Genomic DNA, 236,987 nt, shown 5'->3' with positions numbered 1-236,987 from the left:
CTAGATGGGCCACTGGCCTGATCCAGCAGGCTCTTCTTATGTTCTTATGTTCTTATGAGCTTTTCCATATTGTCATGGGTCTGTTGACATCAACTCCAGAAAATTGGGTTTTAGACCCTTCGGAGGCCATGAATTGTTTGCAAGGCACTTTGAGCGTAAAGTTGCTTGCCTCCGTAGCAGTCTTGACACCCCATCCACATCTACTGTAATCTGCAATGAGGTGTCCAGTGCAACGTCTGCTGCAACTTCTTGGGAACAGTTTCAGTTGATGCAGCCTGATGGCGTAGAAAAGATGCTTGCTATGATGTGGGCAGCAATGTGTCCTCTTGACCCTTGCCCTTCTTGGCTTATTAAAGCTTGCCGAGGGGGTTTGACCGAGTGGATCCAGGGTGTAGTCAATGCATCATTGCAGAAGGGTTCCACCCACCCTGAAAGAGGCGGTGATCCAACCGCTCCTGAAAAAGCTCACCCTGGACCCATTGGTCTGCGACAATTACCAACTGGTCACCAATACCCCCTTCTTAGGGAAGGTGATTGAGAGGGTTGTGGCGCAGCAATTGCAAGTACTCTTGGATGAAACAGATTATCTTGACCCATTCCAGTCTAAGTTCAGGCCTGTTTGTGGGACTGAATCAGCCTTGGTTGCCCTGATGGATGACCTTTATCGGGAGGACAGGGGGAGTGCGACCCTGTTACTCTTACTTGATCTCTCAGTGGCTTTTGATACCATTGACCATGGTATCCTTCTCAGCCAACTTGGTGAGATGAGTTTTGGAGGCACTGTTTCACACTGGTTCCGATCCTATCTCCAAGGTCATTTTCAGAGAATAGCATTGGGTGATTGTCTTTCGGCCCCCTGGCAGTTGTGCTGTGGTGCTATCTTGTCCCCCATGCTGTTTAACATCTATATGAAGCCCTTGGAAGCAGTCATCAGGAGATTTGGGGTGAGGTGTCAGCAGTACGCTGATGATATCCAGTTCTATTTCTCTGTAACATCTGGATCGGGAGAGGCCGTGCAAGCCCTGGACCAGTGCCTAGACTTGGTGGTGGGCTGGATGAAGGCCAATAAACTGAGTCTGAATCCTAGCAAGACGGAGGTGCTGTGGGTTGGTGGTTTCCGAGTTCAGATAATTGGTCAGTTGCCTGGTTTGGATAGGGTTATACTCCCTCTGAAAGAGACAGTTCGTAGTCTGGGGGTGCTCCTGGACCCATCTCTGTCACTAGAGGCCCAGGTGACCTCAGTGGCTAGGAGTGCCTTTTACCAGCTTCAGCTGGTAAGACAGCTGTGGCCATTTCTGGACCAGAATAGCCTGACCACTGTTGTCCATGCACTGGTAATCTCTAGGCTGGATTACTGTAATGCGCTCTATGTTGGGCTGCCCTTGAGGTTGGTCTGGAAGCTGCAGCTGGTGCAATTAGAAGAGTAGTGAATGTGATCCCTTCAGCACTTCACAGTAAAATGTTCCCCTCTTACTACAGGCAGCTAGAAGTCAGCATGACCATAAAACCACTTCTACGTATCATCAATGATTTACAGCCTATTCTGGACAACAATACACCCCTCCCGCAGGCCTTGGGTGCTACACCTGTCCTTGCTTAGAAACAGCCCTGTAACCTTAAACAGCTACTTGCCAGCAACAACAGGCCACATAACAGAGATACAAATGGAGGGACCAGATCCTGTGGCACACCCAGATGCGAGTTCTGACCTCAGTGCTGTTTTAACTAGCAACACTATTGCAGGACCTAACAATGTCATCCACAACATAAACATCAATAGGAGTATTGCTGGCTGGGAGGTAGACACAAACCGTAACCTCCCTAACCTTTTTCTGCTGCACCTCAAGAACAGCAGCCTGTTGCCACAGCTATAGCTGGTTTCCAAGGGGCAAGCCTATTTGGCAGTAGCCAGCAGGTCAGCCCCAGCCCAGGGAAACAGCAAAGGAGAGCATCACTCCTTTGATTTGTTCCTTGAGGTTGTGATGAGAGTGAGGGAACCTCATGTGGATCATTGGCTGTGGATGAATTTGCTCCTAGCTAAGAGATTGGGGAGGGGCAGCAGAATGTGAATTAACCAGACTTACCAGTAAAAGAAGGAATGTTGGCTTCTCCAACAGGCTGCTGCTCTTGAGGTGCAGCATATGTTGATTACCACAACCATTACCAGCCCAGATAAAGGTGGTTGAACTCAGAGCTTGGAAAAGTTACTTTTTTGAACTACAACTCCCATCAGCCCCAGCCAGCATGGTCACTGGATTGGGCTGATGGGAGTTGTAGTTCAAAAAAGTAACTTTTCCAAGCTCTGGTTGAACTATATGTACCTAACTCAGGGCTTGGAAAAGTTACTTTTTTGAACTACAACTCCCATCAGCCAAACCCAGTGGCCATGCTGGCTGGGGCTGATGGGAGCTGTAGTTCAAAAAAAAGTAACTTTGCCAAGCTCTGGATACAATTCAAATGTGACACAGACAGAATATGTTCTTTGTACTTAGGAACTGCTTTGTCTGTTAAATCTTGAGCAATGACTTCTGAAGCTCTCTAACAAGAGCACTGTCTGGGCTATAGCTCAGTGGTCAAGCACATTTGCATATGAAAGGTCCTAGGTTCAATACCCAGCATCTCCAGGTAGGATTGAGAAAGACCCCTGCCTAAGATCCTGGAGATACACTGATAGTCAATGTGACTAATTAGCTGACTAATAGCCTGACTTATTATAAGGCAGCATCCCTTGAAGATCTGGGTCTGCTTTGCTACCTACAGGCCCATGTTGCCAGCTTAAACCTTGAATTCATTGATGAGTACATCTGTTCACGCTCTGCCTATGACAGTTACTATTTAGTTATAGCCTAGCTATGTGAAGTAACCTTATGCTTATCTAATGGTAAACTAATAAGCTATATGAACAAAATTTAATAATTTCATGTTAAATATTTCAGATCAGAAAACACTTTAAATTAATGTTAGATAAAAGTAATCCTATTTAAACTGAACTGTGTTTCCAAAAACTTGAAATTAGTACATCGTCTGTTATTTTTGTCCATTTAACATAATTATTAAAGCATTCACCACAGGTCTCTGAAGAGGGATGGATATAAGGGAGGACAAAAGGAAATGCACATGCAGTCTTTCAGGAGTTATTGTTTCTCATGTTATATGAAGTCATTAAAAAATACAGAAAAAGTCATTTCAAGGCCTACAATCCAAGAATGTTTTGCCAGGGAGGTTTTATGCCACCATGATATAAAAACAGAGAGAGAAAACACCCTGTCTCTGCCATTTGGGCTCCTGCTGGGAGGAAGGGCGGGATATAAATCAAATAATAAATAAATAAATAGAATTTCTGTAATTCAAGAGTTTGCTGCCAAGGACAAATTATGGTTTGGGGTATGATGCTACCTTTCATTCCTCTACAGCAAGACTGATAAATGTCCAGTTATTCTACACCCACACAAAATCTTTCCTTCTTAAAGGGAGCAAGACAGCTTATACAGCATCATTATATCCTTGTAGAACAAAACAAAAAATGTTCTTTTTTAAGTTAAACAAAAATGTGCAGAAAACCAACACAGAAGCGTCAACACTTTCCGAGAAGGGAAAGAAATTATTAGAGAAGAAAGTGGAAATTAAAACAAAAGAAGCCAGCTCTTGCGTACAAGATCAAGCTAACTATATCTAAAACTGACCAGCTCTGGCTACAGTTCTCTCACTTTGTTAAGTGGTCAGCTTGGCTTCTGATGCAAGATCAAACAAAGCTCTTTGTAATTACAGTCTCTGAAAGAGATCTGACCCTTCAAATTAGTACCATAAAGGGAGCTCAGCTAAAGTAACTCTGACAATGACAAAATCGCTTCCACAGTTACCAACACAAAAAGAATATTTACACACACAGAGAAGGTTGTGTCACCACTTTGCCTGAACTTCACTGAACAAATAGTAATCCAATGAATACTAGTTGCTGGAGGACAACAGCAGGAGAAGGTTTAATACCACCTGGGAGACCAGGATTTGAATCCCCACACAGCCGTGAAGCTCACTGGGTGACCTTGAGCCAGTCAGTGCCTCTCAGCCTCAGAGGAATGCAATGGTAAAACCACCTCATGAAAACCCTATTCATAGGGTCAACATAAGTCGGAATCGACTTGAAGGCAGTCCATTTTCAATAGTCATTGACACAGTTTAGGTATCCATTATACAATCAGGATGTCCAGAAACTGGGAAAAGGTTTGTTTTCCTACACCAATTCAATGCATCTTTTTGCATGGTTTGGTGATTCTGGGTTACTTTCCTATGACAGAGAGGAAAAGAAGCATTCTACAACACTTCATTCAAAAGAATTTAATGTGATCTCTTGAGTATACTACTGGGAAGCCTCCATTCATCCCCGGTATTTAATTTCATTTGCTTCTCTCTCCCAATCGCGGGCATATCTATTGGCTGCAAAGAGACACTCCATTTCTGTTTGTCTCATTCCGTTTTCACCACCCCCATCTCTATGGCAGCCAAATAAATACTGACATACATTTGATGATCTATGCAACACACTAAAAGTGGTGAGATAGATATGATAATTACTTCCCTGAGTTTGCAACAGCAGCCCTCTAAGCACTCTTGCAACACAACCACTAAAGATCACATATATTAAAAATATATATATAAAGTGAGCAAGCAGGGAGGAGTGGGGGTGGTAGAGCGAGTGAGGGAGTGAGCGAGGGGGGTAAGAGAGTGGGGACAAGAGAGCAGGGGTGGGGTATCAGGACAAGTGAGGGAGTGTGCAAGTGCAGGCAAGAGAGTGGGTGTAGGGATGTTAGGATGAGTGAGGGAGTGTGCGAGGGGGTGGCTGAGCGAGCGCAGGCAAGAAAGTGGGGGTGGGGTGTTAGAACGAGTGAAGGAGTGTGCAAGAGGGGGTGGCTGAGCGAGCACGGGCAAGAGAGTGGGGGTGGGGGTGTTAGGACAAGTTCATTAATGACCTAGAATTAGGAGTGAGCAGTGAAGTGGCCAAGTTTGCTGACGACACTAAATTGTTCAGGGTTGTTAAAACAAAAAGGGATTGCGAAGAGCTCTAAAAAGACCTCTCCAAACTGAGTGAATGGGCGGAAAAATGGCAAATGCAATTCAATATAAACAAGTGTAAAATTATGCATATTTGAGCAAAAAATCTGAATTTCACATATACGCTCATGGGGTCTGAACTGGCAGTGACCGACCAGGAGAGAGACCTCGGGGTTGTAGTGGACAGCACGATGAAAATGGCGACCCAGTGTGCGGCAGCTGTGAAAAAGGCAAATTCCATGCTAGCGATAATTAGGAAAGGTATTGAAAATAAAACAGCCGATATCATAATGCCGTTGTATAAATCTATGGTGCGGCCGCATTTGGAATACTGTGTACAGTTCTGGTCGCCTCATCTCAAAAAGGATATTCTAGAGTTGGAAAAGGTTCAGAAGAGGGCAACCAGAATGATCAAGGGGATGGAGCGACTCCCTTACGAGGAAAGGTTGCAGCATTTGGGGCTTTTTAGTTTAGAGAAAAGGCGGGTCAGAGGAGACATGATAGAAGTGTATAAAATTATGCATGGCATTGAGAAAGTGGATAGAGAGAAGTGCTTCTCCCTCTCTCATAATACTAGAACTCGTGGACATTCAAAGAAGCTGAATGTGGGAAGATTCAGGACAGACAAAAGGAAGTACTTCTTTACTCAGCGCATAGTTAAACTATGGAATTTGCTCCCACAAGATGCAGTAATGGCCACCAGCTTGGATGGCTTTAAAAGAAGATTAGACAAATTCATGGAGGACAGGGCTATCAATGGCTACTAGCCATGATGGCTGTGGTCTGCCACCCTAGTCAGAGGCAGCATGCTTCTGAAAACCAGTTGCCGGAAGCCTCAGGAGGGGAGAGTGTTCTTGCACTCGGGTCCTGCTTGCGGGCTTCCCCCAGGCACCTGGTTGGCCACTGTGAGAACAGGATGCTGGACTAGATGGGCCACTGGCCTGATCCAGCAGGCTCTTCTTATGTTCTTATGAAGGTGTGTGCAAGAGGGGGTGGCTGAGTGAGCACGGGCAAGAGAGTGGGGGTGGGGGTGTTAGGACAAGTGAGGGAATGAGTGGGGGTATGGCCAGTGTGCTAGCAGGCAGGTGGCGGGGGGAGGGTGAGTGACATCTGGAGTGAGTCTGGAGATCACCCCTGAAAGCCGGAAAAGTCTGGTAACCCTCACACACACAGAGCTCCTCACCTCCATTCTGCTGCTGCCTCCTCCATCCTGCCCTCAGGCTTTCTCCCTCCACTCCTTTCTTCTCCACCACCGTCCATTCTTGAAGCAATTTTTTTCTCTTTCTCTCCACTTCCTCCCTCATGCCTCCTAACACAGAGCACTGCGCAGAAGCCCAGTATAAGGCACATAAAGGAACAAACCTTCTCCTGACTGCATTATATCTTACAACTATCAACAAGAACAAGCACAGAAGTACTCTGAATGAAAAAATATTCAGACTACTAAACAGAGTAAGTACCTGGAGGTGTCACCCCAAAATCTCTTCTGGGCCAGGACAAATCCTATACCCCAGGAAAGGGAAGGGTGTCCTCTACGAGATGCGAGTGCTTCCCATCAGGCCCAGAGCTTCTACTGGGCACCGGGCACGCACGAGGGCATCTATGTAAAACCAAAATAGACAAAAAGAGGCAGAAAAAAAATGAGTAACTGGGGGTACCCACCCCAAATTCTGCTCTGAACCAGGACAAATAAAACAGCCCAGGAAAGGGAAGGGTGTCCTCTATGAGACGCCACTGCACCCCACCTGGCCCAGAGCTTCTGCTGGGTGTAGGGCACGGATGAGGGCATCTATGCAAAACCAAAGCAGACAAAAACATACAGGAAAAATAAGTAACTGGGGGTGCCCGCCCCAATATCTGCTCTGGGCCAGGGCAAATCATACACCCCAGGAAAGGCGAGGGTGTCCTTTATAACATACCAATGCGTCCTGCCTGGCCCAAAACATCTGCTGGGCGCAGGGAACGAATAATGGCATCTACCCACAACCAAAATGGACAAAAAGAGGGAGAAGACAATAAGTAATTGGGGGTGCCCACTGCAAAATCTGCTCTGGGCCAGGACGAATCATACACCCCAGGAAAGGGGAGGATGTCCTCTATAGCATACCAGTGTCCTCCTCCCTGGCCCAGAGCTTCTGCGAGGCGCAGGGCATGCATAAGTGCATCTACACAAAACCAAAATGTACAAAAAGCATGCAGAAAAAAATAAGTAACTGGGTGTACCCACTCCAAAATCTGCTCTGGGCTAGGACAAATCATACACCCCAGGAAAGGGGAGGGTGTCCTCTATGAGATGCCATGGCTTCCTGATTGGCCCAGATTTTATTGTGGGCAGAAGATGTGAGCAACTATACACATCAAAATTAAGTGCAGACTTAATTTTTTAAAAAAAGAAATACGGAAGTCATTATTGGAACTGGTAAAACAGTAAAATACATTTTTCTTAGAAAAATATGAGAACATTTTTGCAGTTAACAAAATCAAAACCATTTCACATAGGCTGGAATTAAACAATTTCACCCATTTGAAAACATCTCCTGGTTTTCAATCCTCTCTTTAACAGTAGATTTAGAAGAACACCTTCTAAACTTCACATTGCAGATCATCTTCTGATAGTTATTATTTGGTCCTTTATGGCCTCATTGCTACAGTATGACTCAGCCTACTATTTTTCTTTGTGAAGTCTTGGAACAACTCATCTGTTGCACACACATTGCCACATCCTGTGTTTTGAAGGTCCCTAATTCCATCACAGAAGTTCCAATCACTTGCATTTCCCAGATTTGACCACACTCACTTTTACACTTTGACCATGGAGGTTGACTATTGATCAATGCAGCCAGAAAAGGTTAGCCACCCCTACCCTAAAAGGATACTATCAACAAGGGCCAATACAGGGTCTAATGCCACCACCCACCTATAGAAGGTACTAGATTTAACGCCCAGATCCAGCTAATGCTTAAAAAAAAATCAAACAAAAATTATTCCAGAAACCATATTTAAGTATCTAAATTATAATTCAATCAATATAGAATCAACATACGTGTCAGAAATTGATAAATTGAACGTGTCAGAAATTGATAAATTGGCCATGTTCACACATCACGTTAAACCAGTTTGGTTTCAAACTGTGGTTCAATGAGAATGAGCTCCCTTTGCACAGGAGCTGCCCACGACCCAAACAAGAGCTTGGCTTGTTAAGTTGTGACAGCCTGGCTCATGATTTGTTTCTTTAAAACAAGCCATGAATGATAAGCTAGAAATAAGCCAAGCTTTGTGTGACACAAGTCAGATTCTGTCTTCTTTGTGCTGCAGGTGGTAGCTGGGTGAGGAGCTGGTTTGCATAAAACCATAGTGAGCAAGGCCACTGTATTTTAAATAAGAAATGATGCTTAATCAAATTTCCCCCAACTACACTCGATCCTACATCTTGCATATCAGATATCTGAGAAGAGAGCTAACAAAAGCCCTTTTAGGGTATGAGAGCCAATTAATACATTTTATGTTTCTCCCAGTTCATCCTAATGGATAGCACTAGGTAGTCTTGCTTATTTAGAGACCACAATGAGGGAGTTCTGGGATAGGAGGCATTGATATTGCAAGTGGAGGGAGGTCTTTAGCCTGATAATAGGGTGGAGGTGAATTTTGTTTGGGCTCTTTGTTTGGTCAGTTTGTTTGGTGAACTGACCTAATTCACATCTCCCGGAACCCTACTGGGAAGAAGGGCAGGATATAAATTTAATAATAAATAAATAAAACACTACATTGATCACAATGTAATTATTCAGATTTTGCACTTTTCCAAATTTTGTGATACAGTTCTGAGCTTTATATAGTACCAAACTGAGTTTAAAAATGCCTAATTTAGGGATTAGTTTAGAACTTTATTTAGAAAATACATTGAGATAAAATATCTCCATGTAAAATACGTGTATCTAAATAAATATTTTGCGTGGGTTTAAAAATAGTAAATAAATGTGGAAACAAGATGGACATAGGAAACGAACACATGCAAAAACTGGCATGGACTGGAAATAGACCCATCTGTCTACCCTTACCGGGTATGACTTATAAAAATATACCCTGGTGGTCTGGTATGCCCTGTTATACTCAACCAACAGGCAAGAAATGTTTTTAATAACAAGTGCCGAGATTCAAATATCTCAGACAGGCTGAAAATATTGTGTTCTAGACAAAGTAATTACTGGCTCAAGGGGGGTGGGGTGGGGAGAAGTGGGAACAACACGTTTCCCCACTCTGCCGACATATTAGCAGAAGGCCTCCCAACAAAGCTTAATGACATGTACTCTTTATTATCAAAATAAATACAATGCCATGGTTGTCATTAGTTCAACAGAGGAGCCACATTAAATAGGAGCCTTAACAGAGCATAATTGAATTCCACATTTCAATAGAGTGCAGGTCTTCTGAAAGTATAAATTTTTCACTTCAAGAAATATTTTGCAGAGATGCTACCAACAATGTCTCTGTAAGGAGTGTCTGAGTCAGACTTGGTCCGAGGTATGTGACACAGTCTACGGAAAGCAGGAGACCGTAGTAGAAGACTGTGTGAAAGGCCCATGAAACTTGAGGACACCCAATACAAAGCCATGCACTGAAACCAAAAAGAAAGGAAATATTACATTCAACAAAGTCAAGATGCAGTAAAAGTATTACTAACCGCCGCCCAGAGCTTGGAAAAGTTACTTTTTTGAACTACAACTCCCATCAGCCCAATCTAGTGGCCATGCTGGCTGGGGCTGATGGGAGTTGTAGTTTTAAAAAAGTAACTTTTCCAAGTTCTGCTCCCTCCCCATTGAACGCATATTACAGTACTGTTCTCTATTAGGAGTATCAACAAGTGAAAAACTAATTTCATTTTATTTACTGACATTTTTCCTGTGTCTAAGGAGTTCAGGATGGCGTATAAGGTTCTCTTCATCCGCCATCTCATCCTCCTAACAACCATGTGAAGTAAGTTAGGATTAGAGGTGGGTGACCATGGGCCAGGTTGCATGGAAAATGGAATTCATATTTCCATGGTCCTAATCAGATACTCCAACCACAACATCTGGTTCTTACAATTTATGATGTTTAAAAACGGAGCATCTTAGAAGCAAACAGCCTCATTACGAGTTAATTACATCATCGTTAACATTTCAGATAGTCACAGATGGTCCTTCATGATTATCGTAGTGTAGCAATGTTGGATCTGGAAAGAAAATTCATGATAAGCCATGTTGTCCACTGAGGGGTCTTGAACCAGTCAAACAACATAACTGAGTTCCTTGCAGGAAGGATGGGACACAAATGTAATAACATAAATATCATTAAACAAAAATTACTGTGGTCCACGTTTTTGCAAAAGAAAACAGGAACATCCTCATGGTTTTGTGCTGTAAGAAGTTTACAGAGCAAACTGTTTATGCTCTTGGAAGCAGACAACATTTGTAACTAGCCTGTCTTATACTTGTTTTTTACACACACTCGACTATGCATCTTAAAGAATGAATGTAGACATAGGAAGATTCTCTACACTTTGTCCTTCTAGTCCAGTATTTCTAGGGTCTCAGGCAGAGGTTTTTTTACATTATCCAGAATCTGATCCTTTTAAACTGGAGGTGCCAGGAACTAAGCATGGTCCTTTCAACATGCAACATATGTGCTCAAGCTCTGAGCTTATAGTTCCTCTACAACAGAAACTGCACACAGTATCTGTACAGTCTACTGGAGAATATTACTCTGCATGCGGCATTCAAATAACTGGCTCACTCGCCATGTGTTCCCGGAGCACACCATAAACCTGGAAGACAAGGCAGTATCCATTTCAGTGCTATAGCTCTACGTTACTTACTGATGGTACGGTTGCTGCAACTGGAATCATAAGTACAGATACTCCTCGAAAGAAGTTAGTGGCATACTTCTGAAACCTTGACAGTTTCTTTTTTTGCAAAGCAAAAATCTAGAGAGAGAAAAAAATCTTTAAAGAAACAGAGGAAACAAAATGGCAGCTGGAGTGATGTCAAGGCAAACATGAGAGTCAATAACAGGTATGTTCAGGTCAACTTAACTGATTATTTCTGCTTTACATTTCTTCCCAATGTTATCTGTTGAGAACTCCCAATGCAATCGGCAATCTACTTTATATCCAGCTTCTCATGTAAAACTTGTCTCTAATGATCCAAAGACACCGTTAACAAGTTTTTAAAAAGTGAATAAAAATAACTAATAATTAACTTATCCAGGTACCAGGGCCAAGATGCAAAAGGCTACAGCATGAGCCCTCACCCTCAACAAGCTGCTCTGACAACGTGGATGACTTCAGAAGTGACCTCCAATGCAGCAAGAAGAGTTGTAATAAAAATGAAGGAGCAGTGAACTCACTGCAAATGTTCATTCTCTTTGGTGAATGGAGGTTATCCAGAAGTGGGTTAAACATCCCATCTGCTTTGGAGGCAGGGCTATGCAAATAACTTCTACTGAAAGGGCCCAAGCAGGAGGAGCTTCTCCCAATTTCAGGACATAATATGGCTGAATAAAATACAACTTGGAACCAAAATGAGGTGACTTTTATAACAGTGAATGATGAACATGTGTTGGCATTTTAGCCCCCCAAAACACAGAGAAAATAAGATAGGTCATCCAAAAGACTACATTCAACTACTGACTCAAAGTCACAAATACTTCCTGATACATAGTGAGATAAGCCTTGACTGGGTCTGAATGTGTGCCATCCACTGAAGTGAATGATCATTTACGTTAAGTCCCCTCTTCCTTTCTCCTTTAACGGCACAGGCTATTCCAGGCGGGCAACATCACTGAGAAACACTCTACTGAGGCTATCCCTTGGGAGTATCTACCACACAAATGTATCTGCCACTGTGGAGCAGGCAAAATAATGGGAAGTGTCTAAGCCATGTGCCAGGAAGGCAGCACCTAGGTTAATGTATGTAAACGTTAAAGAGTAACTACATTTTCCTACAGAACATGTACCAGGAGTCACAACCCTGATAGAAACAGGCTGAGCCACTCTAATGGGAAAGACCTCATGGGACTTGCATAAGACACACTCCTTTCTTGAGTCTCCTCCTTACCTTTTGTAACCAGTGTCACGAACCAGTGTAGGTACAGGACTGTCCACTAGGATAAACTTTTAGAGTTCCCATGAACTCCTGTTTTGTTTTCATTTTTAAATCACAGCCTTTGCCCAAGGAGATCAGAGCTAACAGGCGCTTTTGGCTCTTGCCCTTGAAAACACCTTGCCTTCTCCGGGCTCAAGAGATAGCTTTCTCAACAGAAACAACTGGCTCTTCTAGTTTTAGTATTTTAGTAGCTTTCCAGCTCATTGGGTGACCTTGGGCCAGTCGCTGCCTCTCAGCCTCAGAGGAAGGCAATGGTAAGCCCCCTCTGAACACCGCTTACCATGAAAACCCTGTTCACAGGGCCGCCATAAGTCGGGATCGACCTGAAGGCAGTCCATTTCCATTTCCAGTGAACAGCAAAAAAATATCAAATCCTCTGTTTGAAAGAATTGTGCAGAGGTACTGGAACCCAGGGCTGTGGAGTCAGTACGCCAGACCTCCGACTCCTCTATTTTTCTACTGTCTGACTCCGACTCCTTCATAAATGGCAAATGTATATTAACTAGTAATAACACATTTACTGTAGTAAAATGGTAGCACAAGGCATTTCATCACCACCATGTGAATCCAGAGCTTTGAAAAGTTCCTTGTTTGAACTACAACTCCCACGAGCCCAATCCCTGGGGCTGATGGGAGTTGTAGTTTTAAAAAGTAACTTTTCCAAGCTCTGGATTCAAGTGGTGGTGATGAAATGCCTTGTGCTACCATTTTACTACAGTAAATTTGTTATTACTAGTTAATATACATTTGCCATTTATGAAGGAGTCGGAATCGGAGTCAGAACTTTTCTACCGACTCTGACTCCACCCAAAATTGCTCCCGACTCCGACTCCACAGCCCTGCTGGAACCACCAAGTTTCTTCGCTGGACAGCTCACCCTCTTCTCTTTCTGAGAAGGGAAGGGTTTGAACTTCTTGCTGTTAAGAGGTATTAGTTGCCATACATTTTAAGAGATTGAGGAGCCTTGGATTCACAAATTTTGAGGGGATTTTCCCATAACTCCTAAATGTTTGTGTGAATACTATGAGGTACAGTGGCTTCTCCCCACTTTATAGTGCTTATGAACTGCTCTATGCAAAACTGACCAGCCCTGCTCCTTAAATCCAATTTTTGAGACGTCAGGATTGGATGAACAGTAGGAAAGCGAAGATTATTTGTTCACCGCCCTGAGAGCTATTCTGCTAAGGGCGGTATATAAATTGAAATAATAAATAAAATAAATAAATAAAATTATTCCTGCCTGTCGCAGGTCTTAGCATTATGCCAATTAATTCACTTTTCAAATCCTTGACTGGCATCACCATCTACTGGGGCTGAGAAAGGAAAGAAGACCTGATTTGTGGGACAGACTTCCTTGGGCTAAACCTTAGTTTTTACCCACTGTTTTCTGCCTCGCTGTTTTGGCTGATTAGCGCTGTCCTCCAAACAGCTGACAAGTGTCTTGATGAGAAGAGCTGGTCCAACTGTGAGCCAAATCCCTGCCTGAGATGCTCGCATCTCCTTTCCTTAACTGTCCCAGGAGCCTTCCACTCCTCTTTGCAGCCAGTTAATGGTTCTCTCTTCCATGGTGTGTACAGCAGATATGTGGCAGAAGTTTGCCTAATCAACGTCAGATAAACTGTTAGGAAACAAATACTCTTGTCTGCTGCTATTATTACCAAAAAGCCCTTTTGCTTTGTAACATGCAGAAGTAAAACAGGGGAAGGCTCCTCCTACTGAAAGGGACCCAGCAGGGAGTGTCTCTGAAGGAAGTGAGAATAACCCATATCTGGATAATCTCTACCACAAAAGAAGAATGAGCCTGCGCTGCACTTATGAGGCTATTCGGATCTTGGTATGATGCATTCATCTTCTGTAACCATGTCAGAAATATGTAAAACTGATTATGCTTACTCCAGTGTGCAGTCTGAAATTCTCTGAAGTAAGCAAAGCCATACAATACCAAAACTGCAATTAAAATATTTTCACCAGTGTTTTCACCAGAATGCCTGAAATGTAAGAGAACAGATGTCTCTGTCTCTGAGAAACTGTTGTGCTAGTTACAATACAGTCAGCTAAAGTACTGTAGTGCCAACTTCACCATTCAATACCTCCACTATCAGCAGATTGAGGATCCCAAGAGTGATTGGCAAAATCCAAGTTGAGTCAGGTACAGTGAGGTCCATAAACCAGAAGATACCTCCTGTGGAAAGTTGCTCTTGAATGAAAAGCCCTGTTGAAAACACATACACACACAATTGGCATATTTTTGTTGCTTTAAAAATGCAGTATTGTTTTGGCAAACGGGGATGGGGTTGGGCAGACATGCTCAATCCTGACAAGAAAAGATTGTTGACAGATCCTGCAGAAATGACTGGCAACTTCTGAAGAATAACTGTCTTCTCTTTCCCTGTGATCCAGATTTGCAGCCCTGTGATCCAGATTTGCAGCCCCTGCAATTAGATCCATCATTGCACCTGGAAAGTCAGGCTGCAGCAGTGGCTACGGAGCAATTTTAACAACTCATGCTGAAAGATTCAGAGCTTAAACAACATAACCACAGGTGAGGGTTCCTGTTGTGTTCTCTAAAGCAGCGTGGACCGTAGCAACTAGTTCCCTGACAAATGTGATCTGCTGGAAGCACAGTACTGTGATGCATCAGAGATTCAGTCTGTAGCCTCTGGGAACAGTTTCTAAGCAAGCCAGTAAGAACTCTCTCCTTATCTATGCTCCAGTACAACCATTATGCCAAATGAGAGAGCCTCTGAACAGTATGATCTGTGCACTATGCTTGAATTATAAACATGTGTCATACTACTATGGAATCCGTCACCCTGGAAGTGCAAAGCCCAAGTGATAGCACGTTCATGAGCCAGACAACAGCCACAGTCAGATGTAATCCTAAACCACAGTTTTGTATTATAAGAACACATCTTGGGCTCTTGCTCCACTTCACAAATGGGAAGACAATGGAAAGTTTGCAGTGTCAGTTTGTAACAACCCACAATTTCCCTTCAGATTTCCTCCCCCATATGCCAAGAGGAGGAGGAGGAACATGTGAGCCAGAGGTTTGCTGCAGTTAGTTCTCATTATAGCTAAATTGTGGTTTAGTATTAAACCATGGGCTCCTACTGGGAGGAAGGGCAGGGTAGAAATTTAATAAATAAATATTATATCTGAATGCAGCCGATGTAAGGCCTTCTTTTTTCGTTTGGCATTTACAGCAGAAAATGGTTTTAATACAAAGTTTGTTCATGAAATAATATTGGCATGTACAAACAGGTAGTCTACAATAATACCTCAGTTAACAAAGTACATGCACTCCTGGACATTACTTCTTAAAGAGAAACTTTGGTACCAGAGGTAGGAATAACATGGAAAGGATAGGGATAGGTTCTACCACCACAAAAAAGAAGAGCAGTTCAATGTATTTCAGCAAACTTTTTATTTGAAACTAACAATATGCATATCTGAAATGAAACAACCAGGTCAGGTAAGCCTTGCATACAGACCATTTGAAGGCTTCTTCCAAAATGCATCCAGGCCTTTTTTCTTTTATCATGTAGCATCTTGCTATAGCAATATAAAGCTTTGAGCACAGTTCTCTTCTCCCTACACTTGAGCAGGCATGCAAGGGGCAGCCACCGCCACCATAACACTGTGCTTGGTCTCTCTCTCTCTCTCTCTGCCATCCTCCTCCACACTCGAGCAGATGTGCCTGCGACAAACAGTACTTCTAGGGCACCCGAAGCACTGTTTACTGCAGAGGTGCCTGTACCACCTGGCAAGGAGCGCCATTCCAGCCATGCATGAGACAACTGCCTTCAGCAGCCACAATCCAGAAGACATGGAGCCACATTCTAACTAAGTCAGAGTGTGCTCCCGCCTGTCCCTTGCACCCAAAAAAGACTTTGTAAAAAGGAGTTTCTTTTCTGGGAGATTTGTTAACTGAAGTATTACTGTACATATAAAAATTTATATTCACGCTAGCAATCTTTATCACACTGAAATTATATTTCCTTTGCATAGCAATGTACCAAGCATTTAGATGGTGGGCAATATCTGTTTTAACACATAATAATTATTATTATTTTGTTTTGCTTTTCATAGAACTTTATTCAATAAAGAATAATCTTAAACAAAATAAAATCCATGTGTGGTTCAATACACAGATGCATTCCCCAGTATAAGCAAAAAGGGATAATTGTAATAATCCACTTGTGCCAGCATAACTCAGTATATCTCTACTCTCTTTGTCTCACTCCAAGTTGCATCTCCAAGAATTCAAAGAAAAAAAGACGTCCCTCCCTCTGGATTTAATACATGAACTTTTTATCAGGTAAAATTGAACCTGGGACACAAAGGCGATTGGTAGTGAATGCCAGTTTCACCACTCTCCCTTTCCCATTCCTGGCCAAGAGAATGTAAATATGGCCATGAAGTTCACGTTTGATGCAGACATGAACTGCAGCAAGTTTACAGGGATGCCCCCTACCAAAAGAGGGAGAAGGGTGCTGAGCTCCTTGGAAATATTTCCTGGCTTGATATCATTGATATTATTCTGACAATCACAAATTCAACTATATTCCACTGTTAATGTTTATATAGGTTCCAAGAGAGAGGCACAGTCCCTCAGCCAAGTTGTTTTTGAACTTGGCACCAGCAAAATTGTAATTCTGATGAGCTACATTTTCAGACAACTGAATTCTACAATAGAAGGGAGGAATTAGGGATTATGCCTAAAAAGGAACAGGTGAGAACTACTTCCGCAAGTCTGTTATCTTAATAATAATAATAATAAATAATAAAATTTTATTTGTTAGTCGCCTATCTGTCTGACTTAACGGACACTCTAGGCGACTCACAACAATAATTAAAATACAATATAATCAAAACACAATCATCAAGTAATCCAACATCAAACATCAATTAAAACAGCAAAATTACTACTCCACCCCCCAAGTTCCTATAGGCCTGCCTGAATAGCCATGTCTTTAAAGCTTGGCGAAAATTCAACAGGGAGGAGGCATGTCAAAGGTCGTAAGGGAGAGAGTTCCAGAGGGTGGGGGCCACATCGAGAACGCCCTCTCTCTGGTCCGCACCAGCCTAGCTGTTTCGACTGGTGGGATCGAGAGGAGGTCCTGTGTGGCTGATCTTGTAAGGCGGCCTGATTGGTGATAGTGGAGGCGGTCCTTTAGATAAACTGGGCCGAAACCGTATAGGGTTTTAAAGGTTAACACCAACACCTTGAATTGGGCCCAGTAAACCACTGGCAACCAGTGCAGATCCATCAACACCGGGGTGATGTGATCCCGGCAACGGCTACGTTTAATCAAGCGTGCCGCTGCATTCTGCACCAGTTGCAGTTTCCGGACCGTTTTCAAGGGTAACCCCACATAGAGCGCATTACAGTAGTCCAAGCGAGAGGAGACCAGGGCATGTATCACTCGTGGGAGCAGACGTACAGGAAGGCAGGGTCGCAGCCTCCGTATCAGATGTAATTGATACCAAGCCGCCCGGCTCACTGCCGAAACCTGAGCCTCCATGGACAGCTGGGAGTCAAGAATGACCCCTAGGCTGCGGACCTGGTCCTGCAGGGGCAATCTCACCCCATTAAGGACCAGATCAATATCTCCTAACCTTCTCTTGTCACCCACGAGCAACACCTCGGTCTTGTCGGGATTTAGCTTCAGCCTATTCTCGCCCATCCATCCACTTACGGACTCCAGGCAGTTGGACGTCTTCACAGCCAATTCTGATGAAGACTTAAATGAGAGATAGAGCTGAGTGTCATCCGCATATTGGTGACACTGCAGCCCAAAACTCCTGATGATGGCTCCCAGCGGCTTCATATAGATGTTAAATAGCATGGGGGAGAGGATAGAACCCTGTGGCACTCCACAATTAAGAGGCCAAGGGTCTGAAACCTCATCCCCCAATGCTACCCATTGGTACCCGCCTGAGAGATAGGAATGGAACCATCGTAAAACGGTGCCCCCCATTCCCAATCCAAGATACCGTGGTCAACGGTATCAAAAGCCGCTGAGAGATCCAGGAGGACGAGGAAGGTATATTCTCCCCTATCCAACACCCTCCTCATATAATCCACCAGAGCGACAAAGGCTGTTTCAGTTCCATGTCCAGTCCTGAAGCCCGACTGGAATGGGTCTAAGTAATCTGTTTCCTCCAAGTGTGTCTGTAACTGTTTGGCCACCACTCGCTCTATCACCTTGCCCAAGAATGGTAAATTAGAGACTGGGCGAAAGTTGTTCAATTCTTGGGGATCCAAGGAGGACATTTTCAGAATGGGCTTAATCACTGCCTCCTTAAGGGCTGATGGCATTGCACCCTCTTCCAAAGATGCATTTACCACTGCCTTGATCCCTTCGCCCAGTCTCTCTTTGCAGCTCATAATGAGCCACGAAGGGCAAGGATCAAGCAGACAGGTGGTAGGCTTCACAGTAGAGAGCACCTTGTCCACTTCCTCAGTGAGGAGAGGCTGAAACCGATCCCATCAGACCGGAATGCAACTGGCCGACTCTGGCCTACTTCCTGTGTCCACAGTGTACGGAAGCATGTTCTTCAGGCGTTCGATTTTATCAGCAAAGTGTTTAGCTAATGTGTCACAGGAGGCTTTAGAATGCTCCATGGGTTCCTGAGCAACTGGACCGACCAGGCTTCGGACCACTTGGAACAACCTCCTGGGACAACACTCCGCCGACGCAATAGAGGCAGCAAAGAATTCCCTCTTCGCTGCCTTTGTTGCCACCTGGTAGGCCGCTATTGCTGCTCTAACCAGTGTCCGATCGTCTTCAGTACAAGATTTCCACCACCGGCGCTCTAGTCGTCTCACCTCCTGTCTCAGACCCCGCAACCGTGGTGTATACCAGGGTGCTGTCTGAGTTCTATTCAGGGGGGGAAGACGTTTCGGCGCCACCCGGTCTACCGCCCTAGTGATCTCCCTATTCCACTCCATCACCAGGGTTTCGACCGGGTGTCCTTCAGTCAGTTCCAAATCCCCCAGCGCATTCAGGAATCCCTTTGGTTCCATCAGGCGTCTGGGGCGGACCATCTTAATAGGTCCTTGACCCCTGCGGAGGGTGTGCGGCATTGAGAGGTCTATATTCACCAGGTAGTGATCTGACCATGACACGGGGTTAGAAAAAACAGCCCCCATTTCCAGAGCACTCCCCTCCCCTCCCGAGACAAACACAAGGTCAATAGCATGACCAGCTACATGGGTGGGCCCTGTATTACTAAGGTGCAGCTCCCAAGAAGTCATGGTTTCAATGAAATCCCGAGGGGCTCCCATAAGAGCGGCCTCAGCATGTACGTTGAAGTCCCCCAAAACCAATAGGTTGGGGGAGAGCAATCGCACGGCCGAGACCACTTCTAGCACCTCGGTCAGGGAGTCTACTGTGCAGCGGGGTGGGCGGTACACAAGTAAAATCCCTAAACTGCCCTTTGGGCCCAACCTCCAGTACATGCAATCAACAAACTTGGTCTCGTGGAGGAGGGGTCTGGTGAAAACCAAGGACTCCCGATAGGTAACTGCCACACCCCCTCCCCGCCTACCAATCCTCGGCTGCTGTGCGTATCGGAAACCGGCTGGACACATGGCCTCAAGTATGGGAGCTGAGGCCTCGTCCAGCCAGGTCTCCGTAATGCATACCAGGTCTGCATTCTCATCCAAGATCATATCATGGATGAGAGATGTCTTCTGTACCACAGACCTGGCGTTACATAACAGCAGTCGAAGGTTGGATGGAGTCCTGCATCCCCCAGTTATCTTCTGGTTGTGGACAGGCCCGGAACAAGGGATGGATATAAGGCATCTATCCCTTGTTCCCCTAAATTGGCGTGGCCTGCCACCCGCACTCCAGGATCTGCTGCCTAGCCTTTTAATATGGTGGCTCCCCACTCCTCCCTCAGCAACCCCCTCCGGTCTGCACATGCCTTCCCTCCCGTCTGCCTATCAGGCAGGCCACCCACCCCCAATAAAATAATTAGGTTGTCCGTATCTTTCCTACTCCCAGATGTGGAGATGCTTCATCCACAGCCAAAAGGCCCCTGTCCTCTTGCTCTCCTGCCTCTCGTCGTTTCTGGGTCTCCACGATGATTCTCCTCGTCTATATGGCCGCTGTCTCCAGTCCCCACCGTCTCTCCAGTGCGACCAGTAGCTCCAAGCGACCAAGCGCCTCGCCCTCTGCCCCCTCACAGGTCCTGTTTTCCTCTCGGTCTTGATCCTGATCCGCTGCTGCGGCCAGCAGAGGGTGCACCGCCACAGATAGAAGTGCCGCAAAAGACACAGCAGCGCGGGCACACCCCAATCCCGGCCCGGCTCCACCGCGCCACACCCGACGCCGGCCGCCTCCCCGCCAAGCGGGAGGTGCCCCGAAGCCAAGGGGACGCCGCCCCTCCAAGAGGCAGCCCAGCAACCCAACAGCGACGGGAACGCAAGTCACAACGGCGGCGAAGGAGGCACAGGCCACACCAAGCAGCGACGGCGGCGGGAGGCACAGACCGCACCGGGAAATGCAGGCCACAGCAGCAGCAGCAGCAGCAGAGAGGCACAGGCAGCGGCAGAGAGCGAGCAGCAACAGCAACGGCGACAACGGCGGCAACCCGGACCGCGGCAAGAGCGCACAGGCCGCAACAGGCATGCAGGCCACAGCGATGGTGGCAGAGGCACAAGCCGGAGCAAGGAGCGGCAGCGGCGAGAATCCGAGCCGAAGAGGGACACCCGCCCCAAAAATGCCCCTCCGCTGGGCCCGGCGGCAATCGGTAGGCTATCAGCGTTCGTATTGTTAATACCTCCTTCTCCACCTCGCCAGTCACAAGAAGGTAGAAAGGTAAAAGGGGTGGCCAACCAAGTAAATGAAAAGAGGGGGGGAGGCGCTTACTTACGCTCATTCCCTCGAACCCCATAAGATGTTAAAAGATGTTAAAAATGTTGTAAAGATGTTAAAGATGTTGCAAAATGTAAAGGCGGCGGAGCTCTCACTACAGCAACTTCCTACGACGACGCCATTTTCTCCTCTATCCTTACTACAGGAAGGAGGAACTACTTGAATTACACTTAGCTATTGTTCCCACATTCACTAGAAAAGACAATGCTGGGAAAAACAGAAGGGAGTAGAAAAAGAGGAAGGCCAAACAAGAGATGGATTGATTCCATAAAGGAAGCCACAGACCTGAACTTACAAGTTCTGAACAGGGTGGTCCATGACAGATGCTCTTGGAGGTCACTGATTCATAGGGTCACCATAAGTCACAATCGACTTGAAGGCACATAACAACAACAACATTGTTGCCACTTAAATACTAATGCACACCACCCTTACTCTTTCACTTTAGCAAGCTACATTAAATCTTTCATAATTTTAATTAAGTTCTATTGTTTTAATGTTGTGTATTTTATATACTGGTTTTGGCTACAATGAACTTTGAATTGAACTGAACCTTTTAATAAGTACATTAAGCATCTTATCTACTGCAGGAAAGTTAAGTCAACACCTCACAATGGTGGACCACTTTGAGACAGTTTTCAAATATTTAATTTCAGAGCTCACTACAACATGGAATTTACAGATACTCTCCTATCTGTAAGAATTTCCAGAAAGCTAACTACTGCTTTTTAAAGAGGAAGCTACTCTGGCACACCATTAATATTATTTTACACTGAGCTGTTGAATAGCTAACAAGATGTCATACTTGAAAGGAGGCACTTTCATTTTAACTAGTGGTTGAGAAATGCGATTTGGGGGGAAAACTATGAATTTTACAAACAGCAATTTAAAATTATTACCTTCAGAAGCTGCCCTACCAATGCTGAAGTTACGCAAAGCTATGGAAACAAAGACCCATATTGGAATCTGTACCCACACGAGCAAGCTGGCCTTGAAAGGGTGACAATTATCTCGAATGTACAATTCTGAAACAATTCTTTTCAGATTCTTCTTGAAATGGAACCTGGATGGAAACAAAAAAGAGGGAAGACCAGTAAGGAGGAGGTTACACTGATCTTTATAAATAGCTAACCAGAATATGTACAAAGATTTAATAGAAGGAATAAAAAGGGAATGGTGGAATCCAAAAAATGTGTCTGTGAGCCAGAGAGAGAGACAATGAAAGTCAAATCTAGATGCAAAGTGCAAAACAATTATACATTGCATGGATGTACCATAACAGAACCACTATTGATACTCACTAATGGGCAGAAAACCTTGCGGTTTAAGGACGTACCTATAGCCAACAGATATTTCTGTCAAACTTTAAAAAGCAGGGAAATTGGGCAGCTACAGTGAGTGCATCAGGGGAGCAGGAGACCTGAACTCTTCTCTGAGATATTGTACTGCTCTACAAATTTGTCAAAATGCAAACACAATTTGGGTTGGTCTTTCACGGTCCAATCCACTTCCTATGTAGCTTGGAAGGATATGGTAACACGTGCCTCTGAGCATATGGGGAGTGGGGGCAACACCTGCCAACTCCAAAGATGGAGGATTACATTTTTGTATGTTTGTTGGTGTTCTTCTTACTTTACTTCTTTTCTGTGTTACTACTGTTTGTACAGAGAATCTAGCCTAGAAAATTATATTTCTCTCATTATTCATCCTAGAAATCTGTCAAATTTATTTTTATTAATTTTGAAGCCTTTTTATTGGTCAATGTCACATGATAGTGAAGACAGCCTTTTGTGTTTCAAACTGGAGGTTATGCTCTATTTCTATTTTGGGTGCATTAACAGTTGAATCTGAAACTGCAGTTTGATGTAAAATCAGACTGATTCCAATATGTTGCTACTTAAGCAATGAGTCTAGCTGTTGGAAAAAACAAAATTGGCCTGCCCAAGATCCATGTTTTCAGCCTGCTATGCTTAAACTACTCCACTTAAGGAAGGGTGGGCATGGTCAATTAAAAACATAGAGCACACCTAGAATTTTGCTAGAATATATTTCACCTCCCACTTTTTTATCTTGTGCAAACTAAGACACTCCTGATGTCCATTGGAAATTATTCTGCAGAACAGTCAGTGCCTTTTTCCACAATTGTTTTTTTAAGTATTGCAAAGTCTTGCTGTACTTCACATATTCACAGAAATGAAGCAAAAGAAAATGATTTACTATAGGAAACTTCACTAAAATTGCAAAGTAAATCAAACCTATTTAAAGTGACTATCTGAACTATATCAGCTGTTTTAATATTGTTGCTTCCTCCCTGCTAAAACAAGATCAGCACAGCACATGGCTTCTTTCTGTTATTTGGGATGATTGCAGTTGTTGCAACACTCACCATATGCTCAGAGGCATGTTACCAAATTCTCCCAAGCTGCAAAGGAAGTGGATTGGACTGTGAAAGACCAGCCCAAATGGTGTTTGCATTTTGACAAATTTGTAGGGCAGTACAATATCTCAGAGAGGAGGTCAGGTCTCCTGCTCCCCTGGTGCATTCACTACAGCTGCTCAATTTCCCTGCTTTTTAAAGTTTGATAGAACGTTCTTAAACCTCAAGGTTTTTTGCCTATTAATGAATTTCTCTGCTTTTTAATCCGGGAGGTAAGCAATGCGATCCTGTGCAAGTTTGCAGAGAATGGATTGATCATTTGCATGCTTACTGAGTTCAGTGGAATTTACTCCCCTGTAATCATGCTTAGGATAAGTAAAACTGACCATGGGGAGGGAGGCCTAGAGTGGGCAGGGGAGGAGAAAAAAGGGAGGAGGGGAGGAGAGGAGAGGCAGGTCTGATCATTTGCATGCTTACTGAGTTCAGTGGGATTTACTCCCGTGCAATCATGGCTTGGATAGGTAAAACTGATCATGGGGGAGGAGAAGGGGTAGGGGAGAGTAGAGGGAAGGAGGAAGGGGGGAAGAGGGGAGCAGAAGGAGGAGGAAGGAGGGGATTGGAAGGGGAGAGAGAAGGGGTGAAGGAAGGGGGAGGGAAGGGGCAAAAGGGAGATGATGGGAGGGAGAAGGAGGGGAGCAGGTTTGATTATTTGCATGCTTATTGAGTTCAATGGGATTTACCCCTGTGCAATCATGCTTAGGATAGGTAAAACTGACCATGGGGGAGAGGGAGAAGGGGGGAGAGGGAAGGAGGGAATTGGAAGGGGAGGGGGAGAAGGGGGAGAGGGAATTGGAAGGGGAGGGGGAGAAGGGGGGAAAAGGGGGGAGAGGGAAGGAGGGAATTGGAAGGGAAGGGGAAGGGAGGGAGGAAGGAAGGAAGGGGGGAGGGAAGGAGCAAGAGGGAAGTCCCTTCCCTTTCCAAAAGGAAAACATTCTGAACAATATTTTTTTTCAGAGTTTCCCCCACCTTTTTATTCTACAGCAGGCACATGTAGCCTCCCATTAAAATTTAAACCAAAGCTGTCCCTGGCCACATCCACACCAGAACTTTAGACAGTCATGGCTTCCCCCAAAGAATCCTGGGAAGTGTAATTACTGAAGGGTGCTGAGAGTTGCTAGGAGAGGCCCTGTTCCCCCCACAGAGCTTCAATCAGAGCAGCTGACTGTTAAACCACTCTGGCCACTGGAGCTCTGTCAGGGGAATCGGAGTCTCCTCTTAGCCCCCTTCACAAACTACACTTCCCAGGATCCTTTGGGGAAGCCACAACTGTCTGAAGTGAAATAAAGGTCTAGTGTGGGTGTGGCTCCCTGATTAGCCATGCCAAGCAGCTGTGAGTCTGGCTTTTAGAAGGCTGACAGTTCTTACTGAGCACACCTGACATTATCATTCAGTTCAATGCTCAATTGCTTAAATTAATTAAAACTCAAGACAGTCATTTTTAAAAAAAATTTAAACTACAGAATATGAAGGTCAGAGTATGGGGCAAGGTCAGTAATAGGATTACAAGTACTCTATGAACATGGCAGATCTTTAATGAATTAATTAATGAATTAATATTGAGAACTCTGAAAGAAAAAAAGTCCAAAAGGGGTCTGGATTTTTTCTTTCTCTTTTGACACTTTGCACTCTTGATTCTCTCTGACTGTTGTGTGTATTGGCATGAAAATTTAGAGGGTTGTTAAGCAAGTGTTTCTGAGTTCAGGATTATAAGTTTTGTAAGGTTTCCTTTTAAAATGAGGTTATGGGAAGCATCAGAATGGCATGTGGGGGGTATTTTCAATTTAATATTGCAGAATGTGAAAAATCCATGCTGACTACAGTATACAGCCACTCTCTTGGCTGTATAATAAGAAACTTACAAATGCATCACTATGTGGTTTGCAGTGCCCGTGACGAAGCAAAATACTGCAGTACTAAAGAACTTTCATATTTATTCTAGCTAGACTAACTGGAATATTGTTCACATGCTCTTACCTGGCTAACTTTTCAGACCAACCCTGCTGCTTTGCACAAACCGAAACTTCATAGCGAAGGTGCTTGGCTAGGCTTTGAATTTCAGGCTGCAAGTTTTCCAACTAGCTGAAAAGACACAGAAGACTTAGTTATAAACCAATTAAGTATATTGTTTTTTTTCAGGTGCTGTCCCCTAAAGAGCTGTCTCTTAGCACAGTATGGTTTACTCCTTGATATTTTGGGTACCCACAAGAACGTGGACTTGTGCTTACTACTATCACTATACAAAGAAATTTAGGAAGCAACCATGTAATAAATCAAACTATTGATCCATCTAGCTCAGTACTGTCTACAGTGATTGGCAATGGTTTCCGGGGTTTCAGAAAGGTGTTTTTTCCAGCTGCCAGGGATTAAACCTTAGACTTTATGCATGCAAAAAATATGTGCTCTACCACTGAGTACAGCTCTTCCTCTTATTAAGAATGCTAAGAAGAGTAGCATACTCTTTCAGAAAAACAAACTATGAAGTTGCCGTATGGTCCTTTAAGTTTATTACAGGTAGTGACATGGTAGGATAGCAATGGCTGAAGGGCCATATGAAATGGTCTTGCAGATGACAGACTATATATAACTACACTTTTTTTTGTAATATGTTTTAATATTTTGTTCACCACTTTGGGGGCCTTTTGGCCAAAAAGTGGTATATAAATAAACTAAAAACTAAATAAACTAAAAACTAAACTAGTTTATCATAGAGTGGCAAAAAGAAGCAATTCCAGTCCATAATAAAATCCAAGCAAGGAATATTGCAGTCCTATTGGGAGTCAAGAGCACTAAGTAGTTCAACTAAACGTGTTATCTCCAACACATTATTTTGAATCCGTAAAGGGCTACTACCTTGCTACATTTGACACTGTGGTCAGTAGCTTATTGGTCAGTAGCTTATTGGTCACTTTTTCAAATACTCTACTTTCAAAAAGTTAAGTTCTGATTAGAGCTCAATTATTTGCAAGCTGGCAGCTTTTATATATGCACTTTATGGATATAAGAAGAAAATATTTTAGCTAATCATTTAATAATAGTAAAATAAATCAAAATTTAAACTGCATACAATAGCTGAACTGGCCCTTATACAAACAATATATTTTAAAACAACTTTTAAAACATTATTTGTATAAGTACAAGTTTAACCATTTTAAAGGGTTTAAACCGATTTTAATTTTTTATCAGGTTTATGCAATTACTTTTATATAAACTATTTAAATTTCATGTTGTTATGACCATCACACAAATCTACCACTACTACCAGCACCGCCACGGAAAGTCATGCCACAACACATTTTTTCTTCCTTTTTATGTTCCAGTCAGTTCTTTTGGTAGAAACTGAGCCTCTCTCCCTCATTCCACATTTATAAGGCAGAACACGTTTTGCCCGCGTTGAGGAAGTACTCAGCAAACGCTCAGACACACTCTCTCTCCCCGTGGCCCACCTTGGCGATGACACGGTTCTGCAGGGCCGCGAGAGGAAGGGTGAGCCCGGTGCGGAGGAGGGCGCTGGTGGCTACCACGGTGGCCCACCAAGGCAGCCCCGACGCAGCCTGCACAGCTGCCACACTCGATTCCATCCAAACGACGGGCACCGAGGACGACAAAGCCTCATACCAAGCCCAGCCCCCGGAAGGGTCTCCGAGGCCTCCTCCGCCACCGCCCTGCGCAGAAAGGGCGCGCGCGCCGCCGCGGAACAGTGGACGGAGCGGGAACGGGGCGCGCAGCCCGCGCGCGGTCAAAGAAGCAGCCAGGGCCCCAGAAACGGCGACGGACACCATTTTGAACATTGCAGCGCGCATGCGCCGAGGCCAGCTGCTCTCTGTCGTCAAGCCTGAGGTTGCATGACCTTGCTGAAGCTGAGCAGGTCTGGGTCTGCTCAGTGGCATATGTATGACGAAAAGGCAGGATATAAGTGTAAGAAGTAATAATAACGAGCTTTCATTTGACATGTTGCTTGGGGCAGAAGTAGCAGGCTTCTACATGCAATTTAGCGCTGGGTTTTTAAGGTGAGAGGGAGTTGAAGGGGCAATTTAGCGACTGGCATTTGGCTGCCAGTGTTTTGCATTGAATGGAAAATCCAAAGCAGTCGTCGACAGAAACCGACTAGGTTTCGGAGGGGCGAGGCGTGATTCCTACTGTTTGCAAAATTTTAAAGCCCCCTCAAACCATTTGATGATTTTTTCTCTCGGGAAAGTTGTAGCGGAAGAGGGTGATGAACTCTTTCCCTGTAGGCGGTAACGCAGCCGAAGCTCTGCTCACGGCCGGAGTTCGATTCCAACGGAAGGAGGAAGTCGAACCTCCGGTAAAAGGGGTCGAGGTCCACTCAGCCTTCCATCCATCGTGGTCGGTAAAATGAGTACCCGGCATATGCTGGGGGGTCAAGAAAGGCCAGGGAAGGAACTGGCAATCCCACCCCATATATATGGTCTGCCTAGTAAACGTCGCAAGACGTCATCCTAAGAGTCGGAAATGACTCGCACTATGTGCGGGGACACCTTTACCTTTTACCCCCCTCCCCAGTCTTGTTGGTGGGAAGACACGAACCCGCAGGAAAAAGCCTCTAGTTCGGGCTTCACGCTGCGGGAAGAGGCAATACGATTTGTTTTTGTTTCTAAGTATTTCAAAATGGTCATGCCAATAACAATACAGTCCAACGTTGTTGTTCGGATTGGGAGCTGTGGCTGAGAGTGTGGCCCTGCAAAACGACAAAATAGCCAAGCGTTATTTTTTCATGGCTGGTGGTGAGTGAGTTGTGGACAGCTGAGCGGCATCAGTATTTGTAAGACATCTGTAGTGTAAGTCCAGCAGGATGGAAAGGTTTTTAAGGAAATGCAGAGAGAGGGCGTTGCAAAATTAATTCCATCTGTGTGATGTTTTTTGAAGGGAAATAGTGGCATACAAATATGTTTATAAATAAAGGACCTGGGTAAAAATTAGCTACAGTATATAAAAACGCATCCTCTTGAAGAGGCATGATTTTTACCCCCCTCCCCCAACCCACCAGCAAATCGCATCTGTTTTCAAGAATTAGCTGTAAAAAAAAATATAGATCCAGTACTTTGACACCACCATGATGCAAAAAAAAAAAAAAAAAAAAAAAATCCCAGACACAGATCTTCATGAGTTTCACACAGGTTTCTTCCAAAATTATAATCAAACACAGATCTGCACCCATGCACTGTTTTTTTAAAAAAGAAAATGGATCCCATACTTAATTACATGGCCATGGCACAAAAACATGGATCTGAACAGGAAAAATTAAAGATTCAGGGCTTCATGGTGCCACCATGGCACTCAAGCCTGGATCTGTGGTCAGACTTGTAGCCAGGCTAGAAGTTTGGAGGGGGGGCACCAAAAAAAGTAAGGGGAGAATTTCAACCCTGAAATAAATTTATTTTTTTGTAAAAAAAAAAAAAATAGAAGAGAAAATTTGGGGGAGGCTGCCCCCCCCCAGCTACCAGTCTGTCTGTGGTTCAGATCCTTGTGAATTCTCAGGAACCTCCCAAAAGCAACTGTCAAATCACATCCATACCATGTCACCACTTGCTTTACATGGATAACTCCACAAAAATAATAGATCCTATAATCTGAAGTACTACCATGGCTCAAAATTATAAATCCAAGGTATGGATTCCTGTGAATTTGCACAATTTTTTTCACACAGATTCCCCCCCCCCCAAAAAAAAATCCACCATAAAATCAGAGAACACATCCATTTGCAAAGATTGGGCTGTACAAATCATAGATGAGGTGCTTGCTGGTGCCACCATGGCACAAAACCATATGGGAGACATTTATGGATCTTCTGCATTTTTACATAGGATCCTCCCAAATTACTGTCAAATCATGTATCATGTTCATGCCCACAGATTGCAAAGTAAAGCAAATCATGGATCCGGTGCTTCATAACACCTTATTGTGTCAAAGCATGGATCTGAGACATGGATTCTCTGGATTTTTACAGGGGATCCACAAAAAACACTGTCAAATAACATTCATGTTCGTGTCCATGGATAGCATCATAAAAATCATAGATCAGCTGCCTCGCAGGACCTCTGTGGTGCAAAAACATGCCCCCACTTAGTTTTTTCCATGGTCCAATCATAGCTTGCAATCCATGCCCATGGACTGAACTGTAAAAATACTGCCCCTGGACTGGAAATCTATAAAGCTGCTCCTATAACTTTTGCCAAAACTCATTACATAAGTCAAGGAAAAGGAAGATGTGTAAAATCATGTTAGCCATTTCATCAGGCTGTAGCAGAGAAGGGAAAATAAGAGATGCAGAGTTACTCTGCTGACTCAGCTCAGAGACTAGAATGTTGAACTTTTGCACCCTAGGTTATTTCTTCCCTCCAATCCATTTTCCCTTTATGCCATGTCATTTTAGATTGTAAGCCCAACAGCAGGGACTAAGTTTTTGCAAGCTATCCCAGGAACACCGAGCCCTCTAGATAATAATTTTTTTAAATTTGTTTTTTATTTGAAATTTCTACATACAATATGCAGTTGATACAGTAGGGCCCCGCTTTACAGCGCTTCGCTTAACAGCGATTCACTAATGCGGCGGCTTTCAATTAGGGAAAGTCTCTGCATTAAGGCGCTTGTTCTGCTTTTATGGCGGTTTTTTTCCATCGCGTGCCATTTTGACATCATTTTCGCGCAGCGTGCTCCATTATTGTCAATGGGTTCCACTTTACGGCGATTTCCGCTTTACGGCGGCAGTCCGGAATGTAACCTGCCGTATAAGCGGGGCCCGCCTGTACAACATACAGTTGATGTGGCATACAAAAACTATACATCTTCTGATTTAACAGCATAGAAAAAATATCGTTGAAACCTTACATCAAAACCTGTAGTACACTGAAACCTGTTATAATCCTAATTTCAAACCCCTAGCTGTTTTTAAAGCATGTTTTAAAAAGATGTGTGTTTTGTTTTAATATGTTTTTAAAGATGTTTTGTTTTTAAGATGTTTTAGAATGCTTTTAGTATTTTTGTTTGCTGCCTTGGGTTCCTTCTGGGAGGAAGAGTGGGATATAAATTTAAATAAAGTAATAAATAATAAATAAAGTTTGTATTCCTTTTTATTCTCCTCATTTCGTAAGACATCCATTTTCTGAAGGAAGTCTTTTTGTCTCTAATAGCTTCCTTGACTCTGCTCAGTAACAATGCTGGTATCTCCTTGGCCCTGGTGATACGTTTCTTGATCTGCGGTATGTGTATTCTCTGCCCTTGTGCACTCCTTCCTCCCGCTTGAAGAGACTGGTTTCCCTGCAGGGTGTACCCTCCTCCAGCGGTACCCAGACTGTGGACAGTGAGCTTCATTCAGGTGGACCACTGCATACCTGCATTAAATATTAATAATGATTTTTAATTGTATTTGCAGTGCTTCTTAGTAGCATTACAAGCAATATGTAGTGCTCATATTGTATGTTACTGTATACAATTTGAATTCTATGGAATCCAAATTGTAATACAATAAAATACAATACAAATAATAAAAGAAGCAATAAAATACCATTAAAAACATATAGCATCTAGCACAGTACATTGCAATTGCTGTAATAGGTAGAAAAATATTAAGTGGTCCACCAAGACCATCAGCAATTTTCAAGTGGTTTGTGGAGGGAAAAGTTTGGGAATTGCTGCCCCACTCTGTTGAGGTGTTATTTGAGGGGCTGCTTATGGTGTGCAAGAGGACAACTCTCAGACTCGTTGAGCTTATAATCTAAAATTCAACACGGGAAACAGAGGAAGGGAGGTAGAGGTACACAGGAAATGAATATGTGATTGTTTCAGTTAAATATTCTTAAAGCTTAGTTACAGGCTGAATTACAGTAGGATATCATGAGAACCAGAGGTTTGAGCCAAAGGTTTCATGGAAAAGGTGGGCTTTGAGGGGGGATTTGAAGGAAATAAGAGAGTGGCATCATACATGTTCTGGGAGGCAGTTTGAAGCATATGGGGCAGCAAGAGAGAATGGACAGAGTTTTCTGAGGGAACAGGACACCTTCAGAAGGTGGTGGAGCTTGAGAAGTGATGATGTGTGCACCGTGTATAGACTTTAACAGGCATATTGTGATATAAGAGTAGAGAGATGAGTGGCTGAAAAGCAAAGAGATGAAACTTGTGCAGCATCTGGAAGGTTCAGTGTAGGCATCTAAGTAGGGGCTGGTAAGTGATCAGAATAATGACAGGTGAATTATTTTGGCAGTAGAGCAACTTCTCCTAATTTTGAGGTGGTGGTGGTAGAATTTCAGGGTAAAACCCCAAAACAAAATGTAGGGGAGGCAAAATGGCTCAAGAAGTAGGGAATGTATTGAGGGGTGAGGGCTCACAAATGTGGCTGGGGGGGTTCTTTTTTCCCCCTTTTCTTTTGTAGACCTGTTAAAGCTGCCAGCTTTGGCATTGTGGCAGCAGCTTTGGCTACAAGCATTCTGCTGCAGTGCCGTTGAAGCTGCTGACAAAGGGCTTATCTGCACAGTGATTTGGTGTGTGTACTCACATCTCTTTTTAATTTGCACAGTTCACATGACGTTGGCAAACAGAAGCTATCACATACTTTTCCCTCTGTAAATCTGTACTATGCTGATAATACAAAAAGTTTAGAACAATATGGCTCCACTCCACATGTCTTTGCAGACGGTTTGCTTCAATGCTTTTTAGTGGGCAGGTGAATTGTCACTTTCAGCTATTCCTCTTTCTCTGCCCGCTAACTCTCCCATAAATTCCATTTTGCTTCCGGTGGTTTATCTAGCAACCTCCAACTGCTCTGTTCTCCCCCTCCCCCATATCTTGCAGCCCTCCCTTCTTTCCTCTCTTTCTCCCCAAGTAAATTTCCTTCACTCCTTGTAACTAGTGATGGGGATAGCCATTGGATTTTATCATTCTTTCTCATATTCTCTTATCTTTGCGGAGAGAATTTTGAAGTAACATCTCTGTGTCTGGTTTCCAATTTTTTCCCTAAAAAATCTGAAGTGGATTTTAAAAAAAAGTCACCTCAAAAATATCATTATCGCTATTGATATTTTCAGAAAATATCAATATTGATACTGATATTTTCTCAAAATACTGATATTGATGTTTTATTTAAAATATCAATATTATATCAATTTGTTTTTCTAGCAGGGAAAATTAACTCGGAAAAAGCAAGGGACAGCGGAGAAAGAGGAGCAGATGACCTCACCTCTTTTCAACTGCCACACGTCAGGAAGTGGTGCAAGCAGGAGGGAATGGAAATACTGCGCAGGTCAAATATATTTGCACATGCCTAGTAACTGAGCAACTGGAGGGAGTAAAAATGTAAAAGTAGAGGGTGGGGCCACAAGGAAACAGTGACACTAATCCTTCCCAGAGGAACGCCTACTTGTGTGAAGGGAAAACAATGAATTTGCAGCTACCTTTGACCACACAGTGTGGATGGTGCAAATCTGTTACAGTGCTAAAAGCAGTGTATTTGCTATGAAGAAATGCTCCCATGTGGATAAGCCCAAAGCTGTTGGTTTAAAAAACTGTAAGGGGGGGATTTAAGATCCCCACCCCCAGCAGTGGGAAGTCCTCTGCCCTCTCCCTAAAACAGAACAAAAAGGGCTGTCCCCAGTTCACCTGCAAATGGGGTGGTTGAGTTGAGAGTGGTTATTTTGGTTCTCCCCGATGCCCCCAATGTGCTACTTTTCTAGTCTAAGGACTTGTCCATACTGGAGTTTACTGTTGTGTCTGCAGCAGTTTGCATTTCCATTTCATTTGCATAGTCTACATGATATTGCCGTCAAACACCACCAGTCTTGATGCTTTCCCGCTGTAAATTCGAATTTATTCACTGCAGAGATATTCCATTAAATAGGAGGAAATCAGGCTCTAAACTGCTCCACTTGGGGTCACAAACTATTTGTTTTGCCGTTTTCGGCTGGATCAGTCGTCATTTTCTGCTACTCCTCTTTTCACACCCACTACTTCTTTCATGCTTTCATTCCTTTTCTGGCAGTGCTCATAACTATTTCCGGTGTGCTCTTGAACAGAGTCTAGTCATTTATATATTGTTTTGATCCCTCAGATTTGCACAAAACCAGAAAACTGCACAAGCAAAGCAACTTTTTTTTTTTAACACCAGATGTATTGTGCAGTGGACCTAACTATTTTCAGGTCCTTAATAGAATCAACAAATTAGAAGGTGAAGACAAGCAGAAAAAGAAACACATATGAATGGGAATGATGGAAGTTGCTGTTCATGTACAAATTCAAATATGTGAGGGTGTGGACTACTCTGGTCTAATTTGAATGGGGGAAAAGTGGATTAACAGCTAAATAAAGCTCAAGTGTGGACAAACCCTACATCTCCTGCTCCCAGCAGAGCTCCTGAAATGCTTTGGCAAGGATACATGAATCTGATGATATCACTTCATTCCACGGTAGCTTCAAATAATAGCCTCCAAATTATGACTAGAAAATAGCAGCATTGATTCTAAAGCATTGTTGTGACTAAACAACTCAGCATAATGTTTTTGCAGTAAACATCCTTTGTAGTTGGTTTACAAGAATCTCCTTACATCTGATACCAAACTTTACCAGTACCTTCAAGCCGGCCACTCAGCAGATCAAAGATTCACTTTCTTCTTTCTGTGCTGAATCCGCTGATTGGAAGGGTCCAGGACAATCAGCAAACCACAGTGACAATCCAAACTGTTAACTTCTGATAAAACTCTTTGGTGCTTTGGATTAATCCTGAGTATGTATTTTGTAAACATTAGAGAAGGAAGGTTTGTTTTTTTAAATGAAACTTTCAGATTAGTCGTATTTGAAATGTATCCTTTTGTAACATAATACAAATTAACTGCAAAGGTTTCCCCCGCTTCCATAGTCCAAAGACAAGGATGCTCTGGCTTCTGCTAATAGACAGAGGAACAAGAACTAGGCCTACTCAGAGGCTGTGTCCCCTCTCTTTCAGGAAGGCAGGAGGAGGAAGACCATCCTGGTCCCAGCCATCAAGGGTAGAATCAGCAGTTGCAGGAGCAGTGGCAACTCCCTTACAGCCCCAAGAACTTTGCTTCCATTCCACTCTCAATTCCCCCTCTGGCTAAAGAAATAGGGGTGGGATGGAATGGGATGGGGTGGAGGAAGAGAATATTCTGGTCTCTACCAGTGACTAGAAGGACAAGATTGCTGGCTAGCCTTGTTTTATTACATTATAAACTACCTTGGAGCATTTGATTGAAAGCTGGGTATGAACTCTAATATTTCAGTACGAGAAATGTGACTCAAACTCCTCAAAATAACACTACTATTTTTATTCCGTGCTAAGTAGAAAGTTATAAGGGGTCTGGCAGTTGTGAACTACTTGTTCTAATTTGGCGATATTAAGTTGCTGCAATTAAAATAAAAGCAAACCACTGGACTTTATGTGGTTGGACTTATTTTGTGTGCAACCACATATGCTCAAGGTGAAGCGATAGTTGACCACAGGGCATTTGTTAACAAAAACACTGGCTACATCGGAGCTCTGGGATAGCAAATTAAATTGCTTCTGTCACATTTGCCAGCTTTGCTTCTGTCCATTATAAAACACAGGCCCTTTCTGGATCTCTGCTTTGCTGCTATCCACACTGACCCCCCCTTTGCCTCTCAGGATTAAATTTTTAACTCCCCATTTCCTTGGCCTTAAATATGCCTTATAGTCAGCTGGGACAAACAATCTAGGCTGGGCTTGGACCAAGTATATAACTGAGATGAAACTAGGAAGCTGCCGTTTCAAATCTAATCTCAGCCACAAACTCAATAGGTGGCATATTCGCTCAGCCTCAGTTTGCCACAGGAGGAATAGCAGCATGTAGTGGTTAAGGTGTTGGGACTACAACCTGGGAGACCAGGGTTCGAATCTGCACAGCGCCATGAAGCTCACTGGGTGACCTTGGGCCACTCATTGCCTCTCGACCTCAGAGGAAGGCAATGGTAAACCACCTCTGAATACTGCTTACCATGAAAACCCTATTCATAGGGTCGCCATAAGTTGGAATCAAAGGCAGTCCATTTCCATTTTTTCATCTTACAGAACAGCGGTGGGCCCTGATGGCAGCATGCAGCAGTGGATCTGGGCTCCCCAACTCTTCCATATACATTCCCACAGCCTCCCCCCCATCTCAGTGTGCAACAACTGTGCAACAACTGAGGAGTGCTTACTACAAATCAGCTAGACAGGGGAGGCACATGATAGGGTTAGGTTTTATTATTGTTGAGATTTTTAATGTTTTAATGTATTTGTATGTTTTTATTTTGTACATCGCCCAGAGTGGCTTGACAGCCAGCCAGATGGGCGACTAATAAATTTAATAAATAAATAAATAAATCTCAGCAGTCCTGGTACACTTCCTGCTTAGCATGCTCCTCAGCTGTTCCCAATGCCAATCAGTGTGCTCTTCAGATATGTAGGACTATTTTCAGATCATGTAGATGATCTGAACATTTTAAGTGGGCTGTATAAGTATTATTTCATGTTGTTCTCTTCTGGTATGGATTGGGTTAAGCCACCGTTAATAGTGGGTTGAGGTGACCCATGCAAGTGGAAACTTCTGGAATACAATCATGGGCTCAGCTGCAAAGAATTGCACAACTCATTCTGAGAGCCCAAGGGAGGTTTGGACCTTTGCTTCTTTAATAGCAGGCCTTCTTGTACCACATCCTTGCTCTAGGAGTTTCGTAAGCATTTTGTGATATGATGTGGGGGGTCTGCCATTCAAAATGAAGAATGGTAAAAACTTTCATCCAGTCATGCCCAAGTCACTTAGGTACAATTAAAGGAGCTGTTTATATCCCACTCATAGTTTGGAATGTATTTCCTGTACAATAGGATGTTAAGAGTAGCAGGATGGGATAGTAGGTAAACCTAAATGCTACTATTTGGATGGTTGTGTGAAATAGTTAATAACAGAGGGGGTTTATTTACTGGCGAGTTCTACCACATTTAGAGTGCTGAGATTTAAGGAGTGAACTTAACCAAAGCTCTTCTTTCGTGTTCCATGTCAGCCCATATCACACGAAAAAAAATTCTGCCTATACACATTCTCACAAGCTATAAAATAATGTTTTTCTAAAATAGAGAAGACCTAGAAGGTCTCGAAAGAGGATGTTTCTTGTTTTTATTGGTCAAATATGCATTACATTTGAAATATAAAAAAGTGTTCCAAAAATGTTCCTAATACAGATTTCTACCCCCCCCCCCGCAAATATTTTGTTTACAAGCCTCATTCAAGAAACAAGACATGGGGCGTTCTGTTCCAACCTGTTTTCCTATTAACAGATTGTCTTTCAAGTCAATAAAATACAGATAGCTTTAATAAGAAACGACATCCTAAAAATGTAGCTCAGCCAAATTCTGACAATATATTTTTGTCTACTCCACTGAAGGATTATTTCAAGGAAACAAATAATCCTAGTTAATTGTGGAGGGGCTTTTTGCATACACTAAGGGGAGTGGCAAATTGTTATATAAAATACTTGAATCTCCACCTATATAGTAAAGTGCTGAAAATTATTTTTTCCCTCTCCTTTCCACCAATGGCTGTTTGATTAGGCATTTATTTTGCTTCAATCTATTTCAAACATATCAGCAGGAATGGTACGTGACAATGGAAAGGTTATTTTTATTTTAAGAGCACCAACAGAGGGCATGTACACAGATGAACTGGTATTTATTCACAAGCCTCTCAACATCTTTGACTTTGCATTCAGAAGGCTGCAGGGTTCTTTGGAAAAACATTTTTTCTTGCTGGCTTTACATATGAAAGCATTTTACTGCTGCAGTTTTGTAGCTGAGAAGATAAATTGAGCTGGTCTAGGTAATCTGAGATTTTCATTCAACCAAGTCTTTTTTTGAGCTACTAACTCCATATGAGATAGGGCTAACTTGAGTGCTAGTGTAACATTAAAACAAACTTTGTTCACTTTTTCAAACTAGCAAAGGAAAGAGACAATGGACTGTTTGTATCCTAACATGCAATACTAAACATGATTAATAGGCAAGTATATAAATTTTAAAATACACATCACACATTCACAAACATATCAGTTACAAGTAGGGTCTTCAGTAAAGATAATTAGGTGTCACCAGCTGATGCAGGCACTTCTAAAATCTGCTCTAGAACTAAACAGCTTCTTTCCTAATTAGAATGCTGATGTTTTCATTCCATCCAGCTTTCAAGGTGATGCAAATAACCAAAGATGGCCATATTATTCATCGTGAATTGGAAACTTGCGAATCAATACAACTAAGCAGTTTCATTTCACAATGAAGCAGTATCATTTGGGAGTAAATTATTGGCATAATACTCCAATGTCTTCTGAATAGTGCTTTAATTTGGGACACTGCTGATAGTGATGTTCTATCAGCAGATGATGCTGAACATGTTCACTCAGTTTGCAAAAGTTGCTAGCCTTCAGAGTTTTTCACTAGCCTAAGAAGCCAATAGCCTTCATTTCCATGCTGGCTGCAGACAAAGGAAAGGCCCCTCCTCTGCAGCCAGCATAGAAACGCAGTCATAGTAGGCTAAATTAAAAACAAAAACAAAAAAACACACCCTTCCATCAAGTGGACTGGCAGCAAAGAGGCACAACAATTATTCCTCCTCTGTCAGCTTGCTTAGCTGCCATGCTGGTTGTGAAGAAAGGGGCCTTACTTCCTTCATGGCTAGCACAGAAACCAAGCAGACAGGCAGAATGCTGTCCCTCTTCTGCTAGCCCACTCACTCACCTGCATGGAATTCCTGGTTGCTTAGGGCTACCACACAAGTTGTTAATACAAACCTGTTCACTGTATTATTTAAAGAATTAATAAAATGCACTGTCATCCAAATTAGGGCAGTATGCGTAAGAATTCACAGTGCAATATTAAAAGATAAAACATTAAAATAGAGCGTGAAACGATTCAACCAGCTGAATATACAATTTTGAAATGCCTGGGCAAATAAAATTGTTTGAACCTGCTGCCAGAAAGAATACTAAGTTGGTGCCATTTGCACCATCCTTGCAGGAGAATAGTGTACTTCTCCTAAAGATGGAACACAGTGAGGGGCCTCCTTTGACAGTCTGAATATACAGGCAAGTTGACATGGGAGGAGATGCTCCTCCTGAAATTTGGGCTCCAAGCAGTTTACGGCTCTGTAGGTAAGCAAACAGCACCTTGGGCTTGGTAACAAACAGGCAGGCTATATTGTTCTTTCACAACTGATGTGACCCCATTTAGATAAACCAGCCAGAATTCTAACAGTCAAATTCTGTATTAATTGAAGCTTCTGCAGTTTTCAGTAGCAGCCCCACACACAACGTATTATAGCAATCCATCCTGATAGTTATCAAAGCAAGGATTACTGTGGCCAGTCTATTACTGTAACTGATGAACCAACTGAAGCTGGTAAATAAAAGGTGGTGTGGGACACTGAGGCCTTGAACGACAGCATTAGATCAAGAAGTACCCTCAAACTGTGAACCTGCCCCATCAGGGGGAGTTAACTGTAAAAGGACATATGACAACAACTATGTATGACAAACGAAAGCAATGGAGGACTTTGCTCAAACCCACTGTAAGACAAAATTTGTCAGGATTTATTAACCCACCTTTGTTAGACGCTCAGTCAGCAAGATCTTTGCAGAGCTGCAACATCACGTGAAAGAACAGCGAAGTTTATTTGATGCTATTGAAAAAAATTAGCCTAGAATGTGAGTAAATTGTGTGGAGATGAGGTGTCTGTGTGTGTTTTGTATTGCTCAATGTTTGTAAAGGAGCAGGGGAACTATTTTATCATATTTCTGTTAAAAAGTAAACAATAATGAATAGATGTCAAATTCCATAATATAAAACTGAGGGGGATCCCACAAATAATGCCCATTTTATGCTGTATTTAAAATTACACAAATAGAAAAAAGTTATGCTTATTAATAGTTTAATGTATGAAGGAAACATCCAGACTGTTGTATATGTAGGTACATCTGTCACATTAAGTAGAGCCTGACATACTGAAAAAATTTACTTTCTGCGTAGCCATTTTTGTTATGTAAACAATTGTACATTTATTTGCCATTCTAAAACTTCAGGATCAAGTTTACATAATTTTGCTAAATTTCTGTTGTATGCCCAGAAGCAGCTTACAGTACTAAAAACCAACCAGCCAAAGAACAGCTTCAACAGAAAGTTATGTCCCCAAAATTAATCATAATCAAAGGGGAAAGAAAATGAAACTAAGAGAGGCTAAGTGGAACCATATGATGGTAGGGAATGGGCAGTCACAATGTTCACAGAAAAGGGTCAGTTAGTACATTCTTCTGCAAAAGCCTACATCAGTCCAACATTTCAGAAGAATGATCTGAGAGACGAGGAAAACTGGTGCTGCCATTTGCATTCTCCTCTAAGCCAAAAGGAAATCTCCATCTCCAGGCCATCCAGTGTGGTGCCTCTCAGCCCAGCTGGTTCATATGCACGCTATTCATGTGGGGTGTCCACGTTCCAGTCCATACCTGAAGGAGAAGAGCAGCAGCGTTATGCAATGCAGAATCAGCTGCTTCAAAGAGGTATAAAAACAGATCACAATACAAATTCTGTACTGCCTGGCTCCAAATTTCAAATCCAAACAACATACTTCAGGTTACTATTAAGTAAGGTATCTTAATGTGTGAAAAATCCTGAGCATTTATCCACCCCATGATTGTGTGTAATCTATATGTATGCCACTATACTTGTAGACCATTTGGAAGCCTATTTTGGCATTAAATAGTATATAAATTAAGTAGTCACAGTAGCACCACTACTAATACCACCACCACCATGTCAAATACACGTCACTTCTTTCATTTCCTATGCAAAAGTAAAACCAAAACAACTTTCTAATCATCACAGTGGTAAAATACAACTTGAAACAACCTAGGCCAGCCTTTCCCAACCAGTGTGCCTCCAGATGTTGTTGGACCACAATTCCCATCTTTCCTGACCATTGGCAATGCTGGCTGAGGCTGATGGGAGTTGTGGTCCAACAGCATCTGGAGGCACACTGGTTGGGAAAGGCTGACCTAGGGAGTCTGCTTGCTAAGGGCTCATAAAACAAAGTGAATGTGGGGTACTAGGATTCAGATGATGGGGCTTTGCCGTCCTGCAGAGCTCCATGTTCCTTTCTCTCCTGTCACTTTGTTCTTTCTTTTAAAAAAAATATTATTCCTCTCTGCCTATGGCTAGCATTTGCACAAAAAAGTCCAAAATTCTGTGAGAATTCCACTGTTACCATTATCAGATTAAATTATGGATACTCTCTTAGCTTCAATTAATAAATAGCACAAAACTGAGTTACTTCAATGCAGGTTGTTAGTGTAGAAAGGGCATTCATTAGAGTCCTGTTGAATCAGGCCAAGTCCTGTCTGGTCCAACATTCTGTTCTTACAGTGGCCAACCAGATGCCTATGAAAAGCCTGCAAGCACAGCAATGCTCTTCCCACTTGAGTTTCCCAGCAACTGGTATTGTAAGGCTTATTACCTCTGACAGCGGAGGTAGAACATACTGCCTGGGCAATTTAAGCTATATCTCTACTAAAAAAGTAATCCACAACTCAGCACTAGGGTTATGTATCCTTTCTGGAATTATTAACAATGCCAGATTGGATACAGGATAAACTACAGAAGTAGGTAGGGGCACAGTTAGATATTCAGACTCCCAGAGGAAATGCTGTGCCCCTTGTAACTCTGAAAAGGAGGGGATATAGTAATTATTTTGTTTTAAAGTCATCAGCACATCAAATATGTGACACCCAAGCTTACCGTCTGAGGACCATTATTCTCTGTGGAATTTGAAACCATCTTTATAAGTGAGTTCCAAGACGGGTCAGCAGCATGAGGTCCATTGAATATAGGCCCTCCGGTACCATCTGCAATGGGTGCGACAGGAGGAATCATTGCATTCCCATACACTGAGAAAGGCATGCCCTTTAAGGGGGGAAAGAACAAGTTATTCAATGTATTCTATATACATATTTCTACAGTCAGAATAAAATTTTTCTCTCTTTAGTGTTAAAATACATATTTTTCTTCAAATTATAAAAATCCGCATACTTAATCTGGATGTTAAAGGAATTTGTTTTACGACTTCTCTGCAAAATGAGCATGTTTTAAAAATACACTTGCTACAGGTTTGAGTGATCCTGAATTAATGGTTCTACATATGTAGGGTAAAGGTGGCAAAAATGTGGCTTCTAGGAAGTTCAGGTGCTCCTGAAATGACAAAGAGTGGGCTGCTACCTCTTATGCAAATGACATTTGCTCACCCCCTGGTTATAAAGGGGTTTAGAACATGAGACCCACCATAAGGTGTTACAAGGGAGCTAAAGAGAGAATACATATTCTGCTGCAAAAGTAATCCATAGCCTTTTAACAGAATATATGTATTAAAAAGCTGCTATGTGTGCATTTATAGCAAAAAAAATTGGATAATTACCCCAACTTTAGGGAAGTCCATGTATCCAGCAGGAACATGCTGATGGAATGTGCCAGAAGGAGTTACGATTCCTGTGCTGTCTCTCTCCATTGCTTGATGTTGCGAGAATACACCTGGATCAGACATTGGCCTGTGAATCATATGGTTTCCCATTCCACCATGACACCAATCTACTTTATCTAGTAAGAAAGAAGTGGGTATATCCATTAGTAGCACACTTTAAATCTAAACTTTTAAGTTTTGGTAGTGAGCAGTTAAGCGTCCTGAACACTTGCCAGAATGATCTGAAATCTAAACAAGTGGTTCAGAGCAAGTATGGTTTTGCTTGACTATCTGGTAGTCCTCAATAAGGTAAGGTGTACTTAGCAAATAATACTTTATGGGTAGGCTAAAAAGAAATGATCTCTTAAAGAAGGATTAAATAATCAGTGAACTTTAACTTAATTAGCCAATCAATGAACAATGTTGCAATGTCAAGACTTCCATTTGTCGGGGGAATGTTATTTCTGCCATTTAAGTTGTCCTTACCCTATGTCTTAGCTCCCCTTTAACAGAAAATCAGAAGACTACATAGAAGAAAGCATGTGCAGGGGCAATACATACCACCTTGATTTCCTCCTATCCCTTCAAAAGACCATATACCACTGTGACCGACTGGAGTGGCTAAGTTGCTCCCTATAACAGAGGGTGTAGAAGTTCCAGTTTGTCTGATACGTGCAGAACGCTCTGTTCCAATTGGGACTGGGACCTTTCTGTCCTGAGACACGTTGCTGGGCTTTTCTGACCCAAGGGAAACAGATGAAGGGGTTGGAGAGGGTGCTCTAACTCCAGCAGATGTTGGCTGAGCAGGTGGCTCTAGAAAAAACAATATTTAAATGAGTTTAGTATTTTGAGGCAAGAGGCTTTCATTCCCAAATACTCTTTCTAAACCAGTCTCAATATAAGCAGCCATGCAGGCCGGTGAAGTTTCATGAGTTAAATATTAAAACAGCATTAGCTACAAAAGACCTACTAGAGGTCTGACACATTTTGGACATTGAGCCAGTAGTTTTAAACTTTTTATAACTTACTTTCTGTAATTGATATAAAATGGAATAAACTACTGGAAGAATCTTACAGCACTTACAGCAAAAATCACAACCACATTTGTCAGAATTCAAAGTTTAAAAAAATTACTAGAATATAATGGCCTACTTTGCAGTCACATTAAGCCACAGTTAAAAACAAACTTATGGTTTACTGTGAACTCAACAGAGTGCAGGTACAGACTGCAGAAAAGTTCTCGCTCCTCTCTTCTCCTGCTCTTACTGTTGCTGCATGGCTCAGAAACAAGCCAGAATTTTGTTTTGATGTTTGAACCTGGGTTCATGGTTTGCTTCCCACAAACAAATCAAGAGTAGTAAGCCAAGAACAAATCTTGATTACCGCTGATGGTTTATTTGGAGAGAATAATTAAATAAGCTTGGGTTTAGACATCAAAATAAGCAACGCCCTTGCTTGTTACTTGACAGCAGTATCTAGCAAGAAGAGGAGTGAGAACCTTTCAGAAGTGCACACAGAATGCAGAAGCACTCTGCGGTTTAATAGAGAAACAGATATGCAATTACAATTATTCACATTTGGAAGCTAGAACTAAAACAAAAAAGGAACTTTAGGGCAATGTCACTTTGAAGATATATCATTTAAAGATATATCAAAAATTATGTTTGTGGGAGGATGGCAAATATAAGCAGTACTCCATCGAACACCCTAATCCAACAAAACCACTGGAGAGGAGCGTGCACATGTACGTATTCCCTTTACCAAGAGCTTCCCACCAGTGCCAGTGGAAGTGGAGCGAGATGCATCACACAACACATAAAACTCTAAACTGGGACAAATGCCCTTCATTTCACATATTCAGGTACAAAAAGAGATAGATTTCAAAGCCAGGTTTTCTGGGAAGATAGGTAGAATTAAGGGTTTCATAGTCCAGCACCAACTAAGCTACACTGCACCAGACTTTGGTGTATATTTAGATATAGTGCAGACATCACACCAAGTGATTACAAAGAAGTAGTCCAAACAAAGCTGAGTAGAGCCACCAAGAAGAGAACCCTCCTGCTTTTCTCTATGAGACCCACGCCAGGGAATCTAACACTGGAATACCCAGATTTACATTACAACAACATAATAGTTGGCAAATGATATATCGTTAGTTTTATTAACAACTCACCATTTGATGCAGAGGAACATGGAGGCAATAGGTTGAGTGGAGAAAAATGCTGTCTGTTAAAATTAGCAGCTGCCGGTGCTCCTCCAAGGGCTGCTCCTGGTGCATATACTTGAGTGCTTGAAAGGTTTGAGGCAAAGGTACCCAAATGCGTAGAAGGAGGTGTTACAGAACCATATGGTGAATCCATACTGACAATACCTATAAAATGGTATGAAAAATATCAGCCTTTTCTGGAAAAACAATGGCATTTCAAGCAGATGATGTGTGGAAGAAAGTAACTTCTGCATCAAGTATGTTTTGCTTCCATTTTGAACTAAAACAGCTACGATTCCCTCGAAGCTTGGAAGACTCATTTGTTATAGGTTGCCTTTTGGTAATCATGTTTTTATGCAGCTGATTCTCCAGACTATGTGTTTCCTACTGTAGTCTTCTGGTGTGACCAGTCACAATCTTAAGATTGAAATAATTCAATCTGACAGAATTCAGTATTGATTGAAAACCCACATTTCTCCAAATACCTAGCTAGTTACATCAGTATTAAACACACCGCCTTCTTGAAACCTTATCGTAAGAGTGAGCTTCGTTATGGTTAGCCATATCCTATATTTTCACAAACTAAAGGTATGCTGGAGATGCTTGAGCATGCTTCCACAGCGTTTAGCAAACAAGTTTTCCTGCTACTAATAAATAAAGGTTTCCCTGTGCTCTCTTCTGACTTGATCTAATCCGTATAAAAAATCATATTAAAAAACCTACCAATGGATCTAATAGGAAGAAAGTATTTATAAATTTACTAATCCATCCAAGATTCTCTGTAAAAATGTAACAAAATATCCATTTAAAATCAGGTTCTTGAAAATTAGACCTCCAGCATATTTCCAAACAAACTGAACATCTTCCTTATCCTCTTCATAAAGTATAGCACAGTTGGGCTATAAGTTTGTTCTGATTTTTAATACACACCCACATTTATTTTCATTAGTTTTCCATAATTTTACATGGAAGACCCTTTTCCATTCAGCTATAGAGTTATTTTATAAAGTTTAATATTGTATAGGTTTCAGAGAAAATACTTTTTCCAAGCCAAAATGAAGGAACCTCTCGAAATCTTCTCTTGGAAGTGTTTGTATTACGGAAAAAAACAGTGCTAGGCTTGTGGTGCTCCTGGTTCCAGCCAGGCAAGGGGAGACAGAACTGTTCAGCAGCCTGCTGTAGCCAGGTTTCTGGACTGATATGTCCTTGCTTCCCACTCTCAGCCAGGAGGAGGAGGAACCTAGTTTTGTATGCCAAGTCTGCCGCAGCCCTGGGGGAAAAAGCAGCTGGCTGAGAATTCCCTCCCCAGAATCCCTACAAAATCTTTTTTTTAAAAATGTATCTCTGGCTTGGGAAAAGTATAGGGAAGGAAGGGAGAGACTTAAAAGGGATCAAAAAGAAAAAGGAGGGAAATGAAATCAGTAGGCAATAGGGAGCTCAAGGATGTCCAGATACATAGTGCTTCTTCCCCACCCTCACCCCCAACCAGGTCTGCTGTGGTCTAGACAACCCCTCCTCTGGCGGAGCAAGATGTTCACTCTGTCTTTTCAACTAAGTGAAGGAGCTATCTATTCTGGAATGTGGCAACTGCACTCTGGATATGGATGAGCAAATAGGAGATTGCACAAGCCGAATGAAATCTTTGCATCTGTCTTCATTTGGCTTGTGCAATCTCCTATTTGCCGCTCCATCTGTCTTCGTTGTGGAAGATGTTGGACAGATCAACAAGCCATTCTGGGAAAGAATCAGCATGCCTTGTACAAAATTCTGCCTCACCAACATTTTGGAGTTCTTTGAGAATGTTAGCAAGCATATGAATAGGTGTGACCCAGTCAACATTATACACGTGGATTTCCAAAAAGCTTTCAATAAAATCCCTTACCAAAGGCTCCCAAATAAACTTAGCAAATCATGGAGTAAAAAGATAGTCATCCTGTAGATGAGTAACCAGTTAAACAATAGGTATTGAGAACAGACCAACAGTTCTCACAATGGAAGCAAGCAAGCAAGCAGGGAGGTCTCCCAGGATCTGTATTTGGACCACTGCTATTGAACTTGTTCACAAATGATCTAGAGACAGCAGTGAGGTGGCCAGGTTTACCAATGAAATCAAATTATTCAGGATAATGAATGGGCCACAAAATGGCAGATGACACTAAAAAGTTATGTATAAAGAGATCCACACTGGAGCAATCTCCCTGCCCCCCCAAAAAAACTTCATATACGCAGATGGAACAATCAGATCTGAGGATCACCTTATCCAGCTGGAGCAGGCAGACAGACCTCTAAGTTCAGAAATTCTATGGGCCAAGATAACTGCCCTGAGGACAAAGGTTTTAATGGAAAGGAAAAAGAGATCCTTCCAGGCAAAGAGCTGAATCATTTTGGGATAGAGAAACAGACCTTGGCTGAGCAGGGCAGGAAATATGGGAAACAATCTGGCTAGATTGGTGAACCTTGGCTACCTAGGGGCAATAATTCTTATTGAGAAGGTCCCACGTGGGGTCTAGTCTGTGAGATGATCTGGTCAAGGTTCTTTGTGATCAGCCAGTCCACCTGTATATTATTTTTTTACTACATTCATATCCCACCTCTTCCTCAGGGTACAAGACGACATATGCACTTTACCTCCTCCCCATTTTATCCTCACAACAACCCTGTGAGATAAGTTCTGCTAAGAGACAGTGACTCGCCCAAGGTCACCCAGTGAGCTTCACGGCCCGGTGGGGATTTGAATCCTCGTCTCCCAGGTCCTAGTCTGACACTCTAACCACTATACCATACTGGCTGTGTTCTCTTTTTATGAAGAGACTTCATTGACAGTTATTTGTTCTGCCCACACAGGGATGCAGATGTACACAGCCTAGAGCTGGACTCTCCTATAGTGGTAGCAGTTACCAGGAACAGGCCAATGGAAACAGGAAATAATGGGTCTGATATGTCAAGGGCTGAGACTGGTTGCCCCAGGTAGCGTAGGCCATGGTAAAAAAGCCAGCAGCCATGGGCTTGGGAAAATAGCAGCCCTGGCATGGCATTAAGCCAGCTACCTGGGAATTTCCCCCCTTACATTTAAATCCCAGCTTTCTTCCAACATGGAATCCCAGGTGGCATACATGTGGTTTCTAGGTGGTCTCCTATCCAGGCACTGGCCAGATCCTGACCTAAGTAGCTTCAGAAAGGTGGTGACCTCATGTGCCTTCATGGGCCCAAGCTCCTGCAGCTATAGCCAGCCACCAAGATGCACCAACAGTTCATCTCCCAGCCACAATTTCTAGAAAAAAAAGCCTTCCTTCCAGGGGACTGAGATGAGAGCACCCAAGTGCTCTGGACCACTGGACAAGTAGGGAGACGTATTTTATACCAACCAGATTGCAGAACTTGGCATCCAGACAGAGATGTTGGATGTGGGGTAACATTGCATACCATAAAACAGAGCAAGAAACTGCATAAATGAGGGACCTCACCTGAGGGACTTGGAGCTGGTCTTTGAAGTGGGGGCCTAAAACCTGGGGCTTTGGAAGTATCTAACTGATGCAACGGATCCGAGTTTGGGAGAAATGAAGACTTTCCAGACAGAATGGATTCTGGTGTTGTCTGAGATGACAAGACAGATCCACCCCAGAAGGCATGAGCAGAGGCAGGACTGTTCTCAAACAGTGTGCTGAAGGGCCCAAACGGTAATGCAGCACTAAAATTTGTAGCCATGGACTTGCTTGCCGGATGGACAGAATTTTGAGAAGCACTTTGTGTACTTAAGGTAGAAGGAAGTTGCACTGAAGAAGGAACACTATGAGGTCTTTTTATGTGGCTGATATTGAGGACGGCAACTGAAGAATTCTGAACAGGAGCTGAATTCTTGTGTGCAGGGTTTGCTCCATGGGAAGGTAGCCTGATAGTGGGGTTTTCCATTTTAGCTGGCGGAGGTTGCTGAGTGGATCCCACTGCTGCCTGAGGCAAAATATAGTTTACTGGAGCATTAGCAGGAGCAACTGCTGGGGCATGACTCACTGTTACTAAGTTTGGAGGCACAACCATTCGAGGATCTTGTGACGGAACCTGAGGCTGCTGCAGAGGTGCCCTTGCTTCTTGGGAGGTAGCCCCAAGTGACTGTGGCTGAGCAGGATGCTCTGAGGGAACTCCAGCAGAGCCACTATTTGACTGTCTGTTGCTGGTCAGGTTTGCTCCTTCTGCTATTGGTGGACTACTTACTTCCTGGTCAGAGGAAGGCACCCCTTTACTTGGAGAACTTGTTACACATTCTGAGGGACTGCTTCTAGAAACCCTTGTTGGCTGGGCTGGTGGTGAAGGGGAGGAAGTGGACGACACAGGATAGTGCTCTTTGGCAGTCGGAAAAGGATATGTGGCATTTGTTGGCGTTGTGCTGTTGTTGCTTGCTGTGGTTGCAATTGTGGTTGTAGTAGTGCTGGACGTCTTAACCACGGTGACAAACAGTTGCCTTTGAACTGAAGGTGAGCTGGGAATGCCATTTGCAGAAGAAACAGGCACAGTAGTGACGGCTGAACTTGTGGTAGCTGTTGGACTGGAAGTTGAAGAACCCACTGAATTCACCTGAGGACCACTGCTGTTCTGATTGTTATGGCGAGGCACCGTGTGAGGCTTAGGTGAGTTAGCAGCTCTTGCAGGGCTCAGAGGCCTAACAGGGAAAGGACCCCAGGTGGACTGAGCTGGTGGGAAAGTTCCTCCAAAGTGGGTCATGGGTAACCTCGGTGGACGGATCTGTTGGAAAGTCTGAGCAGCAAGCAAAGCATGTGCAAACTGGGGAGGAGGATATGCTAATGGCAGAGAAACTGGAAATCCAGGCCGCACGTTATTTACTGGGTTCTTGACCATTTTATGACTTGGTGCTGAGGAAATTGCAGGCAGAGAAAGTGCTGTGGCCATTTGAGATGACAATGAGATTGCTATAGTGGTTGCTTTGTTCCCAGCTACAGAAGCGTGAGCAGTTGTAGTGGTGGCATGTGCTGATGTTCCTGTTTTGGGATAGGCCACAGAGCTTTTCAATCGGTTCTTTGGAATTAGTTCATCAATTTCTTTGTCTGGATCCTTAATCAGAGCATTTATGAGCTGTGTTGCTTGTCTTGTTGATTCTGTACCTCCCCTATAAGAGAGTTGAATAATTGCATGAAGACAGTTTTTTTTGCTTTTTGCTTTCACTTGTGAATATGCTTAACACTCAATTTTTCCACCCATTAGAAAAAAATTCAGGAAGTGGAAAATCTTTGAATGAATGAAATTCAATGGTTTTATGATACAGTATTTGAATAAATAATCATTCCCACTAACAGCAAACTTTGGTGGTTGAATGCTGACAGGATTAATTTTATTGTTTTGATTTAGTATTTGAGGGCCACTGGGAAAAACAGAGAGATGTATCAGAAGTAGAAACATAGAAAGCCCAACGAGGTGAGCACTGAGCATGCTCAGTTGCCTCCAGAAGCCACTCAACAGGTGGAAAAGACAAAAAGAAAACCAAAGGTGGTGGTGATGGGGAGAGTAAAGGGGCCTGCTTGAGCCACTTACAGCCTATAGTGTCCTGGAGAACAGGCTGGCAGGCAGGCTGGAAATCTGAACAGGCCCACCCCTACCTACTACACAGTAAGGAACCACTGCAACAATCTGTTGCTACAGGTCCCATGCATGCTTGTCTGTCAGCAATTAGTTTGAAAACTGTTTCATAGTTTGTATAGTAACTAAACACAGACGCCTTCCAAGCAATAATTAAAATAAGCAGTGCCCAGATAAGTATTTACCTTATTGTTATGATTCTGTCCCCTGTTTTGTCTTTCTGCTTATCAATGTCTATGTGTGCTCCAGTAAACTCTCTGATAGCATTGATGTTACAACCACCTCTTCCAATAACTCTGGAAATAACAGTTGATGGAACAGAAACCTTCTTTGATCTTAAAAAATATGACAAGTAGAATAGTTTTAGTAAATGCTTTTAGTAAACTGAAGTTAGGTAGAGGTTGGTAGGAAGCAAGCAAGCAAATATGATAAAATAAGATATGCCAGGGGTTGAGCTTGTCTGTAAGCCACACCTTCTGACATGTAAGCCATGCCTCAAATCACAAACGCATAAAAGTTAGCTACAGGTGAGATCCAACATAGCTCAAGTAGGTGTGTGCTTGTGTAATGGGGCTTCTCCTGCCTCTCCTCTCCCCTTCAGCCCCCTGCACACCACCAAAATCTGCTCTGGGGACTGGAGTGGGGAATTAGAGAAACCCTTGCACTAGTGGGAGGATGTCACCCTATGATTATTTAGTGGATAAGTGTTCCTACACATTCCAAGGCATTCTTTTTGCCATCTACCTTATAAGTTGACAGATAGGTCAAGCTAATGCATGACACTGGAGACTGAGCTGCCATGGCTCATTAGGAAGCTTTGGCTGAAACCAAGCACTGAGGTACTCTAATAGTTTTAGCTGTGAAAATGTCTTGGTTCTATACAAAAAGCTGAAGAGAAAGAGGAGAGAGAACGAGAAAAAGAGAAAGAAACGCTAGCATGGAAAATGCATTCATATCTTGCTTCTCAGGTGCTGGCACAGAAAACAGGTTCTAAGGTGATTCCCTTGCAGGAAGTTTCAGTCTTCAATAAGGGTATATAAAGTAAGGAATGCAACTACTACACAATTTTACTAGCAAGAATAAGCATGACTGAAATAAAATATTCAAAGCAGAGACAGTAACCGGGGGGGGGGCTCTTGACATTTACTACAGTCACAGAATTTAACTTACCTTCTTACCACTTCCTTCCACCCTTCTTCCCTCTTCTGACCACGTTTAGGGCTAGCTAAGGTTAACTTTCCATTCGGAGAAGAGAGTGGTGATGGGCAAGATTTTGTGCAAGTAGATAAGGAATTACCAGTTACTTCACCAATAACTTCTGACAATCTTTCGGGGGGGGGGGAAGGGTGTGGGGAGGAAAAAGAGAGTGCCTGTTAACATAATCCTTATGAGAGAAACACAGAAGACAAATGCAGGCGCTTTCCGTTCACCCTTTAATATACACCAAGTAACATCTTTAATATTAGAACATTAAATTTAATATCATGCCAAAAAAAATCAACTGACCAATTATAGACAAAGCACATTGTTTTTGTTTGTTTAGTACAATAATTAATGCTTATATAAGCCTATTTAGAATAAAAGAATTTGATATTCTGATGACTAATCTCAGGATGCAAGATTCACAGAGAAAAAAATGAAGGAGATGATTACAAAGTACAGAATCAAAGCAATCTACATTAGCAAGACATAAGAAAACAAGCTGTTTCATGCAAATGAGTTTGACATGCACCCTACCAATTGATAATCATATGCAAAACATAGGCAAGGGAACTTAACTGAGTGCTACCTTCATCACAACCTAACTCAAAGCTGGGCTAATGCCTTTCCCTTTTCATCAGCAGATATGGCCTGTTTGAAGGCAGAAGGGGGCCTACAGTAAAACCTTCAAGGGGAAAAACTGCATGTCCTTGGAAAAAGTCAAGGATGCAAAACTCCATTCATCAGTATTCTCTCAACATTTGAATGTGGCCTGACTTTCAGCAGCAATTTTTTGGGGGGAGAGGAGAAGGGCTGCTGTGGGAACAGGATTTTGAAAAGTTTCCATATATCCCTAGATGGCATTTCATGGGCATTTATATCCCATCCATAATACTGTTTGGATCTTCTACTAGCATGGTATTCAATTAAACAACTCAAAACAAAGAAATAAAGGCTGCTCAATGATTTATGATTCGATTATGCTGTTTACTTGCTGCTTGTCATGGTCAGTTTTATTGATTCTGCATTTTGCTGGTTTGTTCTTAATAATTCTGGCAAGCTACTTTGAGTGCCGTATTTGGTAGAAAGGTAGCAGACACATTTTAAATAAATAATATATAAATAATCATTTCACAGTTTTGGTCAATAAAGTAATACAGGGGACAGAAGACTGAAGCCCTGAGAACATCCTAAGAGGTTAGAACATTTGTGTGTGTGTATGTGTGTGAAAGCTTACTTGACTGAAGATTTTCCAGAAACTACTTTTCGATCTTCTTTTGGGAAAGTGACCAGCACCGACGGCTGCTTCTTGCTCTGAACACTAGTGACTGTTGTGGAAAAATGGTTGTCACTCTTATGACTGCTGTTGCTATTGCTGCTTTCATCACTACAGCTGGAGATCCTCATGTTGTCGCTATCACCACTTTCACTGGTACTGCTGCTTTTGGATTCACCATTTATTTTCTCTGGTTGGGAATAGGAGATTGGGAGCTGATCATCAAAGATAATCTGAACAGTATCTTGGCCGATTTTGCTTTTCCTGCTTTTCCTTTTAGAGGTGCTCGTAGTGACAGTATTGTTTCTTTTGCCATGGGAACTTGCTAAAGTTGTCCATGTTGCAGATATACCTATGGTGGTTCTTGTGGTAGCACTGGGTGGTTCTGTTAGGATCCCTGGCTCATCTAAAACAGAACAAAAGAAGAATGACTAAAGTCCACAAGAATGATCTGCCTGTACAAGTTTTTACTATACTGCTGGGCCACACGTATCAAGGCAAGTCACTTATAAAGCACTAACATCCTCTAATATTGCATCATGTGTCAAATCTATTTTCCTAGTGCATAGGGTCTAAACACACACACACACCACACTACACCAAATCTGTTCCACTTCTAAAAGCAGCTTATATTAATACAAATCTGATTTACAAACATCCAGGGAAATTGAATATCTGGGTTCAGGGACTGAGAGATAAGATAACTTCATTGCCTCTCATATGAAAAAAAAGTGCTTATGAATTTTGGTTAATTATTTGGAGTTATTAAAACTCCAAACACTGCTACTTTGATCTATTATAATAAATGCTTTCCAGAGGGGTAGCCATGTTGGTCTCTTTCAGCAAAAACAACCAAGAGTCTTTAAAGACTAACAAACGTAAGTATTATGTCAACTCAGGATAACACTTCATGCATCCAATAAGCCTATGACATAATAGATATGTATTGATTAAGCCTCACGGCTCTGTTTTTATAATAAATGCTTATTTACTAAACTGCAAGATAAGTACCTACTATAATTACTACTGGACAGTGAAGAAATGCATGTTATGTTCTGTCTATAGACCCCTTGTGTGCAACCTCGCAAATACAAGAACCAGGATCCAAAGAACCATGAAGCTACTTCTGTTAGCCCAATGGGGCTCAACACTTGTTATTCATCAATTCTAAGACCTCAAATTATTAACACCTTGTTAAATGCTTTCACAAAAAGTATTATATTTACCTGGAAAATTTGGCAACATAAATTGGCCCCAATAATGTCTCCTTTAATACCCATTAGCCATTGCCCTAAAGTCTTCACACCAGACAGGGAATCTCAAGAAAAAACCTGAAGCACTAAGCATTTTTATAGGTTGTGTGACTTCTATGTTAATAATTGCCCTCTATCTCTAGACCAACTGAAACTTGCTTTGCGAGGCGCTAAAATTAATTGGCTTTTCTTTGTGCAAAATAGGAGCTTTATCAAATAGGACTTTTTTGTACAATAAGCTACAAGGCCATTCACGCAATTTGAACAACTAGTAAAAAATATGACTAAAGGAGAGAAAGATCTTATATCAGCAATATATAACATTTTACTGAATGTGTCTTACAGCTCCACCATCTCCCTTAAAACTTTATGGGAAATGGATGTGGGCTCTGAAATCCAGCTTAGAGACTGGAATAAGCTCTGGGATGCTCATCCATTTCAATCTGTTTCTAGTTTTATGACAAAACTCTCACTGAAACTAATCCATCGTTGGTACTATACCCCAGTACAACTCTCTCATATGTTTTCACCCATTTCACCATTATGTTGGAGAAGTTGTAATAAAACTGGAATCAATTTTCATTTATGGTGGACTTGCAATTTAATTTAAGAATTTTTGGGTTCTGGTTTCAAAAGAACTTATATATGGCCTTAGCATCAAGACTAGTTATTGTTGTGAACTGGAAATCTACCTCTGATTTATTACTAGACCACTGGTACCATTCATTACTGAACATTACGATTATGGAAAAGATCACACACCAACTGAGGCTTCAACAAGGTTGGGATAAACCAGATATCTTTTATATATGGCATCACTTCCAGGGCTGTGGAGTCGGTACGCCAGACCTTCGACTCCGACTTCTCTATTTTTTTACTGTCCGACTCCGACTCCTTCATAAATGGCAAATGTATATTAACTAGTAATAACGCATTTACTGTAGTAAAATGGTAGCACAAGGCATTTCACCAGGTGAATCCAGAGCTTGGAAAAGTTACTTTTTTGAACTACAACTCCCACGAGCCCAATCCCTGGGGCTGATGGGAGTTGTAGTTTTAAAAAGTAACTTTTCCAAGCTCTGGATTCACGTGGTGGTGATGAAATGCCTTGTGCTACCATTTTACTACAGTAAATTTGTTATTACTAGTTAATATACATTTGCCATTTATGAAGGAGTCAGAATCGGAGTCGGTACATTTCTACCGACTCCAACTCCACCCAAAATTGCTCCCGACTCCGACTCCACGACTCCAACTCCACAGACCTGATCACTTCATCGACTTTACTTTGGAAGACAATTTTATGAAGAGGCCATCTATACAAGCTTGAACAATTAATATGTTTACTTATTTCTTTATTTTCATCCTTATATCATCCTCCATGGTCTTTGTGAGTTATTAATTATTCTTATTATGTTTTCTCCTACAGAAGTGAAATGCATGCCAAAAGTTTGGTGGTTGTTTATTTTTGTTATTATTATATGTATAATTCTTCTTATCCGCCTACAATGGTGTTATGATGATTATGCAAAGCCATTCCTCTTATTGGATGGAAGATATTTTAAAAACAATAAAAAGTGTTTACAAAAAAACCCGACTTGTTTTTCATCAATCAATACCTTAATGTGCATTGCAGCAAACTGCTTTTTAAACTAGAGAGGGTTTCCAAAACAATCAGATCTTACGATTTGGGGATCAGCTATCCACAAGGTAGCCAAATATTCCATTGGGAATACAAGCTCCCTGTGTGAACCTAAGTAGTTCTTTGGATCCCAGCCAAGTGGTTTATTCTTGAAATCGTAAAAGTTAATCTCAAATAAAATTCTGAAAATATGTTTTCCTCACTGCAGATGGAAGAGTGGTACTTCTTTGCAAAAGCCATTGCCATAATTACAATGGTTGAAAGGAAGAACACACACCAGTTGCAGATTAATGATATAACTGGATTGTCATTTATCTTTTCCCGATGATTTAAAGAATTATCTATGATCATCTCCCATTCTTCAATAATTTATAGTAAGGACTTTCAATTAGATTGTGTCAATTAGATGTTAATTGACTGAATATATTCAAGCTGACAGGATTTAATTATTGGTTTAAGATTCATTTAGTTCCAGAGGACAGATGCTGAGAATGGAAGCAGTGTTTGGGAAACCTACTCTGAGCCCATGGGGTACAAATCAAATACTTACCTTCAGCTTTTAGCTTTTCCTTTTCTTGAGCAGCTTGTAGTTCAAAATTCTCTTTGTTTTTTGCCTCAATTTCTTCCAGCTTCCTCCTTTGCTCTTCCTTTTTCTTTCTTCTCTTCTCCTTTCTTTTCTCTCTTTTAGCAGCTAAAGCCAGCCTTCTACTTTCTTCCCGTAGCTGCAAGTCAAGATCATTCAAAGAAAACTGCTAAAAAGAAACTGCATCTTCAACAGATAAGACTGTTCTTTCCAACTTAGCTTCAGGAACAGATTGAATGAAACACATAAAGCAGTCAGAGCTGATCACTTACAAGAACATCCAGTGCACCTTCCAAGTGTTTAAACTACATTCCTGGTGATCTGAATGACCCTATATCCCCTATAGGAAATTGCCTAAGGCCATTGTCATAGGCCCAGGATGAAATGGCTAATTTGATCATCTTGTATCCATACCATATGGCTTGGAATCAAACTTTTTGTGAAACCTGTACAGCAACGAGCGACCTGTGAGCCATACAGGACTATTGGTGTATTGACCCCCTCTGTGCTCTTAGGGGAAATCTGAGGCATCCCTGCCATATTGGAAGAGCCTCTCAAGTTCCTGCAGAAAGGATTTTCACTCACATAGGAGGCCAAACTTCTGATACCACCTAGTGAACATAGAGTAGAAGTGAAATATGAACTGAGAATTAAAATTTAACTATTTTTCCTTTTCAGAGAGACAAATGGGGGGATTCCTCAATTCCACTATAAGAAGTACTAAATTTTAATGGTTACAATTCTCTATTCCTGCATGAGTTGCATTGAGCAACTACAGGATGTCATATTTATTTAAAGGAGAAATTTGAACTTGCAGTACATTCACATTCTCAGTGGTTCCAGGGTGGGGCAATCTTTACTTCAAGAAAAGCACTCCCTCCTAGTAAAAAGACAAAGTCCTCTTTTAAACACCACCAAGGGGAGGGGCTTCCTGTCAGCTTCCAGTGTCAGTCCAGAGCCTAAAAAGCAACCCTCCCAGTACAAAGTATCCAATACAAATATAGCCATAATAACACCACTGAAAGAATATATGCAACTACGGAAGGCACAAAGGAAAAAGTGAAGTGAAAAAGAAAAATCATCCAAATGGACTCAAATTATCTAAGCCTAAAACTGAAATGTGCATGCATTCCAAAACAAAAAATGCAGTCTGGTTTCATCCCGTTTTATCCTGTTAGGGGTATGTTTGTGAGTGTTTAATTAGGGTGTGTACACTGCCCCACCCTGGAACCACTGAGAATGAGAATTCACAGTAAGTTCAATTTCCCCTTTTTCAGTAATTCCAGAGTGGGGAAGTATTTCCTTCAGGGGTAAAGAAAATAAGTGAATCTCAAGGGCAGGCAGAATCAGTCCACTGACGATGCAACCTTTTGGAGAGCATGTCTGCCAATGGCATTGTCAGAGAGAAAAACACATTTGAGATTGTGCCTGGTAAATGTACATATCAAATTTCAAGTCATGGCTTTGTGGACTGAACTGATGGATAGGGAGCTCTTTTAGGCTGCAGAAGTAGCAGCCCCATGCAATGAGGAAGCTTTAACCCCAGCTGGAGGAGATCCTTCCAGAAATAGTAGACTCTATGGATACAATTATACATCTGGCCACTGAGGAAGTTGAAGCCCATTCACTCACGGAAGATGCTTGAAAGAAATGGATAGCAATTCTGATTGCCTGGACTTTAAGAGTCCTAGAGATGTAAAAACTGGTTGTCTTCATCCAAGTTGGGGCACTCTTTTTCCTTTGCTTGAGAGTGGTTTGGATCTATGGAAAAGTGAATTAATATGTGCGTGGAGGGGGTCGTCCTAAGAACCACCATACCCCTATAGTTTAAGCATAAGTCCTTGTTCACTAAGAGATTATTAAATTCAGAGACCCTAAAAGTGGACCTAATACCAACCAAAAAGGAAGCTGTGATGTTCCTGTATTAATGTATATATGGTAAGTGCTGTTTGTATAGAAGATATGTGGTAAGTGGAATGAAAGAGGAGGGGGGAGTAAATGAGCAGTAGAATGCTGGATGATTGGCTGAGTGTTTGGATGGCTGAGAGTATAAATGGAAGGATGACAGTTGAATCTGGGTGGACGTGAGTGGGTTGTTTGAGAGGTGTTTGGGTGGACGTTAGTGGGTTGTTTTGGTGGAGTTTGGAGGTGGGTGTGAGTTGGTGTATGTCAGGAGAGTGTGGAGAAGGAGGGAGGTGGAGTTCGGATTAGTAATAAGTCAAATATCACAGTAATAGATGAAACCATAAGCTTGTAGATCATTATCAAAGTTATCTTGTTATTAATGTTATTTAATAAATACTATTTTGGTTTACCGAAGGCCTGATCCTTGGCTGGGGTTTCACAGACCAGAAGGGACGGTAAGGTAATAACCAAGGCTTAAGGGAAACAGTAACAAATGGTGGCAGCGGTGAAGAGAAGATAACATTATAAGTATCCAGAGCAACCCTGAGTTATGAGTTATCTGCATTGATACAATGGGGTTGGGAACAGCATAGGCACGCAGTCACGAATGTAACCGGATAGAGAGACTCAGGCAAGGTCTCTGGGAACATTGGTTGTAGAACGTGACTGGTGGTGCTGCCTAGCAGGGGGATCTATTGAGATCTGTGCTAGAGCGGAGAGAGAAACCATAAAAAAGGACAGTCCGGACTGGTGGAGTCCCTGGTGGTGCCCTGACAGGGAGAGCCAGGGAAGGGCATCACAGGAGCGTTGAAAGTTAATTCCCTAAGCAGACAATAAGGCTAGTGTATAGCTGCAAACAAGGCTACATTCACCATCCTGTCCAAAGATGCTGGGGAAGGGCACTATGAACATAATAACGTAACATAAGAACAGCCCTAATGAATCAGGCCAAATGCCTAGCTAGACCAGCATCCTGTTGTTACAGTGGCCTACCAGATGCCTGCAAGCAGGACCAGAGTGCAACAGAAACTGGTATTCAGAGGCACATTACCTCCAACAGTGGAAGCAGAACATAGCCCTATCCTCCATGAATCTGCCTAATCCTATTTTAAACCTATCCAAATCAGTGGCCATCACCACATCTTGTGGTAGCAAATTCCCAGAGGTTAACTATGTGCTCCATGACGAAGTACTTCCCTTTTGGCTGTCCTGAAACTTCCAACATTCACCTTCACCGGTTGGCCCCAGGTTCTAGTATTTTGAGAGAGGGAGAAAAACATCCACTTTCTCCACACCATGCATAAAACTATACACCTGCATCATGCCCCCCTATCTTTTTTCTAAACTAAAAAATTCAAACCTTTCCTCACAAAGGAGTTGCTCCAGCCTCTTGATCTTCTCAATTGCCCTTTTCTGAATTTTAACCATTTCCTATGGAAAGGTCAGTTTGGATATAAGAGGTGGCCACTAGGAGCCCCGTGGCTCTAGCTCCCCTTCTGGTACTTTGACTGTTTCCAGGATGCTAGGAAAGTTGGGCAGGAGTTTGGATCCTATCTGATCTCGTCTGCAGACATCCTGAATAGTTCTCCCTCCTCCTCTGGCAAGGTTACATACTGTCACATCAGAGCTATGCAGCCTGCCTGTGAGAGGAGAGGTGGCAGGATCGAGGTCTGTCAGTTCCAAGGGTTTTCTCTGGGGGGAGAGGGTCCAGTTCCTGAAAGCTCCCCATGGCAACAGGCTGGGTGTGCAGACAATGGGAAGTCAGATCCAGGACAGCAATCTCCCCTTTTGCATTTCTCTCCCATTTGCCTGAATAGCTACTGGAGCAACCGTAACTGGTCCCATCCCTCTTCGCATTTGTGCTTTTCCCCTTTCTTACAACGTCTTGTAGTCTCCACTGGAATCCCCTGCCATAGATCAGCCAGTGCAGTGGAAGTGGAGCCTGACCCAGGATAAGAAACCTTGACGAGCTATTTCCTTGGACAAGTCAGACTCACCGGGAGAAACTGTGTGCTAGTATAATTCAGAACACTTACTGTAACCTTCGAAGAGTGAGTTCAGGTATGTTGGCTCTCCTACTGCCCAGGGTGGGGGGCAGGTATAGTCACTGGAAGTCTCTACCTCCCCCAAGATGGCAGATACAGATTCTGTTGTGGAACACTACGGGGTTGAGCCAAGTAATGTGAGACATGAACTGCTGTGGCTGAGCAGCCACTGAACCTGCAAATGGGGAGAAGGAGGCAAGAGATTCCAGTCTGCCCTGCAGCAGGATCCTGGTGGTCGACACAAGACAGATAAATGCCTTTCCAACCACAGGCAGAACATGGGAAACCAAGGGAGAAGAGAAGAAAAATCTGCTGGAATGTATTTTCCCCTAAGCTCTAGGGAACAAGATTTTTGGGGGTTGGGGGCGGAAGTGACAAAAAAAAGTAACTTGTGTCACAATGCTCAGGTACAAGTGATGCTAGAACCCTGCTGCCTGCTCCCCAGACAGTGCTGCTAATGGAAGCTGATAGGAAGCCGCTCCCCCTTGATGTTATTTACAAGAGGAGGCGCCGTCCCCAACTGCCTGGAACCACTGGAGAGTATGTTATCTTCTAAAACTGAGCTTTCCATAGTTTTCTTCCCTAAACTCAAACATGAGATTATTCAGAAAGCAGGCTTGTTACCTTCTCCAAATCCAACTCCTCTAAAAGAATGCTTGCATTCTTGTTTGCTTCAGCAGCCTGCCTGTCTTTGGCTTGAACAATGGATTCTATACAGAGGTGGCACTTCTTCAACATTTCCTAAAATGACAATGAACAATAAACTACCATCATTTTTGAATTCACACGAGAAGCAACTGTACAAATATGACATACCAGCCCTAAACACTGGACTAAAGGAAGGTGACAGGGAATGTTAAGGGCCTGGGCGGTGGGAGCGGCTTAACAAACAGGCAAGAGTGCAGAAATCAGCAGAAGAATGGATTGGAATACTCCAGTGTTATTAAAGGGGCTGAACTGATAATGACTGTGGGTGTGTTGCATCTTCTCATATAAGAGAGGGGAAAGGAGGCAAACAAGAAAACACATTGTGAGAGGGATTTCATCCTATGCCAGTGAGAGTTAAGGGATTGTAACTGATTCGGAAAGGTGCAGAATGGCAAATATGGCAGGGACACATCTCCTTGTGCGAGAAAAGAGACTGAAAATAGTGAAACAGGATTTTAAAAGCGCTCGTGCTTTGGTTTTGAAATATTGGTAGTTGGAAAACAGACTGATATGCAATGTAGGCCCTGGGGCCAAGGAAGGGACTCTTACACCAAGAGCACACAAGCAGGTGGGTGTATCACAGGAGAAAGTGGGAAAGGAAAGGAGGTATGGGGTAACGTTCTATTTGGTTGACATACTATTCCTCCGCTCCCACTATGGTATTTCAATGTGCTGTAACATACTTTGGGATTAGGGCAGTATTTAAACCAAAAAAACAAAAACAGTGCACAGCTGAATAATTACGGATTTTAGGTGTTCATCAGAAAGCTCTATAATTGAATTAGGAGTCTAAGGCCAGAGAACAAGCCTACCTAATGCCATTCAGGACTGAGATGTGCAGGGTTTTAATAAACAATTATGACGACTTCATCAACTGATGGTGAAACACTTGTTCTGCCAAAGCTTTACTGAGTAGTGTGAGCAACAAATTACTCTTACCTTGTCAGTAACTGTTGCTATGTATCTCATACATTCTGAATCTGATGGGAACTGGTTTACTTCTTTTACCAGATAGCGTACAACTTTCACATGACCCTAAGAATTAAAGTTTCCAGCATTAGCCCCTTTCAAATAAAGGTGGGCTGCCCATTTAAATGCATTTAAAATACTAAAATTAAAAAAGGCAAATTAGTGAAAAGTGCTCCCAATAACTGCAGCAATCTCGATTCCCCAATGCAGTGATAGATTCAGAAGCATGCCAGAGCTGTCAGCCTGTGAAACCAGAGGAGAAAACTGGAATTTTCTTACAGTAAATGTCCTGTTCTGGGGAGAGTACGGAGGGGATTCAAAGATCCTTTGGGATTGCCCTCTCACTAAAAGGAGGCAGAGACAGCTTGAAACTTGAGTCTTCTGCTGAGAAGCGGTTCCTCAACTCCCAGACCATACTGGAATGAGTAGGAACGAAAATGATATGTACCTACTATAGGATGCTAGACAATGCAACTGAACAGGCAACGTGGCTAAATTCTGGAAAACGTCCATATAACAAATTCAAAACTCAAAAAGGAAGATAATGAGAAATGAAAGGTATATCTATGTTTGGGGATTTCAGTTATGTTTTATCTATCATTTTCATTTGTACACTACTTGGCTTATGAATTTTCTAAATAAAACTAAAATAAAAAATGAAAGGCAGCCTCAGAAATCCTAACTAACTCCCATCCATGTAACCCGTCATCCAGAAGGAAAGCCACTAAACAGAGTTGGTCGAATGCCCTTCTTACTCTCCTCAGAACAGGACATTTATGGTAAGAACATTCTTCTTTTTTTGCTAGAGTAAGGAAGGCATTTGAAGATCCTTTGGGATATAGAAAAGCAGTGAGAACTAGGGAAGGGTTTCACTGTATCGCAAGCTGTATGCATCCAGAACTCTCTAAAGGACCCTCCGCCAAAAGGCCACCTCTGCCAAGGCTGAATGTTCACTTTGCAATGCCATGTGAATGTGTGAACCAAAGCCCATGTCGCTGCTTTGCAAATCTCATTCAAAGGGCTCTATCCTAAAAGGTTACGGAGGGTGTTGCCCCTCTTACGGAAAGAGCTGTGTACCTGCTGGCAAAGGCTTCCCCAGTGCTTTATTTGCTTCATTACTACAACCTCAAAGCCACTTGGGAAGGGCAGACTTAGAAACCTTCTTGTTTCTTCTTTGAATTGCAGTCTACCCTGCTAGTCAACTGAATTGAGTGCCTATGACAGAAGGAGCTTTGGGAAGGGTAACCCAGCTGTCGGAGGAGAAGCTAGGGAAGCTGCACTTCCTGTGTTGCTTATGGCTGCTGCTATTCCTTCTTTCCTCCTTATGAGATCTCCCTACAAGGGGAAGAGGAATAAGATCTGGTAGTGAAAGGCCCTCTCTCCCACCCCTAAACCAAGGGGTACTGGTGTGTTTCTGATCTGAACTACCAACCCCTGAATCCATTCCGAGAGTGCAGCTTGGCTACCTGTAAGATCAGGTGAGAAAGGAAAAGATTTACTGGTTTTATTTCCTGGCTCCCCAACGGATCACTCCCACCTTGGCTGACAGAAGGTGGAGATCTTCTTGAGGCTTTTGCCTCCAGTAACATTGCTTCCCTCTCCATCCTGCTTTAAAGGAGAAGAGCGCTAGTGAGAAATCCCCCAGATACACCAGTCCAGAGAAGGCTAAGGGAGCGAAGAGGGAAGTACCACCAAATGTCTGGCCCTGAGGAGAAAGCAATGGCGGGAAAGCAGAGCAAAACATCCACTCTCTGCAAAATCACTGCCCGGCCTGATCATCCACTTCGTAAGGACTTGGCTGTGCTGGCCCAGAACAGTTCTTGCTGTTACTCCTCTTTCTCTGGCCTGGCCCAAAAGCAAAAAGGCCAAAGAGTGCCTGGAAGAGGACAAGCACCATTCTCTGAAATGGATCTTCAAAGATCCTCCTTTCTCTACTAGAGAATGCCTCATGATATTATAAATAAAGCCTTAGATGTGAGTAAGGATAACAAATGATCAAGCTAGCTAGCAATTCTGAAACAGGATGAAATCTGATTGGAGAACTACTGCTGCATTTAATTTATTTCAGTCACCCAGTGTTGTTTATTTGGATCAATTCCTTTCAGATACAGATAGGTGCTGCTTATTCAATTGCAATTTTGCACACACTGCTAATATTTTTCTTCCAATTGTCACATTTCACCCTTGAAAATCATATGCTAGGGAGAGCATAATTGTAAGTTTACTACTTTTCTGCCATGTGAAACTAGCAAAAGAGTGAGTAATAGCATTGTGTGGATGATGCATCTCTATTCGTGCCACAACAAATCAAGTTCTTATTATTAGAAGGTTAAAAAGAAGCAAAGCCAAAACCTCCAGTTTACCTTTCGAAAGGCTGCCATCAGTGGGGTTATCTTTCTGTTATCTGCAGCATCTACATCTGCTCCTGCTTGTACTAGCAACTGGACAACATCTAAATGACCACCATTTGCAGCAAGCCATAATGGAGTATTTCCTTTCTTGTTTCGAACATCAATGTGAGCTCCTCTACAAACAGTTAAAAAACTTGATCAAAATACTGAATGCTTAAATTACCAATTTTTTAAAAACTGCTATTGATTATTGCTATTGGCTACAAAAAGGAGGAGAAAGTTGGGCTGATATTAGCAGTTATTCCTACCTCTAGAGAACACAGTCTGCTCTTCGTAAAATAATTGGTTTCTAAAAAACACTGAAATAGTTATTGTATCAGTTGCTTTATACAATATAAAGTCTCAAGGCAACTTGACAAAGTAACTTGTTTCTGAAACATGAACATCTGATAATAGTACATCATATATGCTAATATCTGCCATTTTAAACTAATAATTGGACATGCAAGTCACTGTATTCAGTTCCATGTACAGAATACATTTATGTTACAGTGAATGTCAAAATGACGGGAGACTTTCAATAATCAGAGAGAAGGTTGGCCATCTTCTAGTGATCATTGCTGTTGCTGGTGCAGCACTATATCTTTAGACATTTACCAGACAGCAGTCATAGAATCATAGAATAGTAGAGTTGGAAGGGGCCTATATGGCCATCAAGTCCAGCCCCCTGCTCAATGAAGGGACACCGTTCTTTTATGACTGCCCACAATGTCCTCATTAGGACACTCACTATAAGCACACAAAATTTTGAAAACCGTTTCATAACTGCCAAACAAAGTAAAAATCAGGACAGGAAATCAGTGGATCCAACACTTTGCTCCATCACACGGGACCCCAACCGTTAAGTGGTATGGGGAGGAAAGAGGCACACACAAAAAACATTGCTAGTTGTATAAAGGGAATTACAACTATTGGTTTTACAAATTGAGAATGCAAGTTCACAGCTACACTCAACACTCAAAACAAGATGTCTCTGGACAAAATGCTTTCCTTTAAAGTACTGCCTCTGGAACTGCAATAATGGAAGAATACACATGGAAATATTACCCCAAAATGGAAGACCAATGAGTAGGAGCTCTCATAGTTGTTTCTTGAAAGAAATTCACCATCCAAAAGTTTATAATCAAAACAAGCCTTTGTGTTCTTATAAGTGCATCTTCTGTGTAAGCGCAAGAGCACGTGTGGAGGTTGCTAATTCTTCAACTAAGCTCATCAGAACACACCCATAAAGAGGATATCAGGGTTATAAAGCCAGCAGCTCTCTCTGTAACCCACATCCACTTGACTCTCTTTTCTTTATGAACATAGTACCAGGTTGTAAGTAGGGGGATCAAATATTGCACCTGCTAATAAGCAGCTCACAGAACTTGTAGTGCCCTTTGTCTGCTGCGATGGTTAGAGCTGTGTCTCTTGAAGAGGGGACTGGTGGAGCATTTACGTCTGCACCTTTGTCTAGAAGGACTCTGCCTACTTCTGCATACCCACCAGAGGCAGCTTCCATTAATGGCGTCAGGCCGGTCTAGGTGAAGAATAACACTATTAAAATTCATGAAAATCTGTTGCTGTGTCAAGGCAACAATCACTTGTAGTTTTCAGAGTATCAATGTCCGTTGTTAACTTACAAAGTACACACCCTGTAAACGCAGCAAAATGTAAGAAAAAGAAAGCATGTCTGACTCCATTATCAGTTTGGCTATCATATTTGGAACCCTTCTAAGGACTGTCTTTTCCCCCTGTCTTTGTGTTAATAATGAATGGCAGGAAACCTCCTACAGATTAGTACCACACTGGTCCATCCGATGCTAGAAGCAGCAAAATAAGCTGGGGGGGGGAGAGGGGAATCAACAAGCTTCATGTGGATAAGGGGGGGGGACAAGTTATAAAATGTATGTAAAAAAGGAAGTTTTTTATATGGTGAACAGTGGAATGGTGATAAAGTGGAAAATCTGAACGTGCATGTTTACTCGAAAGGTAGTCCATACTGGGAAGCGTGCATAGAACTGCAGCAAGGGGTGCTAACAGGATTGTATGGGTCTAGGTCACTGTATGTGCCTTCCACCCCCTCGTCTCCTCTCCCCCAGTAGTAAGAACGTAAGTATCTCCACAGGGACGAGAAGGAGATCAGATTAGGTGTGTATGTATTTATTCAAAGCAGAAGCAAGGGAGCACAGATGAGAGCACATATTCACCAACTCCAGAAGGGACCATCAGCAGCCTGAGAGAACTGTTTTACCCTTCATTATGGTGAAAAGGCAACCTCATGCCCAGCATCTGTTCAGACTGCATCATGGCAGAAAAAGGCAGCTGTCCATTGCTTCTGCTGAGTTGGGTGCATGCTGGGTAGGTGCCTGAATACTCCTCACAGTGTACTCACTGGCACCTGCCAAACAGGAAAAGGCCCAGGCAGGAAACATCATCCTTCCCTTCAGAAGTAGGTTGTTCCAGGCAGCTGCTGCTGTGATGATGATGGTGCTGGTGTTAGTGATGAAGAAGCGGGCTCTCTCTAGTGGGACCCCTTCAAGAGCCCACCTACTCCTGGCAGAGGGAGGGTATTGTTGGGATGCTGAGGGGGAGAGGCCCCCAGAAACTGCCTTCTTTGTCCTGGGGCCTTTCCTAATGATGGCTACTCTCCCTCACTGTATCTCTGTAAATGACAGCATCTCCACCAGCCCCCCACTGTCTCTGAAGGTGAACCCAGAACCCAGCTGGGTACATTTGAGACAGGACAGGATAACGTCTGAAATGTGAAAAGCAATAAATACTAATAAACTTCAGCTGAAGGCATGCAAACCAAGGTCTCCTTACCTTAGCTCTATGCTCTACATTAGCTTTTCTATCGAGGAGAAGGCTAACCACTTCCGTTCTTCCTTGGAAACAGGCCAGGGTCAAGGCAGTATTCCTATTGGTCTCTATCTGTGCATTAATATCAGAACCCATGTCCAAGAGCAGCTTCACAGCAGCAGTATGACCATTCATGGCTGCCAACATTAACGGAGAGATTCCCAGCTTGCTACCAGTTCTGAAAACAAATGAAGATGTGTTACATTTTAGCTTTGTAACACGATGCCTTTTAAATTCATATTTACCTATTTCTATACTTTGAAAGTCCATGTACATATGAACCTATGGGCGTGACCACCTCATGTGCCAGCAGACCCATAAATGGAGGCTACAGAGACCATATACCTGTAAGTGCAATTATATATGGTTAGCACTTAAAAAAAAAAAGGTAAGGGTTAAGAAAATCAAATGCAGTAATGTAGTAAATGTAAATGATGATTGTCCTTATATCTCTTCTAGGTAACACCTACCCCAGAAAGCTGCAGCACTCATTACTCAGGAGGCCCTCAGGCACTTGCAAACTGCTGGAATTACAAATTACTCAGGGTAACAGAAAGCAGGACACGGACATCATCCTGCCCAAGAGATGGCCTTTTTAAATCAGTCAAACAGCCAAATGAATTTGGTTCTGTCTACTTGGTAACTGACAGCTCTACACACATCAAACGTATGCCACTTTCTTGCATGAGGAGCTGTGGAATGAGAGAATGAGTTCTGTGGAAAGCTGAAAAGATCTTTGGGATAAAAATGAGTCAGGCTATAGGAACAAATTGTCCTGATGAAAAAAAAATGCAGGGTTTTTTCATGGAAAGAATTCCACTGTGCCAAGGTGACAGCCATAAAAAAACTGTCCAGAGGAGGGGCCCGTCCTCCTCCCTGGAATGGGTTATTTAGGTTTTTTTAAAAGCACTTTATGTGTGTTAGCTCTTTTAATAAAGATTATTTTCCAGCAAGGTGTCTGTAAATTTAGTCCAGATACAGAACTAAAGCAATATTCTTAAGGCAAAAGATCATTTGGTGAGTTCATTTTCAGGCTTCCATGAAAATGGGAATCTTGTAAAACAGCAACATCACCTATTTCTGGGTTGTGGGGTGCAGGGCTGTGGAGTCGGTACGCCAAACCTTCGACTCCGGCTCCTCTATTTTTCTACTGTCCGACTCCGACTCTGACTCCGACTCCACCCAAAAATTGCTTCCAACTCCACAGCCCTGGATAGGGCTGTAAATGTCTTTTTAAATTGGAAGCTCTCATAGCAGCATTTTTATCACTGCCTGAATATGCGCTGATCTTTGCATCACAGCATTTGTCTTCATCTGGGTCCTGTGTCATACACTGACACACAAAATGTTTTCCATCTTGAGTTATGGTGAAATGCTCAACTATAGCTGACTTCATGGGAAGCTTCTTTGACATTTTGAATTTATATTTTAAAAAAATTGTCAATCAAAATGTATTTTGAAGCCGGAGTCGGTACATTTCTACCGACTCCAACTCCACCCAAAATTGCTTCCGACTCCAACTCCACAGCCCTGGTGGGGTGTCTGGCTGGGGAGGAAATATTGGTTTAGCATATAGTCTGAACCTGGCCTTATCGTTTAGGTTTCCTACACAAACCACAAACTCTAAGGCATTGCATAAACCTTGGTTACAGGTTGTGATTAGTCTGGAGAGAGCTCAATAATGAGCTTGGGTTCAGGCAACATGCTAAGCCAAGCCATGGCTTAGTGCAACACAGCAGCACAATGACTGGGACTGAGCAAAGTGGTTGCAATCTCCTCTCCCAAAAACCAGATCAGCTTTCGTGCTGAGCCATGGTTTGGCTTAGCTTGATGAATGAACCAGGCCGCTTTGAGTAAGCAGTGTTTGTTGATTAAGGACACAACTGTGAAGCAGGAGTGCAAAAAGTGAACTTGCCTTGAATTGATCTCTGCACCAGCATTCAGCAGTATTTTGATTATGTTTACATAACCACCAGAAGCAGCTAAGCTGAGAGGTGTGTAGTCAGAAACATTTCTGTGCTCTTTATTGGCCCATCGAGCTAGCAGAAGCTCCACCACCTGAATCATTGTAAAAATAAAAATATGATTACTTCAAGAAGCGACTATCACTCCAAATGACTAACATGTAATGCTCTTAGAGCCACCTCAAGCTAGGAGCATGGAAATGGATGCTTACTCCCCAACTGTTCTCATATCACTCTAAGTAGAACACCCAATTCTGTTCTTGGGGCTCAGGCAGACTGCATGGCTGCATATCATGCTTGCAGTGTAGTCCCATAGTATAAACAACTGCAAGATCTGCTTCAACCATGCAAGATGATTTATATATTAATAGATATCAGCCAATTTATATATTACCTGGGACCGTAATACCTCTCCAAGTATAAATAGGGCCTAAATTAGATAGAATTTATTCATATGTCAGAAATCTTTGTTACTTAACATGGAAACATCAGAGATGCTTCCCAAATAGGCTTTGCATAAGGCACATGAGAAAAGAAGAGTCTTGTTTGAAATTAGTGCCACTAGACATATAGAACAAATCATATAATTCTTTGGATCACAAGCATCACCTTACCTAGTAAGCACTTTTTTTTTTTTTTTGGCCCTGAAGAAAATCCAAGTAAAGGGGCTAGTTTGATATACTCCTTTGATTCTACCTTGCATAACTTACATTACAGTATTTCAAAGATAGTAATAATACTAATCACACACAATCTAACACAGGGTGAAGTAACATACAAAATTGCAGAAAACAAGAACCAAAGTTTACATACTCAAGTAAGTAGTGCAGTGGCAAATTCAGAAATGCAGGGTCCCTTCATAGCCACGTCGCCTAAGATTATACAACCTTCTCAGATTACAGAATAATCTGTCCAGGTTTGAATACTCCTTTCTACCACTGTCACCATTTGACTATCCTTTCTCAGTGTCAGAGATACTGCTTGAAGTAGTGTCTACACATTTATCTCCTGCTGCTACTAAATTGCTTAATGACATAGATGGGATGCTATCATCAGGGTTCACTGTCTTTTCTTCTGCAGTTACAGAATTCTCACTCTCCACAACTTGGCTTTTTGAAGTAGGAACTCCTTTCACTCTAACTGGCTCTAATCAGCAGGAAGCGACAAAGCAGCAAACTAAAAGACTCAGTGGATAACACACACCCCTTTCATACTGATTGGCTCATAAGATGCTGGAGACACAGGGACCCTGCTAGGACCTGGCTCCTCCAAAAATAAGGGGACTAAAACTCCCTGACACCCTGGACGACTACACCCCTGCATGTATACAACATGAAACACTAGTTTATGCTTGTTATAAAATATGGTTAGGAAAAAAATGCTAGGTTAAATGTTACAAGCCTAGGACTGAGCTATCATTTTAACACTATGGTCCTGTTCAGGTGTAACACTAAAGTATGGTTTAGCATTAGCATACGTGAGCCCAGGGCTCATGTGCTTCTCACTCCCCTCTAGTATAGTGGCAATAAGATGCTTAGAAGCATGTACTTTTAAACTGATTAGAGTACTCTCCATATGAGTTTGAGGAAAACTGGCCAACTAAACTAGGGTTAGTGAGCACAACAGGATCATAAACCATGGTTTGATCCTGGTTAGTTTGAATAAACTACAGTTTAAGTCAAGTATAATTTAAAGTTGCATCTAAAAGGCTCCTATGTGAACCTGCAGGAATGATGCTAAATATTCCACTCCCAAATGTGATATTTGAAAACAAGACCCACTGATTGCAATGGGGCTTATTTTCCAAGTGTGCTTAGACATAACCAATTCCACCAACTATAGCACACTTAATTAAAAGCGCCATTAAAATCAGCTGAACAAGCTTTGAAGCAATGTGTTCAGTATTAGGGATTAGAGTTGTAAACCGAACTTTACAGCGAGGGGTTCTCAGTTAGTACACAAAATATATACTGTTTATTTCACCTCCTGTCTTCCTCCAGAACAAGCTAACGATAATGGCGTGTCCTTGGTTCTCTCAGACTGCGCTTCAATATCTGCACCATTGTCCAATAAGATCTCAACAACACCGACATGACCAGCTGTAGCAGCCAAAATAAGGGGAGTGAATCCTGGGGGGGGGGAAAATAGGCACCACTTAAGGATTTTTTTTCTACTTACATCTATTTCTAAGATATTACAAATTTTAACAGGAGTCAAAAATCTAATTTAGGCTACCTGGAATAAAATAAATTTTACGCTTGCTTATTTATAGAACAATTTATTTATATAGTTGCCCCAAAGGCTCAGGGAACATAGAAAATACATGGATAGCAGACTCACACGTTAGCTGGGGTAAAATCTACTTGCATGGGAATCTCGAACGTACAGAAAACTGTGAGTCTGCTGTTACTTTATCATGTAGCAGTCACGTACCTTTTTTGTCCCTGTGTTCAATATTAGCTCCCCTCTCTAGGAGTGTCTGCACCAGTTCTTCATGTCCACCAGCACATGCAAGAGTCAATGCTGTGTCATGGTTACTTTCAGTCTGGAAAACAAGTGCCATTGCAACACATTAATTGTTTTCTTTATATCATGTAGGAAATGTACAACATTAACTACTATGACAAACATTATTAAAGACTGGAGATATTATCGCTTGTAGAGTTAGCCATCTTCAAATGAGATACTGTGCTTCTAAGGCAGCTTTGCAATAAATACAATACAGTTCAGGAAATCCATCTAATTTATTTGCTGCTAAAAGACAACTATTTAAACCTGGAACCATGCTTTGCAAAATGTTCCTAATATCTCAACTGCTACCTTCAAGTGCATGACCGAGACATTCTTGTTGCAGGAGGCATTTTAAAGTAGTGTTTGATTTTATGATAAATATTTATTGTCTTATTTTCTGTAAGGTTTATTTGTATGTGCCCTGCTTAAAAATGCTAAAGATTAAATGGTATATAAATGTCTTAAATAAAATAAATAAGAATAAATTTCAAAAACAATTCTTCATGAACATACAATTTAAAAGAATTGAGTGCATATGCATACACAGTCCAGTTCATACATCACACCAAGCCATGATTTGCTGCGCTGAAAACCACATTTTGTTGAAAGCCACTAACAGAAACGTTAAATTTCTTCCTCTGTGCTTGGAGAAAGAGGGGGTATGTGAGCCTATGGCTCATGCATGCCGAACCTTGTTAACACTAAATCATGGTTAGCGTTGGGTAGAAACTGCAACAGTGCAAGGTCTATAATTTCTTTTCTCTCTCATTTATTACTATCTGAGATATAATCAGTGATCAGCAATAGGTATCTCAGTCTCTCAGAGCACAACTCCTTTTCCAAATCTGCCTTGAATGCAAACAGAAGTTTCCATTTTTGTTTTGCTGGTTCCCAATCATATCTAACAAGAGACAGGGTCCTATTTCTGGCTTACCTGTGCATCAATATCTATGGCAGGGTAGACCGGTAGCATGGCTGAAGGAGAAATGATAGGGCTTGGAGCTGGTGTCTGAGGTTGGGAGACAGACGTTGCAATGCTGTGGGTAGAGGTGTTTGACACTGCAGATGCTCTTCCACTCACTGCTATTGAAGAGAAAAAATGTGCTTATTAAAAGTATGATCAACCATAGCTTTTGAAAGTTCATTATAATGTTTTAATTAAAAGTTGGATTGAGAAGTCACTTAATACATTAGACAAGGTTTGAAAAGTGGTGTTCTTTGAGCTGAATCCATTTCCAAAACAACCCACATTTTCCCCATTCTTCAGGAAGGGGGGGGAAGGCAGCCAAGAAGAGCCACTTGCATGGGGCATATGACAACATTTTGTCTTGATAACCATTCAAAAATTTAGCCTATATCAATTTAATTCTTGTTTGGAATTTACTGCTACCTCTGATAAGAGTTGCTGATAAATTGAAGGTTTGACAAAATAGAGGTATGACATCAACATGACTATCTCGACTTGTGAAATGAGAGAAGATGGTTCACAGTTAGTAAAACAAAGTGAATTGGATTGTCAGAACCCAATAGCCATCCAGTCTTTCTATTATTTCTATCCAACAGTCTGTAAAAAGAAAACCAAAAAGTTACAATTGTGTATGGACCAGAATATTGAGAAGAACTACAGGAATTCCTTAATTTAGGGAGCTGTGTTCAAAATAGAAGGTGTTGGTCCAGTTTGTATGTCACATAGAACCATGGCTTAAGCGAAACATGCATGAGCAGGAAGGAATTATTGTGAGCTTTGGACCCATGCACTTCCTGCAAGACCAGGAGGAAAGTGAAGTTTAGTTTCACTTTTTGTAAAAGATGGCTTATTGTGCCATCAAAGATTCTCATTTAAACTCCAGTCAGTTTCAGGACAAGCCAACTTCAAATCATGGTTTGTGAAGCTGGCTAATTAGACTAAGTAGAACTTGTTATACACCATGATCCCAGATTGGCCCAGATGACATGACATGCAGAGATTCTGGGAGAAAAACCTGCCACAGTTCTCTTCCCAGCCAAGCCCTGGTTTAGGATGACATGTGATCTAATCCACTGAACTACGTCAATTTCATTAAATAACTTGAAAGAGCTGTAACATGCTTCTCTCACCAAAAAAAAATTATCCAGGGAGAAATCAAAACCTTAAAATTTGATGTAGAACAAGAAATAGTGAATTCAGAGTCAGAGCTCTCATTTTATCTTTACTTTAAATTGTCTTAGAACACACTGAAACAAAACTTAAGTGCCCACAGAATATGAAAATTTGTGACTAATTGAAGTAACATGGTATGATCTCTAATGCGTTGTATTCTGTAATGAAGTTTAATAGTCATTGTATCAGTACATGGTTATGATGATGAGAGTGCATGGAGACGATAACCCACCTATTGCTCAAACCCTGATTCAATTTGGTTGATATCAAGATACGAGCTGTCTATACATCAGAAAATGAAAGTTACCACTACTGTGTTAGTAGCACCACAAAGTTTTTGAAAGAGTGCTAAACAACTTCTTTGTTTAAATGAAATTCCAACTCATGTCTGTACTTTCAAAAAGTAAAGATTCCTGCTTAAGTCATGGACCAGTTAGAATATTTGAGGGCAAATAACTTAAGAGACAGCTGTGTTACAGAACCCTCTAGGGCGGATTTGCCCAGTGACCCATCTGAAGGCCTTCTAGGAACATGTAATAAGCAGGTTCACTAGGGCTGCTGGAATGAAATGTAGGATCTGTGGCATATGCAAGAAGGTGGCAGAGCTAGACTTGCACTGAAATCAGACAAATGTAAACTCCAGAACTTTTTGGACTGACGAATGGGGCTTAAATACTTGTGAATCAGTAAAATTAACCAACTGCAGCATAGATCATCTTTAAAAAGCTAGGTCATGGTGATGGCAGCAGTGAAAAAATAGTCTTCTCTCTGCTTCTCACATGTTCAAAGTGTTGACCAAATGAAGTTTTTTAGCTGTGAATAGCCAGACAAATTCTGACTGGCATCACCTGATGTATGTTGTGGCAAAGTTTGTCACCTGTTCTGCCAAACAAAACAAAAACAAATCTGTTGAATTTGGGTCAACCAAAGAATGCCAGTTTAAACCAGAATCAGTTTTGCACAGATGAAGGCCCATACAACAAAGGTCTTTCTCATTCAGCTCTGTTTATGCAATGGGGATGGAAAGGAACAGAGACCCCTGCAACTACCAGAGAGCTCTGGAGGATATGCATTAGCATGACAAGACCATGGCTATGATATTTTCCGACTATTACTGTTGAGGGGAAAAAAGAAAATTAAACTTCTTGTCCAAATCTTCTTCCCAAAGTAATTTTCTTGTATAATTCAGATGTATTCAATAAACATGTTATTCTTTTACATGTATTTCAGAAACGTAAAAGTGCTGCAATAAAAACGGCTAAAAACTGAGTGAAATGTATTCATAGGGAGAAGGTGAGGAATACAACATCATTATCAAGGGAAAAGCCTCTAATGTCCGGAGCTTGGGACCAAAGGGACAATCTACTTGAGAGTGTAGATGCCTTTCCACCCACTTCATCACTGCTGATTGCTTCCTTTATTCCTGTTCTGTCCACTACTCTGAGCAAGTAGCCCAGAAAGATTGCTGCTCTGTAAGAAACTATTCTATTCAAAAGTTGTTCATTTATGCCTGTTACATAAAACAGGATGCAACTTCCCACATAACAGAACACCAATCTGTTTTAAGACATTAGGTAGTCAACACTTAAATGGGAATGTCAGTTTCAATTCTATTTCAGGTATTAGTTATTCTAAAATTGGGAAACAGGCAAAAATAATCCAGCCTGTGTGAAACAAAGTAAAAATGTTGGCATACCTCAACTGCTTTTCGGCATAAGACATTGTACTTGTATGCAACAAGTTATACACACCTGCCATGATGTCATCCAACGTGTCATTGAGGGTCTGGGCAGGGCTGGCTACCATTAACCCCTGCTGTGCGTCTGTTAGAATTCCTTGCCCCAGCCCCGTAAGTTGTGCTTGGCCAAGTACTGGCTGTCCAACTATAACACCTTGGAGTTCTGTAAGATTTGCAATAGACCCTGGAGGTAAGGAACCCGCAGACAGAGGCAACGCTTGTGGCATTGCAAGAGGCTGAATTGGAGCAAAGCCCATCTGGGCAGCAGTTTGCTGGGGATCATCTTTGAGCAAGTACGGGTCCACCTGTTGCAATCGTGCATAGTCTCCCTCAGTGAGCTGCTCTCCTACCCCAACAGGAGTTAGTAGTCCCAAGTGCTGACAAGACTGTTGCTGCTGCTGCTGCTGCAGTTGAATTCTCTGAGCTTTAACCTCCAGGTATTGCTTTTTCAGTTGCTGCTGTGTTTTCAGCTGCAATTCCCGCTCCACTTTCTGCAGCTCCTCTAAGATCTTTTGTTTCTTCTGAATTTGTTCCTCTCTGGTTTTGTTCAGCTCCTCAATCTTCTCCTTGGTGAGCTGGTCAGCATGCGCCAATTCCAAGGATTGTAGCTGTGCATTCTTTTCTATGGCCTCCTTTATTCTCTGTTCCAGCTCTGTCAGCTTGCCCTGAGCCTCCTCAACAATACTTTCTGGAGACTGATTGGCGACATAACCTTGTACATCTGGGCTGTTTGGTTGCAAATGGTTGCTGGACTTTTGTTTGGAAGTGGCTGTGTGAAAGAGAAACCCCCTCAGAACCAAATGGAAGCGCACATGAACAGCATTCTCATAACAGGCCTACTGATCAAAAAGCACAAACACACTGTGGGATCCACAAAAGGCAAAAGGTGTAAGGGGGGGAAAAGACACATCTGTTTTCCTTTTGAGCACTGTACTGACGAATTAGATAGCAAATCTAAATAGCTTAGCTGCTACAATGATACAAAGTACAGAGACTGTACAATAGCTGAGTAGTAAAGAGAGCGGAAACAGCAACTAAGTGTTCTACAACCTGCTTCTCATTTAAAGAGCACATGTGTGCTTAAACTGTGGGTTGCAGGCCATGTGCAGAACTCCCCCACTCCCAAAGTCCATGTCTCCATCCCAAACAATCCTGCATTGAGTGGGAAGGAATGAAGGCAGAATTTTTGGACATTTGGCTGAATGAGCTTCCCCATAATCAGGAAACCTGCATGATCAGGGTTCTTGATTGCAGTGAGGATTCTTAATACATTCAACCAAATGTGTAAAGAATTCCCTTTCAGACCAGGATAGAGATAGAGACAGAGCTGGCAGGGATGTTGAGGCAAGGCACACACATGTCCCTTTATGGTATGCAAACACATGTTCTTTAAATGCATGAATGAATTTTAAACTATATTGCTATCTCTACAAAAATGTCAACTCATAACAATGAAGGCTTGTGTATTGAAGTGCAAGGCTAACATCTAATGCCCAATCTTCAAAAACTAAAAACATTAAACACACCTACATTCAGTAAGCATACTTCCATGCTCTATGCAAGAAGTGGCTTTGCATGTACCACCAATCTGAGTTTCCTGAACCGACAAGCAAATAATTCAGTCATTACAGAAGAACAGCTAGTAGATCACAAGGGTTTTTTAAAAAAACCCTATTTGAGCAACAATACAGTGATTTAGCTGCAGATTCATCAAGTGCTGTAAGTGTTGTTTGGCTGAGAGATACATTTTAATTAAACATAGTATGCTTTAAAGTGGAAGGCAACATGCTTTCATCTGAATGGAAGCTTTCTAGTCTCTCAACAGGTTTCAGACTCTTTTCACAGAAATAGTTATTCATTATATTTTAGAGAAGTGCAGCTAAAAAGTCAGGCCAAAAGTTACACTTCATTTGAAAGTTATCATTAAAGCCCTTTAGTTGTGTGCATGAAAGCAGATTCCAAAAAGTTGTAGTGTAGCGCTAGCAAGAAATTATGCCTTTCAAGTTATGCATTCCAGAACATTATTAACACCACGATTATCGCTCAGTTTTTCCACTATGAAATATGTCAAAACAAAAACACATAGTCATACATAACGGCAGATTTCCTGGAAAACTACAATAGTGAAAATACCCCTTAACAATTTGTTTTCCAGAAATACTCTTTAGCGTAACTAGAGCGATGTTGAAGAATTGAAAGCAATTCTGTATTACACTTACAAAATATGTTTTACTGATGATCTGTAGAAGTGTAACTGACCTTTATTTCTGACGGGAAGGGTTGTGGCAACATTGGCAGGGGGTTTGTCAGGCTCCTGGGCTGGGACAACCATGGGAAGTGCCTGCACTGGTACACGAGGAGCCTAGAACATGGGACACTAAGGATTACATTCTCTGTTGTCCTACATAACTAAAACAAAGTGTTACAAAAAAGTGGCATGTGTAAACATCTCACAATTCATAAGATAAAATCAGTATCGATAGTGACAGTTTTAGATGACTTGCATTTTGATTCTTAAGAACTTAACGTTCTCAGCACTAACAGAAGATGCTTCAATATTGTAATGACAGTTGCTTTATGGAAAATGTAAAGGAAGAAAATTCATCTCAGAGAAGCTAACTGGACAAAAATTCTCTCCTGGCAAAGAGTTCCTTATAATAGCTTTCTTGCAGAACTGGAAAGCAAGAATTGAAACTAAATCTAAAAAAAGATGCCAATATTTGCTTTGAATTTTAGCAGTTTCTCATCAAAGCTTAACAGGACTTCTAAAATATCTGTTGGCTATAATACCTATTTCCAGATAAGATGTTGTTATTTTAAGCTGGAGTAAGTACTTCATCATTAAGAAATGGAATATAAAACAAAATAAAAAAGGACAAACATCCTATTGTTTTAAATTTTACCCTATTTAAATCATGAGACGGAGGAGTCAGCTGGGTGGACTCAGGGGGAGGAGCGGAAAGCAGATTGTTAGGGTAGTCCAACAGGTAACAAACCACACTGGTATGACCACCCTTAGCAGCTTCTATTAGCATGGTTGAACCATCCTGTAAAGAAACAATGGGGGAAAGATAGAGAGTCACACTGAGAGATGTAATTTGGTTTTGTATTCTGAAAAACCAAACACATTATGTTACATGATAGCCAACATTTTACAGAACAGTTAAATGGGTTTAAATTGCTCTTCAATGTTTGAAGCATAATTTTAACTAGCATTTAATCAATTTATTTTGGTTTCTGCCCATGCTTTAATCTGGCATTTACCAGTTTTTGGCTTCCCTGTGCAAGATTCCTCTGGCTGCCTGCGCATATTACAGCTGGTAGCAAGTGCACCAGAAAGTTATATTCAGAGATTAATAGAAAAATACAATCTCACTAGAATAGCTAACTCTTTCATGTAAGAGTTCCTTACAGATTTTTTTTTTATATATAGTAACAGAGGACCTCGATGTAAGACCCACTTATGGATGAAAAATACCCAAATGGTACATAATTAAGTCATTGTGTTATATCCCCCAATGTTATACTGGGCTGACTGCCCTCCAACATGCACCCACTATATCATATGGTAGAGAAAACACCACATACTTTCAGTCTGTGTGTAGGATCAGCTCCATGAGCTAACAGCAATTCCACAACTGCCAGGTGGCCTCCAGCACAAGCAAGTGACAACACTGTATGATCATTGTTAGCTGTGGTCCTATTCACATTTGCTCCTGACATAAAGCATAAAAGAAGATGAAGAGTAATTTGTATTCATAATCGCACCTTTACTTTTTGGCGAGAACCTTTCCAGCGGTCTCTTTCTGAAAAGGGACTGGATTGCAAACTCTCATCTCTGTCCCTAAAGAAACTATGAACGTGGGGGGGGGGGAGTTTCAATACCATGATTCTTTACAACTAGAGCTACTTTAGTTGTACAGTTCTTTGGATCCTGGCACCTACGTTTAAGTAAACAAACAAACAAACAAAAAGCAGGGGAAGTATATTCCCATTACAATATATTGATCACATTCATACCCCAACTGCATATCCCAAGAGCTCATGGCAGTTTGTATAAGATTATCCCATTTTATCCTCACAACCACCTTATGAATAGCGGCCTATCCACCCACTAAACTTCAAGGCTAAGTAGGAATTTGAACTCCAGTCTCTCTGCCATTATTCTATGCAATGGACCACAATGGGTCACATACTCAACTGAAGGAAACATTAGTCTGACAGGAAAAAGCATGAGCATATATAAGGTATTTCTCCTTCATCATCAAACACAGCTGCATGTGCAAATGAAAAAATTGCATCCCCTCACGCCTAACTAATTTCTGGAAGTCTCAAGTCTATCTGAACTAGACTTTGCTCAACTGGGATGCAGCTGAACTGATGAGTTATGAGATAAATGCCTGAAAACACTTTAAAAGGTGAAGTATTATTCAAACTTACCTTTGCTAATTAAGAACTGAACAGTACAGACATGACCTGCTCTCGCAGCTTTCATTAATGGAGTTCTTCCTCCTTCAGATTCATGTTCCTAGGGGGAGGGAGAGACAGAAGCTATCTTGGAAATCAGAAATTCCTGGTTGTTTTTTATTCAAACATATTTTTTGAAGTTATTTTACCTAATGTTTATGTCCACGTTGGAATGTGCCGAGTTTAAGAATCTCTTAATTGCAATGCAACATTTCTAGGCCTTCAAGAAACAGTTTGCTGGGTTCAGTCAAGACTTGCCCCTTTGCAAATGGAAAGGCTCCTTCTATTCATGAAGAGAACTGTGAAACCAGGGGAAGCTCCCCACTGGAGGAAGAGGGAGACGGCAACATCTGCCAGCTTTTGCGTTATATCTGAGCTATGATGAGTGTCCAGACTCAGATGGGAAATAAGTGAAGGGGCAGTTGACACTGAGCACGCCAGTAGTGTCTTTGTTCTGGGTAAGAAGGACTTTGCTACCATGACAAGCCTGCACCCTCTGTGGACCACATCGGACAGGTCATGAATCACCTGATACCACAATGATGTCAGATGACCCATTTTTATCCACAAGTTTTGAAATCAAACCATGCAGACAAAGGCACAGCCTGTCACTGGCCCCATAGAAAACTCCTGGCAAAGCGTAAAGGAGAAGGAGCAGCAGCAGCACTGGGATCCTGGGGAGGGCTTAAGTGGTCTGCAGAGGGAGAGGACTAAGACCGGAAGGCCTCAGTAGCCTGGTCAGTGACAGCCCCACCCCCAAGCCGCTAGTATATCTTGAAGAGGCAGCGCTGGCTGACAAGGTTTCTCCTGCCACGTCCCCAGAGCAAGTTGGGCCTCCTGAGCTTTGTCCTCTGGAAGGGAGGAACAGGTGTTGAGACTGGAGGAGGGGACTGAGGAAGAACTGGCTAATGTGTCTCCTCCTCCATCACCACGGGCACACTGGCAAATGCTCAGGCATGAGCAGACTAAGGTTGCCCCCCCCCACCTATGTGACAGAGTGTCTGCTTGCTTGCCCAGTCGTGACCTGAGAGGGGGTTCCCGTGCAAGTAGTGTGCCTGCCCTGACCCTATTTAAGTGGTCTCAGGGGACATGTTAGATTGTTGTAACAATATCTTCGCTTGAGCAACTATGCCCAGTCATCTTCAGTATTGTTGCAGAGACACGTGTTATCTGTAGGCTGATCTATGAAATGCACTGGCGCTAAGTTCCACACTAAATGCAAGAGAAAAAAGGATACCAGTGGCTCAAAGTCTGATTCCAACAGGGTAAGCCAGGACACAGCCCATGCAAAGCACTGTGCACAAAGCTTTGCAAGCCCCTTCCATAGTGCTCTGCAAACCTGACAATCCGATAATTGTTGAGACTTATGGAGCTCTATGCACAGAGCTTCAAAAGCTCCACACAGCCAATCATCAGAGCCTGTGAAGTCAGGTACAGAGGGGTTGGTAGCTGCTGCCGATCAGCTGATTGATGGTTCCTGAAACTCCCTTTTGGCTCAGCCGTGTCCTTACTTGCACTGTACCTGATTTCATGTACGACATCAGGTGTGTGGCAGGTGGGTGTAGCTCAGCCCAAATGGCCTGGTGAGCCTAATTAGCCTGATGGCTGGAGGTTCCCCATGTCTGGGCTAGGGCTCTCTCAGCTGAGGCATCTACTCTTCAACTCCCCCCTCCAAGGATGTTTGCCTGGTTGCTTTTCTTACAATCTTTAAAAATCTTATTAAACTTAGCTCCTGCCCCTCCCCCTTTAAACCTTCATTTTATGCCCTGTTAGAGGCAACAGCTCCTAGCACTGTATCTTCTAAAGAATTTAATTGCAATTAGCTGGTCATTTTGTGAGATGAACATGCATCTTTCCTCTGAATTTTTTAATTTGCTGATATGTAGCCCACGTGGAAAGCCTATAGTTGGGATGGAAATAATCGATGTCCTCAAATCCAATATAGTCATTTTTTAAACAGCAAAAAGCGACACAACATAAGAAAAGTCCCAACACTTCACCTGCCAGCTTACCAGGTCAGCATCTGCTTGAAGCAACACATCTGCTACATCTGTATGACCATTCTCGCAGGCATATGTCAGTGCTGTGTCTCCTGTTGCTGTTGTTGCATGCACATTAGCTCCTGAAGCAAGTATAATAAGCTTAGAAAATATGCAAGCACTTCACTTGCTAGCAAGACAGGCTATGCCATTTAATCACATTTCAAAATATTCAAGTATCATTATGTTTGACTACTAAAACATAAGGGCACACACACAATGGGATAAAGTAGTTGTCACTGTGGAATATAGCTCCATGGTAGTATTGCTTTAAGAGTTTGTTTTCAATTTAAAACATGACCAAGAAATGCGCAGCAAAAAGCAATTCCATACCTGCAGCTAATAAATATTTAACTAGCTCCAAGTGACCCTCTTGAGCAGCTTCCATTAAAGGTGTAGAGCAGCCAAGTTCTATATCAGCTCCTGCTTTGATAAGAAAATCAGCCACTTCCAGAAAGCCTCCACAACACGCTAAAGTTAAGGCAGTTTCTTGGGTCTCTTCTGTCTGGGCATTGATGTTGGCTCCTTCCAGAAAGATACACACCAATGCAAATTAAGTTTTCAAAACAGCACTTCAAGGGAGAAATTTTAATAATATTTGTATAAAGGTATCAAGTCCTTGCAAAGCAAATTATTAAATTAATTAAAGTAAGTTAGACCTGTCTCAGTGTTATTTACTGGTAGTTTTTAATGATCTCAGATGGCATTCTTCAATGTCAACAGCTCAGGAATCTGCTAAGTGTACCTATTAAGAGAATACCAATGGGCTAGTGACCTTCTAAGGAATTTATTTTCTGCTGAGATTGTTTATTAATACCTTACATATTAATCAGAACTCATTGGAAAACTGGCATTCCCAGGAGTCAACATTGTTACATTTGGAAAAGTGAGTTTTTGTATAGTACACAGCACAACTTAAATAATAAAAATCAGCCAACTGTCAGTCTTGAATATATGCTTCCTAAATATGCATTTCATGATATTCAGAAGTCTTCAATGCTGCTATTAGTGTAGCTATTATACTTTTGGCATTACCTTGACCTAGGAGTAATGCTACCATCTCCTCATGACCTTCTCGGGCTGCTTCCATCAACGGTGTGTAACCTTCATCATTCACCTCTTCCAGGTTAGCCCCTCGCTCTATTAATAAGGCAGCCAACTCTACATGTCCACCGCAGGCTGCCAAAGTTAATGGAGATTCAAAGGAATCAGCAGGCATGTTCACCTGAGCACCACTATCAAGGAGTAACCTAGCAACTTCGACATGTCCATCCTAGAAAGCAAAAAAAAAAAAAAAAGGTTAACTACACAAGCACTGGATAAAGATGCTCCTCACACGCCTTAAGTTATTTTGCACCACCACGTGTGGTATTATACAAAGCTTCTTACAGCACAGTGGGCAGACAGTAGCAGGTTCAGGTCTATAGAAATAAGAACCGATGAAATAGCTCAAGTTTGCACCAAAGCCTCGGGAAATTTGAACTTGTTTGTTTACACATCCTAAATTACATAATTTGTTGGGGGAATGGAACCAAGAACAGAAATATTTGATCACACATGGCTGCCGCTGCATGATCTGTTTGAATCTGTGTAACATAAATATGTTTTATAAGAAATAGGCAAAACTGACCGGTCTCCTGCCAGGTCTTGAGCTTCACTCACAATATGTATTTAGCTCAGGTATTGCAAGATTAGATCCTCATTGTAGTTATAGTTGTATTTCATATACATAGCTCTTTCTGTGATTGTATGTTTGTGTGTTATGCATTCTGGGTTTTGATCAGATTGACAACTTCATAATCTGGGTATAAATATTTTATTTACTTCATCCAAGTGAAAGCTCAAAGTGGTGTACATGGTTCTCCACATCCCATTTTATCCTCATTACAACCCTGTCAGGTAGGTTACGCTGAGAGACAGTGACTGGCCCAAGGTCATCCAGTGCGCTTTATGGATGAGAGGGGATTCAAACTATGGTCTCCCAGATCATAGCCCAATACCCTAACCATTACACTGCACTGGCTCTCTTATTTAGAGAGGCAGAACTTACAGCAGCACAGTCTTATCTAGCAAGCAATAGTCTGAGTCCCACAAATGAATTCTGCAGTGGAACAGAATTACAACATTAGTAATATGTCCATGCAAGATCTATGCCATCAGACAAAACACTTAAGGTGATTGTTTATTTGGCAGATAGGAGAGAAAGTGTCGATTCCACACTATCGATCTTGAGAGGAGGAGCTTTATACAAAAATCAAAATACAATTATCTTAAATGATCAGATTTTAACCTGTGACAAAGCTGAAAAGCAGGCTGATCCCTGGGCATCACATATTCCTGCACCTCTTACCATGCATGCCTCCATTAATGCAGTATGCATTTCATCTGTTTTATGCTCCTGGTCTGCTCCTGCTTCCAGCAAAAATCTCACCATTTCTAAGTGGCCTAAAATGCACACACAAACACACACATATGGAACATCAGAATTTTATCAAAGATTTTATTTATGAGCTTAAGATGAAGTTTAACAAACAAAACACAGCAAAGATTAACTGATATCCACTGGTGGATTTCAGAAAGATTATCTTCTCTCTCATGGTCAACCCACTTTGTTTAAAGTACAACAGCACAATCTGGGAGCACATATTTATCTTTTGTGTTGGGTTTTTGTTCATTAGTATTGTAGCCTACTATAAGTCATTGAGAAAAAGCAGGCTACAAATTTGAAAATTCCTATTAACGCTTGCAATTCCTAAATCAAGGAAAAGCAGACCAACAATTCCCAAAACATTGGAAAGAAGTTTGTGTATACATTCAGTTAATCCCAGAAATTATACAGCCACAAGTCAGCATTCTATACTATAGTCAGCATTCTTCGCATTCCACAATGTTAAATTGAAAATACCCCCCCATGCCATTCTGATGCTTCCCATAAGCTCATTTCAAAACAAAACCTTACAAAACTTATAGTCCTGAACTCAGAAATGCTTGCTTAACAACCCTCTAAATTTTCATGGCAATACACAAAACAGCCAGAGAGAATCGAGAGTTCAAAGCGTAAAAAGAGAGAGAGAGAAACCAGACCCCTTTTGGACTTTTTTTTGGTCAGTTTTCTCATTATTTGTTGAAATTAATTAAAAAGCAGCCATGTTCACAGAGTACCTGGAATCCTATTACTGACCTTGCCTCATACTCTGACCTTCATCTTCTGCAGTTTTAAAGTTTAAAAAAAATGTCTGGATGATTTTTAATCAATTTAAGAAATTTTGCATTGAACTCAATGATAATGTTGGGCATGCTCAGTAAGAACCAACTGCCAGTGTTCTAAAAGTTAGACTCACAGCTGCTGGGCTTGGCTAGTCAGGGGGCCACACCTGACCTTCACTTTAGACAGTCATGGCTTCCCCCAAAGAATCCTGGGACGTATAGTTTGTGAAGGGTGCTGAGAGGAGACTCTTATTCGCCTGACAGAGCACCAGTGGCCAGAGGGGTTTAACGGTCAGCCACTCCGATTGAAACTCTGTGAGGGGAACAGGGCATCTCCTAGCAACTCTCAGCACCCTTCACTAACTCCACTTCCCAGGATTCTTTGGGAGAAGCCATGACTGTCTAAAGTGAAATAAAGGTCTGGTGTGGATGTGGCCTGGGACAGCTTTGGTTTAAATTTGGGTGGAAGACTACATGTGCCTGCTGTAGAATAAAAAGGTGGGGGAAACCCTGAAAAAGAATGATACTGTTCACAGTGTTTTCCTTTTGGAAAGGAAAGGGGCTTCTCCTCTGCCCAGTGCCCACCCATCCAGTCCCCTCCCCTCCTCCTCCCTCCCCTTCCTGCCCTCCTCCTCCCCTTCCTGCCCCTCCTCCAGGTCAGTTTCACTCATCCTAAGCATGATTGCACAGGGGTAAATGCACTGAACTCAAAAAGCATGCAAATGATCAAACTTGCCCTCCCTTCCTCCTATCCCCTCCCTCTTGCCCCTTCCCTCCCCCTTCCCTCCCCCTTCCTTCACCCCTCCCTTCCCCTTCCAATCTCCTCTCCCTCCCCTCTGTACTCCCCCTCCCCCATGGTCAGTTTTACCTATCCTAAGCATGATTGCAAGGGACTAAATCCCACTGAACTCAATAAACATGCAAATGATCAAACCTGCCCTCCTCCTCCCCCTCCTGGCTGCTCCCCTCCCCCCTCCCCACGGTCAGTTTCACCTATCCTAAGCATGATTGCAGGGGAGTAAATCCCACTGAACTCAGTAAGCATGCAAATGATCAATCCATTCTCAGCAAACTTGCACAGGATCCCATTTCTTACCTCCTTGATTAAAAAGCAGGGAAACTCACTAATAAACAAAACACCTTGCGGTTTAAGAACGTACCTATAGCCAATAGATATTTCTATCAAACTTCAAAAAGTAGGGAAATTGGGCAGCTATAGTGAATGCACCAGGGGAGCAGGAGACCTGACCTCCTCTCTGAGATACTGTACTGCCCTAGAAATTTGTCAAAATGCAAACACCATTTGGGTTGGTCTTTCACAGTCCAATCCACTTCCTGTGCAGCTTGGAAGAATTTGGTAATGTGCCTGTGAGCATATGGTAAGTGGTGGCAACATCTGCCATCTCCAAAGATGTTTTTCTCCTGCTTTTTAAAGTTTGATAGAAATATCTGTTGGCTATAGGTACGTTCTTAAACCGCAAGGGTTTTTTGCCTATTAGTGAATTAAACATGTTTGTGTTCTGGAGGAAGGAATAAAAATGTTGTAGTCTAAGTGCCCCAGTAAAGGAAAATAAATGCCATGAAAACATTGTCTCAAGGTTATGAGAGAGAGATATCAGCTTCCAAACCTCAACAATGAAACTTGGAAGGAAAACCAGAAAGGTTAAAAACCCTCAGAAAATGACAATGAAGTCTTCCCATTAGTGGACAGACTTCCACCTGCACAATGGGACTTCCTCTCCCCGTGTTCTGGAAGGTTGGGGGGAAATCCCAAAACAGATTGGGGTGGGGGCATAAGGGGAGAAGACAGGGAGTCCTATCGTGCAGGTGAGGTCCTAGCATCAATGGGACAACTTCCTAGGAAACAAGTTAATGACAGAACACAAAACTGTTTTTAAAATTTCAAAGTTACTTCCTTTCTGAAAAAAGGAGTTAGAGTGAATCTTTCAGAAAATGAATTTTTATAGCCTCAAACCTTTAGCTGTTTTCTTTCCATGTCATTCTATAGTTCACAGCTTATAACTGAAAATCTAATTACATAGTTGTAATAGAGACACTTTGTTTTTTAAGTCCTCCACTGCTTCAATCTGTTTTCAGTCCTGGAAAAAGCTACATCCCGTTTAGCAGAAAGGAGCATACGTATAGCATGAACACGGAACGCTATCCAACCTTAAATACAACAGTCTCTGCGATTTATTTAGTATGTTCCAGCACTGAACAAATGTAATTTAAGTAGTTATTTTTCCAGAGAGAATAGGAGTAACAAAACCTAATGATCATCAAATAAGTGTAGGGCTAGATTCCAATGATACATAACATGATTTAGGTTAGGAATTAAAACCATTCACAGTATCGCTCGCTTGATTAGTCTGAACCAAAGGTACAAAAGCAAATGAGAGTTAAGATTTTAAATTCAATCCTAATAAATTAAATTAAAAGAGACGGAGGCTTTTCAATGCCTGCTGAAGAGTAATGTTAGCTTTTTCAATGGAAGGCCATGGCTGTGAGATCACAATACTGTACCTTTATAGCAAGCCAGCGTAAGTGCACTCTCCTTAAATTCATTAGAATGCGTATTGATTCCAGCTCCATTTTCTAACAGCACTCTGGCAACTTCCACATGCCCAGCACTCCCTGCCTCCATAAGAGGAGTATGGCCATTTTCATTATGGTCCTCAATACTAGCACCCGACTCCAACAGGGCCTTCACAACATCTACATAGCCTCCAGCACAAGCATACGTAAGTGCTGTGTTGCCTAATTTCGGAAAAGAAAATATATTGAAGTTAGTTTGGACAACCTTCTCCTTTCCCAAATTCATATTAGCACTGACCATTTGTACCTATACCCCATAAAGTTTTCAGGTACAAAAGAGGCTAAGAAACTGACATATGAACCAGGAAATCCTAAATTCCAATCTTTCCTCTGCCACAAAGTCATTAGCTACCCGAGGAAAAATCACTCTCTCTCAGCCCTTATCTGTGATCGTATGGGAGTGATAATAATATTACCTTGCTTTACTTGATCAGGTAAAGAGTGTAAAGAGACATAAGTATGTTTATCATCATTGTAAAAAAGAAACACTAGACTGTAAACCTAAGGTAACTCCTCCTACATGACCAAAAAAAAGTCTTGATTGGAAAAAAGCAACAATATATAGCTAAATCACAGGTAGTGGCTCTCCTGTGCGTTTCACGACACAATTCAAGATACTAATTTAAGCAATTAATGGCAATCCTGCACTTCTGAAGAAAGCCCTTTGTAATTCCCAACACCTTTTGAGAACAGTCAAGGTGGCCCAGCTTCAAAATTCCATAGTGGCACTCCAGAATTTTCTTAATAGTGGCCTTTTACAAGATATAGTAAAATTGTTATTTTCTAGCAGGCCTTTGACCCTGTATACTATTTTTGTGAAGGTTTGATAGATGTATGGGATGTAATGAAGTTTTATACTGGTTTTACAGTTGATGGTTTCATTTCATTTTAAGCCACCCTGAGTTTCCACAGAAATCAGCAGTGAAAATTGTTTTCAATTTCAATAATGATAACAATCTTATTGCAGTTTTCATCATCGTTTTTCTTAAGATTAAAATGGTAAAGTATCCCCAATCTTGCCAAGCACTGACAAATGCACTTCAACTTACAATCTAACCCCTGAATGCATAAACAAGTCAGAGGATGAAGCTACTTCGGGACAGTTATCCCAGGATGAACAATCATATAAAAGATAGGCCCTTCATCCCGCCTTTGTGGGATGCTGAAATGTTTGAAAACAAAGCCACAATCAAGAAAAACTATGATTATCATCAACAACATTAACAAAGAAGGATAGTAGTCAGAGCCGAGATAAGAAAGACATATATTGAAGATTACGAAGATGAATTCAGGGTGAACAAAGCTGGGATACATTCACCCACAGCCAGTGTTGGAGGGTGGCATCATCTGGCACCTGCTGAGGCCTATTGCTACACCAGTGGCTCTCCTCCTTGCTTGCTGCTGCTTGCTCACCTGTCCTCTCTGAGCAAACAGTGAGAGAAGGAAGGAAAGGAATGTTAACCACTGCATGCTCTGTCCTTTCTCTCTCTGAGGTGGTGCTGAGAGGACCCAGAGGGAGAAGCAAGTGAACGGGCAGCAGCAACAGCAATGAGAAGGACATGGGTTGACTGAGAGCATCTTACCCAGTTCCCACCCCCAAAATCTTTTGATTCAGCTCGGCTTTCATCCAAAGATTTTGGAAGAGTTACCTGGGTAAAAAACTGTCTTTCGTAAATGAGAATTCATAAAGAACTATGAAGAATTAAAGAATACCATCCAGATAACTGGCAAAGAGTAACACTTATATAAAAGAGAAGACAATCAAACAAATGGCTTGTATATCTGGGAAAATACTGAATAAGTTGTGCCAGCTCAACCAAGTTTTCTTCTTTGAAAAAGAATGACAGCTCAAGCTGATACATTAGGATTTCATCAAGGCCTTCAATCTAGTCCCACAAGGTATCCTCTCAAGAAAACTTGACAAAAGTAGGCCAGAAGGAACCATAACATGGAATGCCCCTGGTTGGAACAAAGGGTGATAAACGGTGCAATAAGTGGTTCCAATTGAATGTTAAAGTGGGAAAAAGATATCCAATGACATGCCACTATTTCTCATTTGATGACAGCAAGGAAGCTAATCAGCATGCCAAGAAGTGGATGTATTTGTTTCAAATTCAGAAAAAATAAAGTGTATTGTATATTTTCAGGTAAGGGATGTTTATCTGCAGGTCAATGTTAACTCACTCTATGTACACTCTGGGAGAAAGGTTCAGATCGTTTGCTCAAAATTTGGTCTTAGTTTCTCAATCACGGTTTGTTTGCATGTAATGCAAAGCCAGCCACTGATTTGTTTCCTCCCCAGCATTGCAGCTAGAGAGGGAGAGGGGCAGCTTAGGGATTTTTGAGCAGTGGGCACCAGCATGCTGTGGTTTAACGTGAATGGGCAACCTGGGCCAGTTTCTACTCGTACGTGTTCAAAGAAAAAGTTTGTGAACTTGCAATTTCTGCAGGAAAAAAGGATCAAGCACTAGTAGCTGCCAGCACTGCAGCCCAACAGTTGCAAGCTCTTTAGAGAAATGGCCAGTTATTTCTGCACATTCTTCATCTCCCACCTTCACCTTATTGTGCTTTGTTCACTGCCAAACTCAAAAAATATTGTATTCTTGACCCAGATCAAGAAGTGCAGTACACTGAATTCTCTTGCCCCTTTCCTGTGCTCAGTTCTTCTTGAAACACATCCTTACTCTAATATAGGAACATCTGTCTTGCCAATCAACTTCTACCAAAATAATTTAAGTTATCTTTAATGTAAAACAAGAGTTTACATAATTTCTCCTAAACTAAAGTTCACATAATTTCCCCAGCTCCTGTAACATGAAATGGCCAGCGAAATATTGAATTACTTCATATGAAAAATGGCTGGTACAGTTTCCAGATGGTGCCACATTCCCATTACATTTAATTGTGACACATTTATTACCTGTTGAAGACTGTGCATTAACATCAGCACCATGAGCTAGCAGCAACTTGACAATTTTGACATGTCCTCCATTAGCAGCAGCCATTAAAGGTGTTATGTCTCCTTTGATGCCTCTGTCTTCAACGTTTGCATGCATTGCTAGGAGAACCTGTTGACAGGAAGAGCAAAAAAATGATAGTTAAGGTAGAAGGGACCAGACTGGTTATGTAACTATGCAGATCCAATTCTTGCACGCTTACTGTGTCTTATAAAACAACCTCTACAGGCACCTTCTGTGCATAAAATGATGCTACATTAGCAGATGGGCATCATGTTTGTGCTTCAATTATGCAGTGTTTAGGCTATATTACATAACAGCAACTATGTCCCAGGACGGAAGAAGCAGCTGCTGCAAGTTTCACTTCCCAGGCATGACAATGCAATGCAAGTACAGCAACACTTTGTTCAGAAAGAGCTGGACAAGCATTCCTACTGTTCCTTTCCTCTCCAATTTTGAACCTATTTCGCACCCCATTCCATGGCTAACAGCTCCGACTGGGTTTTTTTCCTTTTGATTTCTGCCACACAAACATTCAAGGTCCAGGCTCCATAAGCCTTACAAATTTTATCCCTGTGTGCCAGGAGTGGGGAACCTTTTCAACTCAGTGGGACAGGCGTTTCTCTTTCCAACTCTAGCAGGCCACATTTGATAGGTGGATGGGGCTACCCAGCTGTCAAGCACCAGGCATCTTTGTGAAATCAGGCGATTGACAGGTAGGCAGACCCACTCACCTGTCAAAATTATCTCAGGGAAATAAAAATCTGGAACACATCATGACTTCAGAGCACCACGCAGGCACCATGTTTTGAAGTACTACTGAGGCTTGGAGTTACCACCTGCCAGCTGATGGACGTTAACTCCGCTTTCTGCAGGGATCAGCTGCACAACCGAGTGTCCCATGGGGAACTCGGTGATGCAGTCAATCCAGCTGGTTTGGAGTTGATAGGCAGTAACTCCAAATCTGCTGTCCTTTGGGGAAAAATTACCCCTTTAATTCTAGTCAATGAAGGACCAGATAGTGAATTGATGATGTCATTCAGAGAAAAGTAATCCTATTTGGGACAATGCTTCCTGAATAGGCAAGACTTGGTTGCCTTTTGCAGCTATCATCCCAAAATTGTGAAGTGGATTTCTCAAGAAAATGCTCATGAAAAGCAGAAAATCTTGGGACTTTTCTGTGAATTTCTGTTTTTGAAGGGAAGGTGATAGCCAGCACTGGGTTATACCCTTCCATTTAGGGCAATGAAGGCAGCCTCCGTTTTCTGTATATGGAGGAAATCGGGCTTCTCACCTCAATGCCCATACATTATAGCTAAAGCGCTCAAATGTTTCAAAAACGTAAAAGGTTAAGGAGCAGACCAAACTAGTAAAACTGGTAGGAAATGCTCAGCTAACCTTACGCATCAGCAAAAACTAATGAACTTCCCTTACTCAAAAAATTATAGGAGATAAATTGGCTAGAGGGAAACGCATCAGCATGAATGCTCAGAAAGTTAATATTCTGGACCCATGGACTTCTTTTATTCGTGAAGTCCATGGGCCCATATTCCTTTGTAGTGAACACCGCATTCACTTGGCTAAAATCTGTTGTGGTCACCTTGTGCAAAGGTTTCTCTATTGGAATCCCTTGGCTCAAGTGTCTTGTTGATCTTTTAGGTGATGGGAGTTCAATGGACCATGAGTGGAACTAGGATCATTCTGAAGCTGGAATCTTAAGAGGAACATGTGCCTGTATTGGAAAATCCCATTCCAGACCCCAGGAGAGAGCCGAGACACAAGATCATCATCCTAGTACAGATGAAAAAGATACTGAGATACTTTTACTTGTTGTGCAGCAATTGCAAGTACTCTTGGATGAAACAAATTATCTTGACCTATTTCAATCTGGGTTCAGGCCTGGTTATGGGACTGAATCGGTCACCCTGATAGGTGGCTTTTATTGGGAAAAGGACAGGGGGAGTGCAACCCTGTTATTCTTACCTGATCTCTCAGTGGCTTTTAATACTATTGACCATGGCATCTTTCTGAGCCAACTTGGTGAGACGGGTATCGGAGGCACTGTTTTACAGTGGTTCCAATCCTACCTCCAGGGTCATTTTCAGAGAAGAGCACTGTGTGATTGTCTTTCAGCCCCCTAGCAGTTGTGCTGTGGGGTGCCACAGGGTACCATCTTGTCCTCAATGCTGTTTGACATCTATATGAAGCCCTTGGGAGAAGTTATCAGGAGATTTGGGGCAAGACGTCAGCTCTGTTTCTCTGTAACATCTGAATTAGGAGAGGCCATGCAAGCCCTGGACCAGTGCCTGGACTCGTGGTGGGCTGGATGAGGGTCAATAAACTGAGTCTGAATTCTTGCAAGATGGAGGCACTGTGGGTTGGTGGTTCCCGTGTTCGGATAATTGGTCAACTGCCTGCTTTGGATGGGGTCATACTCCCTCTGAAAGAGCAGGTTTGTAGCTTGGGGTGCTCTTGGATCCATCCTTGTCCCTTGAGGCCCAGGTGACCTCAGTGGCTAGGAGTGCCTTTTACCAGCTTCAGCTAGTAAGACTGCTGCAGCTGTTTCTGGACTGGGATAGCCTGACCACAGTTGTCCATGCACTGGTAACCTCCAGGCTGGATTACTATAATGCACTCTATGTGGGGCTGCCCTTGAGGTTGGTCCGGAAGCTGCAACTGGTGCAAAATGTAGCATTGCCTCTGCTCACTGGGGCAAGGTACTGCCAACACGTCACCCGCCTGCTAAAATAATTGTACTGGCTTCTTAATAGCTAAAAGGCAGAGCTCAAGGTTCTGGTTTTGGTATACAAAGCCCTATACAGCTTGGGACCAGGATACTTGAAAGACCGTCTTATCCCTTATATACCCAGTCGATCACTGTGCTCTGCAGGTGAGGGCCTCCTGCAGATACTATCTTATCAGGAGGTCTGTTCTGCACAACATAGGAAACAGATCTTTAATGTGGCGGCACCTATCCTGTGGAATTTCCTCCCCTTAAATATTAGATAGGCGCCATCTCTGTTATCTTTTCGGCGCCTATTGAAGACCTTTCTCTTTCAACAAGCCTTTTAAGTAGAGACCTTATCCCAGTCTGTGTCGGAATTGTTTTTTAAGATGTTTAAAATTTTTTTTTAAAGAAAGATGTTTTCAAAGATGTTTTTTAAAATATATTTTAAAGTCTGTTTTCAATATGTTTTGGAGTGTTTTTAGTGTTTTGATTGCCACCCTGGGCTCCTTCTGGGAGGAAGGGCTGGATATAAATTTTAAAAATAAATAAATAATAAACAAACTTATTTGTGCTGATCAGGAAATTGACTCTATAAAAGTGGAGATGATCAAAGCAACTTCCTTTGCAAATTTCCCCATAGAGGAAGAGTAATTAGGAAGCAATCTAAGTATGGGTAGATGCATATTCCAACCATCCCCTTCTCATGGCTTGGATCCACCAGAATCAGGAAAGATCCTAGGGTAAAGAGGCCGGAGAATGCGGAATTGGTACTGTTACTTCCAGCTGCTAAACTCAAGGAATTTGCAGTCTACTCTTCCAATAAGGAAGCACTGGTTAGGCCTCATCTTGAGTACTGCATCCAGTTCTGGTCTCTGCACTTCAAGAAGGATGCAGACAAACTGGAACGGGTTCAGAGGAGGGCAACAAGGATGATCAGGGGACTGGAAACAAAGCCCTATGAGGAGAGACTGAAAGAACTGGGTATGTTTAGCCTGGAGAAGAGCAGACTGAGGGGAGATATGATAGCACTCTTCAAGTACATGAAAGGTTGTCACACAGAGGAGGGGCAGGATCTCTTCTTGATCGTCCCAGAGTGCAGGACACGGAATAATGGGCTCAAGTTGCAAGAAGCCAGATTTCGACTGAACATCAGGAAAAACTTCCTAACTGTTAGAACCATATGACAATGGAACCAATTACCTAGAGAGGTAGTGGGCTCTCCGACACTGGAGGCATTCAAGAGGCAGCTGGACAGCCATCTGTTGGGAATGCTTTGGTTTGGATTCCTGCACTGAGCAGGGGGTTGGACTTGATGGCCTTATATGCCCCTTCTAATTCTACTATTCTGTGATTCTATAAGGATGTCAAGATAGGCCTCTGAAGTTGATCAAGGCTCTGAGATCTTCCTTTCCAATACAGGACAGAATAAAAACAAAGGGTCTCCATATAGAATTTGCATTTGGCTAAGAAGCAGCTGATGTGTTTAAGGTCCAAGATGGTACAGGTCTCTTCAGCACTGTGAAGAATGTAGAAAACTCTTCACATCCCTTACTGTACAGGTGGCAAACCCTGGGCTCATATAGCCAAGCGTTTTGTGGTGGTCTGTGGGGACCCTAATTATTTGGTGGCAAAATTCCCCCCTCTCACTTTAAGTATTTCAGCATAAAGCAGTGAAAAGTCTATCAAGCAATAATTGGTGAGCAATAAAACTTTTCTTTGGAGAATTTTTTTTGGGGGGAGGGGGGAAGGAAACCTAACTGGAAATTCTGATAGAATACTACTGAGGGGAAAAATAAAATTTAAAAAGTAAACTTTAAAAAGGCATTACATATTTATGGAAATTTAATGGTAAATAAAATAGATAATAAAGTAAAAATGAAATTGTAACATTATGTTGAGAATGAAGTCAAACTATTTAAGAGAGAGGGAGGAACCGGGGGCGGGGGCGGGAGAGGGATCATGAATGAATGCAGGTAAATAAAGATTTAAGAGTAGAACTTTAAATAAAGGAAGACAACAGAATTTTAAAAAACACAGTAACAATTGTGGGAAATCATCCCTCCAGCCTGCTATGTAGTGTGCTATCATACAAGTGACCTTGAGCACATTGTTATGTCTTGTTAATGCTGACATCATTCTAACCTAGGATGTATACAATGTCTGCCCCCTCTCCCCATTGCAGAAAAAAAACAAAAAAGGTTGAATGTGTGTGCCAGAACTGGGCAAATGCTTTCTTCTTGGTGAAGGTGAAATTAAAAAGGTATTAAATTTCCGTCTCAGCCACCACTGCTTTCCACCTGAGCCAGGCCCGCTTTACTATGCAATCCCTGAAGGGTTCACCATGGATCAACATGTCCTTCAGCCAAAAAAAGGCTCAGCCACCCCTGCCTTATTAGAACTGGGATCAGTTTCACAGCACCGATCTCCAGAGGGTGTAGTAAGGCCCTTGAGATCTGTTGTTGGAGATAGGAATAAAAAAAATAAAAATAAAAAATTGCTCCCAGACACCCAGTTGCATTCCAGCATGTAACTTTGGATGACTGCTCCCAGGACCCATCAGCCACTGGTAGAGTTCTTTCAGGCATCTGCAAAATTCAGGAAATTTCCCTGACTAAAAGCTTAGAGGATAAGAAAATGTAGTAATCTGGAACTGGGCTTCTTGTCTCAATGTTGGGCTGTCATTTGGGTTGAGCCTGGACTTTTGGTGCTGCTGTCATCTGGGCATGACGTTTCTGAAATACCATTTTGAGGAGCAAAAGGGGTTCAAAGAAGAAAAGAACCAGAGCTATTAGTTGGTCTCTTGTCCTCTCCCCCAGCCCCCGCCCAACCTGAGTGGTTAGGGAAAGCCTTTAGAACTTCCTCCAGGATATCCCCAAGAGCTTCTCTCTAAAAATGGGATGGCTAAATTTGCCGCAGACTTGGCATTCAACTCCCCAGTTTTGTAGCCAGATTTTTTCTGGTGATCATATTTGCCTGGCTTTCAACTGAATGGTATTCAAGGAGGCATCACCCCAAAAGATGTGAGAAGGGGCAACTTTGCTAAGCATCTCCATGGTTGCTGGTCCAATCAATTGTTTCCAAGGAGTCAGCTAAAGCAAGTAAAGGCAGCCCTTGCAAGCATCTACTTTTGTGGAGATAGCTTTGGATCAAACATATTTTAGAGAACGGCTTTAGCTTCCCTGTTGTGTTCAGCAACTGGTAGCTTCATCTTATTCCTTCCTGATCATGTCATTGAAACAATCTGGAAAAGCTACTGGGCAAGATGTAAGAACTGTGAACCCTTGCCAACATAGCTCCTTTCAGGGCAAAAGTTTGGGGGGCTTATTTGAAGGGTAGTGCTGGACAATTTCCATGGCTCTGAGAACAGCCTAAGGAAGCAAATGGGGGGGGGCACTCTACTTTGTGCCAGTTTATCCCAAAGTCTTTGTTTTGGGTAAATGTTCCTTTGAGGAAAGACTTGGGTTTCTTCCCCCTGCAGTTGTATTCCCTGAGGTGAAAGCTGCTGGGGGTGGGGAAGAGAATTCATTTGCCATTAGGGAAATAGGCCACAGGGATACTCCCTCTGTGTCTGGAAATCTTAATGGAATTGTCTCCAGAACCTCTCAGGTGGTCTACTGGGGACTTTGGTACCTGCAATGACAGATCACGCTATGGAGCAGTTATGGAAGCACCAGTGATCCTAGAAACTACAGCACCCCCTATATTTGTGCCCTGTGTGGGGAGAGAGAATATATGGCTCCTGCTTGTCCTTAATTCTGGAGTACCTGTATGTGTAAGAGGCTGGCATTTTCCTTCCTTCTGAAGAGAGCAGATCTCATCCCAGTGAAGGCAGGAAATCCTGTAAGGCTGAAAGAGGGTGTGGCAGACCAACCCCTTGTGAGGCAAAGACTGAATGAATACTCTTTCCCTTCACCATGGAGGAAGAAGGGGCTCATTTGAACCCCCCCCACTCCACCCATTCACCTCCCAGGTTATGTGGAAAACAGTGGCACCTTCAGGATTCCACTCTCATTACCTAGAGAGGGGTGGTGGCATTCAGCTCTTCCTTTAACCAGGTTATTTTTGCATCCTGGCTTTTAAGGGAAGCCACTTGTCCTATGGAATCAAGGGCCAATTGTGAGTTTGCAGGTGAAAGGATGGGGCAGTCTTATCAGAAACCTCTGGACTGTGTTATTCTGGGCAGTACTGAGAAGGTGCCTGTGTGGAAGTAGCCTAAAACACACTTTCAGCTGTCCTCTTGCAGCTGCTGTGTGGAAGAAGGCCTGAGGTGGGTTCCCCACCCCTATTGAGTTGATTGAGGCAAAACTAAGACAGACAGACCCTGCTAGAGGATCCCTTCCCACCTCTCTCCTCTTTCCTCCATCTCACATTTTGTTGTGGATTTTAGGCAATGGGCTGCCGGAGACTGCCAATCCGGAGGCCCCTGTCCAGATACAGAAAACGGAGACAATCTTCCCAGCCTTGGAGGAGAGCCAACCTCAAAGGCTTGCTGCTCCTTGTCTCTTCCAAAAAAAAAAAAAGATTCCATCCTTCAGCTCAGCTGCAGTTACATAACTAGTCTTCTTTTTGCTCATCGCTAACAGTTTTAACTTGTTTAATTCAGTGTCCTTGGCTAAATTTCTGGTTACTACATTTCTTTCCCCCCAGAAATTAGCATGGCAAAAGGCTGCAATCTTTTCAATTCTCTCTGTCTCTCTGACTTCATTCCTATTGAGTTGGTTGTAAAATACCCAAGGAAGTTAATCTGAAGTACCGCCAGGACCATACTAACTTGTCCATGCATTAATGCCCTCCTTGTTTGCCCACCACCTAGATCAGTGAAAGAGAGAGGCCTTTTCTATGACAGCTCTGGAATTCATAACCTATTGACCTCTGGAAAGCTACCATAGTGCTAGAAAGGCTCTGAAAATTTATTTTGTTTCAAGTGGCCTATACATGAATCATATTATTTATTGCTGCACTGTTCTTTATAGTGAACAAATGGGGGAAATCTTTTATTTTTATTTTGGGTGAGGTGGTATTTTATTACTCCTGGTTCATTCAGTGCTGGAGGTGTTTTGTAGAAGTTATATTGTATTTGATATTTTGGTATTGCTGTTGTTGCATTTTTTAATTTTTATCAAGTGAGCCACTTTGAGAGAGCAAGTTCTATTCAAAAAGGCAGCCTATAGATATTTTAAATAAAAATAAATAAATGAAACCACCACCACCACTTCAACAAGCAAGGAACTCTTGGCTGTCCTGCCTATTTGCCTGAAAGCAAAGCTGCTGTGGAAGTGAGGACTGTTTCTCCCAGGATCATTCTGCTTTCCTCATAACTACCCTCTGCTGAGCAATACATATTGATTAGCCTTGAGTTGAAAAAGGACCATGATTACCCCACTAGATATGTTGGCAAAAAAATTCTAAACACAGTCAAACTCTTTACAAAGCCAAGAATCTATTGTCTGTCTAGATAAGAGGTTCACATCTCATACTTGAAAGGTAACTTCCCATTCTCCAATAGATTAAATTACAATGGAAAACATCAAGTAAAGACTAATTTAGATGAAAGATTTTGTACAGTCTGTGCAGGGAGATCTACACCTTCCTCACATTCTAATTAACCGAGGGCATCAAACAGAATACATGTGAGGTGATTTATATAAAATATTTCTAGGCCTCTTTTAAGGTTAAAACCCTCTCCAAGCAGTTTATGAAATGAAAATAATACAAGCACAATTAATAAAAGCCAATGTTCATAGCATAACAAACATCCAGCGCACAAATCCAATCCAGTGTCACTTGCTTTAAATATAGGTGACCCTTTTAGCATATGCATTCTTAACAGATAGCTAAAAGACACCTGCCTAAGGCTTCCTGAATATGGAAAACATAAGGATGCTTTCAAGGCCAGAATGTCAATCTAGGAACATTTGAAAGTCAGGCATTCTAAGCCAGAGATGGTCAGTTGGTAGGATGTAGCGTGGACTTGGTTCTTTAAGCAACTTTAACTATTCCATGGAGGTTTTACCAAAGTTAACTTAAAACAGTTTTGCTCAGTTTGATTTGCAAGGAAAATCAGCAGTGAGTTTCTCTATGTATTTCACAGAAATTACATTTTTATTGCCATCTCATACTTATTTGGGAACAACAAAAAATCACTGCCATTGTGCCTGGGCCATGCAAGGAAGACAGAACCGGACAAACAGAGTGCCCCCCCCCTCCATCAGCTGCCATCAGATGAAAGATTTTATTTTTCACAGGCTGCCTTCCACCAACCATCCTAATACTCCCTGGTGTCTCCTTGAAAACACCACTTGGTAATGTGGGGTTTGGCTCTTAGATGTGGGGTGGATATGTATTAATAGTGACCACAAGGTTTTATAAATCAAGAACAAAAGGTATTGTTTGCTCTAAGGAAGATCTTGAGCATTAATGGTTTGTAGGAGGAGGTAGGAAAGGCAAAGCTGTCCCCAATGATAAGCTGGGGCTCTCAAGTCCAAGAGCTACTGCTCTATTCAGATGCTGCTGCTCTTATCTCTTTATCTAAAATAGGTCTTAATCATTTATTACATATTTTTATGACTTACTGCAAGGATAACTGGTTGACAATCAATTTCAGTAAACAAAGGTTGTGGTTTTCTCCAGATGTGTATCAATAAATAAGTGGATAATTGATGGACAGCAGACTGAGCAGATCAAGAAGTTTAGATATTTGGGCACTATGTTTTTCCTCTACACTCTTCTGGGTCACCCATAGATGGACTGCATGGCAGGCAGCCCAGAATACCATCAAGGCAGTATTCCACTTTTTTATAGTAATGGGGCACAATTTATTCCTGCTGCCTTACAGGTAATTCAGAGCCAAAAACTTGTCTCAGTTGTCGTACAGAGTCCCCATATGGATTCAAGGATTTAATCCAACTGTTGACAGTATTCTTTCAAACTTCTTGCACTCTCTTTTTGGAATGCCAAGGTGTGTTGTAGCTGTCAGCCTATGGCTGGACTTGCATCTATTGAATGCAAGGTTTGGTCCCCCACCTTCAGATATTGGCTCAATACTGTTTATGCTGACCCATCTTTCTGATATTTGTATCTTCTTCAGAAATATGTTTTTAACAGTTCATGGTAAAAGCTTTCATTACTAAACTGCATCTATTAGGCCTCTTCATGGATTTCTTCTGCACATACTTATAGTGCTGCTAAATTTACTTTAGATCAACGGATTAAAGATACCGATTTTCAATATTCTGTATCAAATGCTCACAGAATTTGCTCCCCAGTCCATCTTGATTTGACTTTTGAGTTTCCTCGATATGCCAGATATCTGGATAATTTGACCACCCGAATGTATCACCATGTCTTCTCCAGGGCTAGAGGTAACTGTCTCCCTTCTGCAATATTGGAAGGGTGTCATCAGGGCATCCAATATGAGGATCACCTGTGTCCTTGTGGAGATGAAGTTATTGAAACCTTGGGTTATGTCCTTTTGGTGTGTAATTTTTAGAGAGAGGAATGTAATAGGTTACTTTGCTCTGTTATGAGGAATTACCCTGTTAGGACATTGGAATTGTATATAAAATATTTCTTGGTTGATACAAATAAGTTAATGACAGAGTTAGTAGCAAAGTTCTTCTTCTCTGCTCAAAAGACTCATAAGATTGTCATTTCTTCCCAACTGCAACCCTAAATTTATTATTTTGTGTTATATTATATTTTAAGTATGTATATGTTTTATTGGGTCTGTGACTAATCTATATAATAAACTGAACACAACATTCTTCTTAGGAAAAAGGTTTTAACATATGAAAGGTTACATGTACACAAGGCAATCCCCAAAGCAACAAAGAGTACAGAAATTAGCGTAGGATAAACACATCTGGCTATCCCTTAACTCAACAGGTTTCTAATGGATAAAGACTTGCATAGAATATTACAAGCATGTGGTGTTTCCTTTGTGTACTCAAACCCACCTTGATCTGCAGTCTCTTTCAAGACCCTTACTAGATATACCCTTGGGCTATGTGATCTCTCAAAGCTCAATCCACAAACATTTCAAAGCATCAAAGACAAACAATTGTCTCAATCAATTACCTAGGGAGGTGGCGGGCTTTCCTACACTGGAGGCATTCAAGAGGCAGCTGGACAGCCTATGCTTTAATTTGGATTCCTGCACTGAGCCCTCAATGGCCCTTATAGGCCCCTTCCAACTCCACGATTGTATGATTCTGTGATAATCCTATGACACGCATGGCTTATCTGCAACAAACTTTCCTAATGAATTTGTGACATCTATTAAATCTGTTAAATCCCAAACTAACTACATAAGGATTTTTATTTCTTTTTAAACAGTCCAAATCCCTCACAATGCTCTTTAAAGATTTCAGGAGGCACGTTAGTTTTTCTGACTCATCCCCAATCAATGACTTCCCATCACACGAGATCACACATTCCATACTAATGATGTCCACATGGACTGCCAGCTGACACTAATAGAATTATATTCTGAGAAATTGATTTGCTCCAGCTCCCAGACCAATAATATGGAGGATATAGTGGTCCATAGAAGAATTCACACGTTGGCTACCTATCTCTTCCCTAAAAACCAGTGGCTTTCAATCAGAGAATTGCAAAATGACTGATGCCATGGCTGTCTTTTGGAGAGAAAGTCAAGTAATGTATAAGCATTAAAAATGGTCCCCATGCTGAAGATGGATTGTGAGTCCAGAAAAATCAAGGCCAATGCCCTAGATTTACTGTTACAGTAAAGCATAAGAAACAAACCTGAGCAAGTTCATAATATCCAGCTGAGCAGGCTAAACAAAGTAGACTTTCCCCTTCTTCAGTGTGTTCATTTACACTACGCCCTTCAATTAGCAATTTTCGCACAGCATTTACATCGCCTTCTGAACAAGCTTCTGCCAAACTGCGGCTATGAAGAGAAAGAGGAAATTGTGATTAGCAACACATCAGTGTTTTGAAGTGGCAACACTGAAATCCCATCAAATACAAACTTAAACATGCCAACTGGATACAGTGGAATGTAGGTGATGTAATAGATAGCCACTTTTTTAAAAAAGTGAAGATTACTATAGTATATATAATGGTCATCATCACGACAGATGCTATTGGATGTCGCTGATTCATAGGGTCGCCATAAGTCATAATTGACTCGAAGGCACATAACAACAAGTAGCTGCCCATGGTTCGTTCAAAATTACCAATATAACTGGAGTTTTAGGTACTAGTCCTTTGGCCCAAGGAAACGGACACCAGGGATGGTTGTGTATTTTATTTATTTATTTATTTATTTATTTTATTTTATTTTATTTTATTTATATCCCACCCTTCCTCCCAGCAGGAGCCCAGGACAGCTTATAATGAACTAGGCCTCCTGGAACACAATGGAGAGATGAAATGCTTTGTCTGGCTAGGTCTGTACGTCAATCTTCCTCAACCTCCACCGAAAGCATCTTGATTAAAATTAATGGGGTAAGTAATAAAAGGAATGTGGTGCTAGGAGTCTACTACCGACCATCCAATCAAGGAGAAGACGAGAATATAACTTTTGAAAAGCAAATTGCCAATGTTTCAAGGAGGCATGATGTAGTAGTAATGGGGGACTTCAATTATCCCGATATCTATTGGGAGACAAACTCTGCCAAACACGGCCCCTCCAAGAAATTTCTGACTTGTGCTGGAGATAACTTTCTCCTACAGAAAGTGGAGGAAGCAACCAGAGGATCAGCTATCCTGCACTTTATTCTAACCAATAGAGATGATTTGGTGGATGAAGTGGCAGTTACGTGAACTCTGGGGGAAAGTGACCACACCATACTTGAATTCTTGTTTTTAACAGAAGCAAAAGCTGAGAGTAGCTATACACGCACCCTGGACTTCAGGAAAGCTGATTTTAATAAACTCAGAACAATTGTAAGTACGGTTCCATGGCAAGCGACCCTAATGAGAAAAGGAGTCCAAGATGGGTGGGAGTTTCTAAAAAAAAATTCTAAAAGCGCAATGGCAAGCAATTCCAACAAGGAAAAAAGGTGGAAAACAGCAGAAGCACCCAATGTGGCTTCACAAAAAGCTTAGAGATGACCTGAAAACAGAAAAGGACACATACAGGAAGTGGAAACAAGGCCAGGCCACAAAGGAAGAGTACAGGCAGGTATCATGGAATTGCAGGGATGGTGTCAGGAAGGCTAAAGCTGAGAATGAGCTGAGGCTAGCGAGGGATGCTAAAAGCAACAAAAAAAGCTTTCTTCAGGTACGTCCATAGTAAAAGACATCCATAGTAAAAGAGAAGAAATGGTGGCACAGCTACTCAATGAGGATGGCAAAATGACAACAGAGGAGAAAGAAAAGGCAGAAGTGCTCAATTCCTACTTTGGCTCAGCCTTCTCCCAAAAAAGGGTCTATGACCCTCCCGGGAAGCATGAAGTAGAAGGGGCAGGACTGGAGCTTGAGATTGGTAGACAAATGGTCAAGGAATACCTAATTACTGTGAACAAGTTCAAATCAGCAGGGCCTGATAAACTGCATCCTAGAGAATTGAAGGAACTGGCTGAAGAACTCTCAGAACTGCTGTCTATTACCTTTGCGAAATCATGGAGGACTGATGAAGTGCTGGATGACTGGAGGAGAGCTAATGTTGTCCCTATCTTGAAAAAGGGCAAAAAGGAGGAACAGGGGAACTACAGACCAGTCAGCCTAACATCAATCCCTGGAAAAACTCTGGAGCAGATGATAAAGCAGTCAATCTGTAAGCACCTTGAAAACAATGCAGTGATTACTAGGAGCCAACATGCATTAATGAAGAACAAATCCTGCCAAACTAATCAAAAGTTTTAGGCCTGTGGACAGGGTCCACAAATCTGGTTGGCAATAGCAACCTCCCCATGCCTCTGATGATATCTCCTCTGCCCAAATGCCAAATACAAACATCCCCTTCCCTCAGTCCTTTGCAAATTTCTGAGAACTTGGAGAGGGAGGGGGTCTTTCACTATGCTTGATATGCTTGATATGAAAATTTAATCCTGCCTTTGCTGCCAAGTCCTGTGGCACAAGCAGATAACTCGAGGAAAAAAGAACTGTTCTCACTTTTAATGATGGGTTTTGCAGAAGCCAGAAACCACAAGAGATATTTGCCAGAAGACTCAGAGTAGTAACTGATGGTGACCCAAAAAATGCCTAGCTACTAAGTCATGCCAAGATTTATGGACCCCTTCTTCTGGCGATTACAAGCTCATTCCAATATGTACTGCTTTATCATTCTTGACATCCCTAGTGCCAAATGGGTTAAATAAGAAATAACATTTGTTTAATAGTATGGATAATTTAGTAGACAATTTTGTTTTAACCATCGTAAACATGTTAAGGAACAGCTGTGAACACTTGTTAGAACAAGCTTTGGTGAAGCAAACACTCACTTGTCCATCTGCCCTGCATTTGCTGTACTTTCAGCTCTCATTCTGGTGAGTGCAGCAGCAGCTTCATCCAACGCACAGCTGACCGAAGAAGTCAATCTGCGAAGCACCTCAGGATCTGCAAAGGCTTTTCCATCGGCTGTGGATAATTTACCTATTCCTTTTATTTGAGGGCATAAAGCCAATGGATAAGCAGTTTTTATATGGGAAAAAGAAGAATAAAGACAACTTGAGCTCATACAAAAAACTAGAAAAAGCCTATTCATTTTATAGTATTGGGGAAGGCTGACAAGGTTAAAGCACTGAATGTGCAATGTAGAAATTCCTTAAAGATACCATTTTGAAGTAGTCAGTAACCGCATTGGAAGTTATTGACTAGTATATGCTTCATGACTATAACAAGTTCACTCTTTCTTATTTCAGAGAGCTACCACTCCTGGGCTTTGCCTTTGGAATAAGAACCCAGAATTACCACTCACCCAAATATGGATTGAACTAATGAGAAAGCAGTCTGTTGTTATACACCACTTTTAAATTTAAGTTTCCAGAGCAGCCATCAAAACAAACATAACATTTAATATATAACAAAAAGTCAAAAAATAAACCTGCATTAGCGATTAAATTAATAAAACCTTCATATAACACAATATAAAGCTGTTTGTCCAAAAGTTATCAACAGCTAAAAACAAGTTTACTCTTTGCTAAAACCTAAAAAAATCAAAAAGGCATTGGCAAATAAACTAGTCTATCTGGCATCTAAGGTTTGGCAAAGATGGCACCAGGCAGACCTCGGGAGGGGTATTCCTTAAATGGGGTAGGGTACCCCATGTCTGATGGCGGAGACATTGGATAAGGGCCTCTGGTGAGGGTCAGAATACCGGCCAGGTTTGTATGGGAGTAGGCAGTCATTCAGCTACCAAGAAGTTGTATAATCTCCCATTCTGAACTGAGGCCAGAAATAAATGGGAAGGCAGTGGAGCTGTTTTAACGCTTGTAAGATGTGTTCTTGGCGCCTAATACCAACCAGCAACCTGGCTACTCCATATGCATCCATTGTAGTTTCTGAATAAATTTTAAAAGGCAGCTCAAGGGAAAAAAGCTACTGTTTGGGGGCCCAAAAGAACTCACAGTGTCCTCAGACACCCACCAAGGCACCTTGCCCTTCTCAGTTTTTTAAAATTGAGATTTTTTGGCATTTTTGTTGTTGTTTGGTGAGGATTGCCTTTTCTTTTCTTGAAGGGGTCCTTGTCTGCTTATTTTGTTTGCATTTCATTGTGTGTGTGTGTTAAGAAATGTTTTACCTATTCTTTGCGGGTAGGGTTTCTGAGCACTGCCAGTTCTCCTTCTGAAAATGGGTATGTAATGTTGCTCATGACAGTTCCTGGGGTTTCCAAATGTGCCCCCAGGCCCAACAAAGTTGGGGACCCTTGACGTAGTTCAATTTGAATGTTACCAGGGCATGAGTAACTATGGATAGGCTATACAGTATCTAATCTCACCATTAAATTATCTTGAGAACAGAAATGCATACCCTTTCAAAATTAGAGCAAAAGTTTTCGGTATTTACCTGCAGCTTCCAGTAAAGCTTCTAACCTAGCTTGGGTTTCTGGGTCTACTGTTCTTAGATCAGCACCATCAGCAGTACTTGACAGCAGCAATTTTGAAGCTGTCTCCAGCATTGGATTTTCCAGGTCATCCTGATCCAAAATGAATGACTCCACCTAAGAGAGACAAAGTTTAACACTCAACTTTTGATTTTATGACAAAATGCCCTTATGATGTCTTCAATATATAATTGCATACATTATATATTTTAGATATATATTCAAAAATCACAATATAACCCATCCATACAGACTTGCTTCCAAAACATCTGCCTGCCAGTCTTATTTCTGAAAACCATTAAGTTTTCCACAGTACCATGGACCATGAAGTTAATCAGCTTCTCCCTTCTGATGAAGTGGACAAGGTGCTTTCAACTCTAAAGCCAACCACCTGCTTACTCGACCCTTGACCATCGTGGCTCCTTATGAGCTGTAAAGATAGACTGGGTGAGAGGATCGGGATGGTGGTTAACACATCGCTTGAAGAGGGAATAATGCCATCAGCGCTTAAGGAGGCAATAATAAAACCTATTTTAAAGAAACCCTCCTTGGATCCTCATGATCTCAACAACTTCCGCCCAGTCTCAAACCTGCCATTCTTAGGCACGACGATTGAGCGGGTGGTGGCGAAACAGTTGCAAGCACACTTGAAGGAAGCGGATTATCTAGATCCATTTCAATCGGGTTTCAGGCCTGGGCATGGGACTGAAACAGCCTTGGTCGCCTTGGTAGATGATATGAGGAGGGCATGGGATAGGAACGAAGGTACCTTCCTTGTCCTCCTTGATCTCTCAGCGGCTTTTGATACCGTTGACCACGGTATCCTTTTGGACCACCTGAAGAGGCTGGGCATAGGAGGCACTGTATTACAGTGGTTCCGGTCCTTCCTCTCTGGTAGGTACCAAAGAGTAGAACTGGAGGAGGAGGTTTCAGATCCGTGGCCTCTCACTTGTGGGGTGCCACAGGGTTCTATCCTCTCCCCGATGCTATTCAACATCTATATAAAGCCGCTGGGAGCAATCATCAGGAGATTTGGGCTGCAGTGTCATCAATATGCAGATGACATGCAGCTCTATCTCTCATTTAAATCTTCACCGAGGTTGGCTGTAGAAACCATGTCCAAGTGCCTGGACTCGGTGAGTGACTGGATGGGAAGGAACAAGCTGAAGCTGAATCCTGACAAAACCGAGGTACTGTTTGTGGGAGACAAGGGAAGGCTGGGGGATGTGGACCTGGTGTTCAATTGGGTACGATTGCCCCTAAAGGACCAGGTCCGCAGCCTGGGGGTCATTCTTGACTCCCAGCTGTCCATGGAGGCTCAAGTCTCGGCTGTGAGCAGGGCAGCGCTGTATCAACTGCATCTGATACGGAGGCTGCGCCCCTACCTTCCCAACCATTTGCTCCCACCGGTGGTACATGCCCTGGTCACCTCTCGCTTAGACTACTGTAATGCGCTCTACGTGGGGTTACCCTTGAAAACGGTCCGGAAATTGCAACTGGTACAGAATGCGGCAGCTCGTATGATCAAGGGTAGCTGCCGACAAGATCATATAACTCCAGTTACATTGGTTACCAGTTGTTTACCGGGCCCAATTCAAGGTGTTGGTTTTGACCTTTAAAACCCTATACGGTTTGGGCCCAGTTTATCTGAAGGAGCGCCTCCAGCACCGTCAGGGATGCCGCTCGACAAGATCAGCCTCTCAAGACCTTCTCTCGATCCCACCGGTTAAATCAGCTAGGCTGGTGAGGACCAGAGAGAGGACTTTCTCAATATTGGCCCCCACCCTATGGAATTCCCTCCCAAATGATCTCCGACATGCCCCCTCTATGATGAGCTTCCGCCGGACTTTAAAGGCCTGGCTCTTCAGGCAGGCTTTTGGGATGGGTTGAAATTTTTACTGTATGTTTTAATATTTTAATGTTTATGGTACGCTTAATGTCTAATGTATTATTCTGTTTTGTACGTCGCCCAGAGTGGCTGGGTAACCAGCCAGATGGGCGACTAATATATCCATAAATAAATAAATAAATAAATAAAATCATTGAGAATGATTTCTGGTGTCTAAATGTATTGGTTTCTTCTGCACCCCTGCCTTCTGCCTAAAAACATCAAGCATAGCTACTTATGCATCCCCTCTCCATGTGCCACTTCATCCCTAACCTGATGTAACTTCACATTAGTAAAGGACTTATGACTCTAGTCACTATGAATGACATTGCAACAACGTGGCTTAATTTAAGACTGACTGAGTAACTGCAGGCCTCATATTGTCTTTTGCATAGTTTAACATTTTTGCAGAGTAAGGAATAACGAAGCTCAAATGTCTTTACCATGTAGAGCAGGGCCTCGCTTGAAAGGCAAGGATAAACACAGAAATCAAATTCAGAAGCATGTTTCAAACTCAGTCTTCTAATGTTTCAGCCAGGGAAAAATCACCAGGGGAAACTAAGGGACTGATAAAGCATATTTCAATTTTGAAAGTCTAAAATAAAACACCTCATTCCATTCCTCCTTGTCACAATTAGTTACTCTAGCACAGACAGAACCCATAAAAGAACATTGCAGACCCACCTCAAAACAACAATGTAATGTATAATTGTCAATAATAGACTTTTTTCATGCAATATGAAGTTCACAGAAAGCGATTAATATGAAATACTTTTCAAAATTAGTCTTCAGCAATTTGCCATTTTTAATTATGTTCCACCACTTTATTATTGAACATCCAATAGAAAGTACATCTTTTACTGTATTAAAAACTCTCAACTTCCACCAATGCATTTTAAAAACCACATACTGTCACAAATATAAATGAAGGTCATTTGTTGTAAAACAGATACATCTGAATATTAGCTTAAGTGGTTATGTAAAACTGAGGTATTTTCTTCATCACAAAGTCTAAGTAATCAGCTCTGTACATTAGGGTAAATTTATTTCTTAACGTAAGGCATCTAGAGCACAGAGCTTGCCATCATCCATAAAGACTACATAATTGACATAAAGTTCCTCAAAATTACAAAGGAACTTTATTCACTCTTTTAACTGTTCTTTTCTTTCTTTTTTGCTATTTGCAAATTATTTTAAGAATTATATGTTTCACCTTTCTGCCAGGCTGGGATGGGTGGGATGCCATAAATCCCCGGCTATACATGGTGCCAGCAGGAGCCTGCCGGTGCCACCAGGGGTCCTCCAGGGAAAGCCAGACCATCAGATGGAAGGCCACCGAAAGCCCTGAAAACAGGGCATTCCAGGAGCATGGGGTGGGAGGAGCCGTGGGGGAAACTTACACAAGACCCTCCTCATGTTCAGAGCCCTCCCCTGGGTCCCGTTCCACCCCAAAAGGCCGGTGCAGTAAAAAATTGTAGTAGGCCTCTACAGGGAGTGCTTACTCCCCAGGAGGCTGATTTGTGGGAGCCAGCACTCCTCCTCCGCCAGTCCCTCGGCATTTGGATTGCTCTGCCCGTTTTATACATTGAAACCTTACTATATACACCATGGGTGGCTAACCTGTTATCCTCCTGATGTTGCTGTACTACAGATGCCATCATTCCTTACCACTGGACATCCCGACTGGGGCTGCTAGTCCAACAACACCCGGAGGGCAATAGGTTAGTCCAAGAGAATATAATGAAACTTTAAAATCTTCTTAGTTAAGAAAATACCAGAAGTTTTAAATTTGTGTTCCACTTGCTATAGCCAAAGTTTCCAATGCCTGCAAAAAGTAAGGATGACAGAGGACTACCACTTACTATCTTTGTAAAATTAATATGTATACAAGGGACCAAATAAAGTCCTTTGTATACACATTCTTGCAGTTGGAATTTTGTTAATTCATTTGATAAAGCAGTCTTCAATATCAATGCTCTGAAAACCTGACAAAAATGTTTTTACTTCTCTGTCAAATGTTCTTTTGGCATCTTCAGTTTCATAAAATTAATGAATTAATAACAATTAATGGATGACAAGTAACAGGCAACCTTTGCAAAGTTGCAATTAATATTTTTCAGGTGATTGTCGCTAGTAAGTGTGTGAGAATGTACATATATGCTTAACTGATTTGTAAAAGGTAGAGTAAAATAAAACCACAAAAACACATAATAATCAAAACCAAAAATTTGTTTATTTGATCATCACAGACAAAGCTAAAAATTTTATGTCAACTCACAGTACAAGTGAATGCAAAATCCTATACTCACGTTTCCATGAAGGGGAGGGGGATGCTGTAGTTACATTCTGTAAATGTTTGTACTGTCCAAATGGTCCCCAGCTTGGGAGATGTGTGGGTTTGGAAGCAGGGGACTATCATTTTATTTTTTCATGACTCGTTGAATTCAAAGGGATAGAAATTACTTACACCAGGTCCTCAGCTAGTGTGTATTTCCACCATGTTTGGGATGTGTACATGAAATGACGATCAGAATTCAGCATGGGTGTACTCTTCCCCATGCTACACTTATCCCGCCCATGACTCTATGCCATTTTTAAGGATCTGCAGTAGAACAGCTCAGCCAATAATGGCTTTCTGCAGTGTACAAATGCATTTCTACAAGTGTGTTGCCAATAAAGACAGTGGATCTGTACTTCCAGTGGCATCTGAAGTCTTCTGCTTCACCCTAATGCTTCGCAACCAGTAAGAATAAGTACATGGTTGCATTGTTAGTGTCCTTAAGTTTAAATACTTATGGGTATTGGGACAGAAAATTAAAATGGGTATCTTTTAAAATCAACAACCGAAATACAAGTCAATAAACACACTAAATCAGATCACATTTTTAGAGCATTAGAAAAATTTCCATACAACCCACACCACTGGTTCTACACTAGATCTAGTTTGATCACTTGGCTTTAATCTGTTAGCTAGAATACTCAACAAGGTCTTAAAATCACTGTTTTTGTATGAGGTATACTCTAAATCTAGAACAGTCATCCCCTCTATATTGCCAATGAGCCACTTTCTTCTTCCTTTAGAAAACATTTTCCTTGATAACTAGAGCTTCATCTTGTTTGTACCTCCACTAACTTTTAACCCATGACTGCCTCATCCTCATTCTACTCCTCTACCATCCTAGGCCTTGACAGACCTACTAATTATTACTATTCCCACTGGGAAAGCACCTCCCTTTGCAACAGGAGGCAGGTTTATTTATTTAATCAATTTCTAGACATCCATCCATCCATCCATCCATCTGCGCTCTCTCTCTCTCTCTCTCTCTCTCTCTCTCTCTCTCTCTCTCTCTCAATGGTTTACAAAGTAAACCATAGGTGGTACCTAACTAGGTCATACTCCGAGTAGATTCATTGAAATCAATGAACTTATCTACCAATCTCAGTGGATCTGCTCCCAAATATGACTCCATAAAATTACAAGGCTAAAATAAATACATACTGTCAATATCACAATAAACATCCAAAATCAAAATACTGAGCAGTGCAATCTAAAACTTAACAAGGGGAAATACCCAAACAAATAGATAAGTTTTTAATAGGCATCTAAGAAAATTTATAGTTGACCTTCTCAGACTGCATGGGAGAGGGTGTTCCAGCGTTTTCCACCAGCTCTTCCAAAGGAAGGGGCATCCCTGCCTGCAAAGACCACAAATGCAAAGAGCAGGTGACATCCCTCAACCCATCAACTGCAAGAACACTGGGGGTGGGGTACAAATGACAACATAAAAGCATTTAGAACTATAATTGTGGACAAACTGAGAGACATGGAGGACAAGACACAGGAACCTACTAGGAGCTCCCCCCTGCGAGATATAAAAAAAGAAGTGCCTTCCTAAGGCGAATATCCAGTGTGGCCAGGCTGTCTATGATCTAAACATCACCTGCACCCAAGGTTGAATCCAGTGGGCAGAATATGTCAATCTAAAGTATGAACCAAAGAATGAACTAAGACTCTCTTAACTGCCCTGCATTTCTCTTCTACAGGAGGAACTTCCATAGAAAGCTGTGGAGGTAACTGCCCCACCCTCCAATGGAATGGGCCATGACATGACCTCTGTTGGGGGAGGCCTTTTGCACACATTCATGCCAGCAGGAAGACATGTGACTGCTGGAGTCAGGTAATCCAATCCAGACAGAATTAGCACGCTTGACACACAACCAATTTTATGCCAGCTCCTCTCTTTGAACAGAAAGATAGCAAACAAAGTTGCTGTGACCTGCAGAAGTTAACCTTTAGCATGCATGACAAGTCAGGCCATAGAAACACCCCCATGAAGAAATGCAAAATGCAGGATGAAAAGAGAGAGAAAGGTATCTTCTGGCAGATCTGTTGGCTGCAAGAAAAATCACTTTCAAAAAGGCCAGCACCTTAAACAGAGCATCACGCTATAGGCTGAAGGGAAGGCCCCATCAGGGCAGCTAAGAACTCAGTTCCGTTTACAGGTCAATAAACAGTGTACTGGAGACAGGCTAAGAAGAGCTGTCAGCTTCAAGAATCTATGAACTCTTAGCTGATTAGAAACAGCCCTCTCCCCTGACACCTCAACACATCATTCAGAGCAGCAGTCTGTCTCTTGAGACTGCTGGTGCTAAAACCTCTGTTTCTAAGAAATCCAAGATATCCTGAATGCTCACTCTCCAGATTCCTAACCACTTCCCTAACACTCAGGATGAGACAATGTTATTGCCTTGGGGACCCCAAGGAATGGGCGACTCACTACCTTATCCATGTCATGAGAAAGATTTAGCCAATAATCCAGGGAATGAATGTATCAGCTGAGATCAGTCCATATTGACTTAGACTTGACTTGTCTGCACAATCTCTCCTTTCAATAGCCTCCCACTTCTTACAAACCAAGATGTCTGGCTAGGGAGTATGGCATTAGAGGGCTATGAGTCCTATCAATAGGACCTATTCCCTCTACCTGCCCCTATAGAAAGCACAAAGAAAGAGAGCCACACTGGGCACAAGGGCTATGGGGTTCTCACCTCCCCCCACCAATCCATGTATTTCCTTAAGTACCAGAGCTTTTCTCTCCACTGTAAATGTTCAGGAAAGTCTTTATCCACACTAAATGTGATCTGAGGGCTTATGATGCAGGCACCTTCCTGAAGCTAAGCGAAGGTTTTAATTATATTTCATATGACTTATGTTTTTAATATGCTGTGAATTGCCTTGGGAAGGTTAATTCTCAAAAGGCAGCCTATAAACACTGAAAATACATACATAATTATATCTCTCTCTCCACACACAGAGACACAGACAGGTCTGAGTTTAGTCAGGAGCCTGGATGGGAGACTGCTTGGGAACCCCATACATGCCAACTTCATTTCCATGACAGAAGGGGAAGATGTACTAATTAAATGAGGCTGAAAGAGGAAGGAGAGGGAGGTAGCAAAGAGCCCAGCATTCCTGCGCTTCTCCCATCCACAAGTACACCACAATGATTTCCTGCTGTTCTACTCTCCTGCAGGGTCTGGTAATCCAAGCCAGCCCCAAACAATTGATGCTTCTGCCATGTCTGCAACATGTTTATGTTTAGAGGAAGGGTGCTTGTTCTGCCACCCTGCCTCGGAGGGAGGAGCACTGGTGCAATATTGACCCTCGACTCAACAGCCATTTGTCCAGTGAGTGTCAAAGTAATGCGCCTATGCTCTGAAACCTGTCCTATCAGCAATGGGTGGAGACTAGAGGGCCAAGCCTAATCACTGCTCTGTGTGTGTGCATCTGACTAGTTCCTCCTATTCATCCTGACTGCATAGGGCACTTTTGCTTTGCTAAAACAGCCTGGGAGGGAAAGGAAAGCAAGAAAGAGGGGTGGCTGTTTTTTCTTGGAAACTGATAATAGCAAGCTTGAACAGATTCAGCAAGAAACCTGCTTCACCATCGCTATGCAGGACTAATCTGGGAGAGCTAATGCAAGGTGCTGTGCCCTGCCTCCTGATCCAAAGGAGGTGGTCTCCCCAAAGGATCTAGAATGTCCTCCACCTATTCCATCCAACTGCAGCAGAGGAAGGAATAGAAATGATGCAGGGCCCCTCCATTGGCGCAACAGAGAGACCAGCCACTCTTGGAGCCTCCTTTTTGGCGCTTTTCCACCCAGTTGGTCATTAGATGAAATTGCAACTAAGAACTTGTTCCTGAGTTTTTGACCTCCTCTCTCTCAATCGTCTATTTGTGTGCCATGTCCTTTTAGATTATAAACCTGAGGGCAGGGTCTGTAGCTTTTAGTTATCAGTAAGTCACTTTGGGAGCCTTTTTGGTTGATGGAGGTCACATCCACACCATATATTTAAAGCACATGGCTTCTCCCAAAGAATCTTGGGAACTGTAGTTTGTAAAGTCTGCTGGGAATTGTAACTATGGGGGTGAATTACAGTTCCCAGGATTTGGGGGTGGGTGGGAATGAATGTACTTTAAATGTGTAGGTGTGACCTGAAGAGATTTAAAAAAAATATATGAAGAGACTGGAAGAGGAGATTAATATTTATTAGAGAGCTTTTGGACATAAAGAAACCAAACTTGTTTTGGAGGTCCTCATTCTACAATTACAAGAGCTGTCTTGAGGTTTAAAGCAAATTTATTATGCATTTTTCAGCTGAAATTGGGACTATTGCAGCTTAGCAACTTTGCTCTGTAAGTCAATAAACTGCAGTTGGGAAAATTGAGCAATATTCTGAAGCACAAGCATATGGTTCAGACTCTCCTAAAACCAGTTATTTTGTTTAATTAAACATTAAAGAACTATTAGCCCAAACAATTTATATTCTGCAGAATGAGCAGAATTTGATACGTTATAGAACCAGCAAAGAGATGTAGGCTCAAATACAATCTTCTTTTATTTCTTTACTTCCTACCACAGCATAGTGATAAATAACACACACACACTCACAGAATTCTCTTCAATATACCTCTTCCTACTAATTGCATGCACAGAGAGAGGTACATTTCTTGGACATGTCAATGCTGTCATACAGCCAATGCCAGATAGCAGAAGATGACTCATATGCCTAAGGTAGCAGAAGACACATTTGAAATTCAGCCTCCTCAAACCTGCCAAGCAAACACATTCTCTAGTCTCATAACACAGGCAATTTATAAACAGTTTAAATTTTTATCAAGATTCCATGATATCACTGAGGCTCATAGAACTGTTAGGAACAGCCTGCAGACAGACAGCCTTCAGTCATTTCATATCTCAAACTTGGTCCTCTATAGCAAAGTGGGAAAGCTGATGCATTTCAACATGCACTATTATTTTATGCCACATATATCGCTTTATGGCCAAGACATAAATGGACTTCCCCAAAATTTATTTATTTATTTAATTACATTTTTAGACCGCCCTATAGCATTGAGCTCTCAGGGCAGTGTACAACAGGATAAAACACATTTAAAATACGAGCAAGTGTGAATTTCATTATACAGTTATAAAAACATTTTAAGCACAAGATTAAAAAATTAAAATAAGCATTACAATTACAAAATTTAAACTTAATATGCCATTTAAAATGCCTGGGCAAAGAGGTAGGTTTTTACCTGGCGCCGAAAAGATAGCAGAGAAGGCGCCAGGCGTATCTCGTCAGGGAGGGCATTCCATAATTCGGGGGCCACCACTGAGAAGGCTCTAGATCTAGTTGTCGTTCTCCGGGCCTCCCTATGAGTCGGGACCCGGAGAAGAGCCTTCGAAGTCGAGCGAAGCGAACGGGTAGGCACATAGCGGGAGAGGCGTTCCACCAGGTATTGCGGTCCGATGCCATTTAAGGCTTTATAGGTAAGAACCAACACTTTGAATTTGGCCCGGAAACATATTGGTAGCCAGTGCAGTTGGGCCAGAATAGGTGTTATATGGTCGAATTTCTTTGTCCCAGTAAGAACTCTGGCCGCAGCATTCTGCACTAGCTGACGTTTCCGAATCGTCTTCAAAGGTAACCCTACGTAGAGTGCATTACAGTAATCCAATCTAGAGGTTACCAGAGCGTGAATAACTGAGGCGAGGTTCTCCCTATCCAGATAGGGTCGTAGTTGGGCTACCAGCCAAAGCTGGTAGAACGCATTCCGTGCCACCGAGGCTACCTGAGCCTCAAATGACAGGAGCGGATCTAATAAAATCCCCAAACTACGGACCTGCTCCTTTAGGGGGAGTGTAACCCCATCTAGGGCAGGTCGAACATCACCCATCTGGGCAGAGAGCCCCCCAACCAACAGCATCTCAGTCTTGTCAGGATTGAGCTTCAGTTTATTGGCTGTCATCCAGTCCATTATCGCGGCCAGGCAGCGTCACCTGAAGGAGAAGTAGAGTTACCTTTTGGTAACGTCATTCACCAAAGTCTCCCCTTACTACGGTCCCCTTAGCAGTCAAGGGATAAGAGGACAGGTTATTGTATGGACTAAACACTTGCTGAACAACAGGAAGGTAAGGGCAGTTCTTACAATGGAGGGAAGCAAAAAAGGGGGGATGTCCAAGTTTTTTATACTGGAACTGGTACTATTTAGCATGTTCATAAAATGATCTGGAATTAGAGGTGAGCAATGAAGTGGACAGGTTTGCTTGTAACACCAGATTATACAGGATGATGAAAACCCAGGCAGGCTGTGAAGGATTTCAAAAGGATATCTCCAATTTTAACAAACAGCAAATGAAACTCAAATGAAGTGTCAAGTGGACATGCAGAAAAGCCAACACAAACAAACTTACTTCATATATTCATTGAAGGGTTCTGAACAGGAAGTGACTAACCTGGAAAAAATCTTGGAGTCGTGGAGGATAGCCCAATAAAACTATTGGCCCAGTGTGCAGCAGCCACAGAAAAAGGCAAATTTCATGCTAGGGATTACTAGGAGTGGGACTGAAAACAAAACTGCTGGTATTGTAACACTCTTATACAAATCTATGGCACAGCCACACTTGGAATACTGTGTGCAGTTCGTGTTGCTCCATCACAAAGATGATATTGTAGAGCTGGAAAGGGCAACTGGAATGAGTTGGGAGCATCTTTATTAGAAAGCCAGCACTAGGAATGTGCACAGAAAAGAAATGGTTCAGAACCTGCTACGGATAATGAGTTGCCTTGGTTCAGAGCTTTGGAGTGACATCATGCATTGGTTCAAATCTGAGGTTTGCGTTACTTCCCTTTGCCTTTGCCATTGACTATATTTTTGGCAGACATCCCCTTCTGAGGGGACAATGCCTGTCAAATTTCAGGCACATAGATTCAGAGCTTAGGGCAGGGGTCCCCAGTCTTATTGGACCTAGGGGCACATATGGAAATCTGTGACAAAACTGTGGTAATTTCACAAAAGAAAAACTGATGACGTACAGAAAAATCCCTGTCTCCAAGCACAAACATCCATCTAAAAAAACAAGCATCCCTCCCCAACCAAACCACCAAAAAGGGTCATTTTTTTAAAAAAATGGGAAGAATAGGAGGCTTTGGTGGGAGCCAAGTGGAGTGTCTGAGGAGGCCACAAGAGCTCAAAGGCACTACATTGGAGACTCCAGAGTTAGGGAGTTATGAATACAAAACAGTATTTAATTTGGGGAGATAGAACTGATCTGGCCACCCCAGCCTCTAGCACCGCTCTCTGAAATTGGATTGAGGACAACATTAAATTTACCACACTTGTTTTATTCCTGATTAAGTCAATGTCACTTTATTGAATTATTCAAGTGCACATGAATGTAGTGACTGGTGCACATTGTGCATATATATCTGAGAGAGAGAGAGAAAAGGGGGGAAGCAACTTACTTAACACTTGAGAGACACAAGTAACAGCAAGATTAAATTAAAAAATTAGGATGCAATGAGGTAGGCAAGTCTAAAACTTCAAGATCAGCCTGCTTCTGTTTGGACTGAAGGCTGCCTACATATCTCTGAAGTGGCCGCTACCGCAGATCCCATGCTGCATCTAAAGGACATGCACATCCCTACTAAATACCAGCTGCTGGGAAACAACAGCTGGGGAGAGGGACTGCTTCCATGCCCTTTGTGGGCTTCCTGGAAGCATCCATTTTGCCAATGTGTAGGAAACAACATGCTGGACTTAGATGGGTCTTTGGTGTGATCCAGTGGAGTGTTCATGTTCTTCAGTCATCCATGTTTGATGGGGGAAGAATCAAATAAATAGTTTTTTTAATTCTAATAAATAGGTTAGGCAGATTAACTTCACTGTGGTACTATAAGCTTTACTTCATGCACTTTTGCTTACAATATATTCCAACTAACATCTAATTCCTTAGCCAGAAACATGTACATCCAAATATATAGTCTGGTTAGCTCTAGACAAAACTACAAATATGATGTCAGTAAAAGACCTTACTGCCACCTGCAAAACTAGCCTTTTAATAAAAGATTATATGCTCCACAATTTCATTTAAAAAGTTTATAGCTCTTGATTACAGAGAGAAGTCTGAATATGTTATGGCTCCGATATAATTTAAATTAAACAAACAAAGAAACAAACATAGCATATATGTAGTTTGGTAAAAGAGCACATGTTAGTTACATGTACCTAAAATATGCAAATGAGCTAAAAGCTACTACCTCATAATATTTCTGATACATACCAGATTGAGAAGCAAATTGTCTAATCAGGCTAAAGTCAATTTGAGAAAACAGTTTCAGATTTGTCAAAGTAGTAAGATTAAATTAACCGCTTGCTATACTGAGCCAAGAGAGCCAGCATGGCGTAGTGGTTTGAGTGTTGGATACCAGGGTTTGAATCCCCACACAGCCATGAAGCTCACTGGGTGACCTTGGGCCAGTCACTGCCTCTCAGCCTTGGAGGAAGGCAATGGTAAACCACCTCTGAATACTGCTTACCACAAAAACCCTATTCATAGGGTCGCCATAAGTCAGAATCGACTTGAAGGCAGTTCATTTCATTTTTTCATACTGAGCCAAAATATTTTTATCTTCAATATTTTTTAAAAAAAGTTTTTCACTGAGTGTCCTCAAAAGTAATAGTTACCTTGAATTAGGAAACCAAATGAATAACTCAAGAGTAATGTGTTAACACAATTATTTACATTCAAATTTTCAATGCTCATTACAGCACAAACACAGCAATCTGGAACCAAAATTGGAACTTCCAATATACACCACAATCAAAGAGGCATTTCTACTTTCCTATATTTAGGTCATAATATGATTCCAATAAAAGTTGTGTATTCTGGTTTTATAGTTCTTGGAAGACAGTCACTTTTTCAATACCTCTAGAATATGGGATATTTTTTAACTTACAATTGCAAGATCTATTTGGTATTATCCCTAGTCCATTGTTAGACAGAGAAGTAACTTGCCCTCATCCCTAGAGTACTAGGTTTTTCCCTGGTGACTGGGAAAGAGACTAGAGTGATATTGGAGGGAAAACTACAGTGGATTTTAAAATAGAAGTTGCCTGCGTTCAAGTCTGCTAAAGGTCACTGTGGCAAGAATGACTATCTCTAATACTGTACTAGTTTAAGGGCCACAAGGCCTCCCCGTTTAGTCCACTAGGCCATTTTGATCAAGCCACACCCACTTGCCTCACACCTGATAACATATCTGATATTAGGTGAGGGCAGGTAAAATGTGGCAGCTGGACAGTAACGCCTGCAAATCCATGTGCAAAGTGTTCACAGAGCACCAACAATCAGCTGATCATCAAGTCTTGTGAAGCCTTGTGCATGGCGCTCTACAAGACCTGGCAATCAGGTGACTGGCGTTACTTTGCCTGCTCAGTTCAACTTCAAACTCTGCAAACAAAAATGGGTTACCCATTGTCATTGTGATGTCGGGAGCCCTCCGCCTATCTGTCATACTTGGCCATCAGGGGACAGAGGAAAATAACAATCCAGTCCACCAGACAGACCCAGTCCCCTGCCCCTGGTTTAAGGTAGGCTTCAAAAAAAATCCCACACATACCCAATTTGCTTCAACCATAACCAACAGCTGCTAGGTCATCTGTTAAGAGTGCAACAGAATTTACAGCCAAACCAGATCACTCATAAGCAACAGCTTCAGTCCTACTGGAATGTTACATTTTCAATCAAATGTGAAAAAGTGTAAGTCATGGGCTAACATGCCCCTTCCTCTTCACTGAACATGCAATTTCAAACAAAAAACAAGCTGCAAACTGCAACAACAGTTGGGAAAAGACCAGATTGTCATGTCACAGTATCATTTATAGTACAAGTCTTCAAACTAATAATCTCAACAAAGGCCTACTTCTCTGCTTTTTTGTATTGTTTGGGGCCTGTCAACATCTGTTCCATGTAATGGAGTTTTTAGATCCTTCAGAAGCCCACTGTGATTTGTTTGCAAAGCATTTTGAGAGTAATGTCACTCGCCTCCATTGCTATCTTGACATCACATTTTCTGCAGTCTCCCAGTGAGGTGTCCAGCACAACCTCTGTTGTGACACCATGGGATCAGTTGATGCAGCCTGATGTGAATAAGACACTTGCAATGATGTCCCCAACCACGTTTCCTTGTCTCTTTGCCCTCTTGACATAATAAGCATGCCGAAAAAGTATGGCTGGGTAGGTCCAGGATGTGGACAACTACCTCCCAGTTGCCAAAAAACATTTTCTTCCTAGGAAAGGTGACAAGATAGTTGTGGTGCATCACTTGCAAGTAATCTTACAGGACTGGCTATGTAACTGAATCGGCCTGGGTTGCTGTGATGGATGACATTTACTGAGAGAAGGGAAAGGGGAGTACAATGCTGTTATTCTTATTTAAGTCTCATAGCAGCTTTTGGTTCCATTGACCATGGCAACCTCCTGAAACAGCTCTGAGATGGGTAATGGAGGGCCTGTTTTATAGTGGTTCCAATTCTATTTCCAGGGCTGGTTTCAGAAAATAGCCCTGGGTGGTTTTTTCGTCGTCATCCCCCACCCAGGAGTTGTGCTGTCCCCAGTGCTATTTAACATCTATGTGAAGCCATTGGGAGCAGTCATTAGAAAACTTAGGGCAAGATGTCATCAGCTTGCTGATGATACAGAGCTCTATTTCTCTGTAACATCAGAATCAGAAGGTAGTGCAAGCTGTGGACCAGTGCCTGGACTCAGAGGTGGGCTGGATGAGGGCCAACAAACTGAGTCTGAATTCTGGCAAGACAAAAGCATTGTGGGTGAGCAGTTCAGAGTCTGGATTATTGGTCAGTTGTCTGCTTTGAATGGGGTCGTACTCTCCCTGAAGGAACAGGTTCATAGTCTGGGGTTCTGGATCCATCTGTGTTACTATAGAGGCCCAGGTAAGCTCAGTGACTAGGAGTGTTTTTTACTAGTTTTGGCTGGTAAGACAGCTATGGCCACTTCTGGATAGGAATAGCCTGACCACTGTTAACATGCTGGTAACCTGCAAACTAGATTACTGCAATGTGCTGTCTGTGGAGCTGCCCCTGAAGTTTGCCCAGAAACTGCAAATAGTGCAAAATACAGCAGCTGGACAGCTCATTGTGGCAGTATATCAGCATCATCTTTTGCTGTTGCTGAAATAATTGCACTGGCTGCCAATTAGCAACTGGTTCAAGGTGCTGGTACTGGTGTACAAAGCCCTATATAACCTGGAACCTAAAATGTAGAATAGTCTAATCCTTAAATATGCCCAGCCAACTGATCACTGCAGATGTCCTCTCATCAGGAGGTCCATTCTGTACAATGAAGGAATCAGACCTTCTGCCTGACTGGTGCTCCCTTCCGATATATATTAGGCAGCTGCTGTTTTTACTGTCTTTTTGGTGTCCATTTCACACGTTCCTTTTCCAAAATATGTTTTGTGGAGATTTTTATCCCAGTCTGCATCTGCACTTGGATTATTTTTTTATATGCTTTTATTGTTAAATTGCTTTTGGATATTTTATGGGAAGTGATTCATAAATGAATAAAATAATCTCACTAAGGGAACACCATACTTAAAACATTAATTTCTGTAAAAAATGAATGTATTACATAGAAATTACTGATTTTATAGGTTTCTTTTTGCTCCTCCCTGAGCCTCACCTAGTATGTAACATCTACATGAAACTGCTTGCAGATCATACAGGGATTTGGAGTGAAGAACTAACACCCAGCTCACAGACAGACACTGGATTCAGTTGACACAGTCAAAGCACTGAATCAGTACCTGGAATCAGTAATAAGCTGAATGAAACCTAATAAACTGACATTCAATTTTGATACGATGGAGTTTCTGTGGGTAGTTGATTTGCCTGTTCAGGGAGATGATGTTCAACCTGTTCCTGTTGAGGCTGTACTTCCCTCTAAAGAATTACATTCACTACCTGGCAGTACTCCTAGATCGAGCTGTGTCTCCAGAGAACCAGGTAGCCTTTGTGGCCAGGAGCACTTTTCTTCTGTATAGGCCAGTGTGCGTGCTGTTCCCTCTCCTTAACAGAGACACCATGGCTAAAGAGTTGCATGCTCTGGCAACATCTAGAATGTATTGCTGTAAAGTGTTGTTGGGGGGCAGCCTTTGAAGACTGTTCAGAAACTGCAGTTTGTTAAAAAGAGTGGATCTGATTGCAGCAAACATATCTGGTCAGTTTTGAAAGAACTTTATTGGCTTCCAGAGCATTTCCAAACAAGATTCAAAGTGCTGTTGCTCACTTATAAACCCCAACATTGCTTAGGACCCAGGAACCTGATGAATCACCTGCTCCATACCAACCCACCTGTGTACTGTAATAATCTCTGGAAACTTTTCTCCAGTTGCTTTGCATAAAGATGGTTTACATATTGTCTAAAATGTGTAATAATTTACTGTACATAGATTGTTCCAAACTTCATCATGAGGATGTTCCATCTTTTTTCAGTCACTTGCTACCTCTAGTCTTGCTGCAGTAAGTAAGGCTGCAATCCAATCCATGTCTACTCAGAAGTAAGCTCCATTGGGTTCAACAGGACTTACTCCCAGGTAAGTACAGGGAATGCTTATCATATCTGCAGACGATACCAAATTGGGAGGGTTAGCTAATACACTGGAAGACAGAAACAAAATTCAAAGGGATCTTGCTTGGCTGGAGCGTTGGGCTGAAAACAGAATGAAATTTCACAGGGATTAAGTGCAAAGTTCTACACTTAGGAAAAAGAAACCAAATGCAGTGTTATAAGATTGGGGTTACTTGGCTCTGCAATACTACATGTGAGAAGGATCTTGGGATTGTTGTTGATGACAAGTTGAATATGAGCGAACAATGTGATGTGGCTGTAAAAAAGGCAATGCTATTTTAGGCTGCATTAACAGAAGTATAGTTTCCAAATAGCGTGACGTATTGGTCTTGGCACTGGTTAGGCCTCGTCCTGAGTACTGCATCCAGTTCTGGACACCACACTTTAAGAAGGATGCAGAGCTAGGAATGGCCCCATTACTCTTACTTGTTTAATAAGTGTATTAGTCTGAAAGAAAACCATTTTAGATGTGAAATTCTTTTTTTTTTAATCACCACCTATCTTTAGGTATCTTTTCCCCACATTGATTCTTCTATCCAATTTTCATTTTCAGTATTGTTTCCTTCTCATCTAAGTCCTGCTAGATTAGTATCATAGATATTAGAAAATAAACCTTCATTGAATTAAATTTAATTAGTTTTTCTAATGGGAATCAAATTTCTGTTTGTTTTGAGTTGTCTTAAGTACCTGTGGATGGGGGTGTCTGCCTTCCTGTACATCTGCTCCCACGGGTGATACATGCCCTGGTCTCCTCTCGCTTAGACTACTGTAATGCGCTCTACGTGGGGTTACCCTTGAAAACGGTCCGGAAATTACAGCTGGTACAGAATGCGGCAGCGCGCTTGATTAAGAACAGCCATCGCCGTGATCATATCACCCCGGTGTTAGTGGATCTACACCGGTTACCAGTTGTTTACCGGGCCCAATTCAAGGTGTTGGTATTGACCTTTAAAACCCTATACGGTTCCGGCCCAGTGTATCTGAAGGAGCGCCTCCAGCATCACCAATCAGCCACACAAGACCTTCTCTCGGTCCCACCAGTTAAAACAGCTAGGCTGGTGCGGACCAGAGAGAGGGCATTTTCGATTGTGGCCCCCAACCTCTGGAATTCCCTTCCTTTCGATCTTCGCCACACCCCCTCCCTGACAGGTTTCCGCCGGGCCTTAAAGACTTGGCTATTCAGGCAGGCCTATGGGGTCTCTGGGGATGGGTCAGTTTCTAATGTTGTTTGATGCTGTTTAATTTTAATTATTATATTTTTGGTTATATTGTATTTTATCATGATATTGTACGTCGCCTAGAGTGGCCATTTATTCGGCCAGATAGGTGACTCAAAAATAAAATTTTATTATTATTATTATTATTACTCTCTCTCATTAGTTAACAAATATAACCTCTAGATTGGATTACTGTAATGCACTCTACGTAGGGCTACCTTTGAAGACGGTTTGGAAACTTCAGCTGGTGCAGAATGCTGCGGCCAGAGTTCTTACTGGGACAAAGAAATTTGACCATATCACACCTATTCTGGCCCAACTGCACTGGCTACCAATATGTTTCCGGGCCAGATTCAAAGTGTTGGTTCTTACCTATAAAGCCCTTAACGGCATCGGACCGCAATACCTGGCGGAACGCCTCTCCCGCTATGTATCTACCCGCTCGCTGCGCTTGACGTCGAAGGCCCTTCTCCGGGTTCCAACGCATAGCGAGGCCCGGAGAGCAATAACTAGAACTAGGGCCTTCTCAGTGGTGGCCCCCGAATTATGGAACGACCTCCCTGACGAGATACGCCTGGCGCCTTCTTTGTTATCTTTTCGGCGCCAGGTAAAGACCTACCTCTTTGCCCAGGCTTTTTAAATTTAAATTTTAAATTTCAAATGTTAATTTTAATTTTTTTTGTTGCAATCTTGTTTTCACATATGTTTTATAGTGCATTTTATTTATACTCACTTGTATTTTAACCTGTTTTTATTGTTGTACACCGCCCTGAGAGCTTATTGCTAAAGGGCGGTATAAAAGCACAATAAACAAACAAACAAACAAACAAACAAACAAAATATACTCATAGTGCATTGCATCTCCATTTCAAGGGAAGTCCATAAGAGAGAGAGAGAGAGAGAGAGAGAGAGAGAGAGAGAGAGAGAGAGAGAGAGAGAGAGAGAGAGAGAGAGAGAGAGAGAGAGAGAGAGAGAAGTCCAAAGACTTGAGCTTAAGCAACCCTTCTGCATCCCCCTTACTGCAGGTAGAAAGTAGTATCTAACCCAGAGGAATACTCCTGTACCCAAGATCTCACTGAATCTGCTATTTCCCCCCGGAATCAAAGAGAGATTTGGCTAGGTTAGACACTGATTCCTACCTGCAAAAAGCAAGTCCAGAACTCATCCTTTCTCATTATGGTCTGAAAACTTAACATCCAAACTGAGGCTTTTGCTACCTTTCAAGTTAAGTACATGTCTAGAAGCAAAGGCTTCAACAACAAGAGAGCAAAAGTTAAGAAAAAGATCACATCAAGGCCTGGATATCAATTGCTGCAGCTGCATCTTTCTGATGAGGACTCTCATTTATACGTAAAAGCAAGTGTGGATTTGCTCAAGATGGAGGAAATTTTTTTGTTTAACCTGCATTTTTAAGCAAATTGACCTTTTTATGGATTAGAACATAATTATCCTCTGGACTTCGCACTTTTCACAACATAGTACCTAAGTACATATTTTTTTAATGAATGCTTTTCTACATGCATTTTATCCTAAAATAGGGAATTTCAAAATGCATTTTGATACATTTTTTCAGCAGAGAACTATTTCGTTAAATTCAAAAGTGCGAATTTAACAAAACAGTTCTCGACTAAAAAAATGTATCAAAATGCATTTTGAAATTCCCTATTTTAGGATAAAATGCATGTAGAAAAGCATTCATTAAAAAATATGTACTTAAGTACTATGTTGTGATAAATCTTTCAATACACATTTTAACACAACTTTTTATACAGTTTTTCTCCCCAAAAAATCAGATTGATATGAAATGATGTAATGGGATGGCCATGTGAAATTATCCTGAACTTGAAACAGATTGATCTGCCCACCCCTAGGATTTGCTAGCTTCACCCTCAAGTCCCAATGAGTTCCAGTCTCACATTCTATTGTGCCTGGATACAGCTGTAGCTGAAAGCCTCCTTCATTTCAGCTACCAATTGCCATCCTGAGATAACCAGAAGCAGAGGACAGCTCTTTGTTCTTGAATCCACAGAGCTTAGATCCAGTTCTATAAGCTGCTACCTGTTGAACTTTGTAACTAAAGTACTGCTGCCTGAGTTTGCTTTTTTATGTACTCTCTCAATGTTTTCTTTTTTTGTGTTGTGCCATTTAGACTGCAGGCTTGAGGACAAGTGCTGTTTTATTTCTGTTTGCAAGCTGCTCTGGGAGTTTTTTTGGCTGAAGAGTAAGGAAAAAAGGCTTTAAATAAATTACATCACATTATGACTACTCTGTTTACCCCAACAACATTGTTACAGGACCTAATAATATCATCCACAACAGAGGCTCATTCACCTGCTCACCTTCCAATGTGACATATGCCATCATCTGTCAGCAATGTCTTTCTGCATTCAAAGCAGAACAAGCCACTTTCTATGCAAAAGAATAAATGCAAATAAATCTGTATCAGAAACAGCATTTTCAAAAAACAGTAGGGGGACATTTCAGTCTTCCAAGACACCTTGCAACTGACCTTAAAGTGGCTATCCTTGAATAAAAGAACTTCAAAGGAAGACTGCATCATGAAACCAAATTATAATTTATCAGAAGGTCCAGTGCTTTCTTCTGTGGCTTGAAACAGGACAAAAAAAATTACACTACATATATTAATTGGCTTACCAATGCCAGGACATCTGCATGACAACCAATAACTGTGAATGGCTACTGTTGGTATGGTAATTATTGCTGTCTGAAATCTCTGCATTTCTTTTCCTTCTCACCTCACTGTTTACACCCCCCATGTGCATGCACCTGTAACTCGGGATAAGACTTCATGCATCTGAAGTGGGCTCTAGTCCATGAAAACTGATGCCACAGTACATTTGTTAAGTCTTAAAGGTGCCACAAGTCTCTGCTGTTTTTATAGCTACAGAGATTTTCTCAAAGGGGTGGTAGTGGAACAGTAGGCAGAGTTTTACAGCTTCAGGGTATTTGGGGGGGGAATTCTGGAAGGCTTGCCTCACAATTCATCAAAAGGCCAAACTTCCCTGAAGAAATCAGACATAGCAGACGCTACTAGCTAGAAGTTTAACCTCCCCATCCCATGTACCTGTGGAATGTATTTCAGAAGTGGCAGGTTATGGTGAGGTAGGGTCTAAGGCCCAGATCCTGTTAGAGATCTGGCTCCCTGGGCGCATGGTCTGCTCCAGGCTGAGTGCTCAGTTTTCATAACAAGTAGCGTCACTGAGCTGGTGCTGTGTGTTAGTATGGAATTTCATCCCCCCCCAAAAGGGTTCTTTTGCAGGAAGGATAACAGCATCCAAAACCAAGTTTACTTTATTAGTAAGCTTTTAAAAACCCCAAAAAGATTCTGGTTTCTTCATAAGCAGAAGTACCAGAAAGAAGAGATGGCACAGATGCCTTAGTGTTTTCTCTATGCAGCTACAAGACTTGGGACAATTGAAAAGAAAATCAAGTAAAGAAATAAAAAACATTTCAACAGCATTGTAGGTATGAGCTTTGCAACAACGGCACTATGCTGGAACTGTGAGGAGAAATCACGTAACAGGCCCAATAGATTACATCACACTAAACTGGAAGATACCATGTGCTTATTGATAACTTCCTCTTGCCAATGAATAAATGAAAAAGTTGAAATACAAGATAGATCAGGCTGCAAACAATTGTGCATGGGGCAGCAACTCAGCTCCTGCTCTGCTGACTCACCTTTCACAAACTTAGTTTATGACCCTACTCACTGACGCTGCAACAGTGTGCTTAACCCAAAGAACACGTCTGGGACAGCAGCAACAACAGTGGGCCATGTGAAGTCTCTATAACCATTCCTGACTTAAACTGAGCAGGGCTATAGCCTCTCTTGTAGCCTTGCTGCTATCTCTTAAGAGGACGAAGAAGAATGACCGAACTATGGATATTTCTCTCTCAGGACTATTGTCCTAATATGGGGCTGGGTAGTGCTTAAAAAAGCTGCACAATGGCTCATTCTACATTCTTTCATAACTCATTGGCAGAAGAATGAAATGTTACAGGTATAGCCTTTATAGCACAGCTCCTTATTAAAAAGGGCAATACTATGGAGACCGCATGTAGAGTTCAGTCTAAACTACTGTTAAATGACAACTACCAGAGGTTCTTTAAAATCTAGAAGGAAAAATGAGCTTGTGCATGCAATCATCACAGTGCAAACTCTATACACACAATATTGCAGCAGCTGTATGTGCAGCTATATCCCTGGAGGCACTCTCCACAAGGCTACAGTGAGCTAAAATAGCCACACGCCAAGGCTACCATGCAAATGAAAACAGCTTTAAATAAGGAACACTGAGATACGCAGCAGGGTAATATAGCAGTCATTCACCTTGTAGTTTTGTGTGTCATTTCCTAAAAGTATTCCTTTACCACCCCACCCCTTTATTGTAAGGCCCAAAAGACTAGAAAGCAAATAGCTTCTTGTACGGATTCTAGAAGGTAGCCCTGTTTGGCATGCAGAATGATCACAACTGCCTGCCTACCCATCTTTTCTGTGCTTCTAAGTGTGCAGTCTGAATGTAGCATTCCGGATTGCGTTTCTCTTGGTTTGTTTTTAAACTGACAGTGATATGGAAGAGTCTTACACACTGCCTTCAGAGTCATCCCTGTTCAACACATCCTGTCTTCTAAACCAGTGGTTCCCAACCTTTATGAGCATGGGACCCCCTTTATAAGCTGAAAAAAATTGTGACCCCCTCTCCCGAGGGAGGCAGGCTGGCTGCCAGGAAGGAAGGGGGAAAGCAGCCTTTTTTTGCAGGCTTACTTCTTTTTGCTTCACAAGAAGCCCTCTCCTCTCATTCTAAGTAAGGGTGTTGTCAGTAGCGGCAGTGCAAGAAGACGGGAGTCAGTGATAGTAATCCCCTCTTCTTCCTGGTAGCCCCACCCTCAGCCTCCTTTGGTATCTGCCATGTATTTTATAGGCAGATTCCAGCCCTTATTGCGCCTGAAAGACACTCTGGAGCTTCAGAAAAGGTTTGTTTGGAGCAAGGGGGAAGTGTCGTCTGCAGCAGCAGTGGAAAGCAGACAGTGTAGAGGGAGTGAAGACTTTTTTAAAAAATTAATAAACAATTCATTTCTTTACTGTTCGCAGCCCCCTCTGGATTACTTTGTGCGCCCCCTGGGGGTCCCGGCCCCCGGGTTGGGAACCATTGGTCTAAACCATAGTGTAGAATCAACTGTTTGGGACAGGAGTAGGGAACTGGATCCAGCCAGTGGACCGGATCCTGATCTTCCCCCAACCCCTGTGAGTTACTTTGACAGGACGGCAGAGCCACCCACTTCTCAATCATCTAACATCAGGTAAAGTATTTTCCTTTGCACTCAGCTTGAATTGCAAAGAATTTCTGTTCACTTTGTCACTTGGTTTGATTTCGAACTGTGTGGGGCAATGGAACCAAGGCTTGCAGTAGCTGCTGATCAGCTGATGGGGCACAGCTGCAAACCCCACTTCGTTTGCTGGGGTGGTTTGATTTCAAACCACATGCAAAGGAACGTTTTCCCTTGGCAGACTAACTTTACTTTTTGACATGCCTAACACTGGACATCAAGTGTGAGGTAGGTGTAAGTAGTTTGGGGTAAATGGAATTAAGACTTTGCTGGGCCTAATTTCTTTACCTGGGCCTTTGACAGTTAAGATATGTGTGATTTTTGTAGGACCACCTCTGTTGTTTGATGTCCATCCTCTTATGTGTTTTACACTGTTTTATTGGACTTTAATATTATATGATTATGTGGTTGTAACCTGCCCTGTGACCTTATAATAAAGGATGGGCAAGCAATCTTTTAAATGGTTTAGGAGCAAAGTCTAGTGAAATCATCATTACAATTAATCTATGCAAGTGATTATTCCCTTTAAAACAGGAGAAATATTTTGTGACCCGCCCTCAAAAAAAATTTCTGCACCAAACATTCAAATTTCAAACCCAAACATATGTTAAGTGACGTTTTGCAAATATCATTATATGCTTTATAACGTTCTCCAATTCTGTACTACATTTTAAAACTACTACCCAATGCAAAACAACTTATTTCTCAGAAAATGTATAATTTTCACACTTTATTCACTATTGGTGTTTTTGTAAAATATACACCTCACTTTCTTTTTGCAATGATCTGAATAAAAAGTCCAAGCAAAAAAATGTGACTGACGATCATAAGGGCACCTAGTCACACAAGCTCTGCCCCCATGAGCAGAAAAGCTCCCACCCGTTTTTAAAACCACAAGCATGCTTATATGTGTTCAAAGCTGCAAATAGCTAAAATGCTTTAAAAATCAGGTACTTTTTATTTTTATTCAATTCTGACAAGCTCCATGCACAAACACCAGTTAAGTCAGTCCTCTCTCCAAGCACCCGTCAGAAATTGAAATCTTAATTCCAAGAAGCATGCACTATATCTGCTTCAACACTAAAATCCAAACTAGAAATGTTTGCTACCACACTGAAATTTCTGCAACTGTGAGGGCACAGCTAACTAAAACTCCCAGGGGAACTGAATGCAGCATGCAAGTCACCAGGCCCTTTAACTTCCCAACTTGTGTTAATTATACAGAATTGATTCTCATGACAATTTCACATTGACAGTTCAGAAAACAAAGGATTCTTTACATAATGTATGAATAAACGTAGCAGGAATAGCAGCTCTTGCTGTCACAATAGTAAGTCTTGAACTAGATGACACCACATTTCTTCCTTAAAAGATGCCAACAGTGACAGAAGAAGACCCCTGCTCATTAGCAAGTGTCTTCCTAATGGTCCCATCTCCTAATGCAAACACCTAAAACAAGTGTAAAATGCACCTCTTTACCCTGGCCTTTCACAGTTGAGATGTGTATTTTTAGGACTCGCACTACTTTTGTTATTATAAGTTGTTTAATTGCTTTTAAGGATGGATTTTAATGGTTGTAACCTGCCCTGGGACTTTAGTGTGAAGGGCAAGTAATAAATTAAAATCATAACTATTTACTACTACTACTACTATTATTAAAATGCTATGCAGACAAACATGCACTGATTATGTATCATCTACCCTTCTGTGGCCTAAAATTATTTTCTTTCCATATGTTTAAACCATTGGCCTTCTAAGGAGGGTCACACCAAGGCACAGTCACCAGAAAGTACCAGACAGACATGCATCCTTTAAAAAATCAAGTGAATCCCACTTAGAAGGCTGGAGCTAAAGGAGTGTCGCAGCTCTACAACGGCTGAAGACTACTGGTCTAAGATCACATGGACTTTTTTTACATTACTTAAATACGCTTGCAAAAATACTGTTCTATAGAAGAACACCACAGAGCGCTCTCTCTCTCTCTCTTTCTCTCTCTCTCTCTGTGTGTGTGTGTGTGTGTGTGTGTGTGTGTGTGCGTGTGTTATAGACACAGAGAGTAAGTCAGCAGTCTGATCAATGCAATTTTTAAAGATAAGGTTGGCATACAAATGAGTTACAATAGAAAATGGACCAGCCACTTTTAAAATATTTTTAATTATTTTAACAGCAAATTTAACAAAGAAGAAAAAAGAAAAAGGAAAACAAAGAAAGTAAGTGAAGGGGGAAAAACATCAGCTCACATCAAGGATATAATCACCACCAGTATATCCGTCATAAATTAAACATACAAGTCGACACAAGCCCTCTAGATGTTCAAATAGGTATCTACACGAGACTGATGTTTACAGGAAATATGTTCAAATGTAATTCAAATAGGTGTTTATCCTTCCAGGCCTGAAGTGTAAGTCTCTTATCAACAATAAGGGTGAGCAAAATCCACTTTGGTTGTCCTCCCATTAATCCCCATACTACAGGAATATAATTTAAAGGATATGAACATTTGCAAATATCATGGATTCATTTAGTACAAAATTGATACAGACATGCACACATCCTATGCCTCAACTAGGCATTATCAGCATTATACCTCCAGCACCTATCTTTATTAGACAGTGTCTTCCTTAAAGATATTGTGAAGTCCAATATACTCTAAACATTAATTTTTGCTGGATCAATCCTAATTTCAAATCTAAAGAAACATTCCATATAAATTCAATCGTAATTTTCCACTGTTTAGGTTGTATAGCACATTCTAATTCCCTGTTCCAACCTCTCTAAGTTCCTGCACATCTACTTTACAAAGATCCAATAAGCATTTATACATGGCAAATGTGGGTTTAGCTTTCTGTGATGATCCAATTCCCTCCAACATGCTGAAGCACTCAAAGCAGACCGTCTATAAAGAGACACCAACAGGTGTTATAAAGATATTGCCATTCTGCACTCACCAGTAAATAATATTTAAACCACAACACAGGATCAGCTGATCTAATGTATAAATCCCACAACCAACCCAATTCTTCCACAAAATGGCTGTCTAGCTTCAAATATGGATTAACCCATACAGTTAATTTAGTCTGAGCATATGGATCAAACTGTAACCGATGAGGCAATATAACTGATGTGGCAATATAAGCCATGTTTCCCTAGTTGCTAGAATCAGACCTTGGAAAAATTACTGTTTTGAACTACAACTCCCAGCAGGGGCTGATGGGAATTGTAGTTCAAAAAAGTAACTTTTCCAAGCTCTGAGAATTGTACAAATGCAGTTTTGGGGAACACAAAAAGAAATAACACCTAATGCTATATTATCCATGGCAAAATATTCATCTTAAGTGCATTAACCTTATCCCAAATACTAAATTTAAGTAATGCCCTCCTATTTCTTGAGCAATACCATTTAAGCCAAAGATACATTCCAGCAACGATTCCACAAACGCAATGGTCATAATGGGGACTGACCCTCCCTGCTCTGCTTTGTGTCTCTTCCCTCCTCTCCAAGTTGAGTGAAATGCTAACTATTGTTTGTGATGATCACCTCAAATTCACAAGGTGTATGAGAATGTCCATCCAGTTATTTTATCTATGCTAATCAATTGGAACAAACCAGGATTTAAGGGTTAGAGGATGGAGTAGAGTTCAGTTCTTTTGGTCTGCAAGTCGCTGAGAAAAACATTTTCCATTCTAATATTTCAAACTTCTAGTGTAATCTGGGAGAGGCTAAATACCAAAAGATAAAAAATAAAAAAGAGGGGAAAGAATCAAGCAGGGGCTGTATTCTTCTCATCTTACTTTGATGTAGCTCCTAGGACAGACTAGTACTTTAACTGTTTAGAAGAAAATTATTTTGAAACAATAAAACTTTTGTGTGGCTTTCAACTAGAACTGCAAAGGTTGTATTTCAGCTGACTCACAGCCATTGTTAACCAAATATTCAATGTATATTACAGGCTGATCCTATCCATGTTTACTCAGAAGTAAGCAGTACTGAGTTTAATGGTGCTCATTTCTGAATAAAGTATGAACTGCAGTTTTAGAATTACATGGTGAAGAGTCAAGCTTTTTGTCAGGAACAGTTGGAAGTTAGGAAGTGTTTTATAAGTTAGAATACAGCAGATTTGTCTCCCTCTACCACCACTACCCCAAATCCTTTGAAACAGAGATATTTGTTCACTGCTTTTAAATAAAACTCTTTGGGCTAATATTAACAAATAAACAATTGACATAAAATTTGTTCAGCACCCTACTAAATTATGGATTCTCTAAGTAGGCATCAAAGTAGTACCTGCTTGTGAAAGCATGATTGTATCATTCATATCGTATGTCATGCAAGCTGGAGAAAAAAGGAATCTGATCATGATCAATCTTTACCATTATGAGCACCCTAAATCAATGTGCTAAAAATATGGCTCCATAATGAATTCTCACTAAAAGCAAAATCCAGAGTACAGCTTTTCCAAGCTATATAGCTAATGAGTTTTAATTATCCAGCTTGGAAAAATTGTGTATGACAAGACTATGAAATATCATGCAACAAAATATGTTAGTCCTTCAGGTACGACTCGACCCTTTGTTGAAAAACTGGCAACTCTTGTCATTTTTGTCACAACCAGGAAATTTATAAAGACATATTATTTGTCAAAATCCAGTTTTGATGTTGGACCAGAAAATAATGTACGTGTTTAATATGTGAGCTCATATCAATATATACATTTGCATGAGAGAGAGGAAAAAATCACAGAATAAAAGTAATCCAGCCTTTTTATGTGTTCATCCACCTAGATAAAGCCTGAGTTTATATTATTCCTCAGACTGAGTTATCTGTCTTATGCATACTTACCTGGCAGAAAGCTCTACTGACAGTGTTGGACTTTACTTCTATACTTCTGAACATACATGCTTAGGATTGTGTTGCATATTCATATATATTTGTGTTTATTTTTTACAAGCCGCCTTGAAGACCTTTTGGCCAAAAGGCGGGATAAAAATAAACTATAATAATAATAATATTGACACATAGATATAATATTGTTGCGCTACCTAACTCAACACAGATACCTCATCAATATGTGGAACCTCTATGGTCAGATACTTACATTGCTTTATATTAATGATTCTTCATGTAAAGACAAAACAGCATTGGCCATATCTAACACTGAAGCTCCACTGCTGCAATGGACTTCTGAATGTGCAATGGAGCATCCTCCTTTTCCCTCCATTCCCCCACGTGCCCTCAAAATCAGCTCTAGAGAGTGGGGGGTCCCTCTGGAGCAGATCTTGGGGGGGTGGGGGGAGAGGAAATGGAAATCCCATTGTGCCAGCAGAACAATGCACATGAAGCATTGGAAACAACCCCATGAATCTGCTCAAGATTAGAAACTCAACATGTATGCATGTGCTATCAAGCATCACACTCCAGATCATCTTCGTATCACGATTTTCTTTTAAAGTTGAAGGAATGATAGTGATTTGTCAGAACACTTTGTAGACCTCTATATTAGATCATTCTTGCCAGCTTTGACAGCATGACCCTTGTTATGTGCCTTCAACTCGATTACGACTTATGGCGACCCTATGAATCAGTGACCCCAAAGAGCATCTGTCATGGACCACCCTGTTCAGATCTTGGTCTGTGGCTTCCTTTATGGAATCAATCCATCTCTTGTGCTCTTCCTCTTTTTCTACTTCCTTCTGTTTTTCCCAGCATTATTGTCTTTTCTAGTGAATCATGTCTTCTCATTATGTGTCCAAAGTATGATAACCTCAGTTTCATCATTTTAGCATCTAGTGACAGTTCTGGTTTAATTTGTTCTAACATCCAATTGTTTGTATTTTTTGCAATCCATGACCCTAAGAGGTTAGGATGATTCCTGGAGCTTGGTGTCATCAGAATACAGTCATTTTATTTCGATTCCACTTTATCTAGACATAGGACAATTTAATTTAATATTTGCTAACACTGGCTGTATCCCAGCTGCTGTCCTTAATACCAGGTAGACTAGATTCAACTAGGCTGTCTGTCTATAGAATGCATATGCTTTTCATTTTGTACAACAAAGACTGTCTTAACTAATTTGAAGAATAAACCCTACTTATACAACTAATGTGAAGCATGTATTTTTTCCCATGCACCTAAGGACAGGAATTTTCAAAGCATATTATACTAGTCCTACTCAGAGTAGACCCATTGAAATTAGTGAAACTAAGTTAGTCATGTCCATTAATTTCAATGGGTCAACTTTGAATAGGACTAGCAGTGAATACAACCTTATATCTCAAAACCCCTTCTATAGTCTCACATTTTGTATATTATAGAACTGTATAAATTTCAGCTCTATGACTTGTCCCACTAAAATCACAGTCCTACCTATACCGAACACAACAGTCCACACATTAACAGAAAAGCACAGGCTTATAGTGATCACTTCTAGCAAGAATTGGTTGTGCATGTATTTCAATGAGGCATCAGCGTATCACTAATAAAATAAAATTATGGGGCAGTTAGTCTAGAAAAAAACTGATGTAGATCTAGTAAATATTGTGGATGTTTGCAAAGCTGGATTGGTACTTCTGCTATTACATTTCATGAGAATTCAAAAACAGTTGAAGTTCATGAAAAATTAATCACACGTACTTGTTTACATGAATGCACTACAAAAGCCAGCTAAAAACTCCCAGAATTCATAAAGCATTCTTATATCAAAGCTCTTATGAAAAGGGATTCCCTGATAACAGACCTCCAAGATATTCATTTTTCAATTAAGTGTTATGCATACAACTTGCTCTCTAGAAAGATCTCCTGTATAACTGTATACAGTAGGGCCCTGCTTTTTGGTGTTCCGCTAATACGGCGGCTTTCAATTAGAGTAAGGCCCCACTCATACGGCGCTTGTTCAGCTTTTACAGCATTTTTCGGGCGTCTGGTGCCATTTTATTGATGGAGTTCTGCTTTTCGGCAGGGGTATGGAACGTAACCCGCCATATGAGTGGGGCCCTACTGTACTGTATGTATATTAGCACCAACTTTTGTCAGTAGAAAGAATCCCCAAATTAAATAATCAGTTCCCTCTTTCTTACTTCTTGCATTTCTAATGCTAAGGCAGAATGGCTTGTTTTGACTACAAAGTTTATTTTTCAGTAATGTGCTTCCTCTCTGTAAAGAACTTTCACATTCCAGCAAGGGAAAACAGTAACAAAGGTTTTGTCTTAGTCAAAACAGACCCCTCAGCAGCAATCTCTCCAGAATGAAGAGAGGTAGCTAAGGGTGGAAAGTACACAAGCACTTCAGTACGGGAATAAGAAGAGCCATGCCAGATCAGACCAGAAGTCCATCTTGCCCAGTATCCTGTTTTTCACACTTCAAGCAACCAGATGCCTCTGGGAAGCCCACAAGCAGGGCTTGAGGGCAACAGCCCACTCCTACTGTTGCTCGCCAACAACTGGTACTCAGAGGCCTACTGCCTCTGAACCTGAAGGTTCCAGATAGCAGCCATAACTAGTAGCCATTGATAGGCTTATTCACCTTGAAGGTACCATTCTCCTTTAAAGCCCTAATGGCCATCATCATGTCTTGCATTCAAAACGTTAACTACAGACTGTGAGAAGTACTTTCACAGCAGATAAAAGACCACTGCCACCTGTTTGTTTCTTATTTCCAATTTATAACCCACCCTTCTTCCCCAAAGGGAGCCCAGGGTGGCTCACAGTAATAAAGTTGCCTAAGAAGAATTTAAAAAAGCACTGGAACACACTGAAGACAGCAGACATGTTTCCTAAATGCAGATAAAGAGAGGGACTGCCTGAATTTGCTCAGGAGGGAATTCTATACCTGGGGTGCCGCCATCACGAATGCCCCGTCTCAGGTCCCCATTCCTCAAGCTACTCCTAGTGATGAAACTATGAGCAAGTGAAGGCACTATTTCAGTTATTCAGATTGAAAGTAATTTAGGGATTTGTCCATTAGTACTAACACCTTGACATGGGCCTAATGGTGAAATGATCTCTTGCTGCACTGTATAAATAACTGGGCAGTGGCATTCTGCACTAACTGAAGCTTCCAGAAAAACTTAAAGGGTATCTCCACACAGAGTGCACTGCAATAATCTAACCAGAAGGTTATTAGAGCATGGATCAGTGAGGCCAGACTCTCTTGGTCCAGGAATGGCCATAGCTGGCAAACCAACCAAAGCTGGGCATTAGCACTCCTCATCACTGAGGACACTTGTGCCTACAGTATAGCAAGGAATATCTCCTGCTCTCTCTGGGGGAATGTTACCTCAATTAGAACAGGCCAATTCCCAAACCTGAGCTTGACTGGCCCACAGGACCTCCATTTGCCAGAATTCCACTTCAGTTCATTGGCCCTCATCAAGCCCATCACTGCCTCCACACACTAGTTCAGCAACTGAACAGTCTCTCCCAATTCAGATGGAATGATGGGTATCATCCAGATGCTGACACCATGCTTTAAATCCCTGAATGACAGGTCCAAAAAGATTCATAAAGATGTTAAACAGCATGGAGAACAAGTTGAACTCCCTGAGGCACACCATAGCACAAACACCACGGGTCCCAAGTAATGGCCTGGTAGGTATGTGCTGAACCTCTAACAATACAGTGCTTCCAACCCCCAACTTTGTTCCAGGATGATACCGTGGTCAATGGTATTAAAAGCCGTGGAGAAATCAGGTATGAACAGGATAGCGCTCCACCCATCTTTCTCCCAAGAAAAATCATACATCAGGATGACAAAGGCTGTTTTGATACCATACTCAGGTTTGAAACAAACTGAAAAGGGTCTAGATAATCTGCTTCATCCAGTCACACCTGCAGTTGGCCAGCCATAAACCTCAACCATCATGACTCAAATGGGCTATTTGACAACTGATAGTTATCCAACACTTTTGGGTCCAGGGAGGGCCTCTTTAGGAAAGATTGCACAACAGCTTTCTTCAAAGTTTTACTTTAAAAAGTAAGAGGTAGTCATGTTTCCACAGAAGAAAAATGGCAAAATCAATTGGTTAGGGCAACATCTTTATTTAAGCCAATGAAAATATCACAAAACAGCATACAACCTTTCAATTTCTCCAAATTTCCACCAGGCTAGATGGTAAACAAAGCAATGGGGGAGGGGGAAGCAAAATGCTTTGGGTGACATTCAAACTATGGCGTCTGCAACTGGTCACAGTCTTAAAATGGAATGGAGAAGGTAGCAGACATTCAGATGAGGCTCTTCTAGGTGCTATGCAGGTATCAGGTTGCACAAAGCTCTGCTAGGAACAAGAAACATAATGGCTGACACCCCATCTCTGAAAATACAAGAGCTGCTTTCCAGGTCTATCTCCCTCCGTAGGCAAAATACTAATTGCATGAGTTCTCTTCCAATGGAAGAGGGACAAAAACCTTCTCTATCTACTTTCTCCACACCATTTATAATAGTTTTATGTTTATTTTAAAACAATTATAAACCACTTAACATTTTAAAAATTACCATGTGGCATACAAAATATAAGAACAGCAGCAGGTAAAACAGCATAAAACCAATATAAAACACAATAAATTCACACACAATAATCAACAATACACTTGGCTCACAGACTAATGTAGGAAAGCCTTAATAAAAATAAAAGTTTTTGTCGTGTGCCAAAAGCACATAAACCTCTATCATGTCTCCTTTCTTACCACTTTTTTTTCTAAACTGAAAAGCCCCAAATGCTTTAGTCTTGCTTATGGAGTGTAAAGACACTCCAACTCATTTCAGGCACGTTTTCCAGCTCAACAATTTATTTTTTGTGGTGGAACAACCAGAACTGTATACGGTAAAGTGTGGCTGCCCAACAGGTTTGTATAAGGGCATTACAACACAATCAGTTTTATTTTTAATCCCCTTCACACTAATCCCCAGCAAAAAAAATGACTTTTCCACGGCTGCCGCACACTCACTGGACATTTCACTAAGCTACGTATCAGTATATATGTGAAGTTAGGAATCCCCCCCGCCAAAATATGCATTACTTTACACTTACTGACACTGAGCCTCCTTTGTCATTTTGTTGCCCAATCACCCAAGTTGGGGAGGTCATTTTAGAGCTTTTTGCAGATTCTTTGTGTTTTCAGAATTCTGAATGGTGTCATTCCCAAACCTGGCACATAGCTCACTTCTAACTCCAGATCATTTATGAACAAGTCAAAAGGCACTGATCCACATACAGATCCTTGGAGGACCCAACCTCTTACTCCCCAATATTGTGAAAACTGACTCCTGTTTTCTGACTCCTGTCGGGAGCATCTTCTTCCTCCTCAGTGGCCACTCCAGGTCAGTGCATCTTTCATATCTCTAATAAAGCTGAGCAGGAAATAGTATGCTCAACAAAAGCTAGAGTGAAATGTGGAAAATGATGGTTATTCATTCAGCTAAGACCAAGCAAATCACCCAGCATGGGGGCTGCAGCTGCTTAGCATGTGAGATGGAAATACATGTTGAGGCAGCTGTTGGAAAATAAACCTTAAAGCATATGCCTGGCACTTTCAGGGTCCCCTGATCCTGACAGAACTGCCCGAGGAGCTGCTGGAGTTCATCATGTGCTGCGGCTTGCTGGGCGTTGCCAACGTGGGCCGCCTCACTTGCACCTGCCACTGCCTTGGGGAGGCCTGCCAGCCCCGCAGGAAGGTCTGCAAGAAGGTCTGGAGGGAGCAGTTCCGACTCGGGCCTGCCCAATGTCTTCGTCCCCCTCCGCCCAGTCTTCCTCTGCCCCAGCTTTTGCCACTGTCCCAGCCCTTGCTGGTCCTCATCACACCCTTCCCCGGGAAGGGGACTCACCGCACTAGCACATCCCCAAGGGAGCCTCACCCAAGAAGAGACGCCCGACGGAGCTCAGGACTGCGAGCAGCACCTGCCCAGCTACCTCTTTGCCACCCAGGAGCTCCACACCGTCCATTCCAGGGTGTGTGTGTGTTCGTGTTCACCACTTTGGGGGCCATTTGGCCAGAAGTGGTATATAAATAACAACAACAACTTCCTGTTATGTAACCAGTTACTAGTTTTAAAAGATGACCCATTCTCTTGTCCCATGACTACTAAGCATACTCAGAAGCCTTTGATGAAGGACATCATTCCATCTACATGCTTTTATACACTCTTAAAGAACTCCAGAAGTAAAGTAGGATCTTCCTCTGCAGAAGCCAGACGTATTATTCTATAGGCCTGATTATATTCTTTATAATGTTTAATGAAGGATGTTATGTGGAACGTTTCTATTCTGTCCTTCAGTTCCAAAATTTCCAGGGCAGAATATTATTGAATTTTTTTACAATAACAACGCTTTCTACCAGTTTACCCAGAATCAATATTAAGTTGATATGTAATTTCTTGGATCCTTTAAAACAAACAAAACATAGTATTATACTGGCCATTTTTTAATCCTCTGATATGGAGACCAATTTTTGTTAGGCCAGCAATTTTAAACTCTGATTGTTTCTGAACTCTGGTGAATACCATTCAGTGATCTATTAATTTTTAATTTGTTGACAGGCCTTAGAACTTCACCTCATCACTTCTGTTTGTCTCAGTTCTTCAGCCTTCCTCCCTGAAGCGAGTCATTTCAGGAACAGACATCTTCCTCGGTGAAGAGATTCACAAATAATTCATTCAGCTTTTTTACAATCACCCTATTCTCTTTTAACATATCTTATACTTCTTTGTCTTAATAGTCCAACCACCTCCCTGGCTGGTTTCCTGCTTCTATGTACACCCCAAACCAGGAAGCACCCAAATTACCCTGTAAGTGTAATTTACGTGAATGTAACACAATAAATGGAAGTACCTCCTACTCATTACATACAATTAACCTATGGAATATTACAAGAACTAGCTTAACAATACAAGTTGACTGAAAAAAGAAAATAATTATTCTTCATAAATGCATGTCAACCAACAACTACTAAGATAGGAGAGAACTAGAGAGGATGGATTCTGGCTATAATTGCTCTGTCACCCATGCTTTCCCCACAAGGCATCTGATAGTCACTGATGTTTTGCACCTGTATACACTTCATCTCCATGGAGGGAGACTTGAGACTGCATTTATTGATTATCTGGCAGTTCTATGGGTTTTTCTGGTTGTTTTATTTTACTGCTTGATTTTGTAATTCTTACACAGTTCTTCTATTGTACTGCTGTGTGTTAAAGACCATTAGGTGCTTCAAGAGTCCTGTGGACTAAGAACTGTGGAATATTTTCAGAAAATAAAGTGATAATGGCAGTGCAGGATGTAGTGTTAATCCAAAAGCCAGTAGTTTAAAAGGTTCATATATAGGAGGCACTGTTTTGCAGTGGTTCCGTTCCTTTCTCTCTGACAGGCATCAACAGGTAGCATTGGGGGATGAGGTTTCAGACCCTTGGCCCCTCACCTGTGGAGTGCCACAGGGTTCTATCCTCTCTCCCATGCTATTTAACATCTATATAAAACCGCTGGGAGCTATCATCAGGAGTTTTGGGCTGCGATGTCATCAATATGCTGATGACACGCAGCTCTATCTCTCTTTTAAATCTTCACCAGAGTTGGCTGTGGAGACCTTGTCCAAGTGCCTGGAATCCGTGAGTGGGTGGATGGGAAGGAACAGGCTGAAGCTCAATCCTGATAAGACCGAGGTGCTGCTTGTGGGTGACAGGGGAAGGTTGGGTATTGTTGACCTGCAGCTTAATGGGGTGAGTTTACCCCTGAAGGATCAGGTCCGCAGCCTCGGGGTGGTTCTTGATTCCAAGCTGTCCATGGAGGCTCAGATTTCGGCAGTGAGCCGGGCAGCTTGGTATCAACTACACCTCATACGGAGGCTGCAACCCTACCTCCCTATTCATCAGCTCCCACTGGTAGTACATGCCCTGGTCACCTCTCGATTAGACTACTGCAATGCGCTCTACATGGGGTTACCCTTGAAAACGGTCCGGAAACTACAATTGGTGCAGAATGCGGCGGCTCGTCTGCTTACAAACAGCCGCCGCCGTGATCACATCATGCCAGTATTATTTCATCTACATTGGCTTCCAATTGTTTTCCGGGCCCAATTCAAGGTGTTGGTGTTAACCTTTAAATCCCTATACGGTCTCGGCCCAGTTTACCTGAAGGAGCGCCTCCAGTACCACAAATTAAGCCGCCCGACCAGATCAGCCACGCAGGGCCTTCTCTCAGTCCCACCAACGAAAACAGCTAGGCTGGTGGGGACTAGAGAGAGGGCATTTTCAGTGGTGGCCCCCACTCTCTGGAACTCCCTCCCGTTCGATCTTCGCCATGCCCCTTCCCTGGATACATTTCGCCGAGCCTTAAAAACTTGGCTCTTTGGACAGGCCTTCGGGATTTCCGGGGTGGGCTAATTTTTCTGTGATTGCTTTATAATTATTCATTGATTGCCCTAAATGATTTTATACTGCTGCATTAGTGTTGACTGCATTGTATTCTATTTTGTATTATATTGTATTTTATTGAATTTTAATGTGTACGTCGCCTAGAGTGGCTCTGGCCAGATAGGCGACACAAAAATTAAATTTATTATTATTATTATTATTATATTTGGTGCATCAATATTTATAATAATCAATTGTAAGCTGGGAAATAATTTCATAAAGTAGTTGTTTCAATCTACCGTAACAGAAGGCACATAGTTATGATACCTACCAACCTTTTGAAAAATAATATGGAAAAATCAACTGCTGCTGCAGAAAGTGTAGCAGCATGCACAACTAAAGTAGAAAAGCTAACCATGCCCAGGACATCCAATATTAAAGGTAAAACTGAATGCCAAGAAATCCTCCCTACTTTCATTTTCCATGATTTCATCAAGTGCATGTATTGCTAAAAAGTATTCATTAGCATGCTGAAGATGCACCGATAAGTGAACTTCTAAAAAGTATTGCCTAAATTGGAAAGTCATTTAGCCATTGATATCTAATGACTGCTGTGCTGGAATATTTTACAGATTCAGTTCAAGAGAAAATTAGTAAAAAGCAAGCATTTCAGTAACTTAATTACAGCAGGAGCAGCTTTCATTCTCCAGATCAGAGGCATAAAACTGCTACTGCAGTGTCATCCCCAACCCCACACACTCTCATTCGTTCCGTCTCTCACACAGGCTCCAGAAAATGTTCATTGATCATGCAGCGCTTTATAATGCGTAGAAGGCCTTTATCTCCTGCACTGCCTCTTCTTTCAGCTCTGCATTATCGTAACTGAGAATTCTACTAGTCTGCATGCTGTATACAATTTTTTTTAACTAACTGACCACCCTGCTAAACTGTCAAATGAGTAAGAACCTGCAAGTCTACAGCAATTTCACAGCGCATATAAAGAAAGGCTATCACCTACTAAGCCAAGACACTACTATTCTTCTATCAACTTTAAAACGGCAGTCAAGACGTGGCCCCATATTTTATTTGGTAATTTATTTTCTGTTGCAGTTCTCTTAATTGAATCATTATCAATACTAACATTAAATAATTCACTTTCCTCTAAACTGAAATATAAAAGCATGTTTTCTACATGAATTAAGTATGTTAGAATCAGAATCTAACTTGATTATCTGCCAATTGCAGCCCCACCTTCTAATGAGTTAATCTAAAGGTCAAAGGCAGGCGTAACGTGAAATCCCAGGCTCCCCTTTCTCCTTCCTCTCACCCTCCCCCTGGTGCATATTCCACATCCACAATTTATAAACACTGAATTGGAATGTGCAATTCGCGACTGATCTAGCTGCACTGCAAGTTAATCTTAGCACATCACACACGTAACAAGGACTCTGTGACTTGCCTTAAAGCACAGCTTCACCAATAAGGGACTTTTTAATTATTGGTTCTAGCTTACACTCTGCAGTATGCAAAAAAGCAAATCCTACCTCAAGAATGTCTTCTAAAACATATGCTTCCATTTCAGCCGCTGTCTCCACCATGTTTTATCAAATTGCCATGATTCTTACTGCACTATGATTAGATCACTGCCAGTAGGAACACTCCTCTGTGTCAGCAAGGGAACAGGAAATGGAATGTTCTATTATACCCCTCAAGCAGCTTTACTGCTGGCAAACCGGGGATCTACCAACAGAGCAGGGGTGATTCACTGGATATATTTTTAAAGACACAGCTGCTCTTTTCTGAAACCACACGAAACAAACCTCAGTAGATTTAACATATTTTACAATATACTTTCTGAATGTGTGTTCCAATTTGAAATATACATCCAGCCCCTTTTAAAAAAATCCTAGATTAGATTTTTCTTATTTAACTGCAATTCACCTGAACCAAAGCTTTGAACACTCTACACTGTCCTGCAAAACTTCATCAGATGAACCACAGAATACTGTACACTGAATGAATCTGTGCTTAGTAAAATATATGTGCCAAATTTCCAGTACGCTGCTCACACTTTACATCAAGTGATAGAACTACTTGAGTCTCTAGATTACTAACATTCACTTGTTTACATGGGCTAACCCCCATCTTTTGGCAGGTTTCTCTTCCTAAGTTTCTTTGATGCCTAACACAAGCTGATCAATGCAGAGCTCTTCAACAATCAGAACTATAGAATAATACAAGCACTGCCTTTCCTCAACAGACTTAACTAATCTCAGATCTTTGTAGACTACAGTGGAAAAGTTTAAAATTCCGTGCCCGGGCAAAGCATTATTCTATAGTATGACAATGGAAGACTCCATTACAACACCTAGTAATAGGGGCATATGAAGAGAAAGTACGGCCACTTGGATTGTACAAGGGGCTAAAGAACAAATATATTTCCTCACAGTTCTATTTAAGAGGCATCTGGGCAAACTACTGCCATTTCAGAATGCATGTGCGATACGAGTACAACAACAATATTTATATGAAGTACACGTGAAAACTGTTTTCTTCTTTTCCTTTCAAGTGTTATGTTTTACCACAGCTTGAGTAAGAGTTTGTACAATATTGAGATACTTCTGATTAATGCTGCGTAGCATCTGGCCTCCTGGAAATGTGCCCTAAGTCATGTGAAATGTTTTATTAGGCAAAAAGCATTCTTACACTGTTTGAATTACCCAACATGAACAATTTGAACCTGCTTTCCTTTTTCTTGATCCAGAGATGAAAAAGATACCCGATTTCCTACAGCCTCCTTTCTAGCAACATAAAACCATAAGGCTTGCTTTCTGGCAGAGACCTCATCCCACTCTGAGAATACAAGAGGGGGAAAAGAACAATTGGAAACACACACAAAACTAAGCAATGGAAGGCTCTGCTCTCCCTAAGAACTCTTACTAAGTGCAAAAAGAAGAGGTCTCCTCAAGAGGACCCCATCTCACTGTCTCTCCAATGAGGTTTGGTTTGTAATATTACAGGTTTCAGATTTCAGGTATAATGGAAAGAACAAAAAAATCAAGAATGCATAAACGTACAGCTGAAATGGAAACTTAATTTCTTGACTAAGAAATAGTATATAAAGACTTTGACCCACAATCCTCCTCTCTCCAGACCATAATAAAATAAAACAATTTTAAAAAATGCAAGCACCCTGGATATTCAGACTTATTTTTTCTACATGTTACCAATCTGTATGTCCAGGATATTTACATACATACATACACACATGTACCAGTAATTCCACTGTCTAATCTTAGCAGACATTTCAGAAAATAAAGCAACCTTAAAGGAAGTCTTACTATTCTGCCATCATTTATAACATAATTTCTGAATCAGGAAAACCCATTTTTATACATTTTGAAAAGAGAGAAAAAGACACAAGATGATAGGGATTTGTACCATGTCTGCCCTAAGAGTATGAAGAAGCCTTGTCTTCTGACTCAGACTTAGCATAAATAAGTAGTTAGTTACCAGTATCATGCAGGAAGATCCCATTCTGAGAGCTGTAATGTGGGCATTCCTTCTAGACCTAGGAAACAATCCTATGCACGCTTGTTTGGGAGTAAGCATTCATTCCCAAGCTTAAAATCTGAAGCCGATACACCCTGGACATATAGCTGTCTTATTTCTAGCCACAGTTCTACCTGTTCAAAAGTAAAGGACAGGAAAGAAACAGGAAAAGATGAGTATGGGGGGTGGGAGAGACAAGAGATGAGAAACAATAATCTGTAGCCTTATTTCTAAGGCTCCATAAAATCATTCTATGCCCATAAGAATAAGGAAATAGAATAATCAAATTCATAGTGATTTCCATAGTGTTTGATTTTCTGGATTTTAAGTAGGTTGTACACCTAAAAACATGTATGAATTACTTGTAATTCACTTCTGCGACCCTTATCTTCTGGAAACAATTTAAAGGGCACATATTGGCCAAGAAAAATAATAACATCAATGAGGGTTTAAAGAGTAGTTAGCTGCCCAAATTTGCAAATTAGAACTGACATGATAGTTGCAACATTATTTCAAGCATTCTTCTGTCCAATATTTACATGTACAGGAGAACATGATCAATTTTTGCAGAGAAGGGGGAGAAATACATTTGCCCCAGTGAAAGAGGTGCAATTCTAATAAGCATTTGACTGGATTCTACAGAATATTATGAAGTTGTATGTAATGTCACTACCACTCAAAGAGCTACTGAAAATAATGAATATACTAACTTGGGTCCATTAACTTCAATAGGTCTACTCTGAGTAAAATTTAGTTGGATACAACCCATTATTTCTATTTATAGGCCATTTTGACTTCTCGGTCCCCAAGCAGCTCAAAACAGGAAGGAGACTGAGACATCACATCTAGGGGTTATGTTATTTATTTATGACTAAACTGGTACAATGTTGTGAGATAGGCACTTCAGCTCAAAGCATGAACTCTTTCTTCCTCAGCTTCTGCCCATGATTGTTAGCAACTAATGCTTCACAACTTCCAGAGAGGGTCCTAATTTAAACCAAGTCAAAACAAGTATCCACATTTCCAAGTATAGTCAACCCTAGCTGGCAGGACCTCGAGTCTCAGGTAGAAAGCCTTCCAAGCCCTGCTTCCCAAAGCAGAAATGCTATGGGTCTCAGATGCTCAAGGCACGTGCTCTGTTTATGAGTTACTTATTACTTGTTTTTACATGTCAGACTTCCAAACTTATCAGTAGCATAATGCAGCCTTGCCCTTACACCTGGGGCAAGCAGCAATTGCATCAGGCAAGCACCATGTTGTTAACTACACAAATCTTCCCTTCTTGCCCCTAAAAGAAATAAAAAACAATACCAGTGGTTTACCCATGTGAAATAGGTGTGTATACCACCTTGTACTTAACACAGGGCAGTGCTAAGGCTGCTGCATATACAAACTGAAATAGGAAACAGCTCAGTAGCAGCATTCTCCTTGCTACCTTCGCCATCACAAGTGACTCCTCACATGAGAGTGATGAGAGGAGTCCCAGTCTTCTACCTTAGCTTAGGGCTAAAGAGGGTAAGTGCAACATGCTTGCACTTGTACTGAACCTGGAAGCACAGCTCGATTACAAGGAAGGTCCTTGCCCGAGACTGGCAGCTTTGGCGGTGGAGGCACTCAAAGTGCCTGCCCATCCAGTGTCAATACAAGCTTCAGTCTTTTCTTCCAGCTTTACAGATGAAGGCTGGGGCTGGCAACTTTGGCACTGAGCATGCTCAGATTGCCTGTCTGCTTAACACCAAAATAACAAACTTTCTTAAGTTTGGAGCTGTTGGAAGCTGGGGATCATTCTACAGCTGCACTGAACTTCAACAATTGTGGGGATGATGCCCTTTTGTTCCCCCTCCAGCTCCAAACTTGAAGCTGAGGAGAGGGCTCTCCCTGACACTGTTCAGAGGTGCAGTGTGAAATTAAAGACAATGGGAAGGGCAGGGTCCTGATATCCACAAGTTTTGACAACAACAAGCCCATCCAAGATTTATGGAACCCTGTGTGAGTGTTCTAATTAGCTACCACCATCAGGGTGTGCACACAGCTCTGTCTCCTTCTGCCTTAATGTCTACTAGCTCTTTTAAGACAGAGCTGTAGGAGGGGAGAGATCTGCCCTTGGGTTCAATCTCTCTTGCATTTTTTTAAAAAAAGGACAATACGAATAAGCACAAGGATCCATCTGCATTTTCACTGCCCCAGGGTTGTGAAGTACCAACAATGGCAGCTCATAGCTTACCATGCTTTGCTAAGCTTTGTGTGCCTAAGGTCCTAGGTTCAACCCCAACATCTACAGGTAAGACTGGAGGAGACCCCAATCTAAAATCCTGGAAAGCTGCTGCAGATAATACTGAGCTAGATGGACCAATGATCTGACGTAATCTAAGGGAGTTTTCTATGTTCATCAATAAATGCAAGGCTGGTATACTAAAAAGGTTTACATAGCATGCAATGGGAAAGAAAGAAAGAAAGAAAGAAAGAAAGAAAGAAAGAAAGAAAGAAAGAAAGAAAGAAAGAAAGAAAGAAAGAAAGAAAGAAAGAAAGAAAGAAAGAAAGAAAGAAAGAAAGAAAGAAAGAAAGAAAGAAAGAAAGAAAGAAAGGACTCCCTCACTTCTTGGTTTGAGCAAACCATATTTGGTCTCCAACACAGAAGTGGAAACCATTAAACTGGCTTCCAATTCTACATTGGAGGCCAACTGTGATTTGTAAAAACATGTAAATGGCAAACTATAATTTACCCAAACTGGAAAGCAAGGGAAGGAATCTGAGAGTGCAAACCTGAGACACAGCCCTGAAGAACGAACCATTTCATTTCTTTAGGTGCAGAAAAATGAGGTTTTGTGGCATGTGTATTGTACAAAATGGCTCTAAGCAGAATAGGCCAAGTAGCACATATAAACCCAGCAAATCTTACAGCCTTATGCAAAAAAGATGCAACAGACATCATACCAGATTGGAACAGATGCAGGCAGAACAAGACAGCATGATGTAACCAGTGGGCCTCAGGCACCACCTTGCAAGACCAAACAAGCCAGCCTGCATGGACACAAAGACATAAAGGAGCCATTAGTTAATGAGCCCTATCTACCCTTGCTACATTCTCATAGTATGTCTAAAAGTGCAGAGCTCTTATGGCAGAAGCAGCCTACATAGCGCCAGAACAAAGCAAGGAAAAACCAAAAGAACAGAATGGAGTGGCTGCCTTTTATATCATAGAAAGGTATAGAAACACTATATTTTTATATCCCTATGTCTCCTCTTGTACAACCAATACATATACTGCACAAACAAGTGGACTCTATCGACTCTAGCCCAAATCCATATTTCTAAGAATGATACTGATACCATGAACTCAAAGGCTATAGCAGGCTATAAAGGCACCAGGATGGGAAAAGCTGACCTATAGTATCAGGTCTCTGCTCATGTTCAATGAAGAAGGGGGAAGGGGAAGAAGGAGAAGGAAAGAGCTGCACATAATACAGGCTCATTTCAAATTTAAATTATTTGACTATTTCTCAGTATCTTTTATGGCTCATGAGATAAAGCTATTCCTACTTTATCTGGCAATCCCCACAAAATTAAAATATGGACTGTTATGAATAACACTATAAATTAGTGGGCATTTCATCTACTGTATTATTTCTGTAACACTGTTAGCATCCTGGTCCTTAGTAATCCTAAATTTCATCCTCACCAGCATATTATATGGATGTGGCAGGGTTGAAACACTAGTCAAGTGTTCTACAAAGTCAAGAATAACCTTCATTTCTTACTGCATTCTGGGACCATCCAAAAGCAATAAAGGGAGTGAGGGCCCCTTGTTCCCCAGCTCTGAAGAAATCAGGACAACACATGTTCACATCTATTTTTTTTAGGAGCAAGCTCCTGTCCTACAACTGCCTAGAGGGCTTTTCAGCTATCCCTTCCCAATTAAGTTTCTCCTACTGGCCATGTGCTGTAATCACTGACATCTCTGAACAGGGATAATAATAATAAATAATAAAATAAAATTTTATTTGTGAGTCGCCTATCTGGCCGAATAAACGGCCACTCTAGGCGACGTATAATATCATAATAAAATACAATATAACCAGAAATATAGTAATTAAAATTAAACAGCACTAAACAACATTAAAAACTGACCTATCCCCGGAGATCCTATAGGCCTGCCTGAATAGCCAGGTCTTTAAGGCCCGGCGGAAACCTGTCAGGGAGGGACACATTTGAGTTCAAGAGGAAGCATAAAACACACAATCTGTCACCACACTGGCACAGACCACATGGAGTCAGTGCTAAGAGTGGCTGACAGTTCAGCCAGATAAGCGACTAATAAGTCGAATAAATAAATAACACCAGGTGCACTACACTGGCTGTGATGAAGTGCCTACAGGTGATCTGGCATGGTGTTCTTTAAAGCTTCTAAGAGAGACTGGAGTTTTCTAAAAGACAACGGGTTAGACCCAGATTTAGTTGAACCACTGAAAGAAATGGATCAAGTTAGCTAGTCATAATTTAACACAAACTGCATTAATTCCATTAACTTAACTGAAATTAAGTTCAATTAATTTAACCTGGATCCAAGCCGATAGTTTTTATAATTAGCATGACTATCTTTGTTCATTGCTACGGTTCTAAAAAAAGGTAATACTTTAAATACTTGAATAATATTTGGTCTATTAACTGACCAAGATTTGGGGTTTTTTGACAGATCATATACCAATTGTATTTTGGGGTAGGATCAGAAGCAGCTCACCAGGTAAGACTGAGATGCTATGCTAGGTTCCCAGGTGGTGGGTTGCTGCTGCTTAATGTGAGGGAAATGGGGAGGGACAAGACAGCAGGGAGGTTGATACAGTGCAAATACATCAGCAAAACCAATACAGCCTTCGTGCCAGTGGGTTCGCACCACACCAACCTCCCTGCCCCAATAGTGATCAACCTGGTGGGAAGCTAACATAGCAGCTGTGACCCACCCGGCAAGCCACTTCTGCCAATGATTACAACCCAACACCAATCAAGCCCAAGGCATGTCCAAAATTCTAGACAATTAACAGTATAACCACCCATTTACTAATTTCCCTCTAAAAAGTACAGTCCTAATAGTTAAATATTAACAGCTTCATAGGCTCCTTTCTCAACCATCATCAGCTATGACATTAGGGTATAGGTGAGGGAGAGAGCTGGGACTGCTGAAAGATCAGCAGCTTTGGGCTTCTCTTCTCCTTGAAAACTTTCTGTACCAGCTGGTCATTATAAGTTCTCTAAATGAAGAAACAGTGCTCGAGTTTACTTATTTTCTCCCTCTCTATCCCTTTTCCTTTTTGTATCATGACTTTTTAGACTGCAAGCCTGAAGGCAGAGACTGTTATCAATGGCATTTATAAGCTGCTCTTTTTTTGGCTGCATCTTGGGAAAACAATACTTTAAATAAAATTATTAATTGTAAGCTTTTCATTAAGTTCCTTAAGTTGGCTGTCACCAACAGTTCCACTTCTGGCATTCTGAAGGATATAAGCTTTGAGATGCCAGAATCAATTAACTTAAAAATCAATTAATAGCTATTACAGACTGCAGGGTTCTCCTGGGTATATATTTTTGGGGGGGGGGGGGATCTAGCAGAGTTTTTTTTGTTCAGGTCACCCAGCCATAGCAAGAGCTAGGTGAGCACATTACTGAAACAAACTAATTAAAAAGCTCAGCAGCGACGTTTGAGCATGTGCTTCCAATAACATGATAGAGAGAACGCTCAAGTCTGTCATTCATTCTAACCTTCTATTGTTTACTTATTATGTGCAAAAGAAAACTAGGCATTTGCTGGCTGAAGGGGGTGTTCCTGGCAACCCAAAGTTCACTGGTGAAAGAAAGTTTTTAACTGTATTTTAACATATTATTAATTTTAATTGTGTTTTGGATTTTTTAAAGAATTTATTATTGATTTTTAGTAAAACAGAAAAAAAGAAATGCAGAGAAATAACAATCCTCCCACCAGGATGAATGCTATTGTCAAAACCGTATCTATGATATCAAAAGTATCCTGCCATAGCTTCCCATGAGTAGCTGCAGCCCTATATCTATAGGCCAAGCAACAGTGTAATAAGGGATTTATAGTTAAGATCTTGTGCTCTGTCATCATAAATTGACAGTAAACTATTCTCGGGTCCCAATTTATAGTTTGGTCTCTCATAAGCTCAACTAAAAAACTTTGTCCCCAAAACTTTGTCCACTACGTATGGTGCAGAAATCTATGTCCGCCAGTTTCTCCAACAAGAAGAACAATTGTATCAGTAACCCTACTCAATAACACAGGGTGCATGCATCACTGCTGAAGGATTTTCAAAGCATTATCATGGATCCTGGCTAATGTAGAGCAGAAGGGAGCTTTATCTATTTAATCCTAACAGGCAACATCTATTTGCAGTTCCAAATCATGCTCCCAGCGAACCTTAACAGCAGTCAAAGTTGTAGTACAGTGTTGCATCAAGATGAAATAAATTCTAGACCAAATGCCTTTGTCTGAGGCATCCATAGCATAAATCAGATTTATGGGTCAGGTAGCCTCCACCAAAACGTGCAATTGAGTTATAAAATGTAAACCCTGATGAATATTATATCCAGGTATCATATCCTGGTATGCAGGGTACTTGCAAGTCTTAGTTGCAGTGATTTGGAATGTTTTTAACTACTTTTTAGTATGCTTTTATTTTTCTTGTTAAATTGTTTCGTTTATGCTTTGCTGCTTTGGGCTCCTTCAGGAGGAAGGGCAGCATATAAATAAAAATAAATAATAGAACTACATTGAAGTCCATGTAGATACCAAAACCAGTAGCCCCACATATCTTCCTCTTCTGCCCCCCCCATTATGTTTAAAGCAAGGTGTATCATGGGACTTCATCTCCTGGCCCACTTCATTTGCTACTGCTAGTGGTGGATGCAAAAAACTTGTTCTAGTGATTACCTAGGACCATCGGATGTCAGCTAATCTAGTCTCGCAAATTGTTTGGCAATGATAGTCGGCCCTTCTCCTTGTCCTCACCCTTTTCTTTCTCTGCACCTACTACTACAGTACCCTAGCCGTGCAATGCCCTGCTACTCCCCCCTCCCCGGCAACACTATGGTGGCTACATATTATCTACTCAGATATTTTAAGGATCTAGGTGCTCTTTCATCATGTCCTTTCAGTGTAAATCCCTACTAAAAGGCAGAACAGAATAGTTTAACTATAGCAGGCACAATTCAATAGGCACAGACTGCTTAGGTTGGCAAATGAAACCTTTGCTGTAGGATTTAAGGAAAGGCTTCCATTTTAAGATTGGGAATTGAATGAAGTGGACTAAGGTATTCACCACAAATCTTCATGTATAATTTTAAACAATGAGAAAACAGTACAGCAAAGGATTGGCAGAAACCTGGCACCTACCCGTACACTGCGCTCAACATCGAAGGCCCTCCTCCGGGTGCCTACTCAGAGAGACGCCCGGAAGGCGACTACAAGAAAGAGGGCCTTCTCGGTGGTAGCCCCCGAATTATGGAACACCCTTCCTGATGAGGTTCGCCTGGCGCCTACATTACTATCCTTTCGGCGCCAGGTGAAAACCTTCCTCTTTGTCCAGGCATTTTAATATTTGTAATATTTTAATATTTTTTGTATCTGTTAATAGTTTATATTGTATCTAATGTTTTAACAGACAGTCATACGACCCACCTTTTATAATTGGATGATTAGCTGGTTTTTTAGCTGCTTTTTAAATTGTTTGTAAGTGTTTATTTTTTATGTACACCGATTGCTATGGGCGGTATAAAAGTTCAATCAAATAAATAAATAAATAAATTTTGATATGCTAGCTTTCCTCCACTATTTTAGCTAAATGCTTTATTTACATGTTTGCTTTGAGAACAAAACCCAAATTTGTAACCATTCAGGCATAGAAAGCAGTTTTATACATGGTTTCCGTATTTCCATAAAAGACCGACAAAGCCAAGTTATCAGCCATCATTTTTGACCCAAGAGTCATATTTTTCTTTTACTTTCATTTTGACTGGCTTGAGTACCAATATGGGATTCAACACCAGTTGTGAAATTATTAATGCTGACCCTACAGATCTGGTTCAGTAATCTCAAGGTCAGCACAGAACTCGGGTAAGATTCCCATTTGCTCTCCTATTTCTCCTGCTCCAAAACAATGGCATATATAGACTTTATTGAGCACATAAATTTTATTCATTACTTCCATCAGAGCAGTCTTACATCTCTCTTATTAGAACTCCCTAAAGACACTACCAAGGACAGAGTTGGGGAAAGAGAAGAAACTAATTTCAGTGCTACAAAACACAACTTTCTAAGCATTTTCTTCAGAGACAATGATGCCAGGAGCATCATATATACTAATAGTAATCTCAGGTCATCTAATACCTTTGCCTATCTGGCCAAAATGGTACCACCATGGTACTAGAAAGATATATCACATGGTTGGGGGAAAGTGAGATTTCCAGAAGCATGCACAGATGAGATAGGATAAAACAGACAGTTTTGAAAGCAACAAACAGAACTTTACTCAAGCTTGCTCTGGATCCGTATAAGGATTCCGTTAATCACCTAAAAATATATGAACTTAATTGTGATTAACAAAACAGAGGTTTTTATTGTATTACCAAAACGTTTTGGCTTCCGCCTTCATCAGCTGCTAACATACAAATGCTGTTACCAAGGTGGCAATTATAGAGCTTGGAGGATGGAATGCTCAGAGGGGTTTCATTTGCAGAAGCTAAGTAACGTTTGTACTGTCCTCCAGGTTCAGGCCATGTGGTGCCATTGTGTCCAGAGAGTATATCCAAAAGTTCTCCCTTTTAGTCAGTGCTGCTGGATCTGTTGGCATCTCTATGGCTGTTATAGAAAGGTCCAACAGGCTGTGACCCTCAGTGTTGAAATGTTTTGCAACTGGTTGCTCCACTTTTTTTGTTAAGATTGCCGATTTGTGGTTTCTGAAGCATGTGCGTAGGTCGGTCGTCGTCTTTCCTACATATTGGATATGACATCCTGGTCTTTTGCATTCAATGACATAAATTATATTGCAGGACCTGCATTTTGCCAGCCTCCTAATTTGCACAGACTGTTTGTGAGAGCTGTGCTTAAGCCACCTATCACCAATCCTGGGTCTCATCCTTGTCACTTCAAATGCTGTATCACCTGTGTGTACCTCAGGAAGACAGCTAATTTCACAAGCACTAGGACAGGCAGGACATATTACATCAAACAGAACATCACCTGCGGATTATGTGTATACATGGGGGGGGGGATAAAAGAGCAATTCCTCCAAATGAGGACCACGTATGCTCAATCTCCATAGAATGCTGACAACAAGGTGAATTGAATAAACCAAAGCGACTTATTTACTAAGCTTGTATCCCTTCCCCCCCTTCTCTCCTGTCTTTTCAGCTGTCTGCGTGTGCGCGGTGAGGGGGGAAGCATCACCCCCTCCTCTTCTGAAGTTTCCGATTCCAGGATGGGGGATAGGGGAGGGGCTGATGGTAAACTGCCTCCCCGCTTTTCGGCTGTGAGCAGCCCTCCCTCTTTCCCCTCTTGCTCTGAGCCTGAAAGAGGGGGAGGCGTGAGAATGTCCAGGGAGGGCTCAGGCTCCTCATTGCTAAGCGACCTTATCACTGGCAGTTCCTCTGTTTCGTCTTCGCTCCAAAGGGGGGAAGTTCCTCCCCCTTCCCTCTGCCATCCATCCGAATACTCTTCTCCCAACTCTCCGGGATCCAGCTCCCCGGGATTGGGACCCCAGCTCTGCCTTCCGACACCATCCCCCCTCCCAGGCTGTGCCCCCCTCCCCTTGTCTGGCTTGGGACGGTGGGGAAAACGTTGATGGAAAAGTTTTACCAATTTTGGAGCATGCACATCAGCTGCATCTTCCCATGATCTGTCAGCCACCCCATAGCCTTTCCAGTGAATCAAGTACTGCAGCTTGTGGCGTCTGATCCTGGAATCTAAGATCTCCTCAACTTCAAACTCAAGCTGCTCATTTACCAGGAGTGGAGCTCCGGGAGGTTCCTCCGGCCGTAACTCACTGGGAGGGGCGGCTTTCGTTAAGAGGGATCGATGGAACACAGGATGTATTTTAAACGTGTCAGGCAGCTTCAGTCGGTACGCCACGGGATTGATTTGAGTTTCTATTTCGAAAGGACCCACCCTCTTGTCTTGTAATTTTCTACATTTGCCCGGCATCTGGAGGAAGCGGGTGGACAGCCATACCTGGTCTCCCGGTTGAAGGGGGAGCCCTCCTTCCTGTGCAGGTCAGCAACTCGCTTGTACTCCGTTTTGGCTTCGTTTAACTGCTGTTTCAGTGTCTGTTGCGCCGCTTGCAATTCCTTAAGGAAGTTCTCAGCTGCCGGTACCAGCATTCCTTCTGAGCTGCTTGGAAAGACTTTAGGATGGAATCCATAATTAGCGAAGAACGGGGTTTGTTGAGTGCTGGAGTGCAGAGAATTGTTGTAGGCGAACTCTGCAAAATGCAAATATGATACCCAGTCAGTCTGTTGATAGGACACATAACTTCGTAAATATCTTTCCAAAACGGCGTTCAAGCGTTCCGTCTGCCCAACTTTCTGGGGGTGATGGGCGGAGGAGAGTTTTAATTCCGTCTGCAACTGTTTCCACATGGCTCTCCAAAATTTGGCTGTGAACTGAGTTCCTCGGTCTGAGACTACGCTGTTTGGCAATCCATGCAGCCGGTAGACTTCTTTGATGAATAACTTGGCCGTTTCTTTAGCCTCTAAGGCCCCTGCACAAGGAAGAAAGTGTGCCATTTTGGTAAGTAGACCCACCACTACTAAGATGGCTGTCATTCCTTGGGACTTGGGTAGATCAGTTATAAAATCCATGGACAGGTCCTTCCAGGGTTTGTGTGGGACAGGCAACGGTTGTAACAGTCCTGCTGGTGTCCCTGTTTGTGTTTTTGTCCGCAGACAGACAGAGCAGAACTTTACATAACTCTCAATATCCCGACGCATTTTAGGCCACAAGAAGTCCTTGGCCACGTTCTGAATGGTCTTGTAAATCCCAAAGTGTCCCGCTGTGATGGAATCATGACACTGGCGTAGGATTCTGAGCCTTAATTCCCCTTCTGGCACATATCTGGCGGTTTTGAACCATAACAGTCCATTTCTCCAGTGAAAGGTTACTTCTGAGTCTTGACCTTGTCCCGTCTCCTGCTGATATTTTAGCATGTCTGCATCTTCTTGTTGTGCCTTTTTGAGTTCCTCTTCCCATGAAGGCTGGCATACTCCCAACGTTAATTTCTCTGGCGGGATTACGTACTGAGGCTGGTCCTCGGATTCACTTTCTTTGTATTGTGGCTGTCTGGATAAGGCATCCGCTCTCTGGTTTTTGGCTTGGGCATGGTAAGTAATCTGGAAGTTAAACCTAGTGAAGAACTGGGACCATCTTATCTGTCTCTGGTTCAGCTTTCTGGCGGTTTGGAGGTTTTCAAGATTCTTGTGGTCGGAGCGCACTTCAATTTGATGAGAGGTCCCCTCTAGGTATTGTCTCCAGTTTTCAAAAGAGTCATTGATGGCCAGCAGCTCCTTCTCCCAAACTGTGTAGTTCTTCTCTGCAGGCTTTAACTTCCGAGAGAAGTACGCACAGGGGTGCAGCTCCTTCCCTTCTTGGTCTAATTGTAGCAGGACCCCCTCGATGGCAAAATCTGAAGCATCTGCTTCCACTACGAAAGGGCGGTTCGGATCAGCAAAGCGCAGAATGGGCTCAGTAGCAAACCTTCTCTTCAGCTCCTCAAAGGCCTCGGTGGCGTTCTCTGTCCATTGAAACTTCTTCTTCCCCCTTAAACAGTCAGTCAGAGGAGCTGTTAATTTGGAAAACCCTGGAATGAACTTTCTGTAATAATTGGCAAACCCCAAAAACCGTTGTACATCCTTTTTGGTGACAGGTTGGCCCCAGTCCAATATGCAGCTTACTTTCCCTGGGTCCATCTCCACGCCTTCCGCTGAGATTCGATATCCAAGGAAGTCTAGAGACTTGAGGTCAAATCCACATTTCTCTAATTTAGCATACAGGTGATTGTCTCTCAGTCTCTTCAACACCGTCTTCACATGCTGGTCGTGGTCTTCCTGGTTCTTTGAGAACACCAGGATATCATCTAAGTAACAGATTACATACGTGTCCAACAAGTCTCTAAACACGTCGTTCATGAATTTTTGAAAAATTCCTGGACTTCCACAAAGCCCGAATGGCATGACCAGGTATTCATACTGTCCGTAAGCGGTCAAGAATCCTGTTTTCCATTCATCTCCCTCCTTCATTCTGATCAGATTGTACGCTCCTCTCAAATCCAACTTCGTGAAGATTTTTGCAGAGCGCAGTCGGTCCAGCAACTCTGAGATCAGGGGCAGCGGGTAGCTGTTGGCGATGGTGATCTGGTTCAATGCACGATAGTCGTTATAGGGTCTGAGTCCCCCCCCCTTCTTTTTCACAAACAATAGTGGCGCTCCAGCAGGGGATTGTGAGGGGCGTATGAATCCTCGCCTCAGGTTTTTATCCAGGAATTCCTTCAGGGCCTCCCTCTCATTCTCTGTGAGAGAGTAGATTCTTCCTGATGGGATGCTGGCTCCTGGCACTAGGTCAATCGCACAGTCGTAAGGGCGGTGGGGGGGTAAAGTCTCTGCCTCTTTTTCATCAAACACATCTTTGAATTCTTCATACTTTAGCGGCAGGGTCACTTGCTCGATCTCTTGCACTGCCCCCGCTAAGGTGTTCTTGATTCCTTCAGGTTGACAGTTCTCCTGGCAATACTGTGAGGTGAACCACACCACCGCCTCCTTCCAACTTATTGTGGGTTCATGCTTTGCTAGCCAGGGCATTCCCAGAATCACCTCAAAGTTCGAGAGATCTGACACGTATAGCGAAATGAACTCTTCGTGCCCAGGGATTTGAAGTTTCACTTCCTCCGTGGCTTGTGTCACCCCTCCTGACTTCAGGGGTCTCCCATCGATAGTCTTCACAGCTAGGGGAGCGTCCAGTTTCCACTGGGAAATTCCATGACGCTTGACTAACTTTGCATCAATAAAATTTGTGGAGGCTCCACTGTCAATTAAGGCAGTGGAATTAAACACTACTCCTCTGGAAGTTGTAATCCGAATAGGCAAGACCAACACCCCCTTTGAGGGAGGTTGGATCGTTGGGGGGCCTTTATACAACGCTGCCCCCAGTCCACCGGCCTGCACGTGGACTGGGTGTTCTAGTTTCCCGACGGCTCGGCTTTCCCCCCTTTCAGTCCACAGTCTCTGGCCACATGGCCCGGCTTTGAACAATAAAAGCATAAACGTTCCCGGCGTCGTCTTTCCTTTTCTTCTTCCGACAGTCTTGGCCTAGCCCCTCCCTGTCCCTCAGTTGCATTACCTGCCATCCCTGCAGTGGGAAGGGTCTTGTTGCGGGATGCCGAGGCTGAGTATCTCGGGACCTCCTGCTTCCTTTCCAGGTGCCTTCCTTCCATCCGGTGATCTATCTGTAGGCATAGCCGGATGAGCCCTGGTAGGTCAGCGGGGGGGGAGGTCCTGGCCAACTCATCCAGGATTTCAGCATTTAATCCACTCCGGTACATAAACATCAGGGCGGCGTCATTGTAACCAGTTTCCTGGGACAGAATTTTAAAAGCGTTAGTGTACTCGGAAACAGTCCCTTTAGCTTGCTTCAGAGCGCCTAGTTGCCGCGCTACTGTTTCAGCCCTTTGCGGGTCTTGAAACATCTTGGTCATCTCCTGTATAAATCCTCTGTACCTTCCTAAGACAGTATCCTTTCTCACGAGATACGGAGTCACCCATTTTGCAGCTTCTCCCTCCAGGAGGCTAATCACGAAAGCTACTTTAGCCCCATCGCCTGGAAATTCCGTGTGCCTGACATCCAGATATAACTCACATTGAGCCACGAAGGTTGCCAACTGATCACTTTGTCCCGCGTATTTTGGGGGCAATCCAATGGGAACCTTTACTACGGCAGCTGGAGGGGCTGTTCGCATCTGGTCTATCGTGGCCTTCAAGGTTTGATTATCCGTCTTCAGCGCCTTGACTGCTGCTAGCAGGGCTTGAACATCCATCTGCAAATCAGCTACCTTAGTCCTCAAGAGTTCCACTTCTTCCGTCTCAGAAGTGGGGTTCGTCCCCCCCCGCTGCTCCCTTTGACATCTTGTCCCAGTCAAGTGAAGAGAGCGTTGAGGGTGATTTAGGTGGCTCTGTCAAGCTGTCAGGCCCAGGATGTGACTGAGGAACCAGACCAACGGCTGTAGTTAATTCGTGTTTTATTAGGGTAATGTCCAAAGAAAGACTGCGTTTTCTCATGAAGCAATACAGGGATACAGGTCCTGCGGCATTGGGAGAAAGTTGACAAGAGCAAGGGACTTCTTCCCGCCTGTTCTTTAAGAAGGGGCCAAACGGGCGCGCAATCTTTCGCTCCTCCTTAACTGCCCCTCAGGTACTGCCCGCCTTCCCTCCCTTCTCTCCTGTCTTTTCAGCTGTCTGCGTGTGCGCGGTGAGGGGGGAAGCATCACCCCCTCCTCATCTGAAGTTTCCGATTCCAGGATGGGGGATAGGGGAGGGGCTGATGGTAAACTGCCTCCCCGCTTTTCGGCTGTGAGCAGCCCTCCCTCTTTCCCCTCTTGCTCTGAGCCTGAAAGAGGGGGAGGCATGAGAATGTCCAGGGAGGGCTCAGGCTCCCCGTTGCTAAGCAACCTTATCACTGGCAGTTCCTCTGTTTCGTCTTCGCTCCAAAGGGGGGAAGTTCCTCCCCCTTCCCTCTGCCATCCATCCGAATACTCTTCTCCCAACTCTCCGGGATCCAGCTCCCCGGGATTGGGACCCCAGCTCTGCCTTTCGACACCATGCTGCCTGAGGCTGATGGGAGTTGTAGTTTAAAAAAGTAACGTTTCCAAGCTCTGCGATCAATCTCAGTCTTCTTACAGTCAATGACCAGCATAGAAAACATTCAGAAACAGAATAAAACCATAAAATTGAAGAGAAGAGAATGACATGTTATAAAACAGAATAAGATATAGATATTTGCACTGAAATATTACAGAAATTTTGTTCATATCACAAACTCCCGAAGGGAAGATTATCAGATGGCTAAAATTAATTCTTGGCGGATTTTACAGGCCGCAACACAGAATTTAGCTACACTGAGAAAAGTAGCTGCATTTGATAGGAGAAAAGTAGAGAGGCATAAAATGCATCCGATCATCGTGGCAGAGGTTTAATAGAAGAGGTTTAATATTTTTTTGTGTAAATCATGATAATAAAGACAATACAGAAGAACATGAGTCACCCATTCAACCTCTCTGGAGTCACAGGGAGCTTGCATTCATAGTAAGGGATTTTTTTATATCTTTACTCCATGACTGATGAAGGCAAAATATTTAGGTGTGCCAGTGTGAGGGCTCTGCAATGCTTTTGGACCCAGAGCGTTTAAAGGTAGTTTGCTAGTTTGTTGAGCTGGACTGCCCTATTAGAGTATAACTGAAAGCTGAGCCTAGACCATGTTGGTGTGCCGTATCTGCAATTCACTGTCTAAGAGTCACTCTGACAGTTGCATATCCCAAATGAATAAGATGATCCAAAGAGAATCTGTATAGCTGATGCTTTAAAGATAGAATTTGTTTCCGTATTGACTGGAAGTCCTCTTGTACAATTAAAGGGGCTACACCATTTTGGGGGGAAAAGATTACCTTCAGCCAGAGATTGAAACCGGCAAGCCAAATCCTCGATTCAACCTTCTGAAGTCCAGCCACTAGCAGCAAGGTGGCATTTGGGACACATCAAGGTACTTGTAGAATAGCCCTAAAATTTTTGGACTGGACTGCTTCCAAAGGAGAAAAGCTGGGCTAGGGGCCAAGTTGTGTGCCGTACAGAAGCTGGGTGAGTGATTTGGCATCAAACAGCTTAACTGTACTCCTCTGATGTGAAAAAAGTTTAATATGGCAGAAGAACTCCTCTGAACTGTCTGGGCAGCATATTCTGCATGTGCCTTCCAACTACCATTTGCTTGGAAGACAACACTTAGATATTTAAAAGATTTCATCTGTTCTATCTTGTGGACATTTATAGACCATCTATATGACCATGGTCTTTTAGCAAAAACCATAATCTCATCAACAACTGCCCTGTCCATCTTGCCACAAGAGAGCATAGGGTATGGTGCAATTCAGCACCCAATCACAGCACACCACTACTAATATACAAACCACACAGAGGCAAGGAACAACTCAAATAAGGTGCACGGCATGGGTTTTAGCTTCCTAGCCTCATCTTCAGAGTTCACGAGAGGGAAATTTGGCAATGTGAAATTATAAGGGAAGGTTACTATGCACAAAACAGTGGGTCTCCAGAACACACAGCGCTAACAACTCCTCCCCCTAGAACCCAACAGTATACCCTGCCTCAGGACTCCAGACACATACCCAATATCAAACTGTACTCCAACAACTGAGAGTACCAAGATAGGTAAGCAAGGGAAAGGAAAACAACACATTACAAAATATAACTGCTGTGAAGATCTGGTCTTCCTCACCGTCCTTGCTATACCTGAACATCGTATTGCTCTAACACTCTTCCCTCACCATCAGCAAGAAGCATGGTTTCCTGCCCACAGGGGAGACACTCAAGTCTGCATGCAGGTAAGCTCCCTATTAGAAAGGCCAAGAACTTCATCCAACCATTGCCATTTCTGGCCACACTTTGCTCAGATGCCTGGAGCAGAATATGCTATCAACACACATACGGTTACACTGCAAATACCACAGGGAAAAGAGCTGAGTATACTCACAATCACTGCAGTCTCCTGGCTGAGTGCTCAGTTGACGCCACTGCCTTTTCTCTCATTCTTTACAAATACAGTACCACCTGTGTTTCCCCTTGTTCTCCCACAGCTACATGATTCATCCAACATCCTGCTCTATGCAAGCTAGTAGGGAGACCCACTTCATTACCAAGAGCTGTGACCAGGATTCTCCTAGCTGCTTCTCCACAGGATTTATTAACTTATTTCTTCAGGGCAGATGTCTGCATCCATGAAAGCTCCATTATAATTATGCAATGTATGAAGGTGTTCCTACCAGGGAGTTTGTGCTATAAGGGAAACTACACCTGCTACTGTCCAAAGCACAGAGATATTGCTAGGGTGACTGGTTGACAATCCTACGCATATTTCTCTCCCTTTCAGAATTTATTTCATTCTGGATACTGATCAATAAAAGCTATGTCTTTACCACAAGTGTTCTTACTTTGTTGCTAGGGTGTGGGAGATAAAGATTCTTTTGTGCAATCTCACTTCAGCTGGTTTATTCATTTATTTCCCACGCTTCCTTCCAGCAGGAGCCCAGGGATGGTTTCAGAATGGGATGCAGGGATGGCAACCTACCTCTCCTTTCTCCTCATATAATATGTGGTAGTTGGAATATGTGGTGTAGTGGTTAAGGTGTTGAACTACAACCTGGGAGACCAGGGTTCAAATCCCCACATAGCCATGAAGCTCACTGGGTGACCTTGGGCCAGTCACTGCCTCTCAGCCTCATGAAAACCCTATTCACAGGGTCGCCATAAGTCAGAATCGACTTGAAGGCAGTACATTTTTTAATACAACTACAGAATCGTTCTGCAAGTTTCATACTTCAGGTTTTAAATGTTAGTCCATATGTATTGCTTCCAGATGAAGATTTGTCTCCATCTGCTGTAGTAGCAAATGTGATTTACAGTTCAATCTTATACACGTCTACAGAGTAGTAAGATCCACTGAGTTCAGTGAGACTTACCTGGAAGTACAAAGTAAGGTAGTAGCCTAAATTCTTCCACAAATCATTATGCAACAAAGAACCAGGAAGTTAATGCTATCAAGTCTTAAATTGTAGTCATTTTGTATTCTAAAAAAAACTAAGGCTAAGGTGGGAGCAACGCTGCTATGCAATGGAAGTTTAAGGGGATGAGGGAGGGAGGTAGGAATATAATCTCTTAGCATCAAGAACACTACACTTTGACAGGCAATACTTCTGGTATCTGTTCATGAAGATTCGGGACACGCAAAAAAAATGCTTTTATTTTTCATTAAAAGTTCATTTACCCAATGAATTACCAGAATAGTGTGCATTAGATGTAGAAGGAAGATCCAAGACAGTTCTGTTCCCTTGGCTAGAAAACATTACAAGTATCTTAAACTATAAATGTGATCCTATCCCTCTGAAACTATTTAAGACTAAATTTATTCAGGTTTAAGAGATACAGCTACACAGAATGTCACAAGGCTTTTAACTTACTAATCTACATTAGAAGCACAACGTAAACTATACATAGAGCAATTTGTCTCTTTCATCACATTAAACTTCTCAAGTGCTACACGTTCTTTCCTATAGAAGATGCAGAACCCAGAATGAGCAGCAATAGGAACCATGCAGGGACGGCAGGGCAATGCATCCTGGTATGAATCAAGGCTAAGCCATAAGCAAGAGTCTAAAGTAACCAGGACCCAAAAACCAGGGGCCAAGGGACTAGACAAGAGTCAGGACTCAATGAGTAAGTCAGAATCAGTGAACAAACCAGGAGGCAGGAGTAAGCAGCAAGCAAGAAATCAGGACTAAAGAATAACTAGGAACATGCTAGAACTGAGGAAGACCTTGCTGCTCCAGCAAGGCTCAGATGAAACAGAAAGTCCTCTTATACTCTTCCTTGCCCAGGAAGATCCAACAGCCAGCCCAGGGGAGCACAGTCAGTCCAGGCCCCGATGACATATTATTGAGAAGTTGCAACTTTTGCAGTTCAGTGGTTCAAGAGAGGAGCTGTACCCACATCCAGCAATTCCTGACAGTATGATGGCAATAGGTGGCAAAGTCTTGTGTATCTCCAGGAGGGTTCATGCACCTTACAGGTTCTGGACTGTAAATCTGTTACAGAGGAAATGGTGAATAAATTCAAGCTTAATCCAGGAAATATATAGATGCTTCAGATCAGTAGAATGGCAGATCAGGGAATAGAATTCAACTTGTGTTAGATAGGGTAGAAATTCCCTTGTATTTTGGGTGTACTCTTGGACCCAGTGCTGAGTCTGGATGCACAGATGTTAACAGAGGCGAGGAGAGTGTTTGCACAGCTTGTGCTGATACATGAACTGTGCCCATTCCTTGAGGTATCAGTTCTGGCCATGGCAACACACAATCTTAATTACAACTTGACTGTATTATTTTGACACACCATGTGGAGCTGGCCTTGCAAAGCATTTGGAAACTTCAACCCGAATGCTACTAATAGCCTGCTAACCTGAACCAGTTCCTAGGAGCATACAACTTCACTTTTGCGACTCCACTGGCTTCCCTTCAATTTTCTGCCACAATTGAAAGTGCTGATAATGACCTATAAAACCCTTCATGGCTTGAGGCATGGTTATCTGAAAGACTGCATTCTCTTATAAGGAGCCTGCACAGGTGTAGCAAATACTCTTCTTTGCATCCCCATCAATATTGGGACATATCTTACAGGGATATGGGGAAAATATTTTATTGATAGCTACACCCAAGGTGTGTAACTCCCCTTCTTCCTGGGGAAGCCCATCTGACCTCCCTCCTTTGATGGCATTCTGCTAGCGTGTAAAGTCTTCCTTGTTCAAACAAGCTTTTGGCCTGGGTTAATGTGTTTTCCAATGCTGGTTGATGTTATCTTTTAGATTTTTCAGCTGTTCTTATTGTTCAATTGCTTGTTTTATCTGCCTTGTTTTTGATGCTATCTATATAGTAGTTTTTTATTTTACATATTATTATTATAGTTTATTTCTACCCCGCCTTTTGGCCAAAAGGCCCTCAAGGCGGCTTGCAAAAATTAAACACAAATATAGAAATATATATCAATAAAAACAATACAATTTACAAAAATTAAATAACAAGGTAACAACAACAAAGCAACAATTACAACTTCCAATGAAAATACAGTAGCAAATCAAACTTTCCTAATAAATTCCTAACAATTAGACAATGTCTACTAGTTCTTACGTCGATATGTGGACAGCAAAACATAGTCCTGCTGGTAACGTATCTGCCAGTCCTAATACAGGAAAAGGAGCAGGAGCCGTCCCACTTTTTGCCAGCATAGACAATGTCCAAGGTAAACAGTACTTCAGCTTGATTACTGAGATGAAATACTATATAAGATGAAATACTTATATATTTACTATTTTAAGATGCTTGGGACATGAAGCATTATTTAAATAAACATACATAACAATTTTCATGAGAAGGGAAATTGAAGCTGCTAATAGCCCCAAGTTTGGGGGAAGTTTATGCAAACATATTCCTCTGTATCTATGAGACATCCAGATATGATTGGTGCCAGAACATTTCACAAGAAGTGGTGGTAGAACCAAATCAGTTGCACTGTAGACTCACACAATAGACAGTTTGAGTCCAACACCCTTCCCAGCTTCCTGGCTGATTTGGAATTTACATGTGCCACTTGCTAGGGGCAAAAATATAATGCAGCTGCACACTATTCCATGGTGCACAAAGCTTTTGCATACAGCCAAGCACTAGATTTGTTTGAAGAGGGGGTCTGAAGAGGGCTGCTTTACTACTTATGTTTTGTATGGATGCTTTTCCCCTTGGAAATTTTATTTATTTATTATTTGATTTATATCCTGCCCTTCCTCCCAGTAGGAGCCCAGGGTAGAAATTCAAACAAGCAAGCAGCAGAAAGTAATTTTATAGAAAAATACAGGGGGGAGGATGCATAGCTAACTGCAACAGTGGTCCTACGGTAGGAATTATTATCTCTTTCTGTACTGGCTGCTTTTGCAATCAAAATCACTACGCTTATCTGCCTGCATGTCCCTAAGCTCTCTTCCCACAAAAAAATCCCCACAACAGACTACATTGCAGAGCTGTTATGAGCCACTTTCTCACAGCCACAGCCTCCAAACTGCAACATGGGCAGTATTTGTATTTTCACTGACATGACAATTTTTTTATAATGCATTAAAAAAATCATATAAAGTAGGTAGGAAGAGCTTGAACTGCTATCTTTGATGCTACCTTTTGTCTTAGGAGTTGGGAGACATGGTGACCTAATCACCAGCTTGCCCATACAGTAGGGCCCCGCTTTATGGCACTTCGCTAATGCGGCGGTCTCAATTAGACACAATTAGACTAAAGCCCCACTTATATGGCTCTTGTTCCACTTTTACGGCGGTTTTCGGGCATTGCACACCATTCTATTCAATGAGTTCCGCTTTTCAGCAGTTTTCACTTTTCACCGGGGGTCCGGAACATAACCCGCTGTATGAGTGGGGCCCTACTGTATCTTAAAATCTTCTGTAGAGGCCTTCCCCAAGTCTTGTTTAACAGAGGTACATTATATTATTATTATTATTTGTTATTTATTAAATTAATATCACGCCCTTCCCCCCAGCAGGAGTACATTATATAGGAGGAAACCTTATCTGTGGTGGTGCCCCAACTTCGGACTGCCCTCTCTCACATTACAGCCTTTCTGGCACTGAGTTAAGACATTCATATTTGTCCAAACACTTTTGATATAATTTTTATTGTAATTGCTTTTGTTCTTTTGTTTTATATTCTAAATTGTTTTTTAAAGTCTGCATTTATATTATATAAATTGTCTTTACACCCTGAAATCTTCCAATGAAGGGTAGTTAAGAAACATTTTAAATATATATAAAAAAATTACAGCTAAATTAACATCCTGAACCTTACCACTGTTTCCACCAGGCAGCTATGGTTCTACCCTATGGTTGACCCTATTCCAAAAAATTGTTAAAAGGAATCGGGAAGTCTAGTCCTTAAATGATGGAACTGTCAGTCTATATTTTTAAGTATGTCTAGAGCAGGTATCGAAAGCCAGTGTGGTGTAGTGGTTAGACTGTTGGACTACGACCTGGGAGACCAGGGTTTGAATCCCCACACAGCCATGAAGCTCACTGGGTGACCTTGGGCTAGTCACTGCCTCTCAGCCTCAGAGGAAGGCAATGGTAAACCACCTCTGAATATCACTTACCATGAAAACCCTATTCATAGGGTCACCATAAGTCAGAATTGACTTGAAGGCAGTTCATTTCATTTTCAGAGCAGGTATGCTACCCTACGTGGTGTGCTCTCTCAAGACCCCTTGGTTCCTGATCTCATTTCCTGGGTACAGGCAGGAGCTAACAAAGTGTGTCAGCCAAATGGCAGCAGGAGGGAGAGACAAGCAGCATAATAATCAGGAACAATGAGATCCCAGGGACAGTAAGAGTCAGCGCAGCTGGTAAGATTTACAAACCCTAGAACATAGGAGGATATACAAGCTAGGCCTCTGGTCTCTGGACTATACAGAACAAATGGCAATAGATCGCAAGAGGAAGAGTGCCTAAAGTACTTTTGTACAATTAATATACACACAGCCCATATTGCAGTGTCTGGCTAAAAATACAAATCAGGCAGCCAGAAACATAAAGGAGTTTAAGCAAAGAAAACTAGAACCATAACATCTCAATCAAGAGAGACTATGAATGCTCTGGATCAGTGTCTGAATGCTGTAGTGGACTAGATAAAGGCCAATAAACTGTACTTGAATCTTTGGAAGACAGAAGCTCTCTGGGTAGGTAGTTTTCATGACCAGGAGATAGGCAAGTTCTGGATGGATTCACACTCCCTCTGAAGGAGCAGGACCGTACCTTAGCATTACTCCTGGATTTATCTTCGTCTTTAGAGGCCCAACTATCTTCTGTGGCTGGGAGTGCCTTTTACCTACTTTGTCTGGTGCGTCAGCTATGGCCATTCCTGGACAGGGATAGCCTGTCCATTGTAGTCCATGCGGTGGTAATCTCAAGGCTAGATTACTGCAATGTCCTCTATGAGGGGCTGCCTTTGGCCCTGGTTCAGAAGCTTCAGCTGGTACAAAATGCAGTGGCCAGACTGCTGATGGGGCATACGGTCAACAACATGTGACACCACTCTGAAAACATCTGCACTGGCTGCCCATCCACTACCAAACCAGATTGTGTCCTCGCATTAATTTACAAAGCCCTGAACAACTTAGGTCCAGGGTATCTTAGGCACCGTCTGAACCCTTATATCCCAGCTCAATCACTGAGATCATTGGCAGGAGTTGTGTTGGTCATCCCCAGAGTGAGGCCTATTTAACATCAACACAAAATCGAACCTTCAGTGTCATTGGCCCAGTTCTCTGGAATGCTCAGCCAACGCAGATTCAGCCTTCTGTTTTAACCTTTGAACACGTGCTGAAAACCTCTCTGTTCCACCAGGCTTATGCAGAGAATTAAGTAGATGTCTTTTTACAATAATTAACCTTTGTTTTAACTGTACTTTTAATGGTTTTTACTATATAGTTTTTAAAGTATTATTATTATTTGTTGTAAACCACTTTGATTTTTTTAAAAAATGAAATAGCAGTATACAATATATTTATATTAAAAAGGTAAGTTTAAAAAGAATAATAATTCATTTTCAAAACAGACTAGAGACCACAGGATCTAGGCCCACTCCTGTTCCTACCTCACCCTGCAGTGAGGATATCTTGGGAATTCAAATGCCATCCTCAGATTCCAGTACTGTAGCAACAGTGGCCTGATGGTGCAGCCAGGGACCAAAACATGGGTCATCATGACCAGAGGCATTATAACAGCTATTCTATAAACATCAGTTATTTCTCTTCATTTGAATGCACCTTATAAAAGAAATCAGGATGGGCTTCCCGGAAGTGAGTGCTCTGCTGGTGGTTGCCTCTGAGTGAGCTCTGTCTCAGAGGAAGCTTTTTTCAGTTAAAAACCAGTCAAGAGGAATTTTTGACTGGCGTAAATGTTCTCCAAGATAAAGGTGAACCGAAGAGATTATCCACGGAACTTCGTTGAGCTGTAGATAGCTGGAATTGATCAGGAATCCCCTGAGATAAGAAGGCTTATCTAGCAGCAGAAGACGAAGTCAGGACTTCCAGCAAGCTGTGCTGAAAAAAAGCAATACTTTTTTTTTCTTAAAAACGTTCTCTAACGAGCGAGCCTCCTTCTGTCTAAATCTTATCATTTGGTTTAAATTACTACAGTAAAAGAGACTTGTTTACGAATCAGCAGTTGAGAAACCTGGTTGAGTGACACTTTTTTCCCTTTATACAAAATTAAAGAAGAAAGAAAATTTAAAGAACTTAATTTATAGCTTAATGACAAAAAGCTGGCTTGAATTTGGAATTATAAAGGTTAAAACGGATGAGAGGCAACTTGTCCGATAAAATGTTTTGATTATTTGAAGGAAATATATCTGGGACTATTTTTTTTTGGACTGTTCTCTTTGGACGAATCTGCTGTTCGTGTATGTTGCTGACGGCTGGGTGCTGTGAACCAAACTTGTTTTGCATTCCTGGACGTGCAGGAGATAAGAACTGTTGCCGGCTAGATCACATTAACAGGCTTGGAATATTAACTCTTTTGTTGTTGGGGGAAAAAAAAGAAACAGACTGCCTCTAGGTTTGGGAACATTGGTTAATAGCAGAAATTAAAAGTTTTTTTTTCAAGAATGACAACTAGGAAAGCAGCTAAGGCCCTGGAGTGAAGAGGTTCAACTGATGCACAGGAAGGGGCTGTCTCCCCAGACATGTTCCAGAAAATAATGGATGGGATTAATGATCTTAAACAAGATCTCAAACAAGAGATGAAACAGGATAGACAAGAAATTAAAGATGAATTTGATAAAATGAAGATGGAATTGAAAGATACAAAAGATTATATCAAAACAGAATTGGATGAGATTAAAGGCACAATTGGGCAAGTAACACAGGAGGTAAAAAATGTTAAAGGAAAGGTGCAAATCTTGGAGAATAGAACAGATATATTAAATCTGGAATTGGAAAAAAACTTGGACCATATCGCTGTGATGGAATTGAGAGATAAAGAATATTGTTTGAGATTTCGTGCAATTCCTGAAGAAACAGGTGAAGATATCAGAGATAAAATGGTTAATGCTCTGGTAAAATTTTTGGATTGGAATGAAGACCTGATGGAAATTGAAATAGATAAAGTTTATAGAATCAATTCAAGATATGCAACAATGAAAAAAATCCCAAGAGATGTGCTTGTGCATTTTGTAAAAAAGAGAACCAGAGATATGGTATTACAACAACACTTCAATAATATCTTTAAAATTGATGGCAAGGAAATACTGGTGATGAAAGAAATCCCTATTAGACTTTTACGCAAGAGAAAAGAATATGCTTTCTTTACAGAAAAACTTAAACAATGTAAAATTCAATTTAGGTGGGATGTTCCAGAAGGAGTGATTTTTACATTCAGACAACAAAAATATCGATTGAATACTGTTCAAAAAGCAAGGGATTTTTTGAGAAAAGCTTCAAAAGACATGGAAGAAGACAAATCCGAAGACATGGATATAATTCCTGGGAAACAAAGTCAACAGGAACATGCAGAGGAGGGAAAGGAAGATGATGGATTAAAGGGAGCATCAGGTACTTTTTAAAATACATGCTTAAAGATGGATTACAAATATCTAACTTGGAATATAAATGGAGCCAATACGTCGCAAAAGAGAAAGTAAGTGTTTCATTATTTGAAAAAATTAAAATTGGATATAATTTGTTTACAGGAAACTCATATCAAGAAGAAAGATTCCAAATATTTGATTTGTAAAAATTTGGGTGAAGAATTTATTTCGGCTGGATCAAAAAAAAAATGGTGTTGTTCTTTATATTAATCCACAATTGTTTCCTAAATTGATATTATTGGATGATAGTGGTAGATTTGTGGGGGTTGAAATTACTTTACAGGGTATAAAAATTTTGATAGTGGGCATTTATGCCCCCAATGAAGATAAAACACGGTTTTACACAAGACTTATGGAAAAATTGTCAGAGTTTTCATATGATCATTGGTGTGTTATGGGTGATTGGAATGGAGTAATTTTACCAAAAATGGACAGACTTTCTGAGAAAAATATTAAAGAGACACAGGGTAAATTACTGAAGATTTGTTTTGAATTGATGGAAAATCTAGAATTGGTGGATGCTTGGAGATATATAAATGACAATGCAAAGGAATTTACTTATTTTTCAGAAAGACATAAAACATTCTCGAGGATTGATATGATCTGGATGTCTAAAAATTTAGTGAAAGACATTTCCAAAATGGATATATTACCAAAAACCTTTTCGGATCACAATCCAGTGATATTGACTTTCAAAAAAAAAAATCTTGGATTTAGATGGAGACTTAATGAATCTTTATTACAGAATGATAAAATAGTGCAAGAATGTAACAAGAAATTAAAAGAGTTTTTTGAACACAATTTACATAAAGGAACAGATGAAAATATTGTTTGGGATACAAGTAAAGCATTTATGAGGGGATATTTTATTAAATGTAACTCTGAATTAAAAAAGAAGAAACAACAGAAAATGCAATTAATCTTGGAAGAAATAAAACAAAAAGAGGAAGAATTGAAAAAGAACCCAACGGCACTTCCGGGAAGGGTGACTTAGCCTGTGCCTGCTTTTGAGACGGGCTCCTGCCTCAAAAGAAGCTTATTCAGATATATCAGTCAGTTTTTTCTTTTTTTTTTGACTGATTAAACTTCTCCCGGGTAGGGAGAAACGAAGAGATTAACCTCAAAGCCTATTTTTGTTGGGACGACCAGATCTCATTAATTTATGGGACGAGGTCCAGCCGACGAAGGTGGGACGGATTTTTAACAGCAAGCTCTATCTGATAAAGCGAACGTTCACCTTATCTTCTAAGAGAGAACGCACTAACAGGCAAGCACCCTTCTTTCTATATTTTTCTTTTACTTGACTTAAATTGTTGCTGTTTAAAAGAGATTTGCCAGATTGATCAGTTTTTGACATCTCACTGGGGAGCCATAACTTCTCTCTGCTACGCACTAATTAATAGCTTATCTCTGTTTTTGTTGCAAAAAGCTGTCCTGGATTTGCATTCTAAAGATATACACAGAAGAGGGATTTCTATTCCAGATTTTTATTTTGAAAAATATTATACTGTTTTGAGACTACTCTCTTTTTGGTCTATTTTATTTTGACGAATCTGTTTCTTGACGATTGCCATTAATTGTTTCGATCCTGGGAACTGCATTTTGTTTACTTAACTATTGGAGAGATAAGGCTGTCTGCTCTGTTTATACTGTGATGTCACCAAGTTTGGAGTATTAACCCAATTGTTGCTGAAATAAGAAGTGGTTTTCCTATATTTTTCTTTTAAAATGGCAATTAAGAAAGTGGCTGAAAATCTGGAAATAACTATGTTTCAGAAAATAATGGATGAGATTGAGATAATGAAAATTGAATTGAGTAAAATGAAGCAGGAGATTAAAGATATAAGGGTCCCTGTGAGAGAGGTGACCCTGGAAGGGGTCCCTGTGAGAGAGGAGACCCCGGAGATTGGAACAGGGGTCCCTGTGAGAGAGGTGACCCTGGAGACTGGAATAGGGGTCCCTGTGAGAGAGGAGATCCCGGAGATTGGAACCAACGTGGAACAGGAACAAGATTTGGAGTCTATGGACTTTAGAAATAAAATCTATTGTTTGGAACTCAATGTTATCTCTGAAGAAATGAATGAAGATTCTAGAGATAAAGTTATCAATGGCATGGATAATCTTCTGGACTGGAATGATGTGATGGAGCCCAATATAGAGAAAATCTATGGAATTAACTGCAGCCATGTGACAATGGAAAAACTTTTAAGAGATGACCCAGTGTATTTTGAAAAAAAGAACAGAGATATGATTTTACAGCAGTATTTCAGCAACCTATTCAGAATGGATGGCAAGAAAATATTTGGGATAGAGGTAATCCCCATCAGACTCTTACTATATGACTATGGCTTTGACAGCAAGATTATTATGGAATACTGATAATGGAAGATTGGATATTGAAATTACTGGACTTAACAAGACTACTGAAGATGGAAGATGGAAAATGGAACTAATAGAGATAATAGAACAATGGCTACTGAAATTATTGAACCTAACAGATTCTGATGTGATGGATTAATTGAAATGTTTATTTTGACTATGGTTATGACAATAAGATTATCATAATTAGTAATGAGATGGATTAATCGATATGCTTATCTGGAAAAAAAAATTGATAGATATATTTCTTAAAGAATTGAAACCTCTCTTTGACTTTTTGTGGAAAGAATAAAGTAATGTTTATGAGATTTGATGATTAAGTAAGATAACTACTGGAGGAAAGTGATTTTATAATATGACTTAAGAGACAGGATTGTTATATATTATAGACTTATAACTGATTTGATCTTTGACAAATGGGAAGTCAATATTTTACTCTTTATTTTTTATTTTTGTTTTTTTTTTTCTTTTTTTCTTTTTGTTTAACTATTTTTGATTTTGTTTTTTGTCTTTGAATGTTTTATGATTTTGTCTTGTATGTTTTATGAAAATCTGAATAAAAATTATTGAAAAAAAAAAGAAAAAGAACCCAACTAAAGTTTCTATTGTAAATCAAATTAAAATGTTAGAGAAACAAGTGTCAATGTTGACAGAGAAATTGAAAGGAAATTAAATTTTGCTAAACCTAAAGAACTTTTGAATTTGCAAATAAACCAGGGAAATGGTTAGCATATAAATTAAGAAAAGAACGACAAAAAAATCTTATTTTAAAGATACAAGAAGGAGATGAGATGTTGACAGATAATGTAAAAATCCAAAGGATTTTTCATCAATATTATTCAACTTTGTACAAGTGTCAGGAAATTCCATCTGAAAAAATAGAAGAATATATATCTAAACAGAATTTGCCTAAAATTACAGATTTTCAAAGACAAGCTATTAATGGTCCTATTACGTCAAGAGAAATATCTGAAGCTATAAGTAAAATTAAATTAGGAAAGGCGCCAGGACCGGATGGACTATCAGCAATGTATTACAAATGTTTGGAGGAGGAACTCTTATTACCTTTACAGTATACAATGAATTCTAGTTTGCAAGAAGGGAAGATTCCGGATAGTTGGAAAAATGCTAATATAACATTAATACCTAAAGAGGAGCAGGACCTAACCAAAACAAAAAATTATCGGCCGATATCTCTATTGAATAATGACTATAAAGTTTTTACAACGATTTTGGCAGAAAGAATGAAAATAATATTGCAACAATTTATTCAGGAAGATCAAGCGGGGTTTCTACCTAAAAGACAATTACGTGACAATGTCAGGAATGTGTTGGAATACTTAGAACAACGAAATGATAAACAAGCAGCTTTGATCTTTTTGGATGCAGAGAAAGCATTTGACAATTTGAATTGGAAATTTCTGTTTAAGGTCTTAGAACAAATGGATTTTGGAGATAATTTTATAAAATGGATTAGATCTATTTAGACATCTCAGAAGGCACAGATAATTGTTAATGGGGGGTTAACGGAATCATGTGAAATACAAAAGGGTACAAGACAGGGATGTCCATTATCTCCTCTTTTATTTATCTTGGTCTTGGAAGTGCTGCTTAGAGATATAAGGCAAGATAAAAGGATCTTGGGAATAAAGATAAAAAAAGAGGAATATAAATTGAGAGCATTTGCTGATGATTTGATAATCGTATTAGAAAACCCTTTGGAAGGAATTAATGTATTGATGGACAAATTAAAAGAATTTGGACTGTTAGCAGGATTTAAGATCAACAATCAAAAAACAAAGATGTTGGTGAAAAATGTATCTTCAAGGGAACAAAAAGAGTTGATGGACAAGACAGATTTTAAAATAGAGGAAAAGTTGAAATATTTAGGTATTATTATGACAAATAAAAATTCAAAGTTGTTTCATAATAATTATGAAAAACTATGGACAGAGATCAAGAACGACTTGTTAAGATGGGATAAATTACAATTGTCATTAATGGGCAGAATATCCGTGATAAAAATGAATGTATTGCCGAGAATGATGTTTTTGTTTCAAACAATACCTGTAATATCCTCTGATTTACCTTTTAAACAATGGCAAAAAGATATTTCTAAATTTGTTTGGCATGGGAAAAAAACCAAGAGTTAAATTTAAATTATTACAAGATGCCAAAGAAAGAGGAGGATTGGGACTACCAAACCTGAGACTTTATTTTGCTGCCTGTTGTTTAGTCTGGATAAAGGAATGGATTTTATTGAGGAATAAAAGACTATTGGATTTGGAGGGCCATAACTTGAAGTGGGGATGGCATGGATATCTATGGTATGACAAAGTAAAAGTTAATGTGGACTTTAACAATCATTTTATAAGACGTCCTTTGTTGAAAATATGGAACAGATATAAACCAAGGTTTTATTCCAAAATACCATTATGTGTCTCAAGTCAAGAAGCATTTTATAGAAGAGAAATGACTGGAAAAGAGAAATGGTTAACTTATCAAGAACTTTTAGAAAATGTACATGGAGAATATATAATGAAAGAGAGAGAACAACTGACAAAGGAAGGATATAGTTCTCAATGGTTTGCCTATTTACAATTGTTAGAGAGATATAAAATGGATAAAAAAATGTATGGGTTTGAAATAAGTAAATCTGATTTTGAAATAGGTTTGTGTACAAATGATGAAAATATAATTGCGAAAATGTATAAACTCTTGCTGAAAATGGATATGGAAGAAGAACAAGTAAAAGAGTGTATGGTAAAGTGGGCAAAAAACTTTGGTTATAATATACAAATGGATCAATGGGAAAATATGTGGAAAAAAGGCTTGAGATTTACATTATGCTATAATCTTAAAGAAAATTTCTATAAAATGATGTATCGTTGGTACATGACTCCAGAAAAGTTGTCAAAAATGTATAGTAATGTTTCTAATGTTTGTTGGAAATGTAAACAACAAGAAGGATCATTTTATCATATGTGGTGGTTGTGTAAACAGGCAAAATTATTTTGGGCACAGATAGGTAGGATGATGCAAAATATTTTAAAGATAAATATTCAGTCAAAACCAGAGTTTTTTTTATTGGGTTTTATGGATAAACAAATAGAAAAGAAATATGGAAGAATAATATTATATATGATTACGGCAGCAAGATTATTATATGCACAAAAGTGGAAAATGGAATCAACACCAACAACGGAAGAATGGCTATTGAAATCAATGGACTTAGTAGAGATGGATAAATTGACATGTTTACTTAGAGAAAAATCGACAGATACATTTCTTAAGGAATGGAAGCCTCTCTTAGACTTTTTGTCGAAAGATAAAAATGAAATGATGACAATGGGATTTGACGATTAATTAAGATAGACTATGGAGAAAAGTGATTTTGTATGTATTAAGGGACAGGTTTGATATATATTATATATTTATAGCTGATCTGTGACAAATCGGAAGTCAAATTTTTTATTTTTATTGTGCTATGTTTTTTTATTTTGTTTTGCTGGTTTTATGAAAATTTGAATAAAAATTATTGTAAAAATAAATAAATAAAAGAAATCAGGATGAATGTAGAAAAGTTGAGGGAGGAACCTGAACTAATTACTTCTATGCAACACTATCATATATGAACACTATAGAAATGAAAAGGTTGGTGACGCAGTCGTCCAAGCATAGAATAGTAGTACTGTGTATCAAATATAAGTCATTCGACTGAAAGGAAAGCTCCTGCACAATTAAGGTTCTTATAGATGAAAAATCAGTAGCCTGACTGGGAGATGACGAATATACTGTCCATACACAGAGGATTTGGATCATTATGTACAGACTGATATTTCACAGCGTAACGAAACATAGTTTTAACTGTGTTTTCAACTACTGTTAGCAAAGTCTTATTTGATGGATATGTTTCTCTTTGGTTTTGGAAAACACCACTAATATTACTACCAGCATACACAGTGAGTGTTTCGGAACATTTAATAGCACAGAAATCCATCCTGAAGAACCTATTAGCTCAAGCCTGCAAAAAGGTGGAAAGTACTTCTTCTATATTCTGCAGCAGGTGCTCTGTGCTTAAGACAGACACATATAGAACGGAATATTTCTCTTTCCAAGTTTCTAAAAGAAAATCAAGAGCAACAGAGACCTAACTAAAACAAATAGAGTTAATATAGGGCCTACAGAATGTTCTATGAATGCTACAATTACCAAGACTTAAAGAAACCATGTGTTAACATTGAGTGCTTCCTAACTTAAAATACTAACAAAACGATATAGCATATAAGTGTTATGGTCTTCCCAGCAGCTAAATACTGAAAGAAGGGAGATGTTTACTAAATACAAATTTCAATGAGACTGAGGAGGAAAACATGTAATTGATATAATTTGGCCACATTAGTCACACAGGCATACAGCCTTGGAGTACATTCTGGATTATCTATCACAGCACTGAGTACTCACTCTGCTAAAAATAAGCAAGTTTCTCTCTGTCTAACCTACATCACAACCTGTCAAGAGGCTTAAATGCTGCTCCAAGTTTCTTGTAAGAATATGTAAGATTTTTTTAAAAAATGCATGTGGCTGTTTAGAAGTTTCACTGCATGTAGAACAAAGCAGCCCACCTCCTAACTGTAGATCCACTTCACAGTGAATTACTGCCTTCTGTGCACACAGTTATCAGTACCAAGCTTGTAACAGCCACTCACCTGGTCAATGAGGAGGAGAATTGCTTCCAGGTGACTAAGCAGGGAAACTCTACAAAAGCTGGACTCTTTTTCTTTTAGGCCACAAGTGATTAACACAGGTATGAGCAGCTGGCCAAGTATTATTTTTGTCAGATGGAAACTGGTCAGTACTGACCTATTTATCCCAAGCAGCACAGGCTTTTCATATCACAGAAGTTGTCTCCTTCCCACAATTTCCATTATGATTGCTATAGCCAATTATATTAGTTTTCTTGATAGCATTCTTCATATATACAAGGGAACAGTGGTGACCATCCTTCCTTCTCTAGAAATTATTCTGTTGCTCATCCACCAATATCTATAGTTTTGTCAAATCCATGTAAGAGCTCTTTTCTTACAGAAGCAGGCTTCCACAGGCTAGGATATCAATTTCCATTATATTTCCAATACCATTATATTGACCAATACATCAGCCTTAAATCTTAACACATGTTCTCTTTCCTGACTTTTCGGTCCAAACTCAAGAGGTGTTTCGTAATCAAACTCCTTAATGTTGGAAAGTGCCGTTCTCATTGGAAAGCATTTATTTTTAACATGAATACGCAACTCATGATATATAGTTATTTATATGTTTCTCTGGGCCTTAAAAAGTGAGTCAAAAGAAATAAAATCAGATAAAATACATTCATTTTTTATTGGAAAACAGCAAACCATCATCATTGGGAGGCAAATATTTTTACACACCAAAAGCTAGGTAAAAAAACAAACCACCTCCCCTATAGCTTAAAAGAGAGAAGCTAATTGACCCCTACCCCTAGGAGCAATTTTTACAATAGAAAAGGCCCTGTCTCACATACCAATCAGCCATAACTATGAAGGCAGGACACAGAGCAAAGTTGATATTAACAAAGTATACTGCCAGAATTATATGGGAGGAGGCAGTACTTCAAACATCCTAATCCTATGTAATTTGCGGTTTCATAAACAAGAACTAGCATTTTGAATAGCATGCAGATATGAACTGGAAACCAATGCAGATAAACAAAACTGGAGCAATGTGATCATACAAGCCAGTTTCAGAGATCAATCTGGACATCATATTTTACACCAACTGAAGTTTCCGAATGGTTTCCAGAGGCGACTTTACATGAGTATGTTACAGTAATCCAATCTGGATGTGACCAAGGCCGGTGTAACAGTGACCAGATTTGGTTCATGCAAAACGAGATGTAGATGGTGGCCAGATCTGCTTTAGGCAAAAAGGGATACAGATGGCAAACCAACTGAACTTGCACATAGCAAACCAGCTGAATCTGCACAAATGCACTTCTCGTCACGGCTGCCATCCAAGCATTCAGGAGCAAGGCTGGACCTAAAAGCATCCCAAGTGCAGGTCTGCATCATCCAAAACAAGACATATCCACACTCCCAGTTCAGCTCTCTTACTGGTCAACGGTACCTGTCTTATCTGGATTAAGCCTTAATTTATTAACCCACATCCAATCCATTACTACACATAGAAACTCTAGTTTCCTTGGTATTAGAGGAAAAGAAGTTGGATATCATGTACATACTGATAATACCCAGTTCAAATTTAGTGGCATCCTCTTCACTCTCAAGGATTTAAGTGGGATACGCTCTGAATGCTTTTTGCTAATGCAATGAACTAGCCAGTGAGGGAAGAACTTCACTGTATTAACAGTAGATAAATCATATGAATAAATCTATGCTGAAATATATAGGGCCTGTCTACAGTCACATCTTGATTTTAAAAAGCTGTACACTAAACACAATATATTCCCAACAGTATGCTGCTCACATTTATTTATAAATATATGCATGTCTTTCTGAGAACACGTGATATAACTTCTTTATGTGGCTCAAGAGTTGACTGTACATATAAAAATCAAATTGGCTGGGGCCTTGCACCTTCAAAGGCATAAAGAATTGTAAAAATATTAAACATTTATGGCCGTTGTAGTACAGAAATTAAGCATGCATCACTTGACCAAAACCAAGAAAATGCCTATGTCTAAAAATTATCTCCATTTGAGATTAAAAATATGGAACCCTTGCAACCACACTTACCTGGAAGTATCTGCAACTGGAACAAGCTGGATTTACTTATGAGTGAATATGGTTAGATTCATGCTATAAGACTACAATTATATGCACGCTTAACAAGAAGTAAATTTCATCAAAAGCTAAATAAATATGCCTAAGATGTAAGGCAACAGATGCTGAGCAATCGAAACCTAAACCAGGGATAGGAACCTGTGGCCCTTCAGATGTTGTTGGGCTACAACGCCAATCTGCCCGGGCCAACATGGCCAATAGTCAGGGATGATGGGAGTTGTAGGTCAACAACATCTAGAGGGCCACAGATTCTCCATTCTTGACCTAAAGCAACAGATAAACACTTACTTAGAAACACACTCCACTCAATTCAAAAGCTGGGTCTTAGACTATACTCAGAACATAAAAAATAAGAAACTAGCTTTTAAAACATAAGAACAGCCTGCTGGATCAGGCCAATGGCCCAGCTAGTCCAGCATCCTGTTCTCACAGTAGCCAACCAGTTACCCATGGGAAGCAAAACTTTATTTTGAAATGAAGTTGTTAAAGAAAGCATCAAATTAACAGCCCAAGCAGGCAGACCTTCTCACACCACCTCTAAGCACCTAAATCTCCTCTTTCTTCCAGCCCAGGGCATTAGGAGGCTTGCCTTACTGACCCATACAACCCTGCCGATGCTGCTTGCTGGGATGCCAATAGGAGGTAGAGATAGGCACATGACACTGCAAAGCAAGTCCAGCTGATCTCAGTAGGACTTTTCTCTAAACAAACATGCACGTGATCAGCTGGAAGGATGCCAGGATGATGGTAGACACACCTTAGAGCTGCCTCCCCCTAAACACGAACGCTTGAGGGGTAAGCTTGCTCGATTTTTAATGGAACCGACTTCTGCAGAAACGTGCTTAAAAATCGGACTCTTAGCTGCCTCTTGGGAACCGAGGCGTGCAGAGATGGTTCAGGTCACCCTCATTCCGTTCCACCCCGAGGTCAGGTCATCGCCCTCGCGATCTCTCCCCCGCCTCTTGTTGGTCCCTCCCGCATCAGAAGCAGGCAGGCGCTGCTAGCCGAGGAGTCGCCATCCGGCAGCACAGCTGCGCTGCGCTCTTCTTTCTCCCTGCAGCTGGTGCCGTCATCCGCAGCGACAAGGTTATGAAACCAGATCAGCGGGACAACGCCGGGCTGCCTCCCCTTCCTTCTGCCCGCCCCAGAGGCCCATTCACCGGGAGTGGGAATGGCAAGAGGCAGAGGCGACCCCGGGAAGCCCCCCCACTCACCTCAGACACTTCCTCCTCCTCCTCTTCTTCTTCCTCGTCGTCATCGTCATCATCATCGTCGTCTTCCTCCTCATCGTCCTCCTCCTCCTCTTCCTCATCATCGTCGTCCTCCTCTTCCTCTTCTTCGCTGGCCCCGCCGCTGCTTTCACTACTGCTGGGGATGTTGCCGCCGCCGCCACTTTCCACGCCCGGCTGCCGCCGCCGCCGCCGAGTCCAGCTCCGCTTTGGCGGCGGAGGCTGAGGAGGTGGCGGCGGTGGTGGTGACGACGACAACGGCGGCGGCTGCTGCTGCTGCTGTTGTTGAGGCGACTCGTTCTTGAGGAGGAGGTCGCAGACTCGCGCCAGCCCCTCAGCCGTAGGCGGACACGGGGAGGCGTCGGGATTCCCTTCAGCTCCGCTGCCCTTCACCTCCGCCCGGGCAGGAGGCGGCGGCTCCATGGTTGCTCGCGCCACCGCTGAGGTCTCTTCTCACGGAGCCGGTCACCTCTAGACCCGTCGCGGGGATGAGGCACTCTCGCGAGATCCCGAAGGCCAACACCAGGGCCAGACCCGGCTCGCTTCTCTATTGCTGCCACCGTCCTCAGATGCGCCCCTCCCCGGCTTTCCGTCAGCCTCCTCCGTCCTTTCGCGCAAGCGCAGCCGTCCTTTACCGCGGCCGGAAAAGTACTAACTCGGGGAGCTTTTGGCTCTCTCTCTGCGCAGGCTCCAAAGTTTAGGTTTCCGGGTGGCGAGTATACGTCATAGCGCTGCGCCCTTTTGGCATGCTGGTTTCTGTTCTGAAATGTGCTACTGTAGTAGAGAATGCGTTCCTTCCGCCTGGAATTTCTGACTGACCCTTCTCCTTGACGGAAATATCGCTGGATGGAAGGAGAGGGTTCTCTTCAAAAAGAAGGAAAATTCTTAGTACACAACAGATTAACCGTCCAGTTTTGCCAGCTTCAAAACAACATTTTTGTAGGGCGTACATAGTGGCTCAAACATGAATTCTGAATGACGTACTGAATGGGTACTTGGGGTTAGTTATCTCTCTGTGTGTTCTACTGTTTTTGCTTTGACGGTACAACTGAAGATCCATCTCTGGATCTGGATGCTCAGAATCTGGGAATGCTTGGGCGAGGGAACAGATTGACTTTCTCCTCACCACCTTACTCATCGTTTGGCTCTGGGGCTAACATTCCTGCTGCTCAGCTCCATTGAGAGAGAGAAACAGCTGGGGGGGAAAGGAACAAACTGGTTAGGGCAGAGCTTTCCTTGCTCCACTTCTCCCTGCTGCTGTTACTGTTTTACGTGCAAGTTCCATTTCAGGACCAGACTAGATGTGAATGTGAATCATTGCTGAACAGCAGCTGAATAATGGGGAGGAACTTTGTGTCTGCCATGGTCTTGACAACAATGCCCTCTTAAAAAGGAAAAGAGAAATCACTCCAGAACAAACTTGGGGTGCATCAGCAGAGAAAGGTAAAGCAAAGAGTAAAATACTACTCAAACCAATCTGTTTCCTTTCCCAGGCATGGCCTTCTCTACTCCAGCATCCAACTGCTGTTCAAGAACATACAAGCCTTCCTGGACCTTGCTAAGGATCAGTGTAATTGAGCATTCTGCTTGCAACAGTGGTCAGCTTACAGGGAAGTTTACAAATCAGACATTGTTCTCAAAAGCTGACATCCAGATATGTGCTGCCTCTGAACTTTGAGGTTACATTTAATATCATAGCTAATAGCTGCTGATAAGTCTGTCCTCTATTTGTCTAATCCTTCTAAAATCTAGCTAAACTAGTTTTTTATGGACCCCTTACCAAGACACCACCATTGCCCTTCTTGGAATCCAAAGAGGGTTTCTTTAGGAGCAGTCTCACAACCACCTGCTTCAAGGCAGCTAGGCCTACCTCTTGACTTGAAGAGTTAATATAATCTCCTGGATCCAGCCAGTCAGTTCTTTCCTGATAAATGTAATAAACCAGGAAGGGGAAAGGTTGAACAAACAAGTTGTGCCCCACCAAGCACATTCTCCACATCCTGAGGCCACAGCAACTGAAATTCATCCTACAATGCACAAATGGTGCACTGGACACCCATATTCACTGCTGGTTGTGCACTCGTCACATATATGGGTTCTATTGAAGAAACAATAGCATTCACATTGAGGCAGATACAAATAGCTTTGGCCTCAAAGTGCTTAGCAAATAAGTCCAGCAGGCAACTGAGAATTCTTTCACAGCACGCTGAGGGCCAGTCAGAGTGTGAAAGTACCCATTGTCAAATTAGTGTTTGCAGGCAAATTGTCTTCCGAACCACTCTGAAAAGCTCTGCTGGACAACGCTGCAGGAGAGTGCTTGTGTAATTCTGGTTGCTATGCCAACATACCTTTAGACAAGGGGTGGGAAACCTCTGGCCCATGGGCCTAATCCAGCCTGCCAGGCTTCCCCAATTGGCCCACCAGGCCATTTTAGGTATGCCAAGCCCACCTGTCCTATATCTGATGTCGTATATGATCAGGGGTGGGGCAGGCAAAGGTGCGGCTTGGCTGAACTGGCAGTGCCTGCAAATCCCAAATGTGCAGCAGTTTTTAGCTGGTTGTTGGGTGCTAGGGAACCACTGTGCAAAGTGCTTTGCCAGCCCTATGCTTTGGGCTTGGGAAGTGCTAAACACAGGGCTGGCAAAGCTCTTTGTGCAGCACTTCCCAAACCCCTGACAGCCAGCTGGTTGCCAGAGGTTTGGAGAGCACTTTGCAAGCCCTGTGCTCAGCACTTCCCAAGTGCCGTATAGTGCTGGCAAAGCCTTTTGACACATGTCGATCACCTGACATGATGTCAGATGATTGACATGTGGGTTATCCCACCCACCTGTCAAGTTGGACTGTGTAGGGTAAATATCTGGCCCACTAGGCCAAAAAGGTTTCCCACCCCTGCTTTAGACTCTGATGGCACATACAGACTCTCAGTGCAATTCTAACCATATCTACTCAGAAGTAAATCCTATTTAATTCAATTGGGCTTACTCACAGGTAAGTGGGGTTAGAATTGCAGCCTCACCAGCTGGTATAAATGGAATGTAGGATGGTGCTGTTTGTATGTTGTACCCTGCAGGAATTTAAGTAGAGTATAGGATTTGGAGGGAATAAGGCTGCAATCCTAACCCTACTTACCTGGGAGAAAGCTCCACTGAATTCGGAAGCACTTACTTCTGAGTTGGATTGCACAGTTATTTAACATAATGAACATTTACTCTTAGTTTGCCAAAATGTTTGCCAAGTAAATAACAAAATGATTTCGTGTAAAAATCCCAATTTATAAATTATCTTTGGCAGGATAGTTGTCCTCATTGAGATGTCCTTCCCAAACAATTTTCATGACAAGAAAGATTTGCAGGAAGACTGTATGGCACAACTTCAAAAATTCTATATCTGTTGAAATATAGCACTCACAGAGCAATCCAACTCGGGGAGCCAATATGAGTGGGTTTGGAGCAAGGGAAGCCGGCGTAATCCAATTGCTGTTAGGATCAGAAAATAAAAAACCTGCACTCCCAAATAAGAGAGAGCAATGGACAGCAAGCCGTCTCCATAGACTTCTATTGCAATTATTTTCTTAGATCGACCTCTTTCCTGGCATAAATTTTGCCTGGCTTGGGACCTGCAGGACCACTCTGAACACAAGTTGGATGTGGCCTGAGTCCCCTTACCTCAACCCCTCCTCTAACATGTCCCCGACACACCCCTTTTATGGGCCTCTCTCCGGCTCCACTTGCACCAGTCTTGGTTCAGCCTGCTGGGTTCTGGCTGAACTGGGCTGAGGGACTTGGCTGAACTGGGACCCAGTCAGCTGAGCCAGACATCCACTGCATCCAATTCTCTTCAGCCCAGCAAATAAATGCAAATTGGATTGCGCCCCTAGATGAGTTATCAGTGAGGACAATTTATCTGCCAAATATCATTGATCAATGAGCACTTTCACACAAAATCATTATGTACTGTAGTTACCATGAATGACTAGCTGACTGTTTCCCATGTAATTTGTAATCTGAAAAGTGGAGGACCATTTAAAAATAAGGGAATTGTGAGAGTAAACATCACATTGGTTGCAGCCCAGAGACAAAGGTACTGTTGGCATATGAAGAAGTAAGCTACACAGCCCATGAAAGGATATGCTCTATTAATAATTATTCTAAGGTGCTGCTTAATTCACATATGAAATAGTTTTACAGTGCACGTGAAATAGCTTTACAGTGCAAGGTTTCCTGATTGTTTGGAAGCTCAAGCTACAGTTTGGGTTCTAACTGTAGTTTAGTTTGCCCTGGGCTCCTACTGGGAGAAAGAATGGGATATAAATAAATAAATAATAGTTCAAGCTGTGGCTTAGCATGATGTCTGAACTGAGCCACTGGATGTAACTCCTCTGCCAAAGCATGATGTCAAAATCGCATTAAACTATTGCTTGAGTGCCATCACTTACATAGTAATCTGGCTGAGATGTATGCTTTGCGTTTTCTCAGAAACCTCAGTGGTGTTGAATTTAATTTATTTGTAGACCCACAATAACTTTCCAAACATTGTATCCTTGTTAAACCCATAATTTGAATATAACTCTATCCAAGCTAGCAGAATCACAAACTGTATAGGGTAACCAAAACAGGAGAAATCTGGAGAGTAATGAGGCAGAGACTTCACCCTAACGAGTATGCATCAAAACTGACCCAGCAAAGCTAATATTAATAGCACTTTTAAGCAAATAAGTGCACATTAACCCCCTAATAAAAATACAGAAAAACAGTTTCATAAGATTTAAACAGATAATCCTCTGTTCCACTCTCTAGTTTAGATGTACTGCCAAATCCCACAGGGTCACAAAGCAGTCACTCAACATAATACCCTACATTGGCAACTGATCTGCACAACAGTTTTGTATTTTGTAGCTTAAGTACCCAAATACCAGAAAAGGGACCTTACAAAGCAGGAATCTAGAGACCAATGTACCTTAATCAGGCTGCCTCATTCCCATTAAATGGTAAACTCTCTTTGTCTAATATTTCTTAAGTTCTATATTGCTCTATCAAATCACTCCCAGTTCCCTTGTTGATGTCTGTTTTCATTCTCTTCCAGTGGGTGCTATATTTCACAGAACTTTATATAAATGTATCCAAAACAAGTTGATTCCTCCCTTTCTTCTTCTTCTTCATCATCATCATCATCATAACAACAATAATAATAGTTATTATTATTAAATGAATGTATATATGGGTCCTTCACCCTGAGGTCCCAGGGTGGGTTACAACAGTTTTAAATACAACTGTATTAAATAACCACTTCCATGCTTTCCTATTGTAAGCAAGAGTTGCCTCCAGCTCATTTGAAGCTCGCTTCTTCTTTTTAAGCCATCAGGATGCCACAAACGAACAACAGTGATATGTCTATAGTCAGGAGGGTTAGCAAACATTTATGCAGGTTAGTAACTGTTGTGGGCTTATTTGCAAGGTTGTTTTATATGCCAAAATCACATTTATGGTGGTGGATGGTACTTTTAAATTAGGGTTGCCAGGTGTCCAGTTTTTGCCTGGAGCCTCCAGATTTTTGGGGTCCTCTCCAGGTACGCCACCTTAAGTTCCAGACTCTCAGCTTTAATTTTTAAAAAGCTAAGTTTCTAGGTGGTCTGGTTCATGAGATATGCACCAAAATGTCAGCCCCTCCCCTGCAACTTCTGTTATATCAGCTGGTAGCATGCTGCTCTAACCTCACTGTTTCAGGTTTGTAGCCAATGTGAAGTCAGGGTTGTGATTTGTTGACCTCCAGGCAGTGCCTAGACCCATTGCAATGCCAGAAAATGGTTGTTTTTTCCTGTTTATCTGAATCTCAGGGTTTTTTCTCTCTTGTGTGCAGGAGTCAAACAAGTTTAAATTTTCCTGGGCTGTTGAAGAGGGCAGTGTTTTGAATACCTTCCCAATATGAAGCTTTAATCCAATACTCATTTTTCTGGGAGTAAAGCTGCAGTGCTAATCCCATGTACCTGGAGTAAGCCCCATTGAATTCCACAGGACTTATTTTTGAGTTGACATGGTTAGGATTGTGCTGTAAATTAATGGACTTTTGAATGAACATAGCAAAGAATTGTGTTTGCGTTGTAAATCTTTCTCTACCCCGCCAATCCTATCTTTTAAAGCAATTAGGCAGAGCGTACTTAGGTATCACAATTTTTATTATGTAGGAAACTAATACTGATTTTTAAAAAATGTTCTGCAATGACTGGTTTGACAATAAAGTATTATATGGGGTGTATGTATTTTTACACGTGCAAGTGTGTGTGTGGAGTCTTTCCAACAACCCTGTGAGGTAGGGTTGGTGATTGGAATTTATTTATTTATTGTGATTTATTTATTTATTGTGATTGCAGCTCACAATAAGAAATAAAGCCCTGTAAAATCCAATAACCATAAAAACAAGTATAAACAGTTTTAAAACAGCTTAAAGTGGCGCGATTCTGAATTTTGGTTGTGTGAATGAAGTTCCTTATCGCTTGAGGTTGCAATTCACCTTATGCTTCCCTGTTTGAGTAAGCCCCATTGAATACATTGGGACTTGCTTCTGAGTAAACAGATTGCACTATAAATGTCTTTACAGGTTGTGTAAATAATAAACATCTTTGACAGTTATGCTTATATAAATATTTCTTCATAATGTGTCCCAACAGGTATTTTGTTTCACACTATGGTTGGGGATTATTATTTCCTCTACGTTTTAAGTATGCCCTTCTTCCTTGGGATGGACATGGTTCACCATTGTTTTCATCCTGTGGGGCAGTTAGGCTGAGAGATGGTGAGTAGCCCATGGTCACTTACTACACTTTATAGCTTATTTCCGTTTTGAAAAATTAATTAAAACAATATACATGCAGGCAACGTTTATTAAGTAAATCCACATAATACATTTAAAGCACATCCAGCTTGCATTTAAAGTGCATGACTTCCCCTAAAGAATCCTGGGAAGTATAGTTTCCCCCTCATAGTTATAGTTCCCACCACCCTTAACAAACTACAGTTCCCGTGATTCTGTAGTGGGATTCATATGCTTCAAATATGTGTTGAATGTGCTTTAAATGGATGGTGTGGATCTGCCCTAGGTATGATATGCATTTATTAGTGAACTGAAAAGAACAATTTTAAAAGATACTTTTTTAAACCGGGAAGGGTTGTAGCTTATTGGTAGGGCATATGCTTTGCATGCAAAGGTCCAAAATACAATTTCTGGAAAAGACTATTGCCTGGAATCCTGGAGAGCCAATGCTAGTCCATGTCATCAGTACTGAGCTAGATGGTACCAAATGGCCTGAGTCAGTATAAGGCAGATTCCTTTGTTCCTAAAAGTGGGAAGAGACTTAAGGGCCACAGAGACTCCAAAATTAGTTGATGTTTTTATTTACAACATTTATATACCACTTTATTGTAAAAAAAAAGCAGTTTATAGAAGGAATTAAAATGATTAAATTATTGGCAAAATCAGTTAGAGACAGGCATTTAAAGACCATGAAAATAATAAAACCAACAATGAGATTTCAGAGCAGAAGTACTAGGTGCTGAGAGGGTCTCACTCACATTAGCAATTGTGCTGCAGCATCCTGCATTAACTGACTGGCTGACGGCAGCCCTTGGGTCAGGTTGTGCTGCATAGGGATTTCTGTGACCTTGGCTAACTGGCTGCTAGGATTTTTTTAGTTTTGGTTTTTGCTTAGGAATCCTGACTGGTTATGAGATGCTGAGTTTTCTGCGTTACTCACAGGAATCTTGTGGTGGTTGGTATGCTATTGCACTTAGGAAATCATTGCTGTCTTTCATTTTTCTTTTTCTATTTGCATTTCATTTACCTTTATCCTCACTCCCTTTCATCCATAGAAGCAACAACAGTGGTTCCATGTGTTCTGCTCAACCAGTTAATGCAGAATGCTGCGGCACGATTGTTGACATGAGTGAGATCCTATCAGCACATAATACCTCTGCTCTGAAATCTGCACTGGTTGCCAGTTTGCTACCATGCCACGTTCAAGGTGTTCTTTCCATTTTATGGGTGCCACATAGTACTTGTTCTGCTCTTGTAAGAAATCAGTCCTGTAAAGTGGCAGCATTTTGGATACTCTGTTCATAGGGTTTTCGTGGTAAGAGGTATTCAGAGGTGGTTTACCATCGCCTTCCTCTGACTTTGGACACATACCATACTTTGGACACATAATGAGAAGACATGATTCATTAGAAAAGACAATAATGCTGGGGAAAACAGAAGGGAGTAGAAAAAGAGGAAGACCAAACAAGGGATGGATTGATTCCATAAAGGAAGCCACAGGCCTGAACTTACAAGATCTGAGCAGGGTGGTTCATGACAGATGCTATTAGAGGTCACTGATTCATAGGATCACCATAAGTCAAAATCGACTTGAAGTCACATAACAACAACAACAAAGTGGCAGCACCTATGCTTTGAAACTCCTTGCCTATTGACATTAGGCAGACGCCTCTTTTCAGCACCTGCTAAAATCATTTTTCTTTAGGCAAGCCTATTCAGGCATGTAGAAGCTATTGTGTTTTTAAATCTGTTTTTAGCTCATTGTTGGTTTTATTATTTTGAATGTTTTTAAATACATGTCTTTAACTGTTTTTGCCAATAGTTTTATTCTTTTAATTCTTTCTATAAACCGCTTTGAGATTTTTTACAATAGAGCAGCATATAACTGTTGTAAATAAAATACATAAATACATTTTGGAGTCACTGTGGCCCTTGAGTCTCTTCCCACTTTTAGGAACAAAGGAATCTGCCTTATACTGACTCAGGCCATTTGGTACCGCATAGCTCAGTACTGATGACATGGACTAGCACTGGCTCTCCAGGATTCCAGGCAGTAGTCTTTTCCAGAATTGAATTCTGGATCTTTCCATACAAAGCATATGCCCTACCAATAAGCTACAACCCTTCCCCTGTTTAAAAAAGTATCTTTTAAAATTGTTCTGTTTAATTCACTCTTGCATGCACATCATACCTAGGGCAGATCCACACCATTCATTTAAGCACATTCAACACCCATTTGAAGCACATGAATCCCACCACAGAATCAGAACTATAACTGTGAGGGGGAAACGACACTTCCCGGGATTCTTTATGGGAAGTCATGTGCCTTAAATGCGAGGTGGGTGTGCTTTAAATGTATTGTGTGGATCCACTTAATAAATATTGCCTGCATGTAAATTGTTTTAATTAATTTTTCAAAATTGAAATGAGCTATAAAGTGTAGTGGGTGACCATGGGCTACTCACCATCTCTCAGCCTATCTGCCCCTCAGGATGAAAACAATGGTGAACCATGACCACCTCAAGGAAGAAGGGCATACTTAAAATGTAGAGGAAGTATTGTACAACCATTGTGTGAAATTGGATACTTATTGGGACACAGTATGAAGAAATATTTATATAAGCATGACTATTGAATATGTTTATTATTTACACAACCTGTAAAGATATTTATAGTGCAATCCTGTTTGTTTACTCAGAAGCAAGTCCCAATGTATTCAATGGGGCTTACTCAACCAGGGAAAATTGCAGCCTCAAGTGATAAGAAACTTGTTCTTTTAACAAGCCTTTTAAGTTGAGACCTTATGCCAGTCTGTGTCAGGGTTGGAATTGCTTTTAAATATGTTTTTAAACCTTTTCTTTTAAAAAAAAAAATGTTTTTAAAACTTTTAAAAATGTTTTTAAAGATGTTTTGTTTTAATATATTTTAAAGTCTGTTTTTATTATTTTAAAAGTGTTTTAGTGCTTTTGTTTGCTGCCCTGGGCTCCTACTGGGAGGAAGGGTGGGATATAAATCAAATAATAAATAAATAAAAAGAAACTTCGTTCACCCAGCCCAAAATTCAGAATCATGCCACTTTAATCTGTTTTGCAACTGTTTATATTTGTTTTATGGTTATTGGTTTTTAAAGGGATTTATTTCTTATTGTGAGCTGCCTTGGTTTCCAATCACCAACCCTACCTCTCAGGGTTTTTGGAAATACTCCATACACACACACACTTGTAAAAATACACCCCATATAATAGTTTATTGTCAAATCAGTTGGTCATTGCAGAACATTTTTTAAAAATCAGTATTAGTTTCCTACATAATAAAAAATGTGATCCCAGACTTCCGGGAAGGGTGACTTAGCCTGTGCCTGCTTTTGAGACGGGCTCCTGCCTCAAAAGAAGCTTATTCAGATATATCAGTCAGTTTTTTCTTTTTTTTTTGACTGATTAAACTTCTCCCGGGTAGGGAGAAACGAAGAGATTAACCTCAAAGCCTATTTTTGTTGGGACGACCAGATCTCATTAATTTATGGGACGAGGTCCAGCCGACGAAGGTGGGACGGATTTTCAACAGCAAGCTCTATCTGTTAAAGCGAACGTTCATCTTATCTTCTAAGAGAGAACGCACTAACAGGCAAGCACCCTTCTTTCTATATTTTTCTTTTACTTGACTTAAATTGTTGCTGTTTAAAAGAGATTTGCCAGATTGATCAGTTTTTGACATCTCACTGGGGAGCCATAACTTCTCTCTGCTACGCACTAATTAATAGCTTATCTCTGTTTTTGTTGCAAAAAGCTGTCCTGGATTTGCATTCTAAAGATATACACAGAAGAGGGATTTCTATTCCAGATTTTTATTTTGAAAAATATTATACTGTTTTGAGACTACTCTCTTTTTGGTCTATTTTATTTTGACGAATCTGTTTCTTGACGATTGCCATTAATTGTTTCGATCCTGGGAACTGCATTTTGTTTACTTAACTATTGGAGAGATAAGGCTGTCTGCTCGGTTTATACTGTGATGTCACCAAGTTTGGAGTATTAACCCAATTGTTGCTGAAATAAGAAGTGGTTTTCCTATATTTTTCTTTTAAAATGGCAATTAAGAAAGTGGCTGAAAATCTGGAAATAACTATGTTTCAGAAAATAATGGATGAGATTGAGATAATGAAAATTGAATTGAGTAAAATGAAGCAGGAGATTAAAGATATAAGGGTCCCTGTGAGAGAGGTGACCCTGGAAGGGGTCCCTGTGAGAGAGGAGACCCCGGAGATTGGAACAGGGGTCCCTGTGAGAGAGGAGACCCTGGAGACTGGAATAGGGGTCCCTGTGAGAGAGGAGATCCCGGAGATTGGAACCAACGTGGAACAGGAACAAGATTTGGAGTCTATGGACTTTAGAAATAAAATCTATTGTTTGGAACTCAATGTTATCTCTGAAGAAATGAATGAAGATTCTAGAGATAAAGTTATCAATGGCATGGATAATCTTCTGGACTGGAATGATGTGATGGAGCCCAATATAGAGAAAATCTATGGAATTAACTGCAGCCATGTGACAATGGAAAAACTTTTAAGAGATGACCCAGTGTATTTTGAAAAAAAGAACAGAGATATGATTTTACAGCAGTATTTCAGCAACCTATTCAGAATGGATGGCAAGAAAATATTTGGGATAGAGGTAATTCCCATCAGACTCTTACTATATGACTATGGCTTTGACAGCAAGATTATTATGGAATACTGATAATGGAAGATTGGATATTGAAATTACTGGACTTAACAAGACTACTGAAGATGGAAGATGGAAAATGGAACTAATAGAGATAATAGAACAATGGCTACTGAAATTATTGAACCTAACAGATTCTGATGTGATGGATTAATTGAAATGTTTATTTTGACTATGGTTATGACAATAAGATTATCATAATTAGTAATGAGATGGATTAATCGATATGCTTATCTGGAAAAAAAAATTGATAGATATATTTCTTAAAGAATTGAAACCTCTCTTTGACTTTTTGTGGAAAGAATAAAGTAATGTTTATGAGATTTGATGATTAAGTAAGATAACTACTGGAGGAAAGTGATTTTATAATATGACTTAAGAGACAGGATTGTTATATATTATAGACTTATAACTGATTTGATCTTTGACAAATGGGAAGTCAATATTTTACTCTTTATTTTTTATTTTTGTTTTTTTTTTTTTTTTCTTTTTGTTTAACTATTTTTGATTTTGTTTTTTGTCTTTGAATGTTTTATGATTTTGTCTTGTATGTTTTATGAAAATCTGAATAAAAATTATTGAAAAAAAAAAAAATAAAAAATGTGATCCCTACGTAAACCCTGCCTAATTTAGGGTTGCCAGGTCCATGGCCTGAGACTGACCCTGTATCTTTAGGAGAAGAGAACGTCAGCCAAGTGCAGGTGTTCTTGCAACTCTGTAATGGGAAAAACCACAAGGTGGAATCCTCCCTTCCCCCTCCACAACTTTAAAGATACAGAAGACCTCTTGGTTGCCAGGCCCGACCTCCAAGAGGTCTTCTGTATCTTTAAAAGTTCCAAAGCGTAGGAGCTGCCACACTAAAGGACTGATTTCTTACAAGAGCAAAACAAGTACTATGTGGCACACATAACATGGAAAGCACACCTTGAACTTGGCCTGGTAGCAAATCAGCAACCAGTGCAGATTTCAGAGCAGAGGTACTAAGTGCTGAGAGGGTCACACTCACGTGAGCAATCATACTGCAGCATTGCAGCCCCTGGGTCAGGTTGTGCTGCATGGGGATTTCTGTGACCTTGGCTAACTGGCTGCTAGGATTTTTTTTAGTTTTGGTTTTTGCTTAGGAATCCTGACTGGTTGTGGGATTTGAGTTTTCTGCCTTACAGGAATCTTGTTGTGGTTGGTATGGTATTGCACTTAGGAAATCATCACTGTCTTTTGTTCTTTTTCTATTTGCATTTCATTAATTTTATCCTTACTCCCTTTCATCCATAGAAGCAACAGCAGTGGTTCCATGCCCTCTGCTCAATCCTTTCAAACCCACTGATGATGCACATTGTTGTTTGATTCTTGCCCAATAGTAGTGAAAGAGAATTCACATACTGGGCAGCGTGGCTGCAATTGTTGTTCCCAAGCTACTGCCTATGAAGGTAGACTAAACCTTGTGTGTTTTCTCTCTGTCAATTATTATTAACTGGAATTGGGTTGGCTGTCAAAGAGTGTTTATAGCAGCCCACAGGGGAGACAGAAAACAGTAGAGAATCCTCTTCTCATTTCTTAGACCTCTTTCTGAAGTGAAGGGTTAAACCTGTAAAGAAATTTGGATGTTAAAAGGTAGGGGCAGGGCATTCCAGGCAAGGGGTTGCCAACCCTACTTGGATATGGATATCTTTGCAGAGGATCCCTAGTCAAGCTTTACCAACAGCACAATCCAAACTATATCTACTCAGAAGTCCTGTTGAGTTGTATGGGGCTTAGTCCTTTAGTAAGTTTGTTTAGAATTGCAGCCTTCAGGGGCATCCATCTTTACTCCTGAGTGCTCCCATCTAACATCTCTACAACACGAGGCTCCTTTCTTCCTACAATGTCCTTCCGGTGGCTGGTCTGGCCTGAGGGCACTTAAACCCTTTTGCCAGAAGCAAGTTGGCTAGATTCAATGTTCCCTACCTAGGCTCCATCTTTTAGCTAAGATTTCTATCTTAATTTCCAATCAGAGAAATGTTTTTGTTTGAATTGTATGCTCCAAGCAACTGTGGTTGACTCTTAATGTATCATGCTTAATGACATCACTCAGACCCGCCCCATGACATCAGGCACACCCCTATGACATCACGAGAGCCCGCCCCCAAAATCTCAGGGTTTGGGATGCTTCTGACCTGGCAATCCTATATGGGATACAAGCAGGATCATACTATAGTTAATTAAATTAAATTAAATAATCCTCCTTTCACCTCTTCCCCAAGTGCAGGCTGAATGTCTAACTTTTGAAAATTCAGCGTAACACTGCTGTCCTTTATCAATTGCCATATATTTGCACACAGAGCCATTTCGTTTCCATTGGTAATTTGCAGAAGTTCATGCTTGCCTGTCTCTGAACATGAACTTGGCTAGCTCATAATGTTCTTAAGGGCATTACAAATCAAGCACTGTATGTCCTGCAAGGCCTACTCTGCTTTACATTATAATCTAAGCCAGTGTACCTCCCTCCCTCCCAAGTTTCCTAAGTACTCAGATGCCCTGTGAAAATTAAATTTCACAGGATGCTTGGGGCTGGGGTGCAGCCATTCCTGACATTCCACTATTCCTGCTGCTGCCAGGTAAGTATGAAGAGAACATGCGGTGTTGCTGGTGGGCTTACAGAGGTAGGTGGAGGCATTCACATACTATCACAATCCTCAGGAAGTCAGTTGAGTGCAACAAATCCCAGGGTTGGAAATGGGAAACAGAATATGAGTTCAATTCTAAATGAAACAGAGGGGAATTCACCCATTATTAGTTTCTTTACAGATCAAGTGGAGATGCCCTTTCTGCAAACTTCATAATCCTTACTTGCAAAAGGTATAGATCTGTGTTTGAGATGATGATGATGAAGAGATGTATTTATTTCCCTGCAGCAAACCCATTCAGTTTTGACTTCTGCAGCTCAGTCCCCAAGTCAAACTCACCCCAGCTGTAAACTAACTGGATAGTCTCAGGCTACTTTCACACTGCACTTTATTCTGTTATTCTGACAATTTCTTACCTGGTAATTTGCGCATTATATGTGACCTTTCACACAACATACAAGCTAGTTCTGGAATTCTATTGAAATATAATGCAAGTTTAGAGCTAATTTCCATGATAAATACCAGAAATAATCCATTAGCAAGGCTGGGAACCTGAAAGATTGCAGGAGTTTCGCGCTCGCTGCAGCCACTCACGTGACAGGCATCCCAGTATGCAGCACGTTCCTGCCATTTAGGCACACTCTTTTTTTTCGCCTGACGAAAACAGTACTGGTATTCCGGTGTAGACATGTGTAGCAGCATTCCCTTCCTTCTTTTCCCATACGCACCCCGTGTCCAGACACTAACTCAAGCAGTGAATTGTGAGGGAACGACAGTGCACATGTGTTTTAACGGGTGAGGGACGAAAGCAAGACGTTCATTGCAGCTGTGTGAAAGACAATTGCACAAAATGACGGTATATCGGCTGAAAAAGTTGCTGTTCCTTAACACAACAGGTACTGCAGTGTGAAAGGAACTGTAGAAATTGGGGCAGAAGTGCTACCTTTGTAATCCGTTAAACTAACTCAGTCAGACTCGTGTATGAAAGCAGCCTCAAACAAGCCACTGTTCCAGACCTGCACTACTTGTAACGTGTCAAGTCATGTCTTGTGGCTTGCCAGGAGCTTGATAACCATTATTTCAAGACTCTATGCATAAAAAAATGGGGAGTTATTGAGCTCCTACTAGGCACCTGATGTGGCTTCTAGAATGCTTTCAGCTTGGGGAGTCGCATTTCAGGTGGATCTCACTGTTCTCTCAGCAAAAACCCTATAAAGAAACACTTTGGTATTGTGTACAAAAATGTTTCTGTGCAGACATAGCTTTTTTCCACAAGGTGGAGTCACTGACTGAGTTGTTATTAAGATTAAGGCGGTGTATGCAATCCTGTTTACTCTGCACCCAGTGCGCTTCCACGGCTGGTTTGGGAAGTGATGTACACATGACATTAGCCATGACCCATATCTATCCTGTCGTTTCTTATGAAATACTGTGCTCTAATGTGTTTTCCCACTTCAATCCAAATTGAGAAAATGAATGCCTGAGCTGTGTTTTAAGCTGGTAATGTGCACACAGCCTAGTCTTCACTGGAAGAGGAAGAATATACTCTAGGTCAGCCTTTCCTAACCTAAAGATAGTGTAACCTTCCTCTTCCATTCCCCCTGTTTTTTCCTTTTTTCAGTTGCCTGGCTGGCATGCCTAGTGGCAAAGGATAATGTCACCCCGTATATATTTTTTTCTTGTCCCCCTCCATATCCTGAAAATGGGAAACTGGCACCTTTCCAATCCCGGGCTCATTAAACATGTGTCTTTATTCCCAGATGCACAAAGTGAGTGCACTTGGGAACCACTGCCGTGATGGATTCAACAAGAAGTAATAAAGATGATCTTCATGTTATTTCTGTTTAAACGTGCTTACTTTAAGACATGTTTGAATTATGTATTAATGTATTCTATGTACTAATCTTCACAAACCTTAATTATCTTGTGTTGGCATCAACCATAAGTGCTCCAGCGGAGAGGCCAAAATCGGCTCTCACACCCAAGAACACCTGGATTTGATGCGATCAAGAAAAAGAAAATCAGATGGAGGGGGAGGCAGAATGTGTCTGTTATTTTTGGAGGATTCCAAAGAAGAAACTTTAAGAGCAAGGGAAGGCAGCCTGAGGGACAAGGTGTTGTTTAACACACTGAATAGGGAACATGCTGTGTTTGAAGAGCTCCTAAAAACTTATCAGATTCGGAAGATTTCAAGGAGGAACCTAAGAACTTCTTGCAGTCTCTTGAAACAGAAACTGCTTTCTACCATTGCAAGCAGACTTAAAGGCTTTTCTGAGGCCATACGTACCTAGTAAGTGTCCAAAAAACCTACAGTACTGGGTCACAGGAAACATTATTTCTCACAGTGATGAAATGATAGCGTGAGCCATTCATGCTCACCAGTACTCTCACAAAACAAAAATGCAATCAGTGTGCACTTTCAAGTGGCATACCCGTTAAGCCCCCTAAGGATGGGTAGTATTGTTGTGTTGTAATGAAGGAACTAAGTAACAGTTTACAGGTTAATAGCTGTTTTTTATATTGCATTATAAGGTTTTCTTCACTATGCTACTTATTTTGTCGTATGCATTTTTCTTTAAAAAAATTCATGCCAGCAGTTTTTATTTCCCTGACAGTGTTTGCTGCTCAGGTTTAAGTTTCAATAAACAGCATGAGGTGTTTTTGTGTTCAAAACATGTTTCTTTTTTCTTAAAAAAAAATCAATTATATTATTTGACTATAAAATATAATTTTTTAACAAATAAAAATATACCTACTCAGCGTGCAGTACATGCCTTATTTTTTTCCCCTCGGGAAAAAAAAATTCAAAGCTCTACTTTTCTTTTTTAAAGGAACAGACAGAATATAGTTTCCAGTATAGGAAAATAAAATGACACCATTTAAATGAAGTAGCTACTGTAGAAATTATGGAAATCTTTCCACCTCCATTATGGAAAAAACGTTTGCAGGCATTTTGCAATCAGTTGTATCAGTATCTGCGGTTGGTCACCAAGCTACCTAAAAGCAGCAGAAACATGACGGGGGTGTGTGTCTGTGTGTCGCATCAACACCATACATGTAAGCCATGCTTAGGGATGGAGAGATCTGTCAATTTCAGCTCTCTGTTTCTCACTTTTCCAATGTTAAATTCAGTTCTCTACATTTCTGCAGCAAACTTTGAATTATTTTTTTTTAAATCCTCATGAAAATTCACCATTTTAGTGCAGATTTCTCCAAATAAACACATTTTGGTAGGCAGTTTTGACAAAGGTACACATTTTTGCAAGCCATTTCTCATCACACCATGCCTTTTTGCATGTTATTTTCACTCATATATTCATTTTTTATGCACACTTTCCCCTGATATATGCATATTTGTAAACATTGTTTAGTTGGCAAACTGCATCCCAAAATTCTAATAAATGCAAATTTCAAAGGATGGCTGTGTTTCGGTTCTCATATTGTTTTGGAAAGTGCAAATTTGATGAATTCTGCTTGCAATGCAAACTGAATCGAAATTCTCACCCATCTCTAGGCAAGCTTCTGCCACATCAGCAGTTATGGACACCTCTGGGGGCTTCTGAAAACCACAACTGCTAAAGTGATATAAGGAAGCATTTAATGTAAAGGTTTAGAAGCGAGATTAGTGGCGCTGCTGCTTTCAAGCAGTGGGAATCAGAGTTAACACTCTCCTCCCTGCTGAGTTCTTCAAAGGCAATGCCGAGAGTTAAGGAGGAAGAAGCTGGCTGACAGTGCTGTCCCCTGGCTAGGTTATAGGTAAGAAGGCAGGCAGATGGAGGCTGGCTGAGGGGAAACTGCTGTTAGTAGGACAGTGACACATACGCTGTAATGGAGCAGCCTCCACTGATGGGGCTGAACAACAACAGCAACTCGTGTCTGAATGGTGCAGCAAGACTTTAAAAAGTGTTGAACCCAACAAAGGGGATGGTGTCATTTGCGCTTCACTTGAGGCAGCAAACTGTTGTGAGCCGACACTGTCACTGTGGCTTAGTAGTGCAAGGAACCTTCCTGGCTGGCTATCTCCTTTCCGTTTTCTCCTTTGGCCAAAGCTATGTGATGGAATCCTCAATTGCATGTAATGTCCCTCGGGTTACCGTTTCAAGTTCCTCTGTGAGTTAAAATCCTGGCAGGCCTATATGGGTAGAGTCTAATGCACACAGGCCCAATCCATGCAATTCTTATGTGTGTTGGACTCCAGATGTGTAGACCTTATCCACATATTTATACTAGAAAAATATGGGGGCTGAGGGATTCTTGGGAAAAAAATAGGGACACACCAGTAGCTTCTGAATTACAATCTAAAAGCTATCTTTTCAGGATATATGAAAAATATTGTAGAGGAGACTGATCTATTACTGAATTTATTTACTATTTGTGGCAAAGGTGAGTATTGCTTATCAGTGAAAAAAAATTAACAGAACCAAATACAGGATTAGTTTTTCAGACATTAGGGTGCTGCAATCTAGTCCAAATTAACATAATATGTTAGAATTTGTGAGGGAAGACAAAAACATTTAGTCAGTTAAATGTCAGATGTTATTTATTGGCTGAAAATGGAAAATGGACTGCCTTCAAGTCGATCCTGACTTATGACTACCCTATGAATAGGGATTTCATGGTAAGCGGTATTCAGAGGGGGTTGACCGTTGCCTCCCTCTGAGGCTAGTCCTCCCCAGCTGGCTAGGGCCTGCTCAGCTTGCCACAGCTGCACAAGCCAGTGACTTCCTTGTCCGCAACTGCCATCTGGGGGGCAACTGAGCTCCTTGGGACTATGCAGCTTGCCCACAACTGCACAGGTGGCAGGGCACGTAACCCCTGAGCCACTCACTGGGGGGGGTAATCTTTAGCTGGCCCTTGGCACCCAGGAGACACAAGTGGGGATTTGAACTCACAGACTCTGGACTCCCAGAGGCTTTCCTCCCCACTGTGCTAGTGGAATAAAAATATAGCAACGTTGACCCATATTTCTTTCCTTTTATCTGTCAGACTTTTTTGTTCTCATCTTTGTATAAATTCAAAGATAACTGTGTGTAAGTGATAAAGTTAAGAAAAGACCATGTTAAAATAATTATGTTTTATAATTTCATCAAGTTGTAAAGCAATAAGCAAAAGTAATTGCAACATCTTGCTACTTAAAAGATCCCCCCTTGTAATTCAAGGGGGTATAACCAAAGATGCTAATATTTGCCACATGGTGGTGCCAGTTCATAGAAAACAAATCAAACCGGAACTAAGGCAATGGCATTGCATTCCTTAATGTAGTAATTGAATTCAAACTAAATGGCTTGGTCTAATATTGGCCCACCTGCCAAAAAATCCCCTACCTGCCCGGCTATATGTAAGCTTGACTCCATATAGGCTACTGGCTACTTACAAGCCAGAGGAAGAGAAGAAGGGAGGGGGGATATAGTAGATCTCTTCTGGTCCTTTCTCCTTCCAACAATGTTTAGGCAGCCCTGTCAATCAGCCACTTGACTTGGTGCTGTTGTTTTTCAGTGCTAGCCTAGTCCATAATAAATCAGCTCTCAGCCCAAGTTTTAATCATGGACAAAGGCACCAATGTATTATCAAGACCTGGGTAGATGAGATGGATTGGGTATGTCTGACCCAGCTGTGTCCACATGGGTATTTGGTATAGTTTAAGCCCAGGCCAGGGGGTGGTGGGGGTGGAAGTTATTGTTGTCCATAATGATTCTATCTTTTCCACCAGAAGACAAACAAGTTTGGGGTCCAGACCTGAGGGCTTGTGTCTGATGTTTGGTCAGAGAGAGACAGAACAGGGATGCTGCTCATACACCATTCTCCCTGCTACCCAGCAGCCCTCTTGCCCACATCTTGGTAGAGGTGGCCTTGGGGTGGTGTTGGAGAACCTCCAGACTGTTTGGGGAGACTTCAAGATACACACCAAGACTGCTTGGCTTCCATGAAAACCATGAGGCTGACTCAATACCTGACTGTCCCAACACATAATATGGGGCATCCCCTTGATCTTGTCCTTCCCTCAGGGTCGAGTGTTGGTGGCAGTGGAAGCTGGTGGCTCCGTGTCAGTGGGGCAATTGAATCCATTCTGGGGGGTTTCCAGAGCTGTCCAAGGTGTTGAAACCTATTCCCAAAATAGGTTCAGAGCCTTGGACAGCTCTGGAAAAGCCTGGAGTGGATTCCATTGCCCCACTGACATGGAGCCACCAGCCTCCATGGTTTGGTGGTCTGGAGAAAATGACTTCCTTTTCATGGTCAGACCACTTCCTGGTGAGATTTGGACTGATGGTGGCAGTTCTCCCCTGCAGGGTGAGGGATCAATTAGGATAATCCCACCCCTGGAGATTTATGAAATCTGAACAATTCCTGAATGCTCTGGGGAAATTTCAGATTAACAGGACTGACAATCCTGTTGAAGCCCTGGCCTGTCTTTGAAATGCTGAGATGGGAAGGGCAACTGACACAATCACTCCTAAGTCCTAAGTATTATATCAGATGCTACGGAGCCTGTGTTTTTAAGGGGCCACAGACAAGCATATCAGACAATGGTTGGAGTGCATATGGTATAGGCTTCACTGTGAGGATGACTGAACATGAGTAAAAGTGAATCATAGAATAGCAGAGTTGGATGGGGCCTATAAGGCCATCAAGTCCAACCCCTTGCTCAATGCAGGAATTCATATCAAAGCATTCCCAACAGATGGCTGTCCAGCTGCCTCTTGAATGCCTCCAGTGTTGGAGAGCCCTAGGTAATTGGTTCAATTGTCGTATGGCTCTAACAGTTAGGAAGTTTTTCCTGATGTCCAGTCGAAATCTGGCTTCTTGCAACTTGAGCCTATTATTCTGGGTCCTGCATTCTGGGACGATCGAGAAGAGATCCCGTCCCTCCTCTGTGTGACAACCTTTCATGTACTTGAAGAGGGCTATCATATCTCCCCTCAGTCTTCTCATCTCCAGGCCAAACATTCCTAGTTCTTTCAGTCTCTCCTCATAGGGCTTTGTTTCCAGTCCCCTGATCATCCTTGTTGCCCTCCTCTGAACCAGTTACAGTTTGTCTGCATCCTTCTTGAAGTGCGGAGACCAGAACTGGACGCAGTATTCAACCAGTATTCCTAACCAGTGCTGAATAGAGGGGAACTAATACTTCACATGATTTGGAAACTATACTTCTGTTAATGCAGCCTAATATAGCATTTGCCTTTTTTGCAGCCACATCGCACTGTTGGCTCATGTTCAGGTTGTGATCAACGACAATTCCAAGACCCGTCTCACATGTCGTATTACTGAGCCAAGTACCCCCCCATCTTATAACTTGCATTTGGTTTCTTTTTCCTAAGTGTAGAACTTTGCATTTATCCCTGTTGAATTTCATTCTGTTGTTTTCAGCCCAATGCTCCAGTCTATCAAGGTCCCTTTGAATTTTCTTTCTGTCTTCCATGGTATTAGCTGTGACCCCCAATTTTGTATCATCTGAAAATGTGATAAGCATGCTCTGTACCTCCTCATCCAAGTCTTTAATAAAAATGTTGAAGAGCACTGGGCCCAGGATCAAGCCCTGTGGTACCCCACTCGTTACTTCTGTCCAGTTTGAGAAGGAATAGTTGGAGGGAGGTGCCCAGAATGACAAAACAATATGATAAAAAGTCACAATTTTATTCTGTTTTTATAAATAAAAAATGTATAAAAAGCCCAACGCGTTTCGGCTAATCACATATAGCCTTCATCAGGGGATGCTTGTTTAAATTCTTCCTTCAAAGTGATGATGTTATTGATATTATTCAAAAGATTACTAATTGTCAGTAACACGTTCGTCAGGCAGAATCTGGTAAGCAGAGTGGCAGATTAACCTCTGCCAGATGGGCATCTAACAAATCGAATAAATAAATAAATAAATAAATAAAATTTCAAACTGCTAGTTTTAACCTACTGAGCTTTACATGGCTCAGAATCCCAATACCTCATGGCCTTTCTCTTCTCATATGACCCTATCCAGAGCTGAAGATAATAATCAGAGACCCTTCTCTGTGTGCCCCCTCTGGGAAAACTCCAGAGAGTGGCCACAAGAGAACAGGCCTTCTTGGGGGCACCTGCCATTTATAGAATGTTTTCCCCAGAAAGGCTTGCCTAACACCATCATTGACATATTTGTGGCCCTGGGGAAAAATGTTTTGTGGTTCTTGCAGCCACTTTAGTTGGCATTTTTTGGTGATCATGCTAATGTTATGAGGGGAGGAGATACGCTTTGAGACTTTTTACCCGATTCTTTGGGAGGAAGAGCAGGATATAAATTTAAATATAAATAAACATTTTTAAAACAATCATATTAAACAGATGGTTTTTCCTTCATTTTCTCAAATGCTGAATGCCATTTAAAAAAGAAAGAATAGTCATTTGTAGAATTAATCAGCTACTTCACGACTATAATATTATGCAATGAGTGGTTGAATTGTAACAAGAGGTGGCACTGGATAACTAAGGAGAAATATTTTTTAAAATTGGATAAATAATTTTAAGAGCAATGCTAATTCAGCATTTCACAAGGACAATTATGAACTAGAGACAGAGGTAATTGCTTTCTCATTCTTTCCAGAACATGAATCAAAATTCTGGTGTGTAACTTCCATGGATCAAGATAACTTAGGGGTTCTTTTACACCTTTCAGTCAAAAAGGACAAATTATATTCTAAGGAATCATGTGTAAAAATAAGACTTGCATGCTGTGGACCAGTGGCTTTCAAAGTGTGCTTTAGGAAACATAGTGAAACAAGAAAGAAGAGCCCCTCAGGACAAAGCAAAAATGTGACACGTTAGTGGCTTGCTAGTATCTTCAAAAACCACAATTCATAGACATGGCTTAAAGAAGAACAGTTTTATCTGTAACACAAGTTGAAGGAGCTGCTGTGAATTTGAATGCCTAGTGATCGTTTATAGGGACAGTATATTTATAGGGGCAACGGGACAGTAGCATTTTTCTATCAGTTATTTCCTTCATGAGTTGTGAATCAGGTGCTTTTGTTACAATGACTTGTAGTTTTTAGAATAATCATGTACTGTTATACGTGTATATCTGAACACTCATACGTGTCCACCCTACATGAGAACCCCAACATTTCTTTTGGTGACTGGCGAAACCTTCTGCATGGAGTTGAAACCATGCATTGTTCTAAATGTGTGTAAACCTTAACCCTAGTGACCAATAAAGAACACACACAGAGATCTAAATAAAAAATGGTCTATTACAAGGAAAAGAAATATAGTGTAAAATCCACAGGTTGTATATGGGCAGCATTTATAACTAGTATATTCAGACACTTGATCAAAGAAAGAGTAAAGATATCCCTAATCTACCCAGAAACCTAGAGAGTGAGCATAATATTTGTTACAGACTCATGCTAAAAAGGAAAAAGAGGGGCAAGAATATACCTGATCCTGAAGACAATCAAGACTCAAAGTCCAGATAAAGATTTGTATACCTGATGAGAGTTAAACTCTCCTTTCAAATATCACCGATTGTCAGGCAATGGGAATCTTGCCCTTTCCTTGGTCCGACGTCCAGTGAAAATGTTACTGGTTCTTGAGATGTGATCAGTACAATTGTTGGAGCCGTGATGAGTGCTGATTTTACCCAGGGAAACCCCAACTTTAAATGTAATTTTGTGTTCACGGGCTTGCATGTAAACTGGGAGGGGGAGCATGAATGTGATTGAGGAGAGAAAAGGATTTCTTCAAGCTATAGGTTTTGGGAGCTGTTAATATCAATAACGTTAAAGGTTATACTACTAACGCTGATGAACTACAAAGTGTAAATTCCAGTAGTTAAGAAAAACAAACTCTGTTTCCCAGATTCTGAAAGGATTATAGTTGGAATTTGGAGAGGGATTGGAGAAAGGATTAACTCAAAGGGATCTGTTAAGATGAAATTTGGGGTTTCTTATTGCCGCACAGATACCACCGCTGTAATCCCTGGAGTCAGGGAATTTGTTCTTACAGTTCAAGTCACAAGCAAGGAAGAGTTCACAAAGAGGCTGTTTCCCAAAATGCAACACAAGCAAGACAGCTTGTCCTGACCCACTGTGATGAACCAAAGAAACGGTCAGGTCAAACATCCTCTATTACAGTACTTAGTAATAGGGAATTTGCAGCCCTCCAGTTGTTGTTGGACTATGGCTCCCATCACCCTGCCCATTGGCCATGCTGGCTGGGCGTGAGGGGTTTCCAGCAATATCTTAGAGGGCCACAGGTTTCCCATCCCTGACATAAAGGAAGGGAGTGGAGAGAGGAAAAACATCTGTATTTGTTGTCCCTGTTTTATCTGGAGGGGTTCTAGGATTTGTACCTGTGCCTGCCCCTAGCAACAGTGGGACTAGGAATACTAGAAAAATCACCCAAGTACATGGAGGCCTCATAACAAGGAAGCTAAATATATCAGAGCATTTCACTGGCATTTCTTCTAGTACAGCCTTTCCCAACCGGTGTGCCTCCAGATGTTGTTGGACCACAACTCCCATCAGCCTCAGCCAGCATTGCCAATAGCTGAGGCTGATGGGAGTTGTGGTCCAACAACATCTGGAGGCACACCGGTTGGGAAAGGCTGTTCTAGTAGTTTCCTCCTGTTGAGAGCAGTGAGTTTTTTTCACCAAAGTGAGGGAGGGACTTGGATCAGAAAGAAAGGAAAATCCCACGAATTGAATTGCAACTAAGGGTTTTGATTTGTTTGGAATTTCCCTCGCCAGCTAAAGTTGACTTCATACAACCAGTTTCCCCATAGTGCTCATCATTGCTGGATTTGCTTTCCTGAAAGACAGCTTTGCCTACCACTGCTAGTCCTCCCTTGCTATGAGCAGTCATGGAAGAGTGTGCTGTAAGGTACACTCTAAAATGATCTTGTTTCCGTTATACTATCAAATAAATCTACTAGCCTAGGAAGAAACAGTGCTCTGTTTTTTTTAAAGAATAAAGTATGACAGGTAGTCTACCCCAGTGGTTCCCAACCTGGGGGCCATGAAGTAATCGGGGGCAGTACCGCCCCTAGGCACCGGGAAGCCGGGCAGTTGCCCCCAGCCCCGCTCTTGGCGATCTGCGTAGATAGAGTGAGTCCCAGTCACTTCAAGACGTAGCGGCGCTAAGCAATCAATGACAAGTTCAGGACTGATGATCCGGGGAGGGGGAGGGAGGGCTGGAAGATTCGCAATATTCGGCCTCTTGCGTTAAATTCGGAGAGGCAGGAACAGGTCAGGGCGCTTTTGTGAATTGCACAAAAGGGACATTTCCGGGAACCTGAGACAGAAGGCAAAAGGAAAGTTTCAGTTTTCCAACCGCGCAGGATTCAGCAGGACTTTGGTCTCTCTCCCCCCCCCCCCCTTCTTCTAGACGAGGCAGCGTCTCGCGATTGCCCTTATTCATCCGCAAGGGAGCTAATTGGAGAGCCTCAGCAAAATGCCTCCCATTAAGCCGTGCAACCGGCGGCGGAGGAGACGCGCTGGTATTTGACAGCAGTGAGCCTGCTCTGGAGCCTCTCGCTTTTTAAAAGTATCTTGAAGGACTGGTGTGAAACTGACAATCCGGTCGGGAAGGTGAGATGAAATTGACAAAAGAATCGCAGGCATTACAATCCTCACCGCTGGGCCGCAGCTATACTGAAGGGATCTGTGGGGAAGATGCAGCTCTGCAGAAGGAAACGTGTAAAAACAAACGGAAACGCATTAGTTGTCTCTTTGGCGTTATTCACTCCCCGTCGGCTGCAGATCAGCCCAGCCAATAAACGCGTAGACATTTGAGTGCTAATGCGTAAGCCGTCCTGTGGGGGCCTCCTTGAGAGGGTGAGGTGGCTGCCTGCCCCATATCCCATATCTGGGCCATGGCTACTCAGCACTCTCTACATGCTCAGAGGCACTATGACACTTTATAAATGTTGAGCATAAGACAGCACATCACGGGTTTGTACAGCTGTGCTGAAATACAAACATGCTGCAGGTGGGAGAGGATGAGTTTTCCAAGGCAGGAAAAATGGTCTAATATGACAAGACATAGTCAGCAAAGATCATATGTGCAAGTGAGCTCACAGCAACGTCTTACTAGCAAGATTTCCCCACCATTTGCATTTTTGCATTATACATGACTGACACAAATGAGCAGTGTGTTTTGGAATCATGTATTTTTAAAAATCCACACTTGCACAATTTTCTTTTCTTAAAACTCCTAAGAACAGCTTCTTGGAAGAATGTTCCATTTAAATAAATGGAGCTAGCTTCTAAGTAAATGCATACAGACGCAAACATCCAATGGTGATCCTAAACCTGGATTAAGGCCATCTGAAAGCAGGTTTATTTCCTTAAAGCAGCCTTTCCCAACTAGTGGGCACCAGATGTTGTTGGACCACAGTTCCCATCTTTCCTGACCATTGGCAATGCTGGCTGAGGCTGATGGGAGTTGTGGTCCAACATCTGACGGCCCACTAGTTGGGAAAGGCTGCCTTAAAGGGACCACTTGTCACAAAATTACTGCCCTCCCCCAAAATTAAATTTGTTGAAAAGGAACTCCATTTACAATATTAGTCTTAAAAGGCACATTTGGAAAATTCATTTGCATTAGAAGTTCTCTTTTCATTTACAATTCCACAAGCGAGTGTTGACCAATGCACTGCTTACCCTTACCAAGTGAGTGCCAACCCCTTGTTTGGCCTTATTTGGATAACGCGAGACAAACCCGGCTGGGGGTGTTCATTTGGCGCCTGGGTTCGGCCCCAGAATTTGTTTTCAGTGCCTCACCTGAGTGCCAGGGATGTGAAAGGCTTGTTGGGAAAGAGGATGCCTCTGAGCATGTGTAAGACAGATGTTGAGAGACCAGTGGAGAAATGGATATGTAACAGGTTGACTAGAGGCTTATTACCTGAAGTGAAGGTAATCATATTTGTAATTAATAGGTTGTTAGCCTCATATGTAAATTAAATATTATAATTACATATATTCGTAAATAAAATCTCTCTCTCTCTCTCTCTCTCTCTCTCAATATATATATATATATATATATATATATATATATATATAAAATATAGAGAGAGAGAAAATGTGGGGGGGCACCCAACTATGCTTTTGCCCCGGGCCCCACACGTGCTAAGGGCGTGGCTGATCGTGGGGGGGGACGAATGTGATTTTGCCACACACCATTTTTTCAATTAACAGAGACTAAAATTACAATGAGCATGGGGGGGTCATGAAATTTTTTGAGCTTACAAAGGGGGTCCCGTACTCATCAGGGGCGTCACCAGCCGGGTGCGGCAGGTGGGGGCCGCACCTGGGTGACACCATGGAGGGGGTGACACCAGAGCCGCCCGGCCCGCCCCTAGGCTGCGGACGGCACCAGGTCCAGGAAGAAGCGGGACAGTCAGATGCCGCTGAGGGCCGGCGGAGAGCTGAGCTGCCTGCCCGGCCTGTGCGGCATGGCACGTGCACTTAGACGTCATCGGAGACGCCGCGTGAGGGAAGGGCGCCAGCGGCCTGGATGATCTTCCGCGGGGCGGGGCCTCAGGATCCAGACTCCAGGATTTAATCACTGGCAGAGATTGCCAGCGTGGAGCGCGTGTGCGCTGAGCGCGCGAGACTCCAGCCGCCCGTCGATGCCCCTGGGAGGGCGTGCGCCAGAGGTCCGCACCCCCCCTACACACACTCCCGCTAGTGATGCCGCTGGTACTCATAAAGGTTGGGAACCACTGGTCTACCTCATCTCTCATCTTTTAATCACAGTCTCTACTTCCTTTTTTTCAGTCAGATGATCCAACCAGCTTTTTGTTCAAGTGAGATTTTTTGAAAGGGTAGCTGATCCACATAAGCTTAAATAGCCTTGAATTGGGGGGGGGCAGGTCCCTCAGTAGTGGGGAACCTCAGGCTCAGGGGACAAATGTGCCCCTCCCAGTGTCTCTGTCTGGCCCTCAGGACTCTCCCAATGCCACACACCCTCCTCAGCCACACCCCTCGTACCAGGCCACGCCTGACATTGGCTCTGCTTCACACTGTTTTTGCCTAGCTGGAGTGTGCCTCTTGCTTGCCTGGATGGATAGAGAGAGCTGTGGGGTGTGTGTGTAGAAATTGGCCTATGTGCAAAATTAAAATCCACTTTAGCCTCTGGATCTGCCTACTACTAGCCTGTGGCCCTCAGAGGTTTGCCCAGAAGGGAATGTGGCCCTTGGGCTGAAAACCTTTCTCCATCCCTGGGTTATCTGAACAATATAACAGTGAATAATATACAGAATATGCATTACTGATATATTATTATTTCCTTAGAATGCTTATATCCCATTTTCAGGGCTAGCGCCAGAGGGCAGCCAGGTCAGGCCCTGGCCAAGGGCCCCTGTGGCCCAGAGGGTCCCCTGAAGGGCTTCTCCTTAGGGTGAGAGGGTAGTGCTTCCATTCCGTGATCAGCAGCAGCGTCAACTCCCGACTCTGCCACAAATTGCAGACAGGGAGCTGCAAGTCCGCCCTACAAACCACACAGGCCCACAACACCTGTCTGCATGCCCCACCTGTTGTAGTTGCCCCACCTGCATGCTCCTGTTGTAGTGAATGCTGTGCACTCTGCACGCACATACCTGCCATCAACCAAGATGGTAGTGGAGGCTTCCCTAAAGGGCTGACACCCCTGCCACCATCTTGGTTGATGGCAGGCATGTGCATGTGTAGCATAGCGTGCATGCGTGCCATAAGCCAAGATGGCAGCGGGGGCATTAGCCCCTTAGGGAAGCCCCTGTCACCAACTTGGTTGCTGGCTGCTGCGCATGCACACTGCGCATGGCATTCACATTGAGGTGATGGGAGAGATAGATGTGGGTGATTGTTGTGGGTCACCAGTCATGCCTGGCACCAGCCCTGCAAGTCCCTCAGAGCCACTTACAAAAAAAATCCCAATAAAAGTGATATCTAAGTCTGGTAGCACTAACAGAAATGTCCCCACGGTCACAGGATTATTCAGGTTGCATTTCCTGTCCTCAGCTTTGATCTTCCTCAGTGTTGCCCTCTGAAGCACTCACTCAGCCTATGATGAAAGCAAATAGTCTCTTGATAAGGATTTGTCAGTCTCCAGGCAAACAGCTTCCCCTGAGGTCTTCTGAGGCAAGGGAATAAGGCTCAGCAGGTAGAACTTTTTCAGCCGATGATGGAGGCAAGTTTTCCCTTTTGCTGATCTCTGCTTTAGAGTACAAATCATTATTGTTCCTTATTTGTAAAACTCCAGCTTGCCTACATGTTTCCAAGCCAAAAGTCTACTGGGCTTATCTCCCAGCCATACTTATGTTTGTTCTGTGTATAAAAGTGCTTTGTTGGATTTATGAGTTTCTAACAACTGAAGTTTCTTCCTCATTCTGTGTAGATTCTTAAATATTCGCCAGTGTGGTGCAGTGGTTAAAGTGTCAGACCGGGACGACTAGGGTTCAAATCCTCACTGAGTCATGAAGCTCGTTGGGTAACCCTGGACCAGTCACTACCTCACAGGGTTGTTGTGAGGATAAAATGGGGAGGGGGTGAGCCATGTTTGTATGCTACATTCAGCTCAATAAAAATAAAAATAAACCTACCTATCTACCTATGCTTACTTTCAAGGGTAAAGATCTCTTTCAGGAGATATTCTAATCTCTTCTGGTTCTTTTTCCTGTGTAGCTGCTGCTGAAAAGAACCAGCCTCACCACTAACATGAAGCATCTCATAATGTGGTGGTCCAGGAGCTTCATTCAGGTGCTCCCATTCAATATTCATATTGATATTTAATTTTATTGCTTCTTTTTATTTATTTATTTATTATTTATTTATTGGATTTATATCCCGCCTTCCTCCCAGTAGGAGCCCAGGGCGGGACAAAAAGCATAATTGTTCAAATTCAACCTTGTTTTAAAATCTGGAATTTGTTTTAAGACAGCCTGTTCGTATATTTTGTTCCACATGGGAATGATATGAAGACTAATCTTGTTTCTAAATATTGCACAGTCTGAAAAAAACAATGAAAATAATAAAACAAAATCAAACGATCTTGGGAACCATCTCACTTTATGGGGAAAAAAACCTACTAAGAAACATTTGTTTAAAAAAGAAAAGAAACCCCTTTTGTTTCTACAGTAGTTTTTAAGTTTATAATTCTTGGAATAACCATATTCCACTGAAGACCATTTCAGTTACAGGAAACTTCATTGCAGCAATCCCTTGTGCAAATAAGGATAATTTTAAAAAATGCAGTTACTCTTTGATATCATGTAGACAGTTGTGACATTTTTCTATTATATCCCTGCCATGGGGAAAATGTGAAGAATGTTTTATATCATGTGTTTTGCCTGCAGTTCCGTCTCTGCTGCCTTTTTGAGTGCAACATCCACCAGGAGCTGAAATCCACTAAAATCCTGATTCAGGACTGGCAGAGTTGAAAAGCCCATTCTGTGCATTTGAACTAGGTCTCAGCTTAGACACATCCCCATGGTATACACAAGAGTTGTCTGTGAAGTTGGTAGGCGAGGCCCATTGAAGGTCATCTAGGGTCTGACCAGTACCTCCTGGATGGCCCAAATAGAAAGAAGCCTCTCTCAGTGCACTTACCATGGTGTGGCAAATTACTGATGGCTGAGTCAAAAGAGATCCCAGGGAAGAAGCCTTGCTTGGCCTTGTGCTACTAGAGAAGAATGAGTTCTCGACAGTGGAATGCAATTTTTTGTGCCAATGGAGAATTCCGCCGGGCTGCCATCAGCCATCTTGGTCCCCCTTTGTGAGATAGCAAACTGATTTGTGTCCTTCCCATCCTTCCTCAGCATTTCAGGTAAAAGGCTGTGGTGTGCATTGACAAACCAGTTGCAGACCTATAGTGTGGAAAGGTGTGTGTGTGACAGTAGTGCTTTTTCTTGCTTGCAAGGGATACACATTGAAGCAGTGCTCATATAGCCAGTCCCGAAGAATCTGCACCAATTCCTTGGGCAGGTTACCCCATCTCCTCCTCTTGAATGGGCTGGCACAAGAGGAAAGATCCAGAGGAACATCCATGCTGTCATCAATCTCTGTCTCACTGCCTGATATTGCAACAGCAGCATTGTTTTTAACTTTTCATCTTGATGCCCGAAAACTCCTTCCCATCCTAAAAGATTTCTTTTATTCAAAAATGGAGGCGGGGGGAGAAGGGGGGAATATTGTATATCATTGCATTACAATATGAATTCTATGGAATGCAAATTGTCTTCCTGTATATCTATGTTTTGTAAGCCTGATGTTACAGTTACGCTGCAGTTCTCAGTATCTAAATTAGAGGTGGAGAACCTATGGCCAGTAGTCAGGAATGGTGGGAGATGTAGTCCAATAACATCTGGAAGGCCACTGCTTCAGCTGTCCTGATTTAAATTGTCAACTATTCTAGCACAACCAATTCCCAAGATCATCCAGTTCACTTCTCAGGTTTCTCCCTTAGAAACTCATTTCCCCCCACCTCTCTCAGGTCCCAGTGACTATATTACTTTTGCTTAAAGAGATTTTTCTGATTAACCGGTCTGAACATTTTCCTAAAAAAAATTAATTACATGTTTCCTTTGCCATTTGTTCCACTTCTTTTAAACATCCCACCAGAGATTTCTTCTTTAATAAGCTTCACCCGAGCCACAATCTCTGGTTTTAAGTCTTCTCAGACTCCTTTTATTTGAAGCAGTATCTCATCTGGTGCCTCTGAAGGAATAACCATGGTTACATGCTCCACTATTAAAGATGCACAGCCCACGTATAGACAAGGCTCGGTCTTTCTCTGGCTAGAGTTTACAGAATTCCTTCACTGAAATGAGCTTACCCTCTGTTGCTTTGGCTCTTCTAGTTTTCGGTGTTGACATTTATTTATTTAGTATTTATAAAAATATTTGTATACCACTATTTCGTGAAAAACATCAAAGCGGGTGACATGTTTAAACAAAAACAACCATAGAATGTATATAAAAAACCATTAAAAATACAATAAAAACAAAGGTAAATTGTTGCAAAAAAAAGTGCATGTTCTTAATTGCCTGCATGAGCCTGACAAAACAGAAAAGTTTTCAGCAGGCGCTTATAAGTTAAAACAGAAGGCGCCTGCTGAATCTCTGTTGGCAGAGCATTCCAGAGAACTGGGCCAATGACACTGAAGGCTCGATTTCGTGTCAATGTTAAATGAACCTCACCAACTTGGGAGGCAGCCAAAGCCACGCCTGCAGAAGATCTCGGTGATCGAGCTGGGATACAAGGGTTCAGACAGTCCCTAAGTTATCCTGGACCGAAGTTGTTTAGGCATTTGTAAAATAATACCTTGAACCTGGGTTGGTAGCAGATGGGCAGCCAGTGCAGATGTTTTAAAAGTGGTGTCACTGCAGTGCCAAATATTTCTGGAAGAATCTAGATGTAACGAGGAGGCTTAGTATGGCATACCCCATGGCCCCTGTCCCATAATTCATGTCTCATACCCCTATGTATTGGGGTGCTTATTGCTTTTGCACACTGTCATTGCATAGTATTGGAGTCTGGGGAGCTCAAAGCACAGGCTTCTGACATTGGTTATAATAAGCTGAGAAAGAAGTTTTCCCCTCTGCCTATGTTCAAAAACAGGGCTTGGGAAAAGTTGTTCAATTAACCAAAACAATCACAATGAGCTCATCTCACACCCCTGTTTGCCCAGGTGGGCTTGTTTATGGCTTTCCCAAGATGAGAACCAAGCCTGAACCCAGACTCAAATGGGTCAAGATAATCTGTTTCATTCAAGAGTACGTGCAATTGCTGCCCCACAATCTTCTCACCTTCCCTAAAAAGGGGGTATTGTGACCTGTCGGTAATTGTCACAGACCAGTGGGTCCAGGGTGGGCTTTTTCAGGAGCGGTCAGATCACCACCTTTTTCAGGGAGGCTAGAACCACTCCCTCCCGCAATGATGCAATAACCACACCCTGGATCCACTCGGTCAGACCCCCTTGGCAAGCTTTAATACTCCAAGAAGGGCAAGGGTCAAGAGGACATGTTGCTGGCCACATCATCGCAAGCACCTTGTCTACATCATCAGGCTGCAGCAACTGAAACTGTTCCCAAGAAGTTGCAGTAGATGTTGCACTGGACACCTTATTGGGGACTACAGTAGATGTGGATGGGGCATCAGGACTGCTACGGAGGCGAGCAACTTTACCCTCAAAGTGCCTTGCAAACAATTCACAGTGGGCCTCCAAAGGGTCTAAGATTCCATTTCCTGGAGTTGATATCAATAGACCCCTGACAATATGGAAAAGCTCCACTGGACAGCTACTTGAGGATGCGATGGAGGCAGAGAAGTGGGCCTTCTTCACCACCCTCACCGCCACACAGTAGGCACAGTTACAATGTTTTACTCGTGCCCAATCAGCCTCACAGCACATTTTTTGCCACTTGTGTTCTAGCCGTTGTCCAGCCTGTTTCATTGCCCTTAGCTCACTGGTGTACCAAGGTGCAAACCGGGCTCCACAATGCCGGAGAGGACACTTGGGGGCAACCGTGTCAAGAGCCCGACATGCCTTGCTGTTCCACAGCTTGACAAGAGCTTCAACAGGGTCACCTGCTTTATCTACTGAGAACTCCCCCAGGGCATTCAAGAATCCAGTGGATTCCATTTGTCTCCAGGGGCGGACCATCTTAATCTGTCCACCACCCCTGCAGGGAAGGATCGGAGCTACAAGTCTAAACTTCACCAGGAAGTGGTCTGACCATGACAATGGGGTGACATCCACCCTCCCTATCTCCAGACCACCCCTTCCTCCACCTGGAGCAAAAACCAAGTTGAGGGTGTGCCCTGCCCTATGAGTTGGGCCGGTGACAACTTGAGACAGCCCCGTGGTCGTCATGGAGGCCATGAAGTCCCAAGTCAGAATACTAGAGGCAACCTCAGCATGGGCATTGAAATCACCCAGGACTATCATTCTGGGCTCCTCCAACACCACAGCTGAGATGGCCTCTGCCAGCTCAGTCAGAGAAGCTGCCAGGCAGCAGGGTGGACAGTACACCAGCAGCAACCCTAGTTTCCTGTCTCTTTGGCCCGACACCAGGTGCAGACCTTCACAGCCAGCTCCAGGACAGATAGTTTCCTGGTGACAGAGATGGAAGTTCTGTAGACTACAGCAACTCCTTCCCCTCGTCCCTGCAGCCTGTGCTGGTGTTGCACTGAGCATCCAGGTGGGCAAAGCTGGGTCAGATCAACTAGTTCCAGCTCACCCACCCAGGTCTCGGTAATGCATACCAAATCGGCACCTTCATCCACAATCAAATAATGGATGAGTATGGTCTTATTGTGTACCAATCTGGCATTAAACAACAACACACACAGGGCAGTGGGCACAGCAGATGCACAATGAGGAACCCATCCATGAGAGGAGTGGGAGGGAGGAACAAGGCATAGATAGCATTGCCCTCGTTTTCTATGGTAATTCACCCCTCCCATGGCTATACTTCCCTCTACCATTGATCACTGAAATTGGGGTGACATCACCCATGTCCCTCCCTACTAAGACTCCTCCTAAACACCTGATATGGACCCAAAAAGATCCCACCAACAAAACCTGTCGGAGCCAATTATCCTAGTAGGCCTCTGCGAAAATTAGGAACAGTCAGACCCACACAATATTTTTCACAGGGCACATCTACTCCCCCTCTGTCTCACACCCAAGGAGGGCCAGCCTTCTGCCAGTCACAGACTCTCACTCTGAAGGCATCTGGCAACTTTCTCCTCTCATTCAGTTCACTGCACAGGCTCCCACCCTGTGCAGGAACTACACATGAGCCATACTCCCTCCTCAATACCAATTGGTTAGGGAAAAAAGAAAGAAACAAAAGAGGGTAGTGCCCTCGCCCTCAGGACTCCCCAAGGGGTTTGCAACCCTGCCAGCGGCAGTCCCACCACCCAAGGGCAGACAGGCTTATACGCTTCCTGACCTAGCCAGGAGCTGCTACAAGAGGCTTCAAGATTAATTGCAGCCTCTTTCTGGAGCCAGGATCAGGCAGGGGGTCCCAGTCCTTGCAACACTTACCAGGGACATTAGCTGTCTCAAAAGACAGCAATCCAGAGGAGCAAGCAGCAAGCACCCAGATGCTCAGAGACTCACTCCCAGGGCAGGTCTTCTTCAGTCCCCCTAGTGCTGCAGCTGTTCCCGTTACGATCAGGGATATAATGAGGAGGGAGAGGATTTAACCCTTGCTCCCCACACAATCATTCCAGTTGAACCCCCTCCCCCAATTAAGGCTGGGGAAAGGGGGATTGCACACTTGGCTATTTTATTTGGCTTCTAGAAGTCTAGAAGCAAAGTTACTATCCCACTTCAGGCTGCCACTATGCTACTGGGCAAAGTGTAAAGTTGTGTTATTAGTATACAAATCTCTAAACTTGTGATGAGGGAACCTCAGGGATCGGCTACCCTTTATACTTCCGCTTGGTCACTGGTTATCGGGGGAGGGACTCTTAATGTTATCCTATGTTCCCAATTAAGGGCAGAATATGGAGAAACTGGTTGGTTCCCCATTGGAAAGGGTGTGAGACGGGTGTATTTTATCACCCTATTTGTTTAATCTATACACAGAACATATCATACGGAAAGCGGGACTGGATCGAGATGAAGGGCATGTGAAAATTGGAGGGAGAAACATCAATAATCTAAGATATGCAGATGATACCATACTACTAGCAGAAACCAGTAATGATTTGAAATGAATGCTGATGAAAATTAAAGAGGAAAGCACAAAAGCAGGACTACAGCTGAACGTCAAGAAGACTAAAGTAATGGCAACAGAAGATTTATGTAACTTTATAGTTGACAATGAGGACATTGAACTTGTCAAAGATTATCAATACCTTGGCACAGTCATTAACCAAAATGGAGACAATAGTCAAGAAATCAGAAGAAGGCTACGACTGGGGAGGGCAGCTATGATAGAAAAGGTCCTCAAATGCAAAGATGTATCACTGAACACTGAAGTCAGGATCATTCAGAGCATGGTATTTCCGATCTCTATGTATGGATGTGAAAGTTGGACAGTGAAAAAAGTGGATAAGAGAAAAATCAACTCATTTGAAATGTGGTGTTGGAGGTGAGCTTTGTGCATACCATGGACTGTGTTTTATATTGTTCTTTTATATTGTTTTAATTTTTTTAATTGTGTTTTAAATTGTTTTTTAAAAGATGTATCTTAAATTGTGTTTGTTTTTGGTTACTGTAAACCGCCCAGAGAGCTTCGGCTATGGGGCGGTATACAAGTATAATAAATAAAGACAAATAATTGGGTGTTAGATTAAACCAGAACTGTCACTAGAAGCTAAAATGATGAAACTGAGGTTATCATACTTTGGACACATAATGAGAAGACATGATTCACTAGAAAAGACAACAAGGGAGTAGAAAAAGAGGAAGGCCAAACAAGAGATAGATTGATTCCATAAAGGAAGCCACAGACCTGAACTTACAAGTTCTGAACAGGGTAGTTCATGACAGATGCTGCTGGAGATCGCTGATTCATAGAGTCGCCATAAGTCGTAATCGACTTGAAGGCACATAACAACAACAATGTTCCCAATGTCCACTCCATGATCACCAGGAGCAGGGCATTTCGTGTTGCAACATCTACCTTGTGGAATTCCCTCCCTGCTACTATCAGAAAAGTGTCAACCATCTTTAGATGTTTGCTCAAGACCTATTTCTTTATACAGGCCTCTATTCTGAAGTATGACCCAGCTATGTATACTTTTGATCAATGCCGTTTGAATCTTTTATACTGGATTTTAGATCACTTTTTAGCTGATAGTTTTTATGCTGTATACCACTTTGATGTTACCCTATAGGCAGTGGTATATGAATCCAGTATATAAATCCAGTGTGGTGTAGTGGCTAAGGTGCTGGACTACGACCTGGGAGACCAGAGTTCGAATCCCCACACAGCCATGAAGCTCACTGGGTGACCTTGGGCCAGACACTGCCTCTCAGCCTCATGAAAACCCTATTCATAGGGTCGCCATAAGTCGGAATCGACTTGAAGGTAGTACATTTTTTTAATAAATTAAATGATTGGGTGCTGCTAAATCATCTATGTCTGGAAGCACCCACGTTTTAATAACAAGCTTCATTCTCTTAGGACACAAAAAGAAAAGAAAGTGTTGATTCTTCAAGCAGTGATTCTTGTTTTCAAGTCAGGTGGTGCTTATTGCAGCAGTGAAACTAAGTGATCTTACTGGACAATTATTTTTAATTGACAGAGCTAAATGGGAAGCCTTTGAGCCTTGCAATATCAGTGGCCTCTAAGTATATAACTGTTTAGTAATACAACTCTCCCGGCTCTCAGACTGCTTTTGCCATTGTGGCTATTAGCTAGTCTGTTTGCTGAGTCAGCCTGTGACTGGCCTTCCTAGATCTCGCGCTCAGTTCCTCATTGTACCTGATGATCTCAGCCTGCTTCTGTAAGAACCTGATGCCAGACAGTTTCTATCCTGTGAGGCTCCTTATGCTGTGAAATGCTCTGACGTGCCACTCGCCAACCTAAGATAGTCCCTTCTTTAGGTTCTTTACAACTAAGATGGGTCACACCAATAGTGCTACTATTTTTTCAAATTGTCTGGATTATGTTATCATCTACTCTAGGGAATGGAATTTTAGACCCTTCGGAAGCCCACTTGAAATTGTTTGCAAGGCACTTTGAGGGTAAAGTGGCTCACCTCCTTAGCAATCTCAATGCCACATTCACATTCACTGCAGTCTCCAGCATGGTGTCCAGTGTAACATCTGCTGTAACATCTTGGGATCAATTTCAGTTAGCTGGATGATGTAGACAAGGTGCTTCCTATAATGCAGCCAGACTTGTGTCTCCTGGACCCTTGCTCTTCTTGGTTGATTAAACTTGCTGAGGGCATATGACCTAGAGTGAGTGGAACGGCTGTCTTAAAAGAGGTGATGATCCAACCACTCTTGAAGAACCCCACCTGGACCCATTGGTTTGTGACAACTACCACCTGGTTGCACATACCCCCTTTTGAGGGAAAGTCATCAAGAGAGCTGTGGTGCAATAATTGCAAGTACTCTTCGATGACACAGATTATCTCCACCCATTTCAATCTGGGTTCAAGCCTAGTTGTGGGATGGAATTGGCCTTGGTCACCCTGATGGATGACCTTTATCAGGAGAAGAACAGAGAGGGTGTGACCATGTTATTCTTACTTGGTCTCTCAGCAGCTTTTGATACCATTCACCATGATATTTTTCCGAGCTGACTAGCAAGTTGGGTATCGGAGGCACTGTTTTATAGTGGTTCTGGTCCTATATCCTGGATCAGTTTCAGAAAATAGCATTGGGTGATTGTTATTTGTCCCCCCTGGAAGTTGTGTGTGAGGTGCCACAGGGTACCATCTTGTCCCCAGTGCTAATAACATCTTCATGAAACCACTGGGCGCAGTAATTAAGAGATTTAAGGAATGGTGTCATCAGTACACTGATGATACCCAGCTCTATCTCTCTAACATCCAAATCAGAAGAGGCTGTGCAAGCTCTGAATCAATGCTTGGACATGGTGGTGGCTAGATGAGGGCCAGTAAACTGATTCTGAATTCTGGCAAGATGAAGCGCTGTGGGTGGGTAGTTTCTGAGTCTGGATAATTAGTCTGTTGCCTGCTTTGGATGGAGTTGTACCCCCCCTGAAAGAGCAGGTTCATAGTCTGGGGGTGCTCCTGGATCCATCTTCATTGCTCAAGGCCCAGATAACCTCAGTGACTCAGAGTGCCTTTTACCAGCTTTGGCTGTTTCTGGACCAGGAGAGACTGACCATGTACTGGTAAGCTACAGGCTGGATTGCTGCAATGTGCTCTATGTGGGCTGCCCTTGAAAGTGGCCCGGAAGTTGCAGCTGGTGCAAAATGTGGTGGCTCTCTGCTCACTGGGGCAGCATATTGCCAATTTGTTACCCTGCTACTGAAAAATTACACTGGCTGCCAATTAGCTATCATATTAAGTTCCAGGTACGGGTTTTGGCATGGAGAGCTTCGGCTATGGGACAGTATACAAATGTAATAAATAAATAAATACATAAATAAACAGCTTGGGACCAGGAGACCTGAAATATCATCTCATTCTTACATAACTAATCAATCACTGTGCTCTGCACATGAGGGCTTCTTGCAGGTACCATCTCATGAGGAGGTCCATTCAGCACAATACGGGAATCAGGCCTTCCGTCTTGTGGCAGTTACCCTTTGGAATATTCTCTCCCATTAGATTCCGTCTCTCTCTTTTTTTTTTTTTTGCCGTCTCTGTTGTCTTTGGGGCCTTCTTCTCTAACAAAACTTTAAGCAGAGATCTTTCCCAGTCTGCATCTCTATTGGAATTGTTTTTAAGTTTTTTTTTATTCATCACATGTTGTTTGCTGCCCTGGGCTTCTTTGGGAGGAAGGGTCGGTTATTTAATAAACAGTAAATAAATAATATCTATTTTTAAGGGAGTGAGGGTGATTCCAGATAGAGGCCTTATATTGCAAATGGGTTGTTCAGGTCCAGTTTTTCTGTGTACATGTTTGGCACATTAGCTTTCACACATTCCCATTTTTTAAAGTCATGAACACTCTGCCACTTGCCATCCATACCAGTGGATAGACCTTGACAGAATGTATCTGGGCATTTTTTTTGTCTATGCCTTCAACCACTTCTCCTCAACTCGTCCATTCTTTTGTCTTGGGCATACAAAAAGGTATCTCTGTACCTGTTTGTGCATGCACACTTAAAAAAAAAATTCCTAGGAACTGTGCAAGAGCAAATGTCCCCAGCCTTAGGGTACAATCCAGCTCACCTTTCCACGAGTGAGTTGGATGCTGCAGATCCCAGACTGTGCCGGCAGGCTCCTGGCTGTGCTGGGTTCTGCCGGCAGCAGCCCTTCCCTGCAGCTGAGTTGTGACACTGCCAGGAGCCTGCTGGCACCACTGGAAGTCTGCCAGGGATGACCAGCCTGGCAGATGGAGGGCCAGTGGGGGAGGAGCCAGTGGGGGGCTTACGTGAGATCCTCCTCACGTTCAGAGCTCTCTCCCAGGTTCCATCCCACCCGGAAATTCTGCCAGAAGGCCGGTGCAGTAAAAAATTGTAATGGACCTGTATGGAGAGTGCTTATTCCCCGGAAGGCCGCTTTGTGAGAGCCAGCTCTTCCCAGCTGTGCATAGCTCACAATGGAGCCAGCATTCAGCTAGGCCGGCGGCTCCCAAGCAGGAAGAAGATTCAGTGGAACTTCCTGCCAGTTCCCCCTCCAGCAGCCCACTTCCGCCGGCTCCCAGGCATTTGGATTGCTCTGTCTGTTACCATGTTTCACAATGGGCAAAATGGGGGCTTGTGATTTGGGGGGTGGGACCAATATCTATTTCCCTTTGTGTTTGTTTTGTTTTAAAGTTAATACTGACAGATTTCGCACAAAAGTTATATTTACCAGACTAAGGTTTGCACAAGAGAGATAAAGATGTCGCACAACATCTCTGCTTTTTTTAAAAAAATTGATATATGCAATAACAACAACAACAACAACTGTAATCTCTAAGATAATTTCTCACATGTACGGAGTGGAAATCTGGAAAAGAAACAAATCCTCCTAACTGGATTGTTGAAAACTGAAAGTGCCTTCAGCATGCAGCAGTTGGTAGAAAGAGGCATGCCTGCATTAATCTGGGCCACTGGGAAGCAAAATCGCTAGGTCATGCAAAGGAGCAAATGGGAGTGTGATGTTAGAGGCCACCCACTAAAACGTCACCATACGTGTGACAAACTGCCCATAAGAAATGTTCTAATGAGTTTCCACACCTGTTGTGATTGCAGATGCATAATAGGTTATTTTTCCTTACTGGACTTTCCACAATAAGCAGAAAAGCAGATTAAATGTAAAATAAAGTATGGCTTGGCATTTTGATGACAATGACATTATGCGGATGGTGCAAAAAGCTTGCATGCCTGAGCAGCACCAATTCCACAATAACCTCACGTCTGGAAGCAGCCTGATGTCTTTTGATGGATATATATGGTAAAAAGTGGAAGTGGGTGATCTCAGGTGTTAAAGATGAGTCCTGGGGTCCAAAAAGGTTGAATACAACAAAAAGGTTGAAGACATTTTGATGCTATCTTTAGCAGTGTAAGAGCTGCTACAAAGGGCATCCTTTCTGCATTGTTTGAGCATCAGAAATGCCTAGTCATGTGAAAGAAGTCTGTGTCACATCTACCCATGCCAGCATCACCCTCCCAGAAACCAGAGCAAAGTGTATGTAGAAAGAGCAATGAGTGTGGATTCCTTCCATATGAACAGAGATTCCTGATGTTACTGAGTATGAAGTGAAGGAGCCATAATCCAGCAGCTGTCCTATACCACTAAAGGTAAAATTAAAAGAGGATGAAAAGGTAACACTAAAGCAGGAGTAGCTACCTTCATGCCCTCCAGATGTTTCTGGACTACAACACCCATCATCCACTGGCTGTGATGGCTGGGGCTAATGTGATTCAGAGTTCAACAACGTCTACGGTGCATCACTAGATAACCTGACACAGAACAAAAGACCAGTAGGTTATAGTAACCTGACTTTCAAAAGTGTGAGTAGATTAGTGTAAGGCGTAGTTGTCCCAACCTGGTAGGCACCTTGCATGCCTGAAGCAGCGGGAGCCTTCTGAGTCAGCTTCCTGTGGTTGTTGAAACAATGCCAAAAAGCTACTGAAAGGGGAAGTTTACACACACAAGTTTTGCAATAACCTGGCAAAGGAGTCATTAATCAGCCATACAGTAGCCAGTCGTTCCTGGGTTATTCATCTTTGACAGGGAAATGGCTGCATCCTTCACTAGTGTCATATAAGGTCCAGTTCACATATCATGCAGAGCTGGGCGAAGATATGTTTGTAAGATTATGTTCCATGAGTCAACCATCAAAGGCATCTGCCTCTCACTCTACTGTTCCCAAAGGCATCCGAAATACACAAAAACTTTGTTGCATGGTGGTGGTGGTATTATTTTCTATTAATTTATGTGTCTCTTAATCCCAGAATAGGCTTCTAAGTGATTTGCAAGGTATAAACACCAATTACACAAACATTAAATATAAAAGTTCTTAATTAAAATATGCAATAAAACATAGAATCATAGAATAGTAGAGTTGGAAGGAGCCTTTAAGGCCATCAAGTCCAACCCCCTGCTCAATGCAGGAATCCAAATAAAAATTCCTACTAAAACAACACATCACTTAAAACAATGGTAGAAAAGCCTTTGACGTGATGGCTGCTTTGATTCACTCTCTGTGGGGAACTATTGATCCTCAGTGATCTTATGTGGAATAAACAACTTTTCTCCTTTTTGGGGAATAAATACCAATACAGAGTTTTTAAATATTTGGGTATATACTTTTCCGATAATCTTACTTGTAAGAAACATATAGAGCTGTCCAAGGCAATAGCTTTAAGAACAAGCGGAGCTATATTTAAATTTTACCGTACAGCTGGGGGCAATTTAATTGCCCCCGCCCTGAAAATCCTTAGGAGCAAAGTTCTCTTGCAGATATTATATGGTGCAGCAGTATGGGGATGGGATGAAGTTCAGGTAGGCAACTTTGAGGTAATACAAAACAGCTTTATGAGAAGACTACTTGCACTTCCTTCTGGTACCCCAGCGGCACTTCTTCGCGCTGAGTTGGTTCTCCCTCAAGTCAGAGCACATATTCACAGCGCTTTGATTAAATTCTGGAGTTCTTTGAAAGAAGCCCCGTCTAAGTTGATACTCAAACTTTGCTATGTATAGGACCTGGGGGATAATTACTGGCGCTCTATAATTAATAGGCTGTATCAGATGTATCATATCATGCCTCAGGCCTCCTCTTTATTAAATGACAGAAAGAGGCTACGCGACGCAATATTCCAACATAGTGCATATATAGATAGATTGGCCATTATTAACTCAAATTTTTCTAAATGGTTTTGGACGTATAAACAGGATGCTCTCAGTGCATCATATTTGGCCCAGCCTATATCTGTAAAACTTAGGCAGGCCTTTACGGCACTTCGTTTCCAAACTATGCTGAATGCAGTAACAGATGGTCGTTACTCTCAAACACCTTGGCACCAGCGTCATTGCATATGTGGTGCTTCCGAGGTGGAAGATCTACCCCATTACTTGCTGGCCTGCCCACTGTATTGCCATCCTCGATCCAGGTATTTAAGAGATCTGCTGGACCACTTACAATTAGAGCAGGATCATCTTAAAATACATTTTCTTATGTCGGACACGAACCTTTCAATAACCTATAGGGTATCCTTGTATGCTTTGGCCGCTAAAATGATTCGTGTGAAATACGCAGTAGAAAATGCAAATGAATGAAGGACGAAATCATGGGGTGCATAGTATTCCCTCTATACTGAGCCCTGTAGGACAGTACTATCCCCGGGGCATTTTAATGGCCAAATTGTATGTTAATATAGTAGTTATGATATGCAACGGCATGGGGTTTTTTTTACCAGAGATAATTTTATCAGAGATAATCTTTTACTAGGAAACCTGTTTTGTTTACATGTTGGACAATGGCTATGTAATATAGCTGAACTATAACCTGCAGATCTGCAGGGGTATATAGCCAACTTTGCAGGGAGAGCTGCTCAGATTAGACAAGTTTGCCTTGCGATCTGAGTTTTATCTTATGGTTATATAGTTAAGTTACTGTTTGTTGATTTTTTTTGGTTATTTCCCCATTTTCATACTATACATATAATTTCCTGGTATTTTCTCTGTTGTCTTATTGATTATTGTTTATTACAATGATATAAATGGTTAATTGAGTAATAATAAATTCTCCCAGCTACTGGAGATGTTGATTCTGGATAGTAGTTGTGGTGAGCTGATATTGCCCAATCTGCATAGTGGGCTGGTGTACAAGGAGTATGGCTTGCTGCATGGGAAAGAGGGGGACAATTGGGCAGAAAGACCCATTAAATCAGCCCGACTCATATGATTGTGTCATTCACACACATACCACATGGGATTTCACAAACATATCATATCTGTGTGGGATTGCACCATAAAGTGGGCTCTGTGTGTGTGTGTGTGTGTGTGTGTGTGTGTGTGTGAGAGAGAGAGAGAGAGAGAGAGAGAGAGTGTAAAAGAGGGCAGAAAAGGCACAGAATAGCTGCTGCCACCACCCAAAGTAGAACAGGCATACCACTTGCTAAATGCCAACATCCAAGCTTCTAGATCCTCATTCTTATCAGACATAATATGCACTCAAGTCCTCAAGTGGCAGTTTTTATTTCTTTGTAAATATTCACATTGAATACCATCCAATGAACATCAAGTAGCTGACCTCAAGAACAGAGGCATTTAGCAATTGTTCTCATTTGTATAAATAGAGGGATGGGCTGGATGGTGAATAAATTTCAATCAGACTTAATCAGCACAATGACAAAGTAAATAAACAATGTTCTTACTTCAGCTTTTTATACTTCATTTGCTGAGAATTAAGATAAATATCATAAGGAAGTTAATATTTCCTCTACGTTTCTTTCCCTCCCTTCCTCCCTCCCTCCTCCCTCCCTCTCTCTCACACACTCTAGTGATTATTGTCTATTATACTGTAGTGTACCAACACAATATCCAAGTGGTGCAAGTACTAGTGTAGTGACAAATTCAGAAGTGTAGGGTCCCTTCATGCCACGTCCCCTCATAGCCATGCCCCCTCACTCACTCGCTTCCTCTCCATTGTCATCTCCACACTCCTCAGTTCTTCCCACATGCAACTTCTCTCACAACAACAAATGTCCCTAAGAGCCAATCAGCATAAAAGGAGAGCGTGTTAGCTACTGAGAAGAGTCTTCTCAGTGGCTGACTCACCCCCTTTCGCTCTGATTGGCTCCAATCAGCAGGAAAGCACAAGGAAGCATGTTAGAAGACTCTTCTCAGTGGCCAACACACTCCCCTTTCATGCTGATTGGCTCATAGGGCACTGGAGACATAGGGACCCTGCTCCCAAAAAAGTAAAGGGACTAAAAACCCGTGAGACCCTGGACCACTACACTCCTGGCTGCAAGACTTCCAGGGGTTTCTGTGCTTACCCAGGGTTTGGTTTCCGTGGAAAGAAGGTTGGGGAGACTATGATGTCTTGTGGTTTTTATTTACATGCATTCCAACCCGAGATGGAGGGGTTCACAGCATTAACAGTCCATCAGATCTTGCTCCCCATTGCTCATAGCTTTGGGGATACAGAGAGCAAGCAAGCAAGCCTCTCTGTCTAGTTCCCAGCCTTTCCTTCAGCAGACTGAAAAACACAAGCCTCTCCTTGGCTCCAGGATGGGGGGAGGAGGGCCTCTCCCCTGAAAAGAGTTCTAATAATAACAGGATCTCTCTGGCCCAAAATCTATTCACCTGTTAATGGGCACTTGACAGACCCATTAACTCACCTGGCTACTCTGCTAGATGAACAAAGGTGACTAGTCTGAGGAGCATGTGTCTTCCTTTGCAGGTTGTATCTCTTACACGCACACAATTATAAACTAGAAAGGTCTCACAGATATCATCCAAACCCACCTCCACAATCCTATAACAATATGCTTTAGGTGGAGAACCTTTTTCAGCCAAAGGGCCACATTCCCTCATGGGCAACTGCCTTGGGGGCCATATATCAGCAGTGGGCAGGACCAGAGGCTAAGGGGGTGAAACAGTGGATGTCACTCTTACCTTTGTATGGCAGGCTACATTCCAGATATGCAAAAGTCAAAAGACCACCTTGACTATTCCAGAGACAACCTCGACTGTGAGTGCTGCCAGAGTCGATTGTTGACCTCTTTCCACCAGGCCTGGGAGGGTGGGGGAGGGTGGGGCCCTAAGGGGCCCTAACTGACTGCAACTATAAAAGCTGCTCCTACCTGGAGATGCCAGAGGCCATCGTGCCTGTGGGGTGTTGTTTAGGGGCTTTTGTCTGAGCCAAAATTTAATTCTGCTGGCCAGTTATTTTTGCTGTTTGGGGGATTATGCGTTTGTATTATTGTTGAACCTTATTATGAATTAAAGGGTATTGTTTCAATTTCTTGTATATTTATAAATAAGATGTTTAACTTACAGTTTGCCTATTTGAATTTTGTTTTATAACTGTGAATTATGTACCTTTTTTCTTGTTGTGAGCTGCCTTGAGTGTAGATTACTATGGAAAGGTGACATACAAATAAACCATGATGATGATGAAAAATCAGATTTCCTACATACCCACCCACATTTCTCCATACAGTAGGGCCCCACTTTACAGCATTCGCTTTACAGCGCTTTGCTAATACAATTAGACGCAATTAGACTAAAGCCCCACTCATACGGCACTTGTTCCACTTTTACGGTGGTTTTCAGGCATCACGCACCATTCTATTCAATGGGTTCCACTTTACAGCGGTTTTCGCTTTACAGCGGGGGTCCGGAACATAACCCGCCATATGCGTGGGGCCCTACTGTACTCCACATCTCTCCATGCTCCATCCAGACAAGCAAGAGGCATTAGTGGTTCCAGGACACATTCCAGTCAGACAAAAGGCCTCGGGAAGAATACAAAACAGGGCTCATGAGACATGGATGTGGTGAAAGAAGATGTGGCCTGAGGGGGGGCATGGCCTAGGGAAAGTCCGGATAGAAAGGTCTGGAGAGACATATTGGACTTTGAGACCTGAGGTTTCCCACTCTTTCTGTAGGTTTTAGATTTCAGTGTCAGGACCATCACACTGGGTTTTCTTTTCCTTAACTCAGGGGTGGGCAGAAGGTATTTTATTTATTTATTTATTTAAAATATTTCTATCCCGCCCTTCTACCCTATAATAGGGCACTCAGGGCGGCTTACAAAAATAAAATCCAACCTGTACATAATAAAATTGTAAACAGTAAAATCACAAAAACATTAAAATAAATTAAAATACATAAAATACAATACACACACACATATATACATATATATAGGGATTGGTACTAAAGGGACTACAAAGGTTAAATTTAACGTAGAAGGCATAAAATCAGCGTCAGGCTCTACTTTCAGTCCCTCCCAAAGGCTCTCCGGAACCAGATCGTTTTCAGAAGTCTCTGGAAAACCAATAGGGAGGGAGCAGAGCAAACTTCTTTGGGTAGAGTATTCCAAAGCTTGGGGGCTAGATGAGGATCTACTGGCAGCAGCAGAGACTGGTGGCTCCAACATCCGGGGTTTCGTCCGAGCTTTCTATGAACTGTCCAAGGTGCTTTCAGGTGATGCTGTCTCCATAGGAACTGTCAGATGATTGATTCTTGATGCAGGACCACTTTAGAATGTTCTGAACAGGAGAAACCAATAAGAGAGGGGGGTAGGGGGCATGCCTCTTCTTCCACTAAGGCCTGTGTGTCCATAAAGAGAACAAATGAGACAGTCTGCATGTGTTGACACAAATATAGTGCCTTTTCTGGCTCTTTTTTCCCATTGCTTCTTTTTGGAGATCTGACATGAGGCAGTGAATTTGGTTGCTGCTGAAGTGTTGAGCTGTGCCTCCACCTATACTTAGCCTGTACATCTGTAAATATATTCAAATATTATAAAACACCATAAGCTTCCAATAACCTCCTTCCAAAGGAAACCAAACCCAGATGAGTGCCGTGCCCCTGGAATTTCTCACTACTTGAGAAGTAGGGCCAGCATAGCAATATGAATTATTCCTGAGGCTGGTTCAAGTCTCTGCTCAGCAATGTGCTGCACCACAGATGTCTATAAATATATGCTGGCAGTATTAGCAAGTTTATCTTCAGTTCACTTCTTAATAATCCCCATGGTAGAATTTGTCTTCCACCATCAATCTACCATGACAATAAGGTCTCTTTTCTGCCAATTTAGACCCCATGAGTTTACATGTGACGTTTGGGGATCCCACCACTAATCAATGTACTGCAACTGCAAGTACTCTTGGATGAAACAGATTATCTTGACCCATCCCAGTCTGGGTTCACGCCTGGTTATAGGACTGAATCGGCCTTGGTTGCCCTGTTGGATGACCTTTATCGGGAGAAGGACAGGGGGACTGTGACCCTGTTATTCTTACTTGATCTCTCAGTGGCTTTTGATACCATTGACCATGGTATCCTTCTGGGCTGACTTGGTGAGATGGGTATCGGAGGCACTGTTTTACAGTGGTTCTGATCCTATCTCCAGGGTTGCTCTCAGAGAATAGCATTGGGTGACTGTCTTTTGCCCCCCTGGCAGCTGTGCTGTGGGATGCCACAGGGTACCATCTTCTCCACCATGCTGTTTAACATCTATATGAAGCCCTTGGGAGCAGTCATCAGGAGCTTTGGGGTGAGGTGTTAGCAGTATGCTGATGATACCCAGGTCTATTTCTCCGTAACATCTGAATCGGAAGAGGCCGTGCAAGCCCTGGACCGCTGCTTGGATTCGGTGGTGGGCTGGATGAGGGCCAATAAACTGAGTCTGAATCCTAGCAAGACAAAGGCACTCTGGGTTGGTGGTTCCTGAGTTTTGATAATTGGTCAATTGCCTGCTTTGGAAGGGGTCGTACTAGCTCTGAAAGAGCAGGTCCGTAGCCTGGGGGTGCTCCTGGATCCATCTTTGTCACTAGAGGCCCAGGTGACCTCAGTGGCTAGGAGTGCCTTTTACCAGCTGCGGCTGGTGAGACAGCTGCGGCCATTTCTGGACTAGGATAGCCTGGCCACTGTTGTCCACGCACTGGTAAACCTCCAGGCTGGATTTCTGTAATGCACTCTATGTGGGGCTGCCCTTGAGGTTGGTCCAGAAGCTGCAGCTAGTGCAAAATGCGGCGGCGAGACTGCTCACTGGGGCAGGGTATCACCAGCATGTCACCCCACTGCTGAAAGAATTGCACTGGCTGCCCATTTGCTACCAGGCCAAGTTCAAGGTTCTAGTTTTGGCGTACAAAGCCCTATACAGCTTGGCACCAGGATATCTGAAAGACCATCTTACCCCTTATATGCCCAGTCGATCACTGCGCTCTGCAGGTGAGGGCCTCCTGCAGATACCATCTTATCAGGAGGTTCATTCTGCACGATATAGGAAACTGACCTTCCATGTGGCAGCACCTACCCTGTGGAATTCCCTCCCTTTGAATATCAGGCAGGTGCCATCTCTGCTATCTTTTCGGCGCCTTTTGAAGACTTTCCTCTTCCAACAAGCCTTTTAGGTTGAGACCTATCCCAGTCTGCATCTGCGTTAGAATTGTTTAATATTCGTTCGTTTATTGATTTACGGTCATAGACCCGCAAGAAAAACAGAGAGAATACAGTGTAGAATATAAGACAAAAGAACAGTATACAATGTATTATATACAATTTGTAGTGCTTAAATACAGGAAAGCTCAGATCTGACTGTACCATTATGAAGGGGTAGTGATAAGAGTACGCATCCGCTGAGTCACATATACAAATTTAGCTACTTGGATAGATATTTCTTTGTCAGATCCAGAGAGCAGGTGGATAATAATAGCTTCAGGCGATTTATAACGTAATTTCACCAATACTGGGTTCAAGAATTTCATATGAATCCGAAGGTACAATGGGCAATAAAGAAAAATATGCTGAAGGGTTTCAATGCTAGTACCACAGGGGCAAACACGCATTTCATATGGTACCCCCCTAAACCTCCCTTCCATTACCGCAGAATTTAAAGAATTAAACCTGGCTTTGGAGAAAGCCAGGCGTAAGAATTGTTTAATATGTTTTTTAATGTTTTTAACCCTTTCTTAAAGTTGTTTTTTAAAAATGTTTTTAACGCTGTTTTGATTTAATGTATTTTAAGATCTGTTTTTATGATGTTTTAAAGTGTTTTTAGCGCTTTGTTTGCCGCCCTGGGCTCCTGCTGGGAGGAAGGGCAGGATACAAATGAAATAATAAATAAATAAATAAATAAATAAATAAATGTACACTTACTTACTTTGAGCCTCATTTTTCATTTTGTTGTTTATTCACCCAGTTTGAAGAAATCTTTTTAGAGTACTTTGCAGTCTGCTTGTGTTGTTGTTATCCTGAATAAATTGGTGTCACTGATAAGAACAAAAGGAGAGCCCTACTGGATCAAACCAAAGACCCATCTAGTTCAACATCCTGTTCTCACAGTGGCCAAACCAAAGCAAAACTACAATTTCATTTATGAAGAAGTTAAAAAGCACCAGTGTACTGCAGAGCTGCAGGGACCTCAGCTCTCACTGTGACAGTGCCCTTGATTTCTCACCATGTAAGATAGTGCAGAAAGTTATAAGGAGGGCTGGGCTCATTCTAGAAACTGCTTTCAGTGGCCAGTTTCTGATGGGGAGAAAAATAAATTTACTAAATAAAAAGTGCTAAAAACTGGGCTTAGTTCTAAGAGAATTAACAATCTTACAGGTATAGACTGAGTACTTCACATCCAAATATGAGACTTCAATGAATCAAAGCACTGTTGGGCTAAAACAAGGGACTTTTTGTACCATGACAAAATATAAGATTTATGATTTGGTGAGGCTTGAGGAAGGGAGAATGTGGTTGGGGATGGAATTTCTGTGGTGGATGTGGAAAAAGCCCACAGTTGTTTGTTTTATCATTTACATCTCAGGTGACTATTGTTTTTCACACCCAGGTCGGATGACCTACTAAATCTTTTATTTCAGTGAAGAATACCTGGACGTGTATTATTTTTCTTGGACTCCTTCTTTGAAAACCAATCTGCAGATTATGTCCTTTCTTTCCCCTTATTGCCCTGGATCACATTATTCTTTATTTACCAAGTAAATGTACAAATAAATTGTTCTCCTTCCTTCTCTGATTGTATTAATATAGTCTTATTACTGTAAATTACAGACAGATTTGTTGGCGAACTCCAAAAGTATTTAATTTTCATTTATTTGAGACCACTTAGTTCTCACGCAGTTGTTTCCTCTTAGCTACAACATCTTCATGCTAGGCCTGACAATACACTAAGGCTGCAATCCAGTACACGCTTACCTGGGAGTACATCCCATTGAACCCAATGGAGCTTATTTCTGAGTAGACATGTATTGGACTGCAGCCAATGTTTAATTCCATGAATTTCTAATACTGCAACAGAATTTGTGGTTAAAGCCAATGTTCATGGATGTGCCAAAGGAACATGCCCCTCCGGTGGTGCAATACCAACAGCACACTGCCAAGCACTTCCAAATGACTTTTATAGTTGCCTAGCGGCATTCTGGACCATTCTGTTAAAGGACTTCAGTCACAACAGTTTCTTTCCTCTCCTGGCAGGAGAAAGCTCTCCAACCCATGTGACACAACATCCATGGGTGCAGAGAGACACAGGCACATGTCTTCATCCCACAGATATTGTGTCTTTTTTTGTTGCTGGGCTGATTGTAGCTGTCATTACAGAAGAAGAATAAGGTTCACCATCCTCTGGAAGATAGTTCTGTGCAACACCACCATTGTGGACTGCAAGCAGCAGAAACAGCTCATAGCATCACAGTTGCTGAATAGAGGATGGTGTAAAAGTATGGGTTGCAATAGCTTGAAAGGCCTCACTACAGCTAAAACTGATGCTTGGTTTTGCAGTGTGTTTTGAGGAATTTCTCCCATATGGAGAAGGAACTTCTTAAAGAAATAAAGTAAAATAAAGAGTTTGTAAAAGCCCCAGAAACCTGCCACCAGGAAACCCTAGAAAAGAAGTCAGAAGTGGGTGGCTATTTTTTAAAATGTTATTTGATGCACAATTTTTTTTTTAATGAGCAGATTGCAACATACACTTTTTAAACTTGTTAAGAGCTGTGTTGTAATTAAAATATGTTTAATTAATTAATACCGGTTAGGTAAATTGGTTATATAAATTGTTTACCTCCTTATGCCACCTGCCCTGTTTGAAAAATTGTGGTGTCTGTCTACAGTGGCTCAAGATGCAGCTTCTGTACAATACTGTGCCGTTCCCATTGAGTATACTAGGGTATAGCATTGACACACTGTGGGTTGGGCCTCTGACCTCCAGATGCATTCTTATTGAGGGATGAAATGAGAGGGCTGCAGTACTATTTCCCATGTAGTTTATATGCCAATGCTTCTTGCAGATGGCCAGCTTTTTTGCACCACCCAGAGGTAGTCAGGGTGTTCCTTGAATCTCCACGTACAGCTCTTGTGAAGTGTCACAGGTAGCGAGAAGGGGTGATGCTACACCATAGTGTCCTCTCATAAACAACAATGGGATGCAGTGCGTTTGTCTCTCACATGTTGCAGGAGGCATGTAAAGCATCTGGAACTTTCGCTGCCTTAGGTGTTCCCAGGCACTCCTTAATTCCTAGAATATATGTTCAACGTCTTTACGGCCTTTCATCAATGCTGCGTTGTTGAATGCACATAAACTCTCCCCCATCCCTCAGACACTATGTTGTTGCTGTTGTTTTGCACAATACAGATACACTTTTGACACAAAATAATTGCAAGGTAATGGGTAACAGGAACTTGTTGATTAGTTTTCTGGACATGGTCACTGATAACAATATTACTTCATATGGGGGAAAAGGCCACAGATTTAAACAGGGTTGGGTCACTTTTTCCTATCTGAATCCTGGTGATCACTCTTTATCGCCATTCTCTGCAGTTTCCCTCAGAGTAACCAAGATGTGTGAGATATCTGCTAGCAAACTGTTGCTTGGCTGATCTTGGTACGTGTAGAATACACACAACCAACATCCATATTAGGATAAAACCTTTATTAGAGCAACCAAAATGTCACAAAATAGATAGGAATTTATTCTTTGAGGGAACATTCCTTATAACTGCTTGGTAAAGCAACCCAATTTGGTTTCTATTTACCTTTTTTTTAACATCTCCAGCTTTGTTAATAAAAAAACTGCCTAGCTTTGTTCCTGTTTCCCACCTACCCAGGGACCCATGTATTTTGCCTTAGGATGGAGACAGTCCTGGGTAATGGCTGGATTTTATATTCCCAACGATGGGGGTTTGACCATTGCATTTTTTTTTCTTTATAGCAGTTTTAAGTGCAACTGAAAGCAGCACAGTATTCCGTCTTCTCCCACATTCCATTTTGAGATGACAACCAGCGGCAGACTCCATGGCTTCATCCTCAGCCATGGTGTTTTGTCCTCCCCTCCACCCTGCTTTGTATACCATCTTGCCTGATGAAGAGTTCTGGAGAATTCAAAAGCTTGCACACTATTTTTTGACGTTGTGGTTGGATATTGGAATTTTTCTTTTGGGTCAACCTGGCTACCTTTCTTTTTGTAGAATGAATGTGAATCTAGAGACACTGTAGGCTTTCAATCACATAAATTCTGATTGTTGTTTCCAGTGCTTGTAATTCATTACTTTTTTGAGGAATGAGTTGGTAATTCCTTTACATTTTGATTGTAATAGAACTAGGAGTAATTTTATTACTTTTGTGGAGTAATTGTAATTTCCAGCATTACTTTTGGGCATTACTTGGGGGGAGGGAAGCAGGGGAAGTCTTCTGCTCCTCTGATTTGTGGGTGAAAATCATGTGCCTCAAACTGGGCTTCTGTGCGGTGTCGCTCTTCCCTCATGCTCTGTGGGTAGGAGGCAACGAGGGTGGAGGTGGAGAGTGAGACGGGGTGGAGTGGGGAAAACAATGGTTTAAAGAAATGGATGGTGGTGGTGAAGAATGGAGTGGAGGGGAAAAGGAGCCGGAGGGCAAGAACATGGATAAAGGAGGAGAAGGAGGCAGCAGCAGAACAGAGATAAAGAACTGTAGAGGTGAAAGATGACAGTGTGTGTGTGTGTGTGTGTGTGTGTGTGTGTGTGTGTGTGTGAGTACTGTGTTTGCACTTGGCACACAAAGTGGCCTCCACCACCCTCTCTGGCTACTGTGCTGCATTTGCAGTATTTTAACTTTTTTGCATCTCGGGAAAATGTTTGCTTGGGTGAGTGTCCCTTAGTTGGGGGCAGGGCAGGGTCCAGGAGGTGGTTAAGTGAGAGAGATTATGCTTGCTGGCTGAGTGGGGTGTGTGTGTGCACTTGGTTTGATGATCAAAGTTCTGAGTAGTGGTCTCTGCCTCCCTCACCACCTCCCTTACCAGCAGAGAGGCTACCATTGCTATCTTATGGAGAGAGAGCTATTGCTAGTCGGGCGGTATATAAATTTAATAAATAAATAAATAAATAAAATAAAAAAGAATTATTCTACTACCTCTGTATGTGTGTGTTTATTTTTAATGTTGTTTTAGGCTACTTAGCTGTGCAGCAGCCAAGGCCAGCACCTTGTAGGCGTTTTTTTTAAAAAGTAACTGAAACATAACCCCTTAGAATACCCAAGAGGCATCTTAAGAGTCTTACTAGCAGTTCACTCCTCCTAGTACTGGTACAAATTAGAACTGCCCAAAAGCTTTAAGGCAGGGGCAGGAAATCTCTGGTCTGTGGGCTAATCTTGGCCCACCAGGTTTCCCTATTTGGAACATGAGGCCATTTTGGGCAAAATACGCCCACCCACCCTATACCTGCTGTCATACATGTAAGGATGGGGCTTGCGCAAAAGGGTGGAGCTTGCCTAAGGTCTGCTTTGTGCAGCTCTCAAAGCACCTGACAACCATCTGGCTATCGGGAGCCTCTCAAGTGCTGTGCAAAGCAGAAAC

The 236,987-nt window shown here is 41.9% G+C and overlaps 2 protein-coding genes, 1 long non-coding RNA gene and 1 pseudogene across 8 annotated transcripts; 1 reads left to right on the top strand and 3 right to left on the bottom strand.

Moving 5' to 3' along the window:
• Nucleotides 1–9,342: 9,342 nt before the first annotated feature.
• Nucleotides 9,343–27,569, bottom strand: LOC133366592 (cytochrome c oxidase assembly protein COX18, mitochondrial). The gene is made up of 6 exons (XM_061589855.1): nt 26,960–27,569; nt 25,491–25,591; nt 21,979–22,142; nt 14,282–14,403; nt 10,904–11,011; nt 9,343–9,664 (listed from the first exon to the last, which is right to left on the bottom strand). Exons 1-6 carry the CDS (start codon nt 27,464–27,466, stop codon nt 9,494–9,496), a joined length of 1,173 nt encoding a protein of 390 aa, XP_061445839.1. The 5' UTR covers nt 27,467–27,569; the 3' UTR covers nt 9,343–9,493.
• On the top strand, nt 27,151–34,261 carry LOC133366593 (uncharacterized). Its single transcript, XR_009758452.1, has 3 exons — nt 27,151–27,431; nt 30,665–30,733; nt 32,646–34,261. It is a non-coding gene; the product is annotated as an uncharacterized LOC133366593 (long non-coding RNA).
• A 2,875-nt stretch (nt 34,262–37,136) lies between these two features.
• On the bottom strand, nt 37,137–182,989 carry ANKRD17 (ankyrin repeat domain 17). 6 transcript variants are annotated; one of them, XM_061589849.1, is made up of 34 exons: nt 182,290–182,989; nt 105,972–106,125; nt 104,408–104,564; nt 101,760–101,907; nt 90,229–90,376; nt 87,237–87,470; nt 83,857–83,951; nt 82,542–82,779; nt 81,840–82,031; nt 81,480–81,589; nt 79,441–79,528; nt 78,589–78,716; nt 77,904–78,047; nt 77,260–77,362; nt 75,014–75,769; nt 72,057–72,205; nt 71,045–71,156; nt 70,595–70,740; nt 68,563–68,705; nt 66,612–66,825; nt 65,150–65,325; nt 63,759–63,921; nt 61,366–61,461; nt 60,343–60,459; nt 55,736–55,907; nt 52,252–52,696; nt 50,985–51,140; nt 50,000–50,149; nt 47,693–49,347; nt 44,196–44,393; nt 42,584–42,835; nt 41,981–42,159; nt 41,308–41,472; nt 37,137–40,019 (listed from the first exon to the last, which is right to left on the bottom strand). In XM_061589849.1, exons 1-34 carry the CDS (start codon nt 182,725–182,727, stop codon nt 39,960–39,962), a joined length of 7,881 nt encoding a protein of 2,626 aa, XP_061445833.1. In that variant the 5' UTR covers nt 182,728–182,989; the 3' UTR covers nt 37,137–39,959. The 6 variants fall into 6 exon arrangements, with proteins under 6 accessions (XP_061445833.1, XP_061445835.1, XP_061445834.1 ...); XM_061589851.1 differs by having other exon boundaries at nt 41,981–42,093; XM_061589850.1 differs by having other exon boundaries at nt 72,057–72,202.
• Nucleotides 182,990–212,708: 29,719 nt separating this feature from the next.
• On the bottom strand, nt 212,709–213,465 carry LOC133368048 (homeobox protein AKR-like; annotated as a pseudogene).
• Nucleotides 213,466–236,987: the final 23,522 nt, after the last annotated feature.

This window comes from Rhineura floridana, chromosome 11 (assembly GCF_030035675.1).
Source record: "Rhineura floridana isolate rRhiFlo1 chromosome 11, rRhiFlo1.hap2, whole genome shotgun sequence".
NCBI classification, from domain to species: Eukaryota; Metazoa; Chordata; class Lepidosauria; order Squamata; family Rhineuridae; genus Rhineura; species Rhineura floridana.
This window is presented reverse-complemented; position numbering and strand designations above follow the sequence as displayed.

Coding starts and splice junctions, on each gene's coding strand:
- LOC133366592 (XM_061589855.1), bottom strand. CDS start 27,466: ATGTCAAATGAAAGCTCGTTATTATTACTTCTTACACTTATATCCTGC. Junction 22,143..25,490: donor TGGTCTGAAAAGTTAGCCAG/GTAAGAGCATGT, acceptor GTTTCCATCCAG/GTTCCATTTCAAGAAGAATC. Junction 9,665..10,903: donor TTGCAGCAACCGTACCATCA/GTAAGTAACGTA, acceptor TTTTGGTTTCAG/TGCATGGCTTTGTATTGGGT.
- ANKRD17 (XM_061589849.1), bottom strand. CDS start 182,727: ATGGAGCCGCCGCCTCCTGCCCGGGCGGAGGTGAAGGGCAGCGGAGCT. Junction 106,126..182,289: donor AGGAGGAGGAAGTGTCTGAG/GTGAGTGGGGGG, acceptor TGTCTCTCTTAG/GTGGAGTCATTCATTTTGGA. Junction 81,590..81,839: donor TAAATATTTATTAGCTGCAG/GTATGGAATTGC, acceptor TACTTGCTTCAG/GAGCTAATGTGCATGCAACA.